The sequence below is a fragment of the Camelus dromedarius genome, chromosome 10 (genome assembly GCF_036321535.1).
Source record: "Camelus dromedarius isolate mCamDro1 chromosome 10, mCamDro1.pat, whole genome shotgun sequence".
Lineage (NCBI taxonomy): Eukaryota > Metazoa > Chordata > Mammalia > Artiodactyla > Camelidae > Camelus > Camelus dromedarius.
The window spans coordinates 59,587,132-59,844,147 of NC_087445.1; the positions used below are offsets into that span (position 1 = coordinate 59,587,132).

Below are 257,016 nucleotides of genomic sequence, written 5' to 3' on the forward strand. Positions count from 1 at the left end.
TTGCACAATATGGAATGGCCACTATATTGCTAGCATTTTATAAAAGTTTCCACGTTCCTCCCTGTAAAACAACAACAAACAACAATGAGGGTGTGATTATTCTCTTTTTTTTTTTTCAGATGAAAATGTACACGTGAATAGAATGATTTGCCCGCCACTAGATCCCTTTCCTCTTAGTTTGTGCAAAATTATAAGCATATAACTAGTGGCAACTCGCTTTTTTCCCCCCTTTTGTGGTCTGTTTGGTTTTGAAATTGAATGATTTTTCAGTTCGCATATCACCAAAACGTGAGCCACTTTAAGGCTGCCCTCCACCAAATGCTTAACCTCCCTGAGTGGAGGCAACTGCTCCCTCTGAGCCTCATTTGAAAAGCAAGTGACAAGAAGCTCAGTCGGCTAGATATCCTTGCTACTATCCTGCTTTTCAATAAGCGAGTGCCACCAAAAAGATTTAAACTGTTGATTCATTCGTCATTCAGTCAATATTTATTGTTTACTATGTGCCAAGCACTGAGGAGCTACCCAAGAAAATCAGGTCCAGGATTCACGGTTGCATGGATTCCTCAGTCTGTTATGTATTTACTCTCAAAAAACAATATTCAAATAGCTCAGGTATCGTATTAGGGGAGACCATCCTTTAGGAGTACTGTAGCTAACTTAAACCCCACTTTCCAAAAGGTCAAATATATTCTGTTTTGTATGTTAAATGGAAATACTAAGTTGCCCTTGTAAGCATTGCCAACCTACATTGCCAAATGGATATTAAAAATATCAGCAAGATAAATAGCTGATGCAGTCTTGCTGCTATTGTTTGCGGATATATTCTCTTGATGAACTTTCCTTAATTCTTCTTTTTAGCTAAACAAGTAATATATGTATATATGCTCATTTTGGAAAATTCAAACAATATTAAGTATTAAAAAGTTATAATTATTTTTCTTAACAACTTATTTTTCTTCATGCCCCCTGCCCATGATAACCAGCATTAACAGTTTTGTGTGCATCTTTTTAGACCCTTGCCAATTTTTGCTTTTTTCACTAAAAAAATTCTGGAGATTTTTTTTTATGTCAGTACTTTTCATCTACTTAATTCTTCCTAATACTGCATAATATTTCATAATTTTATGTGCCGTAATTTTATTTAACCTTTTCCAAAATAGTGGAAATATATACATTGTTTCTAATTATTCGAGATAACTAACAATAGTGCAAAGAACATCGTGTTTGTATGAACATCTTTGCACGCATATAATCATATCTGAGGAATAGATTCCTAGAAGCAGAATTGCAGAATAAAGGGCATAAGCATCTTCAGATTTGATAAATATTGCCAAAATGATTCCCAAAAGGCTATACCCATTTACACTGTATTTAAAAGAGAAAAGTTACCTTTCTCTTAGCCCGTGCCTTAAGATAGCTAACAAGTTTCAGTATTAAAAAATAAATGTGAAGTCTGTCTCAAACTCTGTCCATATTGAAAAGTTTGCAAAGTCTCCAATGTAAAGTGTACCTGACTAAAATGAACAAAACTGTATGGCATTTCCTAAACACTTAACATCCAGTTTTACAAGAGAAGCCTAGATAATAAAAAACAACTCACAATAGAAAACAAGGAGAAACTTTGCCCTTTCTCGTGCTTCTTGATCATAAGTTTAAAAGAATTCTCATAGATTGAGCTCCATAGGTTTATGATTTAAAAGCAGTAGATAGAATGCAATTTATTTCTTCTAGGCCCACTTTTAGAATTCTAGCTATTCCCATAGTCCATATGGTATGGGAAAACCATGGCCTATAATGTCATCAGAAGTTACTGAGTTTCTGGAATGATCAGATATCACTCACATGACCTGGCTTAGCATGAGAACTTTATGTTCTGTATACTCGCTTTTTGGTGGTAAAGAGAATAACACATTCTTTATTTGCTAATGGCTCCATACTTTTGAAAAGTAAGACAGTTACAATAATTTAGTTTATAAGTTTTCTAACACTCTGCCTTCCTTTTGTTTTCGTTCTAATTTAAGAAATTCCCTTGAAACACCTTCATCTGATAAGAGCACCCCCCCTCCATTATTATGTTTGGACAAAATGTAATCTTTGGACATTTGCCTTGAAGCATTGCAGTATGCAGTGGTAGGTATCATTTGACCAACTTTATTACCCTATTAGGTAAGACTAAAAATAATGCAAAGATGCCAGTATAAGTCAGAAATAAGATGAGCCAAGGGGCTTCAAGATGGAAGACTAGAAGGACGTGGAGCTCACCTCCTCCCACAAATACATCAAAAATACATGTACATGTGGAACAATTTTTCACAGACTTTCTACTGAACTCTGGCAGAAGATCTTATACTAGTAAAGCTACAAGAGGAATCTCCATTTAATTGGGTAGGACAGAAAAAAAGAAAAATACCCAGGACAGGACCTGTACCCTGAGGAGAGAGCAGTAAAAGAGGGAAAGTTCCCTCACCCTAGAAAGCCCCTTCACTAGCAGGGAGATCAGCCAGGACAGAAAGGGAGCTGCAGAAACTCAGAGGAGAACACAGAAGCCACTTCGCAACAGGCAGAACAGAAAGAAACTGGTGCAGAGGATCTGGGCCACCTGACTGTACCCCCCAACCCAAGACGTGAGCCTGCTGATATGTGCAGGGGTCGGGTGCTGAGTTTCGGGCTACAAAAGACAGATCTGGAGGAGGACTGGAGTTGGCTGCATGGAAGCAGACTGAAGGGGCTGGAGTGGGGTATAGGCTGAAATTGGGAGTGTGTGCAGAGAGCACAGGTGTGCCATAAAAACCCCTATTCTTAGTGCAGGCGAAGGGAGGACCTTTGGCAGATCTGTGCTCTTGATGCCTTTGTGAGCTTGGCACATGTGGGAGTCTTGAGTGGAGAGCTGGTGCATGGCTGGGGCTAGTCTAACATTAATAGTAGGCACGTGCACACTGAGGTGGGGCTAGGGTTTGGGCTGACTCTGTGGCCATGGTGGATTGAGGTGTGTAAGTATGGCAAGTCTTGGTGCCTGACTTCAAAGAATCTGCCTTGGTGGCTTTGTGAGCACAGCACTTGAAGGCACCAGGGCAGACCACCTGGATTCCTACAGCTGAAGCAGGGCTGAGGGCAGTGCCAACAACAGTGTACTTTGTGAGCATGCACGGTGGGTGACAGGTGACTCCACACCACAGAATGAACTTCTCAGTGGACGTCTCCTGCGGAAGAATACTCAGCAGCTCTTCTCCCAGCGGAAGTAATCCAGTCCCACCTACCTCACACAACAGCTCAGAAATGGACCTGGGGGATTCTACTCCAACAACTGGGGAGCAGACCCAGCCCCCAACAGGGCTGTGACAGCACAGAGCAAAGAAGAGGGCCTGTTTAATATCCAGTGCAGGCTCTGGTCACCACACCAATCACACCCACTAATTTTTTTTAGAGCCCAATATTGGACTGATGCAAAATTAGAATTTGGTTTTTTTTATCTCTGCTAAAATGACAGTTTCTCAGATTGGTTCTATTTATTTATTTATCTATCTATCTATTTATAACTTTTTTTTATTGAGTTATAGTCATTTTACAATGTTGTGTCAAATTCCAGTGTAGAGCACAATTTTTCAGTTATACATGAACATACATATATTCATTGTCACATTTTTTTTTCACACCCACTATTAAAAGGATAACAGCCAACACACATAGAGGAAAGACCTGGCAACCAACCATACTAAAAACAGCCCTTACCACATAAATATTAGACACGCAGAGACTATACAGAGATGCTCCCACATAAAAAAACAGCTCTTCAAGATCACAGTAGAAAACTGTTACTCCTAATATAAGTAAAATGAAGAAGCAGAGGAACCACTGTCAATTAAAAGAACAATAGAAATCCCATGAAAGAACAATGAAATAGACCTTTCTAGTTTACCAGAGCTTGAGTTAAATAAGGAGATAATAAAAATACTGAAGGAATTAAGAAAGGCTATCGACAGAAATGCAGATGACTTTAAAAAGGAACAAGAAACTATAAAGAGGAGCCAATTAAAATCAGAAAACTCAATTGCCAAAATAAAAGCAGAGCTAAAGGCAGTAAATAGCAGACCAAGTAGTGCGTAAGAATGAATAAGTGATCTGGAAGATAGACTAATGGAAATCACCCAATCAGAACAGCACATACAAAGACAAATGGAGGAAAAAAGAAAATGAAAGCAATATCAGAGACCTATGGGATAATATAAAGCATGCCAATCTATGCATAATAGGGGCCCCAGAAAGAGAACAAAGAAAAAAAGGGATTGAAAATGTTTTTGAAGAAATTATCACTGAAAACTTCCCAAACCTAGAGAAGGAAACAGACATCCAGGTACAGGAAGCAGAGGGTCCCAAACAATATGAACCCAAACAGATCCACACCAAGATATATCATAATTAAAATGATAAAAGTTAAAGATACAGAGAGGATTTGATAAGCAGCAAGAGGAAAAAAGTCAGTTATAAGGGAACCCCTGTGAGGTTATCGGCTGATTTCTCTGCAGAAACTTTACAGGCCAGAAGGGAGTGGCATGATACATTCAAACTCCTGAAAGAGAAAACCCTGCAACCTAGGATATTCTGCCCAGCAAGAGTATAATTTAGAATAGAAGGAGAGATGGGGGTGGGTAAAACATAGTGGGAGAACGCATGCTTAGCATGCACCAGACCCTGGGTTCAATTCCCAGCACCTCCATTAAAAATTAAAAAAAAAAATTTTTTTTAAAGAATAGAAGGAGAGATAAAGAAGTTCTCAGACAAGCAAAACTAAGAGACTACAGCAATGCTAAAACTATCCTAAAAGAAACATTGAAAGGTCTTTAAATAGAAGAGAAACAAGAATCTAGAAAAAAATCACAATTGGAAATGTGACAATAACTATAATGAACAGTAAAAGAATAAGCATGAAGATATAAAAGAGGACATCAAAATCATAAAACAACAAGGTCCTACTGTATAGCACAGGGCAGTATATTCAATACCTTGTAATAGTCTATAATGAAAAAATATGAAAAGGAATATATATGTATATATGTATCTATAACTGAATCACTATGATGTACACCAGAAATTAACAATATTGTGAACTGACTATATTTCAATTAAAAAAAAATCATAAAATGTGGGGGGAGAGGGGTAAGAAAATGTAGATTTATTTTCTTTTTTTTTTAGAATGTGTTTGAGCCTCTATGATTACTAGTATAAAATAAACAACAAGGTCCTACTGTATAGCACAGGGAACTATAGCCAGTGTCTTGTAGTAACCTTAAATGAAAAAGAATATATATGTGTGTAACTGAATCACTGTATACCCGAGACTAACACAACATTGTAAATCGACTATACTTCAATTAAGAATAAATAAATAAATAAATAAATAAAATTTTAAATTAAAAAAATAAACACTATGTCATGACATCTTGCCCTATCAATAAAGATAAAACCACATCATCAAAAGGAAGGAAGGAAGGAAGAAAAAGAAAGGAAGAGAGAAAAAGAAAGAGAGAGAAAGAGAGATGAGCCATTAGATGAACCTGGGAGATGGGCATTTTAATACCATTTTATCCCCTGAAAAATACAAAATCATAATCACTAATACATATACCCTAAAATAGAAACATCTGAAATTATACTTAATGAAGAAACCTAAACTCAAAAGGCCACAAACCATGTAATTCCATTTATATAACATTCTCAAAATGACAAAATTACAGAGATGGAGAACAGATAGATTAGTAGTTGCCAGGGGTTAGGAACTGGGTGGGAGGGTATGGAAAGAGAAGGAGATGGGTGTGACTTATATAAGAGAGTAGCAAAGCGGGTATTTGACCTTCTTCTCTTACTATAGTCACTCTCTTGACACAGTATCAGAGTTTTAAATATCATCTATAGCCTGATGATTACCAACATTTTTTCTCTAGCCTAGAACTTTTCCTTGAACATCAGATTTGGTTATTCCTGGATGGGACCAGGCAGGTTCCCATCTAGGAGCCTTTGTGCTTGCTGTTCTCTCTGACTGGGATGCTCTTCCCTACATTGTTTGCTCCTTCATTTCTAGAATCCTTTGTATCCTTCCTCACATGTAACTTTCCCAGTAAGACCTTTCCTGACCATCTTATTTCAAATTGGAACTCGTGCATTCTCCCTCCTAAATCTATCCTCCTCCCTGCTTTATTTTTCTCCGTATTCTAACATACATAACTTACTCATTTATTTTATTCATTGTTCATCTCCTTCCACTAAAATGTGAAATTGATTAAAGCAGGGATATTTGTGTGGGTTTGTTTGCTGATGTATTCTTTTTTCCTCTCCTTTTTTTCATTCTTTTTTATTGAAGTATAGTTGGTTTACACTGTTGTGTCAATTTCTGCTATACAGCATAATGCTTTAGTCATACATATACATACGTATATTCATTTTCATATTCTTTTTCATTATAGGTTACTACAAAATATTGAATATAGTTCCCTGTGCTGTACAGAAGAAATTTGTTGTTTATCTATTTTTTATATAGTAGTTAGTATCTGCAAATTTTGAACTCCCAATTTATCCCTTCCCACCCTTTTTACCCCTGGTAACCATAAGTTTGTTCTCTACGTCTGTGAGTCTGTTTCTGTTTTGTAAATAAGTTCATTTTTTTTTTTTTTTTGAGATTCCACATGTAAGTGATATCATATGGTATTTTCTTTCTCTTTCTGGCTTACTTCACTTAGAATGACAATCTCCAGGTCCATCCATGTTGCTGCAAATGGTGTTATTTTATTCTTTTTTATGACTGAGTAGAATTCCATTGTGTATGTGTATATATAATATATATATACCACAACTTCTTTATCCAGTCATCTGTCAGTGGACATTTAGGTAGTTTCCATGTCTTGGCCACTGTAAATAGTTTTGCTACTGTATTTTTAGCAACTAGAACTATACTTAGCACATAATAGTCAGTATTGTATTAAATGAATACATGAATACTGATTGTACCTTACAGAGACAATCTTTCTTTTATTTTGGAAATTATTTATTGTATTAATTTCTATTAAACTTTTGCTGTCTTCTTTAGCATTACTAACCAGTTATTCATTATGCCTCTGTTTGATCCTTTCCATATTTTTTCTTTAATGTCCTATGTTTTTCTTTTTCCTTAATATTTTGTGTGATTTCTTCAAGCCTATTCTCTCCAACCCTAACTCAGATTTCTGCAGTACTAGATTGATTCCTTGTTATTCTTTATGTGTTTTAAAATTCAACAATCATTTTGTTTTCTCCTTATTCTCTTTCATTAGCTCTTCTAGCTTTTTAAAAAATTTTTAAAAATGTTATTATCTTATGTATATTTTAAAATCTCATGTTTCATGGAATCCTTTTTAAATTGCCTAAATAGGGCAGAGAAGTACTTTGCCTAAAGTCTTCCTCTTACCCATATTTGTTTTTCTTTAAGAGTACAATTTATGTTTTTACCTATTATATTGTTCTACTTCATTTGCTGTTGTTGTTTTTGGCATGGATTTCTTTTTTTTTTTAACATTTTTTATTGATTTATAATCATTTTACAATGTTGTGTCAAATTCCAGTGTTCAGCACAATTTTTCAGTTATTCATGGACATATACACACTCATTGTCACATTTTTTTCTCTGTGAGTTATCATAACATTTTGTGTATATTTCCCTGTGCTATACAGTGTAGTCTATTCTACAATTTTGAAATCCCAGTCTATCCCTTCCCACCCTCCACCCCCCTGGTAACCACAAGTCTGTATTCTCTGTCTGTGAGTCTATTTCTGTCCTTTATTTACGCTTTGTTTTTGTTTGTTTGTTTGTTTTTGTTTTTTAGATTCCACATATGAGCGATCTCATATGGTATTTTTCTTTCTCTTTCTGGCTTACTTCACTTAGAGTGACATTCTCCAGGAGCATCCATGTTGCTGCAAATGGCATTATGTTGTCGGTTTTTATGGCTGAGTAGTATTCCATTGTATAAATATACCACTTCTTCTTTATCCAGTCACCTGTTGATGGACATTTAGGCTGTTTCCATGTTTTGGCTATTGTAAATAGTGCTGCTGTGAACATTGGGGTGCAGGTGTCATCCTGAAGTAGATTTCCTTCTGGATACAAGCCCAGGAGTGGGATTCCTGGGTCATATGGTAAGTCTATTCCTAGTCTTTTGAGGAATCTCCATGCTGTTTTCCATAGTGGCTGCACCAAACTGCATTCCCACCAGCACTGTAGGAGGGTTCCCCTTTCTCCACAGCCTCTCCAGCATTTGTCATTTGTGGATTTTTGAATGACGGCCATTCTGACTGGTGTGAGGTGATACCTCATTGTAGTTTTGATTTGCATTTCTCTGATAATTAGTGATATTGAGCATTTTTTTCATGTGCTTTTTGGTCATTTGTATGTCTTCCTTGGAGAATTGCTTGTTTAGATCTTCTGCCCATTTTTGGATTGGGTTGTTTATTTTTTTCTTATTGAGTCGTATGAGCTGCTTATATATTCTGGAGATCAAGCCTTTGTCGGTTTCACTTGCAAAAATTTTCTCCCATTCCGTAGGTTTTCTTCTTGTTTTATTTCTGGTTTCCTTTGCTGTGCAGAAGCTTGTAAGTTTCATTAGGTCCCATTTGTTTATTCTTGCTTTTATTTCTTCTAGGAGAAAATTTTTGAAATGTATGTCAGATAATGTTTTGCCTATGTTTTCCTCTAGGAGGTTTATTGTATCTTGTCTTATGTTTAAGTCTTTGATCCATTTTGAGTTGATTTTTGTATATGGTGTAAGGGAGTGTTCTAGCTTCATTGTTTTACATGCTGCTGTCCAGTTTTCCCAACACCATTTGCTGAAGAGACTGTCTTTATTCCAGTGTATATTCTTGCCTCCTTTGTCAAAGATGAGTTGACCAAAAGTTTGTGGGTTCATTTCTGGGCTCTCTATTCTGTTCCATTGGTCTATATGTCTGTTTTGGTACCAATACCATGCTGTCTTGATGACTGTAGCTCTGTAGTATTGTCTGAAGTCTGGGAGAGTTATTCCTCCAGCCTCTTTCTTTCTCTTCAGTAATGCTTTGGCAATTCTAGGTCTTTGATGGTTCCATATGAATTTTATTATGATTTTTTTCTAGTTCTGTGAAATATGTCCTGGGTAATTGGATAGGGATTGCATTAAATCTGTAGATTGCCTTGGGCAGTGTGGCCATTTTAACAATATTGATTCTTCCAATCCAAGAGCATGGAATATCTTTCCATTTCTTAAAGTCTTCTTTAATTTCCTTCATCAGTGGTTTACAGTTTTCTGTGTATAATTCTTTCACCTCCTTGGTTAGATTTATTCCCAGATATTTTATTACTTTGGGTGCTATTTTAAAGGGGATTGTTTCTTACTTTCTTCTTCTGTTGATTTATCGTTAGTGTAAAGAAATGCAACTGATTTTTGAACGTTAATTTTGTAACCTGCTGCCTTGCTGAATTCTTCAATCAGCTCTAGTAGCTTTTGTGTGGACCTTTTAGGGTTTTCTATATATAGTAACATGTCATCAGCATATAATGACACTTTTACCTCTTCTTTTCCAATTTGGATCCCTTTTCTTTCTTTCTCTTGCCTGACTGCTGTGGCTAGGACTTCCAGGACTATGTTGAATAGGAGTGGTGATAGTGGGCATCCTTGTCTTGTCCCAGATTTTAGTGGGAAACTTTTGAGTTTTTCACCGTTGAGTACTATGCTGGCTGTAGGTTTGTCATATATAGCTTTTATTATGTTGAGATATGTTCCCTCTATACCCACTTTGGCGAGAGTTTTTATCATAAACGGGTGTTGAATTTTATCAAATGCTTTTTCTGCATCGATTGAGATGATCATGTGGTTTTTGTCCTTTCTCTTGTTGATGTGATGTATTACACTGATTGATTTGCGTATGTTGAACCAGCCTTGTGTCCCTGGGATGAACCCCACTTGGTCATGATGTATAATCTTTTTTATGTGTTGTTGGATTCTACTTGCTAAAATTTTGGTGAGGATTTTTGCATAAATGTTCATCAGTGATATTGGCCTATAATTCTCTTTTTTTGTAGTGTCTTTGCCTGGTTTTGGTATCAGGGTGATGGTGGCTTCATAGAATGAGTTTGGGAGTATTCCCTCCTTTTCAGTCGTCTGGAAGAGTTTGAGAAGGACTGGTATGAGTTCTTTTTTGTATGTTTGGTAGAATTCCCCGGTGAAGCCGTCCGGTCCTGGACTTTTATTTGTAGGGAGGTTTTTAATTGCTATTTCTATTTCCTTTCTAGTGATCGGATTGTTCAAGTGTTCAGATTCTTCTTGATTCAGTTTTGGTGGACAGTATGTTTCCAGAAACTTGTCCATCTCCTCTAGGTTATCCAGTTTGGTTCCATATAGTTTTTCATAATATTCTCGTATGATATTCTGTATTTCTATTTTGTTTGTTGTAATTTCTCCATTTTCCTTTCTTATTTTGCTAATTTGTGCTCTCTCTTTTTTCTTCTTTGTGAGTTTGGCCAGAGGTTTGTCGATTTTATTTACTTTTTCAAAAAACCAGCTTTTGGTTTGGTTGATTTTTTTCTATGGTCTTGTTAATCTCTATTGTATTTAATTCCCCTCTGATCTTTATTATTTCCTTCCTTCTGCTGCTTTTTGGGGCTTTTTGTTCTTCTTTTTCTAATTCATTCAGGTGGTGGGTTAAATTGTTTATTTGAGATTGTTCTTCTTTTTTGAGGAAGGCCTGTATCGCTATAAACTTCCCTCTTAGCAGTGCCTTTGCTGTGTCCCATAGGTTTTGAGTGGTTGTGCTTTCATTATCATTTGTCTCAAGGTATTTTTTAATTTCAGCTTTGATTTCCTCATTGATCCATTGTTTTTTCAATAACATATTGTTTAATCTCCATGCTTTCCTTTTTTTCTCCTTTGTTTCTCTGTTGTTGATTTCCAGTTTCATGGCATTGTGGTCAGTAAAGATGCTTGAGATAATTTCTATCTTCTTAAAATTGTTGAGGTTTCTTTTGTGCCCAAGTACATGATCGATCCTGGAAAATGTTCCATGTGCACTTGAAAAGAATGTATATCCTATTTTTGGGGAGTGTAATGCTCTGAAAATATCCACCAAATCTAGTTTTTCTATTGTAGTATTTAATTTCTCTGTTGCCTTGTTTATTTTCTGTCTGGAAGATCTGTCTAGTGATGTTAATGCAGTGTTAAAATCTCCAACTATGATTGTATTCCCATCAATATCCTCCTTTATCTCTGTTAGTGATTCTTGTATGTACTTAGGTGCTCCTATATTGGGTGCATATATATTAACGAGTGTAATATCCTCATCTTGTATCACTCCTTTAATCATTATAAAATGTCCTTCTCTGTCTTTCTTTATGGCCTTTGTTTTAAAGTCTATTTTGTCTGAAATCAGTACTGCAACACCTGCTTTTTTGGCTTTTCCATTTGCATGGAATATCCTTTTACATCCTTTCACTCTCAATCTATATGTGTCCTTGTCCCTAAAGTGGGTCTCTTGTATGCAGCATATTGAAGGTTCTTGCTTTATTATCCAGTCTGCCACTCTGTGTCTTTTGACTGGAGCATTTAGTCCATTAACATTTACAGTAATTAATGATAGATATGTGTTTATTGCCATTTTGAACTTATCTTTGCAGTTGAATTGGTATATCCTCTTTGTTCCTTTCTTCTTCCTTTTGTGGTTTGGTAATTTTCCTTTGTATTATCATGGACTTTATTTACTTTTTGTGACTCCTTTGTAAATTTTTGGCTTGTGGTTACCCTTTTTTGTAAATCTATCAACCCATTACTATAACTGTTTTTATTAAACTGATAGTAACATGATCTCAAACCCATCCTACTGTTAAAAAAATTTAAAAAAGAAAGAAAAAAATATTCTATATTTCCCTGCCTCCCTCTCCCACTCTCAGTGATTTGTATGTCTTCTTTTATAATTTCATGTTTGCTTTATTTGTAATTCATGAGTTATCACCTTTCCAGTTGTGTGTTTCTTATTTCTGTAGCATCCTGCTGCTTTTCTATTTAGAGTAGCCCTTTCAATATTTCTTTTAGCATGGGTTTAGTGTTGCTAAACTCCTGCAGCTTTTTTTTTGTCTGTGAAACTCTTTATTTCTCCTTCTATCCTCTAGGATAGCCTTGCTGGATAAAGGATCCTAGGCTGCATCTTTTTTTCATTCAGGGCTTTGAATATATCTTGCCACTCCCTTCTGGCCTGTAGTGTTTGTGTAGAGAAATCAGCTGAGAGCCTTATGGGGGTTCCCTTGTAACTTACTCTTTGCTTTTCTCTTGCTGCCTTTAGAATCATTTCTTTATCCTTGACTCTGGCCATCTTGATTATGATATGTCTTGGTGTGGGTCTATTTGGGTTCTTCCTGTTTGGGACCCTATGAGCTTCCTGTACTTGGATATCTGATTCCTTCTTTAAGTTTGGGAAGTTTTCAGTCATGATTTCTTCAAAAACCTTTTCAATCTTCTTTGATCTTTCTTCTCCTTCTGGGACCCCTATTATGCGAAGATTGGGATGCTTTATATTATCCCATAGGTCCCTTATGCTATTTTCATTATTTTTTATTTGCTTCTCTTGTAGTTCTTCTGAATGGGTGCTTTCTATTGCCCTGTCTTCTAGATCACTAATTCGTTCCTCTGCATTATCTAGTCGGCTTTGCACACCTATTAGATCATTCCTCATCTCTGTCAATGAGTTTACCCATTCTACTTGGCTCTTCTTTATAGCTTCAGTTTCATTTTTGACATATTTTATATCTCTAAACACTATCTCTTTTAATTCCTTCAGCAATTCGATCACTCCTTTTTTGAAATCTTGATCTAGTAGGCTATCGATGTCTATTTTGTTGATCTTTCTTTCAGGGGATTTCTCTTGTTCTTTTAATTGGGAAAGGTTTTTCTGCTTTTTCATCTTGCTCATACCTCTTTGGCACTGTGGTTTATGGAGTATCAGTTGTTTATTTTGGTCCTTAAGGATTTTATCTATCTGATGCCTATTTAGGAATAGAACTTAGGAAAAAAAGAAAAAAAAATAAGAGAGAGAGAGAGAAAGAATTTTAAAAGAAGGGAGAAAGAGGGTTTGAAAACAGTGTATAATGAATAATAGAAGAGTGAGTTGAAGCAGAGTATTAATCGGGTTGAGACGTCCTTTTGAAACCTTTACAAAAAAAGGGGGGGGGATGAATAGATGTATTTGAAACCTGTGTCTAATCAATAGCAGGACATCAAAACCCAAGAGAAATAGAAATGAATTAAGAAGGAAAGATTAAGAGAGTAATAGAAAATAGAACAGGTAAAAACAGATTTAAAAAAAAAAAGGGGGGTGTTGTCGGTGTTCTCCTGGAGTCTGTGTGCTTTTAATGTGAAGTTTTTCTGTCTTCGTCCTGTTTTGGAAGCTCAGCTTGCTGTTTTCAGAGGCCCTCCGTTGGCGCCCTCTTCTGTGCTGCTCCCAGCACCTGTCGGCAAGCAGATCGCGCCTCCTCCTAACACTGGGTCAGGTGCAGCTCTCTGCTGTGGGCGGGCTGGTTGCTGCCCCTCGGGATGCCGCAGTCAGATGTTGCAGACTGGCCAGGTAGCAGGGCGGGTCGTGCCCCCTCCCAGCACCTAGGTCAGGGTCTGTGTTCCTGCCCCAAAGGCGGGGGGCTGCTCTCGCTCTACCTGCGCCGCCGCCGGTAGCTCCGCTGCTCTGTGCGGCTGCGCGCTCCGCCCTGGTCGGCGCTCCGCCCTGGTCGGCGCTCCGCCCTGGTCGGCGCTCCGCCCTGGTCGGCGCTCCGCCCTGGTCGGCGCTCCGCCCTGGTCGGCGCTCCGCCCTGGTCGGCGCTCCGCCCTGGTCGGCGCTCCGCGGGTGGGCTCGGGGAAGACCGAGGGACAGTCCTGTCCCTGCTCCGAGCCAAAACCCAGCTCCTTGTTTGTCTTTGTGGAGCAAGTTCTCTGAGGGACCAGGATGGAAGGATCCTATCTGCCCCGGGCTGCAGGCCAGTCTCAGTCTGGCCTTTGAGGCTGCTAAGCCCTTCGGTGCGGATGCAGGTTTCGCCCCCGCCCCCGTCTGAGTGCTCAGCGCGGAGGATATGGCGGCTGTGCCTGAGACCCGCCTCTCTTCCCCCGAAAACTTTCCGCGGGTTTTCAGAGATGGGGGTGTGCACCCTTCCCCCGAGAGCACATCAACCTTGCTGTTTTATGGAGGGCCCAGGTGGTTCTGCCCTGTGCACCCACAGCCACGGCGCGCAGCCCCTTGCGTTCCTCCGGGGCTGCCTCCGTGCAGCCACTTCCGTCCTCCGCCCGGCTTGTGCAGCCTGGCCCTGCCCGCGGCTGCCGGCCCGCGTCTCAGGCTGGGTGTCAGGGGGACGCTCTGTGCCCATTTAACTTAGTTCTGTTAGTCAAGGGCTGCTCTGTACAGATCCGAGCCTCGGAGGCTCCCCCTCCTTCCCGCTGGCCTCTCAGTTGGAGAGGGGAGACCCAGCGAGCAAGCGCCAGTCCTCCTTTGCTGCTCCCTCCCCGCTGGACCCGTCCCGCGCTGCTTTGCCTTTTGTTCTTTCTTTTTTCCTTTTCTCCTACCAGATTTTTGGCGTCTTTATCTTTTGAAGAGGGCGATGTTCTGTCGGAGTTCCACAGGTGCTCTGGTTGGCTGAGTGGGTCTGTAGATGTGGGTCTTGGTGTATTTGTGGGAGTGGGTGACCTGCGAGCGTCCTTCTACTCCGCCATCTTCTCCGTCTCTGGCATGGATTTCTGCTAGAATTTTTTTCCCTTGGTCTCTGTGGGGCAGGGAAGGGTGCTCATTTTTAAATGATGGCAGTTCTATTTTGACCTGAAATTTACTAAAGAATAGTGTGAGTTGAGGGTTCATAAATCTCTCTACTTGCGTGTGAATTCTTGAATTTTGTTTTTTGTTTTTGCTTTTGATTTAGCTAGATATCAATGGTTTTTATTCTTGTTTCACCTTTCAACTACTTGGTGGGGATGGCAGCGTGGGGAACAACTCTGAAAAGGTTCAGAACAGTAGACAACTGGCAAGTAAGATATGCTTTCACAAAATCCTTTGGATATTCTGCTAAGTACCCACGTTTTATTTGGGCACATTTCCCTCCACTCTGATTAAGTTGAGAAGGTCCTCACAGAGGACTGGATCAACTCTGTAACATACAATAGAATAGAATTAAATACAGAGATGTATAGGCATGCATTGGTGTATATTCCTGTATTCCGAAGCTTTATCTGCTGACAGGGCTAAACAATGACTCGCCATTAACTTATGCCCACATTTTAGTTTCTAAATACCATTCCCCAATAAAAGAAACCAGGACTATTTAGAGAAGTCATTGATTCTGGGGCTGTAAAGGCAAAAATACTAGATGAGCCTAGAGTATCTTGTGCTGAAAAGTAAAGAGGTACTTATAAAATGATAGGGACATGCCAAAAGGGCACAGGAGTCTACCTGAAAGATCTCCCAGTGACCAAAAGGGAACTAATTTGAGCAACAAAATAAATAACAATCATATTGTATAGCCCATAAAATAAATAACCATGAGCCAATCCTAATATAAATGAATAATTTAATAAATAAATGAGGGAAAAGCCCTTCCTTATAGAATAGTTCTAATTAACAGGCATAGAATACGGGAAATAGAAAACAACACATATTTGTTATCTCAAAGTTCTACAGATGAGAAACCCTCGTGGACTTGACTGAGTCTCTCTTCAGTCTCACAGTGCTGACATGAAGATATTGGCCAGCCTAGGGTTTTCTCTGGAGTATCTAAGGAGTCAGCTCCCATGCGCTTTAATGTTGTAAGAATCAAGTCCCTCTAACTGTAGATCCAAGATCTCTGTTTCTTTGCTGGCTGTCAGCCAGTGATCACCCTTAGTTCCTTGAGGCTACCTGTGTTCCTTCTTATGTGCCCCCCCCCCCCCCCGCATTTTCAAAGCTAGTCCTTCTAATACCTTGAATCTCTGATTTCTCCTGCCTTCCTCTTGTGCCATCAGCCAGAGACAGCTTCTGCTTTTAAGGGCTCTCATCTGAGTCAGGTAATCTCTGTTCCTAAAGTCAGCTAACTAGAACTTTAATTACATCTGCAAAATCCCTTTACAACAGTACCTACACTTAGCATTTAAATAAGCAGGGCATTGGAATATTGTTGGAGGGAAGGTGAGAAAAACCTCTAGAATTCTGCCTACCACACATGTAAAGTCTGTATTTTATTTAATAGTATTGTACAATTATTACTTTCTCAGTTTTGATAACTGTACTCTGGTTATGCAAGAGATTAACATTAGAGGAAACTGGACAGAGGGTATTCAGGAATGCTTTGTAGAAATTTTGCAGTGTTTCTGAATGTCTAAATTTTTTTTCAAAATAAAAAGTAAACATATATGCCACTTACATAAATTAAGCATACATAAAATGACCACCAAAGAGAACTTAGGAAATTGATATTAAAGGTATAGTTGAAGGTCCTTTTATGTCTTTTTCTAATGCCATTTCTAATTTTTCCTATCCCGTGTAAGGAGTGGTAATCCTGACTTTTGGTTAATCATTTCCTTGCTTTCTTTATAGTTTTAAAACATTTGTGCAAATTCCTCAACCATAGGAACTTTATATAAATGGTATAATGTTTTTAATATTCTTCTGCCATTTGATTTTTTTCACTCAATATTTTGGTTCTGTGATTAATTTCATGTAGTTCCTGAATTTTCAATGCTGTGCAGTATTTCTTTATGAGAATATGCCACAATTTATCCATTTCCTCTTGTTTGACATTTGAGTGGTTTCTAGTTTCTGCTTCTTCTTCTTGTCATGCTATTATAAATAACTTTTCTGTGAATATTCTTGTACCTATCCCCTGAGGCACTCATAGAGATTTCTGTGGACTTTACAGTCTAGGTTATATGTCCAGAAGTGGAATTGCAGAGTCATGGAATTTACTAATCTTCATCTTTACTATGTTTCCAAAGTGATTTTATCAGTTTTCACTACCACTATGAAGTGTCTGAGAGCCCCATTGCTCATCTCCTCAATTGGTATTATACAATGTTAAAATTTTGCCAGTGAGTTTAAAAATATTTTATGTGCCCTTAATTTTCATTTTTGATTATTAATACAGTTGAATATCATTTCATATTTTATTAGCCAGTCATGAATCTTCTTCAGTATAATTTCTATTAATGTATTTTACCAACTTTCTTCTATTTGACTGTTGTTGTTTACATATTGGTTTGCAGGTGTCCCTGGTAATATCTATGGCAGATATTTTCTTTCAGAATGCGGTTTCTCTTCCTTCATTTTCTTTATGGTGTCTTCTGATGAACAAAAACTCAATTTTAACAAAGTAAGATGATTAATCTTTTTTGTTTATGTTTTGGGCCTTTCATTTAAATGTTTCTGTTCAGTATCATACTATAGTTCCTATACAGTAAGACAAGAAACAGAAATAAAAGATGTGAATATTGGAAAGGAGAAAGCAAATTGCCATTATTTGCACTTGATAGGATTTTAATCTTATAAACAATGTTTGTTTACTCTGTTCACTTTACTTTGGTCAATAGTTGCCGACCTGTGTTGCAGGTCATTGTAAACCCTTCAGCAGCCCCTCACTGCCAAGTTTCAGTTATGGGCCAGGAAACTGAGTCCTAGAAAATCAAAATGTGTGTCACATTGTCTCTTCTTCAATTCTACCTTCCTCACCATCTGGAAATGGATCCCCTGAAGGATGGCCTTCTTTACTTTCCCATGGTCCACCCAGGTCAATAGTCCTTATTCAAATTTCAGATTACTGCTGGACTTTCAGTACTGTCTCATTTACTTTCTAAAAAAATAGCACTAGGTTATTCTTTAAAAGAAATGCCTGTCATAGAAATAAAAGCAAAAATAAATGGGACCTAATTAAACTTACAAGCTTTTGCACAGCAAAGTAAACCCTAAGTGAAACAAAATGACAATCTATGGATTGGGAGAGAATATTTGCAAATGATGGAACTGACAAAGGTTTAATTTCCAGAATATACAAACAGCCAATACAACTTAGTAACAGATGAACAAACAACCCAATCCAAAAATGGACAGAAGACCTAAACAAGCATTTCTCTAATGAAGACGTACAGATGGCCAATAGGCACATGAAAAAAATGCTCAACATTGCTAATTATCCGAGAAATGCACATCAAAACTACAGTGAGATATCGCCTCACACCAGTCAGAATGACCATCATTCAAAGTCCACAAATGATAAATGCTGGAGAGGTTCGTGGAGAAAACAGAACACTCCTACACTGTTGGTGGGAATGTAGTTTGGTGCAGCCATTATAGAAACAGTTTGGAGATTCCTCAAAACACTAAAAATAGACTTACTATATGATCTAGCAGTCCCACTCCTGGGCATATATCTGGAGGGAACTCTAATTCAAAGAGATACATGCACCCCAATGTTCATAGCAGCACCATATACAATAGCCAAGACATGGAAACAACCTAAATGTCTATCAACAGTGGACTGGATAAAGAAGCTGTGGTGTATGTATGTTTGAGTGCGTATCTATATACACACACAGTGGAATACTACTCAGCCATAAAAAGAATAAAATAATACCATTTACAGCAATATAGATGGACCTGGAGATCGTCATTCTAAGTGAAGTAAGCCAGAAAGAGAAAAAAAAATCATATGATATCACTCATATGTGGAATCTAAAAAAAGAAAGAAGAAGAAGACACTAATGAACTTATCTACACAACAGAAACAGACTCACAGACATAGTAAATAAACTTAGGGTTACCGGGGGGAAAGGGGTTGGGAAGGGATAAATTGGGAGTTCAAGATTTACAAATATTAACTACTATATATAAAATAGAGAACAAATTTCTTCTGTATAGCACAGGGAACTATGTTCAACATCTTATAGTAACCTATAATGAAAAAATATGAAAAAAAATGTGTATGTATATGTATGTATGACTGAAACATTGTGCTGTATACCAGAAATTGACAGACACATTGTAACTGACTATATTTTAATTAAAAAATAAAAGAAATGCCTGTCGAATCTCATTGCTTTCCTTAATTTGTAAATAAATTGGAAGATATTCTCCCTAGTTTGTGGCAAGGTTATGTCAGTTCCCTAGTTTCATTATACTTGAAATTTCTTCTCTGGTTTTGGTTCATTTTTGTTCATTTTCCTAGACTTCCATCTTCCCTGGAAGTTACATAACAATTAATGACTTTCATAAAATATATTCAGTCTTCAGAAGAAACCTTGGATACTGTCCTTTCACCAGCCCTTATCAGGATTCTCCCTTAATCTATCTATCCTTAACCAGTTAACTAACATATGATTCACCCCAATCTTTTCAAAGAAGGGGAGGTAGAGGAATAACTCTGAGTAGCAGAAGAAAAAGATCAACTCCTTTTTCCCCCCTTTTTCCCAATTAACCTGTTGCTTATAACTCTTCCTCCCTGAACTGAAGTTAGGTAACTATAATGAGTTGATTTGCCTTCCCTGCCTTGGTATTCCATTTGTCTACAGTTACATGAAGTTGATACATATTATAGATGCCTATAATATTGAAATGTTCTTATTTGGGACTAAACAGTCCCTTCTTAGGAATCCGAGACGATATCACGAATAGGCAATATAAATTTTATTTTTGACTAGAACAAGGCCTCCATTCTGGCCATTAATTCAAACCTTCCCCTAAAATTTTTGATTAAACTGTTTAACAAGAAATCAAATAGATTGGTTAAGTATATCTGTTTTCTTTTTCCTTGTTTGCCCTTTGTTGAAATAGTCTTGTGCAAAAAGTTGATCACAGACTTCAAGGTCAGTGGAAAGGTTCCTGGGACGCCAGATGACTGGATGGAGCTATTGCTCTCCCTCCCTAACATGGTTCTAAAAATTTTTTAACTGCATGTGATCCTGCAGGGCACCAGACAAATGTTCAGCCTTGAACAGGCAATTAAGTAAAAGGTCAGTAGCTGAAAAACAAAACAAAAGAAAAATCCGGAGCACTTCTCTATGAGAATATGTTATTTATGTAACTGGAAAAGCAAATCTCCCTAGCGGACACCCCACCTCCACACCCCACTTGGAGGTAGAGGATTACTTTTATCAGAGGATAGTAAGTCATCATATAACCTCTCTTCTGCAGGACCAGTGGGAGTATGAGCCTTTAATCAAGAATTTAATTTAGTAGAGGGTAGTAGGAGGATGACACATAGAAGAATTTAATTTGGCATGAAGACATGCGGTAATTCCAAAGCTTGAGTTTTGTAGCAAAGTAGTGTCCATTAAGAGATAGATGGCTCAATTATGGGCCTGATTCTTAAGCTAACTTCGAATGTCTTTTTTTTTTTTTTAATGCCTGGAACCTACCAGGCACAGTTTGAAAGCTAGAAGATGAAAGATAACTGGCACTGTTCTGCAATATAAAATGATAAAATACTATCTTTATATAAAGAGACCAGGGGCGATGCTATGTTAATTACAGGAAGTCGATGTTTCTCAGCATGGAAAGAGTACATACACTCACAGTAGAGTGCTGCATCTCAGAATCAATGCCTGACTTTTGGAGATGTGGGTGTGTTTGACATAATAGTTACTTAGTGGACACCAGGAAGAACTAGGTGGAAATATCTCCTAGGGAATTGGATTTGGAATATCTACACCCACCCTGGATTCTCTTGCTAAAGTCATATTCTAAATAAAATGAATAATTCAGGCTTGGGAAAATGTTTGTCGTGGGAAAGGAGGATCTTAGTATGAGACCAACTCCTGTGAGCAGGGCATGGGGTCTTGTGAGAGGGGATGGAAATATTAAAGGCAATTTTAAAGAAAAATTTGAACAAAATTGATGGTCTCAGGCAGAAAAGCAGATATGAAGACAAGGAGCAAAGCTAGGCATTTGGGTGTGCTCAAGAGGGAACCCCTGCAGTGGTTTATGTATATGTGTGTGTGTGTGTGTGTGTGTGTGTATATATATATATATATATATATATATATATATGTATGTATGTATGTATGTATTTTTGTATGTATATATATTTTTGTATGTATTTGATATGTATTTTTATGTGTGTTTTAAATACATATATGTATACTTTTGCCTTGAGACAGTATAATTTCAGAGTTAGGTCCAGATGCATATGACAGAAAACCAAAAATAATAGTGCCTTAAACTAGATAAAAATTCATTTATCATGCAAAAGAAGCCTAGTAGTTGTTGTTTCAGGGCTATTATGACACTTCATGTTCATCTAAAACTCTCTCCTTTTTGTTCCATTATGGGTGCATATGACTTTCATTCTTAAGGTCACAAAATGGCTGGAAGCCTTTTAAAGACGTTTTCCCAGAAGTCCTTTCCAACATCTTCCACTTACCTCGTTAGCCATAATTTGGTGGCTTGGTCACCCCTAATAGTAAGGGTGCCTTGAGAGATGGAGCGTTTTTAATGGACATATTGCCACCGTTGGTAAGAAGTGGAGAATATGTAATGGGTAGGCAAATAGTTTCTGATGTAGCAGTTGTTATATAAAGTTAATTTTAAAAGTATGTATAGAGAGTAATTCCCTCATGTAAGCCTCAACTCTTTAGCAAAGAGTTGTGTGGGGATGGTGTAGTGAACAAACCAACAGAGCAAAAAAGTGAAATATGGCGTGATCCACACACACAAACACTCCACTACGTCCACTCCTGCAAGGGAGCAGTTGTTTGCTGAGGGAACTGTTCCCATGGAATTCTAAGAGATGTCCAGCACAAAGTGAGAAAAACCCACAGTGTATCTTGGAGCAGTGGGAGTATCATAAAACTAGGTGGGAAACTCAGGAGGGTTCTGAGACAACTGCCTACCAAAAGGAAAGTCTCGTTCCCCTCGTGGTTGCAAGATAGACGCAGCTGAGCCAAGCATCACATCCAGGAATAACATCTAGAAGAAAAGAGGCAATCTGTTCTTCTGTGGTCTCTTAAATTAAGAAAACCTTTCCCAGCTGACCTCACATTTGCCAGAACTAGAAGACACACCCGCTTCTAAACAAGGCATTGACTAGTGAACAATGATGTACACACAAAGGCTTTTATTGCAATTGTTTATAATAGAGACAATTTTGAAACACCTTCAGTTGCCATCACTGATGGTAAAATTAATTTGGAATACATTCATATAAAAGAAGACTATGCACCTATTTAAAAAAAGTTGAGGCAAACTTTTGGGTGTAAACTTGGAAAGATATTTATGATGCATTAAGTAAAACAAAAACAGTTTCCCAAACAATATAGTTATAAGATCTCCCCTATGCTTTAAAAACAATCAAAATCTATATAAAAATTTCCAAGTCGTAAAGGATACATACCAAACTTTTAACAATGATTATCTCTGAAGGGTGATAATTAGAGGGAAATTTTCATTTTCTCTAGTTTGTTGGAATAATGTATTATCAGAAAAATATGGACAGCAATGAGGTTAATATCCAAAAGTTAACTAATTAAATGACTGGCAAGAATTCACTGAGTAACAAAAGGTACAGCTAGGGATCCTATTGGGAAGATTTGGTACATTGTCAGAAACAATTGCTATATTCTCAAAACTCCAAGGATTTTCCCATTTGAACTTCTGAACCAGGGTGAGCTGTCTTGTGGGTAAAAGAAATGGAAAGTTTCAAAGGCTCACTGACTCTTCTAACACCCTTGAAATCATCTGCTCTTAGTCACATCATATTGTTGGCCTCTGACCTTGAATTAGTAATTTTATATCTGACTGAAGAAGCCTAGAATATCTTAAAAGACAAGTTCAAAAATCACAGTGGCAAATTACAACACTAAAGCAGTGTTTTCCAAGCAGTAGGTTATGATCCATTAATGAGTCATCAAAATAATTTTGTAGGTTATGATCAACTTTTTTTTAAAGGATAGTATACAATATAGTCAAACATAATAGAATGGCTAAAACTGTGTGTCCTAGGTTTGGATGAATAATTTATTTATGTAGGTTGTAGTCAACAAAGTTGAATGTGTCTGCATCATACATTTTAATATAGTCTTATGCAAGGTCAGAGTTAGAAGAATCTTTATTTGATAATTTAAAATTAAAGTTGCTTTAAATGTCACTATCTCGATATTTCAACTTAAGTTGGCATTTTCAATCTCCTATGTATTTGAAAACCACTTTTTAACACTGGGGAATTAAACTTGATAGACTTTAGAAGTCACAAATAAGTGACTATTTTATGAAAATTTAAAAAATATAAAATGAATTGACTTATCACATCCTGTTTAATGATACAAAGTATTATTTTCTTTGAGGATTTTAAAATTTATTCCTCCTATTTCCCCTTTGTGTGGGTCCTACAAAGAACTTCGCGATATTTTTGCCTTAATCCAAGTCAGATTATAATGTATATCACAATATTGTTCATAAATTATTTTGCAGTATTATATAATTTTGAATTTTAACATACCAGTGCCATCTAGTGGTTATTCTCAACATATTTTCATTTCTCTTGGGTATATATCCAACAGTGGAATTGCTCTTTTGTATGTAGATAATTCAGTAGCTGGTAACCATGCTTAACTTCTTGGGGAACTGCGAAACTGTTTTGCAAAGTGACTGTGCCATTTTACATGACCACCAGCAATGTATGAAGGTTCCAGTCTCTCTATACCTTGGTCAATACTTAGTTTTTTCCACCCTTTCTATTCCAGCCACTCTAGTGGGTGTAAAGTGGTTTTTGATTTGCATTTCCCTAATAAGGAATGCTGTTGGGCATCTCTTCATGTGCTTGTTAGCTGTTTGTACCCCTTCTTGGGGAAAATGTCTATTGAGGTCCTTTGCTCGTTTTTAAATTGGGGGTTGTTCATCTTTTTGTTGCTGAATTGTGAGAGTTCTTTATATATTCCGGATATTAGACCTTATCAGATATATGATTTGCAACTATTTTCTCTCATTTTGTAGGTTGTCTTCACTTACTTGAGTGGAGATTTTTTTCATCTAATAGTCCCTATCAACACTCTATCTGTAACACCTAATATTTTTAACAGTCTAAAAAATGGTGGTTACTCCTCATCCCCCCTACGTAGGTAGAGACCTTGCCTTTTTTTTTTTTTTTTTTTTTTTTTGGTTCTTCTGTGTGACGAGCACACAGTTGGTGTTAATATTTCTTGAGTAAGTGAATTCCTCTGGAGTCTCTAAAGACCGTATCACAGATTGCAAATTCAGATGCCTGAGACTGGCAAGTAATAAAAATGAGTAAATGGAGACATAGGGCTTGAAATAAAAGGGAGAGTATGTACCCCATTTTCAGGCTAGTTTCATTAACTAGTCCTCACATAGCCACCTCATCATCCTGCTCTACCTCCTCAAAATACAGTTTCTTCATGTCTCCCTAAAAATACGCCAGTCTTTATTTAGTTCATTAGGGTAGCTGAATTAGGTCCAAGGTATACTATCAAAATCAATTCACCTTATTCCAGCACTGAGTTTGGGAATTTCCTCGCTGAGAAACTGGCTAAGAGTTGAAAATTCAGCGTTCACTCTTGAGTTCTCTGGCGCGACTGTTGCAGCGCTCTGATCCACAAGCTGCTCCTACCACAGGGCTATCTGTAGTCCAGATTCGGTGGGAGAGTCGAATTGCGACCCTTGACTTCTGGGAGAAAGTGCGTATCTGCCAAGGAAAAGCATTCCTAAGGGGAGCCTCCAAGGGCGCTCGTGCAGCGGGGCAGGCGCCCAGGTGCCACCGTGAGGGAGAGTAGAGAACCAAAGCACTCCTGGCCAGAGTCGGCTGCGAAGCCCTCAAGGTTTCTAGTGCACGACTCAAATGGCCATGCCCCTGGCAAAGGGACACATCAGCTACGGCGAGGAACTCTTCACAGGCCTGGGGAAGGCGTACACAGCGGCTGACGAGCCCAGTCCTCTAGACGCTGGCAGGAGACCGATTGTCACCGCATAGCCCCGCAAGAGGGGAGGGGCGCAGTTGTCTCTCACGGCGCTTGCGCACGGAGCCGGTTTCCAGGGGCCAGGCAGGAAGGAGGCAGAAACCGAGCGCCAGGGAGGATCACTGCGTGCGCAGGCGCACTCAGCCACCGGCTTCTTCGAGCGCCCGACTCCCCCTCAGGCCTCGGGGCGGGGCCCGGGAGGCGGGGTCTGGGGCGGGATAAATGCAGGGGAGACATCAGCCCCTCAGTTTCCGCCAGTTGCGGCTGTTGTTCCCCACCGACTGTGGTCCACCGAGGTCATGTTGCCCAACACCGGGTAAGGGGGTGCGGGCGCCGCGGGGAAGTGACTCAACTGGGCGGAGTGCGGGGCTAGGTGGGGCTGGAGTGGATGGCCCCCATGGCCTGCCCCCCGCGGTGGGAGGATTAATAAATTTGCCCTTTGTGATCTGGAACGTTGGTCCACACTGGACGCAGTGTTCCTAGAGTGTGCGGTAACTCGTGAAAAGTAACGCGAAGTGTGTGATTCGGGGTGGCAGCAAAGTTAAAATCTCTTCCACGGGGAAAGGATCCACAGAGTGGGTTACCCCGCCGCCTCCAGGGCGCGTTCCACCCTGAGTTTAGCTGTAGCTGCGTGTCTTGCCGAAGGCCTACGAGTTCTAGGTGAAAGGTCACTGGAGCACTCGGGCACCTAATAAGTCTCCACCTTTTCGAAACTCTCAAATCTGGAAGAATAAAATAATGGGGTGTTTAAAAAGTGATTTAAAATTACTAACAAACAAGTATGGGTATCTTTGGGGGGCATTTTTTCACTTTAAAAAGACGTTTAGTTGTAAAATACAGGTAACATAAAATTTGCCATCTTAATCCTTTTTATGTGTACAGATAATTAGTGTTAAGTATGTCTGGATTAAAAAAAAAAAGTATGTCTGGATTGTTGTGAAGCCAATCTCTGGAACTTTTTCAACTTGAGCAGCAAACTATACTTGTTAAACGACTCCCTTTTCCCCTTCCCGTTCTACTTTCTGTTCCTATGCAGTATAGGGGTGTTTTGATCTCAGTGACATGTCCAAACATATAGGCACATGGGCAAAAGACTTAAACAGCTGGAAAGAGTGTACGGTAAAAAGTGAGTTTCCTCTTCCTTAACTTTCAGTCCCCCACTTACTCTCTGATATGCATGGAATATCTCTGGTCTCCAAAGATATTCTACACATTTATAAACTTGTATGGTACACCACCCTAAACACACACAAACACCTCACTTCAAAAAATAGTAGCAAAGTACCTTCTGGGCCTTGCTGTTTTTACCTAATATGTCTTGGGGGACACATTTTCAGCACATGTAGATCTTCCTCCCTTTTAATAGTTACATAATATTCTGTCACCGTACCATAATTTATTTCACTAGCCCCTATCATTGGATACCAGATCATTTCTAGTTTTTTGTTATTCCATCTTTGCTGTAATGATTATCTTTGTATTCACTTGTTTGCAAATATTTGAGTGTATCTATATGGGAAATTCTTGAAAGTGGACCTTGCTGGTTCAGAGTATAAGCACTTTTGATTTTGATAGCTAATACCAACAGCCCTCCAGAGAGGTTGCCCACCCAAAAGGATGAATGAGATTTCCTAATCCAGCATTTTGGCAAACAGCAAAATGTGTGATATTAAAAATGCTTATTTTGATAATAAAAATCTGACTAGAGAGAAAAATTTATGGTTATAGTTAAAATTTGCATCAAAGAGTGAGGATGAGGATCTTTTTAAATGTTTAAAGCAGTAGTCCTCATCAAGGAGCAATTTTGATGCCTATAGGACATTTGGAAATACCTGGGAACAATTTTGATTGTCACAATTGGGGTGGGGGATGCTACTGACCTCTAACAGGTGGAGTTTAGGGATTCTGATAAACATCCTATAATGCACAGAATAGCCCCCTACAAAAAAGAATCACCTTGTCCAAAATGTCAATAGAGTAGAGATTGAGAAATCCTGGTTTAAAGCCCTCTGTGTATCTTTTTCTTTGCCTGTCTTACACAATTAGGTTTTTGATTGATCTCTGAGATCTCTAGCGTAAAAACACTTGTTCTGTGGCATGTATATTACAAATGTTTTTCTCATTGCATCTTGACTTTGATTACACTATTTGTTTATCATGTAGAAACGTGCTTTTATTGAGTCACAGTTATCAATCTGTTCTTTTAAGGTTTTTGTGTTTTTGTGACAGAGCTAAAAGGATGAGGCCATGTTAAACTAAGATTTTGTTTTAATTGGTAAATATTCTTCTAGTATTTTTGTGGGGGTTTTTTTTCCACTCAGATTTTTATCTGCCTGAGATGAAGTACTATTTTCCATACGAGTTTGGAGAACCCACTTCATTTTGGTTCAGATGGCTGGCTGTGCAGTTGTCCCAGCACCACTGACTGACTAGTTATTTTTTTCTTTCTGTTAGAAGTTTGACTTCTATCATACACTAAATTCTTGTATGTGTAGGAATCTGTTTCTTGATTTTTTTATTCTATTACTTTGATCATGTACCAGTACCAAACTATTTTAATTGCTCTAGTTTTATAAAATATTGTAGTATCTTGAATGGCTAGTTCCTGCCTCATTTGGCTTTTTTTTTTTTCTTTTTCAGAATTTTCCTGGTTATTTTTTGATGTTTACTTTTCTAAATAAATTTTAGCTTGTATAGTTTTTTTTTAAGTGATTGTTTTTCTTTTTTAAAAGTTTCATCACATTTACCATGATTTTGAGGTACCAGAGAATTTTGGTAAATTGTAGTGCAGGTTAGCTCTGCGTTAGCGAGTTTCAGCCATCTACCAGTGGTATGGAGAAATTTGCAACCTTTTTTCTTTCTCACCTTCTGTACTCTGGTTCTAATGCTTTAGAGATGGTGGAGTTCTTTAGTAGTACAGACCCGGTCTTCAGGTTAAGAGGAGAAATTGACTTCACCTTTCTTTCTGCCAATGCCTGAGACTTTGAACAGGAAAATGTCCTTTATCCTACTGGGAATCAATCCAACTAGACCAAAGGTAAAGGGATAGGGCTTTTTAGAGCAGTAATTGGGACATTTTCATCTAAATACTTAACATTTAAAAAATCACTTTAATACTCTGTGTATACTACCTTTTGTATAAGAAAGAGGGGGAAATTACACACACACGATGTATTTATATGTATGTGTGTGCATATTTTTGAAAAAAGAAATATAAGAAAGATAAGCTGGAGATTAAGATATCTTGTTACCTACAGGCAAGGGATTAAAATTCTTTGAGTGTACACGTTTATAAGATTTTGACATTTAAACTATGTATGTGTTTCACATCATCCCTCATCAAAGATGAGGAGAAGGAGGTAAAATAAAATGGATGCCAACATAAACAAAGGAACTTAACTGTTATGTCAAATTTATTGCATAAACATACAGAGAGTTAATTTTTAGCATGGTGGTTTATACGCTTTTAGAGGGATTTATCCCAAAGACAAAAAAGAATACAAAGAAATCTTGAACTTTACTTAGTAGATTGATTATTGGTAGTGGTGTTAGTGTAGTAATTCGAATACTATTATATGTTATAGTGTATACCTACCTCTTGTTGATTTGCTTCTTTAGCAGAACAGACGAGGATCCTTACTCTCCCCTTCGCCATGGGCAAGAGTGTGTTGCTGGAGTCTTTTTTCTATACCCTTACCTGGCTCATGGGGCCCTTTTTCTTCCAGAAAGCCATGTCTTGATCCAAATCCCATTCTTGTCCCAAAAAGTGTTAAGGTCTGGGATTTCTGTTTATTGTGTTTAACCTAGAAATTTTAACATGTATATAAATTACCAATGTCTAAAGTAAATAAAATTTTATCATTTTCCCAAACAATACAAGGACCTACAAAAGTTAAACTTCAGTCACTCAATTTTTAACTTATTATTATAGCAATATATTTTAATTCTTTTTTAATCTGCAAAATTATTATTTGTTATATTATTTATATTATTACTAATTATCATTATAAATATTTATTTTTTAGATTTCTGTACTTAATTTACCAATATCTTTCATTTTTATTTCTCCTTGCACCTCAGATCTTCCCTATCTGGGAACTCTTTTCTTCTTTCTTTAGTAAATAAGGCATGAGAAAGAGAGAAAAAATACTTGGATGGAAATGAAACAGTGCTGTTGTGTTTGCAGAAGATATGATTATCTGTGTAGAAAGCCAGAATAATGTATTACTAAATTATTAGATTTAATAAGAGTTTGACAAATTTTCAGGAAATAAAAGTCAATGAGGAAAATTTGATTTCTACACCCAAGCAAAAATCAGTAGGAGATACAATTCAATGGCAATAAAAATGAGAAGTTCAGAATGAGTATGGGATGTATTACAGGACAAATGATCTATATTCTTCAGCAAATAAATGGCATAAAGAAGGTGGAAGGGGAGCTGTTATAGATTAAAAGAAACTTATGAGATATACAGACATACCTCACTTTATTGTCCGACACCTTTAGTGCACTTGGCAGATAGTGTGTTTTACAAACTGAAGATTTGTGGCAATCCTGCTTTGTCAGATGATGGTTAGCATTTTTTAGCAATAGGGTATCTTTTAATTAAGGTAAGTACATTTTTTTAAGATAGTGCTATTACACAATTAATAGACTACAGTGTAGTGTAAATATAAGTTTTATATGCATTGAGAAACCGAAAACTTTACGTGACTTGCTTTATTTCGATATTTACTTTAGTGTAGTAGTCTGTAATCGAATCTACAATATCCCTGAGGTATATCTGTAACAACTGAATGCAACATGAGGTCCTTATAAAGAACCTGATTTGATCACATCAACTGTAAAAAGACATTTTTGAGATAGTTATGAAACTTTGCATATGGTTAGGTACTAGTTGATATTGAGGAATCATTGTTACTTTTCTTAGTTGTAATGATAACATTGTTATGTAAAAAGTTAGACATGCATCTTGAAGCATTTATAGGTGAAATTATATGACTTCTGAGATTGGCTTTCTGAAAATCATTTTCAAAATTTTGAAATATTGAATTGTTAAGCATAAGAGCTTATTTTAATTTAAATATTTTCTCTATTTTTGAATATATTTGAATATTGTATAATAAAAATTTAAAAATGAACTTTAACTACATTTGCACTGATTGTTTGTTAGTTGCAAGGGAAAGAATAGTAATTACACAGTGGAAAAATCTGATTAGCACCATCATTGGATGGTTAAAATTAACATTAGCTTTTGATAACAGAGAGACATTGTGTGCTTCCTGGTGTGAAATAAATAGTGATACCATGTTCATGGATCAGAGCACTCAGTGTCATAAAGATGTCATTTCTTCCCATGCTGAATTGTGGATTTATTACAATTTTTACCAAAATCCCAACTGGTTTTGCTTGTGCTGTTAAATAAGGTGATTCTAAAATGTGGAAAAGCAAAGGGCCAGGTATAGCCAAGAAACTCTTGAGGAAGAACAGATTGGAAATATTTGCTTTATCAGTTATTAAGACTGATAAAGCTTTATAATTAGGACAGTACGATTCGTGTAGCTGAATGGAAGAGTAGAGAGCAGGGAAACAGATCTATGTAGTTATGGAGAGTCAGTCTATGACAAAGCTGGCATTCAAGAACTGTTGGTTATACATATGGGGAAAATGTAATTGGATCCCTACCTCAATTCATACACAAAAATTAATTCTAGGTAGATTAAAGACTAAAACTTAAAGGATAAACCATAACATTTTTGAAAGATAAAACTAATGTAATTGTGATTAGGGAAGAATTTCTTAACCCCAAAAACATTGGCTGTAAAGGAAAAGATTCATAAATTCTGCTACATGAAAATAATTTCTGCTCATCAAAATATACTATAATAATTGTGAAAAGGCAAGCCATAAATGAAAAAATATTTTAAATATATAGAGTTTGTAGACTTTTATGAGTCATTAGGGAAAAAGTTAACCATGTAGAAAGATGAGGAAAACAAATTAATAGGAATTACACAGAAGAACATAGGGACTATTAATGTATGAAAATATATTCAGCCTTTCTAGTAATCAGGGAAATGCAAAATAAAACCACACTGATATACCATATCATATTTACCAGATTGGCAGAATTTTTAAATGTCTGACATCAAGTGTTGGGGAAGTGTGGAGCAGTGGGACTCTCATAATCAGATATTGCTGCTGGTAGGAATATTAACCACTTTTGAAAGAGGTTTGGCATTATTTGGGAAAGAACTTTGGTGTGTGTTTCAGTTCTCTATTGCTGTAATAAGTTGCTCGAAAACTTAATGATTTGAAACAACAGTGGTTTATTATTATCCACAGTTCTTCGGGTTGACTGGGTTCTTCCACTCTACATATTATAAATTGAAGTCTTTCATGTGGCTGCTTTTAGCTGGGTCCTTGGCTGCGGCTAAAATGTCCTAAGTGACCTCTCACCCTCCTGGGCCTCTCTCCCATGGCCTCTCATCATTTGGATAATCTGTCTATCTTCTTTGCAGCATGCCACCTGTCTTCCAGGAGAAAGTGGAAGCTGCCGGCCATTTTATAGCATGGGCTTGGAAATCCCAGAATATCACTTTCATCACATTCTATTGTTCAAAGCAGTCATAAGGTTAACCCAGACTCAAAGGGAAGGAGAAGGGACACTCCTCTTAATGGAAGGAATGCCAAAGGGTTTGTGGCCGTGTTTAATCTCCAGCAATGTCCTGTAATCCAGCAGTTTTACCCATAGGTATGCCCTAGAGAAACTTTTGCACATGTGATTGGAAGATGTATGCAAGATTATTTTTAGCACCATTGTTCATAATAGGAAAAAAACAACCTGGAGACCATCCCCAAAGTCCATAAACAGTAGAATGAATAAGTAGTTTATAGTATGTTCATGTGAAATATTGTATATTAATTAAAATAAGTGTAACTATTTGCACCAATGTGAATCAATCTCCAAACAATCTTTGTGAAGGAAGCAAATCATATAATAACATATACTGTATGAATCTGTTATATATATAAAGTTCAGCATTAGGCAAAAATTACACAGTGTATTGTTTAGATCATGGTTAGGCAAACTTTTTCTGTAAAGGGCCAGATAGTAAATATTTTAGATTTCAGGCAAGAGGCAAAATTGGAGAGCATTTGTAGATGTAAGAGATGTATATATAACATCACCTATATGAGATGTATGTATAACAAGAGAGAAAACTAATATCCACAGTATTTTTATTGGTGCAATTCAAAATAACTACATTTTGTGGTAATAAAGATGTACTCATGAGAAAAATTAAACTTTTGGGGACAAGGAGAGGTGTATTTGTTTCCTAGGGCTGCTGCAACAAAGTACCAGCAATTGAGTGGCTTCAAACAGAAACTTATTTTCTTATAGTTCTGGAGGTTAGAACTGTGAAGTCAAGGTGTCAGCAGGGACATGCTTCCTCTGAAATTGAGTCGAATCCTTCCTTGCTTCTCCTGAACTTCTGGTGATAGCTGGCAGTGCTTGGCATTCTTAGCTGGTAGCGCATCACTCCAGTCTCCGCCTCTGTCGTCACATGGTCTTCTCCCTGTGTGTCTGTCTTCACATAGTCTTCCCTCCTCTTATAAAGACACCAGCCACGTTGGATTATGGGTCCACCTCACTCCATTATGACCTCATCATAGCTAATTACATGTGCAACAACCATTTCCAAATAAGGTCACATTCTGAGGTACTGGACGTTAGGACTTCAACATGTCCTAACATTTTGGTAGATACAGTTCGGTCCATAATAGGGATTATAGAGATAATGTTTCACTTAATTGGGATTAAAAATCAGTGTTCTTGATCATCAAATTAATCATAAATGTTAATCTGTGAAAACCATTCTTGGCTCTAGTTCTATATACAAATAGATGGAGGATTGGATTTGGCCCCTCCTTGGGCATAGATATATAGCTATTAGGAATAGTTAAAAAAAAAAAAAAAACAAGGGAATGAGTAATAATATTTGAAGTAGTTGTTAGTTTGTAGGGTAAGGGAGGAAGAGGCAGGACTGAGGACTAGACAGGTGACTTCTGGGGTGGGGGTAATACTCTATTTCTATTTCTTGACATTTTATTTCCTTTAAACTGTACATATTAGTTTATATCCTTTCTGTATATTTGCCATTTTTCACTAAAAATAATCACCACCTCTGTCTCTTTCTTACTTTTCCACTTCCTTTTGTTTTAGAGAAACCAGTTCCTTATTTTAAAGCCCTTTTCCCACTTTTACCTCCGAACTTGCTTCTGGAGGGTAATTCTCTGATCTTGGCAAGGACCTTAGTTTTCTTTTCTTTTCTTTTCTTTTTCTTTTTTTTTTTTTTTTTTGCTAACAAGCCTGCTTATCTGTTACCCTGGTCTCTGGTTACTGTCCCTCTTTCTCTTTGTCGTTGTCACTTTTGCTGTCCTCTCATCATTCTCCTTAGACAAGCTTTTTTATTTGCTTCAAGAAGTAAACAAGAAAGTGGATTTCCTTCTTTGTTATCTGACTTTATTTCAGATCTTTTCTTCTCATCTAGCAAGTGAATAAGTAGAAAGTTTAAAGATGGATGGACGTGAAAAATGAGCGAGCACAGCTTTCCTCAGTACATTTGGATCAGAGGATCTTTCGATCCATACCCTGAGTTCTTTACTAGCTTTCTAGGTTTGTTTGTTTAACAGCTTTATTGAGATATAAATCATATGCCACACACCACACAATTTACTCATTTAAAATTCAGTGGCTTCTAGTATGTTCACCGAGTTGTGCAACTGTCACTACAATCAATTTTAAAAGTTTTCATTGTCCTGAAAGGAACACCCCTCAGCTGTCAACCCCCAACCTCCCCACCCCCCTGCCCTTGGCAACCACAAATCCTTGTGTCTTTATAGATTTACCTGTTCTGGACATTTCATATAAATGGAAGCACACAATATGTGGTCCTTTCTGACTGGCTTCTTTCACTTAGCATAATGTTTTCAAGCTTCATGCATGTAGTGCAAATTGGTACGTCATTCCTTTTTATTGCTGAATGTACCCTGTTGCATGTGTATACATTTTATTTGATGGACATTTTTGTTGTTTCCACTCAGCTATTATAAACAATGATGAGCATCCATTAAGCAGTTATTTGCTTTTAGATATTTTTAAGTGGTATGTATTCACTGTAGAAAATTTGAAAAATTTTGAAGAGGATGATATTTATTCATAATGCAAGTACTCAAAAATAAGCTTTAACATTTTTACTGTGGGAAAAAACTTGTTTATGTATAGTTTATTCATTCCTCATTTTTCTTTAAGATTTATTTCTCATTTGAGCAGATTTACTTGCCATATCAGCAAGACTGGCCACTGCTGTTGTGATAAATAATTTGTAAATCGTTGTAAAATGGGAGTAGAGTTATTAGCTATTAGATGGGGAGGGAGAAGGGTTTAGAGAAAGTTTGACAGAGGAGGAAACATATACGTTGTGAAAATGTGTATGAATTCCTGATACTGGTAAGTAAATAAAAACACTGAGATTTCTAATAAGGTCACATTTTTTTCTATTGCAGGAAGCTAGCAGGATGTACAATTTTTATAACAGGTGCCAGCCGTGGCATTGGCAAAGCTATTGCATTGAAAGCAGCAAAGGATGGAGCAAATGTTGTCATTGCCGCAAAGACAACCCAGGCACACCCCAAACTTCCAGGCACAATCTATACTGCTGCTGAAGAAAGTGAGTGTGACAATGACATTTTGTGAAATGTCCTGTCTCTGATTTCAATATGTAGAGAATTTGCTGGAGAATTTAATTATATCTGTTTGAAGTCTACCCTAAAAATAATTTTGTCTGGTTAAGGAATTGTTTTATCACCTTAGAGCAGTGATTGGGAACCATTTTTCTCCCTAGCACTTTTGAACGATATGAGAGACTCACATTAAAAATCATGTCTTAAGTGGGAGGGTATAGCTCGCACATGCTTAGCATACACAAGGTCCTGGTTTCAATCCCCAGCACTTCCTCTAAAAATAAAACAAATAAGTAAACCTAATTACCTCCCCCGCAAAAAACAAAATTAAAAAAAAAAAAATCATGTCTCATGAGGGCAGTGGTTCTGGGATGGGAGCACCAAGTAGAAGAGTGGAAGTAGAGAAAGAATTTGAGAGGTGGGCGATGTGAACCCTTTGAAAACGCTCTCCATGTTAGTTATTCTCTGCACAATTCACAAATCATTATTTTAATACTTTCAGTTCACAAATAGTTATTCAGTGCTTATATTCAATGCATTGTGCCAGGAGGAAGGGCTTAAATATTCAACTTCAGTTCATATTGCTAATTTGGCTAGTTACATTAGTTCGATGTTGTTTATGTTAGAGGGATATATATGAAGTAATTGTGAGTGGAATGATTCCTGGGATTTGCTTTAAAATACACCAGCAAAACAACAGGTTTATACTGTCGAGCACAGGGAACCATATTCAATATCTTGTAGTAACCTGTGGTGAAAAAGAATACAAAAATGAATTGTGTGACTGAAGTATTGTACTATACACCAGACATTGACACAACATTGTAAACTGACTATACTTTGATAAAAATATATTTAAAAAAAAAAACCACCAGCAAAAAACAAAACAGGATTGGGGGTACATAAATTAAACAAACAACTGGCAAAACATTAATCATTAAAGGTAGCTGATGGATTCATGGTAATTCATTGTAGTATTTTTTTAATATTTTTGTAAATTTTTAGGAATTTTCCGTAATGAAGTTCTGTTAAATTTCCTTCTCTTTTTTTCCCTATTTTTAATAACATTAAAAAAAATTACCGTCCTTTTTTTTTATAGAGTTGGCCAAGCTAGTCTGCAGCTGGATATGGGTTTGTCAGTCTGTCCTACTGTAGGGCAGAATCACTAGCAGTTATAAGACACAGTAGTTTATATTGATGTTCCGAAAATAGGATACTTTTTTCTTTTGACTCCTGTGTCAGAAGTTTGATACTGATGAAAGGTTTAATATTTGAACGCTTTAATGCGTCTTTGTTTATCCTTTGTAGTCAAAGCAGCTGGAGGAAAGGCCTTGCCATGTGTTGTTGACGTGAGAGATGAACAGCAAATCAACAATGCAGTGGAGAAAGCAGTTGAGAAATTTGGAGGTAGTGCTTTAATTCTGAAATAATTATTGATTCTTGGTAAAATACAGGTTGTAACTATCATTTTAATTTTTAACTTTCTTTTGATTATTATTTTACTTTCTGAGTCTTTGCTGTATGACCAGAAATGAGTATTTGTTCATACACAAACACAGCTTAAAACCATCTGATGACTATTTGAATAATTGTTTAAAAATTATTTTGAATAGTATTACAAATTTACCATCCAAAATAAAGTTAGGACCTTGACAATAACATACATCTAACCAAGTAGTTCCCCAGGTCCCATCCACTTGTCTTTCCCCAACTCGTGTAACCATCTTTTAATGACTTTTTTATATTTATTGGATAAAGTACAGATAAATTATTGGCATTTGAGATATTTCACATTCTGATCTTAACAGACTTTTTGATTCTGTCTTTCTTCCATACCTCTATGTAAACTCTCTATACCAGCCAAAATAGTTTCCATTCATTTCCTTACCTTTAATTTTTTGTCTCAATTTTTTCTTTCCCCATTCCTGAGGCCCCTCCAGCGCCCACTCCTCTACTTCTGATCCTTCCTGAAATGCTCCCTTCTTTGTCTTTTGAAATCCCACCTTTTTGTGCTTAAACCTCATCTCCTTTATGAAGCCCAATTTTCTGACCACACCAACTAATCAGAAGTGTACATTTTTTTTCTCTGAATTCCTAAAACATTCCTTTGATCCTTGTCTTACACAACTTTGAATCTTAGTTTTCTCCTCAATTGGTTCATAAGCTCCTTGAAGGCAGGCGTTGGGTGTCGAGCTAAGGCTTTGATGGTATTATAGTAAAGCACTTAGCCATGTCCACATCCTGCCCCAGACATTACCATTCTCTCCCAATAATGTTCCAGAGACTATATGTACACGCAAAAGATATTGGCCAGTGGGAAACAAGGTAATGCTTTATTGTTAGCAAGGCTTATGCGCATAAGTCCCAATGCAGAGTGCTGTGTTATACTGGACTGGAACAAAAAGCTTTGGCTTAAATGGGGCCTGCTCCTTTAAATTCAAAAATCTTACCCATGGCTCACAACATTTCCAAAAATAATGTGAATGCCCATGAGAGAAGAGGAGAGAGAATGCAAAATTACTGAGTGTTTTTTTTTTTTTTCCTTACTGATAAGGCTGCAGGTATGAAAGAGGAAGGAGAGGAAGCCACATTCATGTGTAGGACCTTTTATCTAAAATGGCTTCACCTACTAGTAAAAGTGGCCAATTAGTGCCAATTAGGATTTGACCTAATTAGTATAGCCATTTGTTTTTTTAGGGAGGAATTAAGAGGGAAGGTGGATGAGGGTGGAAGACTGAAGCTTTTCCTTCCTCTGTATTCGTCCAGTTTCATTTCTTTCTGTTGATCCATTGAATCTATCAACTGAGGGTGAGTTGATCCTTCTCAGAGACTGAGGTCATCAGAATATTGGGGAGGGCTGCATTGTCTGAGCCCTTTCTCAATCTTTGTTTCTGTCATATAATTCTACTGGAAAACATCAACAAAACCTCAGTTCTTGTCTGGTATTGTCCTAGGAAACCTCTGAAATGGATCGAGAGGATGTTAAAGATATTCATGGCTATACTGTACAGGCCCAGAATTCATCCTTTCTTTTTTCCCATCTTGAGTTCTAGGTGTGTTTCTAGTCTGGTTCACCAGAGTTACACACTATGTGCTAATGACAGTGTGCCTGAGTGTCACAATGTGAAACACCTCCACTTTCCAGTATTGGGTTCCTATAGAGTGATCGAAATCTCACAAATGGATTTCTTCTCCTTTTGTTTGCCGCAGGGAACTTAAAGACCCAAATTGAAATCTCCTTCTTGGAAGAATTAAAGCCTAGAAATCTCTCCTCTCCAATTTTCTTACTCCATTTTGTTCCAGCCAAGGAGGTTTCACTGAGATACGTGGATGGTCTAGATTTTTTTAGCCACTGTAGTTTAGGTTGTCTTCCACTGAACCTGGTATTGTTTCTTCAGCATCTTCAGTGTTGGATGAATCCAACTTTGTCTTGTGACCTGCTTTTCCCAGGAGGACACAGAAAATGGAAGGGACAAAAGGAAATTGTGGTTTTTGTTTCTTTTGAAGCCAATTGATTTGTATTATTAATTTGGCATTCATATCCTGGAACTTAAAGCTCAATTGGTAGAAATCATCAATCAAGAGGATATACTTTCCTTATCTCTGTGGGGAAAAAAAAGATCTAGTACATTTTGCTGTTGTTGGGATGAGCCTCTGAAACACTTCTGTCTTCTTACTTAAAGGTACAGATAGGCAGTGGAGTTACTTCTATTTTGGACTCTTTCCTAAGATTTCCTTTCCTCCTCCTCAGGACCCGCTTTAATGTATTTAAAATGTTTTGCTTTCCATTTGCCCATTAACTTCTGCTTTTCTGGCATAACAATGCAGAATTATAAGTGAGCTCTGTTCAGCAACTCAGCTGCTGCTCTTCTAATCAGGAGGAATGCCACATTTATGAGATGCTTCATAGCCTGCTTTTTTTTTCCCCCCTTTGTGTTCTTTTTCCACAGAGATCCTAAGCTTTTGTTTTTTTGTTTTTTTGTTTTTTGGTTTTAGTCCCATACTGTGGTTGTTACTGATGCAGTTTTCCGGTTTGGAGTTCTGCAGGCCTTTGCATTTTGCCTTTTGGGGAAGACTGCCTTTGTCCTGATATTTCTCTCTGCTGGAGAATTGTCCTTAACAAAGTCGTAAGTTCTGATGGTGCTTTCAGACCTGTGCCCTCAGGGAGCAGGTCTGTGCCCCGTGGTACTCCTATCACCTTGCCTTCCCCTCATCTTCAGAGTTTTTCAGGCCTTGAGTAAATTATGCAGTTTCATAAGCCACAGAAACATTCTTTCCTGCCACCCTTTTTTATTTTTGCAGCAGATATATATATATATATATATATATTTTTTTTTTTTGGTATCATTTCCCACTATTGTTCCCTGATCCATTTTAATTTAATCCATCTGAGTTTAGAAATTTTAACTTCTTAATTGGACCTTTTTTTCCTTTATCATTGGCAAGTCAAGTACAGTTTGCCCAATCAGTATATCTTTATTCCTCATCTACTTCCTTTGCTTTTGGGCCCAGATGTTTGCTCTGCCACCATACTTGTCACTTACTATCCCATAGTGAGAGAGAGGAGGTCAGTCAAGTCTGGATTTGCCCAAGGAATCTGTTGGTTGGATCAACACTCATTTGCTTCATCTCCCTGAGTGGGGTAATTTTACGCAGGTGGTGTACATACCCATTGGTCCAGCATCTCACCCAGACCCACAGTAGATTTGCTTTGCTCCCACCTGGCTTCTCCTTTGGTGTTTATTATTTCCCTTGTCTCTTTGGCCCTAGCAGAGTGCCTTATATAGAGTAGCCACTCAGTCGTTGTCTCTTAGTGATGTGGTTAAGCAATTCCTAGCTTTGTGAATTGAGAAGCATGTCCTGGATTTAAAAATTCTCACAGATCTTTGCCGCTTGTAAAGGCAACCATCATTATGTTCATTCAGGAAAACTGGTAATCACAGGACCTGGAAATTGTCTCAGATACACAGATGACTTACTTGAGTTTGAGTTTTGTTATAAGGAAGCTATAAATGTAATGTAGTTGAATCCAAAGTTATTCTAAGGACACATTTAAAGAAAACCTTAGTAGCACAAACTCTGTACCAAAGAATATGGGAATTGAAAAATGATGATATGATCAAAATTTGATAATGTTACTAAATATGAAGAAAGGGTGCATATTCCTAAAATGTTTTAGTGAGTATAATAACCTTATTTAAGCCATTTCCCACATATTGTGAGGGAGGGGCATAGCAAAGTTGAGAGGATAACAAAAGATGTTTATGGCAACAGTCAAACCCCAGCAGCAGAAATTGTGATATTTTTTATTTGATGGAATATTAAATGCCCTTTAAAAAGAATTATGAGGACCATGTAGAAACACAGAGATGTGTTTGAGATGCTTTTTTATTTTAGCATTTTTGCTTAGCATTATTTAACGAAGCTTATAACTATAAATAAAACGTGTGGGTAGGAACTGCTTAAAATATGCAGAAATAATTGTTAAAGTAGATTTATATATGAGTTACCAAAACAAACTTGATCTACTTTGATGACTTGTTTGGAATTGAAAGTCTAGGTCATTTCTCTTTTCCCAGTTCCCAGGACCAGAAAGGAGCTTTCATTTACATAAGGGCCTTAGAGGGGAGGGATTCAGATGTGCATGGAAGGAGGGAAAGCCTTGGAAAGATGATAAAGAGGAAGGAAAACTATAAGGAAGCTGACCTAAGGTCTGGGAGACAAGGAGAGAGATAAGGATGGAAACTGTAAACCACCGAGGACTAAGCTGCCTTGTAGTTTTTTGTGGAGCCCTGGTGATCACCAGTCACTATGGTGCCAGTGAAAATCACCTGGGTATTGAGTCTTGCATTGATGTATTGGTCAGTCGGATTATCTAAAAAGTATTTGAGAACTTAGAATTCAATGATATAATTTTTTTTTCTTTTTACTTATTTTTATTATGATATCTAAATCACATTAATAGGAAGTTGATTATTTGAAAACAGGAATTGATATTTTGGTGAATAATGCCAGTGCTATTAGCTTGACCAACACGTTGGAAACACCTACGAAGAGAGTGGACTTGATGATGAATGTCAACACCAGAGGCACCTACCTTACGTAAGTTAAAAAAAGAGTTGTGGGAGAGAATGTTGCAGTGTTTTGTGAGAGAACTACTGGTAAACAGATTTGAACCAGGTTGGCAATATGGTTTAAAAATCAGTCAATCTTAAAAAAAAAACAAAAAAAACCCGTCAATCTTACAAAAACCTGAAGGTGCTTCATGTCAGTCGATAGTATTTTGAATAATTTTATTCAGAGCTCCTTTTTCTCTGTGAATCTGATAAAGGCTAAAGAATAGCTCAAGCATTTTCAAACATTTGCATGAATAAATACATATATGCATACCAAGTCTTCTGGTACACCAGCAGTAGCCTCTTCTTCCTCTGAAAAACACTGGGGTTTTAGTATTATAAATAATAAGAAACTCATTTTGAATCCCATTTTAACGTAACTGACAAAAGGCTCATTCTATATTGAGCAATATTAGGCGGAAACATCAAGTACAGAATGAAAGTAAGTGTAGTCCTGATGTGCTGTGGGTTGACCAGACCAATGTGTTTTATTTGTCCCTTTGTTTATCTGTTTACCCTCAGATTCTGCCATTTATCATATGAATATAAGGACAGATCAGCACGCAACTTCTCTTGTCCACCTTATGTGTATCTTATATATCTGCATAGAGCAGGTGGTTAGGACCTCAGGCTGTGGAGTCAGACTCCTTTGAGTAGGATTCAGATCTGAACCCCTGCCCTTCATGGCTTGTTCTCTTCATGACCTTGTGCAAGTAACTTAATCTCTTATAGAGTCCATTTCCTCATTTGTAAAAGGGGGATAATAAAGTATGTCATAGATTGGTCATGAAAGTTCAATGTAAAATCTGCCATTAATTCTGAACTTTGCCCTCCGATGTGTTTTGTTGGGTCTGTAAAACTTGGCCCTGACAGTGTTAAAAAAAATTTGTTTTTTTTTTTAGATTCCGCATGTGAGTGATATCATAAAAAAAAAATTAAATAAAATTTGTTTTTATTAGTTACCTACATTGAGAATTTCATTAGTTGCCTACATGAAAAAAAAATCAGGAGATTTACACAGAAATCCAGATTCCTAACTTTTCTTGAAACACTGGAAACATTGGCCACGTAGAGACAGCATTCCCACATGGCAACAGTTAGCTGCTATAGCTGGTGGCAGAGTATCTGCTGCCTCATTAGATGGCGCATGAACACCATTGTCTCTGGATGCTGAGGATGGGCTAAGGAGTTGCCATGTGTCATTGTGCTTGCTCTGTTGTTCTTATATTAAAGAAGAAAGTAAAATATTTCTCATACCCATGTTTCTATCTGAAGTGGAAAAATGAAACCTATGCCAAGAAGGCCATATGGCCGAGAAAATGACTGAGAGCTTACTTCTTTGTAGATGTGGGGAATAATTCTATGAATTCAATGTGTAAAGTATATTTCTGTTGAATGGAAACCACAGAGAATGAAACCACACAAAGATCCATGAGAAGCATATTGAAAAGATTGTGATGGAAAACTTAATGAACTAGACAAAGGACTAACGGTTCAATAGGGTCTGTGTTTATTTTCAAACAAAATGAGCAGTGCTGCTGTGTGATGTGGTTATGTGTTACATGAAGGAATTATCTGGGCATCAAAATCTTTTGCAGCCAGCAACTTTGTGAAAGAATTTTGATCGAATGTAAATACTCACTTAAACAAGTGTTTAAAAATATAAACCCAACCAGAAATACCATTGCTCAGCATGTTGAATGAAGGCTTAGAAGGGCACGACGTGTGAAAAAGGGGAATCATTTGTGGCAGATTCTACTGTAGGTGATGAAGCCACAGATATAAATATTCCACCCCCTAGTTGTATGTATTTATGGTGTCAATTCTTTTTGCCATCCAAAAGAAATTTCCCAACTCAGTTCCTAAACAAAGATTGGATCAAAGACTTGGCTTTGTTAGCTGACATTATTACTTATGTAAAGACAAATGTGTGATTCTCATTGTTCATTCCTTGTGAAATTTATGTTTGGAAAACCAATTCAGCAAGAACAGTCTGGCCCCTTTCCTATTCTGAGGTTGTTTTCCAAAAATGAAAGTGGCGACCTAAACTACACTCCTACATTTGTAGACTCGAAGGTTCAGTTCAAAACAAAACAAAATCCTGGTTTCAAACTCTTAAGATAATGAACTAACCTTTTCAGTTACCTTTATCAATTAATTTGTGTAGTTGAGGAACTACAGATGGAATATATAAACTGTAGTGCACTAAGGTACTAAAAACTAAGTATGAGTATGTTAGAATAGGAGATCTGCAGATCTCTCAGGATTAGATACTCTAAAATAAAACTTTTTTAAAGCAAGAATTTAGTGCACTGTTGAAAGTTTCTACATTTAATAGCAGCTGTTTTTAAAAAAAAATTAAGTATTGTTCCCAGTACAAGGCAGACTGCAATGGCAAATGAAAGACCTGACATTGACCTTTGGACCAAAAAAAGTGTGTCAGGTTTTTGGCCCTCTGTGAAAGCATAAGTTATATAGAAGAGAAATTCATAATGAAACATTCTCACTTAAATTTTTTTTAAATTTAGTGACACTCATTGATTCATAGACAAAAAGTATGAATTGTTTTCTCAGGGAAGCCTGAGAAGCATCTTCAGGGAGGGAGTAGGGAAAGTCCCAAAGAACTGACGTCTTCGGAGGTTTCAGCAAGGATCTGGAACTGTTTCCTGATCCCTGGTGCCCAGGGCCCTGTAGCCTCTGACCTGTGTTTTAACGGTTCAGGGAGACAGAGTTGGAAGCCAGAGAGGAGTAGAAAGCGGATGCTTAATATGTATTTCTAATTTTAGTTAAATATATAATCTCCAATATTATATGTGTTTTTATCATGTTAGATGCTTATAGAAATTCAGTAATGAGGTTCAGATGTACATCTGAACAGTTGATCTTTCTTATACTCAGCTCACTTTTTTCATTTACTCAAATACCCTATAGGCCTTTGAGCTTACAACCCTGGTTAAAACAATTCACGTGCAAGTAATAGCTAATAAGTGCATTGCCTAGCATACAGTAAGTTTCCAATAAACTTAACTACCTTATTAAGCTCAAAGTATTAGTATCTAAACTTGGTGCTAAGGGTTTTCAGTATAATGTATAAGGGCATGTTGCTGTGAAAAATGAACGAGATTAGGATTAATATGCTGAGGGCCAGGCAGTCAAAGAGCAGATGGAAAGGTTCTGTCTAATAAATCAAAGGTAAAACTCATGTTTAAATTGTAAATGAAATGAACTCTTTGATTTGGGTATAAAATATGGTCTTATTGCTGGGACTAGATTGTTTTAAGATGACTACTTAAAGTAATCTACTGACTTTTTACTACTGACGCTTTAAGATGCAGCATCACTGTTTGAATGAATATCAGCTGTGACATTGTTCCTTCTCCCCTCCTCACCCCTATAAAAGTGAAGCAGCTTTGGAATGGAAAAACAATATGTACAAAAACCCTTTAGTGATACTGATTGTATTTGGTTTGTGAACTTAAAAAGGCATTGCAGATGGTAACAAGAGTGTTGTACGTTGGTAATAAACTGACTTGAAAGAAGAATGGATTAGTTCAAAGTCCTAGAAGTTACTGAATGGGAAATTAAAAGGTATAAAATTATTAAGGTACAATATGTTATTAAGCTATATATGTTATAAGTTAGTAATTAAAAATTTAGAATATTGGACCTGAATCTTTAATTACCTACTTTTTTTAATGTTTTTTAAAAATGAAAGTAAAAATTTAAAAAAAATCTAAATATTGCTCCCAAAGACATATTGCATTGCATGTTGGTACAAATTAAGTTTGGTAATATATTGAGTTATGTTATTAGATTACAGTTCCAGTGTGCTAGGAATACCACACCTACTAAGATGAAAGAAATCAGCCTGTGTAATACTGATAATAGCAGTTATTTATTTCACATTTAATATATGCACTGTTCTAAGTATCTCATATGTATCATCTCGTTTTAATCCCTTAGTCCATCCTAGATTGTAGCAGATATTACCAACATTGACAAATGAAAAAACCAAGAATTAGAATGTATATATTTTGCCCAGCATCACACAATGAAGGGCAGAAGGAGGTTTTGAATCCAAGTCTGTCTGACTTGAACACCCATGGTCTTTACAACAATGGTGACTGTGCTGGGTGACAAGTATGTTAACTAAGACTGAAAGGTGTGTGTGTGTGTGTGTATGTGTGTGTGTAGGAGGGAGAATTTGGAAGGATGAGTTGAGGATAACCTTAGCTGGGTTTTAGGCTGATGTGCCAAAGATTTGATTATTTTCATCAAGCAGATTATATTGTCAGGCCATTAAGCAAAGCTTCAAAGGATTAATTATAGTTGCTTTTCCTATCTTCATTCTAGAAAAGTCAAACAAACAAACAAACAAACAAACAGAAGTACCCTACAGGTTACTGAGCAAGTTCAGGTGCTCTGCTCAGGTAGTAAAATATAGCTGTAAAAGGTAATGAAGCTGTTAGAAAGCTATTAACTTGACTTGTGTTTTCTTTTGCTTTCAGATCCAAAGCATGTATTCCTTATTTGAAAAACAGTAAAATTGCACATATCCTCAACCTCAGCCCACCCCTGAACCTAAATCCACTGTGGTTCAAACAGCACTGTGGTAGGTGGTAGGATGAGGGGCTGGCTTGTATGGTCAGTTTGTTTTGTATTAAATCAGTGTTTCTATGATGTGATCATGATTTGTACATCGCATTCAACATTAAATTTTCTGTACAGAATCAGTAGCATTTTAGAGAGTAATCTTTTCTCTGTAATTTTAAAATCGAGATACAACTTACATTAAATAAAATGCACGAATGTTAGTGGCTCAGTTTGATGAGTTCTGACAAATGTATACACCCGTATAGCCACTACCCAAATCAAGATACGGATATCCACTATCCTAGAAAGCTCCCTTAAGTCTCAGTGTGTTTGACTGTATGTTACTTATTCTTCAATAAAGTTGGTTAAAACTATCCATGAAATACTTTACCTTTCATAGCAAACTGATGATTTAAGATGAGTGTGTTGAATAACAAGATTTATGTATAGGTGCCTCCTTTGAAATAGTTGTATCAGATACTTAGTCTTTGCTTCAATATAATTCAGTGAAATTTGGAAAGGAAGACAGTTGGAATAGGAACCCATAGAACAAAACTAAAAGAACTTCTGTTTTAATTGACTGGATTAAACAAATTTGAAACCTTTTGTTGTTGTTTTACTAGCAGTAGTTTTCCTTTAAATGATCATTTTCAATAAAAAAAGAAAAAAAACAGATTAAGAAACAACAATGAAACTTGTCCCCATAACATTAAGAAAAATGGAAGTTTATTACTCTTTTAATCAAATATTAAGGTAGAAATATATACACCTAGTTCATTCATGGTATATATAAAATGTTTCCACAAAACTACAGTTACTTCTGTAAAAACTGCTCTTTTAAAAACAGTATCTTAAAAATATTTTGTATACATTATATTATTAAAGAATTCTGAAAAAATGTATCAAGGAGGACATAGTAACAGTAAGAAATTGGTTATTTATACTCACAAATTAACTTCTTTCTTAATTAAATTCTTTGTGGTTTCTTTCAGCTTATACCATTGCTAAGTATGGTATGTCTATGTGTGTGCTTGGAATGGCAGAAGAATTTAAAGGTGAAATTGCAGTCAATGCACTGTGGCCTAAAACAGGTATGTACTTATAAAGTCCCTTTATTGGATTTCTATTTATTGTCTTTAACACTCTTGAGATGCATGAATCTTGGGTGGGTAGGGTGGGGTACAAATGAGTAGACTGTCAAAAGTAACCTCAGTCTGTCTGGGAAATAAGTTCAACCTTTTATTGTTCGTAAAGGGCCCTTTTCAATCGTTTTCTGGCTTTGACTTGATCTGCATGACTATGTGATTGCTATACGAGAAACACTGAACACAGGAACACGTAAAGAGTCTCATTAAAGCCAACAGGAAGCCAGCTGCGTTTCCCTTACCTTTCTTCCATCTTTGTCTTTGGTACCTGACAGAGTTCTGCAAAATTCTCATACTTTTGTTTTCTCCTCACATATCCCAGCAAATGCTTCTTTACTTTCTTGTATTCTTACTATTTTGTCTTTTTCCTTTATGAAAAGCTGACTTTTCTATACTTTCACATGAGTTCTGAGTTCACAGAGTGCCTCAGTCCCCTTTAGGTGATGACAGTTCTACCCCAGAAAAATATGATAAGGAGAAAACATACTGGGAGTCCTTTTTCACTTCACTTTTTAAAAATTTGACAGAACTACTACTCAGCCATGAAAAGAGAATAAAATAATGCAATTTGCAGCAAAATAGATGGACCTGGAGATTGTCATACTAAGTGAAGTAAGCCAGAAAGAAGAAGAAAAATACCATATGATATGACTTATATGTGAAATCTAAAACAAACAAACAAAAGACACAGATGAACTTATTTACAAAACAGAAACAGACTCAGATGTAGAAAACAAACATGGTTACCAGGAGGTAAAGAAGGTTGGATGGGATAAATTGGGAGTTTGAGATTTGCAGATACTAATTACTATATATAAAATAGATAAACAACAAGTTTACACTGTATAATGGAGGGAACTGTATTCAACATCTTGTAGTAACCTATAATGAAAAAGGATATGAAAAGGATTATACGTATGTATATGTATGACTGAAACATTATGCTGTACACCAGAAATTGACACAAGATTGTGAACTGACTATACTTCAAAAAAAAAAAAAAAAAAGTTAACAGAACCTTTGTTACACTAGCATCAGAATTCAAACAGGTAAATTAGTGTGGCCTCTTTCCAGGGAAACTCATTAAGGATCAATACTGGTGTGTCTGCTCCTGAACAGTGGCCCCCATTTGGTGGTCACTTAGGTATTTATTGAATGAATGATAATTTTGGCTTCCTTTTGAAAGTATCTTCATATTCCTCACTACATTGCTTGAAACATACAGGCAGCAGATTGGAATATTTTCACTTATTTGAGGGTAGAGGTATTTTTGAAAAGGTGACTATTGAAACTTATGTCCTTGCTGTCCACCCTCTTAACCTACCAGCAGACTCCCCTCAGTGGAGCTTTTGGGGTGTCAGGAAGGCAGGACTTAGAAGGAATGAGCAAGGCATTGGTTTTATAAGAAAAGTAATTGAGAAGGTTGTGAAGAAAATTGTTCCCCTCTGGGCCAGAGGACAGAATAGGGTCAGTAGAGAGCACTGGCGAGAGAAGTTCCTGAACAGAGCTGGACCCACAGAGATCGGAGGACCTCAACAGGGTGATTCTGTAGGTCAGATGAGTATTTCCTACCCTTGAGGCTGGGACAGTGAGGAGACCAGGGAGAATTCTTTAGGCTTCCAAACGGATTCAGTAACTGGTGCATCTCATGTTACCTACCCATGGGGTAGAGACTGCTGCACTTGCCCCTGCTGGCAAGGTTTCCATTGTTTAAATCATCTAAGGGTGAATAGAGAAATGAGGAGACAAAAAGTGCAGTGCAGCTAAGGAGATCCAATATCCAGACATAGAAAGAATAAACAAAACACCCAGGATAGCAGTTTCCATTGAAATAACACTGCTAAAGAAAAGAGAAAATACCTTGATTAAATACGTGCAACAATTACAAGATTGAATTACTGTACGAAAAATACTTTCTAGAACTAGAGATTGTGTTTTGAATTGAAAAAAAATAGTAGTTGAATTGAAGGATTGGCTTGTCACTGTTAACACCCGAACAAGCAGCTTGGAAGTTTAAGAGAGCTCAAAATGCAGAACAAAAAACATCCTGAAGAAAAAGTAAAGAGACTTAAGGGACTTCCCATGCAAGTATCAGGAGTTCCAGAAGGAGGAAAAAGAACAACCCGAGAGAATCTCAGGATTTCAAAGATAAAAGGAAAATCTTGTAAGCTTTCAGACAGAATATATACTTACTTATAAAGGAGAAGGAACCAGATTGCAGACTTTTTATTGTCAACACCAGAAACTACAAAGCAGGGGAGTAACATCTGTAGATTACAGATAGGAAGGGACCCAGTCAGGATTAACATTGGTTGACACAAGATGAAGATATGGGGATGTGCAAGGATATCACATTTGAGAAAAACCTTCTAGGAGGGCTCTTAACCAAACTGCAAACCAATCAGAGCAGAGTCTTTTCCAAGATAGAGGGAAATAAAGAGAGGGAATAATGGCAAACAAATAACTGCGTAGCATATATGGTTAAATGTAAATAGCTTACGATAGAATGACTGAGAATATGAAATACAAGTACCAAATAAGAACTCTTGATATAGAAGAGATGCTGTAAGAGTAAACTTTTAGATTAATCTCTAACCACAAAAGCACTAAGCTCTGTTTTCAAAATCTAGAAGTTGAGGAAGAGAGAAATTAGGAAGTAATTGAATTCTAAAGGGCTCATGTGAACATGGGAAGGCTGGGGAATGAATTCTAACAGTTTTATCTTGGTCATCCATAATTCTGGATAGTATGTTTTTTAAAAATTATATTTTCTGTTTGGTTCTAGGGTGTAGAAATGCTTTTGATATTAAAATTATAGATAACTTCCTGAACTTTCTTATTCTAATAATTTATTGGTAGAGTTTTAAGTTTTCTTTATAGGCAATCATGTAAGTAATGATATTTATTTCTTCCTTTCCAATTATTTTGCCTTTGGCTTCTTTTTTTCTTGCTTTACTGGGCTCACCCTCTCCAAGGCTTTAAAAAATATATTGTTTATTTACATTTTTATTGTAATTAGGCACTCCTTTAGAGTATCTGATTCATCATATTTCCAGAAACAGACTAGTCCTATCCACTTTTTATTAAATATATTACTAGACATTTTGTATTTTTATTCTTGTTCTCAATATATTTTCCATTATAGTTTCTAATTTGTTAACAAAGTGTATATAAAGACTATAATCTTTATTCTTTATAAGTGTACTAGCAAATTGAACTCTTATTAATACTAAAAAGTTTTCAGTGTATTCTATTAGATTTTTCAGATTGAAAGTCTTATCACAAAATTAATTAGAGAGGAGGCCAAGATGGCAGAGTAGAAGGACGCTCGTAGCTCACCCTCTCCCACAAATACACCAAGACTCAAATCCACTGGTCCTGTGGGGAGGGAGCAGCAAAGGAGGACTAGTGCTTGTTTGCTGGGTCTCTCCTCTCCAACGAAGAGGCCAGAGGGACAGAGAAGGAGCTTCTGAGGCTCCGATCTGTACGGAGCACCCCTTGACTGACAGAACTAAGTTAAACGGGCAGAAAGGGTCCCTGCGACACCCAGCCGGAGATGCAAGCCGACAGCTGGGGGACTGGACAGGCTGCCCGAGCCGGGTGGAGGACGGGGAGTGGCTGCACTGAGGCAGCCCCCGGGGACTGCAGGGTGCTGCACTCTGTGGATGAGTGGCTACACAGGGCAGAACAACCTGGGCCCTCCATAAAACAACGGGGGTGGCTGCACTGAGGCAGCCCCCAGGGACTGCAGGGTGCTGCACACTGTGGATGAGTGGGTACACAGGGCAGAACAACCTGGGCCCTCCATAAAACAACATGGCTGATGTGCCCTGAGGGGAAGGGTGCATACCCCCATCTCTGAAAACCCGCGGAAGGTTTTCCAGCGAAGAAAGGCGGGGCTCAGGCACAGCTGTCATATCCTCTGGGACTTAGCACCCAGGCTGGGGCGAGGGACGGGGGGCGCAAAACCTCAATCCGTACCTAAGGGCTTAGCAGCCTCAAAGGCCAGACGGAGACTTGTTTACAGCCTGAGGCAGATAGAATCCTTCCACCCTAGTACCTCAGAAAACTCACGCTGCCAAGACAAACAAGGAGCTGAGTTTGGGCACTGAGCAGGGGTGGGGCTGTTCCGTGATCTTCCGCAAGCCTGCCTGTAGAGCACGGATCCAAGGCAGAGTGGGCAGTGGCACAGAGCAGCGGAGATTAAAAAAAAAATAGAAAAAACTCAATCAAACCAAAAGCTGGTTTTTTGAAAAAGTAAATAAAATCGACAAACCGCTGGCCAAACTCACAAAGAAGAAAAAACAGAGCACAAATAAGCAAAATAAGAAAAGAAAATGGAGAAATTAACAACAAATAACTTAGAAATACAGAATATCATATGAGAATATTATGAAAAACTATATGGAACCAAAATGGATAACCTAGAGGAGATGGACAAGTTTCTGGAAACATACAGTCCACCAAGACTGAACCAAGAAGAAACTGACCACTTGAACAAACCAGTCACTAGAAATGAAATTGAATTAGCAATAAAAAAAAACCTCCTTACAAATAAAAGTCCAGGACCGGACGACTTCACTGGGGAATTCTATCAAACATACAAAGAAGAACTCATACCAGTCCTTCTCAAACTCTTCCAGAAGATTGAAAAGGAGGGAATACTCCCAAACTCATTCTGTGAAGCCACCATCACCCTGATACCAAAACCAGGCAAAGACACTACTAAAAAAGAATTATAGACCAATATCACTGATGAACATTTATGCAAAAATCCTCACCAAAATATTAGCAAATAGAATCCAATAGCATATAAAAAATATTATACATCATGACCAAGTGGGGTTCATCCCAGGGACACAAGGATGGTTCAACATACACAAATCAATCAGTGTAATACATCACATCAATAAGAGAAAGGACAAAAACCACATGATCATCTCAATCGATGCAGAAAAAGCATTTCATAAAATTCAACACCCATTTATGATAAAAACTCTCACCAAAGTGGGTATAGAGGGAACATATCTCAACATAATAAAAGCTATATATGACAAACCTATAGCCCGCATAGTACTCAATGGTGAAAAACTCAAAAGCTTCCCACTAAAATCTGGGACAAGACAAGACTGCCCACTATTACCACTCCTATTCAACATAGTCTTGGAAGCCCTAGCCACAGCAATCAGTCAAGAGAGAGAAATAAAAGGGGTCCAAATTGGAAAAGAAGAGGTAAAAGTCACTATATGCTGATGACATGTTACTATATATAGAAAACCCTAAAAGGTCCACACAAAAACTACTGGAGCTGATCGAAGAATTCAGCAAGGTAGCAGGTTACAAGATTAACATTCAAAAATCAGTTGCATTTCTTTACACTAATGATGAATCAACAGAAAAAGAAAGTAAAGAAACAATCCCCTTTAAAATAGCACCCAAAGTAATAAAATACCTAGGAATAAATCTAACCAAGGAGGCAAAAGAATTATACACAGAAAACTATAAACCACTGATGAAGGAAATTAAAGAAGACTTTAAGAAATGGAAAGATATCCCATGCTCTTGGATTGAAAAAATCAATATTGTTAAAATGGTCACACTGCCCAAGGCCATCTACAGATTCAATGCAATCCCTATCAAATTACCGAGGACATTTCACAGAACTAGAACAAATCATAATGAAGTTTATATGGAACCATAAAAGACCTAGAATCGCCAAAGCATTACTGAAGAAAAAGAAAGAAGCTGGAGGAATAACTCTCCCAGACTTCAGACAATACTATAGAGCTACAGTCATCAAGACAGCATGGTATTGGTACAAAAACAGACATATAGACCAATGGAACAGAATAGAGAGCCCAGAAATGAACCCACAAACTTTTGGTCAACTAATTTTCAACAAAGGAGGCAAGAATATACAATGGAATAAAGACAGTCTCTTCAGCAAATGGTGTTGGGAAAACTGGACAGCAGCATGTAAAGCAATGAAGCTAGAGCACTCCCTTACACCATACACAAAAATCAACTCAAAATGGATCAAAGACTTAAAACATAAGACAAGATAACAATAAACCTCCTGGAAGAAAATATAGGCAAAACATTATCTGACATACATCTTAAAAATGTTCTCCTAGGGCAGTCTACCCAAGCAATAGAAATAAAAGCAATAAACAAATGGGACCTAATGAAACTTACAAGCTTCTGCACAGCAAAGGAAACCATAAGTAAAACAAAACAACAACATACAGAATGGGAGAAAATTTTTGCAAATGAAACCGATAAAGGCTTGATCTCCAAAATATGTAAGCAGCTCATATGACTTAATAAAAAAACAAACAAACCAATCCACAAATGGGCAAAAGACCTAAACAAGCAATTCTCCAAGGAAGAAATACAAATGATCAATAGGCACATGAAAAAATGCTCAATATCACGAATTATCAGAGAAATGCAAATCAAAACTACAATGAGGTGTCACCTCACACCAGTCAGAATGGCCATCATTCAAAAATCCACAAATGACAAATGCTGGAGAGGCTGTGAAGAAAAGGGAACCCTCCTACACTGCTGGTGGGAATGCAGTTTGGTACAGCCACTATGGAAAACAGCATGGAGATTCCTCAAAAGACTAGGAATAGACTTACCATATGACCCAGGAATCCCACTCCTGGGCTTGTATCCAGAAGGAAATCTACTTCAGGATGACACCTGCACCCCAGTGTTCATAGCAGCACTATTTACAATAGCCAAGACATGGAAACAGCCTAAATGTCCATCAACAGATGACTGGGTAAAGAAGATGTGGTGTGTTTATACAATGGAATACTATTCAGCCATAAAAGCTGACAACATAACGCCATTTGCAGCAACATGGATGCTCCTGGAGAATGTCATTCTAAGTGAAGTAAGCCAGAAAGAGAAAGAAAAATGCCATATGAGATCGCTCATATATGGGGTCTAAAACAAAACAAAACAAAACAAAACATAAATACAGATCAGAAACAGACTCATGGACATTGAATACAAACTTGTGGTTGCCAAGAGGGTAGGGGGTGGAAAGGGACAGATTGGGATTTCAAAATGCAGAATAGATAAACAAGATTATAATGTATAGCACAGGGAAATATATACAAGATCTTATGGTAGCTCACAGAGAATAAAACATGACAATGAATATATATATGTTCATGTATAACTGAAAAATTGTGCTGAACACTGGAATTTGACACAACATTGTAAAATGATTATAATTCAATAAAAAATGTTAAAAAAAAACCAATTACACAAAGACCTCATTTTGATAATCATGTATTGTCAACAAATGACTCATAGTTTTGATATCTGCAGCTGGTTAGAAACATTCAGTGGAAAAACTAAGTGTTATGTTGGATCATGCATGCATTCTCAATGGGCCCAATGAAAACTGGATCTTGGGAAGTGTAAAAAAATTGTTACCCTCTTTACGCATAAAGCACAGATATATGTGCAGTACATATATATGGTATAGCTGTCTCATTAAAATTTCATAGGGGCCACATACTATATAATTCCTCTCATATGAAATGTTCAGAAAGGTAGATCTATAGAAATTCAAAGTAAATTAGTGATTGTCTAGGGCTAGGGGGAATGAAGGTAGGGGACTGGGGGTGATTACTAATGGATACGGGGTTTATTTGGGGGTTGATGAAAATATTCTTAAATTGGTTGTGGTGATGATTATTCAAGTCTGAATATAACAAAAGTCATTGATTTGAACACTTTAAATGGGTGAATTTTATGGTATGTGAACTATATCTCAATAAAATTATTAAAACACAGTAAGTGGTAATTATATCTGTTCTTTTGGTATATGCTAAATTCCTTGTCCAACTATTTCTTATTAAATTAGCTAATGCTTTTAGAACAATATTAAAGAGTAACAGTAATAAAGAGGCATATTTCTTGGCAATAATAGCAATGCTTTTATCATTAAGTATATGCAGTTTCTTCCCCTTTTTTAGCCTTTTTTATTGAAGTATAGTTTATTTACAATGTTGTGTTAGTCTCTGGTGTATAGCATAGTGATTCAGTTATATACATACAGATATATATTTTATTTTTCATTATAGGTTACTACAAGATACTGCATATAGTCCCATGTTATACAGTAAGCCCATGTTATTCCTTTTTTTTTTTTAACTTCAGTTCTTGCATCCTTTCTGCTATGTGATGCTGCATTAGTATTTTTTTTTTTATTGAAGTACCGTCAGTTATAATGTGTCAATTTCTGGTGTACAGCACAATGTCCCAGTCATGCATATACATACATATATTCGTTTTCATTTTGCACTAGTATTAAATGTAGTAGTCAAAGCACTGAGATTTTACTTGATTTACTGGAAATGTTTCTGTCCACTAAGTGGATTTGGCAAGTTGGTAACTATCATCCTGAACTACCGTAAAATCTAAGTGTAAGCTCTGTTATGCTTATTAAAGTTGAAACATTACTTTTTTATCATATCTCAAACTTGGAACTGTTGGAGAATTAAAAAAAAGAAATCAATACATTGCTTTTGCCCTTAGTGGTTTAAAGATTTTGTCTGGCCAAATAAATCACATAGATACAATGCAGTCAGAGAAGTAGTCTACCGAGATACTCTGCAAATAGGTGCACTCTTAATTATGAAGTTTGAGTCCCCTGATTAACTCAGTCTGCATCTTTTCTTCCCTGTGAGAGGCTTTGGGCTTTTGTATGCTCAGAATCACGCTTTGTTTTCATTTTTTATTAATTTAATTTGTCTACCAGCTTCTCAAGTAACCATACAATCTAGTCAGGGTAAAGAAATGATAGAACAGATTTTTATTAAATCTTCAAACACTGTTACTATTTGAAATTACCCAGCTTCTGTATTGCCTTTATCATTCTTAGTTGTGTGAGCTACAGTAACTCTCTCTGCCTAGTGTCCCCTTGTATAAAATTAGGAATTATAATAGATAATCTCTGTGGCTCTTTATTACCTATTTTTCAAACATTGAGTTATGAGAAAAGTAGAGAAACTAGTACACCATGTGCTATTCCCCTTCAGCCATTTTCAACACATGGCCAGTCTTATTTCACCAGCCCACATGCCTCTGGCCCCTTCATCCCCACCTGTACCCCCACTGGATTACTTTAAAGCAAATTCAAGTCGTATTATCATTTCATCTGTATGTATTTCAATATGTGTCTTTAAAATACAAGATTCTTTTAAAAAAACATAAAATCATTAATGTTAATACCTTGATATCATCAAATGTATCTAGTCTGTGCTCCAATTTTCTCAAGTGTTTTCCATGCAGTTGGTTTATTGAAAACAGGATCTAAATTAAGTTCCACACATTACATCTCTGTGAAATGTCTCTTAAGTGTTTTTAATCTATAGTAGTTACTCTCTTTTATTTTCCCCTTGCCACTTACATTTTGAAATTTATTGTATAGAATTTCCAATATTCTGGATTTTCCTCATTCTCCCCATTGGGTCATTTAACATATTTCTGTTTCCTCTAAGGACCCTTATGTTGTTTATTCCTATTCTTCCTTCTGACATTATTTTACTTATTCGTTCATCACTCAACAAATATTTATTGGACAGTTATCATGTGACAGACGCTGTGCAGGGTACTGGAGATAATTCTTTGGCCTTTTCACCTGGTAGATGACTAGGCTGGTAAGAGTTGTCTGTTAAAAGAACATTTAATCCAGTATTTTTGCAAATTATTATAGTTCTAGGGGTACTCTTGAACTGCCACATAGCAGTGTGAAATGTACCCAGAGATGTAGCGTTGGAACAAGTGAGGGATTTCTTTTGTTTCCCATCTGCTGTGTACTAGGTGAGGGTATTTCCTCAGCTCCAGGCAGTAGTGAAAGGCCTAATGGCCTATGGTACTGAAGCTGGGAGAACAAGGGGCCATGGTGAGAATTTATGGAGCCCTGGGATATGCTGCTCATGTAACTCTTACGAAAATTTAGCTGTTGCAGCCAGCTCTCTAGTCACCATCTTTCTTTTCTAACAAGGCTCCAGGAGTCAGTTTTTTTAATTGAAATATAGTTGATGTACAATGTTACATTAGTTGCAGGCATACTACATAGTGATTTGACAGTTGCATACATTATGAACTGATCATTACAGCTGGATAAGGCTAGTAACAATCTGTCTCCACACAAAGTTATTACAATATTAGTGACCGTATTGCATATGCTGCATATTATATCCCTGTGGCTTATTTATTTTGTAACTGGAGGTTTGTACCTCTTTATCCCTTTCTCCTATTTTCCTCCCCCCTCCACCCAACTACCCCCCAGCAACCATCTGTTTGTTCTCTGTATCTATTAGTCTGTTTCTGTTTTGTTTTTCAGATTCCACATGTAAGTGAGACCATATGGTATTTGTCTTTCTTTGTCTAACTTACTTAGCATAATACTCTCTAGATCCATCCATGTTGTCATATATGGCAATATTTCATTTTTTTAATGGCTGAGTAGTATTCTGTTGTGTGTATCTGTGTCTGTCTGTCTATCTGTCTATCTATATATCTCACATCCTCTTTATCCATTTATCTATTGATGGGCACTTAAGTTGCTTCCATATCTTGGTTATTGTAAATAATGCTGCAATGTGTGCATATATATTTTTGAATTAGTGTTTTTGTTTTCTTTGGGTAAATACCCACAAGTGAAATTGCTGGATCATATGGCAGTTCTCTTTTCTATTTTTTGAGTAGGAGTCAATTTTTAAAAATTCCTTTTGTCTGCAATTTGACTAAGATTCCTTTATTCCCTGACCCACTGTGGGATCAGAACCATGATCTATTGCTTCATTTCCCTTCTATTACTGTAGCAGACACAGTTCTTTTAAGATTTTCTGGGAGTGATATTCTTTGCAGTGGGGCAAGAGATGAGAATGAAAAAAGTGCTTCTATAATATTTTGCAAACTACATGTCAAGACTCATTGGTGAGTCATGAAACCAATTTAGTGAGGCATGAAATCAGTTTAGTGGATTGATTTGTGAAATTGATTTAGTAGATAGCAGCCAGAATTTTGTTTTATTTCTAATGGAATAAAATAGAAAAATATTAGAGAGCTCCGCATATAGCAGAATCAGTATTATTCTATAAACTTATCTACTGTGTACAAGGCACTTGGGGTATTAAGATGAATGTTGATGCAGTCCTTACCTTCAAAGAGTTTACCATTTAGTGTGAGAGATGAAAGAGTTGGTTACCAACATTTTCACTTTGTCCTTCTTTCCTCACCTCCAGTCACCTAACCTTTAGGGCTTTGGGATCCTGGGGTGACAAAGTGAGAAAGAGCCTAGTCCGACTCTAAAAATTTTAGATTTTATTCATACAACAAATACTTATTGGACATCTATCATGTGCCAAACTCTGTTCTAGTTGCTTAAGATACATTAGAAAACAAAACAGACAAGAATCTCTGCCCTCATGGAACTTGCATTCTAATTGGGAGAGACACAATAGACGGTTACCATAATGAATAATAAATTATATCGTATGCTAGAAGGTGATAATGCTCTGGAAAAATAGAACAAAGTGAGGGATATTAGGAGTCTCAGGTGTTGGGGAACATAAGTTACAGTTTTAAATAGGGTAGAAAGCTTTGGCCTTTTTTAGGTGACACTTGAGCACAGACTTGAAGGAAGTAATGGAGTTTGCCTTGGAATGTGTTAGTCATGGGATATTTGAGGGAAAAGCGTTGAAGGCAGAAGAAATAGTCTACGTAAAGGTCCTCTGAGGTGAGGATGCTGGGCATGGTGAAAGCAGGGAGAAGGCCGGCGTGGCCGGAGTGAGGGAGGGCGGGTAGTAGGACATGAGATGATGCCCATGAGGTAATGGCAGTCAGATGTTGTAGGTTCTTGCCAAGACTTGGGTTTTTACTCTGAATAAAGTGAGAAATGTTTGCAGGGTTTTGAGCAGAGAGGATGGACCTGATCAACCTTAAATTTGTAAAGTGATCTCTCTGACTGCTCTGTTGAGAATAGAATCTCAGGGGGAAAAGGGAGATACAGGGGGAAGTTTGGAAGCTACTGGTATAACTGAGGCATAGGTGTTAGTAGCTGTGACCAAGGTGATATCAGTGGCAGAGAGTGGTCAGATTCTGATATATTTTGAGGGTAGAACCAACAAGATCTGCTGATGGATTAGATGTAGGCTATGAGGAGAAAAGAAGAGTCACAGATGACTCCCAAGGTTTTTGGCTTTAGTAACTGGAATAATGGCGTTGCCATCAGCTAAGATAGGAAAAGCTACAGATGGGGCAGGTGTGGGGAACAGGGTTAGGAGTTCAGTTTGGGGCATTGTGTTTGAGCAGCCAAGTGGAGATGGTCAATAGGTAACTGGATTTGGAAGTCTGGGGGTGAGGAGAGAGGTCCAGGCTGCAGAGAGAAATTTGTGGGTTATCAGCATATAGATGATGTATAAAGCCACAAGGGCCAATGATGTCATCTAGGGAGTGAATAGAAGATGAGAAAGGACCATTGGCCATTGCATTGTTAAGAAGTTGGGAAGAAGAGGAAAAATCCACATAAGAGGGTAAGGTAAGAAGAAAACCAAAGAGCATGATGTCCTGAAAGCCAATTGAAGAAAATGTTTCAAGGAAGAAAGGGAGTGATTATTTGTGTCAAATGCTGTTCATAGTTCTTTTTTTTTTAATTGAAATATAGTTAATTTACAATGTTTTAGGTGTACAGTGAAGTGATTCAATTATACATATATATCTTTTTAAAAAAAATTCTTTTGGGAGGGTTAATTAGGTTTAGGTTTATTTATTTTTTAAATGGAAGTACTGGGGATTGAACCTAGGACCTCGTGAATGCTAGGCACACACTCTACCTCTGAGCTATACCCACCCCTCCATGTATACCTATTCTTTTTTAGATTTCTCATAGTTCTTATAAGGTGGGGACTGATCACTGGATTTAGTAATCTGTACATCTCCTTCTTATCACTTATAACATTTGAAATTAAGTTACTGATTTTATAACTATAGTTGTTTAATGTCTTTCTTGCTACATAAAAGCTTCTTGAAGGTAGAGACAGTATCTGTTTTGTTCATTTTATTAACAGTCATCATAGACATTCAGTAAATATTTGCTGAATAAATGAATGTGCAGTATGATTACTTTCTGCATAGGTCCAAAATAAACATTCTGAACAAAGGTTTTATAAGAAAGAGAGGGAACATTGTATGACAAGGAATGTGGAGGACATTATCAGGATTGGCAGGAGAAATCAGCTCACTGCCGAAATCTTTGCTTTAGCTTGGAGGTGTTCCTTTTAGAAGATTTTCTGGATGTAGCGGAACGATTGGTATCATTTGAGTCCTAGACTTGTATGGCACAGTGAGTTGAATTTACAGTCACCTCCTTGGGATACATGGAATGATGAATTATGTACGGGATACTTTTGAAACATATCGCTCAGGTTAAAGATCAGGAAAGGTCAGGAAAGGAGGTTTTCTAATGGAACAATTGAATTGAGACCTCAAGAGGTTGTTGGATTTAGCAAGAAGGAGACCTGAGCAAGGCATTCCTGGCAGAGGGAACAATAAAGGCTGAGTAATTATGAGGAAATACCATGTATTTGGTGGAACTACAAGGAATTTGACATGCTGTGTGTGTGATGAGGTGTGGGCTTTTTATTTCCCTCTGAATTTGAGCAGCTGAAGTGGTTGAGATTGACCTGAATGTTGGGTGGGTGTGAGGTTGTGGGGGAGATGGATGAACTGATCCTGAGGTCTTTACTGCCACGTTTCGGAGCTTGAATTTCAACTGTATTCAGTAGAGAGCCACTTTAGAATTTTAGAAACAGGAGAGCGATAATAAGCAAAGGGAAAGAGGAACAGCGGGTTGTTGATGAGGTTTAGGAATTTTAATTTGGCATCTGAGTATAGGATGACTTGTAAGACTGGCAAGAAGAAGCAAGGAAGCTCACTAGAATATTGCATTATTCATAATGAGTGCAATGAAAATGGATTTAAGAGGGTGTCCAGGCTCCTGGCTGTTTGTTAGGCCCCTATTAAAAAAAAAAAAAAAAAAAAAAACACATCTCTTTCCAGATCGTTTAGAGAGGCTCTCTCTTTATGCTTGCTGGAACCAGGAGTAATCTCCCAACATTATTGCCCTTCCAGGAAGAGGAGATTTATTGCACTTAACAGAATGAGTACTGTGTGACATATGTTATCTACAATCAAAACAGCGTCCTGGTCTACTGTTTGTCCTCTCTGGCTCAGTGTTCCTTCTCTACACTGGCTACATTACCCATCCTGGGTCTAGAACTTTCATCCCACTGAATTCAGTACATCCAGAGAAGCGATCAGAGAGCAAGCCTTTAGTAGTTTCCCGACTTGAGGATCTCAGGCCTGCAACTAGTCACCTTCAGAAGTATAATTTTTTTCTTTTTACAAGACCCATTTCATAGTTTCTGCTGAGTGGAGGTTGGGGAGGGGAGGGGGGATGATGGCTGCTGTTGAAAGTGCCTGCTGCCTCTTGCCTCTGGACTGGTCAGAAAAAGTGTGGTAGAAGAGGCAAGTCCACTTTTGGATAGATTTCATGTGAGCTGGGATGAGGAGTCTGGAAATGTCGGCTGCTGATCTTGGTAATGGCAGCAGAGAGGAAGATAGCAGAAGTATCACAGAACAGCTACAGTCCCCTGTTACCTGGAACACATTACAAATAGACATGAGAACTCAGCTAACCAGGGATGTCAAGGTGACAAGGCGGCAGCTGGCCTTTCTCATGCTAGAAACCAAAACTAGTTTCCCTGTTTTTCAAAGGACCTACTTATCAACTAGGTTAAACAGCGGTTTATACCATTTTTCATTGATTCTGAGCTGCCCATGTTTTCACATGTTTTTATCTTTAATATGAGGATGCTCTTACAGTTGATGATGTATTATAGTTTGATTGGCAGGTTTTTTGTTTTCTTAGTGGTACACTTTATAATCAATGGTATCTTCGGTTCAGTGAGTACATACAAGAATAAATGTGGGTGCATAGATACAGAGAACAAAGTAGTGGTTACCAGAGGCAAAGAGGAGGGGGAGGGTGAAATAGCTAAAAGGGATCAACTAAATGGTGATGGATGGAAATGAAACTTTTGGGGGTGAGCATGCTGTAGTGTATACAGAAGTCATGAAACGTATAGTATTATAAAACCAATGTTACCTCAACAAATTAAAAACATTTTTTTTAAGGTTCTGGAAATGGATGGTGGTAATGGTTGCACAACATTGTGAGTGTAATTAATGCCAAAGAACTATACACTTACAAATGGTTAAAATGGTAAATTTTGTTTTATATATATATATAATATATATGTATATTATATGTAATAAAATATTTTTAAAAAGAAAAGCTAGAATTCTTGTGCTTAGAAAATGTAAAGAAATATACATGGACATTTCCAAGTTTCTAATAAAGAAGATGGAGTCAAAAAAAAAAAAAAAAAAGGAATATATGTGTGTGCTTGGTGAGGGCTGGCAGGTGTTAAAGAGATAAGCTCTCTCCCCAGAGAAGAAGGAGTCAAAGGCAGTGCTGATGTTTGAAGCCTGATATGCACTGTTTGTTTATGTGAAAGGAAATCTGTGATTGATTTTAAGACTTACCGTTTTGTTTAGCAAGCTATAATCAGGAGAAGCACTCAGAAGCTATTAGATACTTTTCCAATTATTCTTTGGTAAGACTTAAGCTTTAGGGTCACCTTTAGGATTCTTGTGATCCAGGGCATATTAACTTTCATTGCAAACCTTACTTATTTTCTTTCCCAGAAATCATCAGTGAGTTTCACTTGATTGACCTTGTTGTTAACCTGTTTCTATGTTAGTTTTATAACCTCTCAGGTTTACCCGTTAAAATTGCAAAACCTTTGTTGAGAATAACTCCATGGCTCACTTCCTGATTTGGGGCGGGGTGGTCTATATGTGCTTTCTTTATATCTTCTATAGAAAGGTCATTTTTAACAATCGGTTGTTTGGGAAAACCATTCCTTGTCCTTTTGTATACACATATATGTACTTACATGACACATTCTTAATTAAGAATTTTTAAGAATTTGCATGCCATTCAATGAAGACTACAGTCTGCACTGAGACTGGAGTGTGTATATGTGTGTGTGTAGTCTTGGTGTAGACTATATTGACATGTTTACAGAAAAATTCTGCAGTTTATAAGAGTAAGATGATAACTGAATTCTTAAAAAGTTAGTTAACAAAGTATGACCCATTAGTCACATGGTGACTAAGAGCCTGGCTCTGGAGTCAAGCTGCAAGGTGTTTGAATTCTAGCTTCTGCAACCTTGGACAAGTTACTTAACCATCCTGTGCCTGAGGGCTGTCATCTGTGTAATGGGGATACTAACAGGACCTTCCTCGTAGAAGTAATTCAGATAATATATGTAAAGTATGTTGCACCATACCCAGCACAGGGCACACTTAATAAATGTTAGCTACTCTTTTTTATTAGTAAGTTACCACTTCATGAGTGAGACCAGAGCCCTTGAATTATTGGTTAAGTAAAAAAATTTCTTCCTAGTAAATGATTTTGAGGTATAGTATGGAGAAGTATCTTCTAATTCATTGCTTTTAAGATGTCCCCCAGGTTAATATGGACTCTTTGAAAGAGAAATGTGTGCTAAGATGTAATTGCCATGAAAGCAGGAAATTACTTTTTGTCTGTTTTGTCTACTCATCTATTATAATACCTCCGGTAGTGCCTGACTTTTTACTAAGGCTCAATAACTATTTGTTGAATGAGTGAAAAAGGGTCAGTGACTCTTAAAAGCTACAAACTTTTCATCTCATGGACTGAATTATGTGAGTGACTCCACTATGTAATGATTTTAAATGACGGTTTAGCAGTTTTATGGAGAGGAGTTTATCTAAGTTACTAGAAACTCTGAAACGTAAAGTACAATTAAACAAACTGACTTTCATTGCTTTAGATGTAAGCTAAGATATATATGTAAATTGAGATAAGTTCCTGTTCACAACTTTGACAGTGTTTAATTAAGAAGTTTCAAGTTACTTCGTAAAAAACCAGAATTTAAAAATTATGTGCCCCTAAAACAATGAAAATTATATGCAAATATTAACAGTAATTATCTGCAGGTAGGAGGATTATAGATAATATAAAAATTCTTCCTTTTGCTTCTCTTTATTTTCTAGCATTTCATAAATGATAGTCATATCTGAAATTATAAGGGACTCTCAAATCCAGGCAGTATTTATTGAGTGTTTATGGTTTATCTGTCATTGTCTTAGGTACTGGGGCTACAGTGATGAACAAGAAAAACAAGTCTCTATATTCTAGTAGAGGGGAAGAAGAAAATAAGCTTGGGAAAGGAGATTCGTATTTTATAGACAGGGAACTGAGGCTAAAGGATGTTCAAGGGACTTGCCAAAGTCACGGCATAGTTGGCAAGTTGGCATAAAAATGTCACTTACCTGATTTACAGCTCGGAGCTCTTGCTATTATACCTTACTGGCTTTATTGACTCTGGAGAGTGGTATGCAAATTCTTGAGCATTCTAAATCAGAAGTCTAATGGAATTTTGCTATGAGTCTCATGAAGGAGTTCTTTATGAGGCAGTGTTATGTTGGGTAAGGAACATGTATGTGTTTTCTACCCAATTACGTCAACAAAACATTCAGCAAATCCTTTACACTCATCAGCTGAACTAGAGAGAGATTAGCTGTCTTGCTTGTTACTTCCATAGTCCTGTTATTTGATTTGGAGTTACATATATATGTGTTCGGTTTTTTTCTACAGCCATACACACTGCTGCTATGGATATGCTGGGAGGATCTGGTATCAAAAGACAATGCAGAAAAGTTGATATCATTGCAGATGCCGCATACTGCATTTTCAAAAAGCCAAAAAGTTTTACTGGCAACTTTATTATTGATGAAAATATCTTAAAAGAAGAAGGAATAAAAAATTTTGATGTCTACGCCATTGCACCAGGTACTGCTTACAGTTTTCAAAAGTAATGATGTGTTTTTCCGTATTTTCTGCAATGGATATACATTTTGTGTGTGTGCGTGTGTTTATATAATTATAAAATGAATGTACTATTTTTCTGCGATGGATATACATTTTGTGTGTGTGCGTGTGTTTATATAATTATAAAATGAATGTATTATTTTAAAAGCTGAAATGAGTTGAAGGCTTTTTAAGTGATATGCAGGTTCAGAAGTTCACATCAGCTTTTAGCCATTTCCAAATCTTGAAGCCAAAAAGGAAAATTAATTTTTTAAGTTGATCTTAAAATCACCCAGTAAAGATTTTATTCAAGGATATGGTAAAAGATGATACAGTGGTGAGTTTTTCACAAAAAACTTTGTAAGATTACGGGCTCTTTCCAAATGTTTATCTTTTAAGTGCAGTCTCTGAGAGTAACTTCCTGATAGATGGTGAAGCTGAATGAGCACAATCTGTCCCACATACAAGGGTGTGATTCAAGTTCTCAGAAGGCCCCTTGTTCAAAAATAATTCTTCCTGTTGTAATTGCAGATGATGATGATGGTGATGAAACTGCATTTTTACTTAATGTATCAACTATAATATATACTATATAACAAGACAGTGTAGCCAAAATGAAAGTTATGTTTATTTGTGCAAAAGTATATTTTAAATATTATTAATTAGGTTGAACTTCTAGGTGACAGAAACCACATTTGTATTTTTATCATCCCTGCCTCCTCAGTTTGAACTGAATTGAATTAAATATAGCTCTTTACAGGACAGTTTTATATACAGTATCTGTTTATCCTTCATAGCAATCCTGTGAAGGAAGCAATATTGTACACTGATTAGGAACATGGAGTTTGGGAGAAGATAACCCAGTTCAGATTCTGGTTCAGCTGCTCATTAGCTGGACAACCTTGGGTATGTCACCTGCTGTCTCTGAGCCTCACTTTCCTTATTGGTAAAAATAAGGGAATGATACCTTTTACACAGGATTTTTCAAAGAACTAAATGCAATAATGTATACACTGTTCTTGTCACAGTGCCTGGCATGTAATACAATCATAGTATTTAGTAGTTAATATTTATAGTAGAAAAACAGGCTCAAAGAGATTAAGCTTTGCCTAAGAGCTGTCAGGTAATAAGTGACAGAACTTGAACCAGACCTAGGTCATGTCTTCTGGCTCCGGGTACAATGTAATTATCACTTTACATTTAACTTCCTTTTTTCTTTTAATTGAAGTATAGTTGATTTACAATGTTGTGTTAGTTTCAGGTGTACAGCAAAGTGATTCAGATATGCATGTGAGTGTATATATATTTTTTTTCATTCATTTTCAGATTCTTTTCCATTATAGGTTATTACAAGATTTTGAGTAGTTCTCTGTGCTATACAGTAGGTCCTTCTTGGTTATCTATTTTATATATAGTCCTGTGTATATGTTAATCCCAAACTCCTAATTTATCCCTCACCCTCTTTTCCCCTTTGATAGCCATATTTGTTTTCTATGTCTGTAAGTCTATTTTTGTTTTGTAAATAAGTTCATTTGTGTCACTTTTTAGATTCCACATAAAAGAAATATCATATGATAATTGTCTTTCTCTGACTTAACTTCACTTAGTATGATAATCTCTAGGTCCATCCATATTGCTGGAAATGGCATTATTTCATTCATTTTTATGGCTGAGTAATATTCCATTACACACACACACCACATCTTCTTTATCTGTTCATATGTCGATGGAAATTTAGGTTGCTTCCATGTCTTCCAGGTGATTTATGTCAAAGAGTGTTCTGCATATGTTTTCCTTTAATTTTAGAGTACCTGGTCTTACATTTAGGTCTTCAATCCATTTTGAGTTTATTTTTGTATATGGTGTTAGAGAATGTTTTAATTTCATTCTTTTACACATAGCTGTCCACAGTTTTCCCAGCACCACTTATAGAAGAGACTGACTTTTCTCCATTGTATATTCTTGCCTCCTTTGTCACAGATAAATCGACCATAGGTGTGAGGATTTATTTCTGGACCGTCTATTCTGTTTCATTGATATGTATGTCTGTTTTTGTGCTGGTACCATACTGCTCTGATTACTGTAGCTTTGTAGTATAGCCTGAAGTCAGGGAGCCTGATTCCTTCGGTTCTGGTCTTTCTTAAGATTGCTTTGGATATTTGTGGTCTTTGTGTTTCCATACAAATCTTAAATTTTTTTGTTCTAGTTCTGTAAAAAATGCCATTGGTAGTTTGATACAAATTGCATTGAATCTGTATGTTGCCTTGGGTAGTGTGATCATTTTAACAATATTGATTCTTACAATCCAAGAAAAAGTTATTTCTCTCCATATGTTTGTGTCATCTTTTATTTTTCATCAGTGTCTTATAGTTTTTGGAGTACACGTCTTTTGCCTCCATAGGAAGGTTTATTCCTGGGTATTTCATTCCTTTTGATGTGATGGTAAATGGGATTGTTTTCTTAATTTCTCATTCTGATATTTTGTTGTTGGTATATAGAAATCCAACAGATTTCTGTGTATTAGTTTTGTATCCTGCAACTTTACCAAATTCATTGATGAGCTCTAGTAGTTTTCTGGTAGTTGCTTTAGGATTTCTATGTATAGTATCATGTCATCTGCAAACGGTGAAAGTTTTACTACTTCTTTTCCAATTTGGATTTCATTTATTTTCTTTTTCTTCTCTGATTGCTGTGGCTAAGACATCTAAGACTATGTTGAATAAAAGTGGCAATAGTGGGCATCCTCGTATTCTTCCTGATCTTAGAGGAAATGCTTTCAGCTTTTTACCGTTGAGTATGACGTTAGCTGTGGGTTTGTCATATATGGTTATTATGTTGAGGTATGTTCCCTCTCTGCCCACTTTTTGGAGAGTTTTTATCAAATGGATATTGAGTTTTATCACAAGCTTTTTCTGCATCCATTAAGATGATCATATGGTCTTTTTTCTTCAGTTTGTTAATGTGGTGTGTCACATTGATTTGCAGATATTGAAAAATCCTTGCATCCCTGGGATAAATCCTACTTGATCATGGTATAATCTTTTATACCTTTTAATGTATTGTTGGATTTGATTTGCTAGTATTTTGTTGAGGATTTTTGCATCCTTGTTCATCAGTGATACTGGCCTGTAATTTTCTTTCTTTCTTCCTTTTTTTTTTTTTTTTTGTGGTATCTTTGTCTGATTTTGCTATCAGGGTGATGATGGCCTCATAGACTAAGTTCAGAAGTGTTCCTTCCTTTGCAATTTTTTTGAATAGTTTCAGAAGGATAGGTGTTAAGTCTTCTCTGAATGTTTGGTAGAATGCACTTGTGAAGCTGTCTTGTCCTGGACTTTTGTTTGTCGAGAGTTTTTAAATTACTGATTCACTATCAGTACTGGTAATTGGTGTGTTCATATTTTCTTGAGGATTATACCTTTCTAAGAATTTGTCCTATCTTCTAGGTTGTACATTTGATTATCACATAGTTGCTTGTAGTAGTCTCTTATGGTCCTTTGCATTTCTGTGGTGTCAGTTGTAACTTCTTTTTTATTTCTGATTTTATTGATTTGAGCCCTCTCCCTTTTTTTCTTGATGAGTCCGGTTAAAGGTTTATCAGTGTATTTATCTTTTCCAAGAACCAGCTCTTAGGTTCATTGATCTTCTCTTTTATTTTTGTGTGTGTGTGGTTGGAAGAGATGCTTGATATAATTTCAACTTTCTTCAATTTATAGCAGCTTGCTTTGTGGCCCACATGTGATCTATCCTGGAGAATGTTCCATTTGCGCTTGAAATGAAAGTGTATTCTGCTACTTTTGGATGGGAAGCGCTATAATTATCAATTAAGTCCATCTGGTCTGATGTGTCATTTAAGGCCTGTGTTTCTGTATTGATTTTCTGTCTAGATCATCTATCTTTTGATGTAAGTGGAGTGTTAAAGTCCCCAGCTGTTGTTGTTGTTCCTGTCAATTTCTCTTTTTATGTCTGTTAACATTTATCTTATATATTGAGGTGTTCCTATGTTGGGTGTATATATATTTATAATTTGTTATATCTTCTTCTTGGATTGATCCCTTGATCTTTATATAGTGTCTTTTTTCTCTTGTAACAGTCTTTATGGTATGTTTCTCTTTGGGTTAATCTTGTATGGGATTCTGCACTTCCTGGACTTAGGTGACCATTTCCTTTCCCAGGTCGGGGAATTTTTCAGCTGTTATCTTTCCAAATATTTTCTCAGACCCTTTCTCTCTCTCCTCCTTCTAGGACCCCTATAATATGAATGTTAGTGCACTTGATGTTGTCCCAGAGGTCTCTTAAACTGTCTTCATGTATTTCATTCTTTTTCCTTCATTCTGTTCTGCAGTAATGATTTCCACTACTCTGTCTTCCAGCTCATTGATTCATTCTTCTGCCTCATTTATTCTACTATTAATTCCTCGTAATGTATTTTTCATTTCACTTATTGTACTCTTCAACTCTGTTTTGTTTTTCTTTATATTTTCTAACTCTCTGTTAAAAACGACTAACCCTCTCCTACCATCTCAAAGATCTTTTTTTGGTAGCATCAATGAAAAATTGATCAGTTGATCTAAGAAAGAAATGGAAAATTTTACTCAACCCAAATTTGAGGATTATAGCCTGAGAAGAGCATCTCAGAAAGCTCTGAGAACTGTTCCACCTATTAGAAATCAAGGTACAGTTATGTAAGTTTTTTGAGACACATGTATTATTGAAGTTTACATAGTCCAGATCTAAGCGTCATTCTGTTGGGTCATGCGCCCCCTTACAAGATCGAGAAGGAATGTTATCTTTTAAGGTGTTGCCTTGTTGATGCTAGGAGAATGTTACTCTTTATGGTTGAGCAGGTTTTCCTGCTAATGGGAGAACTTTGGTAGATGCATAATGCAGACACAGAATCCACAGTGCGAGAGGGAGGAGGCCAAAGGACGGAGAAGAATTTTTTTGTTTAAAAATTTCTTGTCTTACTATAAAATATGAACTTTGTTTTACAGTTTCCCTCTATTGATCATTAATATTTCAATAGAAAGCATTAGGTGATCAAATATTTGGTCCCTTAAGCTTGGGTGGCTGCTTGCCTGCCAGTGTCCATCATGTTCCTTGATGCCAGGTCCTAATAGCCCAGTTCTCTCCTTTTGGGGGTTATACTAGCAGAATGTTCTGCCAGGATTGACAGCCAATTCTAGGTTGTTTAATAAGGGACTTAAGCCAGTTTTCCACATGTGCATTGCATATCCCCATTATTTTGTGGAGCACTATAGAGGTGATCTATAGTTTCAAGTCGTTTAGACATCATTAATCTTGTGTAAACAGATGACACACAGTGTGAAAGGCAAGAAACTATGACCTTATAAGTTCCACAAACTGTAATTTAAATTGGTAGTAGGGACAATGTCATTAGCAAAGATTTAAGCCAGAATCCTCCTGAACCAAACTATTTTCTTAGTATTTCCCCTAAACTGGGAAATGGATTTTTCAGAGCAGAAATTTGACTCTTCATGGGTCATGAGTTAACAAATGTCATAGCCAAAGTGTCATACCATTGGAAAACGGATAGAAACCAGTGTGACTGCACTAAAGGCAGATTGACAGATTGGCAGGGGCTGTTTCCAAGGCTGCCTGTAAGTGACCTTGAACCCAAGAGAAACCATTTGTGCATCTCCCTGACTAACCTGGGGAGAGCCACAGTCATAAACTTGTTCCATAAATCCAGCGGGTCCTGTTAGGAACTACCCAGTATTCAACATCTAATGTAAAGAACTACCTATGGCCAGAACAGTCATCATTAATTGGCCAAGGAGAAGGAATCTCATTTAGTGATAATGGTGGTAACATTAGCTTGCATGGTGCTGAGCATTCCTTCTTTTATCCAACATGGCAGAGTCCTTTATCTGATGTCTTTTCCAGTATGAATAATCTTCTGGTTGCAGATCCTGGCAAATCCAATCTTAATCCAAAATTAGATTAGTGCGATAAACTTCAGGAACAAACTTAAGAGTGTCCTTTTAATAACTCAGCTTTGCAAGGAACTATCTGGGAGGTCTCTTAGCCACTAAATACAGATCTCAGTTAACTAAAGTAGAATTTAATATTCACTGAAACATAATCTTTTTCTCTCTAAAATTACCCTCATTTCTACCAAATACCTGGTTAATTTACCATATAGACTTTTTAAAATTGGCTGTGCTGGAACTTTTCATGAAGAATCTCAGATTAAACTTTAAAAGGCCAGGAGAGCCATACTATGCACAAAAATCTCTGTTCTTCCTCCATAAACCTTCTACAACTTTCTGTATCCATAATAATCTGTCCCTCACTTTCTTTTCCATTCAGAAACAGAAACCAGCTCTACAATAAAACCACCTTTTTCCTTTAACAAAGTGCATTTTCATTCCTCATACCTTCTTTGCTGAAAAGACACATCCTACTTTCCTTGTGTACTGAAATGTTCCCTTATTCTTAACCTTAAAACGTTAATCTCTGGTGAAAACCAAGAAGCAAATAATAGTAAACTGTTTGTCATACCAGCATTTCCTGATTGACAAGCTTTAGTCTTTAGTCTTCCTCTCCTAAGAAGGCAAAGGTGGGTAAAGTTAGACCTGCCCAGCAGTTAATGCCCTAGTATTTTATTCTATTTGAAGTGACCTGGATAGTGAATGAATTCTTGTTTAACTTGGTTTAGTTTCAAGTTACCAAAATCTAGAGATACTGTCCTTAAAGCAGACATTCCCAAAACCCAATTATTTCTAAAGAGTTTACCTAAAAGCTCTTCTCATTTACCTCTATTTTATTTACTTAAAAGTTTTGTCATATCATTATTTTTCTTGGTGGCAAACTTTGTAACAGAAATAATGTCTTATTTGATTTCTAATAAACTAGGTGCAATGAAAGTAGTATACCTAATATTGGTGGCTCTAAAGACATATCTGTATTAATCAAAGTATTAAAGTTTAAGCTAGCTTCAATACCAGGTATCAATTCAGGACTGAATATTTTCTAGGTCACGTGAACCCGATTTTCATTCTGGCCAGTTTCTTTTATATTTCTATTTATTTAAGAATTAATTTCCTTTAAGTCAATTAAATAGAGCTCTTTTACAAATTAATTTTGGCAATACCATACATTTATGATACACATATAGATACAAACACAGAGACCTCATAGTTCTGTTGCCGGAAAAACCTCAGTACCCTGATAGCTGAGTTGAGTCGGAGGCAGTTTGGGGACGATAGAAAAGAACGGCTTAATTGCTTTGCCCGCAAAGGGAGTCACAGCAAACTAATGCCTTAAAGACTATGAGCCAGTCAGGGGGTTGGGGCCTTGAGATTTTATAGAAAAGGTGGTAACAATCAGGGCATTTTGCAGGTTGCTAGATTCCTCTTAACCTCAATGAATCTTCAGGAGGAACTCTGGAGGGTCTGTCCATTCGTCTGAGATTATCAGCCTGTTATCTCCTCCCCGGAGCATAGCCTCTGGGTTAAAGTTATTTGCAAAAAAATAATGAATCGGCAAACAGATTTTGCATCAGGGAAGTCAGTTTGTTAGTTCTCTTTCTATTCCTTCAATAACTGAATTGAGAGTTCGAGGCAAAGTTTTGGGAGGATAGAAAAGAACAGCTTTATTGCTTTGCCAGGCAAACAGAGTCACAGTAGGCTAATGCCTTAAAGACTGGGACCCCATCTTGGGGTTAGGGTCTTGAGGTTTTATGGAAAAAAATGGATAATGGAAAAAAAAATGATAACAGTCAGGGAGTTTAACAGGGACTACATTCTTTTCATCTTGATAGGCACTTACTGCTGTTGTGGAGGAATTTAAGAGGGTCTGCCCATTTCCCTGAGGTTCAGTCCATGACCTTTCAAGACCTCTAGGGTAAAAGGATAAGTTATGCTAAGAAAAGAATGTATAGGGTGGGGTGCATGTTAGTCATAAGATCAGTTTAGCTGGAAGTACAGGCCTGAACAACTCCATACCCATCTTGTTGGTTTCCTGCTCTTTCAGTTCCCATTCCAAAATTTCAGCCATAAATCAGGTACAACAATGTAAAACCCATCAATTACAAAAGACATTGGATTCAAATTGGGTTTCCAGCGGATAGAACAAATCAAGGTCACCTGGCTAGATGGTTAAACATTTTTACTAATGTCTGTGGAAGACATTTAAGATTTCTATTTGTTCTGACAAGTCAAGCTCCAGGTTACCTACCCCGTTTCCCAAAATTTGCATTTTAAAAAGATGGCAGAGAAAGAGTTTCCTGGAGAAGACCAGGTAACACATTTGCATCTCAAAGGCATGGAAGAAGAAAGGCAAATTCCTCCTAGGATGACTTTGTTCCTTAAGGCTAAGAAAAACAATTTTTTTCCCTCAATACTTACAGGCCTCTTAAGATAAACAGGGGCATTTTGGGCATGGTAAAATGATTGGTGGGTTTTGCATTATTTCTGGAGCTGCAACTCTGATCGTGTAAAGACTAGATTTCTAAGACTAAGATTTTTTTTCCTCAAAGAATTGGGTGGCCACCTCAGTGATATTAAACAGCTGACACACCCATTCACCTGTGTTGGATTGTTTTACTTTCATTTATCTGAGGGGAGAAGTCCTCCCCACGAAATTCCTCGCAGGCCCCAAATACTAGCTATGGCCAATTTAGAAAGACCTCCCATTTTGGCAATCTATTTACAAACACTTTTGGGGATCCTCCCAGGGTTGAAGAAGTTTTCTAACTATGATCCTCAGTTTCAGGCCTTTGACCCAAAGAAGTTTGCCTACAGCCTCATGTGGTCCCATTATTAAATACAGGAAATAGTGATACAGGAAAAACGAATGTGGAGCGAGAGGAGGGCCATGTTTCAGGTCTCAGTGGAGCCCCTGGGACATGCCAAGTGTGGGTCCTTGGCTTCACACAGGGAAGAATTCAAGAGTGAGCCACAGTTGAGTAAAGGTAGATGTATTTAGAGAGATACATACTACATAGATTGTAGGCTGTTTCAGAAGGCAAGAGAAAGCCCACAAGGTGTGGGAGTTGGGTGCTCAGGTTAAAGTAAAAGTAGATACACACTCCATAGATAGAGTGCGGGGATGAGCGAGAGAGGCAGCCAGGAGATGTGGTGTTGCCAGTTTTTATGGGCTCGCTAGCTTTATATGCTAACAAGTAGGAGGAACTATGCTGGGAAAGGTGCTGGGATTCCTGGGAATTGGCTTGACCTTTTATGTTTAGCCTTGGAACTGTCATGGCACCTGTGGGCATGTTATTTATCTTGTTAATATATTACAATGAGTGTATAATGAAGCTCAAGGTCTTCTGGAAGTCAAATCTCCTGCCATGTTGATCCTCAAGGCCTACTGGGAGTTGAATCTTCCACCATTTTAGTGTTAATTGCTGTATCATTCCTTGAATGGCTGTGCCCTGCCCCCTTCCCTCCTGTCTCAGTAGTGCCTTCTGAGTGGAAAGGCAATTCAGGAGATTACTAGAATGAGTACTCAAATAAATGCTAGAGGGGAGCAGTAGTTAAAATTTTAGGTACTTTTTATGTCATTACTTTCATTATCCTTCTGCAACAAATATTTCAATGAGGATATTTTGGAATTTTTAAGTCTTTTGGGGCTTCTGCATACCAATTAAAATAGGTACAATAGTTTAAGATGAAAGCTGTGTAGAATATTAACAATTTAGATGTTTCTCCAATTAAAAGGATCCGTAGGGCTAGCCCTACAAATATTTTTCCCTGCTAATCTAATTTTAGGAAAGAGAACAATACCACTGTTATTTTCAGTAGACCCTGCAGGCATAGAAAACTGTTTTAACTGCGCACTCAAAATTCAGTTTTGGAGTGTCAGAAGAACCCCAACTTGGCCATTTCAGGTCCCAATTTCCTTTAGTTCCCAATTAAGTATTTGCAAGCATATGTAAACCCAGCCAGTATTCCCATAGGTGGCTGTTTGCATGGGAGCTGTTTGGCCTTTGAGGCACCATTTCCCAGTATTAATTTTGTAGCCTAATTGAGATATTATTATAAAAGTTTGTGTGCCTGATGCACAGTGAGGCCAAACAAACGAAAATATCAGAGTTTGGAGCAAAACAAGGTTTTTGCAGGGCCAAGCAAGGAGAGCATGTGGCTCATGCTCAAAAACCTTGAAATCCCCAGTAGTTTTTAGGGAGAAGTTTTAAAGGGCAAAATTTGGGGTGAGGGCTGCAGAGTGTACAACTTTCTTCTGATTGGCTGGTGGTGAGGTCACAGGGCAGTGCTCCAGGAATCTTAGGCTCAGTCTGAAGTTACTATCCTTCACCCGGGTGGGAGCCCTAGTCCCTGCAGAACTCAAAGATTTTGCTAAGTATAATCCTTGAGGAGGAACCAGGCCCCTGCCTCAAGGTTGCACTGTTGTTTCTGGACTATCCCTCCCTTTTCTCTGTATTCCCTCCCACCCCTGATTATTAATATTTAAATCTGCTCTTTGACACTCAGGGAAGGTCAGGGAGGCTGAATGAAGCCTATTTCCTACAAACAAGAAATGAGGGACACGGAGAGGATTTGTACTGGGGAGGGCCCCACAGGGTCCTGCTCCGTTTCAATATGAGATATGATCTGAACAACTTTGACAACGGTGTGGTGGATCATGTGTGCTGCTTCTGAGCCTTGGGTTGGTTTGACTTCTTTTATGTGGCTTGGTTTCTCCCCAAGACAGCCTAAAACCATCATGGGTGCTCAGAAAGCTAGGCGATTGGCCTTTGTCACACCCTCAGACACAGTATTTACTTCATGGTCGTGGTGAGGTTCCCATATGGGACCACTGCATGTCTCAAGGATTGATCCTAAGACACTTGAGGACGCCATGTGGCCAGGAGGAGCAAAATACCCCTTTATTCTTCAGAGCTCAATAGTTAAGTCTCATTTCACTAGCAAAAGTTTTGTTCAGACCATATATCAACTCATTTTCTTTCAATTGAAGCCAAATTTAACAAACACCCAGCCACTTATGTTTCCCTCTTGCCCAGACCCCCCTGGGTCCAGGCCTAGGAAGTGCACTGGTGTGCCCCTTAAGACTCCAGGTTTTAAGTGAAAAGCAGCTCAAATAAAATCTTGAGGATCATCACCCGCACAGTGAGATCCTGAGATCCCAACATCAGGAGAACTCACTAGAACATGTAAGGAGTACCAAGAAGCTCAGTGGGGCTCAGTGGGCCTGCCTTATTTTTAATTTAAAGTAAAATTCTTATCAAGTGTTAGGTAGTATGATTAAGTGTTAGGATATAAAAAAGACCAGCATTCCTGCCCTCCAGTTTTTTTAATCTTCTAAGAGGGAAAGACAGACACACATTGACAGAGATGGGAAACAAGTTCTTCTTTTTGAGGAACCCCCATTTCTTAGGGGGGCCAGGTAAGAAATAGGTCCTGAGCTGTAGGACAGAAGGTGAGAAGGGGCCAGGGCTCTTGGGAGAGCAGTTAAGGCCTTGATGTCACAGTGGTCTCTTTGCTTGGATCTTAAAGATGAAATTTGCCATAGTAAAGGAGGATAACTGGGTTACAGGAAAAGTATTTTAGCTTAATGTGTTACGGAAATGACAGGCCAGCCAAGAAACAAGCACCACTCGGAGGGTTGGAGTACTCAGATTTATTACGCCGGCGGGCTCAGAGGGGCTTCTGCTCCGAAGCTCTGAGCACCTCCAAGACGTGCACATGAGGTTTTATAGGGTTAATTACAAGTGTGGGGCTATTAGCCAATAAGGTTCAAACAACAAAAAGCAAGGAATCAGTACACTGGAGCTTATCAATTTGGAACAGATCACGTTACTGACACTTGTTGAGCTTGGATTTACGAGTTAGCTTGTTAGCCCAGTAAACTGACACTAAACGTCAGATTTATGAGTTAGCCCAGCAGAACTTAGATCAGTAAACCGACACTTATCACACTTAGATTTGTGACTTAGCTCGTTAGCCCAGCTGGGCTTTTCCTTCACAAATGAAGATCAGATAGTTTGACAGTTCTCATGAGGGTCTTTTCCACAGCATCAGAATGATCAATAAAGTAAAAGCAGATGTAATGTTTATTAAACAGTTGTTAAAATCTTACTATATTGAAGTTGTTACATTAACCTGATTATTTTGGGGGTCAATTTTTCAGGCCATCCTTTGATACCAGATTTCTTCTTGGATGAACAGCCAGATACTACTAAGAAAATGGAATCACATGGTAAGATGTAGACCATATTTTACGTAGGAAAATAAAGCTACTAGCTCGTGTATTTTTTCTAAAATATAGAATTGGACATTTCTGCCTTCTGCTTTTAAGCTATTCTGTAATTTAAACTAGACAAGTAGTGTCTTAGTTAATTCTAGCAAAAAAAGTTTCCTTTTCTGTCTACCCAAGTTCTTGGTATATTCTTTTCATTTGATTTTTTTTTTAAGTTGTTTTTTAAAAGAAAAATCTTTGTAGAGGTTTTATTTCTTTTCCTTGGCACCATTTTTACGTGTTTTGTATTAATACTTTATTTTGAGGAAAAACGTGTCTCATCAAAGTACATCTAACACTATTCTCAGTGATTATGCTATGTGACTACTTTATGGGAGACATTAACTTCAAAGGAGGTCTTGGTTTTACTTTGTTTTGTTTTTGTAATTTAGAAACGATAGCCCCCTTGAATTATTGGTCCATTTTAATTTTAATCTTTGTGACAAGGTAGATAAGTTTAATTTAGAGGTAAAGTTATTAGGAAGTTCACTTGGCTGTTGATTCAAACTACAATCTCTGATTCATCTTCACTAATTTACACAGTTGATATTCTGATCATCTTTCTGACTCCAGGGTCTTCTTTTCTTATTTTCTTTTTTCAGAGGTGATGATAAAGGAGTGATTAATTGTTACCACTTGAAACTCTAATTATCTGGATCTGTTTATTATAAACACTGTATAGTTTAGCAGTTTTTTTTTAACCTAATCTGAGTTAGTCTTTTACTTGAAGAGTATAAACCATTTACATTTACAATGATAACTAATGTGTTTGGCTGTTATTCCATCAGTTTGATTATGCTTTTAGATGCCACTAAATGTATTTAAGGTCAGTTTGATCAAATGGGTCTAATTGGTAGCAAGTCTGTTCTGCTAGTTAATTAATTCTGTGTGTGACCATACATTGCCTAGGTTTTAAAGCCACTTATATCAATAATATTTTATAGGTGCTATTCCAGAATTGAAAGAAGAGACGCTGCAGCCACCACCAAAACCACGTTCTGGAGCTGTGGAAGAAACGTTCAGAATTGTTAAGGACTCTCTCAGCGATGACGTCGTTAAAGCCACACAAGCAGTCTATCAGTTTGAACTCTCAGGTAAGGATGACTTCTGGAGCTTTTACGAAACAAAGTCGGATCTTTCCCTTAGAAGAACATCAGCCTCCAGTAGTAATCACCTGGATAGTTGGCTATATCCAGAACCCTTACCCTAGAATGTAGACATTCAAGAAGAACAAATAACTACCCGTTTGTATTTTGGGGTTCATTCCTTTTTGGTTTTTGTGTATCTATTACAGGTTTTTGATTTGTGGTTACCATGGGGTTCATATATGCTGACCCATAATTATATCTACTTATTTTAAACTGGTCATTCCACATTTAATGATATACTTGATTTCTAGTTGTTTTTGTAGTTCTCTCTTCTACTGATTTATATTTTAAAGTTAATATCAGCGCATATGGACAGATACATAAAATAAAATTTCACTACAGATATTTCCAGTGTTAAATAACTCCTTGGCAAATGTAACTGAGAGACAATCCCATTTAGAAGGGTATATGGATCATGACAGTAAATTAGCATCAACCATGGGTACTTGCCATTTTTATCTTTGAGATTATTCAGGTCAGTCTGAATGTGGTCAGCTTTTAAAACCTCTTAATATTGTTCTCTCAATATAGTATTAATACATGGTAATGATAGTTTCAAGAATTAGCTACCACAGTCCCATTGTACAAAAACTTTGATATTAATCAGTTTTTTAATCTGTTGTCTCCTCTCCTTTATCTTAATCTATCTGCACCTTCCTGTTTTTACTTCCTTCCCTTAGAATCCATGGTCCACTGCTTCAATCACTCTCTTACCTGTACCCTGAACTTGACCTTGTGCTTATGTCACCATCAAAATCATAGTCCTGGATAAATCAAACTATTTGGTTGCCCCATACTTGCATCCAGGCTGCTACGTCTTGCTAGAGAAATGGGGGGGGGGGGGAATCACACCACCCAGTGAATCTGTACCAGTAAAAATTCATCATTGCCCTTTTCCAACTGGGGTCTAAGCAGCACATCAGAATTCTGTTTCTGTGGACAGCTCATAGCCTCATTTTCCACAGTGACTATTTTAAATCTCTCAGTGTTCCTCAAATCCCCCATCTCTCCCTCCACCACTTCCCTGCCAGTTTCTGCAGGTAATCCCACCTCCTCTTGCCCAGAGATAAGGGAAGTCTACAGACAGAAATTACTTCAACTTTCTGTCATCTAATATCAAACTGTTGTAGTCATTGACCTCTCTTCCTCCCCTCCCAGCAGACAGAGAGCTCAACTCCAGATCCATGTGTCCTAAGCTTTAATGTCCACACTGATCACCGGGGGTCATGCCAAAATGTAGAATCTGATTCAGTAGATGTGGGGTAGGGTCTGAAGTCTGCATTTCCGACAGTGATGACAGTACTGCAGTTCATGAGTCCCACTCTGAGTAGCAAAGTTCTAGATCCCATTTCCTCTGACCTCCTCCAGGACTTGGTATTAATTATGCCCTCTCTTCCACCCGTTCCTCCTGAAGCCTCCTTCCCAGGAGTATTTTAACATTCTCAAAGTCTGTTCTATCTTTAAAACAAAACATGACAACAACAATAGCAACCTTCTCAATCATACCTCCCACCCCCATCTTTCTTTTTCAGAGCCAAACTCATTTTCATCTACAGTGCACTTTGCTGTCATTTTTCTCCATTCAACTGAATTTGCCCTCACCAAGGTCCTTGGTGACTTCTGTGTGTTTGTCATTCTTACCTTGTCATCTCTCTGCAACATTTGATGCTGTTGACCACTTTTTCCTTCTGGAAATGCCTCTTTGCTTTTCTTCTCTGTCTGTAATCATGGCTTGTGAGCCTGCTGTGCCAGATGCTTTTCTGTTCTTTCCTTAAATGTTGGTATTCTTCAGGCCACTGTCTTAGCACTCTTTTACTGTAGGTTACTCTACAGACTTTCTCCAGGAAACCCAGCCACTCACATGGCTTCAGTGACCATCCAAGCTGCTTGCTTTTGTATCCATCTTCCTAGACTAGTCAGACTTCATTTGACATTTTCCCTTTGTCTGTCACAAAGATGCCTCAATCTGAAAATGTCCATAATAACTCACCATTCCCAATACCTGTCTTTGGCACTACTTGTTAAATCTGCTCTTCTTCAATAGTCCTTTCTTAGTAAAAAACACACCAGTATTTACCAGCTTCCCAAGCTAAAAACTAGCAAAGCAAATCATTCTTATGCACCCTCCCTACCTTTTCATCTTCATATCCAATCAGTTACCTAGTAGTTTTGTAGTAATCCTTTGAAGTTATCTCTCAAATAAGTCTGCTTTTCTCCATTCCCACTGCCACAGTCCTAATCCAGGCATACAAAGCCAAACTCCTGAACACCCACAGAACCATCCTAAACTGTCCTCTGCATCCTCTTCATCCCTCTCCAATATATTCTTTATACTGCTTTTAGGGTGGTCTGTTTAAAACACAAACCTATTGTTATTCTCCTTCCACAGCATATCCCTTAGGATGAAGTCAGGGAATCCTTTACCGGCTCACTGCGCTCTGTGTCTGGACCGCCTTACGAGCTCACCTGAGCCCACTGTCCACTCTCTTTCTACCTTCCAGTCCTACTGTACTTTTTTCAATTCCTCATCTATTTAATTTTTAGTTAACTTTTAAATCTCAGCTTCAGCTGGGCTTTCCTGATTCCACATCACCCTCCACCTCCTCTTCTGTAAGAACCATGTTGTTGCAGAGTCTTCAGAACCCAGTCTAATGCCTTAACAAGTAGTTAATGAATATTGGCTGCAGTTCATGAAGGCCTGGGGATCTTAACCAGGGAAACAGCATTATACAAGATTCTAACTGTATTCTAATTAAGTTTAAGAAGAATAGAGCTTCTTTGGCATTTATTTCTATATCTTTATCTTCTGTGTAGGTGAAGATGGTGGAACATGGTTTCTTGATCTTAAAAGCAAGGGTGGGAACGTCGGATATGGAGAGCCCTCTGATCAGGCAGATGTGGTGATGAGTATGTCTACTGACGATTTTGTAAAAATGTTTTCAGGTGAGTTTTCAATTTTCTTAGTTTATTTTATTTTTTTTAAACATTTTTTATTAATTTTTAATCATTTTACAATGTTGTGTCAAATTCCAGTGTAGAGCACAATTTTTCAGTTATACATGAACATATGTATATTCATTGTCACATTTTTTTCTCTGTGAGCTACCGTAAGATCTTGTGTATATTTCCCTGTGCTATACTGTATAATCTTGTTTATCTATTCTACAATTTTGAAATCCTGTCTATCCCTTCCCACCCTCCACCCCCAATTTTCTTAGTTTATTGATTGTTCAAGGAAAGTTTTGTTCCAACAGTTTGCCTTTTTTCTTTCCAAACGATCAAGACTCCTAAGTGTTTGTGGCAGTGTAATCTTAGCAGCTCTTGATGCTGACGAGCACGTAGTTTTTACTGGTACCTCCACTGCCCCTTCTACTTCAGCCGAGTGGGGAGTAGGTGTCAGAATTTCCTTTTTGCATGACTGAGAAGCTAAAAAGATAATATTGGGAACAGAGAGATAATTCAAAAGAACTCCTAGGTAGACTTCATTTCTACTAGTTGGACTAAGATCTCATTTCCAAAAATACCTTGGTCACCAGAGGTTCTGAACTCAGCTGCCCCTCATTCACTGAGAGTTTGGTCATACTTCAGTCTTGCCAGTTATTATAATAGGAAACAGCAGCCCTCTCCTGTGGCCCAGTGACCCTGCTTTCTGTGGAATCCATGAACAAGAGAAGCTTTTGCATAATTTTCTGTTCTGCTCATATCCCTCTAACTGTGCCAGAAAAAATTCCAAGGGTAATTTTTTTCTATTTTTTACTCTTTGAACACTACTCCAAATGGTAAGTTAATTAACACATGGTTTTATTAGAGGCAGCACTTTAAGCTTTTAAGAAACCATAGCCATTTCTATGACCTAATCTATATAGTGGATACATTATAAATATAAAAACTTAAAACAAGTAATAACCACCTAATCAAAAAATCTCTCCTTTTGGCCAGCAGAGGCCACTGTATGGCAAAGCATTATAACAGAAAATAAACTGTACAAGATTACCTGATTAATATACTAGGAGGAGGGAGATAGATATAGATATATGATGTTATACTTATTAGCAGTTTCTTTAGTTATTTTTAAAAGCAGTTTTGTTGAAATATTTATATACCATAAAATCTGCCCATTAGAAATATATGATTTTTTACTGAATTTATAGGGTTGTACAATCATCACTTATAATCTAGTTTAAGAACATTTTTATCACCTTCCCAAAAGGGTGTCTCTTTGCACTGAGTCTCCCATTTTACTGCCCAGCCAGCCAAACACTAATTTGCTTTCTGTCTTTATAGATTTTCTATTTCTGGACATTTCATATAAATGGAATTGAACAGTATTTAGTCTTTTGTATCTGGCTTCTTTCACTTAGCAAAAGGCTTTTGAGATTTAGCCATCTGTGTTGTAGCATGTATCAATAGTTCAATTCCTTTTTATCATGGAATAGTATTCCATTATATGGATATATCACATACTTACCCACTCACCAGCTGGTGGACATTTGGGTTATTTCAAGTTTGGGGCTATTATGAATATTGCTGCTATGAATGTTTTCATTCATATATTTGGGTGGATGTATATTTTCATTTCTCTTGGGTAGATGCCTAAGAGTGGAATTGCTGGGTCATGTGGTAAGTTGATATATAACTTTTTAATAAACCATCAAACTTTGCTGAGGTGTTTGCACTAATTTTCTATTCTCATCAGCATTGTATAAAGGTTCAAGTTTCTCCAAGTCCTCTCCAATACTTAACGGTGTCTTTTTTTAATAGCACTAATAATAATAATTATTGATTGATAAATTAAAATTTTACATATTTAAGATAATTGATAAATAAAAATTGTGTATATTTAAGATATATAACATGATGACTTGGTATTTGTATACACTGGGAAATTACTATGGTCAAGCTAATTAACACAACCATCACCTCATATGGTTACCTTTCTGTTGTTGTTGTAAGAACACTTAAGATTTACTCTCAGCAAGTTTCAAGTATACAGTACAACATTATTAACTATAGTTACCATGCTTGCTGAACATTAGATCTCTAGAATTTATTCATCTTATAACTGAAAGTGTATACCCTGTGACCCAGCATATCCCCATTTCTCCAACTCCCCAACCCCTGGCAAACAACATTCCACTCTGCCTTTGTGAGTTTGACTATTTTAGATTCTACATGTAAGTGAGATCATACAGTTTGCCTTTCCATGTCTTGCTCATTTCATGTAGCATAACGTCCTCCAGGTTCATTCATGTTCTCGCAAATGGCAGTGCCTTTGTCGTCACAGCCCTTCTAGTGGGTGTGTGGTGGTATCTCATTGTGGTTTTAATTTGCATTTTCTAAATTATTGATGTTGAGCATCTTTCCATGTGCTCAGTAGCTATTTGTATTTGATGAACTGTCTTTTAAGATGTTTTCCTCTTTTTTAAATTGACTTGTTTGTCTTTTTATTACTAAGTTGTTAGACTTCTTTATAAATTCTAGATGCATGTGACTTGCAAATATTTTCTCTTAGTCTGTGATTTATCTTTTCATTTTCTTACTGGTATCTTTTGAGTTACAGAAGTTTTTAGGTTTGATAGCCTAATCTTGTCATTTTTTTTCTTTTATGGTTCATGCTTTTTCCCCTAAGTATTTGTATTTCATTCTTTTTTATGCTATTGTGAATGGAATTATTGTCTTAATTTTATTTTTTTAATTATTTGTTGCTGGTATAGATAAATACATTTGATTTTTATGTATTGATTTTGTATCCTACAAATTAACCAGTGAAAGAAACCATTTGGGCCTGGGATTTTTTTGTGGGAAAATTTTAAATTACTAATTCAATTTATTGGTATATGTCATTTAAAGTATACAGTTCACAAGTTTTTTTTTTAGCATATTCATAGGTATTTGCAGTCATCACCATAGTTGCTTTCAGAACATTTTCATCACCCCAAAAAGAGAAACCCCCTACCCATTAGCTATTTATCCCATATCCCCCATCTTCCCGTCCATAGCCCTAAGCAACCACTAATCTACTTCCTGTGTCTCTAGATTTCCCTATTCCAGATTTGCTATGAACAGAATCATATAATATGCGATTTTTTGTGTGACTGGCTTTTTACAGCATGTTTCTTCTTTTAGTTTGTTTTCAGGTTTCATTCTTGATATGGCATGTATCAGTATTTAATTCCCATCTTTAAAAATGGACATGAAATTCACATAACATACAACTAACCATTTAAAGTACGTAATTCAGTAGCATTTAATTTAGTGCATTCACAGTGTTATGCAACCACCACTTCTCTTTAGTTTCACAATTTTTTTATCACCCCAGAAGAACACACTATACCATTTAAGCAACACCCATTCCAGCCTCCCCCATCCCATGGCAATTCTAATATGCTTTTTTTTCTCTATGGATTTGCCTGTTCCGGATAGTTCATATAAATGGAATCATACAGTATGTGACCTTTTTATGTGGCTCCTTTCACTTAGTATAATGTATCCAAGGTTCATACCTAGCATATATCCATACTTCATTTCTTCTTATGACTGGTAATTCATCACACAGATATAATTTATCTGTTCACCTGTTGAAAGATATTTTGTTTGGCTGTTAAAAATAAGGCAGCTATAAACATTTGTGTCCAAGTTTCTGTGTAGATATCCAGTTGTCCTTGCACCATTTCTCTTGTATTGCTGGATCATATGGTAATTCTATGTTTAACCCTGAAGAACTGCCAAACTGTTTTCCACAGCAACTGAACATTTACATTCCTACTAGCAGTGTGTGAGGGTTTCTATTTATCCATATCCTTGCCCTCACCAATATTTGTTATTTTCATTTTTTTAAAGAAAAGCAACCCTTGTGGGTGTGAAGTAATCCTCGTTGTGGTTTTGATTTGCATTTCCATAATGACTAATGCTCTTCCGCATTTTTTCATGTACTTATTGGTCACATGCATATCTTCCTTGTAGACATGACTATTGGGGGTCCTTTGCCCATTTTAATTGGATATTCTTTTAATTTTTAAGGTTTTTTTTTTTTTGAGTTTTAAGAATTCTTTATATACCCCAGATATAAAGAAGATATTGCTTATCAGATATATGTTTTGCAAATATGTTCTCCCGTTTTTTTTGTGGGCTGTATTTTCACCTTTTTGATGATACACTTTTAATTTTGGTGAAGTCCAGTTTATCTGTTTTTTTATTTAGTTGCTTGTGCTTTTGGTGCCATATCTAAGAATCCTTTGCCAAACCTGAGTTTTGAAGACTTACCCCTGTATTTTCTTATAAGAGTTTTTAGTTTTAGCTCTTACATTTAGGCCTTGACCCATTTTAAGTTAATATTTGTATATGGTGTAAGGTACAGGTCCACCTTCATTTGTTTGCATGTTGATATCCAGTTGTCCTTGCACCATTAATTGAATAAACTATTCTCCCATTGAATGCAGCAGACCATAGGGATAGGGTTTAGTTAAACGTTGAATTGCTATATGATCCAGCATTTCCACTCCTAAATATATACTCGAAAGAACTGAAACAGATACTCAAACAAATGCACTTATACGTATGTTAATAGTAGCACTTATTCACAATATCCAAAAAGCTGGACACAACCCAAATGTCCATCAGCAGATGAATGGATAAAAAAATGATGGTGTACCCATACACAGTGAAGTATTATTTAGGCATGGAAAGAAATGAAGTACTGATTCATGGTACAAAATGGGTGAGCCTTGAAAACATGCTGAGTGAAAGAAGGTAGACACAAAAGACCACATATATTATATTAGACACATATTGTATGAACCTATTTATATGAAAAACTAGAATAGGTAAATCCATAGAGACAGAAGGCAGATTGGTAGTTGCCAGGGTCTGGAGGAAGTGAGAACTGCTCGTGTTTAATGAGTGTAGGGTTTCCTTTTCGGGTGATGAAAATGTTTTGGGACTAGACAGAGGTGGTGGTAGCACAACATTGTGGCTGCACTTAAATGCTACTGAATTATTCACTTTAAAATGGTTAATTTTATGTCATGTGAATTTTACATCAATTTTTAAAAGTATCTATTTTTAAAAAGTGTTCTTTGACCCTTTCCCCTTCCATTCCCCAGAGGTAATCTCCTTCAGGTCTTTTTGGTATTTCTTTCAATATTTTACTCCATGTTTTTCAGTCATGACATTTCTCAATGTTATATTTATACATATATTGTTTTCTTTAGATTCACTAGACTGATAGATGAGATTTAAGTTCTCTTACAGCACCTTGACTCTGCTTCACCTCCCCCTTTCCCATCCTCCCAATATAGTTATCGCACCATTTTTGCTTAAATCAATACTCTTATGTTTAAGTAATTATAATTATGGTGTAATTTGCTGCTGAGTCAAGTGGTACTCTATTAATATGTTTCCTCTCAGAGAGAACTCTGGACATAAATAATGTTTCCTCCCCACTAGAATACATAAAAGGAAACTACACAATATCTTCCTATACTCTTCCCATAACCTCCTGATACAAGTCTGCTACACAGCTCTGATCCTAGAAATATCTTTAACTCTCTCCTGCATTTAGTCTCCTGTTTCCTGTATCCCTTTCATCTTTTGTGGTTTACAGCCTCATTTTGGTGGCACACATTCTCCAGAAGCTTCATTAGAAAGGATACACAAACAGTAATTTTCCTGAGTATCTAAAACTGCTTGTATTCTCCCAGCATATTGATTATTTGGGTAGAGATTTCTGGGTTGAAATTCATTTTCGCTCAGAATTTTGGAGTCATTGCTCTGTCTTCTAAGGTTAACATGGAGAATTTGATGCTATTCTTATTCTTTCTCTTTCCCCTACCTCTTTTTATCTCTTCTTTTCCTCTCTCTTTCCTCTGCTTCTCTGCCTCCCCCTTTTTCCTCCAGCACCCTGTTCTTAATACATTGTTGTTCGAGCTTCTCTTATCAATGTGAAATGAATTGCACAATTTTTAATTTGTTCATTTACTTTGCTTCAGCTTTCTTCTGTGCCTGCACTCTCTGTTTCCTCTAAATTGCTTTTAACTGTTTCTGTTTTTTGGGTTGTTGTTGTTTTGGTTTCCATTTAATCTATAATGCTTTGCTATATAACCTCTATATAGAATAATTTAAAGATGTTTAGTATCTCAGTATATACACACAATATATTAACCCACACACTTTTTTTTTTTTTTTTACAGAGAGCTTGTGTGTGTCCTAGTGAAGGTTTACTAATACAGCAGACACATATTGTGCCTTTTGGAGACATGCCCTATATATAAATTTGGCATAATATAGATCAGAAAACTATAAATGAGAATCAGACACACCTGGCTTTGGATTGCAGCACTGTTACATATAAGCTGTGTGATCTTATAAATGTAAAAATCCTCTCTGAGCCTCATTTTCCTCATTAATTCCACTGTGTGCCAGACCCTGTACCAGCACTGGAATGAGAGTAGCAAATAAAAAGAAAGTTTCCTCTCTCCATGGAGCTTCTTTTTATTATATGCTGTTATTAGCTACAATTCTATTTTAATGTTCACTGTATTATATCTGGGCATTCCTGTGGTTAAAATAATGCTAACACATACTTTTGTGTTCATACATTATACTTTTGATGATCATTTCCTTTACACCATTATGACTTTTTGAATCTAAACTTGGAATGTTAAGAGTTTAATGAACCATAATAGAGTGCAAAATTAACTGAAAAGGATAGTATATGTTTACCACAATTCATTTGAGGGCCATCTATTCTTTATTGTACTTTAACTAGTATATAAATGTTGCATCTTCAGCTTTTTGGTATAATCTTTTGTTGATTGTTATTTTTACATTATCTCTTATATAATAAAATATTGTTAACATCTAAGTCTAGGAATTGGGATTCCCAAGATACTGATAAAAATATGCTGTAAAAGAAATTTCTGTGCTTCAGAGGTCTATAGAACTCAAAGGGATTCTTTCTACAATTCATGTTCTTGAAGCACTGTATCCCTGAGGGCACTAATGGCTGCTTTTTCCTCTCTCATTGTATCATTTTAGGGAAACTAAAACCAACAATGGCATTCATGTCAGGAAAATTGAAGGTAAAAGGAAACATGGCCCTAGCAATCAAATTGGAGAAGCTAATGAATCAGATGAATGCCAAGCTGTGAAGAAAGAGAAAAAAAAAGTTGACCACTAAGCTCAAAAAGTAAAGGGTTCAACAGATAAAATCGAATGTTTGTTTTCTTCCCTATTATAAGGATATGAATGTTTGTCCTGGAAAAAATAGAATTTCTGTATCTATAAGACTTGAAATTGTAATTAAAACAGCTAGCCAGTCAAGCATAAGTGTCATTAAGTGGATTCTAAGACATTCTGTTTTTAAATTTTGTGAGTTTTGTCCTGTATCTCATTCGGCATCATCTTCTAGGAAAAGTATTGTCAGTCAATCAGGGTCAAACAGTAACATTAACTTTTCAAATCTTCCCATGTAAAATGAGGCTAGCCTGTATTAAAATTTTCAGTGTTGGATTGTACGCTAGTGAAATCTTTATGATACTTTAAATTTTTATATATTTGTTTTAAAGAAGATCTTCAATGATGCATTTTCACAGAAAGCACATAATAAACTGCTCAATAAACAACTGTTTGTGAAGACAATTAAATAAAAACAGAGTTTTTCATTTAACTATCTTTCCAGGTATAAGTTACTTACAGGAAAATATTATTAATTTAATTCAACTAATTGCAGTATGTATCCTATTTTAAAGTATGTGAAAATGTCCTAAAATAATTTCTCCCCAAAAGTATGCAATTGGTCACAGTGTTTTGAAATGAAAATTTTAAAACAGATGGTTGTTATGGGCTGAATTGTATGCCTCCTTCATATGTTGAAGACCTAACCCCCAAAATCTCAGAATGTGACTGTATTTGGAGATAAGGCCTTTAAAGAGGCCGTTAACTTAAACCAGGCTTTTAGGGTGGACCTTAATCCAGTATGGCTGACATCCTTATAAGAAGAGGAAATCTGGATACAAAAGAGAGACCAAGGGTGCGCACACACAGGAATGACCACGTGAGTACCAGCTCAAGAAGGCAGTCATCTGCTAGCCAAGGAAAGAGGCCTCAGAAGAAACCAGATCTACTGACACCTTCATCTTAGACTCTTCTCCAGAACTGTAAGAAATTTCTCTTGCTCTAGCCACCCAGTCTGTGGTATTTTGTTATGGCAGTCCTAGCAAAGTAATGAAATAATTTGTTTGTATTTCTTTAAAAAAAAAAAAAAGCTAGAGTTATTTTTGAAAAACCACTACCTTTCATTTTAATCAGTTAGAAATACTTGCTCGGTCAAGTTCTTTTACTTCTCATCTTCCACTCTCCAATATTGTACAGTTAAGCAACTAGCTAATTCTGAAACTTTGTATAACCATAATGTTAGGAGCACTTAATCCGTACTTTGTAAATGAGGAAACAGAAGATCAGAGATGGGAAAGGAGTAGCCCAAGGCCAAAACTAACAAGCCCATTCCAAAAACCCCTCCCAGTACACTGGCCTTGCGTAGAACTTGAAGACCCCACCTTCCCCTCCATGAAGCCCAGATGGATTGACCTTGGGGTGGCATCCTCACAACTCCCTTGGCATCTCCCAGTTCTTTCCAGCCATGTTAGGATCCTGGTCAGATTTTGACAGCAGACTCCTTTTCTACTGAAGTTTTCTAAAGATTTCTCTCCTTTCTCTGCTTTTTCCACACGGTTTCAAAGCTTTGGGAAAATATTGTGAGGCAGGAGTTCTGGGTTTTTGTCACTAAAACATGAACTTGCTAATTTAAAAAAGGCTTTAGGATAACAGAAAAAAAATCTTTCCACAGGGCCCTGGTTTTCACATCAGTAATCGACAGAGTTGGATGAGGTCATCTGCAGCCTCTTTGTGCTCATTATCACTAAGAAGTACTGAGCAATCTGCACTATTCTAGCAGACATTTCTAAAGCTTTCTTTCTGGCCACATCCCCCAGTTGTCTTAACTAATTCACATGTGTTCCCTTTTCTTAGATCTTACCCGTTAACTGCACTGAGGTTGTGGAGTCTCCCAGAAGTTCTGAAGTGCCCTTTTGTGTGTTGTTCAGTATCCAGCTGAGCCCTGTTTCTGAAATGAAATTGTATGGAGGGAAGTCATGCTATTGTGCCCTTTAGTGTTTGAGTGAAGTTATTCAGACATTTTTTAAGATGGTTTGTTGTAGTAATCCTGTATTTCAACAAATCCTCTTAAAATATTGCTTCTTAAATAATCCTCAAATAAAAGAAAAAAAAAGTCTTTTTCCTCTACCTATCTTAAGTTCTCAGTTTGGACCCTGTAAATTAGACTAACAAAAGATAGATTAACAAGAGGAAAACAAACAGAAGTTTATTAACATGTAAGCATTCAGACACAAGTAACAAAGGGGTGGTTAGAACTTGAGCTTATGTAGCAATAATAAATTTTTTGCAAAGTAACAAGACAGAAGAAGAACTTTGAGTTTCTAGGATGGCAAATTGTAGAAAGAAAAATACATAGATTGTTTAGTAAGAGTGTATTAAGTTTTGTAAGGAACTGCCAAATTGTCTTCCAAAGTAGCTGTACCATTTTGTATTTCCACCAGCAATGAATGAGTGTTCCTGTTGCTCCACAACCTTGTCAGCACTTGGTATTGTCAGTTTGGGGGATTTTGGTCACTGTAACTGGTGTGTAGTGGTATCTCATTGTTGCTTTAATTTGCAATTCCCTCATGATGTATGATGTTGAACATACCTTCATATGCTTAATTCCTTCTATATCTTATTTACTGAGATGTTGTTCAGATCGTTCGCCTATTTTTTAAAAAATTGATGTTACAGTGTGTCAATTTCTGGTGTACAGCATAATGTCCCAGTCATGTATATATACATATATTCATTTTCACATTCTTTTTCATTAAAGGTTATTAAAAGATAACTGAATATAGTTCCCTGAGCTATACAGAAGAAAATTTTTAATCTACTTTTATATATACTCTCAAACTCCCAAATTTATCCCTTCCCACTCCCTTTCCCCCAGTAACCATAAGATTGTTTACTATGTCTGCAAGTCTTGTTTCTGTTTTGTAGTTGAGTTCATTAGTGTCCTCCTTTTTTCTTTTTTAAAATTACACATATGAGTGATAACCATATGGTATTTTTCTTTCGCTTTCTGGCTTACTTCACTTAGAATGACGATCTTCAGGTCCATCCATGTTGTTGCAAATGGTATTACTTTATTCTTTTTTTATCACTGAGTAGTATTCCATTGTATAAATATACTACAACTTCTTTATCCAGTCATCTATCAAGAGGCATTTAGGTTGCTTCCATTTCTTGGCTATTGTATACAGTGCTGCTATGAATTTGGCCCATTTGAAAATCAAGTTGTTTGTTTTCTCATTGTACATTTTAAGAGTTCTTTGTATGTTTTGAATAAGAAATTTTGTTTTGTTTTTTGAGGAGAGGGGAGGTAATTAGGTTTATTTATTTATTTTTAATGGAGGTACTGGGGATGGCATGTACTTTATCACTGAGCTATGTACCCTCCCCTTTTGTATATTTTGGATAACAATCCTTTATCAGATGTTTCTTTTGCAAATATTTTTTCCCAGTCTATGACTTGTTTTCTTATTTTTTGGACATTGTCTTTTGCAGAGCAGAAGTTTTTCATTTTGATAATAAGTCCAGCTTATCAATCATTTCTTTCATGGATCATGCCTTTGTGTTGTATCCAAAAAGTCCCTGCCATACCCAAGGCCATCTAGGTTTTCTAGGAGGTTTATAGTTTTGCATTTTACATTTAGATCTGTATTCCACTTTGAGTAATTTTTGTGAAAGGTATAAAATCTTTATTTATTTATTATTTGCATGTGGATGTCCACTTAATGCCAGCATCATTTGTTGAAAAGACTGTTTCTCTTCTTCTTTGTTAAAGATCAGTTGGCTATATTCATGTGGGTCTATTTCTGGGCTCTCTATTCTGTTCCACTGATCTATTTATTTATTCTTTCATCAATACCACACTACATGATTACTTTAGTCTGATCACTTTAGTCTTGAAGTCAGGTAATGTCAATCCTCTAACTTCATTCTTCTTCAGTATTCAGTTGGCTATTCTAGGTCTTTTGCCTCTCCACATAAACTTTAGAATCAGTTTGTTGACATCCATAAAATAACTTGGTGGGATTTTAATCGGCATTGAGTTGAATCTATATTATCAATGTGAGATAACCTGATGTCTTGAAAATACTGAGTCTTCCTAATCCATAAATAGGAAGTATCTTATCTATTAAGTTATTCTTTGATATCTTTAATCAGTTTTATAGGTTTTCTCATATAGATTTTATACATAGTTTATTAGATTTGTACCTGCATATTTAATTTTTTGAGTGCTAATATAAACGGTAATGTGTTTTAAATTTCAAATTTCATTTCTTCATTGCTGGTATGTAGGAAAGTGATTGCCTTCTGTATATAAACCTTGTATCCTACAAGCTTGCTATAATCATCTATTAGTTCCCAGAGGTTTTTTTTTGGGGGGGTGTCAATTTTTACAGATTTTCTATATCAATAATTAATGTCACCTGTGAGCACAGTTTTATTTCTTCCTTCCCAATCTGTATACTTTTTATTTCCTTTTCTTGTGTTATTGCATTAGCTAGGTCTTCAAGTATGATGTTGAAAAGCAGTGGTGAAAGGGGACATCCTTGTCTTGTTCATGATCTTAGTGTGAAAGCTTCTAGTTTCTCACCATTAAGTGTGATGTTAGGTGTAGGGTTTTTGTGGATATTCAATTTGTCAATTTTTTCCTTTAATGGAACATGCTTTTGGTATCATAATTAAGAAATCTTTGCCTCACTGAAAGCTTATGGAAGTTTTACAGTTTCATGTTTTGCATTTAGGCCTACTATCTATTTCAAGTTAATTTTTGCACATGGTAACATGGATCAAATTTCATTTTTCTGACTAGGGATATCCAATTGTTCCAGCATCACTTGTTGAAAAACAGCAGATTTTCAACCTAACAGAACTTTAGAAATGAAAAATATAATACATTAGAACTTTGCCACAACCGAAGTTGAAGTTTCCACTACTGTAAGGTTAATAAAAATAGTTTAGTTACAAAAAGCACAAAAGTAACATCAGTGAAATTTAAAAGTATACGCAACTGACCATATATTTAGCTGAGAAAGTACCAAGTAATTACAAAGCAGTCACTTCCTAGCAACTCTTTACACTGAAAATCTGTGGAGTTTACCAGTGCCCCGCCTTCCTATTTAATTATTTCCAACATTATTAAACAAAGATTTCTGTTTAGATTGTTTTTCCTCTTACTGCTTTCTGCTTGATTTCCTGGCTTCTTGCCGCCTTGCTTGTACAGATTAGGAATCAGCAAATGCTTTGAGGGGAAATGGTATGTAGAGTGATAGACTCCCGTTACTGTGACTACCTCTCCTCTAGAATCTTCGCCCCTTAAGTCCTAGCTGCCCTGATAGACTTGACCTCCAAATTTTATATCTCCAACCCAATCAGACTGTTGAAAACTCTAGGATACCTCTCTGATTGGCTTCCAAACTCCTAGACACAAATCAACAATGCCCTGAGAAGGAAAAGTGGCTGAGAAGGGAGGATTCTTGCTGGGCTCTTGGACTCTCAAGCCTTGGCTGCCTGAGTTGCTCTACAGTAGGTTTAAACAGTCTTTTATTTTACTTTATTTTTTTTTAATGCAGCCTTGATAGTTCTTAATGGGAGAGTTATTCAACCAGGTATCCCACCATAGCTGGAAGTCTGCATTATTTTTAAAAACTCAAATGGAAATGTCCTTTGAACCAATGTGGTAAAAAACACATGATGTAAAATTTATCCTATTAACCATTTTAAGTGTAGAGTTCAGTGGTGTTAACTGTGTTTACATCATTGTGTAACAGATGTCAAGAACTTTTTCATCTTGCAAAACTGAAACTCTATACTCATTGAACAGTTCTCCATATTCCCCTCCTCAGTCCCTGGCAACTACCATAATACTTTCTGTTTCTATAATTTTGACATCTCTAGATACCTCATATAAGTGGACTCATACAGTACTTGTCCTTTTGTAACTGGTTTATCTCACTCAGCATAATGTCCTCAAGTTCACTGATGTTGTAGCATGTGACAGGATTTTTTTAAGGCTAAATAATATTCTACTGTATGTATATGCCACATTTTGTTTATCTAATTCATCCATCCATGGACATTTTGGGCTGCTTCCACCTCTAGGCTATTGTGAATAACACTGCAGTGAACATGGGTATGCAAATGTCTTTTCAAACTGTTGCTTCAAATTCTTTTGGATATATACCCAGAGGTGGGATTTCTGGATCACATAGTAACTCCATTTTTAGTTTTTGAGAAACCTCCATTGTGTTTTCCATAGTGGGTGCACCATTTTACATTTCCATCACAAGTGCACAGGGTTCCAGTTTTCCCCACAGGATTACATGTCAAATACATGTGGCGATTAACTGGGGAGTTTTTTTTGGACACATTATTTTATCAAAAATGCTTACAGATTTTTAAATTCAGCCTAGATCAGGAAGAGTGTTCAGACAAAGATCTTAGGAATTCTTTCTCCTTTGTTCTGAAGTTTGTCTTTCTCTGCTCAGTCATACTCTTCTCTCCCCTCGCCTATCCCAGGGGTAGGAGGGACTGAGCTTTCCTGCCACAGCTGAATTGAGACCAAGATGTGAACACGACATATGGCTAGTCAGAAATGCTTTAAGAGGGGAGGGTGTAGCTCAGTGGTAGAGTGGAAGCTTAGCTTGCTGATGTCTTGGATTCAATCCCTGGTACCTCCATCAAAAAATAAATAAATAAATAAATAAATAAATAAATAAATAAATAAATAAATAAATAAATAAATAAATAAATAAATAAATAAACCTAGTTACCACCCCCCATAAAAAACAGAAAAATAAAATGGATGAAAAATCCCTTAAATGTTACTTATTATCATGATTATTATTTTGGAGATCTTAGCGCTGTTAAGTATAAAGCATGGAGCCAGACTGCCTGGGGTGAATCTGGGTTCCTCCAGCTACTATGTAACCTTGGGCAGACTTGAGTAATGTCTTTGTGCCTCAGTTTCCTCATCTGCAAAAGAGCAATGCTAACAAGACCCACTTCATAGAGATTTTAGGATTAAACAATATTCGCTAAGCACTTAGTGTAAATCCTGAGCACAAAGTGTTTGGTAGATAAAAGTGGAGGGCGCCTGGTAGCACGTAGCAGGTCCAGCCTTACCTCCGTTGGGCCGAGCCGTGCAAGTGTTACTGTATGCTTCCCCTGTCTTAGCGTGTTTTAAGAACTATTAAGCGGTCTGGCTCCCTCCGAGGCACTGGGTGCCTGTGTTGCAGTTGAATTAGAAACTTCCACTGGGCAGCGGTGACTGTGGGTTCGTCTGTCGATCGGTGTTCTTGCACCTACTTGGGTATAGACGTGACTCCACTCAGTGCGTTAAAACAGGTGTCCCACACCTGACGAACGGAGTGTCTTGCAAGGTTGACTCCTGGCGTTTGGGTGGAGTTCCAAGGGGAAGTGGGGACCGCGGGCCCGGGGCGTCTGGCAGGAAGGGCTGCGGAGACCGAGCTCGGGCGCCCGTGTGTGTAGCAAGAGGGTCGGTCCACACCTCCTCCGGGCAGCGACTACCGTGATCCCGGAGCGCGTCGTGGGAGGTGCCGTTACACACTTCCTGTGGGTCCGGCGGACCGCGGCGCGTTTCCGGTGCCGGCTGGAGCCCGGGGTCCAAGCCCCCGCCCCGCTCGCCGGCCCCGCCCCACCCACGCCCCGCCCCCCGCCCGCCCGCGGCGCTCCGAGCTGGGCGCGCGGAGTCCGGGGCGCACGGAGCGGCGCGTGCCGGTCGGCGGAGCCAGGCTGGCGCCCCGGTCTCCCGCCCCGCTCCTCCATCCGCCACCGGTCCGCCGCCTTCCCCTGTCCACTTGCTTTCGCTTCCCGGCCCTGCGGCCGCACTCCCTCCCTCCCCTCCGTCCCGCCCCGTCCAGCTCGGCTCCTGCAGGCCCTCTCGCTGCCCGCGTTCCTATGGACAGACGCACAGACACCTGCAGGTGGGTGAGAGCCCGCGCGCGGAGCGGGGACGAGCGCGCCGACGCTGCGCCCGGGGCCCGGAGCCCCTTTGTGTGGGGGGCGGCAGCGCTGGAGTCTGCGCCGCCTACCCCTCGGCGGCCAGGCAGTGACCCGGCTGAACCCTCCTTTTGTTCCTCTGGGGGCGGGACGGGGGCGCGGGAAGGCCGAGAGTCAGGGCTGAAAGTGAGGCGGCCGGACGTCGCCGGCGACGGGCTGAGGGGAGTGAGGGGTAGAGACCCCCGGGCCAAGCGGGCTCCGGGAGCGGGCGGCGGCGGCGGCGGCCACGGCTCTAGGCTGTCTCTGTGGGGCCGGCTCGCCGCCCAGGTCTCCTGTCGTGGCGGCGGCTGCGGGCGCGCTGCGTGGGTCTGGCTCGCCTGCTCCTGCTCTTGGGTCTGTTCGAGGTGGGAAGGAGGGCGGGAAGGGGAAAGAAAAGATCTGCTCTCGTAGTTTCCAAGTCTTGAGGAGGTTGTGGAGAGAGCGGGAGAAAGATGGTTCAGGTCTTTGCCCGACTTGTCTCCCTCCCGCGAGCTACGCCGAGGTGCGTTTGGGGCGTGTGTGAAGGAACGTGCATCGCTTCGGCCCCTTATTTATTGTTTCTAACGGAGGAGGGCTTTCTCCGAAGGGCTCTCCCCCCCCCCATCTGAGGCTGCGCATAGTGATTTGTGTTTGTTATCAAATACATCGAGAAATAGATTTCCCTCGGTAGGAGGAGGTTGGGCTGACCAAAATCAAATCAAATCAAAATCAAAGAATGTCTTAGTTTTCTGGTGGTTTTCCTTCTTTCTTTCTTTTTTAAGGTTTGATAGGAACTTAAAGGCAAGAAATATGACTGATTGACTGATTTTTACATATACATGTATATATATGTATATATATATATGTTTTCGGGGTAAAGTTTTGTTATTTCCCAGACTTAGAATTAGCATGACAGAATCTTCTACCTATTAAGTGAACAGTTAAGCAAGTCAAGTAGTGATAGCTTCCAGAGTGGAGGTTCTGTTGGGAGTGCGGAAAACAATTATGTAGCTTGCTGTTCAGGCTAAAACCTTTATTTTTGCTGGTTTAAGCTATGAGATCTTTCACGACATAAGATCAGAACATGAATGTTAGAACTGGTATCTTCCCACTGTGATTATGCTTTACCTATTTTATTACATGGATTTATGTATTCTGTGTATATAACCCAACGATTGGATTGTATAATGTTTTGAGAAGTACTGTAGGTGATATTTCTGATTTATATTATTTATCTAAGTTTCTTGTGAACAATTGCTATGTTTTTGTAGACATTCAAAAAATAAATGAAGTTGAATAAACACCTCGAAAATTAATTTTACAGATTCAGATTTTTAGTGCAGATACAGATTTACATCTTTGCATTAATCTCAATCTACTGTTCATTTCTAGAGACTTTCTTTTTTCTTTTCTTTTCTTTTTTTTTGCTTGTTGTTTGAGAATCCATATTGGCAAACTTAAATCTAATAGTTACCAAGGAGATTAAAAAAAAAGTTTGAAGGACAGTTATATGTACAGCTATATGTAGAAAATGCAATCTTTCTTAAAAAATAAAAATTATCATCCAGACTTGAAGGAAAATCATCATGGTGAAAAAATATTTGGTATTTAAATTTTTGTCAAGATGTAGAAGTTTGTCAGAAGACAATATACAATTTAAGGTAGTTTTAATTAGGCAAACTGATTTTTGTCCTTATAAAGAGGAGACAGTTTAGTATTCCTAAAATAGTGGTCTTTTTCTAGGAGAAAAATTTATCCTAGATTCTTGTCCTAGTTTTACATTAACAAATTAATATCATTGCATGCCTAATTTTGCAAATGCCTGAAGTGCACATTTTTGTACACTTCACTTAAAACTTAGAAGAGGCTGCATCCTAACAGTGATCATGCCAGCCCCTTTGATTAGTTCCTGCTTTGACTTCTTGTCTAGATTAGATAAATGAATTTAAACTGCACAGAGCTCAGTGCCAGGCACTGGTAGGCCCTTGGGCAAGATTCCTCTTCCTTTTCTAATAAGGATGGCCGAAAGAGGATAGATACTGAAATTTGTCCAGGCTTTATCATGAATGATGGAATGGAGTTCTAAAACACTTCCAGAATTTCAGCTCTTAGATACACACTCTTCCTCAGCTCTTAGTGGTATGAAAAAGGATAAGCTAACAAACTGAATTGCATGTTTATTTATTTATTTATATGGCTGTCAGTTGTTTCATTAAGATTTGACAAAGAGTCACTGTAAACTAAACATTAAGAGAGAGTGGCCTGCATTGAGAATTCGTTGGCAGAGTTGTAGCTGTGTCTAACAGTTTTCTGGGGTTGGCATGTAGTGCTTATGTGGGCTGGCTAAAAGATAACACCAATTTTTTAAATTTTGTTTTTGTTTTTTAACTGTGATATGTAGACATTAATTTTTTTTTGTCTTTCTATTATTAACAGTACTATTTTAGTGTAATCAGAAGTATTCCAGAGACCTTTTAATTTTCAACTGATTTATCTTCTGGTATGTTGGTGTTTAGGAAAGCACATGAATTATTTTTCACTTCTCATAGTTGACATTTCTTTCTGCTGCTTTTGGTTTTATGACAAATAAATGCTATTTCCAGAAATTTTGAATTTGTGTGAAGTTGGATTTTAAATGTAACTGATCTATAGAAACTGACACTTAACAGTTTCTTTTTTTTAAAACAATACTAAGCTGTCCACAGTTAAATGTGATAGGTTTTAAAATCCATAGACTTTTCTGGTCTTTTCCTGTGTGTTAGTTATCAACGTGGCACCATTAAAGGGTACTCAAAATGGCCACTTTATGTTACCTGGAACCCTCAAAAGATTAGTATTATCATTAGTAATAACCAAATGGGAAGGGGAAGGATATAGCTCAGTGGTAGAGTGCCTGCTTAGCATACATGAGGTCCTGGGTTTGATCCCTGGTACCTCTGTTAAAATAAATAAACCTAATCACCTCCCCCCCAAAAAGCTGAATTAAATTAAGAAAAAGCAACAGAAATAATAACCAAATGGGAAAGCTGAAAAATAACTATTTTATTCTTTATAAAAGTCTATGACTTTCAAGTTCTTTCTCATGCAGTTTTTTGTAGTTTGGCGGGGAAGCAGGTCCCACTGTGAGAGGTGTAGACAGTGACCTCTCATTCCAGCCTTTATCATTCTTTAAGAGCAGCGCATACCCTTGCTGCTCGCCAGAAAAACAGAATTCATTCTTGGATTAATATTCTGCTACCAGATGTATGAGGCTGGCTCTAAAGAAGCTTTTTCTCTTAAATACTGTCAAAAATAGAGAAGCTGAAGATTGGAGAGAAGCCATTTATTTTGAACAGTTTATTTTCTGACAGTTTGTGTTTGTAAAGAAACCTGCTCGTAATATTTACTGAAGAGATCTACATAGTTGCTGGAAGAAACCCCACAGGTTTCTTGTTTTCCTTTTAAAAAGTTTCTATAGAGCTAAACTCTTACATGATACTTCTTGACTTTGCTTCTGATTAGTTGATTTATGGACTTTATTTACCAGCATGATTGGAGAATTCTTTTGCTGTACTGAAATTGCACTCTGCCTGTGCTCTCTTCTGTTTCCTAGGTAACAAATGCACTGCACAGATTCCGTAATAAGGATTGTGGTTGGCTAGTTACAGTGTAAATTCTGTTGTTTGGTAAAGCTTAGTCTCAAATTCAAATAAAGGTCAAGAAACCAAAAGTACTGAAAATGCAAATTTTTGAATTTTATATTGTATCTATTGTCAACAAAGCTTAATACCCTTTTCTAGAGAAAGGCAAATTATGCAGCAGTATTCAAGTTTGTTTTGCAAAGCCTCACACTTAAACCGTTGGAGAGAGCTTTTTGACTCTTACGTATTGGTAATACCAATGTCTCTAGTGACAAAGATGTCATATTTCGGAAACACTCTGTCAAACATAAAATAATATAGAAAGCAAAGTGATGTGGGCTGGGACATCAGTAATTGGTCCTTTTGTACTGAAAGGAAAGTAGCATCAAAACATATCTCAAAAATAAATGGTCCAACTTCATGTGAAACACAACTTTAAAAAACTTTAAGAAATTAAATCACTTAAGAAACTTTTAAAAACATTTAAAGTCATACCATAAAATGGTGCATTTTCCTTCTAGCTTTTTTCCTCTCTGATTTGCCTGACTGTGGGGAAGCCTGGCACTAGGGAGCAGGTCTGGTGTGAATAACTTTCCCCTCCTTTACTCCACTCTTGAAGTAATGCAGTTGATTTATTTAAGAAAAAAAAAACTTTCAAAGAATTCCATTCATACGCTTTGCAAATATCTTTTCATTTGATCCGTGCAAATATTTTTTAATTTGTTAATCATCAAGGAGTCCATTAGCTGAAATTAAAAAAAAAATCTTAACGAATTCTGGAGAATTATCCAAAGTTGCCTCCATTACTTTCCCTTGCTTGGCTGGATTGTTCTTGAATTATTTTATTTTCCTTTTTAGTTAATTCAAATTTCAGGAATAGGACATACCTTGGTTGGATTCTTTCTCTTGGTTTTCCTCAAAACTGGCACTTCTTTAACCTTTTCTGTCCTTTCCTAATTGCAAATGTTGTGTGCCTTCACTTTTCCCTTGTCAATATCTTCCCTCTTTTCTCTTGTAAATATTTACTGTTTAAAAATGTTTATCATTGGGTGTAAGTCATAGTCACAACATATCAGAAGCTCTACTTTTCTGTTATAAGGCTTCATACTTATGGGAATATTAACAATATTTGTGAACTCTTACCCATCTGGGGCTGCTTTCTCCAGCCTGTATTCATTTGCAAGAGCTGCCATAACAAAGGAAAATAGACTGGGTGGCTTAAACAACAAAATTTTATTTATTTACTTTTTACCGTTCTGGAAACTAGAAGTCCCAGATCAAGACGTTGGCAGGATTGGGTTCTTCTAAGGCCTCTCTCCTTGGCTTATAGATGGCGGTTTTCCTTAGATGTCTTCACGTGATCTTTCCTGTGTGCCTCTCTGTGCCCTAATTTCCTTTTTGTAAGAGGATTCAGTTTTTTATCAGAATCTTTAGGACTCACCCAAATGACCTCATTTTTCCTTAATTACCTCTTTAAAGGCCCAATCTCCAAATACAGTCACATTCTGAAATACTGGGGGTTAGGACTTCAGTGCATGAATTTGGGGAAACACAGTTGGCTCATGTGAATAGTATCTCCTGCCTTTTATTGGTGGCTTTTATACTTGAAGATCAATTTGGCTGAATGTAGATACTTGGCCTGCATTTCCTTTCCTCAAGTATCTTAAATATGTTGTAGGATTTGGCAAACCTTTTCTTTAAAAGGACAAATAGTAATTATTTTAGACTTTGTGTACCATAGGTCACTGTCACAATTATTTAACTGTACTATTGCAATGAGAAAGCAGCCATAGAGAATTTATAAATGAATAAGCATGACTGTGTTCTAATAAAACCTTTATTTACAGAACCAGACAGTGGGCTGGATTTGGTCCATAAACCATTGTTTGCTGAGTCCTACTCTATTGTATACTGATAAAAAGTGTTGTTGTTGGAGTCTAATACCAATATGATTTTCTTTCTTTTTAGATGTCTTTATCTTTTTGCCTAGATGCCCAAAGGACTTTTTTCTTTATCTTTAAAGGCAAATAACTTGACTAGAATTAGAATATATCTTAAGTGTTGCCTGTTTTCTGTTCATTTTTTCAGATACACAGTGTATGTTTTATTATGTTGGCTCAAATATTTCTTATGAATATTTTTATCAGTTATATAGTTTAGTATTTATTCTTTTTCATTGTTTTTATTTTCTTCTTTGAGGTTTTCTGTTACATGGATATTGAATCTTCCTTGCTTTTTTATGTCTATCCCTTTCTTCTAATTCTTTTATTTTTTGTATTTTCTTAATTTTTTCTTTTTATCTTTTAGTCTCTTTAATGTACTTTCCATGATATTTATCTAATAAGTCTAGTGTTCCTTCTAGTTTTGTCTTCCTTTTGGATTTTTTTCTTTCCTGTTCTGTACTACACTCTGTCATTTCTCTTTGTAAAAAACGCCCTTGCTATTTGGCCATTGTCATTTTTGTTTTTTAGCTTTTCTATTTCTGATGAATACTTTCTTTCATTGCTTCTATTATTTTCTCAATTTCTTTTAAATTCATATTGAAATACTGTGTTGCAGTTCTCATCTGCTTTATGGCCATATTTTTGTGATGTGCCTTCATTGCCTGTTGGTACATTATTTGGTTCTTTTTGATCTTTTTTTCTAACAGTACCTTTCATAGGGTTAGATTACACTCTTTTCTCTTGTCATCTTTAAATTAGAGGGATTTATCTGTACTTTAGGAGAAGGTTTCTGTGATGGACGGGGGAGTGGACCCAGGTAGTTTTCTTAGTTTTATGGTTTGAAATTTTTTCCTTGGTTACTTATGTGAAATATTTTAAAATATGGCCGTTCAATTAAAATTAAAGTGAGATACCATTACATACCCACTAGAATGGCTAAATGAAAATAAATGAAAAATACCAAGTTTTGGTGAGAATGTAGAGTGACTAGAATTCTCATGCACTACTATTGGAAGTATAAGTTGGTATAGAAATGTAAACGGATACAAGCAGTTTGGAAAGGTGTTTGGTAGTATCTACTGAAGCTGTACATACGCATATTCCTATAACTTAGTAATTCCACTTGAAGATATAAGCTTACCAAATAAATGTATTAGGATGTTTACAGTACTATTTGTAATAGCCCCACGCTAAAGTCTGCCCAGATGACCATCAGTATAATATGTGGTAGAGTGTCACTTTGTTGGCCCCGCATCTCCTGATGTCTGCACCCTTGAGTTGTCCCTTCCACAGCGAGTCTCATTTTGGGCATGTAATTTACTTTGGCCAATGAACATTAGCAAGTGTGATGCAAGCATGATCCCTTGAGGGATTAGTGACTAGAGAGAAGAAAGGGGAGGCTTCTGGCGTGTGGGTAATATTCTGTTTCTTGATTTGATTGGTTACATAAATGTCTTCTGTTTGTGAAATTGTAAAATGTCAGCAATTTGTTCACTTATTATTTCTGCCCTTTTTTAATTGTATACTACATTTCACCATAAAGGAAAAAAGTATGTCCTCTTTAGTCTCCTCTGTGATATTTTCTGAGATTGGCCTCCTTTATCTCTCCTCTCTATCCCTAGTGATGCCTCTTTGTTTGGCTTGGATTTTAATCCCAGTGGTTTTCTTTCTAAAGCCTCTTGGTAGGTCCCCATGGTCTTTTAGTCTTCTCACTCTTCTTAGATCCAGTTTCCCTTGAATGGAGTCCTTTCTTTTTGAGGGTGGTTTTTGGTAATTTCTTATTCCAGCTTCTATAATCATGAGAACTCTCCTTTTTTTCTCCCCTCACTTACCTAGTTTTTGATCCCACATGAGTTCTGTTTATGTGAGTGTTTTAGCTCTGCCAACTCATGGGGCTACTTCATCACCTGATTCTGTTGATCATCTTACCTTTTGTTATCCTAGTTGTTCTAGCTGTTCCTTCCCTCAGAGAATTGTAGATTCAGTTGCAGTTGTGACAAATAACAGAGATTCTTCGCATACTTTGCCATTTCCCCTAATGGTATCATTTTTGTAAAACTATACTTATAATATCACAACCAGGATATTGAGTATTATGGGCTGAATTGTACTCCCCCCGATTCATATGTTGAAGCCCTAAACTCGTAGTGCTTTAGAATGTGACTGTATTTGGAGCTAGGATCTTGAATGAGGTGATTAACTTAAAACAAGGCTGTTAGGGTGAACCTACCAATCTTACAGGTGTCCCTGTAATAGGAATTTTGAGCACAAAAAGAGACTTCTGGGGTGTATGTACAGAGGAGAGACCATGAATACATTGGCATCTGTAAAATCCACCACTCTTATTCAGATTTCCCGTTTTACTGGTACTTGCATGTCTGTGTGTTAGGTTCAGTACAGTTTCATCACTTGTGTATTTTCCTGTTTCTACCAACCCTCCATTCTCCCATCCTGCCACCCCATCCCTAACCCCCACCCCATCCCTAACCCCTGACAACCAATAGTAGGTCCTATGTTTCTGAAATTTGGTCATTAAAAAAAAGGTTCTGTAAGTGGAATCCTATAGTATGTAACCTTTTGGGATTGGCTTTTTTCACTAAACGTAATTCCCTGGAGATTGATCCAGGTTGTTGCATGTATCAGTAGTTTGTTCCTTTTTATTCCTGAGTAGTAGTCCATAGTATATCATAGTTTATTTAACCATTCATCTGTTAAAGGACATCTGGGTCAATTCCACTTCTTGGCCTTTACAAATAAAACTGTTATGGACATAACTTTTAATTTTTCTGGAATACATATCCAGGAGTATAATTGCTATGTCTTATGGTAATTACGATTTTAGTTTTTTAAGTAACTGCCAAACTCTTCCAGAGTGTCTGTCCCATGTTATATTCCCACCAGCAATATGTAAGTGATCTAGTTTCTCTGTGTCCTTGCCAACGTTTGGTGTTGTCACTATTTTTTTATTTTAGCCATTCTGATGTGTGTATAGTAATATTGTGGTTTTAACTTGTGTTTCCCTAATGGTTAGCCATTATTATGTAAAATAGTTACACAACTTTTCATGTGATTATTTGCCATCTGCATATTCTCTTCTGTTCATGTCTTTTGTCCATTTTCTAATCGGATTTTTTTGTTTGTTTGCTTGGCTGTTTTGAGAGTTCTTTATATATTCTAGATACTAGTCCTTTGTCTATGTGGTTTGCAAGACATGGGTTTGCAAATACTTTCTTTCAGTCTTATGGCTGTCTTTTAATCTTCACATGGGCTTTCACAGAGCAAAATTTTTTAATTTTAATTTTACCAGTTTTTCCTTTTATGGCTCTTGTTTTTGGTGTCAAGTCTGAGAATTCTTTGCCTAGCCCCAGTTTCCAGAGATTTTCTCCTGTGTTGTTTTATACAAGTTTTTGTTTTTGTTGTTTTATATCTTACAGTTAAGTCTGTGACCCATTTTGTGTTAATTTTTATTTAAGGTGTGAGGTATAGATTGAGGTTCATTTTTACCTATGGATGTCCAGTTACTCCAGCACTATTTGTTGAAAAGGCTGTTCTTCCTCCCTTGAATTGCTTTTGTACCTTTGTAAACGATTCATTGAACATACGTGTGGGTCTGTTTTCTTGGTCTGCTCCATCTGTTTTTGTGAGTAGGTTTGAGGAAAGTCCAAAATTAAGCTTCTGCTACTATCCTGCTTACTTTGAGGTCCTTATTCATTCTTAGAATGACTTTTTGTTATTATCTTGGAGAACTGTTTTTTTCCTATTGATCAAAAGGGACAAATACCTGTGTAGGTTAAAAAAAAAAAAGAGCAATGTATGCAGTAATTTATATGTATTTGTTGCACAGAGTTTAATTCTTTTTTAAGTTGCTTTGGTGGTTAACATTTTCATGACTATTATGATTCAGTAATATTCTTTCTTTATCTGACATCTTGAGAAAACAAGAAGCTCTACATTAATAAATTTCTGTATAACTAATAAAGTTTATCTCCTGGACAAAACTTAAAAGATTTTTATCATTTTTAGTGAAAATGTTCCCCATATGTAGTTTAAGTAAAGGTGGCAATTCAGTTACTTTTGGAAATTTGCCGAAGGAATCCTTTCCTGGCATCTGGATGAATCCAAGCAGATATAGAGACATTTTCAAGATTTTTTTCAATCCCCCAGAAAATTCTCTTTTCTGTCTTTTTTTAGTTTTGCAACTTTAGACTAGTTTCCCACAACTAATGCAAATAAGGGTTCATTTATCCAACTAACATATCCATCAAATTCACTTATTTACCAAAACCTTGTTTAAAACAACCTTTGAAGATTTCTATGAAGTTTTAGCTGAAGTATTTTAGAGAATGTTCTATTTTTTAAAGGTAAGGGTCACATGATGGTCTAGTTGTCCTACAAATATTTTCCTTTTGAATATATTTAATGTATATTAATATATTCAGTGAAAACTATATGGTCTTATGAATAATACTCTGCCGATGAATATATTTTGCTATAAATATATTTGGTGTATGAATATATTCTTGATACGTAGCATATTATTACATCGTGTTTTGGCGAAATGGCTTCTCTCTAACAGACAAAAGTCTTACCACAAAGTGTATTTCCTGTATACTTACACTTTCTCTAATGATGTGTTTATACACTAATAAGGTATAAAATCTTTACTTTGCATTAATAAAATAATTTCCTCAGAATTTTAGGGCTTTTCTTATTAAAAGTTATTTCGAGAGTTAAAATTTATAAGTTTGCCTTAATACCTTTTTTGTTGATGCCTTCCTGTTAATCATCCAGATAGATATTTTATTTAATCATCTTTTTAAGAGGATGTTGGCCTGAGAAATAAGGATATCCTTACACATTACGTAATAAGAAACAATATTTTTGTTAAAAATGAAAGAATATAGCTCTATATAATGTTTTTGAGAAAGGGGTACATAGATGAAAAGGTCAGTCAGTTTGGCTTTATGAAAACTTTAACTTTGTCTTTAAAAAAATAAATTAAGAAGAAAGTCGGGAGAAAATACTTGCAGCAATACGATAGACAGATTTGAGGTCTTTATGGCATTGTATTTTTGTTTTACTGTCAAGATTTACAAAAAAATAGTAAAACTCCAGTGGGTAATAGATAAAATGAAAAAGAAGAGAAATGTTCGACCTCGGTGGTAAAGAAATATATGAATCTTGATACTTTTTTAAAAATCTATCAAAGTAGCAAAAATATAAAATAAGATAATGCCCAGTGCTGATGAGGAGAAGGAGAGGAAGTTATCCTAATTTATTGCTGATGAGTATATAGTGTTTTTTTTTAAACTTTGAAGTTGTAGGGGAGGAAAAACTTCCTTCTACGCTCCTAGATTCTGTGGCTGGGCCTAAGAATTAAACCGACATAAGACAGATAAACAGGAGAAAAGCATTCAAATTTGGTTAATATTTTTACATGCACAGAGGAGTCTTCATAAGGAAAATGAAGACCCAGAGAAGCAGTTAGGATTGACAGCTTACATATACTTTAAACAAAGAAATGATAAATTTGTAGAGCAGTTACAAGACAAAGGAGTTCTAGTGAGGAGCCGTAAATTGTGAGACAGTGACTAGGAAATATATGGAGGAAACTAATGGAAGATAAAGGTTATTTTAGTAGGTTTGTTTATTCAGATCCATTTTGGCATTGACTCCCAGTTACTAGTGATAAGAATGTTCCTCTTTTCCTGTATAAGAAGGGCACACTTCTCATAGGAAATTTTATGACCTGATTTTAGGTAGAAAGAAGAAGGTGAGAGCCCTTTCTGTTGCTATTTCTTAAATGCCTTCAGCTCAAAATAATCAATATGCCAAAATGGCATATTTTGGGGTTGTGTGTTCTGAAACCCTTCAAAGTATAATATATATACAAAAATAAACATATCATGTTTACAGTTGATGAAATTCTACAAGTTGAACACACGTGACTAGCATGCAGATCAATAAGCAGAATGTTATCAGCACCCCAGCGGAACTTCTTGTGCTCCTTCCAGTGTCTAACACAACTTTCCTGAAGAAAAAAAAATACCTGGACTGATTGCTGAGTGAGAGTATATACGTTCAGCTTTAGCAGATACTGCCAGTTTTCCAGAGTAGTTGCATCCATTCATACTGCCACCAGCAGTGTGTCAGTGTTCTGGTTGTTCCCCTTCTTCATATTTTTCATTTTGAAAAGCAATTTGACAGAATATGTCAAGAATCATAAATATATTCATACCCATTTGTTTAGTAATTCTACTAATTGCAAAGATAGAAAAAGATGCATGGACAAAAATATTCAGTGAAGCAGAGACTGAGGACTATAAGCTACATCTGGTCTGCTGCAGCCCATATCTAGCCACAAGCATTCCTTTGTGGCTACTTTGGTGCTACAGTGGCAGAGTTTAGTTGTCGTTAAACAAAGACCTTGGAAAGCAGAAAATGTTTACTATCTGACCCTCTCCATAAAAATCTTGATGACCCCCATATTAGAGCATTATACAGAATAGTGAAAGATTGGCAATAACCTATCCATCAGAAGGGAAATTATTAGATAAATCTTGATATCAGCATTTGATGGACTAGGACATAGCCATTTAAAGTGATGATTATAGAGATTATCCATCCAGCAAATATTTATTGGGCATTTGCTACTTTAGGTACTTTCCTAGGTGCCAGGAAATCAGTAGAGAGAAACATTTCTGCCCTCCTGGAACTTTTAGTAGAGGAGATAGAGAATAAACAAGATAAATATGGAAAGTAACATGTAAGGGATAAGTGCTAATATTTTTTAAAAAACAAAGTAGGGAAGGGAGATCTGAAATATTTCAGGATGAGAGCTTGACACTTTAGATTTCGAAAAAAGGCCTCACTGAGAAAATAGCTTTTGAGTAAGGACCAATAAGTGAAAGGGCTTGACATGCAGATAGCTGGAGGAAGAGCATTTGAGGCCGAGGGAACAGAAAGTATATGGCGCCAGAATTGGAAATGTGCCTGATGTGTTCTAGAAACAACAAAAGATGAAGAGATGCTGCAGAGCAAAGGTGGGGAGTAGCAAGGAATGAGGTTGGACAGGTAATTGGGGAAAAAAAACCTCTATTATAAATTGTTCAAGTGAAAAAAAATGCTTTATCCCTTCCATTTTCCCTCCCTCCAGTAATGACAGTCAGGTAAAGCAATGCATAAGGAAAAAATTGGAAGAAAATGCCCTAAAGTGCTAACATTTTTAATGTACTGGGGTTACGAATTACACTTTTTTTTTTGTTATACTTTCTATAATTTAGCTATATTTTATAATAAAAAGCATATTTAAAACCTGAAGAGATTTTGCATGTCTTTGTCGTTGAATACTTTAGAAATCAAGTTCTTTAGATTCTCAAGTTGATTTTAACCTGCTGGTGGGCAGCAAGCAGTGTCTTAAATTGTATAAGGCATTGCTGGTTTTTAATGATTAATTCTTCAGTGTTTGAACCAGAAGGAGTTACAGGAGTCATCTATTTTAGCTCTCTTTTTTTTAATGTTTTATTTATTTATTTTATTATTGTATTATTTAATTTTTTTTATTTTGGAGAAGATAATTAGGTTTATTTATTTTTGAATGAGGTACCGGGGATTGAACCCAGGACCTCGTGCATGCTAAGCATGCGCTCTACCACTTGAGTTATACTGTCCCCCCATTTTAGCCCTTTTATTTATGGGTAAGGGATGATCTAGAGAAGTGAAGGAACTCCGGCTGCCTGTTCTTTTTCACGGGTGTTTGTATGCTTCATCACCATTTAATCTGAGGTTTTTAGGGACTGTAGTGGTTTTTGTGATTAATCATTTACCTAACTGTCTTAACTTAAAAAGGAAATTAAAAAAAAAAGAAAATTGTTGAAAATAATAATATCGGAATCTGTTTTGTCCAGATCTTCTCAGTGCCAAAATTACTGTAGCAAATATGGTGCTGATAATGAAGTATTTGGCTAATACCCTGGTTAAGAGCATAGTCTTTACACTCAGACTGCCTGAGTTTAAATCTCTGGCCCTTTTTAGTACTTAACCTCTCTGCTTTAGTTTCGCATTTGTAAAAAAGATATAGTACTAAGTATATACCTCATAGGGTTGTTGTGAGGATTAAATGAATTCATGTGAGAAGAGTGTGAGGCACATAGGACAAGTTATTACTGAGGTTTAAATACCCAGAAGGGAGGTATTTAAACACTAGATACCAGAAAATTTTGAGTTCAACAAGTACTTCTATTGTTCAAAGTCTATGTGTGTCTCTTTGCTTTGACCTTATAGCTAACGTGTAGTAATTTCTTAAGAACATTTTAAAGCTAATCTTAATTAACACAGTGGCTTCAAATCGTGTGCCATTGTAGCAATTACACTGTAAACCCTTATAGATGGTTATCAGATTTTGGAGAAAAGGATGTTTATTTTTATTTCAGTAGGAGAAATTCTGTGACTTAGGTCTGAGTGGGTCATGTGATGAAACATGGGGCAGGATGAGTGATAAAAGGCGAAGGGTAGTGTCCAGCCAGCTCTAGGAAAGACTGCTTGTTTACTGGAGCATGCAGGAACTTTGCTTTGTGAGTATATAGGTCAGGGCAGTAAAGAGCTCTATTTAAACAGACACACAGTGGGGAAAGGGGATCAAGTAGAGAGTGAAGTGTGAGGATGTGACTTAGTCCTTTGAGGTGTGCAACCAAAATTCTTATATTTAAGTGTCCTCTAACCTCAGAGAGGCGGAAGACTATTTTATAGAACTCACATAATGGATATAGTTAAGAATTAACAATTTAAAAACATTTTTTCCAGACGATGGCAATTTCTGAAATACTAGATGATAAATCTCTTGGTAAAATTTGAAATATGGACAAAATCAATTTAACTTGCCGAGTACTGTGACATTTTGTAAAAAATAATTTTGTAAAAAAAGTTAGATGTATTTTTCTTTGGGCTATTTATTTTAATTAAGGATAATTTTATATACAGTGTATCCCTAATGTATTTTGTGCTTTCCACTTATTATTTGAGGATTGCATAAGAGTCTGTTGCTTTTTACTGAGAAAAACCTGAAATTTTTTTTGCAGTGTTGATTTTTTTCTTCAGTGCTAAGTCTTCACAAGTGTTACTTGCTCAAGCTGCTTTAAAAAAAAAAAAAAAGTAGATCAATGCAGATAGAGTCAGCAGTGTTTCTGCCACACTAGCTTTGTAAGAAGGTTTTTGCCTTCCTTGCAAAATCCAGCTTTGTTACTTAGAGTTTCTGTGGGCACATTAATTCTGAATAGAACCTGGGGATTGTGCCTATTAACTAGAAGTGTGGTGGTTTTGGTAGTGAGTTCCTAACAGGATCCAGGTACTTACATGCTCACTAGTACATTACTGTTGTAGCAGTTGTGGTATTTAATTGAACCTGAAGATCCCTGGGAATTTTCCTAGTCCATTATTTTAAAGTGTGTGGAAAGACCTCTGAGAAAGTTTTTTTTTTTTTTAATACAATTTAGTATTTATGGTTTAGTTAGTAGTTAAGCTAAGGACTTTTAGAAACATTTAGGGGGAGGGAGAAGGAAGCCATACACTTAAAAAGACCTTTGTGAAACATGAAGTTGTGATGCTGTATTAGCCTTTCGTTACTGGCCCTCTGCTGGTAGACCAGGCTGTGGTCCAAGCACTAGCATATGACCCATATTCCCCCTTAACACCCCTGTCATTTATTGTTTTCAGGGCTTAGGTTGATGCATCTATATGCACATAATTAATCTGGTGTGCTTAGGAAGGATGTGTGGAATCTTTTTTAAGATTTTAAGGGATGACTGTGATTGAATATTTTAGTTTGATTCTTTTGAGTAGGAATTTTTGTTCTGTATGATAAATGTGCAGCATTAGTACCAAGGGAGCTAAATTTGTATCCACTGAAACATCAGTCATACTTTCTGTACTTTTACAATCGAAGTATGACCCTGAGATGGTGTATCTTTTAGCTTGGTAATTCTTAATCTTTTTGTGTTCTTTGACTTCTTTGAGAGTCAGATAAAAACTTTGCACTCTTTTCTCAGAAACTGCACATTTGCACATACAGCATAATTTTATATAAATTTTAGGAAATACGTAGACCTCAGATGCATTATGCTAACAATCTCTATTTTGTGTATTTACATTTTAGCATATGACTTTTTGTCTAAGAATAGAAATCTTAAAGGTTTGAGGTAAGGTGTAGGAGAGTGAGCTTATGGGCATCTAGGGAAATTTTGCTTTCTTGAAGGAGGAGAGGATAACATGGTATTTTGTCATCAGAAATCCATTTAAACTGTTATTTCTGATACATGTAGTAGTAGTGTGCCTCTGTTTAAATCATTTTTCTGCACTGTAGGTTTTGAAAAAATAACGTCTCACTACTGGTGCACTCACAAAGGCAGTCTAGCAAGGAAAAATTAAAAAGCTTAAATTCTCATTCTCATTTCTGTGAGAATAAAGAGAGAGAATTCATTATGTCAGGCATTACAAATAAGCATGTATTAAAGCGGCTACATAGGATGATGGCACATTGTTGGAACACCCCATGAAAGATAATTTGCATGGAAGATGATTATTCAGGAGGGCTTTAATTTACAAGAAACATTCCACCATTTAATTGAGCCCTTTTACACACGCTGCTTCACTTCAATAGATTGTTTGTTCCCTGCATATATACAATGCCATAAGGGTGGTTAAAATTTGATTCAGTCTAGCCGGAAGGTGCAGCAGCAGCTAAAAAGTCATGTCATAAAAATACATATTATTAAACATTGAGAATTATTCTTTTAAACATATTCTTACCATTTTTGCTATTTTTTTGAAATATAGTTGACATATAATATTATGTCAGTTTCAGGTGTATTACATAATAATTTGACATCAGCACACATTATGAAATGATCACCATGATAGTCTAGGAACCATCTGTCCCCGTACAAGTTGTTACAGTATTATTGACCATATTCCGTATGCTGTATATTACTTCCCTGTGGCTTATTTATTTTATGACTGGAGGTTTGTATCTCTTAATCCCCTCCACCTATTTCAACCCCCTTCGTCTCCAATTCCCTCCCCTCTGGCATCCACCCATTTGTTCTCTCTGTGAGTCTGTTTTCATTTTGTTTTGTTTGTTTTGTTTTTTGAATTCCACACATGAGTGAGATCATATGGTATTTGTCTTTCTCTGACTTATTTCACAAGAATTGTTTTTGAAATTGGTTTTCTGTTTACTAGTTTGTACTGTAAAGCTGATTGTCTAATTTTTTTTCCTAATAAGATTTTTATAAGATTATTTGGCCCTACTGGCCACTAGTTAAACTATATGATTCAATTAAACTTTTTTTTTTCATTTTTATAGATCGTTCAACCGTGTTAGTATAAGCTATTGCACAATATTATGTTAGTTGCAGGTGCACTACATAGTGATAGGGTACTTACATACATTATGAAATGACCACTACAATAAGTTTAGTAATCATCTGTTCCCATATAAAGTTATTACAGTATTATTGACCATATTCCTTCTGCTGTATATTACATCCTCTTGGCTTATTTAGTTTATCACTGGAAGTTTTTACCCCTTAATCCCCTTCATCTGTTTTCCCCAACCCTTCACTTCCTCTGGCAACCGCCAGTTTGTTCTCTGTATCTGAGTTTGTTTTCATTTTGTTTTGTTTGTTTCATTTTCTTTTTTAGATTACACATATAAGTGAGACCATATGGTATTTGTCTTTCTCTGACTTATTTCACTAAGCATGATACCCTCTGTCCATCCTTGTTGCAAATGGCAATTCATGATCTAGTTTTTATGTGTTATCACCAGGACATCACATGCTCTGGTATTTAAATGTAATTTAACAGCAGAAAAAGCCTTATCAAAGACAAATATAGATGACCTTTAGGAATTTGTTGTTTCAAACTATCCTTGTGACTCTTCTGAACATTTCTATACACAATTTTGCCTTCCTTCATGCTGGTACATACATGCTTAGTGATTATTTATTGAATGAATAAATATAGTATAAGAGAAGCAAAATAGGTGGGGTGATCATGAAAATAAAGTCTGAGTCCTGCAGTTCTTTGAGGCATTTCCAGCAGATACATATCCCTATAAGTCATAACAATAAGAAGTGCTGGTATACCTTTTGGAGTTCAAAGACTTTTTTTCCCACACTTTTTAAAAAATTTAAATAATTTATCAAAGACATTTTTATACTAAGTTGTTCTGATAAAACAGTAACTGTATGGGAATAATTCGATCCCTTTGGACTATGTTCATGTAATTTTTGGATTATTAAAGCACTTAATTAGTATTTCAGCAAGTGCTGGTATAAACATATCACCTTCTCTTGTTCCTAATTATACAATATTGTAGGAAGTGGACCAGTATAATAGAAGAGAGGTGGTTCAGTCCCCTCAGTGATATGTCATCTTGATTAAGATAATGGAGTTCTGAAGTTCCGTGTGTTTGGGAAAAATGGCAAAGTGAAAACAGGTTTTTGCCATATTACACTTGGCTTGATTGATTAGATTGGTTAATAAAAGGAAGCAGTAAATTAAATTGCCTTTACATTTTAAAGACACTTCAGATGGATAATAGAAAAGACATGTAGATAAGATATATGTATATTACTCGCAAGAAAATTTAATTCAGACTTGAGCAATGGCTTTGAGTAGAAGTACTGCCTTCAGTTGTAGATAAGATAATGCATATGGTATATAGTCTCGAGTAACTAGAGACAGAATGAAATTGATATTTTTCATTAGTTGTGCATTATTTAGTGTATCTGATAAAGCAACAGCATATGCCTTCTCCCAGCATCTACATGATACTCTATACTCCAAGTAAGTGGGTTTATTGGTCTTAGGTTAACTTTTTTACAGTTAAGAGTTGTAGGGGCCCTTGGTAAGTTAACACCCACAAGCTGAAACTATATGTAGAATGACAGAGGAGGCAGAAGTGCTGTGATAAGAAAGAAAACTGAAGGAACAGAAGTAAACAAGGTGTACATGGATTTTTCACTGTACTTGTTCACTATAAGTGATTCTAAAAGAGGAAAAAAATCTAGATCATCAAAAAATTGTGTTATTGAATGTAAGTAAATGTTAATTTTTAGTTCGCAATAAGAATAAAGTCAAACTATAAAGATTAAAAATGGAAGCTAAAAATACTGATATCCTGAGTTTTCCTTCTAGGAAGCCTTTCTAGACCGTCTGTGGTTTGGATCTAATCAGCATGTGTTGGTCCTTTTCAATTCTGTCCCTAGTACCTGGCATACAGTACCTGGAGTTAGGAGGTGCTCAATAAATAATGTTTTCATTTTATCTTTTTTTTTTTCCCTCATGATGTGGCTTGCTAGAGTGCCATCTCCTCCTTTGTTTTGTTTTATTAATTTCTTCTTTACCTTATAAGCCCTTTTAGTTTCTTTTATCATGTTCAAGGTTGTTGAGTTTAATAATTAACTAATTTTTCAGTCTTTACTTTTTTTTCTAATAAAAGCACATAAGACAGTCACCTTCCTAGGTCCGCTGCTCTGTCTGTTCCCCTTTGGGTTTCAGTGTGTGATGTTCTCGGTGTCTTGTATATCTGTAGAGTCTATGCAGTACTATTTAAAACAGTGTTTTTAAGAGATTTCTTCTTTTTGATTATTAGACTTATTTTCAGTTTTATTGCACTTTGGTCATAAATATGACCTATATGATCTTTGGTTTTTGGAACTTTGAATTTTCTTTTTGGCATATTACATAACTTTTGAGAAAGGTTCTGTGGGCATTGGAAAAGAATGTATATTCTCTACTTGAAAAAAATACAACTATTTAGATCTAATTTCATTTTTCTAATTTTCTTATGTCTGTTTTGAATATCTGTTTGTTCCTCATATCATTAGAAAACATTCTCTATTTTTTTCCCAGTAAAAGCACATTGGGCTGATTATTTTATGCCCTTAAATGCCCTAAATGAAATGTGTTTACTTTTGTCCACACATTTGAATGATCACTGGTGGGTGTAGAATTCTGGTTTTAAATAGCTTTTCCCTAAGAAATTGTAGACCATCTTTGTTGTTCTGTAGTGTTTCATGTTGCATGAAACTCATGTTCTGTTTTAGTGCTTTATCCCTAATATTGCTCCCCAATAATAGCCTTAACCTGTCCTGGTGTTTAGTATCTCTGCCATCTCTGAGTAGCTTTAGGCCTGCTTTCCTTTCTCCTGAATCACATTTGATATCTTTCTATCCAGTCCTTGTTCTTCATACACCTGTCTTAGCTCCTGGTTCCTTTGAATGGACCATGAATGATTCCCTCCTCCTTGATTCCATACCACAGATGTGATCGGCTTGAAATGTGCACTCATTCTCATTGCTTGCTTTGATGTAGACCCTGAGCCTTATTGAACTCAGTTGGGATCAGCTTCCTTATTTCTACTTTTCTGTGGTCCTTGGATATAGCCATAAAGCTTATCCTGCTTACCCAGCTCTGAATCTGAAGCTGACAAGATGAATGTACTAATTCAAAAAGACTTGGCTCAGCCTTCAGTGGGTCCTTCGAATAGCTGCCCATGGCACGAGCGCAGGGACTCAGTCTCATTGTGTGGACCTAATACTCAGTATCTGTCTCTTGATCAAAATAGGTAGAATGGAAATTTGAATCAACATAGCCCAGGTTTCTTTTAGAGCCATGTGGATGTTGGGAGTACCTTCAAGTGAACACGAGTGGGCAGCCTGAATTAGCAAGATACAGGGCTGTGTGATGACAACTGGGCAGTATCTTTTTCACCCACAATAAAGCCATTTACCATCATAGCCACCCAAAATCAAAACCACCCATCAGAAACTGATTTTTTTTTTTTTTTTTTGGTATTCATAACTCCCAGCTTGAGAAGTGACATCAGAGTCAGATGCTAAGGGCAGAAGTTAGTTCCATTAGGATGCTGAGACTTTTCAGATACATGCATAATTGAATGTATTGATTTTAAGGCACCAGCCAGGTGGTTTTAGAAACTTTATCCTGGGTTACATGAAATTTAAGCCATTTATCAGATCTGGTCTTTGGTCTGGAATTTCCTCACCTTGTTTTACACTTTTGAAAGTGCTAGGGAAGGTAGTTGAGAATTTCCTAGTGAATTATTTTTCTAAAACTGATTAAAAGTGAACCTTGCACAAATCTTTCTGAAAGGTGTGTCTCTGAGCATATGCTGTAGTGTCACCTTAGCACAGGTCACTCTATAAGTCTATATATCAGTCTATATATATATATATATAGACTGGTCTAGGCTTGTGTAGAATTGGTCCCAGGATTAGCAGGCCCTGATGAATCAGCTATAGGGAGGTCAGGGTGTCCGCTGGAAAGGGGAAGGGGCACTGGCTGGCTATAGAGTGTGCTCTGAGATGCCGTAATTAGTGAGTCGGTGTGGTCAGTGAATCTGCAAACTAGGTGAGATAAGGTCAGGATTAGGGCTGGTTTGGATGAGGAGTGTAGAACAATAATAATAGCTATCTCTTACTGAGGACAGCCTGTGTGAGCTGGAGAGGTGGTTGGCTGAACTGGACAGTGGCAGTTGTGCAGAGAAGTTTCTTAATTTTTTTGTTTTTGGTTGGGGGGAGATAATTAGGTTTATTTATTTATTCTTGGAGGAGGTACTGGGGATTGAGCCCATTGAACCTAAGCATGCGCTCTACCACTTGAGCTATACCCTTTCCCCTAGAAGTTTCTTAAATAGCCTTCGTGCTGGATGTAATGTCAGTCTTTCACATATATTATCTTACTACAACCATGTAACTAAGGTACTGTTACTGTTATTTCCATCTTATAAATGTGAAAATGGAATCTCAGAGGTTATGTGAATTGTTCAAAGTTATACAGCTAGGAAGCTGGAGCCAAGATTTGAACTGTGTCTGATGCCAAAGCTTGTGCATGGTGTGTGGAATCACTGTGTACAGCAGATAAGACTGGGGTGATGTGTGTCTGTAACTTTTCTTGAATTCTCCTTTAAAAAAAAAAAAGCCTTTAAGTTTGTCCTACTTTGTCTTTTTTTTTTTTTTTTACATTTTTTTGAGTTATAGTCATTTTACAATGCTGTGTCAAATTCCAGTGTAGAGCACAATTTTTCAGTTATACATGAACATACATAATATTCATTGTCACATTTTTCTTCACTGTTGAGCTACCACAAGATCTCATATATATTTCCCTGTGCTATACAGTATGATCTTGTTTATCTATTCTGCATTTTGAAATCCCAGTCTGTCCCTTCCCATCCCCTGCCCCCTTGGCAACCACAAGTTTGTATTCTGTGTCTATGAGTCTGTTTCTGTTTTGTACGTATGTATGTATGTATGTATGTATGTATGTATGTATGTATGTATGTATTTATTTTAGATTCCACATATGAGTGATCTCATATGGTATTTTTCTTTCTCTTTCTGGCTTACTTCACTTAGAATACTTTGTCTTAATGGACAGATTTAACAGGAGCTTTGCCCTGAATGGAAATTTGCAAGTAGCTCTTAGGTTTAAGATTTGAGGATGGAACAAGAGCTAGTAGATTCAGCATCTATTCAACAGTGAATCTGAGTAGATTGCCAGATGGTTATGCTCAAGCCCACATCACACATATGATGCCATTTCAGGAGAGTTGGTTTCTTTCAAAGGCAAGTTGTTCCATGTTTAGACATTGCTAACCTAGTAGGAATTAGGAAAGTAAATGCAGGGGGTTTAGCAGAATCACAGAAAACTCAGTGTATATGACCTAAGTATGTTGATGTTAGTATTTCTCTGTATAGAAAAGAAAATGCTAAATCAAAACCCAAGACGGAGATAACAGTGATAAGATTGGCTCTGATTCAGATGGCTTTGCTTTTATTCTCAGACCTATGGGTGGATAAGCATTGTTTATTGTTTATTGTTTATTGTTTGTGTTCCCAGAAGTCACTGCTTATATCATATATGCCCCAAGAAGGGAGTATACACAATATGCAAATCCCTAATAGGTTTATTTATTCCCCCCCCCATAGGTTTAAAGCAGGACTCTAGAGTAAGATTTCACAACTGAGGGAGCACTGAGGTTTGTAGTTGATTAAGGACAATTGCGGATTGCATTACAGAGACTTTGAGCTATTCTTGTCTTAGGGCCATTGTCCCCTACCCCCAGCACACACACGCACGCACACATGCACACGCAAGGCTTTTGTTGCTCTGTTAGCAAACTGATTTAGCACTTCTAATTTGAATATCTAAAGAATAGGATTTTTCTTTTTTGGCATGTCCCTTTACCCGTTCTTAACTCTCCTGTTGATCTCAGCTCTTTTCTTCTTTTTTCTTCTTTTTTTTTTTTTTTGTTGAAGTATATTTGATTTACAATGTTGCGTTAGTTTCACATAGTAATTCAGTTATATATATATATAGTTCATATTCTTTTTCATTATAGGTTATTTCAAGATATTGAATTTAGTTCCCTATGCTATTCAGTGGGACTTTGCTGTTTATCTAGATCTCAGCTCTTTTTCAGTGTTTATCAGTCATTTCCCAACCATATTTCCGTGTATCCAAAGCCAGCAAGATGTAACGGTGGCACTGATATTAGTGCCAAGGGATTGCCACATTTCTGAAGGAGAGAGTTGTGGCAGGAGCTGGATGGAGAGATTTGAGAACGGTCTAGAATCAGTTCTGTGGAAATAAAATGTGGATAGATCCAACCAAGGAAATGGGAAAGCTCAAAACCAAAGCCTGGGTAGTAGAACTGGACTGCAGGAATTGGCTCTTTTTTGTATGCTTACAACCACTTTTAAATTCTTGGCTTTGATGGGCCCCACAGTTGAAGGGAGTCCACACCTTGGCATATAAGGAGAGAGTGTAACTGAGAGAGCTGCACTTTGGTGTGTGTGTTGAGGGAGGGTAAAATACATATAACACAAAATTTACCATCTTAACCCTTTTTAAGTGTGCAGTTCAGTGGCATTAAGTACATTCACACTGTTGTGCTGCCATCACTACCATCCATCCACAGAGAGTCCCTTTTTTAATGATGCTATGGAAAAGTGAGAAGCCTTCCTTCATAAAGATAGTGTTGTCCAGGAGAACTTTCTGCGATGATGGAAATGTTCTCTTTCTGCACATAGCCATTAGCCACATGTAGCTGTTAAGTGCTTGGAATATGATTAGTAAGCAACTAAAATTTTTATTATATTTAATATTTTAAGTTTAGATAGCTACTGTAGCAGAGAATTAGTAAGTCTTTAATGACCCTGGTGCTGCCCTGGCACCTTGAGTTCTTGCTAGCTAGGGCTTTGATGCCTCCAAAGGAATCAGGGCTTGCCATCTATGGTAAATTAGGAGGCATTTTTCTGATAGGAATGATAATAAAATTCTAGTTGACTGTGTTAAGTAGCAATGTTAAGTATTCAGTATTTCTGGTCAGCAGAGTGGGCTAAATGAGATTTTTGTGGGTGGCCTGAGAACCTAATTACCATATTATAGCATTGTTTTTATGATAAAATCCATATTTGTATTTTGATTTACCATATTTGATTTCATATCCATATTTGATTTACCATTTTGGGACTTCAGCCCTTGAAGAGACTTGCTGTATATTTTATTTCCCCAGAATTCCCTCTACGCAGGACTACAAGACATTGTATATAAGGTTCAATATATGTTGACTCTTTAACTGATATGTCAGAGACGGTTTCATCAGTGAAGGTATTTGTGTAGATGTTCTGTATACTGAATAAGCGGAGAACATTTTACTGTGCTGGCTGAGATGACATTTGACACATTTCCTTTTCTCCTTTACTCTGATTTCCCATCATTCACTCATTGCCCATCTTCTCAGGACCATAAATGCTAGAAATACATCCTCTCCTGGAATCCACAGCAGTTGACCTCCCTGTAAGCATACATGTCTTGAGAAAATGAGCATTTCCTGTGGTTTTCACATATTCATAATGGTATGGTCCCAGTAATGGTAAAGTAGACTGATTCTTGGGACCACTTGTGGTCTGTTCGTTGTCTGAATTATTTGATTATTCCTAATGATGCCATTACTCCTGCTTTATTGGTGTTTATTGCTGCAGTTATTCATGTATAAAAGTAATTTTGCCTAGTTCCTATTATATGAAGGGGAATTTATCACATATTTCTTTTTTATGCAATTTTCTAGTCCTCATAGTATTCCACAACTTTACTTCCTCTGAATTAGAGAAACGGCATTGTGTCTTTGATTATTGTTGCTGTTTTGCAAACTTACTACGTTGCACGATCAAAGTAGGGACAAATAGGCCCTCAACTTACTGAATCTGGCTGAGCACAGAAGAGGGATAGCCCGAAGGGGTTCAGTGGCTGTTGTTAAGGACCTTGGAAGTGGGAGAAGTTGGGAAGCTCCCTTTGAATTTTTTGTGTGGTATATCCCCGTGGATGAAATTTCCCAGTACAATCCTACTCATTGACTGTCCGGGGTCTTGGTGTCCATATTTGTCTAAGTTGTTCTACAGAGTATAAAGAAATCCCCTTTGTATATTTCTGGGAAGTGCTAAACCTGTTGAAGTTACTGCTTCCAAAGTTTGTAACTCTGAAATCAGTATCTGCAGAACTTTTGTAGTCATTCACAGACATGCATAGAGCAGCAAAAAATTTTGAGTTGATGCACACATTCCCGGCTGAGCTTGAGCAAGGCAAGGTTTGACCTTTTCTGTTTCAGTTCTCATGATGTAAACAGATATCCTTTTCAGTCTGTTTAGTGCCACATTTTTGCATGTGTGTGTTTTTTGTTGATGCTTTCACTATGTAAAATGACCCCCAAGCTTAGTGCCAGAGTGCTGTCTAGTGTTCTTGAGCACAAGAAGCTGTTATTTGTCTTATGGAGGAAATAACTTGTTAGACAGGATTTGTTCAGGCATGAGTTAGAGTCTTGTCTGCCAAGAGTCCTGTCGGCCGTGATTTCAGTGTTCATGAATCACCACTGTGCAGTGTATTGAATAGATACCTTTAAACAGAAACACAAATAAAACAAGGTTATGTATTGACCAGTTGGTAAGGCTCACAGGAACCTAACCCTGTATTTCCTCTGGGAGTTCAGGATTCCACTAATTTAGTGTTTGCAGTGACTTTACAGAACATAACTACTGCAGCTAACAAGAATCACCTGTACTTGGAAATTATCTTAAGTGCAAAGAAAGAAACAAAACAGGTTGCTGTGATGGAGAGTAATTGATAGGGATAAGACAGAGACCTTCTTGTTAGTTAGGGCCTCTTCGGAGGTAACATTTAAGTGGAGATCCATGGAACAAATAGGAGGAAGAACATTTCAGGCATAAATAATGGCTCTAAGACAGGAAGGACCTCGGTATGTTTAAGGATTTGAAAGAAAAGCACTATAACTGGAAGAGGGTAGCCCAGGATGAAGTTGGAGAAGAAAGCAGTAACCCAATTATGTTGCCTTTTGGAGACCACACTAAGGAGTTTAGTTTTGGAATATGTAATGTGAAGCCACTGGAAGGTTTTAAATGGGGGTGGTGCTGAGATGATCTGCTTTATGTTTTGAAGAGATAATTATGTCTGCTGTGGGGGGAATGGATTGAAGAGGGCAAGGGGCGAAATGGAGAAATGAGTTAGGAGGCATCACCATCCATATTCAGTAATTGCCAGATAAGCCTATATTACCACTTGAATAATTCTCAGCTCTCTTCCCTCCTCACTGTAGCGGTTGCCCTTTGCCTGATCTGCTCCCACAACTTCATACTGATCATATTCAGCCTAAACCCTGTCCTACTGTGTCTCCAGAGAGATGCAGTCTATTAAAGTCACCCATCTTACTATGCCACTGCCTCCTTAAAGCCCTCCAGTGATTCCCTAGACTTCTTGATAGTATGGTGCCTCTTTGCCTTCCAAGCACCATCCATCACTATGCTTTGTACCCTATAGACAGAATTTTTCTCTGTCTCTCCACACATCCGTTGTTTTTGGCCTGCTTCACTTCTGTTGCTTACGAATCCTTTGCCACCTACCATCTCATGCAGAGTTAGGTGCTCCTAATATGTGCTCCGATCATACCCAAAGCTAGAACTCAAACTGGATCATTTTCTGTCATTATCATCTGTGTATCAGCCAGGTCCTTAACTTTCTTCCTCACAGTTAGACTGTGCATTTCATATGTTTTATTTGTTTTTGAATCTCCAACATCCATCACAGTTTTTAGATTATGGTAAAGATGTATTAAATGTTTATTGAATGAATCTGTTAATGTTTTCTAATTTCTTGGCCAGTATTAAGTGATACTTCTCCTTTATATCATATTCTTTTTATGGATGAAGTGATAGAAATAAAACTAGTGTCATTTATTCATTCCAGAAGTGTTTACTGAGTGCCTAGAGTTGTTCTAACAATGGAACATAGAGTAGTGAACAAAACAAAAGTCCCTGCTGTTTTGGAACTTACATGTTTGTATGAACAACACATGTCTGAACTACACGGGTCCACTTATACTCAGATATTTTTCAGTAGTGAACACGGTAGTGCTACACCGCATGCAGTTGGTTGGATCTGTGGATGTGGAGGAACTGTGGATATGAGAGGAACTGCAGATATGGAGGGCTGACTATAAATTATATGAGGATTAGCCCCCGTGTTGTTCTGGGGTCAACTGCCTATGTAAATATGCACTTTTAATTCTGAATCGTTTTTGATTTACAGAAAAGAGGTAAAGCTAATATAAGGAGTTACCATATGCCCCATACCCAGTTTCTCTTATTACTAACATCTTACATAAGTAGAGTACATTTGTTACAATTAATGAACCAATATGCATGCATTACTGTTAACTAAAGTCCATTCTTTATTCAGAATCCTTAGCTTTTTCCTAATGTCCTTTTTCTGTCCAGGATCCCATTCATAACCTCATTACATTTAGTCATCATGCCCTTTTAGGCTTCTCTGACGTGTGGCAGTTTTTTTAGACTTTCTTTGTTTTTGATGACCTTGACAGTTCTCAGGGGTAATGATGCATTCTGTAGAGTGGAGAATGTTCCTCAGTTTGGGTTTGTCTGGTATTTTTCCCATGATTACATGGGGATTATGGGTTCTTGGCAGGGAAGACTGCAGTGGTGATGTGCCATTCTTAGGACATTGTGTTAACGATTTGTGCAATCAACATGAATTATCACTGCTGATGCCTTGGTCACTTGGCTGAGGTAGTGTTTGTCAGGTTTTTAGAGTAAAGTACTTCCCCCTACTGCACCTCCGTACTTTATTTTTTGGAAAGAAATCACTGTGTGGATTCCACATTTAAGGGGTGGGATGTTATTCTCCACCTTCTTGAGGAGGCAGTATTTACATAAACTATTTAGAATTCTATACAGTAGACTTGTCTGCATGGATAATATGTAATAAATAAATGGAAAGTTCCCATTTATTTATTTAGGCAACCATTTGTTTATATCAAAATGGACTCATGAATACTTATTTTATACTTTGGTTTATTTATTTTATTGCTCAAATTGTTCTACCTTTGGCTGTTTGGAGCTCTTTGAGTTGGTTCCTATGTTCCTTTGGCATACTCCCATTGGTTTGTTTTTTGAGCACTTCCATACTTTTTGGTACTATAAGAGTACTCAAGTATCTTTTTTTGAAAATTTAAATAATTTTCCCTCAATGATTTCATATAGAGTTTGAAAATAATTTGATGTGCTTACAAGAACTCAAGACTTACTAGGTAGATAAAACTTTTAAAATATTGATTGGTTTTATTTTTTGTGATGATTTATATAGCTGCTTTTCTTAGGTGAAAATATATGACTGCATTTTCTCAGAATATATTATGTTTATGACCAATTTTATACTTTCAGTTTGTTCAGATATAACTTTTGCTCTGTAAATCATATGAGAGAATTTTTGCATTTCTCTGGCTTTCAGGAACATTTATGGTTGCCAGTAGCTGAGCAGACATCATTATGCTGGAAGTGTTTCAGTGATTATATATGCTGAGTGGTAAGATTGCTTAGTCTAAAAAAAGGACTCCATAATATTTGGCTTTTGGTTATAATTACCAGTCATACTTGCCAGAAATTAAGTTTAGCTTTCAGAAGTCTGGAATTCTTCATATGTTTATCTCTAACTAAATATTTCAGAGAATGTTATGAAACTGTCAGTAATTCCATTATATATTATATGTTCAGCTTATTCTTGAGTTACAGCTGATGGAATAACCAATGGCATGTGATTTTACAACAACAAGGGAAATGCTTAAGATAACAAAATGTAAACAGTAATATTTAGTTTGCTTACAACTTTGTTTGAAAGGAATCTAACTGACCCCCAAATACAAATAAAAGACTAGAAGGAAAATACCAAAATGTTAACAGTTAATACACGTTAGGTAGTATGATACAGCTTTTCTGTTACTTTCCAGTTTAAGAAAGAATTGGCATGGATTACTTGTTTAATGAGGAAATGAGGGACTTGGGGGTTGGGGGAATTAGGTATATTTTTATTTATTATGTATTTATTTATTTTTAACCTCATGCATGCTAGGCATGCACTCTACCACTGAGCTATACCCTCCCTCCAAGGGGACTTTTTAAATTTAGGAAAAAGCATGTTCTGTAAGGATTTCAGCTGGGTGATAATTTGTTCCATTCTGGATCCTGAAACTTAAAAGGCCTTTAAAAAAATATTCCATAACTCAGGTTGGTTTTTTCCACTGGTAATCTTGTGAGTTAGTTCTTATTTTTATAATAATAATACTTCACAGTTTGCAAATTTTAAAATATATTCTATTTTACTTTTAAGAATCTTTATTAGGTGGATTTTTTACTTCAGGTATGTGCATAAATGGATCAAAGTATAAAGGTTAACACTCGGTGTTGATGTATTGAAACCATAACTCCAATAATGTCTGCTCGGCTGGAGCAGAATTGGACACTGAGAGCCACAAAGTGAGGCCTGGGCTTTGCTGCTGCTGCCACCATAGCTGCTAACAGAGGGACCACATTTTGAAGGACAGCCTCACTTTCTTCTCGTAGGAGATGGATGGCTTCCGTAGATACCTTGGGGAGCCTCTCTGGATTAAAAATACCTACGGTATCTAAGCTGTTTCTGATTGTTTTAGCTTCTAGTAGTGAAGGCAAGGTGAACTGAAGCTTAGAGGTTGCAGAGTAGCTTTTGCAGGGTGAAGTCTCTGGGTGTCCTCAGGATGGGTCACAGATAAAAGGTTGTAGTTTACAAAAGGTATTTTCCAGTCTTTAAAAAATTTCCAGAGGTGCCACAATTAAAAGCAGATGCATTTAAAATCTTCTCTTTTTGTAAAGCTTTTTTTTTTTAATAAAGTAAACCATACTTTTCTTTCGACTTAATGTTTTGAGATACATTCAAAGGAACATTATTTTGGCCTTAAGCCAGAGGAAAACTTCTTTTTTTCTAGTATGACCCTTGTCCGTCCGTGGGAAATAACTTGATATGCAAGAGAATAGGGACTGGAGTGATCATTTCCCCCGTTACATCCTGGAGGGTAGTCTGTTTTAATAGAAGATTCCGATGTGTATATAAAACAGTGGTGGCATTTTCACAGCATTTGGTAGCCCAGCTCTAGAATTTGGATTATAACATCAAAATCAGCGTCTGCATTCTAGTGGTCTTCTCATCTCATGGTGTCAGTGGGATTAGTTCCTCCAGTTGGCCAATGTGCCACTGTGTGGTATAAGCTTAACCTTGTGTCTTGATAGGAGAGTGTACCTTTTACTAGAAGGCACATGAATTCTTCATAGTGGGATTTCTCAGTTTGTTAAAATGATAATTAAGAACTGTAATATTTGCAAATGATGCAACTGACAAGGGCTTAACTTCCAGAATATACAGACAGCTCATACAACTTAATAACAAAAAACAAACAACCCAATCAAAAAATGGGCAGAAGACCTAAACAGACTTGTATCCAATGAAGACATTCAGATGGCCAATAGGCACATGGAAAGATGTTTAATATCGCTAATTATCAGAGAAATGGTAATCAAAACTACACTGCGGTATCACCTCACACCAGTCAGAATGGCCATCATTTAAAAGTCTACAAATGGGTGGGGGTAGGGTATCGGTGGTAGAGTGTGTGCTTAGTATACACGACGTCCTGAGTTTGATCCCCAGTACCTCCGTTAATAAACAAACAAACCTAATTGCTTCCCTCCCCTTAAAAAAAAAGAAAAAAAAATTTAAATGTTTTAAAAAGTCTACAAACGATAAATGCTGGAGAGGGTATGGAGGAAAAGGAACCCTCCTACACTGTTGATGGGAATGTCCTTTGATGCAGCCACTGTGGAGTATGGTATGTACATTCCTTAAAAAACTAAAAATATACTTACCATATGATCTAGCAGTCCCATTCCTGGGCATATATCAGGGGAAAACTCCAATTTGAAAATATACTTGCACCCCAGTGTTCATAGTAGCATTACTTACAGTAGTCAAGATATGGAAGCAACCTAAATGTCCATCAACAGATGACTGGATAAAGAAGTTGTGGTATGTTTATACAATGGAATACTACTCAGCCATAGCAAAGAATGAAATAATACCATTTGCAGCAACATGGATGGACCTAGAGATTATCATACTAAGTGAAGTAAGTTAGACAGAGAAGACAAATATCATGATATCACTTATATGTGGAATCTAAGAATATAACACAAATAAACTTATTTACAAAACAGACTTATGACATAGAAAACAAACTTACAGTTACTAAAGGGGAAGGGAAGGGAGGGATAAATTGGGAGTTTGGAATTAGCAGATACAGACTTACTATATACAGAATAGATAAACAGGATCCTACTGTATAGCATAGGGAACTATATTCAATAACTTGTAATAACCTATAATGAAAAAGAATATGAAAAAATGATATATATATCTATAACCAAATCACTATGCTATACACCAGAAACTAACACAACATTGTGAATTAGCTATACTTCAATTAAAAAAATAAAGAAATACTGCAAAACTGTGATGCCTCTTTTCTTAATAATTACCCTCAAAGTAGCCCTTCAAATCATTGTAACAAAACTTAGCTGTTCACAGTTATTTCAAAATTGAGAAGTAACTATATATCATATAATTTAAAAAGATTGTTAACATTTGGTAATATTTGCTTTATCCATCTTTGTGTGTATACATGTATGCATATATGAAATTGTGTATGTGTGCACATACACGCATTTTTACTGAACCATTTGAAAGCAAGTTGCAGATGTGACACATCATGAGTTTCTTGTTAAGTGCAGTTTGTCTGAATAGTCTCTATATTGCTTGGCTGCTGTTCCCTTCCCTTCTTGTCACCCTCTGCACATATGTACCCTCTATCTGGGTAACCCATATTGACAGCCTTCTATGTATCCTTCCATATTTATTCCATGCTCATATAATTACATATGTATTTATATATGCAGTTTTATCATTGTTTTACAGAAATGAAATCGTATGCATTTTTCTGCATCTTGCTTACTCAAGCGTAAAGGGGAATGCCTTAAAAAAGTCAACTGATATCTCTAATTAATTTCTTATTTTTTATAATTTTAAGATATACTTCACATATCATAAATATACCTATTTAAGCTGTATAATTCAATGATTTTTAGTGTATTTACAGAATTTTGCAATCTGCTCACCCACAGTCAATTTGAGAACATTTTCATCACCCTAAAAGAAACCAGGTGTCCATTAGCATTTACTTCCAATTTCCCCCTAAACCCACAACCACTTGAAAGCAAACAGTAATCTAAGTTCCGTCTCTATAGATTTGCTTATTCTACCCATTTCATATAAATGGGAAATGTAGTTCCTTATGACTGGATTATTTCACTTAGGATAATGTTTTTAAAGTCCATCCATATTGTAGCTTTTGCTGTATTATCTGAATATTTTACTATGATCAGTTATTAGAAAAAGCCAAAGTATTTAAAATTTATATTATAATGTTTTATTATATTAACAATAGTTGGTACTGTGTGGGGGTTATATGGGTGATCATTTTACCAGTCTGTCGACTTTTATCTGTGTTTGATAATAATAAAAAGTTAGGAAAACTGCCACCAGAATGGTTTCTGTGATAACATTATTGAAATTATTATGTGTTAAAATTTCAAAATCATACTTAAGTAAAATGAAAAATGCCTTAAACATTCCAAAATTATGAAAAGTTATATCTAATCCTTTTGGTTTTTATTTAAATTAAATTCCTAAGCTATTTGGAATTTCATATTTTCTGTTTACTAATTCCATTTTAAAAATTCATTTTCTAGGTAGACAGATATTTTATCTGGAAATAATGGTGGGTTTTTTTATTCTTCTCCATATTTTTGTCTATCACCTTGCCTCATTGCATAGGCTGGCACACTTTAGAACAGTTTGAATGATAATGATGAGTAGGCTATTTTCTGAGTTTTGATGGTAATCTTGTTCCAGTTTTAAAGTTTTATGTTTTTTGATATTTATTGGAGTAAGATATTTTCTTCTAATATTTAAATAGTTAAGTGAAACAGAGCAATCAAATCAGAGATTAAATGAAAAGAAATATCTGATGAAAAGCAATTCTGGACCAAATATGCCACACTGATGAGGGATGTTGAGGGTATGGGAATATATGTGTGTGGGTGGGGAGGGCTGTGTGCGAACTCTCTGTATTTTCTGCTTAATTCTGCTGTGAACCTGAAACTGTTCTTAAGAAATAAAGTCTATTAATAAAAAGAAAAAGAAAAACAATTCTAAAAAGTAGAACAGAAGTGATACCTGAAGATAGAGGGTAATAATCAGCTGGTGGGACTGCTAGAAGTTCTTACTTTCAGGCAAAAAAACCCAAAAAAACACAGCAAAACCACCTATTAGTCATGTATATATTCCAAGTCAGTGTGTTAGAGTGAAAGAAGAAAAACAGAGAGAGATCTGAGAAATACTGGGACACCACTTGTGCATGGCCAAACAGATTTCACTGGGTAAATCCTAGGGCTGATGTGTGCTTGGAGGTAAAAACTCTTCTAGAAGGAGCCAATTCACCAATAAAAACAAGTATATTCTTCTTAGTACTGTTTTTTTTTTTTTAAAGTATTTTTATTGAAGTATAGTCAGTTTACAATGTGTCAATTTCTCATGTACAGCACAATACTTCAGTCATATAGGAACATACATATATTTGTTTTCTTATTGTTTTTAACTGTAAGTTACTAGAAGATATTGAATATAGTTCCTTCTGCTATACAGTATAAACTTGTTTATCTATTTTATGTGTAGTAGTTAGTCTTAGCACTGTTTTAAGGAATGTTCATTTTGTTAGCGGTTAAAATTATCGGGTAGGTTGCTTGCCTTGTGAATATACTCTTTTTGAGTATACACAGTGAATGTTGATTATATTCTTATGGCTATATTCTTAACAAATCTATTGATATTCATTAAACTTTAAACTGAGCTCAAAATTTCCCATTATGGTCAAGAGTACAGGCCATGAATATGAATATAGTCTTAATGAGTATATTGATATTCATTAAATTTTAAACTGGGTTCAGAAATGCCTCAATATGGTCAAGAACATAGCTCATGAATATGAATATAAACTTATGAAAACATTCATGAATATATTGGTATTCATTAATTTTAACCTGCATTAAAACGTTTTCCCAATAGGGCAAAGAATATATTCATGAATATATTTATGAGGAAGATATATTCATGAATATAATAAGTATAAAGAATATATTCACATTTATTGAATATATTCATGAAGAAACCAAACCACTCTACAGCTCTTTGTTTTTTATAAATTAAATAGTTCTTAAAATGCTGCTATGAAGCAAATACTGAAATTTCACTGGAATCTTCAAAAAGTGAAAGTATAAATTAGGTACATTCAGTGAACTGATCTTTTTATGAGTTGGCTCCTAGTGAATAGTTTTTGGCAAATTAATTTAGAGTGTCTTTCTCCACATGAGATTATTTACTACAGCATCTACTCTGGGAAAACCAAAACAAGAAAGAGGGGATATTGAAAACAGCTTGGGCTGTCTGAGTACCAGAGTGGACTGATAAATGACACTAAAGAAATGATGGTACCTGTTAGAAGAGAGAGGGCTTCAGGCTACTGCATGGTATCCCAGGAGCAAAATACTCAAGTAAATGAGACTACTATGTCAGGCAGTGAGTGCAGCCAGATGTTGTTTCAAGTTCTGTTCATTCCCCTTGGGTTCACATTCATGAGACTGTGTAGTTTAATAATAAAGAGTGGTTTTCAGGGTTGGACTTCCTGTGTTTGAAAACAAACTCCATTTACTGCCCCTGCACCTTTGGTCCTTTTTAAAAATTGAGGTATATCTTACATGTAGTAAAACGCACAAATATTACTCCTATTAATATTCCTGTGCTTTTTGTGGACAAATGCACTTATTTCTCGAAGTCATTTTGGATGAAAGGAGTATCAGTTATTGTGTATTAAATACCTAATAGATATTAATCAACACATCTGCTCTGCCTTGAGATAAATATGCTGGTTAAAAGGAGGCTTTAGAAACAATATACAAAATAATTAAATATGAATACAACTAAAAGGACTGTCATAATATTTATTAATGGATCTTAGTTTAGATACGGAATGGAAAGGTTGGAATAGGCTCAGTTCAGAATGGGTTTTTCAGACCTCTAAGGGATCTGGGTCTTTTCTTCTTATTGAAGTGCCAGATATTGTGTTAGGTGCTTACCATACCTCTCATTTAACATTCACAGTAACATTAACAAGTGGGTGCTGCTTGGATTAGACTGCAGATATAACCTAGGGTGTATCTGGGAGGCACATCTCTTTCTTTTGCTGTAGGATAATTTAGTATCTTTTCAAACTTGTAGCGAATGATACTCTAAAGTTTACTATTTTGATGACTTGGTAGTATTTTAGAGCTGAGGAGTTTGGTCCAGCTCCCATTTTACCATGTAAAGGTAAAAGGACCAAACTCCTTAGCTCAACTTGGAGGGAAGCTGGGAAATCACATGGCTTTGTGAGTTTCTTACTTCGTGTTTGTATTTTGGTAGTTCAGAAAGGAATTCTGAGACTTCGCACAGTTTGCCTGAGATTTTATATATCAAGCATTCTTCACAACTTCTGTCCATCTTAAGCAGATTGAGGCTGTGGACAGCTTGAACATTGCTCATCCAGAGGCTTCCTGCTAGTAACCCCAAATTTTCAACCCACTTACACAAAAACACATTATAGGCACATCTTTTGGAAAAACAAGCCCAAATATAATTTAAATCTCTTAACATTCTTTTTTTTTTTTTTTGTAAAGTCAACATTTCATTAAAAAACACACAGATACACGTACACAGTGTTAACAAGATAGGATAAATCTTTTAACATTCTGTGGGTACTCAGAAATAACCATCTACTTCACATACACATCTGAGCAAAAAATTAACCATTAAATATAAATAGATGCTGAGTGGGCCAGATTTTGTGATCACCTTGTTTATATGAAGTTTTGCATGTGATAGGAAGTTTCTGAGGTTTATATAAAGAACTCTGTAAAATGCTGAACTCTTTCATTAACTTTACCACTAAGCTGTGAGCTTTTTAAGGTCAGTACTCATGTCTGATTTATACTTTCTATGCTATAATAGCATCTAGTACAATTTATTGTATATAGAAGAGGCTTAATCTTTATATTTTCAATGAATATATGAAGTATCTGTCATGGAAATACTTGTTATGGATGATTGACATAATATTTATCATATTTATAAGAGATTTTAGCTGAGTTATCAAGTCGTTGAAATGTAGATTTTCCTATAACGTTTATATTTTCCTTATGATGTTTGTGTTGCTGTCGTGCCCATTAATTGGTTAAAGGAGGCAGATGTATATCCTCGTCTTCATCTCCATTGTCTTAATGAAAGATGTCTTCTTTTCTTCTGTGTACCCAGTCTTTGTTACTAAATTCCTCCTTCTCACAGTCTCAGTGTATTAGTTTCTTAACCCTTTTCATATCTGTGGCCTTCTTTACCAAAATGGAGGAAAATGTTTAGCAACCTGAAGTGTTTTTAAATTTTTCCGTATTGTTAGACTTGAAGTGAATGTCAGATCTGAGAGACCACTGTTCAGCTCCTTTATTTTACTGATGAAGAACCTGAAGTTCTGATCACTTCCTCGCTATACAGACTAGACTGTTTTGTGATTGCTTAATTGTAGGCATTTCTAGTTAGACTTTAAACTCAGTGGGAGTAGGGATCACATCTATCTTATTTAATACTGTATCTCTGGCACTGAGCCCAGTGCTTGGAAAAGAATAGATGTTCAGTTATTGGTGTTGAATAAATAAATAAGTGAATCAAGATTCGTGAAGAAACCCACAGCCCACGGCTGTTGAGTCCCAGTTCAGCACACTGAAAGTTGGGTGTTTGTGATCTACCACGCTGGAGAGTCAAAGTTAGTGAAAATGATTGATCTTCCTAAGTCCATGCCAAACTCTGCAGCTTATCCATTTCCACACACTGGCTTTCAACATGCAGAAGACTGCTGTATAGGACAGCAGTTAATCAAAGAAACACCAGAGGATGCGCTACCTCATTTTTGCTAGGGTGATATATAAACACACGCTTGATGTTTTATAGACTCATGAGTGGTTTACATGGAAGGGACTGTAGCAAATGTTATCTGTTTCAGTCCCCTGACTTCTCCTTCCCAGTAAGGTTCAGTCTGTTTAGCTTGACCTTTGTAACTTTCCATGCTATTTCAATCTATTTTTCTTTTTTTCTAATTTATTGAAGTGTAGTCAGTTACAATGCATCAGTTTGTGGTGTACTGCAATGTGGTGTACTGCATAATGTCCCAGTGATGGTCAATCTATTTTTCTTAACTCTTGCTGCTACTTTCCTTAATCTGCTCCATTCTCAAGCATAGGGTGAAAGTTTTCTGTTCTCTGTACACCCTGAACTTCCCACCTTCTTGCCTTTACTCAACATTGTTTCCTCCCTGTAATTCCCACTTTCTGCATATTCTAATCCTATTCATTTAGTTAGTCTGCAAGTATTGGTTGAGGCCTCATGATGTGCCTGACACTGGGCTAGGAGCTGAGAGTATAATGATTAATTAAACCATGCTCATGGAGTTAACACTCTGATAGAGGTGGACATTTAAGTAGGGTAACAGAGTCAGTGGAGCAAATGAAGTAGTACCTAACGAGCCTTTGTGGGAGGAAGGTTGAAGAAATGACTCTAAATCAGTGGTTCTCAAATAGAGGTGGGGTAGAGGGAAGCATTTGACAATGTCTAGAGATGTTTTTGGTTGTCACAACTTGAGGGGGATAGTGTGCTACTGGCTTCTAGCGGGTGGAGGCCAGGGATGCTGCAGAATATCCTATGCCCGGGACGGTCTCCACAGCAAAGAATTATCTTGCCCAAAATGTCAGTAATGCCAAGGGGTGAAAAAACTTTGTTCTAAATTAAGTTGCAAAGATTGAATAGGAAGGTGTTTAGCCAGGCAAAAGACAAAACAAACAAACAAAACAGTATTTGTAAAGATTTGAAGTTAAGATAACCATAGTTTGGAGAACTGGAATGAGTTTAATATGGTTGGAGCTCAGCTTTTGAATGGGAAGGAACTAGGTTTGGTAAGCTTCGCTGTCAACATCCAGATCCAGAGGCCTCAAAAAGCCATGCTGAGAAAATTGGGTCATCTCCTCTTTAGTTCTTTGGAGCCTCTGGTGGAGAGTGATTTTACTGTAAGCAAAACCTTAAATATGCTAATGTAAATCCACTTACAGGTTAACAGTTTATACACTCTGGTGCTTTACAACTAGTAACAAATCTCAGTTTATCAGTAGACCCCCACGGTAGAGCACTGTGACTGAGAACAACCATTCTATCAAATCTGAGCTTTTGGTTACCCATGTACTGAGGATCATTGCTATTTGAAGGAGGTCCTTGTTTGCTAAGGATAACTGACACCGAAAGGGCATTTAATGGGAATCTGCTTAAATTAAAGTAGGGACAAAAAATTTTATAGTAGCTAGAGAGAGGGCTTGATTGGGGCTTTGTATTGGAGATCCTCAAGACCACTCCCAGGGATGATTTGCTAGAAGGACTCACAGAACTCAGAAAGCTATTATACTCACAGTTACAGTGAAAGAATACAGATTATATATTAGTATAGCAAAGGGAAAAGGCAAGTGAGTGAAGTCCAAGAGAAACCATGCATAAGATTCCAGGTGTGCCCTTCCGGTGGAGCCACATGAAGACACATTTAATTCTCCCTGCAAAACATGCCACACATTTGCCAACCAGGGAAGCTCCCTAAGCCTTGGTGTCCACGGTTTTTAATGAGTCCATCACATAAGCATGCAATGCTCATGTAACTGACCTTAGCTGCTTTGTCTTCAGCCCCTGCCAGTAGGGTCAGACTGTGTGGCCCAAGGTTTCACACATACAAAGCACTCTTATTAGGCAAGGTATTCCATGAATTTAGAGGTTATCTCCCGAGAGCTGGTCAAGGGTAAATCCTCCTTTTATTGAATGTTTTGAGCAACCTAGCCTGCTGCATTAACTCTTTACTTCATGTGCTTTTTTTTTTAAGGTTAAGGAAATTATGTTTTATTCCTGCTTTACTATGAGTATTTTTTAAAAATTGTGATATAACATACATAACAAAATTTACCATTTTAACCATTTTTAAGTGTATGGTTCAGTGGTATTGAGTATTTTCACATTGTACATTTTTACCCCTATTCATCTCCAGAATTTTCTCATCATCCAAAATTTGAAAATTTAATGTGCCTGTTAAACAGTTACTCCCCATTCCAGTCTCTGCCAGCCTCAGGTTATCACTTACTATCCAACTTTCTTTTCCTTTAAATTTGCTTTTTTCAGATAGCTCATGTAAGCGGAATTATATAGTATTTGTCCTTTTGTGTCTGGCTTATTTCACTTAGCATAGTATGTCTTCAAGGTTCACCCATGTTGTAGCATGTATTAGAATATCATTCCTTTTTAATGCTGATACTGCATAGGTTTCAACTTGAAAAAATAAACTGAAAATTATTAATAGTTTTTTAAAATCTTGTATTTAATAAAATATATATAACTGAAATTCTGTGCTAATCCTTAGAGTGAACAAGAGGTGGCTTGAGTGCTTATTTGTGGGGCATAGATTTCTGACAAAATTATATAAAAGCATAATACAGTATCCTTCACCAGTTTCATTTCACTGAGTCAGGTCAAACATATTCTTCTGTTTCCTCAGTTTTCCTAAAGGTCTCTCTTAGTTCTTGGAGATTTAGTTCATTATTTTTTGAAATATCTATTGTATCATCTTTGAGAATTCCCCACATTTGCTAACTGGTCTAGGTCTGCCAGACATTTATTTGTTAAAATGGCTTTTCGTATGATTAAAGCAGTTCTCTTGCATTTTTCAGCAACTTGTTCTAATCCTGCATTTTTGGAAAAGCTTGTGGTTTCAGTTTCCATTCATCCTGCTTTTACGTGGTCAGGAATTTAGAGCCTCCAAAAATGAGAGGGTGACAGAAACAGGTTCCCAGAAGTAGACTCTAGTATTTAAAAGGGGATTTTGAGTGGAGACTGGTTAGCTCATTGGTGAATATTTTTGCATGTGACAGCTTTTGCTTCTCTCCACAATCTCATGATCATAGGGTCATGGTTAATGAGCATCTGGATAACAAGGACTCCTGTACTTTATTTGTGGGAGTGGTAAGTGAGCGCTCAATACTTTGTTAGAGAATTTAGCTCACTTACCCATTCAAGGCCCAAAATGAGTGAATGCTCCTCACAGAAATCCCTGGAATGTGCTTCTTTAAGTTGTCAGACTTTAAACTTTCAGAAGTTTGGCAAACTGACAGAGGACTAAGGATCTTTGGTTTTAGAACTTCATAATTCCCTTGTTTCTAATGCGTTGTCTGCTTACACCATGTTCAAAGTAATCCATCCTTTACAGGCCTAACATACATACAAGTATAAAAATAGATTACCAGCCTGTGGGCACCAGGCCTGTGTCAGGCAAGGTCATCACAAGAAGCAGCAACCATTCTTAGCTTGAGAAATCTAAAAATCAGAAATTAATTGATTTCCCCCCCAACATTCTCAGGAAAAAGTGGTGCTTAATGTTCAAATATGTTATAAAGCAGAGATAATTACCGAGAAATCATCAACATGGGTGAATTTGGGATTACTAATTCTAAAACAAGGAAAATCCTCCTCCTTCCTTCTCTAGCACCTGGAGTTTATGGAGCAATGGCTGCAGCTCTGTAAGCAGGAGGGAGGAGCTGTCCATCTTTAATATTCCTTGGCAACCCTCAGGAGCTCCAAGTCAGCATAGAGCTTGCGTGCTATTCCTTGGGACCCCTGCAGCACATCATCCCTTTCTGATGGGACAAGGGGTTGGGAACACACTGAGCCTGGTGTGCACACAGGGTTCCAGAACATCTCTCAAGAGGTAGTATAATACAGTGGTTAGTAGCACTGACTTGGGCCGAATATTTGAGTCCTGACTCTTAGGTATATGACATTGGACAATTTTCTTAAACTGTCTGACTCAGTTTTCTAATCTATAAAATAGAGATAATAATATACCTCCTCATAAAGGTCAATGCATTAATATATCTGATGTGCTTAGAATAGAGCCTGGCTCAAAGTAATGCTATGTCAGTGTGTGTTACTGTCATTATCTTTATTGTTAACTTCAGTTCTCAGGGGAGCTTTCTCTGACATTTCTAAATAGGTCACATCTCTGCTTTATAAGATCTAATGGCACCACTTATCACAGTGATGATAATAATTACCATTTACTAGGTTTATTTGTTTGATTATTGGATTAGTGGTATTTTCCACATAAGCAAGAATAAGACCCGTGTTTGGTTTTGCTCACATTGCTCATGAGGCCTGGTGAGTGTTCAGGAAATACTTGTTGATGAATATTTTTTATAATTATAAAGTAACTCAGCAATAAACTGTCATCTTACCTCTAAAATAAGCAAAGATTTAAAAAATACAACATACATAGGCCAAGGGGTAAGGAAGTAGATGCCATCGTGTACTTCAGTTGGAAATTGTCTGTGGTAGACCCCTACCTTAAAGGAAATTTGACCAAAAGAATCAAGTCTCTGCTTTTGGTTCTATGTCTAGGCATTTATCAGAATGACATAGAGATTTATTAAAAGGTTGATATAGAAAGATGTTCATATGTTCATTGTAGTACTTACATTAATGAACAATTAGAATCAAAGTAAAAGTAAAGGCTTGGTTAATTATAGTTTATCCATCATTAAAATCAGGTATAGAACCATGGTTCTCAAATGAAGATTCTTCTTTTGGCTGCAAAGTAGTCACTAAACACTAGATAAAAACAGACGCCCAAGCCCAGCCTCTTGGTTGGTGAATCAGAATCAGAATCTTTAAACCTGAGCTAAAAAGTAGGTCCTATTTTTTCTAACAAGAACCTTAGGTGACTTCAGTGCACAGCCTGATTTGGGAATCACTGTTGGAATGGCTCTCCAGTTGTCCACTGACTCGCAGTCAACTGAGCTGAAGTCATCTCTTAAAGCCAGGTGAAGTGCCAACGATATTAAAATCTGTGGGAACCCTGGAAAACAAGAAAAGAGGACTTTAGCAGAACAGCAGAAAACCCACAAAAATCTAGAAGAAGGGAAGAAAGATGCGATCAGACCAACTATTCAGAAAGCTTATTAGTGCTGAGCACCTAACACAAGCCAAGGAAAAATCTTCTCCCTGCCCTCTACCCCCTGCAAAAATTAGTAGATGAATTTCCCCCAGAGGAACGAAAGAGTCTCCCAAAAGTTGGAGCAGCAAGGCCTGGTTTGTAGGTGGTAGCTGTGGTTACTGATACCATCTCTTGGGCACAGAGCATCTACCCTGGAGATCACCTCCAGACAGCATTTTGGAGGAATGTCTCATTAAGAGTGAGTGAACTCATTTACAGTTTTAGTCACCGTAGAGGTTCCTGAGATCCCTTGAGCAGAGGCTGGACATGTGAGACAGTTAAGGGACAAATAAGACTGAGGCACTGCACCACACAGAGTGGGTGATCATGGTGTTCAGTCTCTGACTTCACTATGTATCATTTGGGAGCCTAGTGAAGTACAGAATATTCTGTGACATCTCATATCTCCCTTGAGTAGACTTAAGTTCCCTGTCAGTTTCTGCCCCTGTACTTCCAAGGAAGATCCAGCTGTTGGTCTCTCCCTGTCATTCTTTGTATCCAGGGCAACATCTGCTACCTTCAAAGCCAGTAGCTCCTGACTGAGTTCCTTGGAGTGAAGCAGGATGGTTTTGAAAATTGACCACCTAATACATACTCACGTATTCACATACTCTTACTTCATTCACAGGCCTGTAGTTTTACTCTCTGATTCTATTGTACGTTGCATATTATTCAGCCCTCTTCACTTAACTTCTTTAGTGAGTTAGGCAAAAGAGTGTAGCAGGCATTCTGGGTCAGTTTTCAGTAATGTATAATTACAGTTAAAGATGATGTATGCTTATCAAGGGATTTGTAGCCAGTGAATATTCCATGTGGATTGTTGACTGCCCCCTTCTCTAAAACTGCTGCTCTGCTTCTTGAAGTCCTGGACGCAAATGGGCAGGAGAGGCATCTGTTCTTGTCAGGTTGGGCAGGAGGTAGTGGGGCAGGGGAGATGCTAACGCTAAGGTTGAGCTGACAGGTAGAACAGGTGGGTAGCATATTTCAAGTTAAATAATTCATGAGAACTCAGCTGAGTTTGTTCATTCCATAGGTAATCATTTTGTTATTTGTGTAATATTTATCAGATGCCTTCTGTGTGTCAGGCTTGTTAGTGGTGTTGAGGACACAGTGCTGATCAAAGTTTCTACTCTCCAACAGTCTGCATTCATGCTTAGAGAAGGATTGCAGAACAAGAACATGCTTGGCTCACAACATCTTTGTCTGAATGTTTCATCTTTTATTACAAGCTTTAGAAGTATAGCAATAATATAAACAAGATTTATAAAACCTAGTGATTTTGAAAACCAGTGACCAGAGATGAGGTCTTAGAATTGAACCAATTCTGTAGGTTCCTCTGTATAGAGATGTGGAGGACATATTGGAGTCAAGGTGACTGTAGGATTTGGATTTCAGTAGCTAGGAGATGGTAATGCCACTTACTGAAATGTTAATTTGAATATTAGTTGTCAGGGTCTATACCTGATAATCACATCCATAGGGGTGGATGAGAGCAACATCTAGTAAGATAGTAATACTATGAGAAGAATGCTAGGACCGCTGATAAACTCTAGTTTCAAAAGTTTAAAAAAAAAATAAAAGTATGATGAACCCCAGCAAAGGAAACTGAGACAATAGCAGGGCACTAGTGTGGAATCCAAGGATACAGAGGTTCCGAGTACGGCCGAAAACAGCTCTGCAAACTGCAGAGAAGCCAGAAGAAGAGAGCCAAGGAGTGCCAGTCGAAGTTGTTTCTATGGAGGTTGTTAGCGACCTTAGTCAGAGCAGTTCCAGTGACAGTGGACTGGCATGTGTATTTTCACATTGTTGTCTCAAATCTGGTATCAGCCTGCCTAGTTCACTTACTGAGGTGGGGCTGTATTTTCAGCATCTGGGACAGGTTCTTCGTTATTAGACACTGCTAATCCTTAAGGCCTGGAAAATTCCATCAGGAGAATGAGGCTGTGTCAACGTAAAGGCAGCTAAAAATGTTAACATCACTCATCCTGAGATAGAATTTCAGTTTTCCTATTTACTGTACTTCTTTGAGTGGTCTGTAAAGCATGGATCATGTCAAATCATGCTCATTGACGGGAAAATCACTTTAAAATGTGATTGAATAATACTGCTAGTCAACACATAGGGAACAATTTGAGTGAATGGAATGCCATTGTAGTTAATTTTAATCCTTTGTGAATAGCAAATGACAAAAACCAATACTGTGTGTAAACTGTAGAAATTAAAAGCATGAATAATTGGGAGTTACCAAGAATTTTTGGTATTTAATGAGTATTTTAGATACATTATTTTTTTAAAGCATTTTTCATATAATACCAGTATCAAACTATTGAATAAGATTAAGGTGTTTATTTTCCATGACACTAGAAATTTTATTTAAAATTATTTTTTACAGTGCTTTGCTTTCTTAGTAAAGGCATAACTAGCTTGCAGGACGTAAATACATATTTCAAGTTAGGCCTTAAACTAGATGAGTCTCTCAGAGAGATGGTAAACAACATTTGTTAGGAGGGAGTGGATGAGCTATGGTGGAATGGGTAGGGTAAGAAATACTCTACGTCGCTGCATCTGTTATCCTGACCCTCTGTGTGGGGTGCTAGGATGTTGCAGGGGTGGTTGCTAAGGGTGAGTGTATAATGGGGGAATTTCAGAACCTTTCCTAGGCCCTTTGCTTGTGTTTGTGCTTCTACCTGGTAGTCTCTTCTTTCCTTCTGCCCCCTCCCTCCTTCATCTATGAATTCCTACTAATCCTTCAGCTCTTAGTTTGAATACCACTTTCTCAGGAAAGCTTTCTCTGATCCCCTAGAATAGAACAAATCACTCCGGTTTCATTCTCTGTTTGCACTCACTATATACCTTTGCAAAATTCTTATCATTTTATCAATTTAAAAGTATTTCTTATGTGATTAGTTGCTTGTCCCCTCCCACCCTGCCACGGTGAGCTTCATGTAGTCACAGAGTATGGGTGTCTTGCTCATGACAGTATTCCTAGTGCCTAGTGGCTCAGTGTCATTCAATATTGGTTGGATGAAGAGAAGTCCAGGAGATTTCACTTAGAAACTCTAGGACTACAGTTTTGAGGTGGCTGCAGAATAGGTCCTATATGTAGTCTAAAGGTCTGTTTGCATGGCTCCCAGGGATGTCATGGTACCTGAGCCTTGTTTATAATGCTGCTGTAACTTTAGGAGTGTACTTTGATAGGTCTGTGTTAATCTGAGGCATCTGTGAAAGTTAAGTGAGGACGTCATGCTTGACTGAGTATGCCATACTGAATTGTATGTTCTTTGGGTCTCATTCTTCCATGAGTGTGCCATGCTGTATTGCATGCTCTCTGTAGTTATACTGTAGACAGCTGAAATCGGGGGAAGCGTTAAGTTCAGGTGAACAATTATCAGTTGATTGTTCTAAGTGTTTTATAGTATGAAAAATTTAATCCTCAAAACAACAGTATGAGGTTGGTGTTATTCTTATCGTCATTTTACAAATCAGGAAACTAAGGTGCAAAGAAGTAAAGTAACTTGCCCAAGGTTCATAGTTAGCAAATGGCAGAGCTAGGATTTAAACTCAGGCATCTGGCAATGGAGTCCCTGCTCTTAACCCCTGCACTATCCCAGCTCACGTGAGGTGGCCCCTCGCACATATGCACAATAGTCTATGGGCAGAACATTTTTTTTTTCTTTTGTATATAAGATTGATCTTAAAGCAGGGTAGTTGAGTTTCTAGAAAGTTTGATGTGACCTTCACCTAATCAGACTTATCCATAACTTCTACCATTGAGGCCCTTTTGGGAGACTAAGAAGCTTTAATCTACATCAGTTAGTGGAGAATATTGCTGATATGCTGCACCTGAGTGACCTGGGCTTCCTCCTCCCATAATCCTTATTTTGATTTACTCTTATCTCTTGGTAATCTGCACATTAACACTTGTCAAAACAGTGCCTATGCAGTCTCAGTTTATGGTCATACGTTTAACTCCCTCTCTTCTTGAATTCTTATATAAATGATCAAAGAAATAGAAACATAGGAGGATAAATGCCACTACTGAGACACAGGAAAGTTAGCCATCAGTTGGCAAGGTAACACTTCCCCTTCCCCTCTCCCCACCACCCTGAGCAGACTTGAGTAAATCCCTAAATGAACTAAATGACCATCTTGGTCTAGGTTAGATGTCCATGCCTTATATTCTAGCACCTTGTTCTGTCTCTCTTATGGCACTTACTATGCTTGATTGAATTGTTTGTTTTATCGTTTCTCTTTCCTCCTAGACTAAGCTCTGTGATGACACAGACTGTCTTTGTCACCCTTCTGTCTCTAGGATTCAGCCCAATGCTTCACAGTGCTTAATACGTATTTGTTGAAAGAATGAATGACAGGTGACATTATACATTTGACACAGGGGAGTAAGTGAACCAGTGAATCTCTCTGAAGGCACATATTTTGTACTCTCACCCAGGAAACCTGACTGAAATGACTTTGAAAGTCAACTGAAATGATTTCCACTTTTCAAATTATCTTAAGTGGTTTTGCAAAGTCAGATAGGGCATATATCCTCATAGAAAGGCACACTTGTCTACAGGTTGGGAGGTTTTTATATATAAGTTGTACAGACTATTCATTATGCCATCAAAATCAGTGATTCCTGAGTCCTTTGCTTTTTAAAGGAAATTGAACAGATCATCACTCTTAACCTAGATGCCCCTTTGTCAGATATTCTCTTATGATTTCTTCTCAGAGTTTTCTAGTTTTAGGTTTTAGATTTAAGTCCATGACCCATTTTGAGTTAATTTTTATGTGTAGTGGAACTAAAGGTTGATTTTTTTTTTAAATGGATATCCAGTTGATCCAATCTGTTGGTAAGATTTTTCTTTCCTATTGAAATACCTTTACACTTTTGTTGAAAATCAATTGACCAAATATTTGTGGGTCTGTTTTCGGACATTAATTCTGTCACATTGATGTATGCATCTGTTATTTTGTCAGTACCCCATGATCTTGAAATTGTGTGTTAAGTCTTGAAATCAGATAAGTGAGTCCCCCAACTTTATTCTTATTGTAAAACTTTGCTTTAGTTATTCTAGGTCCTCTTTATTTCCTTATAAATTTTAGAATCAACTTGTCAATTTCTACTAAAAAAGCCGGCTAGAATTTTGATTTGCATTGAATTGCATTGAATATATAGATCAATTTGGGAATAATACCAACCTAACAATATTGAATCTTCCCAGTCTACAAATATGGTATATGTCTCTATTTATTTAGGTCATGTTTAATTTCTCTCAGCAGTGTTTTATAGTTTTCAGTATAGAAGTCTTGGATTTATTCCTAGGTGTTTAATATATTTGGCACTACTGTAAGTATAATCTTTAAGTTTTTAATCCCTAATATTTTGTTGCTAGTGTGTAGAAAATGATTTTTAAAATATGAATCTTGTATCCTATTACTTTGCTAAATTTATTTATGAGTTCTCATAGTTGTTTTGTGAATTCTCTGGAGTTTTCTACATAAACAATGATGTCATCTACAAATAGAAAGAGTTTTGCTTCTTCTCTTCTAATTTTTCTACCTTTTTTTCCTTTTATTGTATTATTTCAGTGGCTGTGACACCTAGCACAATGTTGAATAAAAGTAATGCAAGGGGGCATTTTTGCCTTATTTGATCTTGGGGGGAAACAATTCAGTCTTTTACATTAAGTATGATGTTAATTGTGGATTTTTTATTAATGTCCTTTACCAGTTTGAAGAAGCTCCTACTATTATTAGTTTGCTAAGAGTTCTGTTTTTATCATTAATGGTTATTAAATTTTATCAAACACTTTTCTGCATCTGTTGAAGTGATCATATATTTTTACCCCCTATGGACTCAATATACTGAATTATATTGATTGAGCTTTTTGAATGTACAGCCAACCTTGCATTCCTGGGATAAGTCTTACTTGGTCATGATGTATTACCGACTTTATGTATTGTTGGATTCCTTTTGCTAATGTTTTCTAAAAGATTTCTGCATCAAATAAGGAACATTGATCTGTAATTTTCTTTGTACTGTCTTTCAGATTTTGGTATTAGGGTTATGCTTACATCCTCAAATAAGTTGGGTAGTGTTCCCGCTTCCTCCTAGTTTTTGAAAATATTTGCATAATTTCAGTATTATTTCTTCCTTGAATGTATGATAGAATTTACCAGTGAGACTTTTCTTTTGAGGAAGTGTTCTTTAGTTTAATTCATTTATAGATATTTGGCTACTCAGATATTTTATTTCTTCTTGTGTCATTTTGTCATCCATCAGCATTTGAGATTTAGTGATATTAAAATGACAGCAACGAGAGGGAGGGTATAGCTTAGTAGTAGAGTGCTGTGCTTAGCAGCACTAGCATGCATGAGGTCCTGGGTTCAATCCCCAGTACCACTGTAAAAGTAAATAAATAAATAAACCTAATTACCCCCCGCTTCCTCCCACCACCAGAAAACCCAACAGCAACAACAAATCCTTTGAAAAGTTCAGAACGTCAAAAAGAGAGAAACTATAAGAACTGTGGGGCAGATTGTTGGAACTGAAGTCAGGTGAAAGCCAACTAGATATTCAGGGTATTCAGCTGGTAGCTCGCTTTGTCAGATTTTGGAAAAGTAACAATTTTTTATATCCCCCCCTTTTTTTTCCTAAAAAGAAGATTTTTCTCAAACTTCTGAAAGAAAAATATTTTAATGGACCTTCTTTATACCCAGTGCTGGGTTAAGTTATTTTTATCATAATATTATTTCAATGTGTTTTATACATAAAATTTGTGCGGATTGTAGTTCTAAAATAGCTGTAGACCAAAGCAGACGTACAGATTCAACTAAAGTAAAACTGTTAAACTAATGTAAGTTCAAATTAACAACATTAATGTGATAGGGAGCCAGACTTGAGACAGTGTCTTTCTATTAGTATACTGCTGGTGGCTCTGTAGGATGTTAAGAGCACAGGCTCTGAAATAAGACTGAAGTCCCAATTCTGGGTCCATCATTACTTTGTCCAAGTAAAATGAGGATAATAATTTACCTAACTTTTTAGGATTGTTGATATAATTAGGATTATTGGTATATCGAGTTCTACAATAGTGCCTGGCAAACAATAATTGTTCAGTGAATATTAGCTGTAATAAGTTTTATATTCTTGTTCTGAAACCTAATGATCAATGTTACATTTAATGGTAGAAAGTCTGATTCTGTGTTTAATGTGTTTCTGATTTTGACTTTTAACAGTATAAATATTAACATATAAAATGTCTGCTTGACTAAGTTAACATAGTTATAGTATATTATTATAGCTTTATGTGTAATATATAATAATTATATTGTTATATTATAAAACAACTTTATAGCTTTGTTTACCAATTTAGGAAAATCAGATCTCATACTTAACCTAAACTCTGCTGGGCATGACTCACAATTTTTAATGAAGCGTCCCACAGTAACTTTGTAAAGCTGGTTGTCTAATCCAGTCATTGCCCATATCAGATGTGGGAAGATACTATCTGAAGTTATTTTCCTGTTCTTGGAAATGCATAAGAAGCATTATTTTTTAGCATAGAGCTAATCATCAGACTGCTGAAGGAAATCAGTAAATTCTAGAAATTACATTGACTCTTGAACAACGAGGGGGTTAATCTGTGTATGATTTATCATAGGCCCTGTGTATCCATGGTTCCTCCGCATCCATAGATTCAACCAACCACTGACTGTACAGTACTGTAGTATTTACTGTTGAAAAATAGCAGCATATAAGTGGACCTGTGCAGTTCAAACCCGCATCATTCAAGGGTTAGCTGTACTTACTCCACCAGTTAGAAAATACCTTGATTGTCTTGTCGTTGATTCTGTTTTGCATTAAAATTAGAATGTATTGCAGTATATTGATAGCTCTTCCTTATCAGCTTGGACTCAGTCCATTTAAGTACTTTAAATATCAGCTAATTACACTCTCATAACTACTAGTTAACATTGGTTGTTTGGTTGAAACAGATTAATAGTAACACTGGAAAAAATGTTTTCATTTTTATGTACTCAGGAAAAGTTTAAGAGCCTCTTCCTGAGATTGCTAGTGAATTTCAGAGTATAATAAAAGTGATTACTAACTGTTGATTCTTAAAGGATGGTGATTATTATAGAATTAAGTGGATAAGCTTTTAATAAAATTTAAAATTTTATCCATTTTGTCCTTTATTTATTTTAATTAAAAATTTTTTGTGGCTCTGGGGTCTTCAGCAAAGGTAGTATTTTACTACTGTATAGTAGCTTTTTTGCCTGGACAATAAGTACTTTTGAGTTCTGCAGGCTTACACAGTTTTGTGGGGTTTTTTTTAATTCTGCCATGTTTTTACAATTTGAACTGCTACAGTGTCTTCATTCAAATATTGTGCCATAGCGTATATGATCTCCTTTCTATGAGTGTATATCATTTGTTTCAACTCCTTTTAATTTTCTCATTAGGCTATGACAAAGAGGTATATTGCTACACCATCACATATGCCATTTTCATGATATCAGATCACAATGCCTTTCATTTGAATATTATCAATGCAAAAGAGTAGTTTTATATTCATATCTGTTAAAAAGAAAACAGCATGAACAGGTTTCCTGACAAATTGGAAGTTGAGTGATAACACTTTAGATGATTATGGGCACTAATGTGAGTATAGATACAAAAGCAAAGGGGCACTAAAGTTACAAGGCAATACTTAGGTATAAGATTTAGATGATTCATAATATGTTTATATTAATTGCATTTTTATGATGATAAAAATGAGAACAGTTATAAGCATTATGACAGAATTATAGACCTCCCAAGAATTTATTTGTAGAATCTAATCAGAGAAATAATTGTACTGGAGTATAGTGCAGAAAAAATGAAGGATTCTACTCCAAGAGTTCAAAAACCAGAGATGAATGTATTATTTTTTGTGTACCAGTTAGTAGTTGAGTTCAGCTATATGAAATCAAATACTCTAACAACAGTGGCTTAAGCAAGATCAGGGGTTTATCTTTCCCTTATGTAACAAGGAATCCTGGGCAGTTCAGGGCTGATACACTGGCTCCACGATGTCACCAGGCTCCTCTGGCTATCCTTATGTCCTGATTTCATGCTCCCAAGATGGCCTCTGAAGGTCCAGCCATCATGTTCTTGTTCCAGGCAGGAAGAAAAGAAGGACAAAAGGAAAAAGGCAAAAACTGACAAGTCTGAGTTTCAAAGGGCTTTTGCAGAAGCCCTGTGCAGTGATTTCCATTTACATATTATTTGCCAGAACTGTGTCATATGAGATTTCCCATTTCAAAGGAAGCTAAGAGAGATGTTTTGGGTGAGTGTGTTGCTGCCCCAACAGATTGGGACTCTGTAATGAATAAGAAAGAATGGACCGTCGGTAGGCAAAAAGCAGCCTATGCCACACCAATTAAACAGATATGTTAAGAAAGCTTAGAAACCAAAACATTAAAAAAAAAGTTCTCTTTTATCTGCATTTCTACTTTAAAATCATATGAAAGGAATATAAATGAAATAAGTCCCTGAATTTCTAGAGTATGAAGTCAGGAAACGTAAAGATCATATAGCTCTGTCATTTTAGGCTTAAAGATGATTAGTGACTTGTCTGAGGCCACACACATCAGTTCCAGGACAAAAGTTTGAAGTTCCTGACTCCCACACCAGTCACTGTTCTTTTGATTTATTGTGCTGCTTCATAAAATCTGGTTACTCATGTATTACTCTCCTACATACACAAGACAGCTGTGTTTTGGTTACACTATTGAGGAGAAAATCCTCTAATCCCTTGAACGATTACAATAAAAGTCATAGGAGGAATTTTCATGTTTTTTATCTGAGGGCCTTAGTGTTGATGGTGCTGCTAATACATATATATATATATTCATTCATTCACTCTTCATTCATTTATTCAGCACCAGTGGTAGATTATAAGATCTCAAGAGTAAAACCATGTCTTATTAATTTCTGTATCCCCAAGTAGGTCCTCATTGATGGATGAAAAATTATAGTCTCTATCCTCAGGTAATCCTCAGTGAGGTCTGAGAGATAGATAAGAATGTCAGTGTTAACAGTACAGCAAGGCAAAGTTCCTTGAGATGATGGAGGTACAGGAAGGGAATCAAAAATCTCTGAGGCTGAAAGAATATCTGGGAAGTCTTCAACATTAGGTGATCTGAGGTCAGTCTTGAAGGGGTTTTCCAGGTGAAAAAAAGGGGAAGGCTCCCTATCAAGCCAAAGAGTGAGTTTATTTAGAGACCTAGTAGGGGTAAGGAACTGTTTACAGAGGAGGAGACCCCAAGAAATATGGGAAGAGGCCACACCAGTAGAAAATGAGGCTTGGGAGGTTGACTATGGTCATGGCCACATCGCAGAGGCCTCATAACATGTTAAAGGATTTGAGTTTACCTAACTCTGCTGACGCGGTGCCATGGAGACAAGCAAGGCACCTTTTGTCACTCACAGCTGCAGATGAGCAGGGAAGACTAAATCACATGTCAGGATCCTTATTCATCCCTCCCCAGTTCTCTCCAGGATCTCCCTTTTGGCAGAGCCTTACTGGACCTTTTTAATCATACATGGACTGCATATCCTTTTTCACTTTTTCTGCCCATCATGTTGTCCTCACATTGTCCCAATCAAGAACCCATAACAAGTGATTGTTTTTGACCTCTGCCCAATAAAGAATGATTCGTTCCTATTTGGTAGTTGGTTATCCTTTGATGTATAGGAACCTCAGATGGTAAAATACACCAAAGACATGTTTAACCTCTAAAATGTGAGATAAAAGGCAATATTTTGGGAATTTTAGACAGCAAGGAGGTAGGAAGCCTGTTTGTACGATTTGGTTAAAGTACTGGCTCCTAGTCTACCCATCCTTGCTTCTGATCTTCAGCCTGCCTGTGTGGGGAGCCGCTAAGTGGCTCTCCTCCTGATCTGTTCTTCCTTTTAAAGACTTTTCTTCCCTACTTCCCAAATTTAACCCCTCATTCTCTCCTTAGACTCCCAGGAGTGTCATTTGTTTTCTGAGGCCCAACAATGGATTGACTTCCTTTCTTTAATGTCCATCCTAGAATGGATTTAAACCTTTGTTGGCTCAGCCTCTAGTAATGAAGTTTATGATGGCAGAGGGTGAAGTTGGAAGTTCATCCTCTTGGTTAAAACAAATAATATGCACATTTGATTGTTACGGGGCTGACTGAACCTCTCTCTTTGTGACTTTGGAAGTAAAATGTACTATAAAGAAATCTCACCTCTTTTTTTTTTTTCTTATGTAGACACTATTATAACAATAAAGGAAGTAAACAAAAATTTTCTCAAATCCCATAGTCATAAAATATAAACTGTCTTTACTTTTTTTCCTGTATTCTCTTCTAATCCCTGCCCATATGCAGTGATATTAACTAGATACAGTTTTTAAGTACATTTCTTTTTTATGCCACATGATCATAGTTCAAGGAAGTAGAAGTGATTGAGATATGGAAGTATCTTGGGTAATAATGGCTTCTTATTTTGATTATTTCCCTTTAGGAAAGACACTGCTGATCCTGTAACATGGAGGATTGCCTTCATACCTCATCTGAGAATCTATCCAAATTGGTCAGCTGGGCCCACAGCCATGGGACCATTTGCAGCCTCATTCCAAACCTGAAACATTTGCTTTCAGAAGGTTCCCATGGGAACCTGACAGCAATGTGGGGCTGCAGTGCCGGCCATGCTTATCACTGGCCACTGACAGCTACTTGCAGAGCTGGCTCCCAAGAAAGGGTCTGTTTCCAGGATAACAGAAGTTTTAACTCTGATAGTCCCAGTATAATTGGAGTGCCCTCTGAGACACAAACTAGCCCTGTTGAAAGGTACCCTGGGAGACCAGTGAAAACGAAGCTAGACTGTAATCGGACCAGAGACTCTTGTGACTTCTCTTATTGCAGTGAACCATCTGAGCTGGATGAAGCTGTTGAAGAATATGAAGATGAAAATACCCTGTTTGACATGGTTTGTGAATCTTCTGTTACAGATGAGGATAGTGACTTTGAGCCCCAAACCCAGAGGCCCCAAAGCATTGCTCGAAAAAGGCCTGGAATAGTCCCATCTTCTCTCCATTCAAGCTCCCAGTCTCAGATGATTGACGAATGCAGCAATGATGTCATCATTAAGAAAATCAAACAAGAGATTCCCGAAGATTATTATATTGTGGCAAATGCAGAGCTGACCGGAGGGGTAGATGGACCAGCCCTGTCGTTGACACAGATGGCAAAACCCAAGCCTCAGACTCATGCAGGTCCCTCCTGTATAGGCTCTGCTAAGCTGATTCCCCATGTAACATCTGTCATCAGCACAGAGCTGGACCCGCATGGTGTGTCCCCCTGTGTGATGTCCAGACCAGTCGTCCAGAAGACTGCCAGGGTATCTCTGGCTTCACCTAACAGAGGACCCACTGGTGCCCATGGCACCAGCCAGCAGGTGGCCATGCAGTTGCCTGTGAGCACATCCCATCCTAACAAACAGATCAGCATTCCTTTGTCTGCCCTGCAGCTACCTGGACAGGATGAGCAAGTTGCTTCTGAAGAGTTCCTGTCCCATCTGCCCAGCCAGGTCTCCTCCTGTGAGGTAGCCCTTTCTCCCTCAGTTAACACAGAGCCAGAAGTGAGCTCCAGTCAGCAGCAGCCCCCAGTCGCTCCAACCATAACCACTGAGGCCACAGCACAGTGCATACCAGGTATGGCACATGAGGTGACAGAGTCCCTCATTCACATACATCAGAGGATTCTGCGCCGTCAGCACTCATAGAACTGTTGGCTCAATTTGCTAGAATTCTGGCCTTTATTATTCTCAGAAAGATGGAAATAATGAAATATATTACATCTAGGTGATACTGTAAAGGAAATTTACCTGAATTAAGGCCATCTGTCCAGTTGATGTACCTCAGGGCTAAGACAGCTGTAGGATTGTGCTGTTGATATTGAATGGCTAGGTTTAAGGTTTGTATCTGATCTTTAAGCTGAATTTTCATATAGTAAAATTATTTCTGAAAAAAAAATTAACACTCTCCTATCAGTATCAGGGTATTTGGTTGCCGTTTTGAAGCTGAAATGATGCTGGGTTAGGTATATAATGACAATAGATGTCATGCTTTTTCAGTATTATTTATTTGAACCAATTTAGCACTTCATTTTAGCTGGTGTGGCAGTTTAAAACAAGTTTTTTTGTAAAAAGCAACAAATATATCTGAAAGAAGTATTTTATCTTTTCTCTCAAAATGTAAAAGAATCAGGTAACTTGCATTTCTGGAATACACGGACCTAACTGTAATGGATTTAGAGGAGATGGAAATAATTATATGAGGCCCCATTTGTAATTCTAACATTCTAATGTTCTGTAATTCTAACATTCAGTATTTATTTAATCTGGGCTATTATTATATAAAGAGATTTGAGTGTCATACTTTTGGGTTCATGATTCACATCTAATAGGCCAGAAGTAGAAACTTGGAAGGCCTAACCAGACATGCAGAGTATTATACAGAAAGCAGAAATTTGTGGCACATTTTGGTTTCATTTTAATCCCTCTCATAAACTTGTATTTTGGGAAAAGCTTCCTAGAAGCCTGAGGAACCTGTGCTTTTACCCTGGAACTTCTTGAAATTAAGTTGCTTTTGCAAACATGCTTTCCCAATTTTAGTGTCAGCCTTAAGATTCCCAAAGGAAATCTTCAATTTATGATTTTCCTGACACAGTCATGGTATTATTAATAAACTATACAATGAAGATACTCATATCCTGATTCAAAATTATGCTTTTCAGTTTGTTTTTCTTTCTTCTTGAAATGCCAGCTTTATTGAGCTATAATTCATGTACCATAAAATTAGTTCATATAAAGTATGCAATTCACTGTTTTTTGGTATATTCACAGAGTTATGTAATCATCATGACTGTCTTATTTCAAAACATTTTCATCACCCCAGAAAGAAACCCCATACCTGTTAGCAATCACTCTTTACCTCCTCCCAGCCCCTGTCAACCACTAATCTACTTTCTGTCTCTATGGATTTGCATATTCTGCATATTTCATGTAAATTGAATCATAGTAATATGGCCTTTTGTGATGGCTTTCTTGAACTTAGCATAATTTTTTAAGGTTAATCTATGTTGTAGCATCTATCAGCATTTTTTTTCCTTTTTATTGCCAAATATTATTTCACTGTATGCATATACCATAGTTTGTTTTTCCTTTCATGAGTTGATGGACGTTTAGGTTGTTAACATTTTTGGGCTATGGTAAATAATGCTGCTAATAACAATTGTGTACAAGTTTTTGTATGGATGTATATTTTCATTTCACTTGGGCAACTACCTAGAAGTGGAAGTGCTGGGTCATATGGTAACTCTATGTTTAACTTTCTGAGGAGCTGCCAAACTGTTTTCCAAAGTAGTTTTACCATTTTACAACTTCACCAGCAATTTAAGAAGATTCCTATTTCCCCACATGCTGACTGACACTTGTTATTTTCTGTAAAAAAAAAAAAAAAAAAAAAATTACCCTGTTGGGTGTGTGAAGTTGTATCTTGTCATAGTTTTGATTTTCATCACCCTAATGACTATTTTTTTTTTAAATGTGCTTATTGGCCATTTGTATGTCTTCTTTTGAGTAAAGTCCATTCAGATCCTTTGCCCATTTTCTAATTATGTTGTCTTTTGATGGTGAGTTATGAGTCCTTTATATATTCTGGTTGTATGTCTTTTATTAAATATATGATTTGTAAATATTTTATCTTATTCCCTGGACTGTCTCTCTTTCCCTTCCTTCCTTTCTAGTTTTACTACAGTCACTTAACCACAACATGGTCTTTGGCTAATCTTCACATCATTAGACACGGTGTTATCTTTGTTAGGCTGGTGAAAGTCTTTGTACTGAGAAATCTGACTTTTGATACATATAGGATGTACGTAGTACCTTTTCACTTAAATAGTTGTAAATCTAGTTTATTTATTTGTATACTTCCCCCTTTTTTGGTAACGTAGAAGACTTAGCCTGACAGAGTTTGTTGTATTCTCACTTAATTTATATTTGAGGGTAGAATTCAGAAATGTAATTTGCAAAGTGGTCCAGTGTATAGCTTAGTAAGACTGCGCTTTGTATTGTATATCTTTCCTTGCCTATCCTTGGATTTTCTTGCATCTGCCTAGTGGATGTTTATCCACTAGTATATGTGTAGTAAATGAGGCATTGAGGCTCTTTATTAAACCAAATATGAAAATCTTACTCTAAAAAATTATTTTGGAAAAGAAATCTAGCCTGTGTGAAAAAGAAATCACTTTTATCTATTTATTGTTGTGTAGAGTATATTCTCTAAGGATTTTGTCGTCTGTCAGTGAAATTGTGCTTCGTAAGATAGATGTAAAAAACAGCATGGCTGAGGATAACATATCACAAATACAGTCATGAACTGTGATTTGGCCTTACTCTCTCAAGGAGGATTGGTTTTGCTTGAAGTTGGAACTTCAAGAAAAACAGTACGAAGAACTAACTGGTTATGGGAATTTCCTAAGGAATGATCCTGATGGTTTGATTCATTGTTCTATGGAAGGACATTATATTGTAAGATATTATTAGCTTTAGAGAAACACTATTTGGACTGGAAGCATCAGTGGGACAAATAAAAATCTGATTGAGAGTTTTCTTTTGTAAGTGATACACAGTTAACTTATAATTTAACTTTGTTCCAGAAAGCCCAAACTAGGCTTTATTTATTTTTATTTATTTGTGCTTATTTATTTATAGTAGATAATCTTAATTTTAAAGATAGGTTTTTTTTTAAATTGAGAATCCAGCATGTTCAAATGTACAGGAATGCATATGTACAGATGAACCTTAAGCAGTTAATAGTTTAAAGCATATTTGCAAAATTGAGTACTTTTACTTGTTTGTTTTCTGAGGGGGAGATAATTAGGTTTCTTCACTGATTTCCGCTTGGGGGAGGTACTAGGGATTGAACCTGGGACCTGTTGTGTGCTGAGCATGTCCTCTACCACTTAAGCTATACATTTCCCCCTAAAATTGGGTGCTTTTAAAATGGATGTTGTGTAACCTTAAGTCTTTATCAAATCATTGTAGAAATACTACATGTCTTTGAATAACATTTTTAAAATAAATAATTTGACAAATGACTGCTGAGTCAACCAGAAACAAAGAGAAATTGTTCCATTTTGTTTAGTTTTACTGGTGCGATTTAAATTCTGTCTCCCTAGTAGGAAATCATTCTTATTTCTGTTCAGAACTAAACTCAAAAGTTATAAAATGTTAACAAGGTATGGATAAAATGATTAATTTTCACATCAACCCTATCATACTGCTCAACGTAAATCTTAGCAAACAGTAATGAGTAAAGAGGGTATATATTAATAGAAGAATTATTGACTATCTCCCAGTGGTTTCAATTCCATTAATTTTAGAGGTTTTTACGTAAATCTGGGGCATTTGTTATAAATTTAAATTTTTATTGCATCGTGATTTGGATTTTTATGTGTATATTTCTTAAATATATACACATACACACAAGCTTCCTTTATGATTTTGTGCAAGGACCTGTTTTATTAATCAGCTCTCTTCCTAGAAGTTTTATTGTAGCAAGCAATCAACTTTTGCTTACCAGATTTTGTAATATATATTTTTCTCTTGAAAATATACATCTTTTTCTAATAGACTCATGTGCTGTTTATATATTTGAAATATTAACTCATAGTTTGTCATGTACATTGGAAATACATATCCACCTATATTGGGAATACATTTCCCACTTTGACATTGAAATAATTTTGGTATAATTAATTTTGTTGATGGGATTTTTTGAGGAATGCGTTTTCTTAGTTTTTATGAAGGCTGTTCATTCAACCTCTGCCTGTCTATCTGTGTAGTTAGTTGTCATCTTTTCTGCTTTTGGTATTTTGCTTAGGAATTCCTTTCTCTGTCTTAAATCAGGTGAATATTTATCTATATTCTCCTCTGATTCCTTTTTGGTTATCTTCTCTTCTCCCCTTCTGGCTTCTTTCTTTTTTTTACCTTTAACTCTACAATCAGACTATATTTGAGGGGGGAACCTCACTTTATTATTTTTGCAGATAGTCAAGTATTCCAGAATCATTTTTTGACTGATTCTCATTCTCCATTGACTTTGATATATGTACCACATTTTTGTGTGTAACTGGGTCTATTTCTGGATTTTCAGTTCTGTTTCTGTATCTTTTTCAGTATCTTTTTTCTTCTAAGTTTTTACTAATTGATTATATTTTATACAAAATAAAATGCATTCAGAGAAAAAGAGGGATGCAGTCTAAAGCATTTAATAGGATACCTTTTTTGAAACCTACACATGTAAAATTGAGTTTGATGAGCTTATAAAAATTAAGTTATATATTCTAGTTATTTGATCTGTGTTGGCACACGTAAACAGTGGTGTTTCTTGTCAGAAATCTGAGTTAAAATAAATTTTAAAAGAGAATTAATTTCTTTATAGTCCAAAGACAAATCTTCATTTAAGCTTTTATCCAGGATTCAAATGATGTCTATAGTTTCTTTCTTGCCATTTCTCACCTTAGCTTTCTCTGTGTTAACTTCACCTGCAGATAACTTGATCCTTGCATGGTCCCCAAGGTGGTTGCCAAGTGTTGCTGAGATTCAGGTCTAGCAGTAGGTAGAGCCTGTGTCCGAGCCTTCCCACTAAGCCCCGAATCAGTCTTTGAAGCATCAAGCTCTCACCATAGAAACAGCATTGAGACCAGTCCTACACAGACCACGCAGCTGAGTGTGGGGGCCAGGTGGGAGTATCCTTCCAAAGACATTTTGGCTTCTAATCTTGAAAGGGATAGCACACCCGAGATACCTACTGCTGTTTGTGTTGAGTGGGTTTGTTGTTGTTGTTGGGTTTTTGAGCATTTAGTTTTCTTTATGTGGGCAGGTAAGAGTTGTTTATATGTCATTCAAAGACAGGATATACAAGAACAATGTTCTAGTGTAAGAGATAGAAATATGTATGAACAAGCATATGCTTGTGTGTTTATATGTGCATATGTATATATACAAATATATGCATGTATTATTTTATGTATTTCCCTTTTCCACAAGAAATATATGCCTCTTCTTACAAGATGGATCAAGACTAAATTTGTTTTTTTAGCCACACCCTTTCCTGTACCTTCCTGCAGGAAGACCTGAGATGTAAATTCTGAAAGATAAGACAGGCAAAGTAAAAATTTAGTCTCATTTTGTACCATCGTTTCCCTCCTTATCATAAATGGGTGCTCATCTGAAGGTTGATATGGCAGGCAGCATTGGGCATTGAGACGGTAGAGCCTGGCCACTGGGGAGTCTGGAATCAGACGTGCCGAAGTTGATTCCCAGTCCTGCCTCCTGCTGGCCTTGTGACCTTAGCTAAGTAACTTCATTTCTCTGAGACTGTTTCCTTATTTGTAAAGTGATACTGATGTCTGTCTCACAGGATTGTTTGAGGACCAAATGCAAATTATTAGGGGAAGCACTCAAGAGAGTACATGACATATGATAAACATTCAATAAATAGTTTCTACCGTTATTAATATTTTCATTATCATCATCATTGCTGCCATTATTAGATTGTGCTCGGTACTCTTTGAGTAGTCAAGTAAATTCTGATTTTATGCAGCTACATGTATTCATCTACTAAAATGTCATCCATAGACCAGTATCACTTAGGAGCTTATTAGAATTGTAGAATCTCAGACCTCACCCCAGATGCACAGAATCAGCATTTTCATTTTAGCAAGCTCTCCAGGTGATTTGCTTGCACACTGAAGCTTGAGAAGCAGTGATGTAGGAAATGAAGGATCCACATTAGAGGACACATTGTTATTCCCTCTGGCCGCCCAGTGACTTTGAACACTCTTCCTGTGTGAGAGAATTCCATCCTTTGTGCATCTGTACTTCCCCATTGGAGAGGCCTCAAACTTGCATGAAAAATAAGATACTTTTCTTTTTGTCACTAGGTTTATATTTTGAGTTAAAATAAACGATATCCCCTTGATGAGTGACCATTGATAGATACAGTATGCCCTATATTGTGTGCTCTCTTGCTCTGCAAACTGTATAAACAACCCATACGATGGTGAGGGGTAGAGACAGCTTCTCCTCACACTAATCCTTCTCTCCCTTCCCTAAGGGAGTTTCTGCTGAAATATGTCCATGTGGGGAGTGAAAGTCTTTGCATGTGATGTCAAAATGTATGCAGGGAGCAAAGGGCCACAGTTCATTATCTTAGAAGATCACACTGATAGCAGTGGGGAAGTGGAACTGTTTTACAGGAAAAATAATTGCAATAATCCAGATGGGAGATGGCAGTAAGTGCTCAAATGAGGCAGCAATAAAGGCATTAGAGAGAAGAAGACAGAGGAAGATGTTTTGGGAATTAGCAAGTACAGACCTTGGTAACTTCTGAGTGTTTGGCCTCTTAGGATCTCTATTGCCGTGCTTGTATTCTCTGTCCAAAGGCACAGCCCTGAGTTAGGCAACACCAGAAGGTCTTCAGGACCCAAATATCTACAATAAAGTTATAATTCTCTGTGTGTAGGGTAAAATAGCAGTTAAGAGTTCTGAAGCATGCCATGACCATTTATTCAACAGATAATCCAGTGGGAGCCTTCAAATTGCCAAGTTCAGGTTGGGTACTGCAGACACAGTAATGAACAAGGCACAAACATGGCTGTTGTTCTCATACTGCCTACGCTCTAGTGGGAGAGAGACACCTCAACTCTTGACCTCTCAAAACATCCTCAGTTTTTTAAAAAAACTCTTTAAAATATTTCCTGAACTAAGATTCTATTAAACTGTGAGAGACTTTGTAAGACTAAATTGGCTGCCTTTAGATAACATATTTATGGAGACTAGGATGATATATGGCTAAAAGTGGTAAAATGAACTATGATAAATGAAAGGCAGGTCTTTCTTCGCTGGAAATTAAAAGTGAAAAGGCTGCAGGCATCCTGTTCCACATCATAATTTATTTGAGACAATTTCTACATACCTAAAAATAACATGAGCCTAGTTAAATTAAAATTGTAATATTGCTTATTTTTGCAGACAACTAGTGATCTATCTTTAAGAATTAAAAATAATTGTTTATTAGTATTCTGAAAGGCAAAAATAGAAAATCAAGCTAATTGCGTTTTGTACAAATGCAAAATTTTCTGGGAAGTTACCAGTTTTATGAGCTTTTTCCCAGTGCTTGCTCTTCCCTTTTAAATACCATTTGTCTCAATATTTCACAAGCAAATCTTCCCAGCTGACTTTTTATTTCTTTAAAATAAAGGCATTTTCCTATTATTCCAATGAAGTAAACTTTTTTATTGTATTTAAAGTTTATTTACATATAATTGAGACTTCCAGATATGCAAAATGTATCTAAATACAGCAGAATAACAAGTTGCTGTAATCCTCAGCAAGAAGAAAATGATAATTTTCTTTCATTGAATTTGGATTTGGCAAAGACTTATGAGAAGCCAGGAGCCAGTTCAGAATTGAAGAGTCATTGACCTTGATTTTCTAGCCTATATATTCATTCCTTTTGGTCTGAGGAGGTGAAATAATGTACAACCTCTGGGCAGACAAGTCAGTGTCAGAGTACTGCAATCCTCACTTCAGATGTCATCCCTGTTTCTGTCTTCCTCAGAGAAGCAGCACACTCCCACTCCTCACACATCCAGCTGCCTGACCATCTTGGGTCACAGCAGGGATGGGTCAAGTACAGGTGATGCACTGTAGTTTAGGCTCGGCAGTAACTTCTATTTCAATCTAGATCTCATTATGTAACTAATGGCTTGTGTTCTCAAGGGTGTATTAGACCCAGAAGAAGAATTTATATAACATAGAAAAATGATGAATTATGCTTCTGTGGCTGCAAGGTGATTTTAAGCTGTATTTTAGATGAGAACAGTGATCAGAACTGTAAATCTGACTTAATGATTGATGCATCTTGGTTGGTTTATTGACTTCAGTTGTGATACACATATCAGGCTGATTCTTCAATACCGCCTTGAAACTATAGGATTGCTTTCTCAGATAAAAACAGTAATTTTACTGCCTTTTTCATTGCTTTTTATTTTTATCAAGGTTATACATGTATGTGGCAATCAGTTTTGCTGAACAATAACAGTTTCACCTCAGCTCTCATCACCTCATAATCCCACTCTTCAAAGGAAACTTCTTTTGAGCCTTTCTATTTTCATTCCTTCCAGAATTCTGAACAAACTGTTTATACTGTTTCTTGGTTTTTCTCTTGATTTATGAACTTCAGAAAATATCTGCAGGTTCCTTGTTATGAATGATGAGGACTTAACTTATTTTCATGACCCTCCCAATATTTGATTGTTATGCTGTTAAAATACACAAGTAACCAACAGAAAAATTAAAGATAATGAAAGAGGAAATAAATATGCTTTCTCAACCTCAGGGTGAAGACAGTAGTGTCCTTACCCTGCCTTCTACTGTTTTCCCCTCCCTTCTTACCATCTTCTTCACTTCACAGGGTTGTCGGTATTTTCCTTTTCCTCTCTGGCCATAACTAAGTCTTTCCTGCTCTTTCTGTAGATTGACTGTGAACGTTCAAAACCAGTAACACCATATATAATTTTTGAACAGTGAAAATATTGTGCATAGCTATTAGTGTTCTAAGATTGAATTTCTTTCCATCCTGATGAATTTCTTGACCTCTGGGACAAGGAAAGGAGAGGGTTCCCAAGGGTTGTGTAGATAAATGACTTAATCCATGTAAAAGGTTTGGAACAATTCCTGGTACAGAGAGTAAGTCCTCAATAAGTATGTCTCAGCATTATTATTATTATTATTGTGTTTCATTGCATCTGAAATATCATTGATTGTAACATGTACCATTATTTTATGTTCCACAGAGAAAGAAAAAACATGCTACCAGTTAAAACTATAATCCCCATGAATTGTGAGATAAATTTCAGAGATGTTAAAATGTGAAGAAGTGCATCTCACTATCAGTGAAATATGGTGTTATTCTAGTTTGGGGGTTTTGAATGTGTGTGTATTTTCCTAAAATTTTGGGTAGCATTTCTTGACAAGAGAGCAGTGTGTTCTTATCATATCTGTGTGGTCCCTCCAAGAGTACAGTTTTAGGCCTTCAGTCTTCCTGTTGCAATTTGGACTAGTTGCTTTAACCTAAGCCTCAGGAAACCCTCCCACTCTAAGGTTTCCCCTGGGTTGTATCCACGGTTCCCTAGATTTCTTGTTTTCCCTTTACTTTCTTCTTATTTTCCTGGAGTTCATCAAATAAATTCCCAAGAATGGATAGGTGGGAAGTAATTTTGAGTCTTTAAATTGCTGAAAATTCCTTTCCTCTAACATGATTTTTAGAAGTTTTCCTTTAGTACTCGTTCCTTCTGCAAGGATTATAGTTACAGTAATCTATCAGATTTCTTTCAGAATTTTAATTTGAAGCATTTAAAAAATTTCTGTCTTTGAATTATCTTTTCCTTCAGTTTTTCTGTTCCTTTTTCTTCATCCTTCTCTTTTATGCTGCTGCTTTTCTTCTGATGCCTAATATAATTGTTGTCCACATTTGAGAACATAGGACAAGAATCTGGTGTTGGCTTCTTTTGCAGTTCTGCAAATAGGTTTGCTTCCCCTAGGTCTTTTCCTGAGTGAGAAGTAGGTATTGATAAGCAAGATTCCTTTTACAGAGAGGATGTGGAGAATTGGTGACTGATGAGCAGTCTCCCAGAGACAAGTCTCAGACACCAGCACCCACATTAGAGGCTTCCGTTCTCCCAACATGTTGGGTTCAATTTCCTTAGCAAAATTTGGTCTAAGTAGAGGGCCCTTTTAGGATCTCAGGTATATGGACAGGAATGTATCCCGCTGTGTTTTTGGGCCCCCAAGGTGTGAGGGGGCTAGAGCCAAATATAGGGCCCTTTCCGAATTTTCAGGGGTATAGACAGGATTGTCTCCTGAGAGGTCCCTGTGTCAGCCCATTTGTGACTGGCTAGGACAGGCTGGAGCTCAGTTACAGGGCCTTTTAGAATCTCCTGCCTGACTGAATTTGGTGGGCTTACTTCTGGGGCTCCCCACCACAGCCAAGGCACTTCCGGGTCCACAGCCTGAACCAAAGTCTGTGTGCCCACTTCCTGATGCGTGGGTGGGCGTGATTCCTGGGTCCCTTGGTGTATAGCGCTAGTGACAGAACCAAAGCCTGGTGGGGCTGTAGCTGAGTCCCTAGAGAACGGAGGTGTTTCTGAATCTGTATCCAGCACCATGGTCAGTGAGTCGGCCACCTAGGTGCAGGCCTGCCTTCTCAGAACAGCTGTCCTCAGTCTTCAGCTGCATCAGGGTTTCACAGTCTCTGATCTGGTCCTGCAAAGGCACTTTTGTACGTGAATGGGTGCCGGATCATTGTTGGGGGGGATGCAAGTGAGGGGTGTCTTACTTGGCCACCTTGCTGATACCACTCCCCTGAGAAATTTTTTTAAATAACTCAAGTGTTACTTGATTTTTCACCCCTAACTCCATTCAGCAAGAAAAATAAAGAATCTTTGTAATCCTAGAATGTGCTATTTCTGTTAATTTGACTCCAGGGTTTGGGTTAATGACTGTAAGTACATGTTCCTTAAAAATAATACCTGAAATTATATTTTATATAATATTTTTAGTCTCTAGAGTGTATTAAGATTTATGTTACAGGTCACTAGCTTTTTAACACCTTCATACTGTTAAAATTAACTGCTGCTAAATTATTTTATGTAATGGACAGTAACCATCTCATTGCTAAGAAAAAAACTTTATTTTCCTGTTTTGCCTGTACTTATAAACATGTAATAGAAAGCCAATCCATACAGAAAAATACTTTAATTTTTATTTTATAATGAACTTTTCAAAAATATATTTTGTTATTATCCACTGACCCAATTAGAGAAGTTACCATCCTTCTCTCCATTAGGTTATTACTTCTTGGATGGAATTTAATGAATATTAATAGCCTAACTTAGGAAAGAAGGAGGTAATTTATTAGAGTTTTGTACATTTCCATTTTTATATGTTATCTGTTTTCCTTTGCTTTATGTGCCATACATCTTTTGTTTCAAGTTGATGAATAATTCCTTTGTGTTTTTTACTGTATTATGCATTTTTAGAAAAAGATGCCTTCACATTTTGATCTTTACTAATTAAAGTATGCAGTCCTATAAATTGAATGTGAATTTATTATTATTTTTTAATGGAGGTACTGGGGATTGAACCCAAGACCTTGTGCATGCTAAGCATGTGCTCTACCACTGAGCTATACCCTCCCCTCCTTGAATGTAAATTTAAAGGAAGAAATGATTTCTAATGAGCAGTTTGTTACAACTATTTCTATTGTATTATAGCATTTCATCTCTTAAATTCATCAAGTTACCTCATGTATTGTGCTTGAGTTTGTTTTCAGTCATTGAAACCAAAAAATTTTAGCAAACTCATGAAAAGTGTTTTTCAAATACTCCGTTCTGACTGACATACTGATGAACTATTAACAAGCAGGGATGATAATTTTACTTCCAAAATCCTCTTCAGTAAGCAGAGTCATATGCTGTTAGTTCTCTTATTACTGCATAAAAAATAGCAATGATAATAGCCAGTACTTATAGAGTGCTTATTATCTCACTAATTAGTTATGGTAACACAGTTCTCACAACTCTGTAAAGTTAGGACTGTAATTAGCTCCATTTTGCAGATGAATAAAGTAAGTCAAAGAAAGGTTCAACTTGCCCAAGGTCACACAGTAAGAGGTTAGGAGAGCTAAGATGCTGACCTAGGCAGTCTGGTTCCCAAGTTCATGCTGTTAATAAACACGAGGCTCACTTGCTATGGTGATGCTTCTGTTGCACATTTCAGCACCTGCCCTCTTAGCACTTGAAAGGCCTCTTTTAGGACCTGGACCATCTTTGCCTCGGCTTTTTCATTCCTCCAAAACTTGGCCAAAAATTCCACTTTTACTCTTCCTTTTCTAGTCCCAGTCTCCATCTGCTTTTACTGTCTAATTGTCTCCACAAGGAGGGAATGAAAATTAAAGTGTTTAACAGTTGAGGAGACGTATACAGACATGCCTAAAACAATGTCTACCATGTCAAAGTACCACATATATTTTGTTGAAGGTTGAAGCATTATGCAAATACTGAAATTTCTATAAAGAAAAATAAGAGATAACTTTCATTTCCTTTGCTTTCTTTTAAGGAAACTTATTTAGGGTGCTGTGTGGAGAACAGTTTGAAAGGAGGCAAGAGTGGACATAGGGGATTCCTGATAGCTAAGAAAGGAATTTCTGTGTCATCAGTGGATAATAAATCCAATCCAAACTCTTATTCAAGTCTTGAAATATATCATTTCAGATGATCAAAAGGAGTATGTCAAGAATAGTAACTTATCCAGACATTACTGTGTTAACAGGTTTCCTCTTGAACATAAAACAAAGCAATATTTCCAGAAAAATTAAATCACCTAAGAAAAGTGAAATGTATGGTTAAGACGAAGTGGACTGGACTCTTGGTAATTAAAGAGTAATATTTTTAATTAAAATTTTAAGTTGGAAAGATATATACCAACGTGTATCCAGTGGCTATCTTTGGAGGATGGATTTATGGGCAGTTTTGCTCTCTTCTTTATACCTTTATTTTCTGGGGAAAGGTTGTATATTAAACGTGTTACTTTTATGATAAAATGAATAAAATTATTTTTATTAGGGGAAGTGTGCACAAAGTAATCTGTTACTCGTGTGACTAGTTACCCTTTAAACCATCTGGTTTTAAACTTGATATTTCTAAATTAGAAGTTTTATACACACACACACACACACACACACACACATACATACATACTGAGCATATTGAAGGGTGTGTAAACTCACTGAGGTGAAATGTAGTCATGGCTGAATTCCTGAACTGTGCAAGGACTAATTTGTACTTTTGAAAATGATTCAGTATTCAGTAAAATTTTACTTAAGAGTCAGATGTTGAAAGCAGTGAAAGAACATGTATAGGTTGATGAAATAATGCCTATTTAACAGTATTCTACGCTGTGTACTGTATATGAGTCATCACGGAATAAACTGAAAAGGGGAGCCATGTTCTGTAAAGCTGTGACTTCATGACTGGAACCGTGGAAAATGTAAATGTCGCATCTATAATAAATCCATGTATCTTCGCCTCCTGCCTTCAGTCCAGAAAAGTGCGAATGAAAAAACAAGTTCCTTTTGGAAATAGTATATGATGTGTCCCGTATCAAAGTCTGAGAGCAGCAGCTCCCTGTATATTTTACGTATTATACCAGCAGCAGATATTTCAGACATATCACAAGGTACTCTTGATTCAGTGTCTCTGGCAGCATAATAAAAAGCTGGAGGAGAAATCTCTAGTCTCTAATAAGCAGTATATCAGTGAGCACTGTCAGATTCTGTAGAAAATTCCACAGCATGATTTATTACATTAATTACAGTCATGTGGGTTTCATGCTGCTAAGCTTGAAAATGCAGCCACATTCTGAAGTTGATTTAAGAATATATTTTGGCCAAGACGAAAGTGCTCCTTGTTGTGATTAATACAGTACAGTATTTATTCTCTTGTTCTACTCTTCTTTTGCCTTTGGAATGCTTAATTTCTTTTCTGTTACTTGAAATGAAGTTTGAGATTTGAGAAGCTTCATCTAGTTTTTTATTCATTCTTGTCTTCTGGCTTCCCTTTTTCCTTTTGTGTCTTCTTACTTGTTGCTGAATGTTGCATCTCCTCTATATGTGATGCCTGTTTGAATCTACTCCCTTCTAAGCAAATGTGGCTAGCCTTGAGCCATTCCTTGCTAGCAGGGCTGCCCTCAAGGCTTACTAGCTTGCACCAGGAATGCTACCTCCTTTTGAGTGGAAGGAGCTTTGACAGAAACCCTCATTAGCTTCATTTAATTAAAAAAAGCATTCTTATAGAGAGAATTCCATGATTATTCCTTTGTTTAGCACTGTACTGAATTCATAGAGTCACATAATGTCTCTTCCTATGGTGGCACAATAAGCTTGTCAAATCACAAGATTCTAGGTCATGGGGAATGGAAGGTCTCCTAAGGGTTATTTAGATATAGACATTAACTCCAGTTGTGTCCATATGTCCATGACAGGGTATGTTCAGTTTTGCATAAATGCCCAACATTGGTTGCCTTTATAGGTCCAGCTTGGAAGAAGTAGTCAATATTTGCTACAAATTAAAACATCAGTAGAGTAAGACTCATATGAGGTAGGAAGACTTTGATTTAGTGGATTGGAACATGTTTCTAAGAAGCAATATGTATAAAGAGTTGAATTTTGATGATTCATATGCCCAACAATGAGCTAAGTGATTTACTTTACTACCTTATTCAATTCTCGTACAGCTCTTAAGAAATAGGAACAGTCGTTATACCCATTTTACAGTTGAAGAAACCAAGGCATAAGTTTAAAAACTTACACAGATTCATAGACAGTTAAGCAGCAGAGATGGGAACTGGACCTGGGCATCCGTACTGGCAAAGCTGGAGCTGTTTGCTACACTATCTTTGTCAAGTACCCTGAAAAGGGACCAGGCGAGATCAGATTTAAAAAATGCTTTGGGCAATTTGGGAAACAGTATTTGAACTTAATAGAGTCATCTTGAAAGCAAAGGTTTCAATCCATTGCGTTTCAGAGGGAAATAATTCTTTAACTTACTTATTATTTTGTTGAATAACAATATCGGTTAGTCCAGTATGTTTTATCATAGTATTTTTTGCTAAAGCAGAAGCAACTTAAACATTTATTATTTACGAAGCAACCGTTCTGCCTGGGAAATAAAAACATTCAGATGAGAAAATCTGCCATCCCAGCAGTGTGGCAGCTGCTGTAACTGAGGCTTGGGTTCAAGCTTATTTGAAGGAAAAAGAGTCATTTTCTAGGCCTTCTAGGTAAAAGAGATAGAGCTCTGTTTTTCAAAGTATGGACTATTAGAACCGTTTGTCTTAAAATCATCTGAGAACGTGTTTAAAATAGAGACTCCTGCACCCTGTTAGCCGTTACTTAGTTCCTTGTCATGAGGATCTGCAAGGTCAGTGCCTAGTCTCCTTTACACATGCAACGTCTCACCCACCTTCCAACAAACACAACGAACACTTTGGCCTGATGTAATTGATATATGGAGACAACAGTGAATATGGGTGAGAAAGAGACAGTTTTTGCCTGCACTTTATTTATTTAGTAAAAACTGGCATTTTTTTGTGCTCTACTTTTATTTGTAAATTTTTATCAAGGAGAGAATTCTTCAGAGGTTCTAGAATCACATGACATACAGCCAGGCGAAATGAGCAGATGACTAACATTTATTTAAGCGATTTCTGCTTCAGTGAAAAATACTATCAAAAATCATACTGGACTAACTGGTACTGCTGTGCTAAATTTTCGTGCTCCTGAATGTGTATGTAAGAAAGTGTTTACTCCCACTGTTGGAAAAGATTAACTGAGCATAAAAATAATTTGCTGGTTAGAAAGCTATAATAGCATACAAGTCTGGCTTCAATTAGTGATGTTAACAGTCCTAGAAAATAGCCTGCATTTTGAAGTTTTAGGCAAAAACATTAAAATGTACGAGTTGGGTATTTAAAAGAGAAATAAGACACTGAACTTTTTAATACATTTCATGGTAGTTACAAAGTTATCTCAATTTGTTTTCCACCTTTAAAGCAAATATACCTCACTATTTTTTTCAATAAATTTGCAAAGTTTAGAAGCTATTGCTATGTTCAAAAAAATGAAACATGCATGTTGGCAAATGAGTATCATAACCCCTGACTAATGAAATTGAACTAGGCCTATTTCCTAAGGTTACCAACCAGGGAGTATTTTCTTATAAATACTGAGATCATTTTCCTTGAACATGGAAAGAGTCGTAAGAAAATTAATTTCAAATGAATGCATGCATGGAAGAAGTAAGCACCTAATAGCACCATAATGTCAGTATAATCTCTTTTTAACGTGGAGGTCAGGATTGGGGAGAGCTTGATTTTCTGGTTTTATTGATTCTAGTGTGGACTTCTGTTAGAGTATTATTTGTTTTTTCCTTATCCTGATATTAAGATAAAAGATACTGTCTTATAGCAATTTGTGTGACAGCTGATAGGTCCTTATTTGCTAAGGGATTAGCCCTGGGAAAAACTTCCAGTGGCCTTATAAGTCATTTCATTAATATAGACATTCACATCACCTGCCCTGACCACAGCTGCCTCTGAAGAGCCTTACTAGGGATAAGGTGGCTATGAGATTCTGATTGTGAGTCCTAAAATTTAATTTTATGTCACTGATTTTTATTTTTAGTCCTTTCTAAATGCAGTGAGTGTGGTTGGTCTAAAGTAGATTGTGTTAATTTGGTGTTAATTTAGTTGACAAATGTTTATTGAATGCTACTACTCAAGTGCTTTTTCAGACCCTGGGAATAAAGCAGTGAAGTACTGGTCCTTATGGCGCTCACAGCCCACCTGGGCAGAGACAGATGCTAGACAAATTATCAAGTAAATATATAGTATGTCAGATAGTAATAGGTGTATGGAAGAAAGTAACAGGCTAAGGAGAGTTAAGAATGTCAGATGGAGAAATGGGGTGTGGATTTATTTATTCCTAAGTAACTTCTTCAAATGTTTGACATTTGGAGGTTCTTTGCACTTAGCATATTCAGTCTCCTCTCCTGGTGTCTATCTTTATAATTCCTACATGAGACCCTCCACACGGCCATCCCTCTGGCCCGGCTTATTGCCCACCCCAACCCTTCTCCCTCCCCAAACCAGAATTAGAGGGTGTTTCACAGTCCTTATGAGCACGAGCCTTCCCGTCCTTTTCCCTTTGCTCACGCAGTTGCTCAAGAGCTGGAATGCCCTAACCTCCTGTTCTGCTTAACCGAATGGTACCTTTCCTTTCATACCCAACCAAGTCCCCATTCCCCCATGGAGTAGAGCTCTAACACAGCTCACACTCTTTTTGACTTCTCTTTCTCTCTCTTTTCTTTCTGAATCCCTATAGGACCTGGAGCCCATGCCACAAACCCACTGCCTAGTTACACAGCCGTGCATGGTTGTCTTAATTAGTTTTATCTGTGTTAGTCTTCTCTTCTAGCTGTGATGTCGTCTCTGTAACCATCAGGGACTTGCCTTTGACTACACCCCACAAGTCTTGAAATGCAAAGGGGGCATAGTGGGTACTCACAAAAAAATGTGGATTAAATATTCAGTCTAGCTGCAACCTCATAAATATAAATCTACTCACCAGCTTTTTATTTTTCACTTTTTAAATTTAAAGTACATTCTTACTTAATAAGCTCATGGACTTAAACCATTCACACTGGTTTACAAAGAGAATTTGAACATCACTTCTCCATCAAGAAAAGATAAAATACTCTTCTTAAATGAAAATAATAAAGGAGTTAAACACCAGGAAATGTTTCTTATGGCTTCAGATGTATTACTTTAATAAAATCATAAAAGGAATGTGATAGCTGAGTTTATTTTTTGGTTAAATTGAGTGCCAGAGCAATAGAAGCAAGTGGGTCTGAATTTAAATCTAACATAAATCTCCTCAGATGAAATGAGAACACAAGATGCTGCACTAATTATGTGTTTCTCCATGCCATCTCCTAACAAGGGAGGGAATAATTGGATTAATGGGGTGTGGAGACTATGTAAATACGTACAGAAAAGCTGCCTGTGTAAAAACTTCTCTCAGGCTCTTGGCAAGAGTCCCTGGGTCAGTGCTGAGGCTCTTCCTGGGGCCCCATCCAGGAACTCAGTAACCTAAAACTTTTCAGCTTGTTGGCTACATTTGTCTAAGATCTATTTCACTACACTAGGTTTATGGGATGGCTTCTTTTGAGAAACTTAGAGTAAGTTTTAGTAATAAATATTGTGAGTCTTGTGGCTTGTGCAGGCAAGAAGTGACCATCTATTATTCAAAGAGCCAATGTCACGCATACCTTCTCCGTACAGAGTTTATCCACCCTCCCTACTTAGAACCAAAACCATACTAGTAATGCAATAGCAGCAAACTCCCCTAAAATATAGCCCAACAAGGTATGGTATGGGTAGAAAAGAAATAATATAAACTGAAGGTCTGGGGGGAAAGCAGACCTTTTTAAAGTGCAGTTTTGAAAGCCATGCATGTCCAGAAACTCACACTTTTTTTATTATACTCGGGTCAAAGCTTGAGATGTTCAGTCGTTCAGAATATATGTGGAGGATCTATGGATTTAAAATTCTTTTAACAGTAAATATTTGGGCAGATTTCATGCCCAGTCTTCATTTGGTAGCTGTGGTGTGCTGGGACATATGCTGGGTACTCAGGATTCACAGACGATAAATACATGAAAAATACTTAATAAATGGGGCATAGAGACTATACAAATAAGTATAGAAAAACTATCTCCTTTAAAACTTTATACCTTTTTTCTTTTTGGGGGGTTGGTTGGGAAGTGAGATGGTGAGAGAGTGGTTGACTTGGATAGTCCCTTGTTCTCTCTAATTCTGACCTGCTTCCATCAAGGGGGTTCAGATTATAGATCATTTTATGTCTGGGGATGTTTTCCAGCAGATCATCCAGATGTGAACTCAGCCCTACTTACATTAAGCAGAGTTGACTGAAGATTTTCTTAGCATGGGAGAAGATAGATTTATATCATAATAAAGCAATATACATCTGACCATGTAGTTTTCTGAAGAACAACTGGTTTTCTTAGGATAAAGTATGTAGTCATGAATAATCACTTACTAGATGAGGCCCAGCAGGGTCTGACTTGTGGGTTTTCAAATCTCTCTTCATACCACTCTCCCTTTTAATCACTTCAAGCCAGGCCCACTGACGTCTTTCAGATTCCCAAACTCAAGTTTCCATTGTAGGAACTTCTCATGCGCTGTTCCCTCTACTCTTCCTCCTGTAGTTTGTATGACTGGCTTCTCATTTTTAGGTCTCAACTAAAAGGGCTTTTTAGAGGGTCCTCCCTGGAACATCCATCACTTATTCTTCCTCACGGTACTCTGTTATTTTTCTTCATAGCATTTGGGTCAGTTTGTCTAAGATTTATGTGTGTTACTGTCTGTTTCCCTCGCTCTATGATAAATTCCACAAAAACAGGGACTGTTTACATTGTACTCATCCCTTTAGACTCAGTTTACTTAATTTCAAACATGTTTTAGTTACTCACTAAGTGTGCTCTAATGGGTGAATGAGGTGGGCACTCAGGACTTGACAGATCAGATGCAGAAGGCAGAGAGAGCAGGTATGAAGGACGGTACTCAAAGATTTCAGGCTTGGGCAGATGGGTAGGCGGTGGAGGCATTGACTGGGTGGACGAGAGCTGGTTTGTGGGACGTGGCCTACATTACATTTTAAGTCGAGTTACATGTATTGATTAGGCTGTTAGGTGCATCAGGTTCATGGGAACCGTAGGAAACATGATTCTGAGGCGTGCTCGTTCACCATCTGTAGGACTTCATTTCTAGTTTTTAAATACCTGATCTGCTTAGAGAAAGTTTTGCGTATTTTGGGCTGCCACCTTGTTGTCTCCATGAAGTTTTCTAGGGCTCTGGGATTTTACCGACATTCAATTTTTAAAATTTGTTATTAACCACAATTTTCTTAATATAATAAACCGTTTTGCTCATTTCAGTGCATTTTTTTCATTAATAACAATGACTTATTCGGTTTGCCTGCTTAACCATATGCATACTTCTCTTAAGAGAATTGAAAGTGATCTTCATCTTAATTTTATTTGTGTTGAAAACAATTTTTGTCGCTATTTAGAATGCAAGTTCTATTTCTTACCACATGTATTCAAACAAAATTTAATGAAGTTTGACTGCTGAGTTTTCGACGAATGCCAGAATCTTTAGGAATGTACCTCTTCTTCATAGAGTAGATTTTGTGTGATCAGAGAGCATTCAGTGAACATTTATGGTGTCACTATTAAGTGCAAGGCTCCAAGTTAGAGACGAGAAGTTGCAGCAGTCTCGTTCAAATACAAAGAGCTGGGTCAGAATTCCGACTTCTTTTCGAAGTCACTTCAAAACAAAAAAGAAACAGAAACAAACATTTTCTCAGATAAAACTAGAGATCTTCTGCTAGAACCACAGTATATAAAGAAAGTGATGAAACAGGGATTTAGATACAACACAAAGAGACATGCGACTGTAGATCTCAGATGGAGCTGTGAGATGTCAGTTTTCCACTGAGGTGGGACATGCTGAGTGGTGAAATGAACACTTTTGAAGAACTGGGATAGGGAGCTTGGGTTGGTGGTCAGAGCTTCCCCGTATCCTGTTTGACACTAGAGAGCAGCAGAGGAAGCAGGACCAAAGAAAAGAAACACGTACACGCTTGCCATATTTGTGGGAAGTCATGACAAAGCACTGGAGAAACACTGGAATTTATGGCTTGAAAGGGCACACTGTGTACCAGAAAAAGATGGATGCACAGTGATCAACACTGAAATATAGCCTGGTAAAGTTATAGCCCTTCACAGATAAAGAAATAATCATTTAGCTGTCCAGATGACCCCCCCCCCCCCAACTCAAATGCAATCAGGAGACCTGTGAGGGAGAAAGATTGTGCTGACCATTGACTTCTCTACAACCACAGTCACCACTGGGTGGCTGTCTAAGAAAAATATGTTGGTGCCTACCTTAGTATTTATACCAAAATTAATTCAAATGATTAAATATTTAAATATTAAAAATGAAATTAAGAATGCTTTAGCAGAAGACGTAAAAGAATTGTTTTATGGTTTCATAGTGGGGAAAACATTTCTAAGTGTAGCACAAAATGTAAAAAACATTTTAAAAAACAGATAAATTCAGTCCCATAAATGTAGCAGAGTCACAAATACAAAAGGCAAACTAAAAACTAAAGGTACATACACATACATGTATACACATCTTTATATATGTCACAAAGTGTTAAATATACTAATAATAAGGCAGAATATATCTAGAGCTCCTATAAATCAATCTTTTAAAAAATGGACAGTGGAAAAAAAGAATTCACAGGAAGAAAATGAGAAAAATAAAGGAGACTAGTAAGTATTTGAAAAATGTGAAATATCGTTTATCATAAAAAATGAAAATAAAAGCATAGTGTAAATTTACCAATTAAATAAGCAAAATAAGCTTGATAATACATTATATTCTGGGAAGATACAATGAAAGCAGCTCTCTTGTATCTTGTCATGGAAGTTAAATTGGCACAACATATATACAAGGCAGTAGCAGTATAGCACTTCTGCAAGTTTATTCTGTGTATATACTGGCTCATGTGTAGGAAATGTCACGTATACAAGAATACCCAGTACAGTGTTTACAGTAGCAACAGGATGGAAATAATGCTAATGTCCATCAGCAGGGAATTAGATGTATCCATATAAAATACTTCACGGCTATTAGAAAGATTGAGGCAACTGTGTATGTAATGATCTGGAGCTATCTCTAATACACTGTTAATGGTAAAAAGCAGAGTGCAGAATAGGGTGCATAGTATATTCCTTTTTTGAAAGAAAAAGAATGTGTGTGTATGCATAGAAAGTCCCCAGAATTATACCCAATAAATTGGTAACATGGGTTGCCATGTAGAGAGAAATGTGGTGACAAGGAGGTGGGATGGGAGGGTGAATTACTTTTACTCTAGACTTTTTTTGTATTTTTAGATAACTGTAATGTATGCTATATTGCTTATTCAAATTTTATTACTTAAATCAAAAGGACCAAACTCTATACAAAAAAATTACTCTTAATGCCTACTAGATGGATGTTCTAGTAGGTGACAGATTGAAATGTGAAGACTAATAAAACACTAAAGCTTTTGGAAGAAATAGATCTTTCATGACCTTGGAGTGAGCAAAATTTCTTAAACAGGATGCAAAAAGCATGAATCATAAAGGGAAAAGTTGATAATTGGACTACATTATCCATTATCTTGTTCATTAAAAGACACCAACCATTAAGAAAGTGAAAGGACAAGCCACGAACTTGGAGAAGATATTTGCAGTGTATTTATCTGACAAAGACTTATATGCAGAATATGTTAAAACCTCCTACGAATAGTAAAGAGCAGACAATCTGTTAGAAAATGACTTTAACAGACTCTACACAAAAGAGAATGTCCAAATGGCCAGTCAACCCATGATGAGCTTCATTAGTCATGAGAGAAATGAAATGTAACACCCCAATGCAGTAGCATTATGTACCCACCAGAATGGCTAAAATGAAAAAAGACTAATGTTGCTTAGTGTTGCTGAAGATATGGAGCAACCTGAACTCTCACAGTCGTGATGGAGAAAGCAAACTGGTACAACCACTTTGGAAACTTGGTTGTTAGTCTTTATTACAGCTAAACGTGTGATTTCCTATGACCCAGCAATTCTGATTCTAAGTGTACACCCAACAGAAATGCATCCACATGGCCACCGAAAGATACCTGCTAGAATGTTCGTAACAGTTTTATGGGAAATAACTCAAACCTGAAAACTACGTAAATGTGCAAAAAATGGAAAAATAAGTTGTGATATATTCACACAATGGAATGTTACACAGCAATGGGGATAAATTATCTACAACTACATAATAATATGGATGAAACTTCCAACATAATGTTGAGGAAAAGAAGCCAGACACAAAAGAGTTTATCCTCTTAAGATTTCATTCATATGAGTTATAACAATAGTCCAGAGAAACCTATGCTGTTTCAAGTCAGAATAGCTGTTATCCTTGGTGGGAAGGAATAACCAGAAGAAGGGGCCATGAGGAAGGTTTCTGAGGTGCCAGTAATACTCTTTGTCTTGATCTGAGCATGGGATTCAGTTTGTGAAAATTAATTGCATGCACTTAATGACTGATGTACTTTTGCACACATGTTATACCTAACAAAAAGTTTTTAAAAGGAAATGGATCAGAAAATTTTCTAAAACTAGAGGTAAATGCAAGAAAGTTACAATAGTTCTATATTTTATTATCAATATTCCCTGGTTTTATTTGATTTTGTAATTAGCTAAAAAATGTATTACTATTACTTGACTTTAAATCCATTTACTTCCCCCATTCATGCAAAATGAATGAGAATTTCTCTACCCTTCCAGCCTCTTCTTGTGGTGCATTCCAGGCTATTAGAAAAGAACATGATAATGTGACACTCTTTTTAAATTTTATTTTCCTGCAGATGGAATGGTTCTACAGTTATACACCCAATTCTGTTGTTGGGCAGTGGTGGGGTTGGTTGCATACCACCAAGAAATTCTCTGATACCAGCTGGGTGTCCTAAATTCAACTCAGTCCTGATACTGTCTACCTAGAGATAGCATCAGATTCCACAGGTTAAGGATTCAGTCCAGCAGGACTGTCCTATTCCAGCCACTTCAGAGGCCAATCACAAGTGCTGGTTGTCACCTCTGCTTCTGACTGACCCATCATAGATGGAAGGTTACAAAGAACTCCTCCTTGTTTTAGATTAATTTGCTAGTGCAGCTCGCAGAGCTCAGAGAAACATTTTACTTAACTGGATTACCAGTTTACTATGAAAGCGTATAACCCAAGAATAGCCAGGTGGAAGAGATGCAGAGGGCAAGGTACGGGACAGAGCGTGGTGGAGCTTCCATTGCCCTCTCTGAGTGCAGTACTCTCCCCAAATCTCCACGTGTTCACCAGCCAGGAAGCTCTCAGAACCCTGTCCCTTTGGGTTTTTATGGAGGCTCCATTATATAAACATGCTGGATTACATCAATTTCCAGCCACTCTTCCCTCCCCAGAGGTGGAGGAGGGAGGTAGGACTGAAACTTTCAACCCTGTAAGCACCAGGTTGGGTCCACTGACAACCAGCCCCTATCCCCAGGTGCTTTCCTGGATTCACCTCATTAGCATATAACAAAAGTCACCTTTATTACTCTCATCACAGGAAATTCTAAGGGTTTTAGGAGCTCTGTGCCAGGAACCTAGACAAAGACCAAATAGATATTTCTTATATTATCACAAATTCTTAACTAAGATCGAGACCAAGTAGAAAGGAGAGAAAGGTTTGGAAATAAGGCTGGGCTGAGGATGTGAAAGCAGTACTCGTGTGTCCGTCAGCTGTGCATGTGTTCGCACCATGCTAATGATGCGGATTGAGGAGATGCAGGAGAGCTGGCTGCTTCACTTAGGAAACTCACAGATGAATGACAGCCACGCCAGCACTCCAGGCCCTTCTATAATCTTCTTCACCACTTAGAGTATGCTGACTAATGCTGCTTGAGTCCAGCAGACTTCAACTATTTACTCACATAATCCCTAAAAAAAAACTGAAAAAAAAGGATGTACCACTCACTTATTTTTAAATTGATGCCCAAAGATTTTCAGCATGTTTCAGTCAGTTTATTTTTGTAAAAAGGAAGTAGAAAATACTGTATATTTTATAAAATGAAGATAGGATTGACTGTAACTAGAATCAATATTTCATGTGATTTGATAATAGTTGTTAGTAGGCATCTTATGAACAAAGCATACTGAATCTGAAAGAATTGAATAAAAATTTAAACTTCTACTTTATCTTGAACATTTTGGTAGTCCTGCAGAATATTCCAGTTCCAACAAAAAGAAATCAACTTCACCAATCTAAAACCCTTTCAAAAATCCTAAATTCAAAACACCCTAATTCAGGACCAAATACCCTGCTTCCAATGGGAAATTTCACCTATATCAGAACGTTTGTAAGACACAGAAGAACAAGAACACGGACAAGATTATAGATTTAATCATCAATTTATAAATTTTAAAAATTGTGTTTGCTCAAAGTCTTTAATATCCCAGAATATGTAACACGGTAGCTTTGGGATGAGAAACCCAGTCTTCATCTGAGAAAAACGAGTTTTAGAAACAATTCCATGTGAAAGTTGAGGAACTGGAAATTTTTTCCTTTAAGTTAACCTGTGAATGTTTATTTCTTAGAAAGTCTTTGCTTAAAGTTTGAAGACCACTGTGACAGATATTTGGACAAGTAGCCAAAATAAACACGTGCTGGCCCCTTTGGCTTTCTTTACATGTAAACAGTCAGGGAAGCCAGCGTGCTAAAAGGTTACCTGTAACCTGTGGCCTCCACCTTTCAATGGAAAGATACACATCTTTATTGTTGATATAAGAACAATTTCAACTGGAAGAAAATGGCATAGCCAAAAGTTAAGTCTAATGAAGCATAGAAGATACTGTTGTGTATTTGAATTTTAGAAATTTGATCTCAGAAATGTGCCTATAAAAATATCTGATTAGCTAGTTTAGTGAGTTTTAGTTCATTTCATTTTACAAAATTATGAGGATTTTGGCAATTTTACCTTAAAACTGTCACTTTGAAATAACATAGATATTCATAAATGTGTATAGTAATACAAAAAGTATGTTTTGTGGATAAGATTCAGCTTATTAGAAATTTTATTTATCTTATTCTATGTGGTTATTTCAAAGACTTCCCACTGTGCAAGCAGCCTTACAAATTAAAGTTTTCCTAAAAAAGATAATTGGGATAAACAAAATAATTTAGAATGAGAAATTACATTTTTATGTCGTTTTAAATTAATCTTGATGTTTGCCTCTCAGCAATCAGAATAGCCTGATTTTTTCTATTGTGTAATTTCATTTTTAGAATTTCTCTTGAGTTCTGCCCAGACCATGTCTGACATAATTGTGGTGATTCTTGACAAAATGTTTTTATTGTTAATGTTAAGATCCCAAATTTAAATGACATGTTACTGAGAGGAAACCATTTAAATGATAGCATTAAATTTAATCATTGTTCTTTTAAAAATCAAGTAAAACAGAGAGGGCTACCTTCATAAGCCATAACCACTAGAACTTTGTTTCTTAAAGTATATTCTCTTCAAACCTCCTCCAAGCATAGAGGGGCTAGTTAAAAATGCAAATTCTTGGGCCTGCAGTTAGGAATCTTATTTTGAATGAGCATCCTGAGTGATTCTGAAGCTCACTGAAGTGTGAGAACCGCTACTCCAGAGCAGCATTACTTAATCATGGATGACCCATAATGAAAAAAGATGCACCTCCAGGCTTTGATGACTGAATATAAATAATAAATTAATAAACCGAAACTGCCCAAGCGACATACTGCTGTCCTCACACCTTGATTATAATAATAGCTGGGTTCAAATTTCATTGTACTGTCTTTATAGACATGAAGTATCATCCTAATTACTTTCTCAAAACACCAACATTTTTTGTATTGAAATGTAGTTGACATACAGTATTATGTTAGTTTCAGGTATGTTATGTAATTTGACATTTGCATACATTACGAAGTGATCACCATGATAAGTCTAGCAACCATTTGTCCTCGTACAAAGTTATCACAATATTATTGACCATAGTCCTTTATGCTGTTTATTACATCCCGTGACTTAGTAACTGGAGGATTGTACCTGTTAATCCCCTTCACTTATTTTCCCTACCCCTCACCCCTTTCCCTTCTGGCATCCACCCATTTGTTCTCTGTATCTGAGTATGTCTTCATTTTTCAAAACACTATGTATTCTTATCACTTCTTATATTATAAACCACCCTGCAATTACATAAGAATATTTATAAACTGTGTTTACCTGAATTGCTGCAGAAGGCATCAAATTAACTGCTGTAAATGATCTGTTTAGTAACTTTTAAATAGAGATCTCTAGAGATGTGCTAAATAAGAAATTAGAATATTTTTCATTTAATCCAATAAAATGGAACCAGTACAATCTCTGGTTTCACAAATGAAGTGGTTAAAAATGAGTGTGTCATTCTAATGGGGCTCTTGCATACTGCATTAGGATAAATAGCACATTTCTGTCTCACTTTTTTCCTAAAACAAAGGCTACCTCTAATCTCACTCTTTCCACAAACCTTCGTGTACTAAACTATGTGCCCATGACATGAGAAGCTCATTTTGATTGTAGTGGACATACTCTTGTCTAGTACATCATTTGTGAAACTGAAGTTGGCTATTATAATGCAGCAGGTATGTAAATAACATTTATTAGTGATCTCTGTAAAATTGATTCCTTCTTTCCCTTTTTATTATAGAAGGAAACTTTATTTCAGAGTAGAAAGTGCATTGTCTGAACTCATCAACACCCTCTCTATCCTTCCCCTCCCCAATTTGTTGCAGACCAGGATGAAAGAGCAGCTGAGCTCAGCAGGGAGCAGAATGAGAAAACCATCCGGAGCACGCAGACCGCGCTCCGCAATTTCCGGGAGTTCCTCATCTCCAAGTATCCTTCTGAAACAAGAGAGATTTATGTCATCCCTTGCAAGGAGTTGGATGCCTACCTGGCCTCTTTCTTTGTGGATGCCAGGCAGAAGGATGGATCCGAGTATGAACCCAACAGCTTGGCCAATTACCAATGTGGACTTGAGCGCTACCTAAAGGAACACAGGTATGGCTACAGTATTACCAGGGATAAGGAATTCAAACGCTCCCAAGAGGCCCTGAAACAGAAGCAAATTGAACTCCGCTGCAAAGGAAAAGGCAATAAGCCACACAAATCCATGAAGCTCACCTTTGCTGATGAGCTCATTCTGCGGAAAAGGGGGCTGCTAAGCCGCTATAACCCCGAGGGTCTGCTCAACCTTGTCTGGCTCAACAACACAAAAGCTTTTGGGCACTGCACAGGCTTCCACGGATCTACCTTGAAGTGGGGTGATATTCGGCTCCGGGTAACAGAAACAGGGCTGGAGTACTTGGAGTGGATGGGTCAAGACACTGGTGACCTAAATGCGAAAACCAAGAGAGGGGGGACAGACTCCCGTGTGTATGCCACGCAGCACGCGCCACAGACCTGCCCCGTGCAGGACTATAAGGAGTATGCCCAGCGGCGGCCCCCCGCCATGCGCTACGAGGATGCCCCTTTCTACTTGTCCATCAAGCCAGTCGTGAACTTGGCAGCTCTGCACTGGTACAACTGCCAGGCCCTCGGCAAGAACAAGCTGGCCAAGATGGTGAAGACCATGTGTGAGAAGGGGAACATCCCCGGCAGGAAAACCAACTTCAGTGTGTATCAGAGCTGCAGCACCTTGTCCGAGGCCCAGAGCAACCAGTTGGTGCTTATCTGTAACAATCTGAGCCAGCAGGCCGCCCAGTCCGTGGCCGGGCACTCCAACAGCGGCAATTTCATCGTCTCTGCCTCCTATGACTCTTCCTCGGACACTGCTTGACCAGGTGGCTTGAGCGAGACCCCAGTCTGGGTATTGTGTCCAGAGAAACTGTGATGATACACTGCCTCTCGTTCCCTTTCCTCTGCCCTCAATGTTAACTTTATAAAAATATAAATATATATTTTTCTTTTTACAAATAAGCCAATGGAGATAGTTTAGTATTACTAACATAGTATTTATAGGCTTAAAACAAATGTACTCGTGGGTGATTAAATGTAATTACTGTTACAGACTTTACAAAACCATAGTGGTTCTCAGGCAACGCAAAATAGAGAAGAAATTCCGTTTTTCTCAAAAACTGTCAAAAAGGAAACTGAGAGTCATCCTAGACACTTGTGTCCTCAACTCCTGCTTTTCTGTCCCACCCCACCTCTTGTTTTTAGTGTACTTAGAAAATGGCTTTTTTTTTTAATTTTTTAAAATTCTGTATTAACTAGGAGGAGACAACACTAACTTTACTATCTTCACAAAATTGTCAGATCCAAAATACGAAAATATTGATGTAAGCTGGACAAACCGTTTACATACTTTTTCTTTTTTAAGCATAATTAGATTTTAGCTCCTGTGCCTCATTTTTTACTGTATGAAAGTCTAGATGTTTAGTTAACATCTTTCATTTTAGGGGCAAAGGGAGGTAGGAGAAGGGAATAAAGGTGCCAGTCTCTTTGTAAGATACATAATTTTAAAATAATATGCAAAGTCCAGAATTGTGGCAAAAAAGACTGTTACTAGCTCTTTTTATACTCTTGTACTTGAACCTGGATAGAATTTTTTTTTTTTTTGGTTTCCTAAGAAATCAATGTAAATGAAATTTGCTTATCAGATTTACAAGAAATTTAAAACTACCAAAGCTTTGAAAATGTTCCCAAGCATTAGACTGTATATCAAACTTAAAGAGAAGGTAAAAAATGAAAAAGTCTGACTAAGAGTCTAGAAGCACTAGTCAAGAAACAAAAAACTCATACTCTTCAAAACTCAAATCCCTTGAATTATTTATTTATAAGCCTTGAACTTCAGTCTCTTTTCCCTAGGGAATTACTTGACTCTGTTGAGATAAAAGGAATATTGACACTAATTTTAGGTAATAACATTTTGTTACCAAATTTAGCTGAATTCAAAGCATTCTTGAAAATGTGTAAAATTTATTCTACAGTAAATATAAATGCATTTATGTGCAATAATCTTGCAAATTATAATAATAATAGTTTTGGTTGAACAACTCTTTGGGTGATTTTTTCCAAGGTCTTTATCTTCCAGCCTGTGGTGAATTATTTGTTGAGATATATCAATAATAAAGTAAATTTAGACGCTAGGACCACATAAAGTGGAGCTCAGTTCATAGTCTGTATAGTCATTAACACATAAAAAGAAAATCCAAATCTTAATTGTTTTGTTGGATCAGGGGAATCATTTGTTCTTCAAGTCATTGTCATAATTCACATTAGCTAGGAAGGCAGGTGGTATTTTATGTTTTAATTTATTGTACGACCAGGACAAATTTCATTTTGATTTGCTTTGCTAAATCATCACATTAGCTGAGCTTTCCCATGTCTAGGCAGCTCTTCCCAACACCAAGTCATAAACACATAAAGACCCATTCCTCTAAGCTGTGACCTTTCCTTTTTGGCTCAGGAGTGGGAAGTCTGCCATGCCCTTGGTATTCTGCAGTCTACTTCATTTCATGACTTTCTTTTCATAGAGAGGCATCCAGAAACAAGAAGAAAGAGCGGAAGATATCTCACTTTATTTTTTTGTATTGATGATAGCCACCATTTGTGAATCAGTATGTGTGCCAGCACTATATGTGCTAAGTGACTTACGTGTATCACTTATATAAGTAATACTAATTTATGAAAGTTAGAAAATCCAGATAAACATAAAGAAAACAAATACTCATAAATCTGCCAGCCAAAAATAACCACTGTTAATATTTTGGTAAATATTTCTTCAGACATTTCAGTACATACATAGTTACTTCTGTATATGTGATCTTTAATCCTCTCAACAGCTTTGAAAAGGTTAGTCATCTCTGTCTTATGTTGCGCTCAAGACAAATCAGATTATAGCTAAGGAAATGGTACTGTCTGTCACCTGACTCCAGAGTTTTTTCTATTTGCCTTTCTTACTTAGTTCCAACTCATAAATTAGTTTCCTGTGATTTGAGCCAGAGATGGGGACATAAGTGTCTTCCCATCTCTCGAGTCTGTCTGATCCAAAGGGATGTAGAGTAATCTTTCATCACACAGTGTCACCTAGCCGCCCCTCTGTTGTTCGTTTCGAACCACAGGGCCTCATTCTCCCAATTCTCTTTACGAAACTTTCCTGTTCTCCTTATTCTTTGCCAGGCTCAGAAGTGCACATGACAGCCTACTGTGAAAGTGCTCTTTTTTTTAAAGAGAAGGTTGTTTTTACATGTTACCTCTTAAAAAAAAAAAAAAAAGAATTTCTGTAAGACATTTAAAATGTGATTGTGCATTTTGTTTTTGCATTGACATACATTAAGAGTCTTCATTTGCTTTGGACAGCAAAATAAGTTTGTCTTGGGGAAGAAGGACAGTCAGTATGGACTGAGAAAGTAGAGCTAGGAAATATCGAATCCCTGTTTGTGTATATTGAGGTACTAAAATGAAAATCTCTCTCCTGTTTAATCCTGTTGCATTTTCATTTAGAAGAACACAAACTAAGAATGTGAATTATCTTTTATTTATTTATATTTTGCTTTGATAACTCAACCAAATAGAAATATTGTGACATTTAGATTTAGAAAACTTTTCTGAAGAATGGCTTGGTAGAATTTTAGCTGAATCATAGTGTCTCTTTGGGTTAATTAAATTACGAAAAATTATCAGCAACTACCTCTAAATTTTGTGTTTTTGTATGAACAATACTGAGAATATACTACTGCCAGATGCCATTTTTATTATTTGTCATTTTAGCTTAAAAATTACGCCCATACTGTGGCAGTGGTAGATGCCAAAATTGTATATGTGCTTTAGCAAAAAATCCGCAGTCCAATAGGTGTTCATTACAGGTGAATGTGCTGCCTTTCCAGGCAATCCTGTGGTTCATACAAAATTAATAAAACCATGTTTGCAGAGTTTACACTTTAAGGTATGTTGTGTAGGAAATTCTCTAGTGCCCCTCACATGACTCTGGGAGTTTTGCACTGTCTACAACAAAAACGCCAAATCCATCTGTCCGTATATGGATGATGTAGCTGCATAATTAAATTTTTCTTCTATATTCATTTGAGTGACTAATGATTGAACATCGTAGATGGTAGCAATTTTTTATAAACCATAACGTTTGAAAAGGTTAGAGATATTCAGGATGTTTATCCAACAGAGATTATTCTTAAGAGTCCATTTGTTAATCATGGTTAGTAGGGCTGGTCTGAATATGATTCATAATACATCAGCTACTTAGAATACTTATATTGTAGTTATTTTTACCTATATTAAGTTGTCCCCATGTTAAATCACTTCCTGACCTACATAAGAATAGTCTGAAATTTTTCTAGCATAGCTCAGTTCTCCTTGATTTTTCAGTTAGATCAGGATTAACTGAAACTTTCATTGAATTAATTTGTCTAAGTCATATGGCTTAGCTTCTAGATGTCCTGAAATCAAGTGACTTCACTGAGATGAAAATGTAGTCATATCAACAAATATTTGAACGCCTTGTATCTAGACACTAGGAGGGGTACAAAGATCTATAAAATAGTTCCTGCTTTCATAAGATTTATAAAAGGTACTATAAATTTCTTGTCATTTTTGAGAGCCCAGCAAAAAACTCTGCCAGTACTAGTTTGCATAGTTTCCCAAACTTTGTACTCATATCGTTTGTCCTTCCACTGAATATGTTGGTTTACTGTAGAATACATAATACTGCTTTGAGTATTTTGTGGAGGATCTTCCTTAGAGCTGTTTTAAAGTCAGTGATAAGGCAAAGCCATTTCTGCAGCATCCGTTGTGTTCACATAGATGCATGCATGCATGCATCATAATGTGCAGATTATCATCAGAATGTTGTTTGTTAAATACTTACAGTGTACCATAGTGCTAAGTGCTTCTGTAAGTTGTTTCACTTAATTCTTGCAATAGTCCTATGAGGGTAAGCATCATTATTTCTCTTTTATAAGTGAGATCTAGAGAAGTTGGATAGCTTGCCCGCAGCACAGTTAACATAAGGGCATAACATACAACATAAGAGCGTCAGGAGCTTCAACTAGATCCACATACCATCAAGCACTGGCCTTTTCTGCTGTAGCTGCCTGTTCACAAAGTGATTTTTCTTTCTTTGCTTCTGTAGACCCTCTGAAGTGATTATAAATGAAATCCTCAGTGTAATAAAATCATCAACAGGATTCATTCAACTCTGAATCCACTGAGAGCAGTGCCATCACCTGACCTGTTTGTTAGCATAAAAGTATGTAGGCTCCCTATCTAGTTATTTTGACATGGAACATTCAGCAAAGTTTGTTTCCCCTTAGCCATGAGTAGAGAGCAGAAGTTTATGTCATTCTTTAAAGAACTCAGTTTTGTCATGGAGGTCAGTGTGAATGTGCACAAATAATTATATATTTTTTAAAGTGATTGTCATTGGTTTTTACCCCAAATAAACCAAAAATCCTATTCAAGAGAGTTCCTTATAGTTCAGACAGACAAGGGGGAGCTACTAGGTAGAGGGAACACCTCTCTTAAGCCCAGCAGCCAATATTGTCATCCATCAGACACTGAATTTTCATTCCAATCTGACAGGGCGTTTGGTCTTCCCCTCAAATTGATGCCGGCAAATTAACTACATAATGGAGTATCTTGTTGTTTTGTTTCTGTTTTTTAATCAGTCGAGGTTATTTTTAACAGAAGGCTTTTGGGGGGCGATGCTATCCTTATGATTCTCAGAATTAGAGGTCAACTAAAACCATTTAGATTTTTTCTAGTTTGTCTCCACAGTTTTATATATGAGACAAACACTTCTGGTTTTAATCAACCCTCTTCTGATTGGTTTTCTTTATCTACAGAGAAGGAGTATTTTGATCCTTATTTCTCTAGCCACAATAAAGCTGTAATACTTAACATCTGTAAATAAAAACTCTCTACCATATGATAAAGGAAATAAATTTCTAAGCCTAGGGGGAAAAATCTGGGAGAGGGTATAATTTATTGCAGTTAAGATATTTTTTTTAAAGGTTCATTCATGAAATACTAAGCAATTAACAAGTTCTCTATCAATCGGTTTAAAAGATTTTCCTCAACTGGAATTCCTTTATACAAGATGTATCTCCACGAATCAACCATATGATATGTTGTAGATAGTTATTTATTAAGAAACACATCTTTGACAAGGGCATCCTCAATTGTTTTGGGGTTTTGTTTTTCCATTAATGCATGATATTCAGAGATGGCTTCTCTCCGTTTGGTCTGGCTGATATGATATGAATGCATAGCTTTTCATAAGGCAAAGTGATTTAAAAAAATAGGATGATTTTAAGAGCTCCTTGCCATAGAACATAACTGGAAGAAAGAAATTCACTGCATATGTCATCCTTTGGTGGTTGGTGTATTTCTAATGATATAAAAACAGAAAAGAGGGGATGATGTTGGTAAACTGCCACCAACTCTGATTTCACTCTGCTTAGTAGGGACAAGAAGGATAATCAAAATTTCTCATGCTCCATCCTATTTGTAAATTGACTAATTGGGCCTACCAAAGCTGAAGGAAAGACCTAATTTGGTACTAAAGATTGCATTATTTTTTAAAACGTAGCATTTTAATACATGTAAATTGAGTTTTTATGTAAACCATGACTTTGCTGAATTAGACTCAGAATTAATTAGGTGCGAGTGCTAATTTGATCAGAATATGAATTAGGTCAGATTATTCAAGTAACCATCTTTGTTGAATGAATTACAATCATTGAGGCTGGACCTGGAAAGGACCTAAGAGATCATCTAGCCCAGTGACTCTGAGTGCTGTGAAGAATAGGGGTCACAGTGTCTTCTGGGGAGGAGACAAGGAAGGCAAGGAGATGGAGATTGCAAAGGGAACATACCCTGAAACACAGATTCCCAGGAGTTCTCATATTCCTTATGTCCCTACCTTCGTGCTGTAAGACACTAGATTGAATGAGCTACTACCTCTATTACACATCCTTCAGGTGTGCTGGGCTGGAAAATAGAGTTCGAAACATCTAATCTACCCCTCTTTTATAGAAGAGAAAAACAGCCCCAGAGAGATTAGATGAATGCCCAGGTGTACACAACTTATTAGAATAAGGGCCAGAACTAGGACCTAGGCACTCTGACTTCTAGTCCATAGATAGGGTTCGGGGAGAAAAAGCAACCCTACGTTTCCACTGAATTAGAAGATGTATCCTTTTCTTGTTTTCAAAATTATAATAGTTTTTTAAGCTCTCAGTCAGGTTTCTATTAAGGAATAGATTCAAGCTACCAGATTCCAAATAGGCTATCTTTGCATGTGAATTTTCACTTTTCATTGTGTAGTGGTATGTCTTGATTTTAACAACTTCTTTTGAAATTTGATGGGATAATCTCAAAATGTGATTACCTTTTATTCTAATGAACATCTCATGTACCCTGTATAAATGGGGTACATTTATATTTAGCTGTCATTCATAGAGGGAGGACAAACTACAGTTTTCAAGTAGATGAATTCCAGTTATAGATTATGAGCTAAAAAGTAACTTTTTGTTTAATGTGGTATTCTTTTGAATATCCAGCTACAAAACATCTGTATTATTAGTTTTGAATGCAGTCTACAATACCTTTATTTAGCCTGTGGAAAGTTTAAAAAATCATCTTGAAGATTTGGGACATATCCTCAATCAAAAGGATTAAATTCCTATCAACATAATTAGGATGTTTCTCAAGTGAATTTATTTAGAGATAGGAAGGAGAAAGAAAATGGGAACTAATGAAGAAACCTATAGCAGGAGGATACAGAAATACAAACTATTTGTAAATTTTCATCCTGCTTACTCTTCTAAAAAGGAATTCAGGCATAAATACTTTTTAAATCTCACAAATTTTTTATTTTACAAATTATATTTACCAGGTCATAGTTGAAGAAGAAAGATGAAATTCTAGGGTGTTAAAAAAAAGAAGGTACAATGGTATTGTCTTTTGAATGGAGTGTTGAATTTTACTAGACCTCTAATATTCTTTGTATTACACTGGAATTAGAAAGTTTTACCATTATACATTCATTTCAAAGAGTTTTGAAAATGCTTTGGCATAATTTATTTATTTGTAGTAAGTAGAAGTAGGAAGAATCAGCAATATAGAATCCTGACAGTAATTGTGCATACTGTATTTAAGTGATTTTTATGTCTGTTTACTTTCTGTGATTCTTTAATTTTATATATCAAATACCTTAGTATTACTTCCACTAGAAATTAATTTATGATTGATTATTTATACCGGATGAAGTAGCAGGTCCATTTTAGTATTAATCCACTCAGATTAACTTTATCTAACTGAACTTTTATATCTACAATCCATTATATTACAACTTTTTAAATAGCATTTATAACAAAAGAACTTTTGTTTTATAAAGTATTTGTTACAAAAAAAAAATCTTGCCAAAAACCATTACAATTTCTATGCATTGTGTATAGTCAGTGCTGTCGTTGTTGAGATTATGCATGTTGTTGTAGGTGCTCTTCCACATGTGTGTTTGTGGTATTTATGTGAAATTGTTAACCATTGCTGCTATCACTTATTGTAGTGTAACTGAAAAACTGTGCTAGGAGGCTGTGCCGGTCAACCATGTGTATGTGTGACTTGTGAAAGTATGTACTTAGCTGTTTAATATTTCGAGCCAGCACTTAGTGGCCTCTACAGAAGGAAATGTGTAGTCGTCAAGTGATGCCAACCTCAAAATCTTGCTTCATATGTATAATTCCAGGTCAGCTTTTCTTCTGTACTTTCCCCACCTCTTGAAAGGGAAAGCAAGAATTCTGAACTTTTCTAGTACGTCCCACCTTAAATCTTTTTTTCCCCTGATATTTGAGAAATTCAATAGAATGACAGTGTAGCAGCATAATTGCCCTTCCATCTGGGTATCTTTATGTTGAACAATGTAATAGCAGTACTATGAGGTGCATAACATTACTGTTTTTGGTTATCATGGCTTATTGTTTGAATTGCATTTAATAAGAATATTTAGTTATGTTCATTTTATTTATAAGGGACCATAGAAACCTCAGAGTTCCCAGATATTAACTTTAATATTCAGTATTTGCATAGACTTATTTAACATATTTGGTTGCCGTATGACCATCAGAATTTTTTCATGCCCACCTGTCTTTACTTTGCTTCCTGGTATTTCCAGCCTGCCCCAGCAATTCCAGACAAACTCTGACAGTAGAGAGAACATTATTTCAGTGGATTAATTCTACTATACTTTGTTAAAATTCAGCATGGGGGAAATTTCATTATACTTTGTACTCTTAAAAATGGAAGGGAAACTGTCAAAATGTTGAGAAAAGAAGGCTATTTCCTTAAGAGCCTTTTCACGCCAATATTCCAAAACTCCTCACCTATGCAGGGTTTCATTCTGTCTGTTCAATGGGTTTATAATTATGAGATTCTTGTAGTAAAGGGGCAGTCTCCTGAGTTACACAGAGGCTTTCTCTGTGACTGTCAGATCATGGCGACAGCCAGTGCTGTATTTGGAACCATTGCTTATGAAATTGCTGATTTGACTCTAAGAATGTTAAAATGAATTCATCAAGGCCCCTGCCACTTCTTTGCTTAAAGGAAAAGAAAGGCATATTTTAACCGTGAGCCTTTCCTCCAGAATTGGCTTTGGAGGTGACAAAGCAATAAAAGGAAATTCAGTTATACATGTTCTGAAGAAGTTCTGCCCTTGTCCAGTGTCTTCCAGAGTGACACTAAGTTATTTCTTGATTCCTGCATCGAGAATTTTCAGGCAAGGACTTTGTACTTAGAATTCCTTTTGCATTTTGAACACCAAAGATTATGGCGTGCTGCGTCCTGGTGATTAACAGTTTCCATTAGATTGCAGTGGGCACATATATTTCAATCCTGTTCTTGGGTTTATTACCCTCTTTGGGCCTTCTGTACATTTTGTATGTCTGTTCTGGCGCCTTTATGCCTAGGGCAACTTTTTAATCAAATAATGCATATGTACTTATTAGGGTTCTAATTTCTACAGTTTGTTTCCACCATGACTTTAAACATTTTTCACTGCTGAAGTTAGACATAGATTTGCCAGATTAGCCCCATAGTTTGTACCTTTTTCGTTGTAATCCGAAAATGTAACTGTAACCCCATAGGCCTGAAAACTGGTGAGAAGCATTTTGGACTCAACAAAATCATATATAGTGACTCAGTTATCTGTTAAAATGATGAACTTTGGTGATTTGGTAGAATGAATGCTGTGTACAACTTAAATAAGTTCTTCCATATTTTCTATAAGAATGCTTTTAAAATTGCTTTTACTCTACCACTTAGAAGTTAATTGGGAATAAAAAGGTAGATTTACCAGTTTAGTCAGTATAATTTGACACTAGGCATCTGTTTAGAAATACAAACACACAATTAATACTTTAAGAAATTTTATGAAGCAGTATAATACTATTCGTTAAAAAATGGATTTACTTTCCCCTTCTTTGATAGGTTGTTATTTTAAATACATTTTCTGGCCACTTACCTTTTAACTGATTTACATTTAAAAAAGTATGTGTGCCTACTCACTCGAGTCATGTTTTAAAATTCTTTTTAAGCTGCGACAGTTACAATGTATGAAAGAAAGAGGAGAAAGGTGAATTGAAATGGAAGGAAATTTCTGTTAATATTTAAAATGTGTGACTGTGATATTCTTGGTTAACCAGTCCTGTGCCGGTTGATATTTGTAATAATATGATAGAATGTTTGTTATTAAGAATACACTGTTGGTTTCATTTTTATTTTGCTGCTCCACTGATCTTTTACACCAAGATGTTTTCATCTGTATCAGCTCACTTGTTTTTGCTTTATATTTGTCTGTGTACCTGTGCTCTAAATAAAATTCTAGTTTTATGTCCCAGGGCTTATCCTGTTGCGTGACAATGTTTGCCTCTAATGTAGTGTGATTTTCTTTTGTTTTCCGTATTTGTTGGTACAGCCTAAAACTTAACGGAAATAAAAAAACAATCCAATAAAGTCAACTAATGAGCATTAGTGATGTCTCTATAATGAAAGCATGTTTTAGTCACGGTATTTTGACTGTATTTGGATATGACCAGCCTTCCTTCATTTAATAAATGGTTTTCTGCAAAGCCAGATGATTTCTGTAGCTAAAACAAACAGTTTAAAAGACAAGTTAACCATGTTTTTTGGGGGAAAAAATTGTCCTGATCACTGCATTAGCCCCAGGATATAGTCAGTGCATATTGAGCAAAGCATTCCTTGTTAAGCGTTTCTAACCACTGAGGAGGGGAAAGAATATTAGAATTCAAGCTGAGGAATATTTAGCGTACAAATCAGAAGATGTTTTCTTTTTTAAAAAGCTGTATTTATTTTTAATTTATGTATTCATAATACTCTTTCCTAAGAAGATTTTAAGTGACTAATAGTGGCTAGTATGTATAAAATATTTAACGTTGGTGATATATCATCTGGAAAGATAATGTTTAAAAAAATATATTGAATTTGGTGGCATTTTCAGACCAAACTATTGTTTTTAAAAAAGCGTTTTCTTTATTAAAATTTATGTTTTTAAATGTTAAGGCAATAAATATTCATTATGAATATTTGGCAAATACTAATAAATATAATAAAAAAAGGAATCCTACTACCCATAAGTAACAACTTTTAATATTTTCATATTTTATTTTGGATTTTTTATTCATAAATGTACTTCAAAACTTGTAAACTATATTTACTATTTTTTACATTTGTAAAAGATACTTAGCCTTTAAAAGTGTGATTATTATTTGGCTACATTAATTTTCATTGCACAGTAGTACCAAAATCTATTTTACAGTGCTTTATTGGATTGGGTTTGTTTCCAGTTTTTCACTTTTATAAATTTGCCTTGAGCATACATTTTTGTGTACATACATACCTCTGATTAAATCCTTAGGATAAATTTCTAAAAGAGAATTCCTAGGTCAGATAAAAAGAACATTTAATTTATTTTTCCTCCATCTACATTTCCAAAGTCCTAGTGATTTTTATAATTTGCAAGAATATTATATTAATATTGTAAAACCTAAAAATCCCACAGAAGTAATTATTAACAAGTGTAATGTGTATTTTTCCAAAATTTTTTCTATACTTGCACAAGTTCCCCCATCCCTTAGACATTCTTTAGATATGGACCTTTTTGTATTTTTGCCAGTCTAATAAATGAAGTACATCTTGTTTTGATGATAATGTCTGATTACTGTTAATGCTTTTTGCTGTTTGTATGTTTATGAATAATTGCCTGTCATATTCTGGGTCTGTTTTCTAGTGAGTTATCTTTTCCACTTTATTTGGAGAAACTTTTCGTGTGAACTCTGTCACTTTATGTGCTATAACTATTTTCTCCAGGTCTGTTTATTGTTATACTCAGGTTCAACTGCACGGGGGTCAGGACCCCTAACTCCTTCCATGTTCAACGGCCAACTGCATTTGCTCCTTAGATATTAAAAGTACTTCCTGGTGAATCCGTCTGAACCTGAAGGTTTTCTTTGTATGTGTGATATTTTAAATTATTGATTAAATTTCTTTAACGGGTGTAAGACTATTTAAATTTTGTATTTCTTGTTTGGTTTTGGTAAGTTGTGGCTTTTCTAGACATTTGTCCATTTTATCTAAAATTTCAGGTTTATTGGCATCAAGCTGTTCATGTTACCTTTTTACTGTCCTTAATGTCTGTAGGATCTGTAGTGTTAACTCCCTTTTCATTGCTGGTGTAATAATTTGTGCCTCCTCTCTTCTTTTTTTCTTCATAGTTTATTAATTTTGTTAGTCTTTCAAATCCATCTCTTGATGTTACTTTTTTATTGTAAGTGTGTTTCCTATTTCATTGATTTCTGTTCTTATGTGTGCTGCTTCCTTTTTATTTTTTGGGGTATACTTGTTCTTTTTATAATTTCACGGTGTAGTTGATATTCAACCTTTCTTCTGAATTTAATGCTATCATTTTCTCTATAGACACTGAAGTAACTGCATGCCACAATGTTGACATGTGGGTATTCTCATTAGTACTCAGTTTGAAATATTTTCTTATTCCCATTGATTTTTTTCTTCCACCAAGGGTTTATTTATTTTTTATTCCACTGAGAAGTATACTATTGTGTAATTATCAAAAGTTATCTTTTTGTAATTGATTTCTATTTTAATTCTACTGATATTCTGAATGACTTAATCCTTTGAAATGTTGAGACTTGCTTTGTGGCCTAGCATTTTTATTTTGGTAAAAGTGGCTTGTGAAATATTGCCATTTACTACAAAATTGATGGATCTAGAGAGTACTATGCTAAGTGAAATAAGTCAGAAAAAGACAAATACCGTATAATTTCACTTATATGTGGAATCTAAAAAACAAAGCAAACAAAAGAAAACAAAAACAGTCTTATAGATACAGAAAACAAGTGGGTAGTTTCCAGAGGGGAGGATGTCGGTGGGTGGAGTGAAATAGGTGAGGGAGATTAAGAGGTACAAACCTCCAGCTGTAAAATAAAGAAGCCACAGGGATGTAATATACAGCATAAGAAGTATGGTCAACATTATAATAATTACTTTGTGTGGAGACAGATGATTATTAGACTTATTGTAGTGATCATTTCATAATATATGCAAATGTCAAATCACTGTGTAGTACACTTGAAACTAACATCATATTGTATGTCAACTGTATTTCAGTTTTTTAAAAAAGTACCATGTACCTTTGTAAAGAATGTATTCTGCGGTTGTTAAGTTTGTTCTTTGTATATCAGTTAGGTCCAGTTTGGTATTTGCAGTGTTCAAATCTATGTAATTTTTTGTCTGCTTGTTCTGTCAGTTACGGAAAAAGATGTATTAAAACCTTAGTTGTAGATTTGCCTGTTTCTTTTTAAAATTCTTTTAATTTTTGCTTTTTATATTTTGAGGCTATGTTATTAGGTCCATACAAATCTAGGATTGTTGTATTTTTCTGTTGAATTTTAAAACATCCCTCTGTATTTCCAGTAATGAATGCTTCTTGCCTTAAAATCTGTCTTGTCTAATATTGTATAGCTATACCAGCTTTCCTTTCTTTATTGGACAAATGGCATACCTTTTTTTCATCCTTTTCCTTTCAATTTTTACACTCTATTTATTGCTATGTGTAAGGAACATATATAGCTGAGTTTTGTTTCTTTATCCAGACTGACAACATTTTTTAATTGAGGTATAGTTGATATACAATATTTACATTAGTTTCAGGTGTACAATACAGTGATCCAACATTTGTATACATTGCAAAATGATCACCACAATCATCTGTCTTCATACCAAGTTAATACATTATTGACTACATTCCCTGTGCTATAATTTACATCCCCAGGACTTATTTACTTTATAACAGAAATTTTGTACTTCTTGATTCTCTTCATGCATTTCATGCACCACCCCCACCTCCCTCCCTTCTGGCAACCACCAGTCTATTCTGTATCTGTGAGCCTACATTTTGTTTTGTTTTGTTTGTTTGTTTTGCTTTTTAAATTCCACATATAAGTGAGATTGTACAGTATTTATTTTTCTTAGACTTTTTTCACTTAGCATAATACTCAAGGTCCATCCATGTTGTCACAAATGGCAATATTTCTCTTTTTTATGGCTTAGTATTATACACACACACACACACACACACACACACCATCTTTATCCATTCATCCATCGATGGACACTTAACGTTGTTTCCATATCTTGGCTATTGTAAATAACGCTGCACTGAACATAGGGGTATATATATTTTCAAATTAGTCATTTTGTTTTCTTTGAATAGATACCCACCAGTAGAATTGCTAGATCATACTGTAGATCTATTTTTAATTTTTTGAGGAACCTCCAGACTCTTCCATAGTGGCTGTACCAACTTGCATTCTCACCAACATTGCACAATGGTTCCCTTTCCTCCACATCCTCGCCAAAACTTGTTATTTCTTGTCTTTTTGACAGTCACCATTCTAACAGGCATAATGTGATGTCTCATTGTGGTTTTGATTTACATTAGTGATATTGAGCATCTTTTCATGTGCCTGTTGGCCATCTGTATGTCTTCTTTGGAAAAATGTCTATTCAGATCCTCTGCCCATTTTTTAATTAGATTGGTTGGTTTTTTTGTCATTGAGTTGTATAAGTTCTTCATTTTGGATGTTAACCCATTATTAGATATATAATTTGCAAATATTTTCTCCTATTCAGTAGGTTGCCTTGACAGATTTATCTTTGGAATGTTAATTCTATAATAACTGATACATTTAGGTTTAAATCTATCATTTTACATTTTTCTTTGTCCCATCTATGCTTTGTGCCTTGTTTTTGATTAAGCAAGTCTTTCTATTCCATTTTCTCCTATCAATTTATGTTATACATTCTTTTATTATTCTTTTAGTGGTTACCATGGAGTTTAAAAAAGGCATCATTGCATTGTTAAAGTTTAAACTAGAATTTTCATCATTTTCTGGATAACACAAGGGCTTTTCAACACTAGCTTCAGTTACATAACTCTTTTGTGCTAATGTAATGAATGTTAGTTTTACGTATATTTAAAACCCCACAAGACATCATTAGTATTGTTTTAAACAGCTATATGTTCATTTAGATTCACCTACAGATTCACTCTTTCCAGTATTCTTTGTTTTTTCTATATTAACATGCTTCCATCCTGGATCATTTCCTTTGCCCAAGGTAATTTCCATTCCCTAATAAAGAAAAACTCTATTATCACTTAATATTTGACTGCTGATAACAAACACATTCATTATTTTGTATGACTACCTCTGTACTTTACGTTTATTTTTGAAGGCTGCTTTGCTTAGTATAAATTTCAGAGTTGTAGTAATTTTCTTTCAGCACAATAATATCATCTGTCTTCTGTCTTCCATCAATTCGGTTGAAAAAAATCAGTCTATTGTTGCTCTGTTGAAGATAATGTGTCCTTTTCCTCCAGTTTCTTTTAATAATTTTCTTCTTGTCTTTGGTTTTCAGTATTCCCACCAGGATGTGCCTAGGTTTCATTTTTCCTTTATTTATTTTTGCTTAGTTCATAAAGCTTCTTGAATCTGTAGATTGATGTATTTTATTTTAGAAAATTCTTGTCCAGTATCCTTTAAATATTGCTTCTCCCCCATTCTCTCTTCTCTTTTTGAGGTTCTACTTAAAAATATTAGACCTTATAACTGTGTTTCATATATCTGTTATGCTCTTTTCTGTGTTTTTTGTATTCTTGTCTCTTTCTGCTTCAATTTGTATACTTTCTATTGACTTTTTTCATTTCACAGATCTTCCCTGTGATGTTATGCATATTACATTTGCTTGTTACCCTAGCTATTGAATTCTTAATTCATTATTGTATTTTAATAATTTAAAATTATTTGAAACAATCTCAGACTCAAAAAAAAATTGCAAGTGCATTGCAGAGAATATTTTTTAAACCATTTTGAAATTAAGTTGCAACCTCATACAACATCACCTCCAAATGATCTTATATGATTTTCCTACAAACAAGGAGAAAAAAAAACTATAGTGAAACTATAGTGATTGTTTAAATAAAGCAGACTTAATTCTCACTGAAGGTTAATCTGAGTAAATTTGGGGGTGGGGGCAGGATATTTTTCAGAGGCACAAGTTGTATTCCTTACTAAGTACTTGATCCCTCGAGTACCTGACTCCTTTGCTGTAGTGGCCAGGGCCCATAGAGTCAGCAGGACCCAGGTGCAAACCTTGGCTCTCGCACTTGCCAGCTCCATGACTTGCAACAGCACAGTGCTTGGTACAGAGAGAGTACCTTGGCAAATATTGGATGAGTGATGTATAAAGTTACTAAATGTATGAGGTTCAGTTTGCTTACCTGTAAAAGAGGTATAACAGTAGGTTTGCTTAGAGATTACAGATAATTTATAGAACGCTCAGCATATATAATAAGCATTCAATTAGTGCCAGATGCAATAATAGTAAATTTTATACTAGAATCCTCTCATTCATATCAAGCAAGTCCCAGAAATAATACGACTTATCTCAGTTTAGGAGGTTAGTGAGAGATATTTGCCTACATGACTCTGTTGCTTTAGAAAGCATTTCTAGCATTGTTTATTTCTCTCTTGCTATAAGGATTTATTAAAGCAGATTGTGTTCAGCAGTTCAAAGTAGACAAAGGGTGAAGACACAGTCTTAAGGAGCATACAAACCAATGGAGAGGTCTTCTGGGTGCAATTAGATCATTAGTTCTAAGGAATAATAAATGTGGGACACATACTGAAAGAAAGAATAAAAGAGCTGGGTTAGTGTGGGGAAGGATCATGTAGATGTGAGTTTACAATGGAATTAGAACTGGAATTGAAAAAAAAGAGTATTTGGCACAAAGACCACAGGAGATTTTCTGGTTAAGTACAGGGCAAGTGTGGTATGGGTGCCCTGGGTACAGGCAGATGCTGGGGAACAGCAGGAGGCTGGGGGTTTAGTGTTTCCCAGTGGGAGCAGAGACAGGTGAAATCAGGTAGATGAAACCAATCTGCAGATCACCTTGGTAATTGTGTTAGCTTTCCACTTTGCTGTTTCTCAGCCTTTTTGTGCCTTGTTTGAATACTGAAACATTCCAGAGAGGGTCAGAACCATTAGATCAAGTACAGGTTGGCATTGTTTTTATTTTGAGGTGGTTTACCTTGATTTTATTTCCTATCCAAAGACAACAGTTTGAATAGTTAAAGCCTGGTTTTAGTAGATCACAGAGTATGAAGAAAGGCCAGCTAATGGTTGTGGACTTGGTTATCTCTTTGGCAACCAGTACTTAAGGTGGACACATTGAAGAAGGGCAGTCTTCGTCTGAAGTAATTTGGCAGTTGCAATTTAAAATCTGTTTGCTCTCCTCTGAAACAACGTGAGCCTCTCTGGAGAATCCCCTCGTTTTGCCCTGATATAATCTCACTTGACCTCTCATTCTGACTCTCAGCTAGCTGATAGGTTGGGGAGTAAGGGTTGAAATCTCTCTCTCTTTATTAACCTGTGGAAAGAATTAAAGAAATATGCTAATACCATTTAATTCAAAGCTGCCTAGGATGACACACAAGACACTTGAGACTATATATTACAGGGAAATAACAGCTCTTCGTGTGCTAAGGGTAAAGAGAAAGGATGTATAACTTGTCTTCCTTTTTTTCTATCTTTTTGTTTTTGTTTTTGATAGAAATGTTACTTTTTTTCCAGTGAATATTTTAGATAGAACATTCTTTTTTTGCATTTTTTTCCCTTATGTTATTGGAATGCCTGCATTAGGACATCACTTGGTATATATGGGAAAATTGTTGGGATTAAATGTAAGGTTACTGCATTGATTTCAAGCTAGAAATATTGTTCCCTACTGTATTTATTCTAATATGTGTATACATGATAGAAATTTCATTTTCTTAAAGTGTCTGTTAGGAGTTTCCTGTTATTTAACATGATCCAAAGATGTAATTCTCTAAAAAAGGAATGGCAAGTTATTTTAATGCCTTTTATTGTTTTTGTTTCTAGCCTATTCTACTAAGCTCAACAAATTTCCTGTGTTTAATATGAATGATGACTTGAATGATCTGTGTACCAGTGCAGTAAGCCCAAATACTACTAAAGCCACTAGGTATGCCCTGAATGTGTGGCGATATTGGTGCATGACCAATGGGCTCAAAGATCACACAGACATCACCAAGGTAAGAAACTCTTAAGTTTACTTTTTCTTCCAGCCAACTTCACTGAGCTTCCGTGTGCCAGGCAATGTGCTAAGCACTGTGGGGAACACAGAACAGGTGCTTTCTGCCTGAGAAAACTTTGAAGGACCAAAAAATAAAAAAAAAAGAAAGAAAGAAAGAATATCTGCAGTACAAGACAGAATTTGATAAGTGTTCTATAAATTTACAGATCAGAAATGCCAAAAAATTCAAATGGATAAATTAATTTCAGTTTGGTGAGACTAGTGAAGGAATTGATTTTAAAACCTTATTTTGAGGCAGAATCTCAACAAAATTGGTTGAAACCAAGAGTCTTCTAGGCTGAGTCACATAAGAAAGAGTAAAATTTAGAGTAGACTCATTTGCCTGCAGCAGAAGCTTCATATATGAGAACAGTGGACTAGATCTTGATAACCCTTCAATGCCAAGCTAAACTCTTGTGAACATTGTGAAACCATTGAAGTTTCATTTTGTCTTGTTTTTGTTTGTAAGGAGAGACTTTATTTGAAGGATTATTGCAGGGGCCACAGAGAAGGGACTATCATAATAGGGAGAACACTCTGACGGTAAGATCTGCAAGTATCTTAAGGTTTGGAGGAAAGGGAAACACTGAGCTTTTTTGAACAGGAAGGAACATAAGAAAAGTGGTATTTTAGAGAAATTAACTGGAGGTAATGAGCAAAAATTTATTTACTCTTCTTGGTCCTTAATTTCCCCAGTTGTAAAGTGAGCCCTTAAAATTTCTTGCAACTTGAAATGTTGGAGGTTGTGAACAGAAGAAAAAATTCTTGGACAGGTAGAGACAGAACAGAAAAATACTGTATTTAGACTTGGATATATTGAGTCTCCATCATAGAGATGTCTACCAGATAGATATGTTGGATAAGCATTTGGGAATGTGGGATTTCAAACATAGGGGAAATGTTAAAGCTGGAAGTATAGATTTAAACTTATTGCAAATAAAAGTCATAATGGTCACCAAGGGCAGGTGACATCTCCAAGTTTGGGTGATGTGTCTAGGGCACTAACAGAAGATGAAATAGTCTTCTACTTCTGGCAACATGGTGCACTAGATGCCGTGAGGGGCCTATCTACTGTATGTACAGAAAGAAAGGGAGCCATCCACAGGGCCAAAAATGACCGCTGAAACTGGAGCAATGTGAGCAGTAAGCACGTATGAAAGACAGGGCTCTCCCTGAGGACTTATGTTGATAATATCATTAGGGAAGGGAAGAGACAAGGGAGCTAAACTGAAGAATCCTTGATTGAGGAGAGTACCCTGAAAGGATCTAAAGAAGTTCTAGGTCAGTAGCATACCCTGGCTCCTTGCAGAGTCATGTGCTAATAATCTTTGAAGGGAAACATCCAAAATGTAGGTACCCAGGTTTTTCACAGACTAAGATCAATGAAATATGTGCTCATTAAAAAAAAAAAAATTAACAAACCACTGAAGGAAATAAATCGCCATGAATGAGGCTGAATAGAAACAACAAGGAATAGATTTAGACACCAGGGACTTTAGGTAGTAGATTATAGACTAAGTATGTATGAAACATTCATTGAAAGAATGAGAAGAATAAAAATGAACAAGCAACAGCACACTAATCAAAATGACCCAGCAGATTTGAGAATAAATAGAAATTTCCATTTGTGACCATGAGAAAAAGGAGGGCCCAAGAATTACCCTCCTGCTGTAACAACTAGAAAACTGGGCACAATATATGAAACCACTCTTCTACAGAACAGGCAGCACAGGACTTGATCCCTAAGATGAGTGCTACCATCTCTCAGGTGTTCTACCTGGAGGCAGTTTCTCAACTGCAGTGAAGGGTAGGGAACCTAAACTGAGCCTGGCAATCTTGCTGAGTTGAGGGGAGACAGAAATCGGAGCTCAGGGAGGCTGAGGACATGAGAATACTAGAAAGAACTTAACACCATTCATTGAAAAGGTATGACAAATCCAGAATTTAATAATGTAAAATTTACAATATCCAGCATCCAATCAAATATTACTATATATAGGAAGAAGTGGGAACACACAAACCATACCTAGGAGAAAAATCAGTCAAGTCTTTCATTTCTAGACAATTTGGAGGGCCAGGTTTACCCTCCTGCTGGAAACAACCAAAATACAGACAAATGATATAAATAATGTTTTGCAAGGTACTGTATAACACGCAAAGAAGGACAGTGATCTTTGAGAGATGGGAAGCACAGTGAGCCTTACACATGCCCAGCTCACTGCCTTGAGAGAGTCCACTGGGCTGTAGTGCAGCAGGGGAGCATGCAGGCAGAGCCCAGGAGGCTTGCTGAGTTGAGGAAATGGAGCTGAGTCTAGAGAGACCCAGGTGGCTAGAATTGTCATAGCAGAATATTTGAAAGTAAAGAGCTACACAGAAAGAGCCTGAGAGCACCGAAGATAGTCCCCCTGAAATATTCAGCTGAGTACTGCTCAACATCTGCATGTAAGGAAACTATCTGAGGCTGCTCCCCACACCCCTGCCCCCAAAAAACCTGAAAAAATTAGAGGTAATAGTACCTGGCACTCACACAGAACTGGAAGTAGTACCTCTTCCCACCAGTCAGACTGGAAAAACCTCAGGATTCATAGGGTAGAGTATTCAGAAAGGTCTTGCATCAGGTGTGGAGAACAATTAGCCATAGACTGAGCTTTGCTCTAATCCCACCCAACAAACCTTAAAAGCAAGACCCAGGTACATGAAAAGGTACTGGATATCACTAGTCATCAGGGAAATGCAAATTAAAACCAATGAGCTATCACCTCACACCTGTCAGAATGGCTGTTATCAAAAGATAAGAGATAACAAGTGTTGGTGAGGATGAGCAGAAAGGGGAACCCTTATGTACTGTTGGTAGGACTGAAAATTGGTGCATCCACTATGGAAAAAGTATGGAGGTTCCTCAAAAAATTAAAAATAGAAATACTGTACAATATCCTTTATGTAAAAGAAATGAAAGCACTAAGTTGAAAAGATATACATACCCCTTTGATCACTGCAGCACTATTTACAATATCTGAGACATAGAAGCAACCTAAGTGTCCATAGATGGATGAACAGATAAAGAATGCATAGTACACACACACACAGGAATATTATTCAGCCATAAAAAAGGACAGTTTGCCATTTACAACAACATGGATGGATCTAGAGGGTATCATGCTTAGTGAAATACGTCAGACAGAGAAAGACAAATATCATACAAAGTCACTTATATGTAGAATCTAAAAAAAAAATCGTAAAAAACCTTATAGATACAGAGAACAGGTTCATGGTTGCTTGAGGTTGGGGGTGAGGGGTGTTGAAATGGGCGAAGGTGGTCAAAGGCCTGGGGGTGTAATGTATAGCTTAGTGACTATAGTTAATAATACTGTACTGTATATTTGAAAGCTGCTAAGAGAGTAAATCTTAAAAGTTATTATAAGACAAGAAGTTTTTTAATTGTGTGTGGTGATGGATGTTGACTAGACTTACTGTGGTGATCATTTTGCAATATATACAGATATCAAATCATTATGTCACAAACCTGTTAACTAATGTAATAGTATAGGTTAATCATATCTCAGTTTTTTAAAAAAACACAAGACCCAAAGGATCAAACAGTTTTCAAGTAACTGCACTATGTCCAGAAGAAACCTTAAGATTATTTAGGAGTATAAGAATATCCAGAACCCAAGAATAAAACTTGCAATGTCTGGCAACTAAACAAAAATTATCACACAAGCAAAGAAGCAAGAAAGTGTATCACTTAAAGAACAAATCAATCAAAACCAACCCAGAACTGACACAGGTTTTAGAATTAGCAGACAAGGACATTAAACAGTTATTACGAAGAAGATAAGCATGGGAAAAGATGCTCAGCTTCATTAGACATCAGGGAAATGCAAATCAAAACCACCTGAGATTCTACTTTACATTCGGTAGAAAGACTAGAATAATAATTAAAAAAAAAAAAAAAAACAGACAATAACAAGTGTTGATGAAGATGTGGAGAAACTAAAACCCTCATACACTCTGGTGGGAATGTAAAGTGATGCAGCTGCTTTGGAAAGTCTAGCCATTCCCCAAAAGTTAAACATAGAGTTACTCTATCACCCAGCAATTCCACCTCTAGGTCAAACCTCAAGTTTAGTTTTTCCCAAAGAGGAAAGAAGAAGTCAAATCAGACCTCAAAATGTCATCTAAATAAGCAGAGTGTACACTGCCAGTCTTACACTCTGATCACTCTGTGTGATCTACTGTTTGTTCCCCTTAGTATTTTTTTTCTTCATAAGCGTGAGCTAATCCTCCCTGATGCATCTCCCTCAAGGTTTCTGTCTCATTGATTTATATATTTCTTAGCCTCATTCAAAAAATGGAGCATCTTGGAGTTCAATACCTATCTTTCTCAATAAAGAAAAATTTGGTAACTACAAAAATGAAGTCATTTTTATTGTCAGCAATGGTTACTTCAAGATTCAGTTTGTTTTCCTAATAGAGTACTTGTAGTTCACAAACATTTTCTCCACTTTCTTCATCCCCTAAACAAAATTATCACAAAGGGGAGTTTGAGGCATTCTCCAAAAGTAATTCTTGGTTTTACTTGTCTTATAACTCTTTCAAGTTTCAAAGATTACTAAGTAGATCCAGAACTTTGGGATTTGCCAAGCAAAATTAGTCTTTTTCTTATACTTTCTTTCCCATCTGGAGTCATCGACCCCATATGTAAAGTCTTACTTATCTTTGATCATTTTCACATCACAGAAGCCAAGCTTGTAATCCCTGGTGAATTTAACGTGGTAAATTTATTCACAGTGGCTCATGAAGGAAAAATAGTTTCTTGTAATGTCTTCATAACAAATTGAAGACCCTCCCTGGAAGAATAATCACCAACTAAAATTCAGTCTGAGAAAACTAAGATGGCAGCCAACATGGGCCAGAATGAACAGTTTCTTTTGTGCAAACAGTATAAATTTTGTGCTTAACATTTCTCCAGGAATTGCTTTGCTGTGATTTTTTTCTTTGAAACTTGTGCTATAAATCAAGAGAAATGTTCTGCACCCTAAGACAGCTTGGTTCTCCTAACTCCAAGGTTAATTCATTGCTTTAATCCACGTTTATCAGGTCATTGAATATCAAAAATACATTTGAAGCCTTCTGGTTGGGTCTTCAACATGAAGACCCAGTCATGTATGAGATGTAGTTCTTGCCTTCAGGAAGCTTTCAGTCCACTTTGAGAGACAGATAAAAGGCTGTGCAATATGGAGAGGGCCATAATAAAATTTAAATTAAGTGCTGTGGGATCCCACGTGAGAGAGTGATTTGCTTAGGGAAGGTGAGAAGCCTCTGTGTAGACAGCAGAATTGGAGCTCGATCTGAAATAATGAATAGAGGTTTTCCAAATAGGTAAGATCAGAAGAAAAAACATTCCAGGTAGAGGAAGTAGCATATGCAAAGACTTGGAAGCATGGAAGAGACTTGTGGTTTCTATGGATGACACAAATTTCAGTGAGGCTGGAAAGCAGAGTATAAAGAGAACAGAGTTAACATAGAGAAATAGGGTGTATCAGTTACCTGTTGCTGCATAACAAATCATCCAAAAACCTAGTGGCTTAATACAACATTCATTTTATTTACTCATGATTATATGGATTTTTCTTAGCTGAGTGGTTCTTCTACCGGTCTCACTTGGGATACTCATGCGAGTGTGGTCATCTGTATATTAGATGGGAGGCAGCTAGTCTCTGAGTCACATGTTCCTGAGGTCTAACTGGCCTTCTTACATGGCAACATCATGTACTATGATGATGGAAGCAGAACCTGTAAGAACCTATAGTGTGAAAGCAGAATCCCTTGAAGCCTAGGTTTGGAATTCACATATTGTTATTTCTACTCCATCCTATTGGCCAAATTAATCCATGGCCAGTACAGATTCCAAGGGTGGGAATATAGATTCTACTTCTTGAGGGGCGGAGCAGAGGGATATAGGAATAAGGGAAAGATTGTTGTGGTTGTCTTTGCCAAGGGGGAGGCAGATTGTGAAGACTTGCATACAAGATAAACAGTTTGGAATTTGTCCTAAGTACAACAGGAAGCTATCAGAAGTTAGCTGTTTTGTTTTGTTTTGTTTTGTTTTGTTTTGTTTTGTTTTTAAATACTAAGGGAATACGATTTTCTGCTCAGCACCACTTATTTAGGAACCATTCCTCTCCTACAATCCCCATGGTTACTGCAGAAGCCATTATGTTAATAAAGTGGCCCACTTTTGGGTCAGTTGTTTGGATCAGGAGTGGACCAGTCAAAATCCTTCCTTTATATATTTTTTTCTACTGAAAATGACAGTTGGACTCTTGCCGATACCTGAAGCTGTAAGATATAATCCTAGGGGAGTGCTAGGTGCCTATGTTTTAAGCTACACAAAGAAAGCTGCTCTGTATAGAGAAGCAGAGATGAGAGTCCTGGTGGCCTTGAACTCTGCTAATTCTGACATCCCCCTTTGCTTTGCTCAAGTTTGGTCCATCTCCTGTAGCCATAACTAATACAAAGAGATCTGCAAGTAGGGAGTTGCAATTCACAACATAAAAATCTGAAGCCAGCTGAGTTTGGGTGTTACTGGGGTGTTATTGAGAAGTTATTTTAACTGGTCTTTTACTGGTATGTATGAAAGCTATTGTTTTTTATATTTTATTATGCAGTTACTCTACTCTTCCTGATGGCTTTTCAGCTGAATCTCTTGGACTTACACCAACAATCTGATTATCAGAAAACAATTATATTTTGTCATTTTCTTTTCCTGTGTACACATATACATACGTGTGTATGTGTGTATAATTTATTTTTCTTGTCTTACTTGGTTGGCCAGAATCTCCAGAGCAGTATTATATAATAGCAATAATATTCAGCATTCTCATCCTATTCCTGACTTCATAAAAAAGATTCTAATGTTTTCATCTTGGGTATAATTTTTATAGTTCATGTCTGTAAATTACTCTTCATCACAGTAAGAGGATTTTTTTTCTTCCAATCTAAGTTAAATTTGAATGTTTTAAAATTTAAGATAGATATCACATTCTTTCAAATAATTTTTTAGTAATTATCAAGTGCACTTTACTTCTCCTTAATATATGAATAAGTCAGTTATATTAAAGTATTTTATTAAGATTGAATCTCCTTACACTCTGCAATAATCCTTACTGGTCTTGGTGTACATTGCTTTCCTGCCGTCCTGAATTTGATGTGCTAATATAGGCAGCCCTTGTTTTGCTGGTACCATGTTAACTGCTACTTGTGCATATCAGAGCCATGTCCTCGCTTGCATTGTTCTAATGTGTACACATTTTGTTTAACATGGTGCTGTGCAAACCGAAAATTACCGGTATTCTACTTAGGGACATTTACATTTATATTGATATACTTTGTTTTTCGGTATAATATCTGTAGAATGCTTCTTTTTTCCTATGCTCCCAAACTGTTTAAATACAAAAGAAAAACTGAAATGACTCCATAAAGCCATCTCTTTATGAGTGATACACATCTTTGACAATCATTTCATTCTCTTTTCTTGTTTGGGGCTATTCAGATCTCTTACTTCTTACTGAACCAACCTTGATAATTTATATTTTGCTAGGAAATTGTTCAGGTTATTTAGATTTTCTGATTAATATGCATAAAGTTTATGATATTCTTTCATATTCTCTGTTCATTTTCTATGGTTGTAGTCTTTCTCATTCCTAATATTGCTTATATGTATATTTCCTTTCCTCTTCTTTCTTTCTCTCTGTCAGATATACAAGGAGTTTGTCAACTTTGTAGGTCTTTTCAAAGATTACGTATTTTCATTTTTTATCTATCCCAATTTATATATTTTCCAGTTCATTCATTCACATTTTATTTTTGATTCACTCTACTATTTTTGAATTTGGTTTACTTTTTCTGGCCTTTTGGGTTGAATAATTTTTGCTTGTTTTCAATAAAGCTTTCTATCAAAGTCATTCAAGACTATGATATTATTGGAGTGTATTTAGCAACTTCTCCCACATTTTGATTTGTAATATTTTTAATCTCTAGTTCAGTTTTTATTTTCTCTTTGACCCAAGGGCGATTAGAAGAATGAATGTTACCTGTACAGTTTCTACTTTTAAAACATTTTTTATTGAGACTTTCTTTTGTCCTAGAATGTGTATTCAGCCTAATCTGACTATAAGCAAGGTCTGATTTTATCTCCATAGCTGCCTTTTGCAATAAAGCTTTCTTACCAGCCATACTTTCTTCTCCTAACATAGCCAAATAAGGAGAGCTCTCTTAATTGTCAGTATTTCAGTAAGTTGTTCATATCTTTTCATATGGACAACCTGTGGATCATTAAGCCAGAGATATTTCAAGACCTATTCAGATAAATTCAAGTGAAAAATCAAGGAGCATAAACTTGCTGTGGAAAATGGATATGTCAATTGTCTTTCCCTTCCAGCACCATGTTTCATGCCAGCAGTGCCAAACAGTACATGCAGAGAGCAAGGAAATAAATGTTGGAATGATTCAGAGTTTGATAAGTTTAGTTCAGGAATTCTTCAGAGAGGATGGTTGAATTTTTTTGAAAGGGAGAGAAGGAAATGATTTGCTAGAAAAGAGAAGAAAGGGCTTTCTAAAGAGGAATAGTGAAAGTTATAGAGACCAGTAATAAAAATAATAATTATATATATATATATGCTGTGTGTGTATTCATTACTATTTACAAACCCTTTCATATTCACTACTTTATTTAAGCATTACAGTAATTCTTTGAGAAGATATGATCATTATGTCTCATTTTGTTGCTTGAAACACTGATGTTTAAAAAGACTAAGTGGAGCCAAGTGTGGAACCTAGATCTTCTGGCTTGGTACCATGCTAAGGAGCCAGCCCTCTAGAGGGCTGTCCACTGTACAGCCCATAGTGAGGATCAGGAGAAGGAAGGAGGGGTCTGGCTACTTGAGTGTCCTCAAATGTGTAACCTCAGTGTTTGTCTCATTTGAGATCCCGGCAGTGAAGTTGAACGAGCTGCTTGAGAACTTTTATGTCACCGTTAAGAAGAGTGACGGCTCAGACTTCCTGGCCACATCGCTCCACGCCATCCGCAGAGGCCTGGACCGTATCCTGAAGAATGCAGGTGTGGGCTTTTCCATCACCAGCAGCACCTTCAGCTCTTCCACCAAGAAACTTAAGGAGAAGCTGTGGGTGCTGAGTAAGGCAGGGATGTCAGGGGCCCGTTCTCGCAATATCGTCTACTTCTCCCTTTCAGACGAGGAGGAGATGTGGCAGGCAGGGTGTCTGGGGGATGACAGTCCTATCACTCTGCTGTCCACTGTGGTTAAGTACAACAGCCAGTACCTGAATATGCGGACGCTGCAGGAGCATGCAGATTTGATGTATGGTGACATCGAGCTGCTCAAAGACCCACAAAACCAGCCCTATTTTGCCCGGACAGACAATGTCAAGAGGGAGAGTCGGAGTGGCTCCACCAGAGTGTGTCATGGGAAGATCTACCACGAGCACTCCAGGGGACACAAACAGTGCCCGTACTGCCTCCTCTACAAGTACATGTACATCCACCGGCCACCCACCCAAATGGAGGCCAAGTCCCCTTTCTACCTTACAGCCAGGAAGGAGGCCACGGACATGGGCAGCGTGTGGTATGAGGAGCAGAGGATGGGACTGCGGTCCCTTCGGGGGATTGTCCCCAACTTAGCCAAGAAGGTCAAGCTGGACAACTGTGAGAACTTCACCTTCGTCTCATTTACTCAGGTGTCCAGGAGGCTTGGCTCCCACAGCTGCTGCCAGTGAGTCTTCCCTGGGTCCCGGCCGCTGCCCTGCTCACCCTCACAGGAGGAGCTCCCTCCACAGCCAAGGCCCAAGCTCAGAGGTGGCGGGGATGACCGTGACTTCATGGTCAGGCTGGCCCCTGTCAGTGTGACCTGCTATTCCTTTGACTTTGGGTTTGTTTTTTAACTGAAAGTAGAGGAGTCTGAATATTTAGGATGTTCTATCCAAATTTGTGTCACCTTTGCTAAATTATAGAATCTAATACAATGTATACATTGCTACATACACAAGAGTGAAGTTCATTTTATCTAGTGCCTTTTTAGCACAGATTTTCTCAAAAAAAAAAAGGAAAAAAAAAACTGTTTAAAGTAGTCATTAAAAAAAAAAATCCCAGTAGCCTAGTAGCTTTAGAATGTTATGAAGACTATAAACGCTTTGTGGAATTACACTTACAGTAAGAAACTAGGATGAGAGAGGCAGACATGTTAATTGTTTCCAGGAGAAAAATTGCACTTGGCACTCCTCTTTCTGTTTTGTTGATGGATAACTTGGTCCTGCAAATCAGGCAGCCTTGCCTGATGGAAGGTCCTGGAGCTACACTCAGTCATGCTGGTAGGAAGGCGGGGGCTGCTCCTACGGCTCTCAGCACTGGGAGGAACTTAATCTCTGCATCAGTGGAGACAGTTTTATGAAAGAAGATTAATGCACCAAACGGTGTTTGTGAGAAAAGGTTTCCAGTGAACTGGATGGCTTGTACCATGGGGGAATTTCCAGTAGTGAAAGAAAGCGGCTTGGAAAAGCAGCCTGTGATCAAAATGTAAAAACCTCCCGAAGCAGAAGTGCCTACGTTTTCTTTCTCAGTGTCACGTGAAAGCTGTTTTCATTTGAACATTTTTTAGAATTTTTTAAATCTGTTCTTTGTGTCATACAGTTATTCCATCAGTATATAACACTGGATCTGTAAAACAACTGAAGGTAATTTTCAGGCTTCACCAGGAAAATTCAACAAAACAAGCTGCAAAGCAAACATCTCAAAATGTATTTATTAAAGAGTTTTGAAATGTTTATGTCAAAGTACGACTTTTTCAGCCACAAGAGATATCATCACTTTAGGTTGGCACCAATGCTTGGGACACAGTGATGTGGGCAACCTACCAGGTAAGCAAACCCAGCATTAAGGACATGGTTGTAAAAACTCAGAGTATGGTGATAGGTTCTTAATGCAGTTTAGAAATCATTTCACGCAGGTGAGAGTCAGCCTGACCCCATGTTATTGACACATTAACAGAATCTTCTATTAACTACTCTCAATGATAAGTGAAAAAAGGAGCCCAAAGAATGCTAATTAATAATAATAATTTCTAGGGATCTTTATTTTGTATTTGAGGAAAGACTGTTACAACTTTGTACCATTTTGTTCCTGTGTATGCCTTCTAATCCACAATTAAAATCCCAATAGACATTCATTTTGCCAGAGTCCTAAAATCAGTTCTATTTCTTTCTCAAAGCATTGTTTTTGTATTCATTTGAAGTAATTGTTTTTAAAAATTATCCACTAGTCATTGAAATATGTAATACTTCCTTTACCAGAGAAGACTCAACCAATGCTGCCTTAAGGTTTAATGTTGTTCCCTTTTTAGTTACTGCACATTTATAATTGTTTTCTAGTTAATCTTTCTTGAATATAGATTAACTTTGTTGTTTCTCCATCTGTATATAAGTAACAGGTAATGTTCAATAATCAATGTTATGACTTGATACTGCATACTGTTCTGTTATGGTTTCCTATAGTGATTTTAGGGTTTTGATTAAAAAGAGACACAAAACACTGGATACAGTTCCCTTTTGATTGCTGAACACCCAAAGGAGATTGTGTTTGTCGAAAGCAAATGGTCATTTTTCTGGTCATTTCTGCACTTAAACAGAAATAGAACCTGTGTGAACTGCTGGCCAGTGCCTGCAGCCTAGTTACTACAGCCTCCATTTTTATTTTAAATAGGTTCAAGAAGAAATTGCTGTTAGGTATGACTGGGATCTTTTCAGATTTTAACATTTCCAGAAGTAGCAATAACTGATCCAGAGGCTGTAAGCTTTCTGTTGATAGTGGCTTTTCATCAGCTGAATACCCGTCTTTGCCTCAGACTTGTCGCTTATTACCTGTTTGATATACTTTCAGTCCTCAGAGTTCTGAAGTGAATGATGATAATTTAAAGTCAGGAGGTAGAATCTCCAGTGATACCTGATGGAAGGAGAGAATTGTATCTCAGCCTCCTAAATGCCGTTCGTTACACGCCTCCTTGGGGAATGGGAGTGAGAAAGAAAACACATTTATCAAGTGCTGCTCTCTGCCACCCATTGTCCTAGGTACTGTGTCTGTTACATATTTGTGTGTAGGTGTGTGTGTGGGTGTAGATGCACGCACACACACTCTAAGTGCACATGTGGTAACACCTAGTAAACCTGCTAACATGGCAAAGCTCCTGTCCCTCCACATGGCCATGTCCGTGCTCAGAGGATCTGATGGAGACCAGGGTAGCTCATCCTGGTTGGCCATCAGCTGAGGCTCTCCACCACACCCCACGAAGACACCAGGATGTTCTTCTCTGGGCCTAAGCCAGGAGAAAGGAGAACCCCAAGAGGAGAAAGAGGGAGGTTAAGAGTGTTTTTTCCACTTACCTTTAGTTTTTTTTATTTTCTTGTTTTTAACTTGAAAGTGGGAATGAATATCAGGAATTTGCAAGTTGGGCTCTGAGTCAGGAGTGGTGGTGCTGCGGGGGTTACAGGAGGACCTGGGGAGTCCTTTGGGCGAGCTCCTGCCCACAGCATCCTCTGCATCTGCTCTGAGGGGAGCCCTGCTTGCTTGGTACCTCCTCCCCAGAAAGTAGCAGGTCTCCCTTGGAAGTTTATTCCTGCAGAGATGATAGGGGTGTCAGCTTGAAGGGTGCGAGTCAGTGAAATGTAAAGGGTTTAGCGCAGCACTAGGCACATAGTAATTATGCAATAAATCTTAGCTATTTCAGTTATAACCTTCGGTTAAAGTAATACTATTATTCAACGAATTTGCGTTACACCACCTATTTCTTCCATTATGGAGATTCTCCTTGAAAACTGTTAACTTGAAGAGGAAACCAAACCTGATAATCTGGTCACATTTATACCCATAAATTCTACCTCCAGCATATCCAAGCCCTGATACCTCAGATATATGCAAAAACAATGAAAGGAGAGGGAAGCCCTAAGAGGCTTTCTGAGAAAGCTTCTCCATTGTTTAGAGTGTTTGCAAAGGGGAGTATTATGGGAAAACCTTACCAAAGTTGTGAAAGAAATGGTCTCCTTGGTCATATGCCATTTCCCAGCCTTCCTTGGATTATACGCTGTAGTGATCTGCCCTGACTGATAAATGGTGTTCGTAGAAGTGTGGAATTCTGTTAGTTTGATTTTTTGTTTTAATTCAACCTTACTAAAAGCGTCAAGTGCCATACCCCGCCTCTCAGCGTGTTCGTACACAGCTGTTGGGAGAATCTGGACAAAATCATCCACCTGTGGAAGTGGAAGCCTCTGGCTATAGAAGCAGGGTTACCAGACTGGGAACATCTTCGCTACTCACTTGGCAAATGCTTGTCTCACTTTCCCCAGCTCTAAAGTGAGATCATTGGAACGGATGTCTCCAAAGTGAACAGTGTTACATTTCTGCAAGTCCTCAAGGCCATATAATCAGGAAGTGGCAAAACTGGGAGGCAGAATTCCTAATTCCTCAAGATCATGTACTGAACCTCCCAAATTAGCATTTCTTGCTATGTTGGAATGCTTTCTTTAGGAATAACAGTTTTCTTGAATTTTCAAGTTTCATGACTCCTTAAATTATTTTGCTATCTCTATAGACAGAAGAATGTTGATTGTTTTTCTCCAATTAGGTTAACAATGACCACATTGTTACCACTTAAAGTAAACAGAATGTTTAAATATTACACTTATCAGACGTGCATCACTTTGTTACTTTTATTGAAATCTGGATTGCTAACGGTTTTTGATCTAGTAACCAAGTTACCTTTAGGCATCAAGAAATGCTCACAATGAAGACCTCAGAGAAGAGTTATCTCATTTTCTCTAATGAGCTCCAAATCTTTGTTGTGTTTCCCATATAAATTATCACCTTAGCAAAGACATGAGTGGAGGGAGAGATTGGTGACTTAAGGCCAAACTCCCTTTCTGAGAAAAGAGGAGACCATTTGGGGTGAAAAACTAGCTTATCTCTGGAAAGTCCAAGGTGTTCTGTATCCATGTATCCTGACATCACAGGATTTCCCAGACTCCTTTGAGGAAGGCTATACATCCTTCTGGCAAAGTTCGCCTATTATTATTGTGATTTTTGAGTACCTATGGATCTTTACAGCCCAGGAAACCCCATGTTGAATTGTTGATCAGAATCAGATTTTCATGCTCAATTATAGTGCTTTATTATTTATCTGATGCAGCCCATATGGAATTTAGTATTTTAGGAAATATTTATTAAGACTGAAAAAAGGTCACTGGATTATACGTAGATGCACGTTGCTTCCATTACTATTAATAGGAATTAGATAGAACCCTCTCCGTCACTGAGATGAGAATGGGCTCCTAAACATTTTATGGTCAGTATGACTGATTTGGTTAATTTACATTTAACTTTCACGAAGATTCAGATTTGACTAACACTAACTGTGGTAAGTGCTTTCTCACAGCTGCCTCATAGTCTCATTTAATTCTCACAACAGCTTTGCAATGTGGGTCTAATTATTCCTGTTTTACTTATGGAGAAACCAAGGCTAAGAGACGTTAAATAAATTTCCCCAAGTCTCACAGAGCTAATAAGTTGGAGGACTTAAGTTTGAACCCAGGTCTTCTGATTCCAAATCCAGGCCTCAGTCCATTAGACTAAATTGCCTTCTTCAGGCCCACAGAGATCCATTGATCACAGAGTTTTTTAAAAATTAAACACAGTTTCTATTTGTTTGGGAAATATTTTATTTTTCATGCTGTACTGTGTCACACCTTATATGCACTGTCTTATTAATTCAATATATTGATATAATTCAGTAGTTCCTGGAAAGCCTGATGGTTTTCTATGAATGAATATAACATTTTCTGCCTACTGAGAACCTTCTATGTTTAGCCAATAAATAACTTGTATTATCTGTTGTCTACCTAAAAGGGCAGATGGCCATGCCAGTCTGTTCTAATAAAAGTCAAGTCGTTTACAAATGGCACCTGTTTCGACATTATTATCATTCCTTAAAACGTAAAGGACTCCTAACCTGTGTCACGATCACACGCTCAGGGTTTTTACTTTCACTTTTTAATTTTGGTGTCAGACGATTTTTATAATCTTTAGACTAATGCACCCTCATAGCAAAATATACTTATTTAGTCATTTGCTTTCTACTCTTTCCTTCATCAGGGCATGTTTTTCTGTCTTGGGACTTAAAAAATAGGAGGTTATAGGAAACTCTGAAATAACCTAGGCAAATTCCCCTGTTTCACCAATAAGAAAACTGAAGCCTAGAGGTACTAAAGGGCCCATCCAAGGTCAGCAAGACCTTGTAGATTCAGGACTACAAAATTAGTCCAGAATCTTTCCTCCATACCATAGCAGGAAGATTTGGATTTTTACAAATTAATTAATGGAGCTGCATCTGGCAGAACAACATCTGGCTAGCAGAAACCCCAGGCGAGCTCCTGCCCTTTCAGAAAAGCACTCGTAAAACCCAGAAGGCCAAGTCTGAACTCTAGAGTCTAGAAGGAATCGATATAGTGGTTGAGGTATTTGGAGGTGGACCGGGGCAAAACCTTTCACATTGTAGCTCACTGTTTTCTCTGGCTTCACGTCATGGAACAGTTTCTGTGAAATAAAAAATCAGAAAGATACTTAATACTTGTTCTCCTTAACCATGTCTGTCTCCTTCCTCAGCACTCTGGAGCCAGAGAAATCACTGGCCGATCCTTTCCCTTAACTAGATGCCACACCATGAAGTGAACAGGTTCTCTGTCCCACCCACCTCTTCCATCCAGTCTGACTCCAAATCCTAGGGCTCCAGTGTGAGCAGAAAGCAGAGAGGATCTATTGGAGGCCTAGTGCATTCTAAGAAAAACATCCTTTAGGAGAGGGCAGGGATGATAAATAACCAGGTAGCAGAACATGCAAATATTGTGAGTTTTTTCGTGTGTGGTTTTGGTTCAGAGATTCAGAAAACCAGGCAATGGGAAGGGAAAGGAAGCTACTTACAGAAAAGTATTAAACTAGAAATTGGACTTGGAAATATGCACGTCTCCTTGCCATCAACCTGTGCATCCAAAACAGATTCGACAAACACTCCAGTGGACAGATAGCACAGCCAAAGGCCAATACTGGGTTTGAGACGAAAGGACCACGTTTTAAGGATGAGTACAGAGAAAACAAAATGGGGCATTTAATAAAGTATGACTGAACCAGGGAAAACAAACAGCTTCCAGGACACTTGCAAATGAAAGTGGTCTACTGCAAGAAACAAGAAAATTTGAGAGTTCTCTTTGTCCTAACTGAAGGAACAGAAGAATTGCTTCTATGCAACAACAGTAAGTTACCTTAAAATGAGAGCAGGTTAGGAGAAAAAAGACAATAGAATAAGATGAAAAAGAAGGTAGGCTTTCAAGGGAGTTGAAAACACAATAGCAGATTAAAATCCACATTGGAAACAAGAAAGAACAATACTGATGCTTAAGAAAAACCCAATGTGAAGGACCAACTTGGGACTTTCTTCCTAATGTTCTTTCAAAAGAAACAAGGTGAAAATAATGGGGAAAGACGATGGATTCAGAAAACAGAACATTAGCTAACATTACAGACATCTGCTTTCCTGATGAAAAGACTATATTGAGAAAAGGATTATTAGATTATAAAAATGAAATCTTTCCTGAACAGAATGAAAATCTGTGTATTTAGATTGAAAGATCTCACTGCCTTCCAGGCAAAAAAAGAAAAAGAAAAGTGAAAGAGACCTGCACGGAATCACTTCCGGGCAGAATGTTAAACTACCAAGATAGAGGCTGAAAACTCCCGCCAGCATCCAGTCAGACCTCAACCAGTTTCCTATCAGAAAACAAAAGAGCATTCTGGCTCCAGACTTCTACGCTACAGCACCAAATGCCAGGAGACAATAGGGAATTCTGAGGAGAAGAGCTGTGGTTTTCGGATTTGATACACGTTTTATATGTAAAGAGACAGAAAATGTATTTAGTTATGACAAGCCTTCAGGAAATAAATCATCTATATACTATTCTTATAAATTATACTGCAACCTACAAAGCTGGGTTGATTTTTTTTTTTTTTTTTTTTTTTTTTGCTTAATATCATAAATGCCCAAAGTCCTCGCTTAAGTAAATGCGGAGTCACGACAGGAACTACCACTCAGCAATGCAAACAAAACAGAGAAGGGAGAGAAAACATTCTCAGGCCAAACCTAGAAATTAGGCCAAAGCAGAACATGAAACCGTAAGCAGGGCGCAGTCTAGGCAAGGGTGCGGGCTTGGCGGAGGACGGACTGAGGTGGTCACTGTGCGTTTGTGGGTATGTGACTTCTGGCCATATTATCTCTTTAAAATCATACCTGTCTTTCTTCTAGTGCAAAATGATGTGATACCCCAGAGTCCCTTGAAATGATTGATTATTGGTTATATGAGAAAACGTACCTAAAAACAATTGCCATCTCACAGTGTTGTATTTCTTCATTTTTATTACTAAAGCAATGCATGATGACTGTAGTAAAAACAGTCCAGATACCTTTTTCACAAGTAAAATTTGAATTGCTCTGTTTTCCCTACTACCTAAAACATTCTATCCTGAAAGGGTCCTATGCTTCAAAGTGAGAAAAGGTAGGGGGTCCCCACGTTTGTTTTGGGGTCTGATGGCCCAGACTAGAGTTTGTCGAGCCATCCCATGTGCTTCTCCACCCTCCCCAAACTCAGAATTGACAACAGGTGCAAAATTAGAAAATTACAGAAGATACATCAGTGCTTTAACAAGAGATCAGGAGGAATGAAACTTGTTTAGGCTAAACATGCAAGAAAAATTCAGTTTCAACAGCAGGAAGCTGGCTGGGAGCAGTGAGGTGCTTTCCTTAGCTGTACTTGAAGTTTGGTGGAACTGTGTTTAAATTCAGATACTAAGGGACTAAAAGCAGTAAAAACAAACAAACAAAACAAAAAAGCACTGATTTAATTACTTCTGGAGTCTACAGTGTCGGTGTTGGAATTAAAGCTGGGTTGTTTTGTTTGGGTTTTCATTTGCTTGCACTGGACAGACTTGAAAACACACAGGAATGTTGCGTGTCCTTGGCCTTGCCCAGTTCCTTCCTGGGAGTGTAAAGGTTTTATCTGGACCCCAAGTGGTCTTGGCAATTTAAGCTGGAAATTAAATTTTCAACAACACCAACACGTTTGCTTTAAATTTAGCAATAGAATAGTGAATGAGTTGCTTCGTTCTCCCTTCTCAAGCACAGCAAACCTCTTCCAGATGGAGGCAGTCCCTTCTGGATAAGTTCCAAGGATAACTTTTCCCAGGGTCTTCTCTTGCGTGGCTGTGACTAACAAGAGTCTGTTCGCTTTAACTACTTGGAGAAGAAACACAGTGCTTTCATTTAAAATTTTAATATTTTCTGTGTGGCTATATGTTCCAAGTGATAAAACTGTGTCCTGATGTTTTCACCGTTCCGGATTTTTTCTTTTTTTTTTTTTTGTAGAGGAGGATATCCACAATTTCCTAACACTGGAAACATCATTCTGAATGATATAGGAAATGGTCAGTAACTTGAATTATTTTATTGTACCATTTTCAACTTTTTCTTTCTTCTCCCAGTGATGCCTGCACGTGTACACACATGCATGTGCACATGGGATCACACGAGTGGGAAAGCACATACAGCCTCTCTTTTCTGTCATAGGGTGTCAATTTCTTGTTCATCTGGGCCAGCCCTCTGGTTGATAGTCTGGTAGAGCCTTAACAGTTTGCAAGTTTGGGGGTTATTTTTTAAAGTTGTTGTTATCGTTGTTTGGTTTGGTTTATGTACATGCAGCTTGACTGTTTAACCCAGATTTTCGAAAATAAAGAAAATGTTAATGTATATTTTATGTCTGTTTTATTAAAATAACTTAATTATTTTAACTTCATCAGTGGTATATATGGTTTCTGAATGTTTTTTATTTTAGTATCACATTCCTGGAACTAATGTTTTCCTTTCTACTTTGCAAAACGTTAGGACATTTTGAGCAGTTCTGTACCTGTATTCTATGCTTCTGAGCTAGTGCTCTGGGTGGAATAGTTCTGACTGACCCGTCCTCTCGTTCTCTGACTTGGATTCCCTCAGTGGGCAGACTGAGAGCCTGTTTGGAAAGCCCTCATGGTGATTGTATATTGACCATTGTCTATACGCCTCTGATGTTTTTAAATTAGTGCTTTAAATCAGTACTCATGGCTTTTGGAGAGTGCATTTAATCCTAAAACCTTTTAAAGTTGAAATTTACTATACAGCAGCTACAATCATTCTTAAACAAATTTCTGAAAAATATTTAAGAATGAATATAATGGTGATAATGGTGAAAGGATGAAAGATTTCATTCACAATTACTGACCTTAAGGCAAATTTAATCTCTTCTCATTGTTTTGCTCAGAGCAATGATTTTTAAAATTTTTAGGCTCCTGAACAGTTAAAAAATTTGATGAGAGGTATAGGTCATTGTCTCAAGAAGATGCATATGTGCAATGCAACATGACATATGTGAACCCAGGTTTTAAAACTCCTTCACTAGATTTTTTTTTTAAGAGTTGTCTTTTTGAGATGTATGCTGAAATATCTAAGGATTTGCTTCAAAATAATCCAGAGAGGTAGAGAAAGTGGAGGTGGTATATAAACTGTCCTTGGGTGGGTAATTGCTAAAGCAGCTCAGTGGGTACATGAGAGTTCATTAGACTCTCCTCTGTTTCTTTGTAAATGTTTGGAATTTTCTATATGGCAGAGTTTAAAATAAACACACAAAAAGCTCTTGTACTAGAGAGTCCACAACCCTTCTCTCCAATCTTGTAGACTCACAGGATCTTCAAGATGAAAGAAAGGACCTGAGGAGAGATGAGAGTAATGATGCTGACAAATACAGGAAAGACCCTCTAGGTTAGCCAAGTTGATTTTCAAGTGAGAATGCTGGGTTGTAGCAGTAATCACAAGAACCGGTGAAATTTGAATTATTAACTATTAATATGGCCTTGTTTGTATCTATCGGATGGGAGCACATTTTGTCTGTCCCTTTAATGCAGAGAGTAGGTCTGTGGAAATCTTGTTGATTCCAGCAGTGTTCGTTGTGACACACAGGCTGAGATGCGCTCCATCCTGCTGAAAGTACCGTGAGCCCAGGGTGGCATGTGGCCTTCTAGGCCTTGAGGACAGACACTCCTCATGGCATTGCTCTGGAAACCACGTGCTACCGAAACCCTGAAAGAATGAGAGAACCTGCAGGGGAGGACCAGTAAGGGATGCGGTGTGTAGGGTAGATGCCTGCCCGCTCTCACTCAAGTGACATTATTTCCCAGGTCCTGAGGACGTCGCTCATGACTGGTACATTTTGGCTTGTTTCAGTCTGTTCCGTCTCCTTTTTCACGCCCTCTCCCAGATTAGGACCCGGAGCCCCAGAAATTGTGCAGACCATCTTACTTCTCCAGTGCATTTCCTTTTCCATTGCTTCTTTCAGTTTCCCTCTTTTCTTTCTTCCTCTGCTAAGGAGCATTTTCACTACCATTTGGCGGTAGGACACCAGGGACAGACGTGAAAGACATTAAACAAGATATATTTCAGCAATAAACAATATTCTTGTATTTCTCAGGGGACCCCAAAGAAATAAGGATGAGAAATAAAAATTCCTGCTGGAGTATTTACAAGGTACTCAGCTGTTGAAGTGTTCACAATGCAATCAAGGAAGTAATTTAGCACATTTCTAATACACTTAAGTATGGCAATAATATGTAAGAGTTTGGTCAGATTGAAAGAACCCAGTGAATCTTCCAGGACATTATTAAAGAATCGAACCCCAACAAATAACATTTTTGACAGCTGACAGTTAGTATTGTACTTCCTGTGGTTTGTTGTGGTCTGTTCTAGGATAATGGCTCAGAATTGAGGGGATGCGATTTGACCTCCCCCCAGGCAGGGAGCAGTGTGATCTGGATGCTTCCTTTTGTCCTGTATTCTCAGGACGTGTGGACTCTGCATAGTTCACAATCGTACATTTCTCCTCAGTATAAGTACCCGGCCAGGGCACCGCTTCCCAAGTGTCAGTCGTTCATGTACCTCCTTCACAATGTTGTGGCAGCAGAGGCCACTTGTTCTATTATTTATTTGCTGTTTTCTTTAAATTGGTTCATATTTTTAACTTGAATTTATCTTTTTTTTTCCTGTTTAGGGGGGTGGTAATTAGGCTTTTATTTATTTATATGGAGGTACTGGGGATTGAACCCAGGACCTTGTGCATGCTAGGCACACACTCCACCCCTAAGCTATACCCTCCTCCTTAACTTGAATTTATTTTCAAGCAGAAAAAAAAGAAAAAATACTTCTTTAAAAAGCAGGGTTCCTGGAGTCAAAGCCCTCAGGTTCAAATCCTTACTAGTTCTATGACTGTGGGCAAGTTATTTGACCTCTCTGTGCCTCAATTTCTTCATCTTTAAAAAGGAGATAACAGTAATATGTACTTTGTAAGGTTGTGGTGGGGATTAAGTAAGAATATTAATACATATAAAGCACTTGAAACAATAGCTGGTGCATAGCAACTGCCAAAAAATAACTGTTAGCTGCGGTTATTCACGTTACTATACAGACGCTGGATTACTTGCAGTGCCTAGAGATAAAAATCCATAACTACTGAAATTAAAAATGTTTGCCCATGCTCACCCCAAGAATCATCTCCAGCATCGCCAGTGGCACAGTATCCACTGGGGGCAGCAGCTTGGCCACCCTCTCCTTCCTGAACTTACCTTCTCCTTGGTTTCCGTAAGGACTTAAGGTGTCACTGTCTCCTGATATTTTTCGCTGCGTCTCTAGATTCTTTCTCAGGTGCCTCATCCCTTGACTCTCGTTTATACTGACTCCATTGTATCCACTTTCTCAGGGCGATTTCGTCCACTCCCATGGCCTTATTAGTAGAAGCAGATCTACATTAGCAAAACCTTTCTCAGCGGGGGTTCTTCATCTGAACCGCAGAATGCAGAACATGACTCCAGTGCCTTTCCCCTCAGTTCTGCCGAGGAGAACTAGTACCATTCTAGATCAGGGCGGAGACGCCCATTCCTTCCGGGCAGTGGAGGCCTTCAGGCAGCAGTGCTTCCGTCTCTTGTGGAACACCCCGTCGGGAAAGGCTCCTCAACCCCTGTCCCACCCGTATATCTTCCTAAGGAAATTTCACCTGTATCCACCCTGCTGCCCAAGCCAGAAACCTGACAGTTATCCCAGGACCTCCCTCCTCCCTCTCCCTCCATTCCTCTCTCATCCTCCATTACGTTTCCATCAGTGGATAACTCTACCTGCCTTAATAACCCTTGATCTCTTCCCTTCCATTCTTGCTGACACCAGCTGGGTCAGCCCGTACCATTTGCCTCAGGTAAAAGTAACCTGAGTGGTCTTCTTGCCTCCACTAGTCTATCCTCCACTGCTTCCTGGGAAAATCTCACTAAGCCCAGATCTTACTCTGTCATTTCCCTGACAGTGGCTCTCTGTAGCCTTTCCTCCACATGGATGCTGGCTCGTGCTGTAACCCCATTCCCTCCTCTCTGCCATTGTGCCTGCTCCCCCCACCCGCCCACCTGGGATGTCCTCTCCTTCTACCTGCTCCTCTGCCATCACCTTTCTTTTGTGGAAGTCTTACTAAGTCTTCAGTTCTCATCTGGCACGCTGGACACGTGAGCTCCTCCTCTAAGGAGCAGCCAGTCCTCTTGGATTCTGCAGCCTCTGGACTTAGCAATGTTGAATAGAACCTACAAGCCTGTCACTGTCACCCTGCAGGGTATCTCCCATCCCCAAGAAGTTAAGTGTATTCAAAGGAGCAGCTCTGCATCCGATTCGTGAGCATTTGCCTCATGAAGTGGCTAACCCGGGAGAAGAACCCAGTTCTCTAACGAAGGTCTATGCCTCCCGGGACGGAGGCTGTGCTTTATCTTGTGGCTGCTCAGAGCCTGTCTTTTCACTGTTGGATGTTTTCCTAAGAGAATTTGAATTAATAGCTTCAGTAATGAAGAATGAGGGGCTGGCACACACTCCTGTTTTCTTAACAGAATTATGGCTGCCAGCTTCACCGTATTTGCTACAATATTGCAAGGCTCGGAATCTCCTGGGAGACTCCCAACAGTAATAACATCTGCGGCATGGAGAAGATTTCCAACAGACGGCACTGGAGAAGCATCCAGAGAGGGACAGCTAAATTCCTTTTGATCAAAGGGTTTTAACCTGGCACCCATGGCTGTGTTTCAGGGGGTCTCAGAACCCCCTAAACTTACAGGAGTAGTTTCGTGCATGTGTTTGTCTATGTATACCTTTCACTTGAGGAGAGGGTCTACTGCTGAGGACCGAGATGCCAGTTTTCCCTTTGGACAGTCAGACTTACTTCATTTATTTATTAAAATGTTTGAACACTTGTTATAATGTGCCAGGCACTGTGCTAAGCACTGGGGATAAAGATCAGTGAAACACACACACACACACACACACACACACAGGGAAGTATCTGCACTAACGGCACTTTTATTCTACTGGGAGGAGGCAGAGTAAACAAAATAAGAAGGTAAGTTACATGATATCTTAGAAGGTACTAAGTGTCAGAGAAAAATTAAGCAAGGTTATTCTGGGGGAGGGAGATGTAATTTTGAATAGAGTTGTCAAAGGCATCATTGAAAAGATGACATGTAAGTAAAGACTTGAGACCTTGGAGGGAGCAAGCTGCTTGTAAAGGGGAGAACCGTCCCAGGCAGAGGGATAGCAATGCCAAGGCTGGGGGTTCCCTATCTCTTCAAAGCTGCCTGACATTAAGGCAGACGTCAGGGGCTAAGGAAACATCACCACCTTCCAGTAGAGCAGAAGGGCTGAGCATCTCCGGTCATACCATTCTCAGTTTGATGGACCAGGCTGGTTGGCCTGACAAAAGCTGCAAAGGATAAGAATGTCACTCTGGACCAGGGACTGACAGTCATCATGATTCAGACCTGTTAGTTCTAGCACAGGATGGAAGCACAGATACTTTGGCTCAAATTCCAGTCGTCATTTTGGTCACTGCCCCATTTTCAGTAGATCAACAGCCCCTCAGAAGAAAAAGCTTAATAACTCTAAGGGGGAAAGAGAAAGGGTACATTAAGATTCAAGGGGGAAACAAACTTCACATTGTCTGTTTTCAGCTAAATTCTTTGCTCCAGCAAATAGAGTAATTTGACCATATTTGTGTATTTGTAATCCATTGTAAAGATTTTGGCTTTTACTCTTAGTGAGATGGAAACTCATTGAGAAAAGACATGATCTTATTTATAATAAAAAATTATTATGGTAAAATATACCAAAAAATTACCATTTTAACCATTTTAAAATATTATAGTTCAGTGGCATTAAGTACATTCACATTGTTGTGCAACCATCACGATTCTCCATTTCCAGACCTTTTTCATCATCCCACAGTGTAACTCAGTACCCATTAAACAGTAACTCATTTCTCTTTTCCTAACCCCTGGTAACCACCATTCCACTTTCTGTCTCCGTGAATTTGATTACTCTAGGTACCTCATGTAAGTGGAATCATACTGTATTTATCCTTTTGTGCCTGACTTACTTCACTTAGCATAATGGCTTCCACGTTTATCTGTGTGGTAGCATGTGTCAGAATTTCTTTCCTTTTTAAGGCTGAATTATATTCCATATATATGTATATACCATATTTTGTTTATCCATTCACCCACTGATGGGCATTTGGGTTGATTCCACCTTCTGGCTGTTGTGAATAATGCTGCTCTGAACACGGGTGTACACATACCTGTTCGCAAATTCCTGCTTTCAGTTCCTTTGGCTATATGCTCAGAAATGGCATTACTAGATCAAATGATAATGGATTACTAGATCAAAAATGTTGAATTTTGGGGGGAACTGCCATACTGTTTTCCACAGCAGCTGTACCATTTTCATTCCCACCAACAGTGCACAAGGGTTCCAATTTCTCCACATTCTCACCGGCACATGTTTTCTGGCTTTTTTTTTGACAACAGCCATCCTAATGGTTGTAAAGTGGTCTTATTGTGATTTCGTGCTTGCATTTCTCTAGTGATTAGTGATGCTGAGTATCTTCTCAGGTGCCTTACATTTTTAAACTGTCACTCTGGCTGCTGTGTTGAAATTCTCAACTGTGGGGTGAAGTGAAGGGAAGGGGACAAACGGGAAGGAGGAAGGCCAATCAGAAGGCTATTGCAGTAGAAGAGGTATTTGATGACGGTGGCTTGGGACAAGATGACAGCAGTGGAAGTAGTAAGAATTCATGGGATTCTGGAATTGAAGTGAGAGCTGCCAAGATTGAAAGAGGAGCATGAGAAAGGAGCGCAGGATGACTCCTCTGTTTATGGCTGTGTAAATGGCCATTTAGTGAGAGCGGGGAATGGCCAGGTGGGAGGATGCTGGGAAGGGGAGGTGTGAAGAGCCCGATTTTGGACCCGTTAAGGTTGGCTGCCTCTTAGACTTCCAAGAGGAGATGTCAGATTGACAGTAGGTAAGGGAGTTTGGTGATCAAGAGTATTCCGGTTATCTTTTCACTGCATAATAAACTAGCCCAAAACTTAGGGGTTTAAAACAGCAACAGTTTATTTCTTACAATTCTGTGGGTTGACTGGATCAGCTGGGCAGTTCTGCTCTGCATGGCAGCTGTTGGGATCACTCACTTGGCTGCATTCTGTCATGGGCTGGGCGGGAAGGTCCAAGGTGGCTTCAGTCTCATGCCTGGCACCTCAGTGCTCCAGCATATGGCTCCTCCGGGTGGCTAGCTTGGGCTTCCTTGCGGCATGTGGTCACGGGGAGTCAGACTTCTTACGTAGTGTCTGGTTTCTCCAGGAAGCACAAGCACAGAAGCTATCAGGCTTCATAAAGGCTAGGTCCAGACTGACACAGAACCACTTCTGCCATATCTTATTTGTCAAAACATGTCACAGGGCCAGCACATATACGAGTGGAGGGGAAACAGACTCCACTTTTTGATGAGAACAGTGGCATGTGCCTATAGAGAAGTGGGAGGATTTGATGGCAGCCATCTTTGGAGACTAACTACCACAAAGACAGATCAGGGCTGATGCTTTAAGTGATTTAATCAGAAGGCTGTACTTAAAGCCATAGTACTGGATGAAAATTACCCAGGGAGTGACTGTAGATAGAAAAGAGATAGAAAGGCTGACCTCTAGGGTTTTCCAACATTTTGTGTTTAGAAGGAAAAGCCAGCAAATGAGACTGAGAAGAAACAACCAGTAAAGTAGGAGGAACACCAGGAACATGCAGTGTGGCTGAAGTCAGATGCAGATAGCATTTCAAAAAAGAGGGAGCCTATGTTGTGGAAAATGCTGCTGAGAGTTCAGGACCAGGGATGAAGACTGACAACTGGATTTGGCTAAGTGGAGATGACTAGTGGTTTTGCAAGAATAATTTCAGTGAATGTGCGGAAATAGAAACTTGATTAGGGTGAGTTCCAGAGACAATAAGGGAAGAGAAATTGAAGACAGTTGGCATAGACAACTCTTTGGGAGAATTATACAAGGGAGCAGAGAAATGGGGTGGTAAATAATACAATGTAGATTAATGGAAGACAAATGTAGAAACCGACCTTCAGAAGAAATGTGAACCATTCACCTATGACAGCAGGAAGGCAGAGTGTATCATAGGGTCACAGATGCAGGGAAGGTGGCTCCACGTGGTAGTGGGAGGTGCCGTAGGAACAAATGCAGTCTAGCGGTGAAGGGACAGCTAGTTCAGTCTTGAACAAAATATCAGATCATTGGGCTGTTTTTAAAAAGGTGCACGTTTATAGGCAAAAAGCATGATTCTGTGGAGGATTGGAATGAAAAGAGATAACTGACAATGTGGAATCTCAGAGTTTGTGGCTGCAGAACTGGACGCAGAACTTGGGAGGAAGAGGGAAATCTGATTCCAGGTTTGGGGAATGGCTTAAGGGTGGGGACAAGATAACCATAGTTTGTCTATCCGTTCACCCACTGATGGACATTTGGGTTGATTCCACCTTCTGGCTGTTGTGAATAAGGCTGCTCTGAACATGGGTGTACATATACCTGTTCGCAAATTCCTGCTTTCAGTTCCTTTGGGTATATGCTCAGAAATGGCATTACTAGATCTAATGATAATGGATTACTAACCCATTGCTGAGACAGTCTGCACATTGGCTGTACTGGGGAACGGTCATGCCCAGTTAAAATCTGAGTACTGTTGGGAAGGAGGAAGGAAGAATTAATGCTGAGTAGGTTACTAAGAATATCCACTAATCCACTGAGCTGTTGTGAAGATTAAATGAATTCTGTGCAAGGATGCTTTGCTTTTTCTTTCTTAAAAGGTTCCTGGAGGTAGAGATATAGAAGAAAGCTGTGGGAGAGAAGAAAAGCAGTTAAGGGTGGGAGGTGAGGAAACAGAAATTTGGGTTAAGGATCCAAGAACTATGTGGAGGAGCCGGCAGAGGAAGACAGGGCTGGAGCCAAGGTGCGGATGTAAACAGAACACTCCTGTCTGAATTCTCAATAGAAATTAAAAGCAGTAATTCTTCTGGTGCCTTGCAAGTTCTTCTTTCCCAAGTGCTGATTAGGGCCTACCTGACTGTGCTCAAAAACGTTCAGTAGTTCCCAGCTTTATATCAGGCACAAGGTATCTGCCTCATCCTGAAATTCCAGATTGTCTAGAATATGAGTCCAGTCTATGTTTGGCCTCAGTTCTCATTATTGCCATATACAACTGTATCCAAATCTGTCCATACAAGTCCAACCAAATCGGACTTTTGGCTGCTTCACAACGGCCCCTGCATCCGCTCTCCTCCCTGCCTTTGTGCAGATTTTTCCCTTGCTCTGCATGTTGCTCTCCTATCTTTCCTGGCTGAAATCTCTCATCTGGAAAGCCAAAGTCAAATGCTTGTTCTCTGATGTAGCCTTCCCTGGTCCTTCCATGCTCATGTGCTTGTTCCCTCCTCCCGAGGTCGCACCCAGGACTAGCTGCTGGTGTGCTATTAGTATTAGCTATGAGTGTCGCCTGCTCTAGACTCTTAGATTCTTGAGGACAGTGAAGTTCTCCTCCTCCATCCGGGTTCATGCTTTGTTTGCTCATTAAAAAAAGCTGTGGGTGTCTACTGTGTACTGGTCACTGTGCACACAGAGGTGAGGAAGAAAAGCACTCAGTGAATACTGGTTGAGCTTAATGCTGTTGAAATGGGACTCATGCTGGCTGATGGGAACCCGACAGCATTCATGGGGATGAACTGCGCTAACAAACTGACATCTTCCCCATCCATCTTCTCTTCTAAGTGTAACCATATTTGCCAAAACCCTGGCCTCAGTGGGTCTTTAATGCACACAAAGGCTGAGCTTCTGTTGTCAAAGGGAAGCAAAGAACTCAAGACACTGAGACAGCTTATAGATTGTTCAGGGAAAAAAAATCTGCCTTTGAAGTTATTGAGTCATTTCAGTTTTTATTCGAGTCATACAAAGCACTATCATCTGTATTGAAAGCAGTGGCTTTCAAAACTTTTTTTGCCATGATTCATAGTAGAAACAAAAAATACCCTTTACATCATGATCCAAGTCATATTCATTCATTCACTCGTTCCTTCAGTAAGAAGTACTGACTATCTACTATATGCCAAATACTATTCTAAGCAGAATACAGTAGTACACAGGAAGGAAGGTGGGGAAGAAGAGAAAGAAAAACCTTCGCCTTCGGAGTTCTTACCTGCTGTTGGAACATGCGATAAACAAAATAAGTAAAACACACAAACAAACAGTAAAAGAAGACTCATGAAACAAAACATCCTGTTACTACATGCCATATACTCTAATGTTCTCTATTTTATTAAAAAAAAAAAAAAAAAAAAAGCAGGTCACACCCCATTCAGTTGGCCTCTCAATCTGGTAACGTATTGAGGCCTGCACTTTGAAAAATACTGGTGTAGACAACAGACGCAGTAGGCGGAGTGTGTACCATTCCCGTTTTACAGATGAGACAGGGTGACATGTAAAGAGTGTAAGTGGGTTAGCCAAACACACCCCCAGTCCGAGGGAACTTCACCTCAGGGCTGAGTCCACTGCTGCTTTCCACTAGCCTCTGCCGTCCTCACAACGCCTTAGTCCCTACTTCCTGGCTCTTCTCCACCGTGACCTCTTTAAGAGCAGGTCTCACTCACCACCCCCACCCCACCCCACCCCACCCCCCGCCCTGCCGCAAAGCACAGTGCTTTACAGAGGACATATTAATAAATACATATGAATTGAATTGAATTTGTAAGTGATTCAAAGGAGAGGGGTGGAGGAAGTGCTTACTAGCCGGGACTGTAGGACTGAGGCAACATCAATTTAAAAGACAAAGAGAGCAGAAAAAGATACCATTGGAAAAAAGATCTCTTTCCCGAGGTTATAAAAGTCATACGTTTGGTAGAGGCTTCAATAGTATAAAAACGATACAATCCAAAAATTGTATCTCCCTAGCATCAGTAGACAGATTTAGAATGATGCCAGTAGCTCAAGGATCTCACAGAACAGTAAGTTGATCAAATTAATTACAGAAAACAGGGACCACTACAAGGGGGGCCAAGGAGAGCTGGATGGACCTGAGACAGGACGGAGGCAAAGGCTCCCCTGGTGCTCCTAGCAGGAGGAGAAAGGGCACCTTGGCTGTAATGGTGACCCTGACAACGGGGGACAGCTGCCAGCTCACCCAAATGAAGAAAGCCAGTTCAAATTCTCAACAGAAAGAACCTAAATGGAGCAGCCATATCTGGAATTGTCCACTCCTGCTTCATGTAGTTTAGGGGCTTTGTGGTTGGTACAAATATCTAGGTTAGGAGGGAGAAGAAACTCTTGAAAGGAAGATGAACTTTTTCTAATCATTGACCCAAACTGGAATTTCAAGTTTAAATTTCATCCTACCACCAGAGATGGGGACTCAAGGCCAGGATGAGGTCAGTTATAAAAAACATACTACATCTCTGATATAGTATAGAACATAATTTCAATCCTATTAAAAGTAAAAAAAAAAAAAGTCAGTGTTAGCTAACTGACCTCTAAGTTTCAGGGACCTACAAATCTATGAATTTATATATCATGAAAACTGAATTCTCTAACCCATGGTTTTCAGACTTTATTTTGAATTAGAGACACTAATTCCACAGGATTAGGGTTAATTGTGGGGACTGCATATTTAAACAAGCACCCTGGATTCTGTTAAAGCTGTATCGTGTTGAGAAACCTGCTTAACCTAACTCCTTCCTTCAAGTAACTAAAAGGGGGCTCAACTTGCATGTTTTTAGAGTAAAAATGGGCATTAGAACTGCAGTATGACACCATTTATGTCATAAAACTAAGCGCGTGTACAAATTTTAAAACTATATTTCTTACTGCTTTTAATAGCATTCAGTCACATAATTTATAGTGGCATAGGTTTATAAAAGATGTTTAAGGCTAGTTGGTAATTTAGTCTTATCTTGGGTTTTCTTTTAAAATTGAGAATAGGGGAACTAGTTTCGAGTTAAAGGATATTTCGGGATGATACACTGACTATAAATTCAAAAGGTACAAAAAAAGGTACACTGATTATCAATTCTATAAACAGCAAATGTGAATGTAACTTATTTAAGCCTATTGATTCACATTTTTAAAAAAAGCACCCTCATTTCTTTATAGTTGAGTACTTCAAATGGTTCTTGAAAGTCTACTGTAGACATGATATACTCAGGCCAACTAGTTGGGGGCTGGGGGTGAGTTTATGTGACCACGTCCAATTCAGAGTCTGATTCAGAGTTAAAAATCAAACTGCATTACACAAAAGTTACAGTCATGGGTAGCGTGATCAGTTCCTCAGATAATACAGCTTCCAAAGCTCTCATTGTCCCGGTTACCCTCCTTTTTCGCTTTCACTTACACATGTCTTTCTTCTCAAGAAACAAAACATATAAAAGTCCACTAAGATTCTGAAAGTCACAGTCTGCATAGCACTGAACGGTGGGAGCTTTGGCGTCTGAAATTACAGAGTCACTTTTGTTACAAATATTTTCTTCATTCTGGGTCAAGGCGAGGTAAAACAGGAAGAATAAGATTCCCAAACGCAGAGTCTTGAGTTATGAAGTATCCAGATGAATGTGCGTGTGCATGCTGGGAAAGAGTTAAAAAAAAAAGAAGGAAAAAAAAGGCAATTAAGCTTTCAGAGTCACAATTCTCCAATCAAAGCATTAACATTACTTATCCTTTCTGAGTGCTTGAGGCCAAATTTTGTTTTAAAAATCAGTTCTTATGCTGTTAATTTTGTTGAAATACACAGGAGATGGACAATAATAAAGAATCCATATTAGCAAGTTGTATCAGGTACTAATTTATCATCCCCACTCTCTCCTCTGTGACTCTCTTCAGTCAATAACTGAGTCAAAGACATGAATTACTTTGTTCCCTGGAGTGGGGAGGAAAGCTAGCAACAAAGGTCCCAAAGTACTCTGCTCTTGATCAACAAAGCAGGAGCTTGAGAAAGAGGGCGGGAGTTGGAAGAAGGGGAAAGGCAGCTGATTACTGGTGATTAAGACACCAACATTTTGTAGAGAATGTTGGAATATAAATAACAGAAAACCACCAGTGACTTCCCTTTGTCACTAAACAAAGGAGGACTATTTATAGGTTGTCTAAAGTGAGATGATCTTTAATGTGCCTTCCAACTCTGAGATTCTGAGGTTTAAAAGCATAGGTAATGATGTCTTGTCCGAGGTCTCTGGGAATCTTAGTTAAATATCCAAGATCAATGTAATACTAAAAGTGTTTATCACTATAAGAACAATTTTTTTAAACTGATGGATTATCACATTCTTATGGTAAGAGTTGTCTTTAAACACTTCCTGCACAACAGTCATGCTGACCATTAAAAAAAGAATCCAAACAACAATAAAGAACTGGTAAGACTATCAAAAGACATAATGGCATGATAAATTTGAAAAAATACAGAAGTACCATTAAACTAGCCAGTTCAGCATTCAAGATCATTCTGTCCATCCAAATATCCTAAACTGTTCTGTACACAAGCAATCCCTTGCCAAGTACAGCACAGAATCAATCATGACTGCGTCAGCACCATAAAAGATACTTTCATTACTGCTGTATTGGTCCTTCAAATCCTTTGGGCATGACCGAATGTCAGCAAACCACTGCAATTATGTGTGGAACATTTTTATTGATACTGCTCCCACTGAAATACAAAGTAAGAACTATGCTGGTTTCCAAGCCCCAGGAAACCTCCCATGAGACAAGAATGTCAGTTACACTTTGCTCACCTGCAAAGCTGCCTTCTGTTGGGCTGCAATATGCTGCTGCTCAGCGTGGTCCCGGAAGTCCTTGTTAAGAGAGGGTCTTGAGAGTGCGATGCTAAAATGGGAATCTCGGTTACTTGACTGTTTAGAGACTCCCTTCTTCTGAATCACATTTTTCATCATATATTCTTTATAGAGATTAAAAAAAAAAAAGGCCTTCCAGAATAAGTCTTTTTTCCTTTTCCCACTGTCAATAGTAATTTATATGAAGATAGCCTATGTTATTTACTAAGGCTTCAAATTATCTCCTTTTTATTGATGATTTATGGTCCCCTACTTTCAAACAGATTTGAGGTACTCTGGTCTATTATCAAGTTACATTTATGACAAAAACTAAAGAGATGAATGTTTTAAGCAGAAGGAAGAGTATGTGAGAAGGCCTGGGGCAGAAGAGCTTGATGTGTTTGAAGAAATTAAGAGTTCAGGAGGACTGGAGGTCAGGGTTGGGGAGGAGAGAAGTGGGCTGGCAAAAAACGAGGCGAGGGAGGAAGGCAGGTACTAGGACATGTAGAGCCTTGTGAAGTATGAAATACATTAAGAAACGCAGACCTTATCCTAACAGTAGAGGGAGACTTCCAAAGAGTGTCACAAGCAGAAGAGGGACACGATCAGGAATATCACACCACGGTTCTGAAAGACCGCCACTATGGCAGCCAGTGCTGTCACCTCCCTAACAACTGTCCCTCTCCCTTCTTCCTTGCTAGCGGAACCCAAACTTAGTTATCGATGGCCCCAGGCTTCAGGGTAAGCCAGGCTCTCCCCCAGGGGTGAACGTTGATTAGCAGAAGACAATACCATTCTCCTTGCTGGTTTCCTGTTTAGGCAAGAGAAGGGTTCACAATTCTGGGCAACTAGACTTCACAGGTCTGCTAGGAGGTTTTGAGACCATTTTCCTCAAAAGGACATAGGACAGGAACCTTTTTGGCTTTTACTTCTGCAAGTGGCTCAGCGTAGAGGCGATGCCTAGGCTACTGCAGTCCTATTTTATCCAGTAGGGAGGTGCTGAGCCCTGGAGAGAGGCAGAAAGGAAAGACAAAAGGAAGCGGGGTCACTGCTGACACTGTTGTTTCACTGCAGTAAGCCCCTCTGCAAGCGCCTTATCTTCACGCTCTGGTTAACATGTATCCTAACGTTTAGGCCAACTGTCTGGTTTTCTGTTAGTTGCAGATGAAGACGTCCTAACTGACGCAACTGATAAATGTATTTGAAACAATTTGAGACTACAGGAAAATTCAGTGAGGAAGTAGTAATTGAGGCAAAAAAATGAGTGGCCAGGACCAGGGCAGCATCATAGCAACGACAAAAAATGGACAAGTTTGAGACACATTCAAAATATAAACATAAGAGAATGATAAATGCTTAGAGATGCAAGTGAAAGGGAATAATAAACAATTAAAGTTCACATTTCTGACTGATTACTAGTAGATCTGTACCACTCATGGGGACAAGCAACCCAAGAATATTAAGTAGTTAGAGAAGGAAGATAAGTTTAGTGTGGGATACACTAAGTTTACAGTGCCTTTAGGGCATCCAAATGGAGATGTCTAGGAGGCAGTTTAGTGCCTGAGAGAGGACTAGGCTAGAGATGCAAACGTATAAAAGTTATCAGCACATAAATAACAGGTTGTGAAAGTGGATGCAACTGTTCAGGGAAAAGATGCAGACTCAGAAACTGGGTCTAGAACAGAACTCTGAGGAACATCAACATTTAAGAGACAGGCAGTGGAGAAATGTCGGAAAAAGAAACTGACGTTGAGTGAATGGAAGCCAAAGAAAGAAAGCCTTTTAAGGAGGGACTGTATACAATGGAGTATTACTCAGCCATCAAAAAAGAAATCTTGCCATTTGCAACAATAAACACCATATGATCTCACTTATAGGTGGAATCTAAAAACCAAAACAAACAAAACAAAATGAAAACAGACTCATAGACAGAACAAATGGGTGGATGTCAGAGGGGAAGCAGGCAAGGATGGGAGAAATAGGTAAAGGGGATTAAGAGGCACAAACTTTCAGCTAGAAAATAAATAAGCCACAGGAATGTAATATACAGCATAGGAATATGATCAGTAATACTGTAATAACTTTGCATGGGGACAGATGGTTTCTAGACATTGTGGAGATAATTTCATAATGTATGCACATGTCAAATCACTATGTAGTACACTTGAAACTAACATAATATTGTGCAGCAACTATATTTCTATATATATATATATATATTTTTTTTTTAAAAAAAGGAGGGGACAATCAGTAATGTCAAGTAATGCTAAGAAAAGGGCGTTGGTCCACCAGATTTAGCCATAAGGAGGCTGCAAGTAACCAAGGCTTGAACCTATTCTTTGTGGTGGGGAGGCCTGGAAACCAGAGTATAGTGGGTCAAGGAGTAAATGAGTAAGAAAGCAGAGATGAGTATATATGGACAACTCCATTAAGAGGTCTGGCTGAAAAAGAGGGGAAAGTCAGGATGGTGGCTGAACAGGATAATGGATGTCAGGGAAGAGACTTAAGATGGCAGAAACTGAACACAAAGATCTTTAAGCTACCCAAATTTTACCTGTTTTGTAGAATGCTTAAAAAGTAGGACATTAACAATAATTTCAGTAACAAAAACCATAGATAATTCTTTTCTTTTTTTGGAAAGTAGGCTGTAGGGAAAATTAAATATTCTGATTAGAATTTAAATATTTAAAATCTAATCAATTAAATAATCTAATTTTTTCAAATCCAACTAGAAAATAAAACATAACATGTAAATTCCAATGTTAAAAAAAACAAACCATTGCCAACCAATTTCAGTTATTTTATCCAAGATATTTTTTATATCACTGAATATAAAAACCACATTATTCTTTAATACCTAGCTCCAGGATGATTTGTTGAAGATTGGTTCTGCATTAGTAATTTTCTTTTCTCTTTGTCCAGCTCTGCCAAGATTGCAACTCTATTTTTGTTCTGAAAACCTAAAAAAAGAGAGGGGGTGTGGGATGAGATAGAGAAATAAAACATTTTAGAGCTATTTTATAAACCTAAGCTACCTAGAAACCCAGAAAGCAAAATTCTGTTCTCTAACATGATAATGAAGTCACTAGCAAGTAGTTTCCCTAGATTGTTACTGTTTCTCTACTGCCTAGTTTCCAGCAACTTTAACAGCATGATACACAGATAAATGCAAAGTATAATACTGACTGAGGACTTCTAAGGCTTAGTTCTAAAGAATTTTAATCACCAAAGTATGGGTAACAGCATTTGGCTTTTAACAAAATCTCTGTAGCCTCAAATGCTGCAGAGGCCAATCTCTATCCTGCCCAGGCAATCTCGGAGAGTTTCTTAGTTCTCCGTTTTAGGCCTCTTTGTGAATGCCTCTCTCATGGGGGAAGAAGGTGGTGGGAGTGAGGGGTAGGGAGCATTAAATATACTCAGATCAAAACAATATTCCTTTTTTTTTTTAAACTGCTTTCATTCAGAAATGACACACCGTCTTTAAGGAACAAGTCAAAGAATTGCAACTGACTAGAAAATAATTCTGAGAGAGAAATGGAGCATAACTGACAGGTAACAAACACATACGTCCCTTACCAAATACTGAATTCTAGGTTTGATTTTGAGCTCCAATCTTAAAAAAAGATCTCAAGCAGAGGTTCAAAGTCCTGACCCAGGAGCAGCATCCAACTATATATTTAAAATGTGAATTAAATGCCAACATGTAAACACTGAGAGCATGTATACAAAATTCTCAGATTACTTGCTTCTCCTGAAACATCTCAAGATCTGGCAACAGGGGTCTGGATGTCCCCATGGCAACAATTAAGAACAAAGAAACAGTTGTTCCCTTTAGCTGGGCACTCTCTAGCCTGTTAAAACCTTATCAGATTTGTTTATACCTGCAGGCATTTTAGTTTCTGATCCCTAATTTAGAAGAAAACAAATGCAAAAGTTAAAGGATTAGGAAAGAACTATGGGGGCAAAAAAAAAAAAAAAAAGGCCAGGAACTAGTCACTGGGCCAGCATCACTGTGCTGAAGATAATGAAGGTAGCAGGAAGGAGGGAGCATTCTTCAAGCAGAGCAGACCTAAGCAGTCTTAAGGGTACTCATGTGAGGGATTCTAAGCATTTTATATTGATTATAAGGGAGAATTGGGTGGTAGGATGCATATTTCCTCCTCTCCTGGGGAGAGGGGCAGAGATTGGTCAGGAGCAGTGCAGGATGTACAAGAAACAAGGAGTATTCACACTCAGACTGGGCTCAACTAGAAGCAGTGGGTCTTAGAGCATTTTCATCTAAGCCTGCTCGGAAATCTGGCCTCAGTATACTGACTGTGGCCAGGATTCTGGGCAAAACGTGTCTCCCCACACCCATTTTAGGAATTTGTCATCTCCATTTTCCTTCTCTGCACACTCATGCTTATGCCATCAAGCTGTCATCAAATTCTAGTAATAGGAGATTCCTTCTTTCTGGATCAGATAATTCACAAGAATACATTCTGGTACTTGTGAGAAGATTGTTTTGCAAGCCTTCAAGGTGATTCTTCAACTATTCTAATCCTAAAACCTCCTTCTGGGGAAGAAGCTCTGCCTTTACAAGCCATGTAGCATTACCTGCTCCACACAACCTTATAGACAGGAGTGTCGCAGGAGAAGTCTACTACCTAAGAAAGGATTTCATACAGAATTTCCAAGAATGTACAATATTTAAGCCTGTGAATGCTAATGCTATGGTAAAGGGTGCCATATGTAAAAATAATCGAAACTTTGACAAAATACTATTAAGAAACACCACTAGCAACGTAATAGAAAATGTCAGGTCCAATGATTTAGAGAATCAGAAACAACAACTATCTGGCAGGGGTAGGGAAATGAGGGCAGAGAGAAAGTATTCCCCACCCAACCCCCCAGCATTTGATATGCAACTGTATATTTCAGTATTAATATTATATACATTTTCAATGTATGTAAGCTTGCACAAATTATTTTTAAATGTCTATGATCTGATTGGTAATATTAAAAATTATAATCTCATGAAAATATTGTTTCCAAAGCACAAGGGAGTGAGGTGGCACTGGAAAGAGGAAATAAGAGATACAAAAAGTTCACATTACAAGTAAAATGGAATATATGTATGTGTGTGTGTGTGTGTGTGTGTGTGTGTATAAAAATATAAAAAACAGGGACATTCTGCTGTATGCCAGAAATTGACACACTGTAACTGACTATAATTTTTAAAAAGTAAAATCAGCATTTAAAAAAAACTTACTATTTAAACACTAAATTCAAAGGGTAATTTTTTTAACGTTTTTTATTGATTTATAATCATTTTACAATGTTGTGTCAAATTCCAGTGTTCAGCACAATTTTCGGTCGTTCATGGACATATACACACTCATTGTCACATTTTTTTCTCTGTGAGTTATCATAACATTTTGTGTATATTTCCCTGTCAAAGGGTAATTTTTAAAGTAATAAAAATGTATAAACATTAAAGAATATGATGTAACTGTAATTCAGCAAATGATTTGCAACTAAAACACCAAGCTGGTGTGTGTTAGGGTGGTTGGACTAAGCACTATATAATTTTTTTTAAAAGGAAGAAAACTTTGAGTTTGATAAAAATGTTTCAAGATACAGAAATCTATTCAATTGTTCTGGCTCTGTTTAACATTTCAGAGCTGTGTTGAAGTTTAAATGAAAATTATCCTCTCCTTCCCCTCATTTTACTAAGTTTGCCAAATAGTCAAAAGGGGTGAGTGGAGGCATTTCCAGCAAAGGAAGCTTCACCAAAGGAAGATACACATCAATGCAACAAACAGTGTTAGTGGTCAGTGAAACCTTATAATGAAGAAAATGGTAAGATTTTAAAAGATTCAGTAATATTAAGATAAAACTGGGCTACTGTCATTAACATCTGCCCTTAAAAGAACACACTTCACTGTTCTGTCACTACAGTGACAAGCAACTGTACCTTTGTGATTATCAACTCCATGTGGAACCAATTTTGGTCTCAGATACTATCCTCCACTAAAAAGATCAGAGTTCTAGGGAGAGTATTAGTTCCATGTCTTAGTGCAGGAAAAAAAAAATCAAGGTGGGCTTGGAATATCTTGTCAGAAAGCAAGATTGTTTTTCAAGGTCCAAGATAGTGCTAAAAAAAAACAAAGATAGCAGCTTGAGGTTAGCCAAGCTGTCACAACTGGAACATTAAAAAGAGAATAATTATAACAAAATGGAACAAACTCAATCTGTGATAAGCCATGAATTCATAATAAGATACAAAAAAGAAACTTAAGGTACATAAAAATATTGTAAAGAAGGGTGAAAGTATAGTTTTTATGTTAATAATCAGGTTAGTGTTAACATTTAGGTGTTCTGTTTGTCCTAGTAAGTATATGTCTGTTTATAAAATATAGCTGTGTACTTTTTTATTTAGTTATAGGAGAAAGGGAACTGTGAATAAGCCAAATAATTCCAGAAAAAGCACGCTACGTACCAAGAACAGGAGGGTGAGATCAGTGCCAGTCCTGACACATGTACGACATCTGAAAGGGGACCCAGTGGTCAGTGAGCACCCATGGCCACACACAATGGCCAAGTAGAGACTGAGTTCTGAGTGGGTGAATCAGCGAAATACCCTAAAGAGCTAACGGTATAGACCTGATCCCTCATCTCTTGGGAGATGAAATGTCCATAATTCCGGGCAGGAATGCTACCAGAAAACAACAGTTCATAAATGACAACAGAACAGTGGGTTATAACACACTAATCACATTAAAAAAAAAAAAAGTATTTCATTCAGGGAATAACTGTGGGTTGCAAGAAACTAAAAATCTATAAGAAAGGTACAAGTTAAAAAAAAAATCCCATTAACTTAGCAGGTAAAGTTTTACAGAAGTAACCCAGCGCACACCAACATAGCTTTTAAATCTTCTTTAAAGGCATAACCAAATCTTATGCTTTACCTAGGAATCAAATCCATCAACAAATCTAAACCCTGACTAATCTGAAATTTTGTTTTGATTTGGTAGTGGTAAGACTATCATAACCCTAAGAAGGTATAGAAAAATTACTATAATCCTGGAAAGGTACAGAAATAAGAATCTGGAAAGATTATTATAATTCCAGGAAGAGTTAAAAAAAAAAAAAGTACTACCGACAGAGTAAGAGTTAATTAAACCCATAGGTTAATGTTTTAAAATAGGCTTACGTGTAGTAAGTTTTGCAATCACTATATAAAGTGAAGTATTATAGAAGTCATATTAATTGTAATTTAAACCGTTATTAAAGAGAATAACTAAATAAGCTTGTAATCAATTCTAAATGTTAAAAAAATTTATTTTAGAACTTAGTTTGTAAGTGGGTTTAAAAACCTGAGTATTAATTATGAACAGTGATGAGTATTTTTCTCCATGCACAAAATCCCTTCAGACATTTAAGAACTTGTTAAAATAGTTAAACAAGAAGTCATTAGACAGGGATGGCTCACAGCCTTCCTCCCCTGGTAAAGATGGGATGCCTCTCTCTGCATCTCACTTAATGCCTCATGCTCCCACCCGGAAGCCTGAGTGTCCAGGCAAGGTTATCTCCTGCATAACATTCTGGAGCTTAATGTCTACATACAGGCAGCCGAGAGCCACAGAAACTACTTTACAGGGAAAGGGTACGGTCAGGTCCATTAGATTTTTACTTTCTGATCTTGTCTAATGTGCTCCCTTCTTGAGCTTCCAAAAATAACCTTGTATTAATTTACATGTCAGTTTTGCACAAAATACTATATTATAAATATATATAAGTCAACAGATAGCACTTAGGTAATAACGATAGCTTATTTCAAATTTGAAACTTAAGGCACAAACTAGGTAGTCTATCTGGTTATCTGAAGTTTAATTTTCTAGAGTAAGATTCTCTCACCTTCAGGATTTATACAAACTTACTCTAGGGCATCAATATATAAAACTTCATTGTTTTATTATAATCACTACATGAACTGTGTTTTTCTTTCTAAATACAAACTGTCTCTTGCCATAATTTAACATTTTACTTTTACATTATTTTACATGTATCTTAGTTACATGTATCTTTTACATTCTTAGAAGCATGAGGGTGTTAAAATATATTATCAAATATATTATCTCATATACAATAGGAATTATTTAATATTCCTTTATAACTAACATTTTTCCTAATAAAATTGTCTTAGAATAAAGCAGCACACTCTAAAAGTTCCACGTTTAGAACTGTGTCTCATTCACAATCATATATATTCTCATTTCCACATTCATTTATAGAACCATTTACTCCCACACATTTCTGTGTCACTAAAAATATTCTGGCGTAACTAGCATTACATCAAATTGCATTTAAAACCTAACAGCTGACATTCACTTTATGTGAATAGTTCTATCATACTTAAACAAGGACTAACTGGAATTCTTTTTATTGAGAAAAATCTAAAACTAAAAAATAAAAAATATCTTTGGGGTTATGGATAATCTACTTTCCAATGACAGTTGTTATATTACTTCTATAATAATGATTTTTAAAAAGACATTTTAAAATTTTCAAATCCTTTCAAGTGGTCATCCTACAAGCTACATACTCTTCACAACTATACAGTAAATCAAACTATCATATACTTAAAAGACAGCTGTTTAGTATTAGAGGAAATACTACTGACAGTATTAATTTAACATGTTAGTTACTGATTCAACATATATTCATTGTGTATCCATGACATCCAGGCACTAATGTAGCTTCTAAGAATATAATGATGAGCTACAACTTGACTTGATTCTAGCTCTCATGGCTCTTAAACAGTCCAGTGAAGATGGAGATTATCAAATAATGACACGAATATACAGTTAAAATCTAAGATGAATATAGTCTGAAATAAAGAAATAAAATTCTATAAGCATTTTTAACAATTATTGTAGGAATCAATGTTGAATCAATCTGATCTAGACTGGAAGTAGGGGGAGCGGTGTCAGAAGTCTCCCAAAGGAAGTAATGCTTGAGCTGAAATTTTATATTAATTAGGTTAATTAGGGGTAGGGGACAAAATAACTTCCTGCTTTAGACAGATCACTGTAGCTGTAAGGCTGATAACAGACTAGACAAGAGAAAACGAGACTATGACAGTAGAGCAAGCTAGAGATGACAGAAGTTGTTAGAGGCCAGAGAAATGGAGAGATGAACAGACCCTAGAGCCGTTTAGGAAGTTAAGTCAGCAGGACAGTGAGGATAAATACGCAGTAAAGAATGAGGAAGGTGTCAAGGATGGTTCCTAGGTTTCTGTCTCAGATAGTTAAATGGTATATTATTTCCATTTTTCTACTGCTGCTGTAACGAAGTACCACAAACTCAGTGGCTTAAAAACAACACAAACATATTATCCTACAGTTCTATAGGTCAGTAGTCTCACTGGGCTAAAATCAAGGGTTGCATTCCTTTCTGGAGGTTCTAGGAGAAGATCTGTTTCCTTGCTTTTTCCATCTTCTAGAAGCTGCCTGAGTTCACTGGCTTGTGGTCCCCTTTGTCCAACTTCGAAGCCAGCAACGTTCCATCTCTCTGACCCTTCTGTGGTCATTTCTCTCACTGACCACAGCCAGGAAAAAGTTCTCTGCTTTTAAGGAATCATGTGATTAAAATGGGCCCACGTGGATAATCTTCCCATCTCAAGGCCCTTAACCTTAATCACATGTGCAAAGTTATCTTTGCCATGTAAGGTAACAGGCAAAGGTTCCAGGGATTATAGTGCGGGCATTTTTTGGAGGTGGGTGACGAGAATATTATTCTGCCTATCACACTCCAAAATGAGATATAAAATATATTCAGTGGTTAGAGCTCAAATTCCTATATCCAGGGGAGACTGCCTGTTGGCTAAGTCTTAGCAGAAGAAAAAAATATAACAACATTATTAACATGAATTAATTAGTACCAGTAACTTAGTCGTCTGGATATCTAGTTAATGGCAAACACTTCCTATTCAACTCTTAGCCGCCTTTTGGAATTTACCGAAAATACAGATCAAGGAAAGGAATAAGCCTTAATGTGTGCTCAGGCCATCTCCCTGTGTTCAAGTTCTCTCTCACTCAGACCCCAGGGTCTTATTCCTTTTAAGCTACTGCCACTTTTTCTGTCCTTTGAGGTTTCTTGTTTCTGTACTGTTTATGTGTATAGGAATTATTTATTGTGGAGACTGAATGCCAAGTGCCATAGTTATCTTACAATGATAACTAAAAGAACAATGACTTTAAAAAGATCTTGATCTGTGCGTTGTAATTTATTAATGTCTCCGGTGTAGGGGAGAGAATCCATTGTGTTCTCCGAGCCCTCTTTCAGATCCAGCAGTCTATCACGCGATAGTAGTAATGTGAACTCCTACATTTTTATACACATAAACAGTACAGAAATAATTTAATATAGGGAGTAAAATGCAATAGATCCAAGTAAGTAAGAATTTTAAAATTTCATGGAGAGTCTAGGAGTGTACAGAACATGATATGGGCTCCCTCTGCTGGTGCCTGATAGCCGCAGCTCCAGGACACCAACAAAACACTGACAAAAACAGCAACAAAAGCCAAAGGGCTAATCTAAATTCACTTCAGTTTAGATTAGAGGATGTTTCATAGTGGATATGACTATGGATCAATCAAAGGCAACACTAAAATTGATGGTGCTTTACTGCAACTATTAAGGAAAAAAAAGAGTAACCAGCAAATTGTAAATCTCAAATATTTGTGCTATTAAAACAGGAGGATAATTTAAAATTTATTTCCATTTGGACTGCACTGTGTGGTTTTTAGCAGCATATTTTCTTTCCAAAATGGATTTCTCTTAGTTTCATTTTGTCTCAAATTAAATTACTTTTCATTCGAATCCTTATAACTTGGTGAAAAAAAGAGGTCAAAGACCACGGGGGAATGTCGACCTGTGATTAACCCACAGAGCACATGAATCACACATGCTTATTTGAGAGAACAGAATAGTATTAGCAGGTTCCAGCTAGTAAAGCTATCACCACAGCTAGCTTTTTACAATACTATACCTTCTATAAAACTCCGGTAACCTTTAGTTTGTCCTAAATGCAGCTAATATACCAAAACAGATTCAGTGAGCTTCCAACTTCCAGTACGAGCAGAATAGTCTGGTTAGACTAATCCTGCCATAAATATGATAATGAATTCTGGACAAAATATTTAAACATTCATTATTTGAAGGCCTTAGACACTGACCCAAATCAGGCAGAAACTGCAGCTGGTGGTATCTGGGAACTGGTGGCCTTTTGCACTCCTCAGTCTACAGCTTGCACAGCCTCCTCTTACTGGCTTGAGGTATCACAGGACAGAGTTCAGGGCTGGCAGAGTAACCAGGAAATTAGGGGAGAGACTTGAGAGGGAAAGGCGGAAGAAGTAAAGCCCCAAACACGTCTACAGAATCCACCCAAAGTTTTCGCTTTCTGCTGAACTACACATAACGTGGGGGAGACCCCAGGGAGCCAGGCAGGAAAGCAGCAGCTGGAAGCTGAAAAGAATGAGCAGAGATTTCAGCTGCTGCCCAACAGAAGGGAGACAAAAGTTTGGAGTGTAAGTTGAGTCAAGCCACGTGCTAGAACAAAAATCACATTTCAGAGGCATATAACAGAAACCAGATTCTCTACAATGGATTAATCATAACACCAAGTATTCAATAACAGATCACTTAGTAAGAAAAAGGAAAATGTGACCCGTACTCAAAAAAAAAAAAAAAAATGCAGTCAACAGAAACCAACTCCAAGATGATCTGGATGATGCAATGAGCAGTGACAAAAGACCTGTATCCAGACTCAACACACTCACACACAAAACAATAAAAATAACCCAATTAATTTAACCCAATTAAAAAAAAATGAACAAAAGTCTTGAACAAACACTTCACAAAGGAAGATTTGCAATGGCCAATAAGCACATAAAAAAGTGCTCAGCATTTGTCATTAGGTAAATACAAGTTAATAGTACAATGAGATGTCATTTTACACCCTCTAAAATGGCCAAAATTGAAAAGACCAACAATGCTTTAACATGGGGCAACCAGAATTCTCACACATTGCTGGAGTGAATGTAAAATATGCCACTTGGGAAGAAATTTAGCAGTTTTCCATAAACTTAACTGTACACCCAGCTGCCCCATTGCTAGATATTTACCCACATATTTGCAAAAAGACTTACAAGTAAATATTCAAAGCAGCTTTACTCACAATGTCCAAAACTGATACAACCCCAAAGCCTCCAAAAGGGAGAATGAATAAATAAATTGTAACAAATTCATACAATGGAATACTAGTCTGCAATAAAAAAGAATGAACTACTGATGCATGGTTCAACAGGGATGGCTCTGAGACAGAACAGTGAGTGTAAGAAGGTGGACACACACAAGTGATTCCGTTAATATGAAGTTTATGATAAAACAAACCTAAGATTAATTTAAAAATATGAAGAGTCAAATAGGAGTTTAGACTTGATATGGAGAGGAAATAGAAGCTTGCTTCAAGTTTTTAAGCAGGAAACGACTTACAAAGTAGAATTTAATACTTTTCAGAGATAAAATTTTGGTTTTTAAGAACTTTATCTTTAAATAAAAACTCCTTATTTAGGATGTATCTAACTTGATCTGCTTTCGAGAGCTCTTAACACAGGTGAAATGTGTATTAAAGTTTCTAGAGCAAAGGAAGATAAAGGCATGGATATTGCCTGGTGACAATATAACTTCCTTAAAAGTGATTCTGAACTCAAGTAAAAGAGCAAGAGAACACAGATATCAGAAGAAGATCTAAGGTTTACAATGCGAATAATCTTAACACAGACTTAAACACAGGATTAATAGCCATTAAGGATGTTCTGTATCTGAGGTGATGTTGGACTTGCTTCAGATATGGGGTTTTACTTTGCTATTCTTTTATTCTGGCTACAGTAACTGCCCTATGTTAAATTTTCTATCAAAATACTTTACTATATTGGGGGAAAGTTCCTAATAATAAAAGAAATTCCAGCACACATTTACCTTGTCCTGAAGGGTTTGCTGCCATCTTCCTATTTTCTGTTTCAACTTTGTTCAGTGGCAGTTGATCAGCACTTTACAATCACCTGTAAAAAATGAGTACACACATATCTTCATCTCTTCAGAAACATACATCTGAAAGGCACAACAGACAAATCAAGGGCCTCAAGTTATTTAATTAGAGTATGAAGGTTAACTTTTATTCTTGGAGATGTTGATACCAACATTTAGCATTACTGTCTTTAATTACATCATTAGGTTGTGTTTACCAAATACTACCAAATGTATCAGCTAATTGATAGCATCAATATGATCACAGGGCTAGGAAGAAAAAGCACTCATTTACTGTGCTTCTCGATTCATTTAAAAAACATACCCCAAACTACTGTGTATACTGAAAGCTAAAAAGGAAAGCAAGCCGAATATTTATGGAGTACATACTCTGCGTCATACGCTGTGTAACATGATTGACAGTTATTTTATTTATCACCACTTAAGGAGATCGTGCCCAAGGTCTCAAAGCTAGTGCGAATACTTTGAGCTGTTAGTTTCCAAACTTCGTGCTTTTGTATTGGGCCTTGGGGAGATTACAAATGATCAATACCCTACTCCTGCCCTCAAGAAACATATAATCCGGTGGGAAAATAGCATCTCATTCAAGCAACCATACTAACAAAGTATAACAAACGCGCTCTTTACAGGGCGTTAACAGTGTTCTTGAAGCAGAGAGGAACTGATTCTCCTGGCGTGGTAAGGGATGCCTTCAGAGGTGCTCAGGAAAGCGCAAGAGCTGGCAAACAGATGTCGGTTTTGAAAGAAATAAAGTTAGGTGTCTCCTGCGGCTGAAGGACAGGGCGAACGAAGCCGGGATGGACCGGAGGGACAAGAGGGCCATCTTGTGACGGGGAACATCAAGCAGGGATGTGACAGGGCTGGACCTGCGTCTCAGAAGGGTCTCTGAGGCGTGCGTCGGGGGAAGGCCGGGCAGGGGCTGCGGCCGAGACCAAGGAGAGGAGGGGGAGTGAGAAATGCTGGGAGGCAAGGGGAGGCCACTGACCTGTGGGGACGGCGGCAGCAGGTCAGCTCCAGAGCCACAGACCATCAATCCCCCGGCGCCGCCAGGCGGCCCTACTTACCCGGAGGCTAGATAGCCTGAGGCCGCCTTGCCGTCAGGTTCTTTCTTCACGGGGGTGCGACCACTCAAAGACCGGCAAATCGAGCTCAACGTGCTGTTCTACAACCTTCCCGCCCCCGCTGAGCTTCCGCCTTTTGATGACATACACCAGAGGGAGCGGAAGTTCCGCCTCCCACCGGGACCCAGCGGCCGCTACTCACGGCGATTTGTACTTTAACTGCCACTTCATGCAGACGCCTCTTCCCTTCCGAAGATTGGCAGCCGAAAAGGCTCCTGGAACATGCAGGCCGCACCATCGGGGGCGGGGACCGAGTGGGGTGGGGCCCGAGTGGGGCGGGGACCGAGTGGGGTGGGGCCCGAGTGGGGCGGGGCGCAGTGACGTAGCCTCCTGGCTCAGCGAGACAGGGGTTGGGCAGAGACCAGCTGGGTCCCTAGCACCGCGAAAGGCCCTTTCATCCAAGCTGCTGGCAGGAGAAAAGCCACCAACCCGGCCAGTCCTGCGACGCTGTGAATCCACTTCGGTTGGGACTGAGGCAGAGCTGCCGCTGGGACTCGGAGAGCGAGCCTTAACAGCTATCGCAGGTTGGGCGTCTAGATACACAAATCCCAGAGATATTTTTCTTTTATAGTTTACATAATTATGCAGGAAAAAAGCACTAAACTTGTAGACATTTTTACTATCGTGCAATAATCTGTACTTAAGAAACGGGTATGCCATATCTAAGAACACGAAGTCTCTCTTAGAGGGATCACCTGATAGCCTGATTCTAGCACAATAGATATATATGTCTTATTGAACAGTAACCTTGTTGTGTGTCACCTGTTCTGTGGTCACTAACCATCTGAAAGTCATGCATCTTTTCTAGAATTTGAACATATGTTTTTAATAATCGGTGTTTGCTCAATAATATATGTTTATGATACACAATTTTGTTGCACATAGATCCATTACTGAAATAATAACACTAAGAAGCATTTACTAAGTGCCTTGTACATGCTCATTGCTTCCTCTTCATCAGCTCTGGTCCTGTCATTCCCTGATTCATATATGGTTTATATTTACTTATATGTTTATTTGTGATTTACTTATGTATTTCTTTATGATTTGTATATTAGATTCAAAGATGTTCAGTTACTTTATGTCTTCAACTGAATTTCAGTGACTGAAGGTCTGTCAGATGCAAAGGCCCAGGTTCTTAAATCTCACATTATATCTGTTCCGGAGGAAGGAATTCCTCCGAGACCAGCTCAGAAAGCTCAGTCGTCTGCTGACTACATTAATCTCAATATAAAGTGAGCATTTTGCTAGTTGGCCCGGACCCGTTTAAGTTAAAAGAACTTTCTGAGTTCTGGCCTGGCTGAAATGATGACTGGGATGTATATGGCTGACAGAACCTCAGGAGAATTTTTTGGATTCAGGTTGCCTGACTAGACAACACTGAAACTAGGGCATAAGAAAGCTTGAGTCTAAGTCCCAAATGGACATTGTGAACAAGCTTATATAAGGTGAAAAAAAAATAGAGTTCTACCCCTAGAACAGTATTTTGGAATTTTGTAGTAAACTCAGCCTCCCCAGAATTCAGAGAACATTATCAGAAGAAAGACAAATTTAACTTGCTGCTGATTATTTTGCCCTTTATTCAGTGGATGTTAGTCCTTGAACTCCTTTGTCTTCTCTTTGAGAGTTTTTGGGACTTCAGTCTCGTAAGAATTTTAACATACAGGTTAAGAGTAGGTTGATTTACTTGGGTTCAGATCCCAGCTCTGACACTTAATAATTGTGAGCCCTTGTTCAACCTTTTGGTGCTTCAATTCTATCATCTATAAAAAGGAAATAAAAATAAATGAATGACCTCTTCACACCCATTAGATAACTACCATTAAAAAAATTAAAAAACCCAGAAAGTAAAATAACAAGTGTTCCAGAGAAATTGGAACCCTTGTGCACTGTTGGTGGAGATGTAAAATGATACAACCCACTAGTAGAAAACACTATAATGGTTACTCAAAATAATTAGGATGTTTTGGTTTTATACACAGAAGAACTGAAAGTAGGACTTCAAAGATATATATGAACACTAGTGTTCATAGCAACACTATTCACAATAGCTAAGACATGGAAGCAACTCTAGTATCCACAAACAGATGAATGGATAAGCAAAATGAAGCATATGTACACAATGAAATTTTATTCACCCTTTAAAAAGAAAGAAATTCTGACATATGCTACAGTATGCATGAACCTTGAGGACATTATGCTAAGTGAAATAAGTCAGTTAACAGAAGGACAAATGCTGTGTGATTCCATTTATATGAAGAATTTAGAGCAGTCAAAATCATAGAGACAGAAGGTAGAATGGTGGTTGCCAGGGGCTTGAGGGGAAGGGGACAATGGAGAGTTATTGTTTAATGGGTATAGAGTCTCAGTTTTATGAGATGAAAAGAGTTCTGGAGATGAATGGTGGTGATGGGGTTAACTAAGAAAGATCTGTGTTTTACTGGGTATCTTGGTACTTGGTCAATAAGTCAGCTGATAAATATGGAGACCCTGCATATCTACTAGGGGAAAGTCTAAGACAAAAGAAATGTCTGTTACAGTCCTGTGGCTCTGTTAACTGACAAGGAAATGCCAGGTAGCAGTCTGAGAAGTGCTTCCTCCTGAGGCATTATGATTATTACAGACCTTCAGGATCAGAGTAGAGAGCTGAGAATAGTCCCCACATTCCAGCTGGAGCTACCCTAAGCCTCTTCTGCTATTTTGTGATTAAATATTTATGGGAAATGCATGATGCTAGGCAGCCTTTAAAATCAAATGTGTAGGAATTTGAGACAATTCCTGTATTAGTTATCTATTGCTTGTAACAAATTGTCCCAAAACTTGGCAATTTAAAATAACAAAGACAGTTCCTGAGGGGCTAGAATCAAGGCAGCATAGATGGGTGGTTCTGGCTTAGGATTTTCCGACCATTTGTTCTGCCAATACTGCTGGTCACACAGCCCAGCCTTGGTACAGTGTGGGAGGAAACTACAAGGCTGTGAATACAGGAGGTGGGATTGCTGGGGACTATCTTATCCATTCAGGCTACTGTAATAGAATACCATAGACTAGAAGGCTTATAGACAACAGAAACTTATTTCTCACAGTTCTGCAGACTGGAAAGTCCCAAATCAAGGTGCCAGTGTGGTTGGGCTCTGGTGAAGGCCCACTTCCTCATGGACAACTGTCCTTTTGCAACAACCTCACATGGCAGTAGGAGTGAGGGATCTCTCCAGGGTCTCATTTATAAGGGCACTAATCCCAGTTATAAGGACTCTGCTTTCATGACCTGATCACCTCCCAAAGGTCCCACCTTCAAATACAGTCACATTGGATTAGGACTGGGGTCGGGGTGGGGAAGACGCAAACATTTAGTCCAAAGCAGGGACCATCTTAGAAGCCAGCTGCTACAACAACATTACTCAAACAAAATGTGTTCTTACTTCAGATCCTGGAAGAGAAAATGAAGTGAACTTAGTCTAGGAGACTTTTAATTACAAAAAGGGGCAGAAATGCCCACTGGTTAAGAGGGCAGCCTCTAGAACCGGACTTTCTGGGTTCAAATACTGGCTCTGCCCCTTATGGGGCGAACACTTCAATAAGTTGCTTCTCTGTTCGTCAGTTTCCTCGTCTGCATTACTGTTTTGTCAAAGTTCAAGGTGTTTGTTCTTCTTAAACTATTGCACTAGCACTGTTAACCACTCCCCAGATTTGGTACCATCTATAAATTTAATAAATTTGTTGAAAGGCTCTTATTTGAGATCACTAATGATAAAATACCAGCCATATGCTGCTCCAAATCCCCTAGCATTCTTAAAGTTCCTTTTAAATTAATCAGTACCTTTTATTTACTACTCTTGGGCCAATTTTATTCAACCCTGACTTTAGGAAAAGACTGCATTCCTATTGTGACTGGAGACAAAGGCATTTGTGGTCAGGACCTGATCTTGAATCCGGGAACCTGTAAATGTTACCTTATGTGGGAAAGGGTCTTTGCAGATGTGATTGAATTAAGGGTCTTGAGGCAGGGAGATTATCCAGGTGGGCCCTAAATGCAATCACAAATGTCCTGCCACAAATGAGAGGCAGAGGGAGATTGGACAGAGGCAGAAGAGAAGACAATGTGGTCACAGAAGCAGAGACTGGAGTGATGCAGCCACAAACCAAGGCAGCTCCCAGGAGCTGGAAGAAACAGGGAACATTCTCCCCTCCTGTGGAGGGAGCCTGGCCCTGCCGATGCCTTGATTTCAGTACAAACTGATTTTGGACTTCTGATCTCCAAAACTGGGAGAGGATAAATTTCTGTTGTGTAAAGGTACCAAGTCCGTGGTCATTTGTTACAGCTGCTGCAGGAAATTAACACAATACTTTTCGCAGCCCACTCAGAGCACACTTAAGAGTACTTGAGAAACAAATGCCAGAAAGGCTTTTTTGTCTGGGTTGCATTTAAATAAATATTGCAGAGGGGAAGGATATGGCTCAATGGTAGAGTGTGTGCTTAGCATGCAGGAAGTCTTGAGTTCAATCCCCAGTACCTTCATTTAAAAAAAAAAAAAAAAAAGATAGAAAGAAACCTAATTACCTGCCCTCCACCAAAAAAAGAGAGAAATACTGCAGATTTAAATATATATATATGTAATAATATATTAGACACTGTGGAACTTACTACCTGGCCTGAAAAACAAAACATTTCAAGTATATTTGTATCCTCCTAGATACCCTTCCCCTTGATGTTCCTCTCACTCCACCTCTGAGGTAAGCTACTTTCCTGAATTTAGTTGTCATTGCCCCGATATGTATCTTTAAACTTTTGCTACATTGTATCCCTAAAATATATTAAATTGTTTTAAAACTTTATAAAAATGTTGATATTCATTCTATCTATCCATGAGATATATATATATCTCAGCTGCTGCAGGAAACTAAGGATATATATATAGGATATATATACATATATATGATATATATATATATAGCCTTTTGCAATTTGCCTTTTTTGGTAACCATCTGAGCTTTTCCTAGAGTACTTTCTACATGCAGAGTACCATATTGGGCAATGTGATTGATACTAGACAAATCAGACAGGAAAATTTTGCACCAACATTATCCAGTTAAAAGAGCTATGAATATAATCTCTTATGGTATTTTCCTGTTGTTTTAAAGGAAGGTTCCTACTCAATAACATCAATCAAAACACACACACACACACACACACACACACACACACACACACACAAACACACACACACACAGAAGGGTGCAAATAAGAAAAGAGTCTGTTTGGAGTCTTAAGAATTGCAATTCAGGAGATACAGATTAGGGTAAAGCCAAAAGAGTATTCTGGGGAAGAGAAAGTGTCAGATTGTAAAGGCAAAAGCCATGAGGCTCCACTCTGACACAAGGAAGGAAACCCTTATCCTTAAGGGATGGCTGTCACAAGTTGCTTTAGGGTAATGGTCTGATAAGTATTTCAAATTTCTGGAACATTGGGCAGATGTTCTGGATGACTGTGTTAAGGCAGACAATAAGTGGTCAAAAGGTCAGATTCCATCTGGGCTGAGATGTGCATAAATTATACTTCCTCATGCAGTGGCCTCCTGGCTACGTTTTAGAGAGGTCTCTTAGCAATACCAACTCCATTTTGACTTTTTCTTTCACAATCTACCATCTAATACCTAAATACGTGACTGTAGCTTTGAATTAATAACATGCTTGTCTTTCTTGTTGCACTAATGTGGCATGTTTACCAGTTTACTAAAGCACATGGTAAAGGATACACATGAACAGCCAGATGAGGGGATACATAAGGCGAGGTCTGGGAGGGTCCTGAGTGCTGGAGCTGAGTGCTGGAGCTTCTGTCACTGTAGATTGGGTTGTGTCACCCTCAATGTGGGGGGTTCCCCAACCTGGAAGCTCTCCAAACCCCATACTTTGGGGTTTTTATGGAGGCTTCATCATGTAGGCATGATGGATCATTAACCATCTCCAGCCCCTCTCCCCTCTCTGGAGACTGGGGAATGGGGCCAAAAATTCCAAGCTTCTGATCCTGACTCGGTTGTTTTGGTGGTGATTAGCTGCCATCCAGGAGTCATCTGGGAGCTCACCCAGAATCACCTCACTAGAACAAAAGATATTCTTATCACTCAGGAAGTTCCAATGGATTTAGGAACCCTGTTTCAGAAACCAGGGTCAAAGGCCAATATTAGAACAAAAGATGCTCCTATGTTCTTATCACTTAGGAATTCACAAGGGTTTCAGGAGCTCTGTGCCAGGAAGGAGGTAGGGAGTGGAAAGCAGAGACCAATATATATATATTTTTTTCTATTATCTCACAAGGTCAAACATGGACACTGCTTTTTAGTGCAACGAATAGTTGAGCGGCAGAAGTACTTCAGTAAGAGAAAAAACAAACGAGTAACTTCTTAATACTTCCTCTCAGATCAGACAACTTCAACAAATTCTTGCACAATCAGCAGTTATTTCTCTTTAGTGCTGAATGTTCGTTTTCTTGCTTTTCTTCTTGTTCTCACTTGTGATTCTGGAGTTGCTCGTGAATTAGCACAGTTGGACTGGTGGCTAGGGAACATTTCTACAGTGTTAAACAACAGATATTCCTCTCATGTTTGTATATATGTCAGTTTATAGGGACCATGAGTGAAGCATAATACTGACTTCTTACCGTATGACTAGATATTGCTTCAAGAGGTGGTGAACGTTGTAATATAAGTGATAACTGATGATAAAATTAAAATATATTTTATTATTCTGTGATAATAATTTATCATATGCATCCTCATTTCAATGTTTTAATATGACACGTAACATTTGTGATCCATTTCTGACTCTAAATATTACTTTAAGAATTTGGCAATCTCAGTTGTTGATTACTTACCAGAGAACACGTTTTCTCCATATTAAGATTAATGGAAAAACTATGTAAGAACTACAATCACTTAAGAAACTTTGTCCAATTCGACATTACTGTTGTTGGATTAAACAAGGCCATTAGACTGAGGGGACTGTAAATCTGTGGTAACCCATGTCAGCAAACCAAAATTTAAGCTTGTAAATGCCTCAAGGTTATGAAATTGACCAGCCAATCCCTAACAGCCACGTAGGTTTTAAGCTATAAACGATAATTTCTTTACTTTGCTTCTGCCTTTTCTCTGCAGAAGTCTCCCCAGCTCCTGTCCATGGAGCATTTCTAACTGCTTCCGGCTTGGCGCTGCCTGATTCAAATTGATTCTTGCTCAGATAAACTCTTAAAATTTTTAATACACCTCAGTTGAATCTTTGGCACACCATTTACATGAAAAAAATCTCATAATCTTATAATATAAACAATTGTTTTCCTGCTATAAAGGCAAGAAAAATAACTTTCATGAACTGTTTATGTATTTATTTTATTACTCATATCAAATGTCAACAGACCACCCAGACATGAAAAATAATATTTTCTTTGATATTTAGCCAACGTTCAGTCATTTCAAAGCCATAGCCGTACACATATTTCTTAGCTTGATGCCTAACTTTTAAGTATTTAGACATATGACCTGTGAGCTGACATCTGTACTCTGGCCCCAGGCCCCACCAATGCTCAGATGGCCCGACTGGGCACAGGTTTCCACGTGGTAAGCCTGCTGCTTTCATTTGTCATTAACAGGAGGAAACTGAAGTTGAATTTTTGGTAGATTCTTGATCTTAAACAAATGTAAATGTGGGGAACAAATACCTATTTCATTACTCAGTTAAATAGTGGTCATCCAGACAACTCAGAATATGCTTTGTTATATTTTATATTTAGGATGTATTCAGAATATTGAAAAAAACTTTTAAGATCATCACCAAAATGAAAATGCTGAGAAGGTATAAGCTCCAGTTAAAAATACACATTATATATATAGTTAACAGCAAAGAGACACATAATTCTGAAGTGTAAAAAAAAAATTCAGAGAAGAAGTAAAACTGAATTTTTTTTCTAAAATTGGAAATGCTTCTGTAGTGTGCCTCAAATTATATGACATGAATTCAACCTTGGTTGTAACATATGTTTCAAGACACATCTGTTAAAAGTGAAGGTAGGACAAAAAGGAGATGGCTGGGCCATAGCCATCAGGTAGAAAGAAGTCTAGGATTGTGCCTGAAAATTGTCTTTGTTTCTGTTGTTAGCATATAAACATAATTTGAAATAGAAAGTGAGACATGATAAAGTTTTTTTTTTTTTAAAGGACTGTTAATTGGGGGTATCATGGAGATTTCTTAAAACTCTTCTTGTAACTGTTCACTTTAGGAGTGCAGAAAGGCAAGCCAAAGTTGGCTGATAATAGACAACGTTGCTTAGTCTTGGAAAAGAGGTAGGAGACATTGCAAATATATAACTCAGGTGTTTCGTATGTTTTGACTTCAAAATTTTTCCTTACTACAATTTTTAAATTACAGAAGAAATAAATGCTCGTTGTAATGTGTGAAAGAAAATAGTATGAAGTTGTAGAAAGATAATGTTAATCTGGCCTGCCCCTGCCCTGCTGCCCCCTCACCCCAAGACGAAAACCTCTCAACAGGCTGGTGCATAACCTAGCATGCATTTTCCTACTCTCTATAAATATATACACAGATACTTTCATACATGTATATACATCTACGTTCATATATAGTGACCCCTCTATACATATTACTTTACCACATACCTTTTTAAATTTACCGTATCATAGACCTCCCAACACATAAAGCTCTAATTCTTTTTTTTTTTTTTGCTGCATAATATAGTGTGGATGTATGACAGTTTGTTCAACCTTTTCCCTAGTGATATAAAAAGTGTAGGTTGTTTCTACTTTCCTTGTCTCTAAAATAATGTTGCAATAAACATCTTTGTACCTATATCCTTAGGTACTAGAGCTTTTATTTTGACAGCACCACTTGTTTCTGCCCACCCTATTTGAGAGTGTCCCTCTCCCTATGTCCTCAATAGCAGCGGATACAGAGACTGATTGCCTGTGAAGCTGATAAAGTTTCAGTTTCAGGATCCTTTGCTTGAACATGTGTCCCTTTCTGCCCAGCCTTCCACCTCCCAAGGCCCAAGGAGACGTCTTAGCAATTTGCCCACAGGGTCATGTATTTTTGTAATATTTGAAAAAGGATGTCATTTCATTGGCAACTAATTAAGACAATTGTGTCTTTCTGCTCCATTCATACTTCTCCTCAGGTTGGCTGGCTTTGGAGTGGCTGCAGGCATTATTTGAAAGTTAAGTTGGGGTGCATCTATTTGAGTTTAGCAGGATGTATTTATGAGATTCAGTGTCACTTCTGTGCATAGTGGGGTTATTGCTAGACATCCTGGTCCCAGTAGTTTCCGGGCATACTCCTGTGAAGACACAGGGCCAAAGGTCATGTCGTGAAATGAACTTGGCTGATGCCTGGCACTAGAGGAGAAACAAACTTTGAAATGTATGAGACCAGAAGCTGGTCTGTAGAAAATTCTACCCATCATCCAAGTTGTATAATTGTAAGCCAGTGATTCAGTGCTCAGTGATGACTGGCCAAAACCAAAAGTTCTCTCCTATCAGAAATATCCTTGATAATGCAGTAAACTCACCATTACAGCCTTTTTTTTTTTTTTTTTTTGAGCTCACCTAAAACAGAATAAGAATTCCCATGTTTATAGGCCAAAAATCTGTAACAGTACTACAAACAACAAATATGCCTGGTGGTAAGCCACATATTTTATGTGTGCCAGCATGTCAGATTGGAGCTTAGTGCATTACCAACAACAAATGTGAAGCTGGAAGAAACTTTTCTAAACTATCAATAATAAAAAAGCAAATTGCAACCAATCATTCCAGAAGAAAGTCTTCATTAGCTTTCTAATCTGTCTATAGAAAATAATATTACAAAATATTATAGGTCTTAAAGAATTTGCATCCAAAGACTATGGAAAATAGTATTGTAGAGGTATGTCAGGCAGTTAATAAATAATTTTTAAAAGGTTATGATGCTTGTGATATTTATCAGCTTCATAAAACTTACAATTGTGGTGACTTACATTCTCATTCATAATAAATATTCATCTTTGTACAAAATTTTGTATTTGAAATTTTGAATTCTTTGTCTTTAAAAAGCTTCCCTAAATTGTTTAAATTTCAGACCTTTTAAAATATAATCTTCACCTAATTATAATTGATTGGTTTTGCAGTGCTTGCCAATAGCATGAGCAAAGATTGATTCTTTTTGCTTTTGTTAACATTTCATAGATCTCTAGTGAGGCTGAACATTTTTTTTACATTACATTGGCCATTTATATTTCCTCTTCTTTGAATTGACTACCACATCCTTTTGTCCATTTTTTGATTGATTGTTTGTGTTGTTAATTTGTAGGAGGATGTATTAAGAATTTATTAACACCGAGAGTGTCATTTGTGTTCCGAATAATTTTCTCCAGATTATCATTTGTCTCTTTTGGTAACAGTTTTATTGAGATCTAATTCACATACTATACAATTCACACATTTATTTATTTATTTCTTAAAAAGATATTTTCCCAGCTTTATTGAGGTATAGTTGACAGATTAAAAATTGTATATTTAAGGTATACAGTGCAACGCTTTGATATTCATATACATTGTGAAATAATTATCACAATCAACTAATTAACATATCCACCAATTCACTCACTTAAAGTGTATAATTTAATGGTTTTTACTCTAGTCAGAGTTGTGCAACCATCTTCACAATCAACTTTAAAATACTTCGTGACCCCCAGAAGAAATCCTGCACCCTTTAGCTGTCACCCCCAACTCCCCATCACAATTTTCTTTTGATGTGTATATTTTTAATATCAAATTTCTTTAATTTTCCTATAGTCAAATATCTCTGTCTTCTCTTTTATAGCTTTAGGTTTCCAGTTTCCAGTGTGGCTTACGGTCTCCATTTTCTACAAGGTCATTTAAATATTTTTATTCTGACATTTATATCTTTAAGTTATCTGGAATGTGCTAATTTCTAATCCTTTCCTAGCTGTTAATTGAGTAGACACCCCCCCCTCTTCTTGACTAGGTATCAGAAAGAAATTACTGTACCTGATGAGAGAAGTTTCTCTTTCAACAGACTTGGCTGGGGAGGTAAACCTTTGGGAGCTAACAACAGTGAAGAAACTGGGCAAACACTACCTGGACCAGGTGATCAAAGTTAACATCATCAGTGTTAAGTCATGTTGATACTATGTAGCCTTGGTTTGAATAGAGGGGAAGGGCACTTCACCTCTGTGCTCTTCCTCCCCTAAACCCACAACCCCAGTCTAACCATAAGAAAAACACCAGACAAACCCAAATTGAGGGCATCCTACAAAACGCCTGATTAATACTTTTCAACCCTGACAAGGTCATCATAAATAAGGAAAGTCTGAGAAACTGCCACAGACTGGAAGAGGCCAAGAGGTATGACTATAAATGTAATATGGGGATCCTGGGTGGGGTTCTGTGACAAAAAAAGAATATCAGGGGAAAACTACTGAAATCCAATAAAGTATGCAGTTAAAAGTCATGTACCAATGTTGGCTCCTTAGGTGTGACGAATGCACTATGACGATAGAAGATGTTAACAATAGGAGACTTCGGATGGGGACTATGTGAGAATTCTCTGTACTGTGTTTGCAAACTTTCTAAACATCTAAAAGTGTTCTAAATTTAAAAGTTTAAATGAGGACGAGTCTGTGGGCCTGCATAATCATTTAACACCCCAGTCCTAAAGCACAGGAGGGGCTGGGCAGAGCAGGCCTGACTGGAGCTACCCCAGTGCCAAGGATCTGGGAAGAGCCAGTGAAATTCAGGGGCTTTGGGAATGCTCAGGAGCCCTGCCTCAGGAAAGCAGGACCTCTGTTCCTCTTCTGTTTTAGGGTTTTTCCTACATCTTTATAGAGTCGTGTTTCTCCACTTTTTTTCCCCCATTATCACTGCCCCTAAGGGAGAAAGGTTCATTTGGTTTGAATTTTTCCTAATAACAAAAATTAGATATTAAGGAATGAGATTTTGTTGGGTAAGGCTGAGCTTTGCAGGGCCACAGCCACTGTAATATCTAAGACCTTTTGGCTCCCCTCACCCCACCGCAAGAACCAGCTTTCACTCTGCCCCTTTTGAGAACGCGCCGTTATTGAAGGATGACGCCGCTGCTGTGAACACTGCTTCCCACAGAGGGGCGCTCTCTTCTTAGATTTCTCCTACCTGCTTGTAGTCCTCATCTTCTGAATCCCTACAGGTGAGTTCAGCTGCACGTTACAGGGGTCCCAGTTAAACTGCCTGAGACCACAGGGATGTATATTTTTTATTTAAGAAGTGTCGAGTTAGGTGCAGTGGCTCAGTGATGCCATCAAAGACACGGGTGCTTCCCATTTCTGTGCTCAGCTATCCTCCGGGTGTTGGGACTGTCTCCACTTGTGGCCACAAGATGGCTAGGGCAGCTCCAGGCATCAGGGCCTCCCAAGGCTGCATGAGAAGGGACGGCGAGGGAGAAAGACGGGACAACAAGCAATCATAAGGGGCAAATGACTGGAAGGCATCTAACAGCTGTTTGCACATCTTTCTCTCCCTCTTGCTTGTTTCCTCACTCCTTTACCTTTTGGCTTTACCTAAACTAGCATTCCCTGAACCCGCATTGCATCAGTGTGCGTCCAAGTGGGAGGGAGCACAGCAGGGGCAAGTTAATACCTCCGGGTCTCAGCTTCCTTCCTTACAAACTGAGGGTTGCACACAGACTAGATGCCTTTCTTTATGAAGTGTCACATAAAGGCTCACAAGTTATAAATGCATTGCATGATGGATTTTTACAAAGAACCCTCCAGATGAAGAAACAGAATATTATCAGTAC

General features: G+C 37.3%; 4 protein-coding genes across 7 annotated transcripts; 2 read left to right on the forward strand and 2 right to left on the reverse strand.

Moving 5' to 3' along the window:
* Positions 1-25,119: 25,119 nt before the first annotated feature.
* On the forward strand, positions 25,120-90,890 carry HSDL2 (hydroxysteroid dehydrogenase like 2). 2 transcript variants are annotated; one of them, XM_010988580.3, is made up of 11 exons: positions 25,120-25,260; positions 34,516-34,679; positions 36,001-36,099; positions 40,680-40,794; positions 45,317-45,420; positions 46,394-46,492; positions 64,350-64,544; positions 76,677-76,745; positions 77,729-77,878; positions 80,747-80,875; positions 87,968-90,890. In XM_010988580.3, exons 1-11 carry the CDS (start codon positions 25,244-25,246, stop codon positions 88,078-88,080), a joined length of 1,254 nt encoding a protein of 417 aa, XP_010986882.1. In that variant the 5' UTR covers positions 25,120-25,243; the 3' UTR covers positions 88,081-90,890. The 2 variants fall into 2 exon arrangements, with proteins under 2 accessions (XP_010986882.1, XP_031306068.1); XM_031450208.2 differs by lacking the exon at positions 87,968-90,890 and adding an exon at positions 87,121-87,409 and having other exon boundaries at positions 25,153-25,260.
* A 4,539-nt stretch (positions 90,891-95,429) lies between these two features.
* LOC135322362 (uncharacterized) lies at positions 95,430-100,892 on the reverse strand. The gene is made up of 3 exons (XM_064490888.1): positions 100,843-100,892; positions 96,064-96,592; positions 95,430-96,017 (listed from the first exon to the last, which is right to left on the reverse strand). The coding sequence occupies exons 1-3, from the start codon at positions 100,890-100,892 to the stop codon at positions 95,430-95,432; spliced, it is 1,167 nt and encodes a 388-aa protein (XP_064346958.1).
* On the forward strand, positions 95,808-208,815 carry KIAA1958 (KIAA1958 ortholog). 2 transcript variants are annotated; one of them, XM_031450211.2, is made up of 5 exons: positions 95,808-96,045; positions 149,924-151,112; positions 178,602-178,685; positions 197,362-197,534; positions 206,564-208,815. In XM_031450211.2, the coding sequence occupies exons 2-5, from the start codon at positions 149,948-149,950 to the stop codon at positions 207,368-207,370; spliced, it is 2,229 nt and encodes a 742-aa protein (XP_031306071.1). In that variant the 5' UTR covers positions 95,808-96,045; positions 149,924-149,947; the 3' UTR covers positions 207,371-208,815. The 2 variants fall into 2 exon arrangements, with proteins under 2 accessions (XP_031306071.1, XP_031306070.1); XM_031450210.2 differs by lacking the exon at positions 178,602-178,685.
* A 19,772-nt stretch (positions 208,816-228,587) lies between these two features.
* INIP (INTS3 and NABP interacting protein) lies at positions 228,588-244,284 on the reverse strand. 2 transcript variants are annotated; one of them, XM_031450212.2, is made up of 5 exons: positions 244,047-244,284; positions 242,993-243,075; positions 232,824-232,926; positions 229,928-230,018; positions 228,588-228,767 (listed from the first exon to the last, which is right to left on the reverse strand). In XM_031450212.2, the coding sequence occupies exons 2-5, from the start codon at positions 243,015-243,017 to the stop codon at positions 228,672-228,674; spliced, it is 315 nt and encodes a 104-aa protein (XP_031306072.1). In that variant the 5' UTR covers positions 243,018-243,075; positions 244,047-244,284; the 3' UTR covers positions 228,588-228,671. The 2 variants fall into 2 exon arrangements, with proteins under 2 accessions (XP_031306072.1, XP_031306073.1); XM_031450213.2 differs by having other exon boundaries at positions 244,126-244,280.
* Positions 244,285-257,016: the final 12,732 nt, after the last annotated feature.

Excerpts from the sequence above, each read along its gene's own strand:
- KIAA1958 (XM_031450211.2), top strand. The coding sequence starts at position 149,948 with ATGGAGGATTGCCTTCATACCTCATCTGAGAATCTATCCAAATTGGTC. Across the intron at positions 178,686-197,361 it reads GACCGCGCTCCGCAATTTCC|CCTATTCTACTAAGCTCAAC; the intron begins GGGAGTTCCTCA and ends TTTTGTTTCTAG. Across the intron at positions 197,535-206,563 it reads ATCACACAGACATCACCAAG|ATCCCGGCAGTGAAGTTGAA; the intron begins GTAAGAAACTCT and ends GTCTCATTTGAG.
- INIP (XM_031450212.2), bottom strand. The coding sequence starts at position 243,017 with ATGGCAGCAAACCCTTCAGGACAAG. Across the intron at positions 232,927-242,992 it reads AGCAAACCCTTCAGGACAAG|GTTTTCAGAACAAAAATAGA; the intron begins GTAAATGTGTGC and ends CTCTTTTTTTAG. Across the intron at positions 228,768-229,927 it reads AACAGAAGGCAGCTTTGCAG|CATGCACACGCACATTCATC; the intron begins GTGAGCAAAGTG and ends ACTCTTTCCCAG.
- LOC135322362 (XM_064490888.1), bottom strand. The coding sequence starts at position 100,892 with ATGGCAGCTCTTGCAAATGAATACAGGCTGGAGAAAGCAGCCCCAGAT. Across the intron at positions 96,593-100,842 it reads GAGAAAGCAGCCCCAGATGG|CTCGCGGGAGGGAGACAAGT; the intron begins GTAAGAGTTCAC and ends ACCTCGGCGTAG. Across the intron at positions 96,018-96,063 it reads CGCGCTCGTCCCCGCTCCGC|GAACGCGGGCAGCGAGAGGG; the intron begins GCGCGGGCTCTC and ends GTCTGTCCATAG.
- HSDL2 (XM_010988580.3), top strand. Across the intron at positions 34,680-36,000 it reads CTATACTGCTGCTGAAGAAA|TCAAAGCAGCTGGAGGAAAG; the intron begins GTGAGTGTGACA and ends TATCCTTTGTAG. Across the intron at positions 64,545-76,676 it reads TGTCTACGCCATTGCACCAG|GCCATCCTTTGATACCAGAT; the intron begins GTACTGCTTACA and ends TCAATTTTTCAG.